Source organism: Argiope bruennichi, chromosome X2 (assembly GCF_947563725.1).
Source record: "Argiope bruennichi chromosome X2, qqArgBrue1.1, whole genome shotgun sequence".
Lineage (NCBI taxonomy): Eukaryota > Metazoa > Arthropoda > Arachnida > Araneae > Araneidae > Argiope > Argiope bruennichi.
The window spans coordinates 63,881,484-64,169,841 of NC_079163.1; the positions used below are offsets into that span (position 1 = coordinate 63,881,484).

At 29.2% G+C, this 288,358-nt stretch overlaps 2 protein-coding genes across 3 annotated transcripts; both read left to right on the forward strand.

Annotated features, from left to right (window-relative positions):
* Positions 1–2,209: 2,209 nt before the first annotated feature.
* LOC129960052 (FERM, ARHGEF and pleckstrin domain-containing protein 1-like) lies at positions 2,210–149,984 on the forward strand. 2 transcript variants are annotated; one of them, XM_056073099.1, is made up of 27 exons: positions 2,210–2,544; positions 26,642–26,838; positions 31,300–31,404; positions 35,838–35,962; positions 44,383–44,480; positions 45,604–45,727; positions 51,532–51,619; positions 58,800–58,955; positions 60,545–60,705; positions 65,415–65,489; positions 66,719–66,757; positions 67,038–67,387; positions 98,041–98,273; positions 107,510–107,599; positions 109,774–109,907; positions 114,188–114,269; positions 121,538–121,724; positions 125,097–125,147; positions 131,091–131,149; positions 134,118–134,189; positions 137,317–137,385; positions 138,353–138,525; positions 139,914–140,023; positions 143,194–143,363; positions 143,767–143,874; positions 147,188–147,339; positions 149,336–149,984. In XM_056073099.1, exons 2-27 carry the CDS (start codon positions 26,677–26,679, stop codon positions 149,373–149,375), a joined length of 3,213 nt encoding a protein of 1,070 aa, XP_055929074.1. In that variant the 5' UTR covers positions 2,210–2,544; positions 26,642–26,676; the 3' UTR covers positions 149,376–149,984. The 2 variants fall into 2 exon arrangements, with proteins under 2 accessions (XP_055929074.1, XP_055929075.1); XM_056073100.1 differs by lacking the exons at positions 66,719–66,757; positions 98,041–98,273; positions 107,510–107,599; ... (11 more) ...; positions 147,188–147,339; positions 149,336–149,984 and having other exon boundaries at positions 67,038–69,178.
* A 96,892-nt stretch (positions 149,985–246,876) lies between these two features.
* On the forward strand, positions 246,877–286,210 carry LOC129960020 (sodium- and chloride-dependent glycine transporter 1-like). The gene is made up of 13 exons (XM_056073024.1): positions 246,877–246,985; positions 267,385–267,655; positions 267,816–267,947; positions 268,029–268,332; positions 268,719–268,851; positions 269,276–269,410; positions 271,012–271,115; positions 271,202–271,326; positions 271,709–271,821; positions 279,615–279,746; positions 280,902–281,001; positions 283,101–283,369; positions 285,398–286,210. The coding sequence occupies exons 1-13, from the start codon at positions 246,962–246,964 to the stop codon at positions 285,614–285,616; spliced, it is 2,061 nt and encodes a 686-aa protein (XP_055928999.1). The 5' UTR covers positions 246,877–246,961; the 3' UTR covers positions 285,617–286,210.
* Positions 286,211–288,358: the final 2,148 nt, after the last annotated feature.

Below are 288,358 nucleotides of genomic sequence, written 5' to 3' on the forward strand. Positions count from 1 at the left end.
AAAATTATGATTCGAAAACTCTTATTATAATGAAAGATATTTGCAAAAAAAACCACAATCCTAAAGTGGGAATGCAGAATAGAATAAATACCATAACAAAAGAGTGACTATTTACTTATAAAATTAAATGAGAATAGTTAAAGGAAGAGTTAAAACCCATGATAAACTTATCGATAAGTTACAAAATTAGTATGTGTTTGTTATCCGTAAAAATGCTCTGGAAATCTAGGAAACAAGCAGTTTATTTCAATAATAGCTTTTTTTTCTTTGTTGCTGTTACAATCAAACTCCATAGACAAGGAAGAAACATTTAATGTAAATAGTATAATAATTAAAAAGCAATTTTCATAAAAATTCATAGGAGCCTTTTCAATTCAGTTATAAAAATAAATAAAGCCAAACTACTCAGCACTTAAAAATAAAAATTTGTCCATGAATAATTATGGTCACACAGAACAATAATGAAAATTTTTAACAACCTCTAATGAATTATTTTCCCCAAAGAAGCTTTAGTTTAGCAGGAAAAAATTAAAGAGCACATATTACATCATTACTATTTGAAGGATGATGTAAAGATGTATAATCCTTTCTTAAGTACTTATAAATATCGATTTATTCACTGGTGTTTATAAATTACATGGAAATTCATAAAGAACGGATTTAAATGTAGAAACGCCAGGTCATTGTCTACTACAATATAATACAAAAATAATGCATAAAACTAAAAAAAAAAAAAATGAAATCAGCTTAAAATTAATAAAAAAAGAAAGTTTGATCTGCAAATGCGACAAGTTTTAACATTCTAAGGTGATAGAAAAATTTCTTTGTGTTTTATTGAAATCTTTAAATGCATTTTTCGTTATTTTTTTTTACCAGTAAACATTCTTCCAGAAAAAGTTTTTCAAATATTGAAACGAAATTTTTAAAAAATATTTTATTTGATTCTAGTGATGTTTTGTACTAGAATCTAACCTTTCGGTTCATATTTATTTATTTCATCGTTTTTTTAGTAAAAAAATTCTATAATTTTTAATATCAACTGTGAATTTTCTTACAAAATTGTGAATATATCCAAAATTTTTAGAGTTATTGAAAATCTTTTAGTTCATAACACAGCTAAATATATTAATTATGTATGGTTTAAAAATAGTTGAAACATATTCCTTAGAATTTCATGGAGTATGTTTGACGCAACTACAAATATTCACTAAAATTTAGCTCAAAATTGCTTATAATTTCAAAATTAATACAGTTTCCACTGAAATTTTGATCCAATTTTTTGTTTTATTCTGTGTTACATTTAAAAATATTTTTGTTTTATTAAAATTTTATGAATTTCAAAAAAGATGCTTCGAAAGTAAAAACGTACCTTAAAATAATTGCTTACTCTGCTAAATTTAGGTAAAATTCCTGATATATAAGATCCCAAATACTTCCTCACGATCCTCTTTTTCTGCTTTCTGCTCTTCTTTCTTGAAATCGTCACAATCATAGATTTGCTATAGAGCATTTAAATGTATCTATTTAAACTTAATATTTTGCTGAAGCAAAATTTTGTTTTCTGATAAATGAATCTCCAGCATTCAAATATCCTTAGGTCTTCTTTTGTCGTTTGACGATATTTCTATGCTAATTAGGACTTGAACGTGCATTTTTCTTTAACACAGTAATTCATAATTCATAAATAATTAGCCGATAGCAATTAAATTCGTCGATGATAATATAATTGCATATAGAATATGAAAAACTCCATTTGTACTGGTTAATTATAATAAATATTAGTATTTTGAAACTAAGAATTTCTCTTCCATGTTTGGATCATATAATGTGAAACATAATTTGAACCATGTATATCTACATCGGTGATCAAAAAATTGTCTTGGAAAGAAATTCCTTCAAGATATCTCGTTTTATTTGGCATTCTAAAATCCAGAGTAGTGCACAAGAATGATTTTACTTTATACTGCACATACGGAATTTGAAGAGTAAAATATAAAATGTAACTCATCGAAACCGCCGCACTATTGGGTACCTTCTTGTGTACAGCCGACCACCCCGCAACCACAGAACGAAGCAGTATCGAAAGGATTTGTTGTGGCCGACTTCTATGCACTATTGGGTACCGGCCGGCAAACAGAAATGAAATGAAATGGGTAAAGTAGCTGTTTAATTTTTTGCACATATCCCCTTCCGAATACCAATAAAAATAAAAACATCGACGGAGTGTAGTTCGATGTTACATGTTAGTATTGTGGGATAAAATACCGTTCTAATTGTTTCTCACATTAGGATAAGTGTTTTATCTAATGCTTACCAAAGAGTCTTAAAGAATTTCATGAATCACCTGACTTTTGAATCCGATTTACTTCATTTTTGTGTCTGAAGCATTGAGGATGCTTCTATAGGCATCTTGCAATTTGCTAGTTTGTTCTGAATGGAGCGAAATACTGTGTATTCAGTTTCAACATTTTTATTTACTCTTATGAGCTAACATCTTCATAGTTTAGAATGTTACTAGTAAGGTTAGTGAATAGTTGAAATCTGGTAAGTAGTTTGTCTTGTTTTGATTATTGTTTCTCTTATTTTATTTCTTCAAAAAATTGACATGACACTATCCACTCATTTCGATTTTACTTTTAGCTATTGTGATTTGCATAGTGATTTTCTCACAGTGTAAAAATGTTTGTGTTATCTGATATTCTTTATAGCTACTTTCTCTGAAATTAATGTATTACTTTCAAGTATTTAATAGCTTCTTTTACAATCGTTGCTGATGACTTGGTATAATTATATATTATTTTCTGCCAAAATATATCAATCTTTTGCTTAATTTTATTGCTGAAAATTCAATTGTATATTAAAATATATTCCTTTGTTTTTGAATACAAATTATTGCATTCTAATTACCTTGACTTCAAAATAATGACTTTCTCTGCCTATGCTGTAAAAATAAAAACATTACATATTCACTTGCCTATTTCTATGATTCATTTTGATCATATGTTTATCAGGTGTGAATATTTATGATTGCATGCAAGCTCCTTTTAAAAAAAAGAAAATAAATATTTTGGTTTCTCTTTTTTTATGCAGTTATTTGATTTTTTTTTAAAGATCCGTATTAATTACTGGCTTATACATTCAGTAATTAATGTTTTGGCTCAAATTTCCAAATATTCATTTATAGAAATTTAATGGAATCTATTTAATTTTTATTATTAATTTAATAATTTAATTAAGTGTATTTACTAGTATCTGAAAACTTTTAGGAAACTTTTCTATTAGACATTATAAGAATTGTTTTGATAAATATATTGAAAAGGGATTATTTTAATTAAAAGAATAACCACAAATTATTTGTCTCGAGTTTATGTATTAAAATTATATGAAATTATTAGATAATTTAAAAAAAAATATTCTATGCTTAAAAAAGTTCATAGCATGCTGAAAAGGAATGTTATTACTTCAATTTGGCATGTTTCTAATTTTATATTGTTTAATATTAATGGGGTCAATAATTACATTTTATGTTCTTTATATTGGGAATGTATGTTCATTTGTAATTTTTTACTTTTCTTTTTCCAAAGGGAAATACCTTGTATTTAAAATAATGTCTCATCTTAAAAAATGAGGGGTTTTTTTTGTACTTCTTAGGAAAGAAAGCCATTTCTTCCCGGAAAAACTGAAATTTTATATTCTAATAAGTTCAATTTAAACATGTGCTTCTTTATTTACTTTATTTATAATATTTAATAATCAACAGAGTAAAATAGCTAAAAATGACTTAGACCATAGAATAATTCAAGCCAAACCCGCAATTACTTTCAAACTTTTATAGCTACAGAAATTTAGAAAAATAGCAAATTGTCAAAATAAGAATCTTTAGCTGTTGAGAATCTTTAGCTATTTAGAAAGTAATTTTGAAACTTTGTAACATTCATTTTGAAAGTAAATTTGCCTTAATAGATCATCATGAATTGGGATTTAAAAAATAATTTGTCTCTGTTCGAAGATATTCTAAATAAATTTATATCAATCTACAACCTTAATTCTACAACCTTTGCAATATTTGATAATGGATGCTGTAATTGTTTTTTTCTTTAAACTAAAGATTCTTTAAGTGGAAGAATATTCAGATCTCGCATTTATAGCATGGAAAGATTCTCTTAAAATTAGAATGGTATCTCGGTGCTTATGAAGTCATGGGATCTCGTAGATGCTTCTCGAATATCTTTTGAATTTATGAAGATATTACTGATAAACCTTTTTACATTAAGTGAGAACATGTATTTTAACATTTGTTCAAGTGCATGATTTAGCTTGTTATTTGTTCTCTAATACTTAAAATTTTATCTTCCACTTACCATGTTTGATAAAATTAGTTGGTATATATATCAACTGACGTAGAAATAAATGTTAATTTTTTAAAGAACCATTTCAATGATTTCTTTACTTTTTTCAGACTTTATTAGTCCTGTCTTTTTAGTTTCTATTTTAAATTATTTGTTTTAGGAATGTATCTCTTGTTAGGTAAGGTTATTTAGCCTCTAATGTATTATAGGCTAAATAACACTTCCTAACATATTAACATACATTAATATTTCCTTTTGATATATATAATATGGTTTGTAATTCAATTTTTATTTGTGATTCCCCAAGACTTTGCAGAATAAATAAAAGGAAAGTCCTAACAAACCTGCATTGTCAAATAAAATAAGTTCTTTTTTTCTTGATCGAAATTAACTTAAATGCATACTTTTAAATCTTTTGAGGTGTTTAAGGTCATATTAAGGTTATCTCAATTGTGAGAACATATAAAAACTTACAAATAATTGGATTAATGAATTGTGAAATAAATATTATTCTTTGTTGATTATGTATAAAATTTATGCTTTGACTGTTTTCTTCTGAAACAAATTAAATTATCTTCTTTCGTAAAATTTGTAAAGAAAATAGCTCTTTTTTTTCTATACATTATTTCAAAATCAAATCGAAAATTTACATATTGGACTGTATTAATATAATATTTATTATGAATGCATTTATTTTGTATGCCTGTAAGAGTTAAAATTTTCACATTCTAGTTGTCTGTTAAAATGAGCTCTGGATAGTTTGAAGCAAAACTTCTTAAATTTGTAGTTTATTAGTAATTTTATAGACTTTTCTGCATTTCCTAATCTAAATAAGCCTTTTCACTTCATAAATAATAAAAACTTATTGAGAAATTAACAATTTATGAATAAATATTGATTTGTGCACAAATTAATTTATTATGAGTTAAAGATACGATTGCTTTCTTCAATTTGAACTGTGACTTTGCATTCTATAGCCCATTTGCATATACATTACCATTAGAGAATTTTTCTTAAACATTTTTGTCTTCCATGCCAGCTGAAATTGACTTGTGCATAACAACCCTATTAACTATCATTTGGTCTGTAAGTCAATATGTTATTTAATTTTAATTGCTCATTGTAGGGCTTACTTGTTGATATAGCCATAGATTATGTCCTCTAACTATGGACATCCTTTGTACCTACTTGCACTTTTTGCAGTATCCCTTTTAGGGCTAAAATGCTTTAGAACTGTATTTATTGTTTCTGAGTGACATATTTTTTTCAGAATATCAGTATTATATTTGGTTATTTAGCATATAATGGCTTTCAATAGGGTCAATTCATCGTCGTGTGCCGGGTACCAAACAAACCACTTCTGTTCAATTTTCAACTGTTCTGCGCATGTCCTGATGTCTGCCATTAACGTTGACAAAACCATTGTTTTGTAAATATTACGCTAGCCGATCAATTATTAAAAACTTCTGATAAAAAAAAAAAAAAAAAAAGAAAGAAAGATATTATTTTAAATTATTTTCTCCAAATTTTCGTAGTTATATAATTTTATTTCTTATATTAAAATTTTTATAAGTATTTTCAATGGAATTATTGTTATTTTGCATAATTAATTAACATTGCTTTTTAATTCGTTTGGTGCCACTTTATTCTTTCCTCTCCCATATCCTTTCCCCCCCTTTTTTTATCCGAAGGATACATTTTGACAAATGACTTTGGCAGTGTTTTTGAAAAATTACGTATGTCCTTTTTTACATATTATTTAAATATTATTGAATATTGAATCTTATGAATATAGTTCTTCCCTGTTAGTTCTTTTTAAAAATAATTATTACTCTTAGATAAGTTAATATTTTAAAGCTTACTAATAAAATTATTATATTTTCTTTCTTATGTAATTACTTTTATAAATATTGAGACTTTGATGTTTTCAGTTTGTTCAGAGGAAAGAACATGAAAATCAAATTAGTATATATTGAATAAGTTATGTTTACAATTTCAAATTATGATATATAAAAGGTATGGATACCTTTTTTAAATCTATGCAACTTATGAATAAATAATTTCATTTTAATTTGTAGAAATCATTAAAGGAAAACAAACAAAATCGTGCTTTTATAATTTAAATGCAGTATGACAAGAATGTCAATATAAATGACGAAATCAATTTTATTCAACAGAAACATCCTAGATACTAAAGAACAGTTTTTTTTATCACTAATAAAAACATAATGTTGAACAATATATTTTTAAAGCATAACATTTATGAAATTTTTTTAAATGCTAAAGTTACATTGATAAAAATTACATTGGATGAATATCTTAAAATAAAACAAAAACATACAATACAGTAAATTTAATAAACAAAAATAAGGTCATGATATATAAATATGCAGAGAGAGAGAGAGAGGTTAAATAGGATATAAAGAGGAGTTGAAAGAAACACTTCTTTGCTTTCACAGAATTTGATAATTCAAAATTGGTATGTTAAAGAAATAGAAGAAAAAAAGTGAAACATGCATGTAGCAATGAAGTTGGGAATAAAAATTATATAATAAATGCTGATATGGAAATTGATTTTTAATGAAAAGACTTTTATTTATTAAAACAGAAATCACTGAGGTGTACAGTGTTATAACAGGATATTATGATAACAGTCAATTTCAGTTTAAATACAATAAACTATTGACATTTCATTTTTAACAATAGAAAAGTTGTTTGATATAAATTCACTTTGAATTCATCACAAATCTGGAAATGTAATTAGAAAACTAGCAATATTCACTTCCACCTAAGTTTAGCATTATAGCAGTTGTTATTTTTGCAACAGGAGTTTGTTTACTTACATTAATTAAAATTAGATAAGAATTTGTAGAAAAATGCAATGTAATATTCATGTAAACATTTAAAAACCTTCTAAGCATATTCAAAATTATCAGAAATTTCATCAAATGTGAATAAAGTAAATTAGAAATGTACTCACGATTTTGTTTTATTGTTTTTGGCGGCAAATCGCTTATCGATTTCCTTTTCTTCAAAGAGTTTTCCTAACAAATTACTGGAACAACTATATTTAATACATGGATACATACACTGAATGAATTGTTGAAAATGATCAGAGCATATCACCAACTTTGAAGGCTTGAAATAATCTATACCAAAGCTATCAACCCAAGTCTGGATTGTTGAAAGGAAAATAAGAAAACATTTTATCATGACAGTCACTCTTGTGTATTGCATTAAAGCATGCATCCATCGGCACACCAGTATTTCCTCTGTTAACACATAATAAGAGGAAAGAAAATAACTAAAAAATTATAACTTAAAATGTGAACAAAAAATCCGCTTCATACTTGGCAGAGAACGTTAATGGCAGACTGATCGAAGAAAGCGATGCTGAGGAAACTTAAATGCCATGTGAAAGAAGTACATGACATGTGACTTTTACGACACATGAATTGACCCCATTGCATGGTTATTAGCACATCCAATTGAAAAAAAAAAAAAAAAAAAGTGTTTTTATTATTTTCAAATATATCAGTTTATGAAAGTAAATCTATTTTATTATTGGTATTGTTGCAAATTGTGCATTCAAACTTTCATATTTCTGGAGATAACATAGATATGTTGTTAGAAAGCAACTTCACTGAAAAGGAGAATGAAAGTACTTTACTCTCTTATAAGTTTTTCTCAGAAAATTTTTCATTTTTTTTTGTGATACAATTTAATTTTTGTGAGCTTTAATAATTGAGAAAATATATTTTTACCTTATTTATTTCATTGATGCAGAGCGATTTTGTAGCTTGTGCTTTAGGATGTTAAAATATTACATGACTGGGAAATATCAACTGGAGATAGTTTTATTCTTAGATTGTGCTGTTAAACAGCATTATTCAAAAATATTGACTGCTACATGCTTTAGCTATTAGATCAAACATGACACATTCTCCCAGAAATGCAGATTTCATTTTTCAAACCAAATTTTTTCATTCTTGTGGTATACTAGTTTTGTTTTATGCAGCAATTCTTCAATATTTTTAATATCCCGAGAAATTTTTGTGTATATTTATTGTATTGTTCAATTAATCATACTCTTTATATTTCTCTGTGTTTATTTTTGGCTTGATTCATCGTTTTGTGAAGCTTGGCTATTATCATTTTTGGTTCCAAGCCTGAGTTGTGTCTTTTAATTGTTTCTTACGATTAAGCTGGTTGTTGGAAAATTTTCTCTCAGATAAGAAGAAATGTGGTCCATTTCTTCTTAGAAAGTTTAGTGGGAAGGCAACTTGTTCCCATTTATAGAAACTGAATCAGACTTTTTCCTACATTCTCAGGGTCATTTTGACTAACTGAAGATGGTACACATTTTATTTAACATGAATCAGTAACTCGTGGCTTTGGCTAGTTATGATAGACCAAGTAAAGTAATTGCAACAATAATTTATATTCTGTTATTTTATTGTAAAAATTGATTTTAATTTTACTCAAAAGAATGTTTAAGTGTAGTGCTTTTCAAAAAATATTTATTTCTCATGTGAAAATACCTGTTCAAAAACTTAAATGCTTTTATTAAACTTAATGAAATGTGTATTATAACTTCATTTACATTCTTCATTTATGAAATGAACTTGCATAACTTCATTTATGAAATGGAAAATGTCTCATTTGTATTCAGTGATTAATCATTTAATTGTGTTTCTTCCAGAAAGTGAAATCAGTAAACATCATTTATTTGTGCAATAACTAAATAAATGTGATAAAATTATCTCATGGCCTGTTGCAAAATTTTTTTTACATGATATTAGTTTTTGTCAGACATTATTTTTGACAATAAAAAATTAAAATTATCACAGATCCCACAAAACACAAGTCATGAAATGCCCTTATAGGAAATGACTGGATTGTAGAAGGAATCCTCTTTGATATTATATTGAAATTTTTTATTTCAGTACAAACAAGTTGCATATTATTTATGTACAAAATTTTTTATTTGAACTTTATTATGCATAATTACATTCTGTAAACAAAATGTTAATATAGTATTATTGATATGAAGCCAATATCTTATTATTAAATGTTTTATGTAGACTGAGATTTTTTATTAAATTTGCTGTGCTGTTGTGGGGGAAAAAAGCACCCCCAATCTTTATTTTAGTATCATTATACAGTTGTAAAAAAAAAGTGTATCATTTGAAAAGAATTAATATACTCTTAAAGTTTTTTTAATAAGGCTTTTCATAAGGGGCTGTTTATATATTAAAATTAAAGCAAACTTAAAAATTTCCAATCACAATCCCTATTTTATCATCAAATTTGAAATCTGCATCAAAATTTATTCCTGGAAACGAAATTTAATTAGTCTAGGTTTTTGTGTTTTGATATTATGAGTGTACAAAATTTTGGCCTTCTAATGTTAAAATAAAAAAACCTGAATTTGAAATGACCTGAAATTTGTTTTTGTTAAAGAAGTCTAAATTGTTTTACATATTTTGTTTATATCTTTATTATTAAATTTTTTTTTTAAATATGCATTATAAATTTTCAAAATAAAAATTTAAAATTTTTAAATGGCAACACACCTAAATTTCAGCAAAAATCAATGGACAAGGCCATTTTATATGCATAATGAAAATTTCAGCTCATTTCTTTGAGTAATTTTTGTATTGCATTAAATTTTCTTTAATGCCTCTTGAATGATGTATCCAAGAGTAGTTTTATAAATTTCGAATTGTTGACCGAAACGCAGAAAAAGACCATTTTTATCCTCATCATCTCAGATTTTCTTGAAATTTAGCACAGCTGTACTATTAATATAGACTTGGTAAAATATGAAATTGTACTTGGATTTGTCAAATTGTTTATAAAATACAGAGCTCTTAAGTTCTCAGAAATGAATTTTAAAATAGGAAACACCATTTATTTAAATAGCTGCAAAAATTGCATTCATAGCTTGGGTAGGTGCTATTTTACAACATTTTGCATGCTCTTTCTTATGAAACGAAACACTGTATATGTTTAGATAAGAAACAATTCCTCAAAATTAAATTTCAGTTTTTACAGTACATATTTTAAAATATATGTATATTAATTATACTTTTATATATAAAAGTACATATTTTAGAATTTCAATAATTCTATGAATTGTTTGAATTATTATAAATCGCAGTTCAAAATCTAAATTTGGTATGATAATGGCTTCACTGTTAAAAAAGATGAAAACTGGATCTCCTTTTCATGAAATAATGATTTGAATTAAATTTAATCATTAAATTTAAATATTAAAATTATTAAATTAATAAAAATAATTATTTTAATGATATATAATTTATAATATATAAATTGTTTTAATTAGATAGTGGGAAAAATAACTAAATATAAATTTAATATCAGTGTATAAAAACTTCCTTCCATGTTTGTATCAGCTTAGTTTAAACTGGTTGAAATAGGTTCCAACCTGTTTTAGCTCATTATAATCTGTTTGCAATTTGCTGGTTTTACTGTTATTTGTAACAGAATATCATACAGTAAGTGTAGCTATTCCTGAGTGGATATAATTTGAGTTGGGTTGTGTGCAATAAGTCAGTGTGTCAGGATTTCGAAATTACTTATTATTTAAAATTAATACTGATAATATTTTAGTAAGTGAAAATATTATTAGAAGTTTTAAAGTAATTTAAAATTGATTATGATAATGTAAAAATAATTTTTCATGCTGAATGTTACTGTTTAGTTTTTTAACAAGTTATTAATAATTTAGCTCTCAGCAGTCAAATGTGGAAACTAATACATTGAGAATTCAGTGCTGTAATCCATTAAAGAAAACAAATGACTTTGTTAGAAACAAGAAAAAGTTGAAGAATCATAGCATAGATGCCTGAATTATATTCCCAAGTAATCGTTTGCTCTGCGATTAAATGTAGGAAGAAAATTACTGTATTAAAAAATACACAATCCCTAAGTGATCAAAACATTGAAGTAGTCAATCCGACACTCGAGAAAAAAAACCTTGGACAGTGATGGGTTATTCCATGAAAATAATTACTTTTTACACCAAAATAAAATTTCACTGTAATTGTGAAGCATATTTTTTTCAGTGCAATCTCTAGTTTCAAAATTTGACAATAGAATTTTTCCAATAGTGGCCGAGTTGAATTTTATTTGAGAAAGAACGGAACTTTTATTTGAACGCTTTTAAGCCTATTTTTTTTTTTTTTATTCTTGGTTCACAACATTTTTTATAAAGTTATTTTCATTTTTTCTGTTCAATGAATAGATTTATTTGAAGATTGTACATCTAACTGCATTGCATGTCAAAAAGAAAGAAAGAAAGAAAAAAAAAAAAAAAAAAAAAAAAAAACGAATATTTTAAGATAATTGTATTTTTCTCAGCAACTTTTTGCTTTGTTGTTCTTTGTTAATGTTAGCCACAAAATTCTTAAATTTCTTACAGATTAACTTATAAATAGAACTTCTAGAATTTTGATTTTGTAAATTTTCTTAACTTATTATCTAAACTTATATGAATAATTTAAAACTGTTAATATGGTTAAATTTATTAATGATTTAGAGCTGTGACTAATGTAACAAATATTATTGTTATATTTGTCACATTATTTATTACTTTTTAAAATAATTTTCTCTATAAAATTTAAAAAAGTATTGCTAATATATTAAAAAAAAAGAAACTTCTTTTTAAGAAAAATGAAAATGGCTGAACCTTATGCAGCAGAGAGAGGAGGAAAAAAAGAGCAATGCTGAACAAAGTGAAAGCCAAATAGTTTGAAGGTAAAATAAAGGTGCAAAAAAGGAAACTGAAACAACAAAACTGAGAATCAGTCTTTTATAGACCAACAACCGACTTCTAGGGCATATTCATCACCTCAAGCATTAGGTAAAGCAGTAAGAGAAGTTAAGACGTCTTTGTCTTCTAATCCAGGGAAAAAGCAAGCAATTGTGAAGAAATTAGCCTCAAACATACGACTCTTTATTTCATCTGCTAAATTTGAGAAGAAGAATTGCCTTCCTAAAGATGCTACTGAGTGTGAGAAAAGACAAGAAGATGTATCAATGTATCAATTTCCTGCACAAAAAGACATCCATTTAAAATATGGAAGGCAATAAAAAAGCAATTTTATGGAAATCTGTTAATGTACAACTTAAAAGATGCATTTCTGTTTTTTAAAATTGATTGCCCTAATATTGAAATTGGACCCCTTCCATTGGATCAGCAAGTTTGTTACTGCTCATATTGGGAGAATTTTGCTTCCCTTTTAAAAATGTGCAAATGAAAAAATATTAAAACTTCAGTGATTTAGTTGTTTGCAAACAAATATAATTCTAATAGTATGAAATTAAACAAATTATAGCAACTGTCCATTGCAAATTACAAAATTCACTGAAAAGGATTTTTATGTAGGACAAGTTTGTATAAATCAGTGGAATAAAAGAAAATTAGAAGAAAATATTCTCAACTATTTCATTAAAGAGCTGATTTTGCAATTAATAACTGTCTTAAAGTATATTCATAATATGTCTTATCATGCAAAAGAGTTAAGAAAGCAAAAAGATAGTTTAATATGTGGACATTTATTAATGTAGATTTGCTTCTTCCAACTATGAAATAAACCAACAAAATGAAGTTATGGCTTCCCTGGAAAATGGATAAAAAATTACCAGTGATAATATACACTGCAATAATATATTTCAGATATGCTGCTGATTAAAACTTTGAAATGAAACTCTATGCAGACATATCTGATTGCCACACACTTTTTCTACTGTAAAAATGCTCAGTCAATAAACCATTAAAGAAATTTAAAAAATTGAATTTCAATTTCAAAAAGATAATAATTTAGTCAGATGGTGTTTTAGCACATTTTAAGAATCTATATAGTATATCACTGCCATTTTCTAATGCAATATTTTTTTAGTGGGACTTCACTGCATCATTCTCCGGGAAAAGGCCAAAGGAAAAGTATGCAGGATGAATAATAGAATAAGATTTAAATTCGGAAATCTGAAAAATAAGATTTGACAATTTCATACAATTTTGCAAAAAACTGACTTAAGCTTTAAATGACAAAGTGTTGACAATGTTCAAATGCTTGAGAAAAAATACATTTTGTCAGTACCTATTGAATCTAGTGGAAATTTGCAATTATATATCACATATAGAACTAAGAAAGGCATTGCTGCTTTTAATAAAAAATTTAAGGAAGGACTCCATTTGCATTAAAATTGCTTTATATTAATTCTTCATTCTCAAACATTGTATAGCAATCCAACTGTTACATTAGTCACACCATTAAAATAATAAAAATATCAATAAACAATTATTGCTGTTATTAATTATGGATTTTTTTTATTATAAAAATTCAGAAAATCCTAGTGTTAAAGTTAAACTGTTTTTAATATGTTAACTAAATTGCTACATTAGCCACAAAGTTAAAAATTTCTTTTCATTTGTTTAAGTTATTTTCTTTTAAAAGAATTTCTGCTTAAATATGTTATATTGATTAATGTTACATAAATTGCAAGGATAAAAAGTGTACTCAGAGATTATTTAAGAATATTTTGCCATATTATAGCTTTTTAAAATCTTTTCAACGTTACATTAGTCACAATGGAATGACCCTGATGTAGAATTTAGAACAGATTTAGCAGTTATATAGTCACTTTATATATGCTTATTATATGCTATTAAGCTTTCAGGTTCTACAAGTAGGATGAAACAGTTAATATTTCTCATATGTTTTCCTGAATTTAATTTAATATTTCTTATATGTAGTTCAGCACAATTTCATTGCCAAGTAACAGAGATCTTTCCTTAACTACTTAAAAAGAAAATCGGAGCTCATCGCCATATGCGATTTTTCTTAAAATTGCAGAACAATTCTACAAGATGAAACACAGAGTATCACTGGGCAAACCAGCAGGTCACAGCCCATCCTTCGTTTATATAGGAAGAGGAAAGTTCAGCATATCAGTTACATAATTATTTTTGATTCCATAGAGCACAATAAAGTTGTTGTGTACATCTTTGGAAGAAATTTTTGCCTTTTTTGGCAGCCAAATATGAAAATCTTTTTTAAAAAATATTTTATTTTTCTGACAATTTTGCTGCCTAATACAAAAACAAAACAAAATTTTTAAATCTCTGCTTTGACCAAAAAGATTTTAAAATGGAAAGAGAGTGGCACATTTTTTTGCCACAACTCATGGTAAAGCTCCTTGCAATGTAGGGGTCTTTCTAAGGGACTGGCAGATCATGCCAGTTTGCAAAAACCCTACGAAAATCAAATTCAAATGCCACTACAACATTTTGAATGGATGTTCAAAACATTACCAACATAGACTTTTCATATTCAATTCAAGAAGACTATGTTGGATCAGAGTGATTTTTGAAACATTGCTTTGATCAAGTGTTGTCCATCAAAGGAACACAGTGGTACCATCTTCCCCATATCTATATTTAAAATATTAGTGAAAAACTTTTCTTTGGATTCAAAAGCTTTCAAAATGGACGTGTCAAAATCTTCTGATAAACTTAAAATAACAGATATTTCAGGCTACATCACTGTTTCTCAATGTTTAATGAAGTAAAGGTAACTTTTCTTCATCCTTCTGGGCCATTTACATCCTTCTCATATCCAAGAAAGACTAATATTCTGTGGTCTCAAATATGAATGCTCTGGCAAAAGTGAATAACTCCTACTGGAAGAAATTAAATTATTCTTGACAGTGATGTAGACCAAACAAATGAATATTTTTCACCATTAAAATGATAAACAGATCCTATTATTTAATAGTAAGTTTTTTTTTTAGATTTATTAGTGGAATCTTTATATAAGTGTTCATTTTTATTTTCATAAAAATGTCATTATTAGCATTATTGTATTGATTAAAGTGAATAGAAAGTTGAATTAATAGAAAAGAAATCCCAGTTATTATTATTATTTTTAAATGAAGCCCTTATCATCCCAAATATATATTTTGTCATGTGATTTACAACAATCCAAACTATTCATGGAGTTAATTTGAAAATATATACTTTTTGAAAAAAAAAAAAAATTAGATCAAAATTTTAAATTAGATTTTAATTTTTTTTTTTCTTATCTGGACCTATATAATATGGCATATCATAGCAAAGATCATGAAAAATGCTGTAAAATGGCACCTATTCCAGGCCTCTAACTCAATTTGGAAAGTTTATAAATATTCAAAAAATTGTCATTCACTGTTTTTAATCCTATTTATGAGAACTTTAGAGATATGTTGTTCAAAAATGACTTAACATAGCTCAGTAAAATTTCATATTTTCTGAAGTCTATACCGATAGTATATATTTGCCAAATTTCAAGGAAATCTGAGATATTGAAGTTAATACCCTATATTAAGTTGACGTAGAATGACCCTGACAGCTTTTTATTTGGCTCTCATACTACTGATCATACATTTATCGGTTCAGATATTAATTTTTTCGTTGTTGTAATGTAAGTATATATGTAAATTTCAGTGATGAAAAAAAATATTTTTAGTGCCATTACATTTTATTAGTTGTTGATAACTTTTAATCCAGTAGAGAGTCTCTGTCCTTGTTACAATCTAGAATTTTTACTTGCTGGCTAATAGCATGTCACTTATACAATAAAAGAAATCAATTAAATTAGAGAATTTTATTTCTTAATTAATACTTTGTAAGATCGTAGCTATTTAATTTTGCAAACATATTCATGAAATGATTTCTTTTTATAATTAATTCATAGCAGACTCCATATTTTATAACAAAGTGCCATTTGTGTTGTCTTAAACTTATTGATGTTAATTTTATGTGTTCTGTATTTCTTAAAAAAGTTTCAAATTTCATAAAACTAATCTGCTGTAACAATTATTAAAGCATTGTTTTTAATCATCAACAGAAATTCAGGCATCCAAACATAATGAAATAGTGCATTTAATATTACTTTATGGATGTGAACTACTATTATACCATACACATATGAAAATGATAATTTCAAATAATATCAATGATTCATGAAGTATTTTTAACATTTCATATTACCATTTAGATTTGCCAACATAATATTGCGCATTTCTTACTTTAGATTTGAAGGAAGAACAAAAGTGGTTCAAATAAAATTTAAAAATAAAAAAATTTCAATCTATTTAATTGTCATGATGAATAAACCTTTTGGAAAATATGGTTTTGTGAGAATTTCTTATGAAATAAGCAAAAATAATTAAAAAATTTTTAAATGAAATTTATTTTTAAAAGATTTGTTACTTACTGAGATGGCACAAGATTATAAGTGATTTTAAAAATATTTTTGATTATTTGACCTCAATTAAGTAAACAATCAAGATTTGTCAAATACCTCTGTTATGAATTAAAGCACTGTTCTTACATCCTTTAAAAATAATTTTAAGTTTTTAAAATGAATTCAAAAATTAAACTTGTATATATTCTTAAATTTTTAAGCATGATGGTTACTACTGGTAAATTGCATTTATATGTATTCTTATGGATTTTAGTTCTTTTTTTATTATTTTATTTAATATATTTTGTTGATAAATGCTGTTTTTTTTTTCTATGCCAATGGGATTGGATTCATTTTCTTTTGTAAAAAAGGTTCTAGTGTAATTTTTTTTATTATTAAGCTGGTTGCTTCTTAAAGACATGCTATGAAATTATTATTCTTAAATACAAGGTGGTCAGATTTACCCCCCCCCCACACACACACGCTCCGAGTTCTCTATACCGCGAACTACTTAGTGTAAAGGTTTCAAAATTGTTCAACATATTATTTAAGACATGAGGAAATGGAGTACGCGAAAAAATTAGTCCCAGAAACATCGATAGATGATGCTATACAACAGAAAAAATGCTGAAAAGACGCAAATAACCACAAAAAAAGCAAACACGTGCGGTATGGAATTTTTCTTTTTTAATTTCTATCGCTGCTGTGAAACAGAAGATTAAAAAGTGACGAAACTTAAACTGTCATTGTAATTTCAATTTCCTATTCTAAGCACAAAAATTTGCATAAACCAATTGTTTGCAGCTACTGTTCTGTGTATAAAAGGGGATAAAACTGGGAAAATGTCTTTCTTATCACTGATGGCTGTCACGCTGCTAAAACGTGCTTTCCTCGTGAAGTTGTTTTATGTAAACAAAGGAAATGCTTCGGCTGCTCTTCGGGAGTTTCGTCGACATAAGAATTTATGCAAGGACCATTACTTCCACAATCTCTTGGAAGAGTCATCGCTCGATTCGAGAAAACTGGAAATCATGGATTCAACTGGATCGAGGACACAAATCGACTCGTTCAGATCCTGAAGATGTTGCCACTGTTATTGTTGAATCAATGGATATAGTTGCAAGTTGTTAATAGCTCACGTGCAGTGTCACGGCACGTGGGTGTTCCTTTCAGTACAGTGCGGAACTTGCTGAGAAGAAGTGGTGCATTTTTACGTGTACAAAATTCGTTGCAATCAGCAATTGCTGCTTATCGATGGGAAGAAGTGACTACGTTTGCATTGACTTTTGTGGCTAGAGGTGAGTGTATGTATCGTGGCCATGGCAGTTTCTGTGGTACGATGAATCACATTTCCGTTTAAGTGGAACAATGAATAGCCATAGCTGTCGCATTTCGGACACGGAAAACCCCCCATACCTTCCAAAAGATTCTACTTCACTTACCGAAAGTTAGTCCGTTGTGGATTCACAGCCACATTTATTCTTGGACCTTTCATTTTCGAAGAGGCTACGCGCACTACCCGCACTGTGACATGCGCCATGCATCCACCAAAACATGGACCTCAAATGCAACAACGCCAATGGGGTCAATTCACGGTCACGTGTCCAGTACCAAACAAACCGCTTCTGTTGAATTTTCAACCGTTCTGCGCATGTCGTGATGTCTGCCGATAACGTTGATGAAACCATTGTTTTGTAAATATTACGCTAGCCGATCAATTATTAAAAACTTCTGATTTAAAAAAAAAAATAGATATTATTTTATTTTTTCCAAATTTTCTTAGTTATATAATTTTATTTCTTATATTAAAATTTTAATTAGTATTTTCAATGGAATTATTGTTTTTGCATAATTAATTAACATCACTTTTTAATTCGTTTGGTGCCGCTTTATTCTTTCCTTTCCCATATCCTCCCCCCCTCTTTTTTATCCAAAGGATACATGACTATGGCAGTGTTTTTGAAAAATTACATATGTTCTTTTTTACATATTATTCAAATATTATTGAATATTAAATCTCATGAATATAGTTTTTTTTAAAAGTAATTATTACTCTTAGATAAGTTAATATTTTAAAGTTTACTAATAAAATTATTACATTTTTTTTCTTATGTAATTATTTTTATTAATATTGAGACTTAGTTTTTTCAGTTTGCTCAGAGGAAAGAATATAAAACTCAAATTAGTATATATTGAATAAATTAAGTTTACAATTTCAAATTATGAAATATAAAAGGTATAGATACCTTTTTTTAAATCTGTGCAACTTATGAATCAGTTATTTCATTTTAATTTGTAGAAATCATTCAAAGAAAACAAACAAAATCACGCTTTCATAATTTTTATTTACACATTACAAAAAGATATAGATAAAATATATATGATAATTATTTGAAAAAATATGATCAAATGGATGTCTCAATGTACTCACTAATTCAAAAAACTATTTACTGTTTATTAACATTTAGTTTTCTAGACACTTAGAAATAATATAAACACAGTATGACAAGAATGTCAATGTAAATGATGAAATCAATTTTATTCAACAGAAACATCCTAGATACTAAACTGTTTATTTTATCACCAATAAAAACATAATGTTGAACAATATACTTTTAAAACAGAACATTTATGATTTTTTTTTAAATGCTAAACTTACATTGATAAAAATTACATTGAATGAATATCATAAAATAAAACAAAAACATACAATACAGTAAATTTAATAAACAATAATAAGGTCATGATATATAATATGTAATGATATTTTAAACTTTTAATTTCAATTTAATTAATTTCCAAGATTTTATCTTAATTTAGCCCATAGTAACTTCATTCTAAAAATATTCTATTATTTCGTGATCCAATTCCACTTTCTCTACTTAATTAATTCAAGAGAAGCTTTATAAAATTGCTGAATCGACTAAACGCCGATACTTTCACACGCTCGGCGTGAAGGGGTAAAAAATGTCCTGTAAGCACATTCTTTCTTAAAAGGTCCCTGTGTTTCCCTTACATGTGATTGACATGCGTCAGAAATCCCTATCAGAATCTTATTAATATATTAGCACTGTGAACAAATGTTTTCCCTATCAAAATCATAGGTTATATAAGACCAGGGATAAAATGTCCAAGAGCTTTTTCCTCATTCCTTTTCTGTGTCGTTCTGTGTGCTCATCGCTTGTACATATGCCTGCTTCTTCAAAAAGTGATTAGTGTTTAAAAAATAATAAAAATCATCCATCAGCTGACTCAACGAGGGAAATTCAAAATTTATATTCTGTACTTTTGATTTGATTTTAAATTGCATTTTTCTACTATAATATAATTGCTAATAATCTTTTTATATTATTATTCAAAATATCACGTGTTTTAGTTTAAAATATTATGATGGTTTTAATTTTTTTTCATATCTATTATTTAAAATTTATTTATAATATTATAATTTGTTGAATTTGAAATTTATGTGCATGCTATCAATAAATAAGAAAAAATCATTTCCCCAATTTAATTAAATTTATTTAATTCATAGGTTTTTAAAAATTATGCATACGAACCTTGTGAACGAAAAAACTAACATACCAAGGTTCTTATATACTTAATAATTAACGGCACATGATAATTAAACTAAGGTAGTGAATACCTCAGGGGAAATTTTTACACCCCTGACAGTTATTGAGCTGCTCTCTATTATCACTGTGTCCAAATACTTGTTTTTTACAAAATACAAATATATATTTCTTTTCCAAATACTATAAGAGTATTTTGAGACTTGCGTTTGTTACATTCATTCACAAGTGTTTTATTTGAAATCTTTGAATTTTGCAATTATTATTTGAAATACATGAATCTTACATTTATTTACATTTCCAAGAATTTCATTACATATTTTTGAATCTTATATTTATGGTTTCAGTTCCAAGTGTTTAATATGAAATATTTCAATTCTGCAAGTATTATTTTCATATCCAAGTTTTTTACCTGAAGTTTTGAATCTTGTGTTTTTATTTACAGTTAAAATACTTTACTTAAAATAATTATTATACTGATATTTCAGTTGGGTAAAATCATAATAATATTGATATTATAATTTAATACTTTATTTCTAATTTAATAATTTTGCTGAGTCAGAATTCCTATTATTTAAGAATAATATATCATTGACAATCCTTTCAAAATTGAATTCAACAGCTGAGTTCCTGCAGAAAAATAGTCAGAATACATGTGTGTACCACATCATTTAATTAAAAAATTTTTTTTGTTACTGTTGATTATTAAGGTTTTTATATAATATTTTTCATAAATATAATTCTTTTTATATTTCTAATGTAAAATGATGAATGGGATTTCTGCATTAATGTTTACATAATGTGAAGGTAAGGGAAACTTTGGTATCACTTTTAATATGCTTTTAAATTTTAGTTTCTTACCTGACCACCACTGTAAGGTAAGGCTGTGTGTCGAGGGCCCCGACATACTTTCACGTCTTGCAGTGGGGGGAAAAATGTAATGATATTTTAAACTTTTAATTTCAATTTAATTAATTTCCAAGATTTTATATTAATTTAGCCTATAGTAACTTCATTCTAAAAATATTCTATTATTTCGTGATCCAATTCCACTTTCTCTACTTAATTAATTCAAGAGAAGCTTTATAAAATTGCTGAATCGACTAAACGCCGATACTTTCACACGCTCGGCGTGAAGGGGTAAAAAATGTCCAGTAAGCACATTCTTTCTTAAAAGATCCCTGTGATTCCCTTACATGTGATTGACATGCGTCAGAAATCCCAATCAGAATCTTATTAATATATTAGCACTATGAAGAAATATTTTCCCTATCAAAATCTAAGGTTATATAAGGCGAGGGATAATTTATTTCGGCCTTCTTCCCCACTTCGGCTTTTGTGCTGCGCTGTGGCGGACGTGAATTGTCCGCGTCTTTGCTTGTAAATAATTATGCTTTAAAAGTCTAAAAGTTAAAAGTAAAAGTGCTTTACAAAGGGAAAGCAATTTATATACAAGCAGATGTAGCGTGGCACAAAAGCAGAGAAGTCAGATGAGGTCACATGTTATACACGGTACCTTCGACGATGCAGTAACATGACGGAATGCAGAGAATATTGCATCGTCGGTTGGTATGGAACTTCTTCATGGAACGACGTAGCCGAAAGAGCTTCGCCATCGGAGACAAGCGTGGGTGGCCGCACCAATACGGAACCATCTTCGATGCACGGCGAATCAAGGAGCTCCTATACAAGCAGATGTAGCGTGGCACAAAAGCAGAAGTATGAAAAAAAGCGAAAAGGTTCGAAACAAATGATCACTCTTCTTATATAACATGGGATTTCTGGCCATGCCGACAGAATACATATATTGACCTTTGACAAGGGCAAAAGTATCACTTTCATTTGATACGTAGTACTGATGTCGCATTATTTTTACAAAGTGATTAATTAAACCGAAAGTGGAATTGGATCACGAAATAAGAGAATATTTTAGAGTGAAGTTACGATGGGCTAAATTAAGATAAAATCTTTGAAATTAATTAAATGGAAATTAGAATTGAAATGTCATTACACACACACATAGAGAGAGAGAGAGAGAGAAGTTAATTAGGATATAAAGAGTAGTTGAAAGAAACACTTTATGCTTTTGTAGAATTTTATAATTCAAAATTAATATGCTTAAAAAATAGGGGAAAAAAAAAAGAGTAAAACATGCATGTAGCAATGAAGTTGGGAATAAAAATTATATAATAAATGCTGATATGGAAATTGATCTTCAATGAAAAGACCTGTATTTATTAAAACAGAAATCATTTAGGTGCACAATGGTATAACATGATATTATGATAACAGTCAATTTCAGTTTAAATACAATAAACTATTGACATTTCATTTTTAACAATAGAAAAGTTGTTTGATATAAATTCACTTTGAATCCATCACAAATCTAAAATGTAATTAGAAAACTAGTAATAATGCTTTCTGGAGCCATCCATTTTGATCTTTTGTTATTAGGCATGATTACCCAGCAATAACTGAATAACATGAATTAGTAAAAGATAGAGAAAACTTTAAGGTTCATAATAAAAAAGTAAAACCTCATAATGCATTTTATTATAATGCCAAACACTAAAAATCAAATGCAAAAATTATTTGACGTTAATTAATGGTTTTTGAAAGTTACACCACATGCAAGTAATAAAATATTCAGAAGTGACATTGTATAAACATGTATAATGGGAGAGTCCCTGCAAAATATTTGTCCATTTTAATTCTTGGAATAGCTCTTTCTACTGTAACCCTTACATTATATATCTTGCAGTTATCGATTCTTTCAGTAATATTAAATTGAATGCAGTCCTTTAAAAATTTAGGACATTTCAATTTATATCCTATTTTTTTGTAGTTCTTGTTCAATTTGGAAGCCTTTATCTGTCATTACAACATCATTCGATTCTAATACATACATCAGATTGCTTTTAACAAAAAGTTCCTTGTCAGATATACTATCACAGTATAATAGTGAAATGAAGCTGATGGCTTCTGAAGGTATTACGACTATCATATCTTTTAAAGTATTCGTTTTCTTATAAAAATTTAAAGTCATTTGCTGTTCTACTGGATTACTAGGTTTCTATATAGGAAATTCAGTGCAATCAATAATGACTCTGGGGTCTTTATTTTCAGAACCAAACTGTTTTGTCATAGTTTAAATCACGAATGACTTTGGGGGAAATATAGGTAACAATTTCAACTTTTCATAAAAAAACTGTTGTTACAAAATTAAAATACCTTGAAACTGTAGAATCTGAAATTTTAAACAAAACAGACAAAAATTCATTTGAAATTCTAGTCCTTAATTTTACAAAGGACACAACATATAAATCAATTGGATGCTTCGACAAATTTAATTTTTGAAGATCTTCAGAATTCAAAAAAAGAATATATATAGAGAAAAACCTTTCTTTAGTGAAATCTGTCAATGCCCTCATTTTCATATCATTAACAATATTTTCTGGAATGAATCTCTTTCTTTCTTACAGAATCCCGAAGTTCTTGTAGCTCATTTTGCAAATTGCTGATCCTGTCGATTATTTTAGAAAAAGTAATAGTCTGGGAAGAAACAGACTACATTCCACTGAAATCAGAATTCATATAATTTTGCTTAGTAATCAATTCTCTTGCATTTATATACTTAACTAAATGACATGCGTTTTCAAAACTTAAATATATATATTATTTCTTATATATAGCATTCAATTTATCAAATTAAGAGCGCTTTTAATAAAATACATAAATTATATATGTATTATAACAGTCAATAAGAAAATTGGGTTTTCAGTAGTTTGTAAAGGATTCACTTATTAAATATAACTTTAAGAAATTTATTCACTTCCACCTAAGTTTAGCATTATAGCAGTTGTTATTTTTACAACAGGAGTTTGTTTACTTACATTAATTAAAATTAGATAAGAATTTGTAGAAAAATGCAATGTAATATTCATGTAAACATTTAAAAACCTTCTAAGCATATTCAAAATTATCAGATATTTCATCAAATGTGAATAAAGTAAATTAGAAATGCACTCACGATTTTGTTTGATTGTTTTTGCAAGTCGCTTACCGATTTTTTTTTCGAAGAGTTTTTTAAAAAAATTACTGGAACAGCTATATTTAATAAATGGACATACACTGAATGAATTCTTCAAAATGATCGGAGCATATCACCGACTTCGAAGGCTTGAAAAAATCTATACCAAAGTTAATAACCCAAGTCAGAATTGTTGAAAGAAAAATAAGAAAACATTTTATCATAACAGTCACTCTTGTGTTTCGCATTAAAGCATCCATCGGCACACCAGTATTTCCTCTTTGAACACATAATAAGAGGATAGAAAATGACACAGAAGTTATAACTTCAAACGTACACAAAAAATCCGCTTCATACTTGGCGGAGAATGTTAATGGCAGACTAATCGACGAAAGCGGTGTGGATGAAACTTAAATGCCAACGCGCAGAAGTTCATGACATGTGACTTTTACGTCACATGAATTGACCCTTTGAATTACCTTTATGCAAGGTGGATCTCCTCCACCCATTGGACTCTGTATACAACAGTTTTTTTTTTTTTGGAGCATTTTACTAATGCTAGAGTAATTAGTAGTCGTTTCCGTCAACTTGGCCATCTCGTTCTCCTGATCTTAATCCCTGTGATTTTTGGCTTTGGGGATACTTAAAAAAATCTTGTTTATCGAGAACATCTGGTAATCTTGGCTGATTTGAAAGGCAGTATCACTCTGCATGTCAGAAGCGTCCTTGTTGAGCAATTACGGTCTGCGGTTGAACAAGCTGCCTACAGAATGCAGATTTTACATCTTGAAGGAGGGAATCATATTGAGCAGTTTCCCTTGCATTGATAGGGTCTTTGTGATTGAATGTTTGATACCTTCGAATAAAATGTGTTACAAATCTGTATTTTATGTCTTTTCAGCATATACAGTGCCATCTATCGGTGTTTCTGGAACTAATACCCCCCACACCCCTCCGTTTCCTCATGTCTTGAATTGTATGTTCAACAATTTTGGAACCTTTACACTGAGTATTTCGCTTTATAGAGAGCTCAGAGTAATTGTTTTAATTCTGACTACCTTATATATAATAATTCCCATAATTATACCTGCTTTTAAGTCTATTTATATCTTATATCTGAAGAAGCAAAACACATCAAAAAATCTATAGCTTAGTTGCTTAAAAAAGTCTTTAATAACAGAAAGATATGTAGAATAAACGAATGACCATTTTGAGTGATTTTTCTGCATTTAGCTTTTTAATTTTGAAACATGTATTTTTCTTGAATACGTGTCTTCACCCAATAAAATCTTTCGCAATAAAATAAAAAAAAAAAAAAAAAAAAAAAAACATTTGTATGGAACTTAAGTTACCTGTAAAGCATGGAAGAAAATTGTTTTACATTTATCAATGAGTGAAATGGAGTAATTTTATTATTTGCCCTTAAAATAAAATGGTCTATTATTTCACGCCCATTTAGGATTAAGAAGCAATTACAACAAGAATATTATATATTGATAAAAAAACGCGGAAGTAAAGTACCAAAAGAATAAAAATCAGTAAATTTTTCTCTTTCTCAGTATGATATTAATTTTAATTCTAAAATTAATATTTCTTTCAAACAACAGATCTTTTAATTTTATTTCTTTTTCTAATGTAATAAAACTTTCCACTTTGGTTCTTTGAGTGTAATTGCTATTTAGATTCAATTGTATTTAACAAAATTTTTAATGCTTTCTATAAAACTTTTAGTGCTTTTGAATATTTTTTGCAAAAAAGGATCAAACTTCGACCAGAAATTTTCACAGTAATATTTTGTCATGCATCAATTAGCAATTGATTATAACATGTAAATTGTAACTTTATAGATGTTTTAAAGTGTCACAAAAATGAGAGTGCTGTTAACGATATCTAGGGAATATTGATATTTTATGTATGTAATTATAGAAATTAACAGAAAATGTCAAATATCTCCCAATGTTTAAAAAATAATTATAAACCAAAATTTGTTCTCTGGATAATTTTTTTTCCCACGTGGATTCGATTCGTGACATAAAAAAAAATGGTGGTGTTAATAGGAAATTTTAAAGTTTAGACTACTTTATAAATGTAGACAACTCCTCATGAGCATTTAAAGTACATAATATTTTAGTATTCATTATACGTTTAAAATAGTAATTTTAGTTTCTATATACGATGTTTAACAACAGAAAAAAGTGGTTGGCTCCTTTTTCCCCTCCTCTACTGTACTTTATTATTGTAAAAACTTTTTAGAGATAATGTTAATGGATAAAGTTCTGAGAAAGGATGGATTCTATAATCTTTAATATTCTTGAAGTTGCTTACTGAGAGAAAACGTAATAATAGAGAATTAGAAGTTGTATTTTTTCATAGTCTTCCTATGTAAGTTGAAGAATTTAAAATTTTATAGATTTTTACAAAAACATTTCTTAACTTTAGGTATAAGCATGACGGAGTATTAAATACATTCTGATATGTCATCTCATGGTGGAGGTGGGGCTTCTCTTCCCCATTCTCACAGCAGTCCTAGTGGAATGTATCCTACACCATCTTCTCCAGAGAGTCGGAGTTTAGGAAAGAGACTTACCGTGCAAGTTCATTTTCTTGATGATTCAGTTGCTTCTTTTAATATCCAGGTAAATTTATGATACATGCGTAGAACTAAATAATTTTGTTTGGTGTTTTCTCCCTGATTAATATTTATAATTAAAACATCATTTCCATATCATATGCTGCTCTCGAAAAGCTTTAGCTAATGTGTTATATGCTTGTAAATAAAAGATAAATTCTAAAAAAAATAGTTGTAGTAGGCAGTAAGTACATGAACAGTTATATTTGAAAATGTAGGATTTCCATTTAAGATTTTTTGTGTATGAATATATAATATATGGATGGCCATTCCTTTTTAAAGTCTGAAAATGGCCAAAATATTAGAATCGTCTAATTATATGTGGGTCCATTTTTAGCTTCGGTTCGAACTAAAATTCTTCTGGTCATATTGCTATTATTATTCCCCAGAAATATTTGTAATACTGGTATAAAAACAGCTCTTGAGAGATCATCTTCATTCATTTATCATTTTAAATGTTGATATTATTTTCTATTAATTCATAAATGTTCAAATAAATTCACATTAAGGGATTGAGTTCGCTATGGAAAGAATGTTGATTCAGAATAATTGTTGCTGCAAATCGCCAATAAAAAAATGATTGCGCTCAATGATAAGATTATAGCCTTGTTAGAGCGAGTGTCTCTAATGGGAAACATTATTGTCATAATCATTTATACATGTTTAGCATCTACGTTGGAGATGATTGTGGTGTTGAGAAATACTTTCAAATGCAACTGTGGATTTAAGATACCAAGGAATATCCCTGAAATCATGTCCTGCACTAAAAATGAAAAGTTATCCTTAGATTGGGTTCCATTAAATTGCCCATTTTATGCCACATTCATTTAACACTTCGTCTTCCATTTTCATCTTGCATAAATATTTCATCTCAATATACAGGATGAGACAAAATGAGTACCCTTATTTCAAGGCTTTACTGCACAGCAGGTAGTTACTATTTCATAAAAAAATGATTTAAGATGTAATATCTGTTAAAGTTTTGATTGTGTGCAACTCCTCTTGTTACAATCAAGACTCCTACAATCTTTAAACATCCCTTAAATTGTATCTTGCTATACTAGGACCCCAGAAAAGTACTTGATCTTTCATTGGGTCCTTAAAAATAGACAATGTACATCCATTACTTTTTGGGACAAAAACAAGTTAGTGACATAGCTTTTACATTGAGAATACCGTCAGTTGGAAAAACTGTTCATATGGGAACATTGCCATTCATTTTCTGTTCTTTTTGTGTAAGGGAGATGGGAGGCAAGCAGGATTACCAACACAACTATAAAAGAATCTTCAACAGAGCCAGCAACTGGAAATAATTCTTTTATGCTATTTACTGTGTTTTTATGGTGTTTGGGTGCAAACTGAAATGTTCTTTAAAGTCTGTGGAAAGTTATTTGCCATGTAACTTACAAAGAGATTTCAGACTTGTTCCAAGAAATGCAATGCATTCCGTCCTGGGAAAAAAACCCAAACAGATGTATAATAAATCAATTTGTTATTTATAATGCATGTTTTTTTAATAAGATTATCTATAGACTTTTTTTTTTTTGTTGCTATGCTCCAAAATTTGGCGAAAATGAAACAGCATTATCGTTAAATGAATTTGCAGCACATAAAGCTATTGCTTTATGAAGATATTTCTCAATGTACGATACAGTAATTTCAGCTTTTGGCATCCCTTTTCTTTGACTGGAAGAATATTGTTTTGTTGAATATATTGTTACGAATCTGTAATGTTGCTTCCCAGCACAGTTAGTTCCATCGTAGGAAAGATAGTTTTACGATCAGCTCTACTGGATGCTGATCGGATGATGAATAAAGGCCTTATCACACGGGCAAATACCGTCTACACTTTCGTGGGCAATTTTCCGTTTTTACCCGCAGGCAACCGGTCAAGCAAGTTTTCCGTCATCGTGAGCTTTTTCAAACCTGCTTGAAAATGCAGACGATAGTGACGGAAAGATTGTTTGCAAACGAAATTCAACCAATCGTGCATGGCTTTGGTACTGACGTAGTTGCCAAGAATGGCGCGATTGGCGCCAATATGAAACTAATTTGTAAACACATTTCCAAAATGTTCTATGGTCGTGTGATAAAAAATGGGTTTTGATCGACTTTATTCATCAACAACCGGCTATTTGGAATCCACTGAATATTTATTATTAAAGACAAATGCTACACGAAGAAATTCGTACAATAATTAAGACGAAGAGATATTGACACCCGTAGATAGTCATTAAAACTAAGAAAATTTATTTTCAGAATTAAAAAAATTATTAATGTTTATGCGAACTGTCTTCTTTTTGTGAACTGTATTTGATCAGATTAAATGTTTAATTTTTTTTAAATAATGGTATAATTTTTGAATTTCTAAAATATGTAATTAACATCTTCCATACAGTTGAAAAATTGTTTAATTCTTTGCTGTTGTGAAAGTTAATAAGGTTCAATTAATTTTCTTACCTCTGAAATATTGTTCAGCACATTATATAGTACATTTAAGGGAACTGAAGAATATGAATAATTCTGTTATTGTTTAATGCTTTGATTAATAAATAATAGTGAAATTTTTATTTTTAAAATTAATTGCACATCCAACTCACAAAATCGCTTTTTTAGCATATTTCTGTGTTCAATTTGATTTACACAATTTAATCTATGAAATACCAATACAGATACATTATGCAATTATTAGATTTTTTTTTGTACGTAAACCTGTCATTATTACTGAAAAAATAACAAAAGTGATGAAACAGCAATATATCCCAGGATATAATGTATGAACAGTATTCCCACTAACGAAATGTGTAAACTACAGATATTCACCAAACAGAAAAAGCGAATAAAGAGAGATAAATTAGCCATAAAGTACACCTGTGTTTTAGGTTTACCATACAGCAAATCCCCCACATGACGTCACTACACACATTTTTCCGTGCGCGTTTGCCCACGAAAGTGCAGACGGTATTTGGCCGTGTGATAAGGCCTTAAGTGACCTTCGGACTTGGCGACGAATGTGGCTACAAAATGGACGATACTAAAATGTTCAGAGATTTTGGCGGTAGGACCAATTATACCTGATTGTTCGAGAACATTCTCTGCCCTGCTACGGAAACTATAAAAAGCTGGCAGTCCAAGCAGATGACAGTCGTCTAGGGAGATTCTTCTAGTTATTCGACGAATTAGTTGGATCATTTCAGCGAAGCGCAGGCATTGAATCGGGATCAAACAATTAATGGACTAAGAATTGATACCGTGCGTCGAGTTTTGAAAAACTAGTATTGACGCAGCATCGAGTCGTGTGTGAAGTAGCCAGTCTTATAATAGTGAGTCGGCAGTTGGGTACAGCTAAAGCGAGGAGACAATGGAGATTATCTGAGAGGCCGCAGAGAATAGCTACGTAGATTCCCTCCTCCTGCTGAGCTCTGTCTGGCCACTTTGTGTGCTGTGGTTGTTGTTAGCTACCGATTACTACTTGTGGACTGCTGTTTGTTCAAGGTGTGCTGCTGTGTATTGTTTGTATACTTCTCGACTGTGTATTCGTGTCAATAAACGTTGTTAATTGTTACTGAGGCTGTTGATTGTGTTACACCATAACCCACTATAAGCAAACCCACTGATTTCACGGACTTCGTATAGGAAGTTCCGTAACAAAATAATTTAGCTTCTTGTTTTTTTTTTTTTTTAAATTAATTTTGCATTGTCATTAGATTAGTATTTAAAAACAAAAAAACTACCTAATATGCTTTTAGAATCATGTTCTAGATTAATATATAAACATTTTTTCATTTCATTCCTAACATTAATTTGACCTGACTGATGTAAGGAACCAATATTAATGTAAATGACAGAAAATCATTCTGATTTCACTACGAATGTGTTTATATATGGTCTTAGTTAGAGCATTAAGATTTTAAGTGTTGTTTGTCAGTTGTTAATCAGTATTTTCTTGAACAGGAGCTATCTGAAAGAAAGTATAAAAGCCGATAACTTACTTAAATTCGAGTTTTATCAGTTTACTTTAGCAGTAGTAGGCTGTTTAATTGACACTGTATAGTGAGTTAAAGCCAAAATGGTGCCTAAAGACATCTCTCTAAAACATAGAAGGCTGGCCTCTGTTTGTGCTGTGATTTTGTGACTCCCACATTCTCATTTTTTGATGTATGGGTACCACAGGGGAAAAATAACCAGCAGTTTATGATGTATGATGGAGATAATAGATATACAATGAATGTTAAGTTATAATGGTTTTGATTTAAAGTACAATGAAGGTTGATAATTTATTGTATTTTGGTGTAAAGGTGTTTTATTTGAAATTTTAATATTAGTTTTATTATGAAAAATAATTTTAATTTAAAATTTTTTTTATAAAAAAGTTATGAATCTGAACAAAAACATGTTTAATATTAACAGAAATTTTGGAGTGTTCATATTTGATATAAATTTGATTTATTTATACATTCTTTTTCAGTTTAAAGCTCTTGGGAAAGTGCTGTTTGACCAAGTATGCAAACTTTTAAATTTATTAGAAACAGATTATTTTGGCCTGGAATATATTGATTGTGCTGGAACTAAAGTGAGTTTATAATAACTGTTTTGACCATTTTTTCTCCTTAAAACATTGAGTGATTTATCTTATTTTCTTCTTTATTCCTTCTTTATGACAGGGTGGAATTTTTCTTTGTTTTACCTGTTTATTGAAAAAAAATTAGAATTTCTTTAAAAGTATAAAGTAGCTGATTAAGGAAAAAAGATCTTGCATTCTTTTTGATTTCATCTGTCATAAAAATAATTTATCTACAGTTACACTGAAAATTAAATGTGTTTATTCATCTAAATTTTTATGTAAATTTTAAAGTAATTTCAGAATAAAGGATAGTTTGTTAGAAGTCCTCCCTTTTATATTATTACAGTTTTCTTCCCTTTTGTAAAATTATTTTATATATTGGGAAAAAGCAGGAATTTTTTCAAAATACTTTTGTTTAAAATATAAAATATTTAAAACTAAAATATCTGAAGTGATATATGAATTTCAGTAATAATAGATAAAAAGAAGTTGTGCACTTTTAATTTTTCTATTATTAAACCCATTTGATGAATTATTATTTATCTGTTAAAATGGTTGCTCTGAAATTTATAAAAGTATTTTATTGGAATATGAAATAGATATTGCTTTATTGAAACACACTTTGTACTACTTCAGATATCTTTACTTAATGCAAGGGATAATAACCACAGAATATTATAATTTAATCTGCATTTTTCTTGGGGTGGCTCGTGAATAGAAACTGTAGAAGATCCCAACTTTTTAATGTGTAATTTTAATCACTTATTTAATTTTCGGCATTGTATTTAAATTCATGACATTGCAATGCGATTTGAATGGACGTGTTTTCAATCTTCATGAGAAATTCAAGGATTAACATTTTGCCTTCCTTCCTTTCATTGAAAGGGAAAAAAGCCCTTGAAGAACTGTAGTTTTTCTCAGGCTTTCTTCTTTTCTGCTATGCATACCCAGTAAAAATATGCTAGTGCTTGCTCCCTTCCCACTATTACATGGTTTAAAGAGGAAGACTGCAGAAAAGTTAATTCAAGAGACATTATTATTTTCATTGTGTAATTTTTCAGCGATCGTAAATTTGAAAATAAAGAATAATTGAAAAGAAGTTAATGAAAAAATACTGTGTGATAAAATTTATATGATAACTATATGTATATAATAAATATGATAACAATTTCCCTGCATCTCTATTTATTTTAACTTGGAGGGTTTTTTTTTTTTTTTGAACCACAGTAATGCTAATCTTTAAAAATGTGATTAAAATGATGCAGGAAAAATAATTGAAAACATTTTTATTTAGAGTTAAAAAATTTTTAATGAAAATGCATTACAAATTTGTAATTGCTTAATTAATTTTATAGAAACTTTTGTATAAAAACTTACTATCATCATGTCTATGTTAATTTTTATTATTAATTAATTATTAAATTATTCAAAGTTATTTTTTTGAAAAGACAAAATTTTATTTTACGCAAAAGTGCACCATTTCAATATTAGTATAAATTACAGCACTGCCAGTGTTTTTACTGTTTTCATAATTGAAGATAGATTTTAGTTGGTTATAACTACTTTAGCTCACTCATTAAAGTAGTTTGCTAATTTACAGTCTTTGCTATATGATTAATTTAAATACTCGAGGTTGTTAATTTTCTTTGGTATGCTTGAACTTGTGGTACAGTATTCGTGATTTTTAATTACATAGTTTTATTGTGTAATTTTAATTAAACCAATATTGACTTGTTTTTAAAAGATAACAGAGCACAATTTTAATATTTTAACACATTTTTATTAATATACTTTCTGCTCTGACTGTTCAGTGCAACTTTTGCAATCAATTTTAAGTTAACTTAACAGTTACAAATTTTCAGGACCCTCTGTGCAGAGAAAATTATTTTATGTTTTAAATATGTTGCACATTAATTTTTTTTTTCATTTCAGAAATTCTTTTTTTTATCTATCGAATATGTTTTATGTTTTAATATTAGGTATACACAGTGACCTATGATGACCAGCTGTTCTCTAATTTCTCCTGTTCCCTTACGAATTTCTCTGAAAATTTTTTGATTGTAAATTTTTCAAATTTGCTGTCACAAATTTTCAGGACCTTAATGCAGGGGAAATTATTTTATGCTTTAAAAATGTCGCCTATTATTATTATTATTTTTTCCATTTCAGAAAATATTCTTTTTTTATGTATCAAATATATGTTTTCATTTTAGGTATGCCTGTGATGACCAGCAGTTTTCCCACTACTTCTATATTTAAAATAATTGTCAAAACCAAAGAACCACCCCCCACAGCCACAAACACTGTACTAATTTCGCCAATTTTTCCTTCATATTAATGTTACAATGGTCAAATGAAGGTCATTTGATTTTCATATCTTGTCAATGGTGTCTCTTCTCTGCCATCGTCTGTTTCCGAGAGAAATTTTAAAAGAATTCTTTCGCTTCACATTCTCTGTTTGGAAAATTCTTGACAGCCAGTCACAATCACTATGTAATATATATAATTTCCCCCAAATTTTAGTTCTTATGAAAACATGTAATCTCTTGTCATCTAGGGTCATCTCTCCCCTCTACATCTATTTTCAATAGATATTGCACAAAAAACCCCAATCAAATTTAGGACCCCCCAAACTCACTAATTGGACCGATTTCGCCAATTAATTTTCCCATTTTGTAAGCATAGCAAATTAGTCAGAATATTCTACCATTATTATACAGTTATAATTTAAAATACAGTAGAATCGTGCTTAAAGAGCATATTCATTCCCGAATCTCACTCGTAATAAGAAATACTTGTTGAGCGAAACAATTTTTTCCATAGGAATCCATGTTAAAATAGTTCCATTCCGAAAAAAAAATAAAAAAAAAATACTCAAACAAATTTATAATGTAATTTAAAAGTATATTGCTTTAAAAGAAATTTGTCTTTTGCTATGCTTCAAAATCTGGCGAATATAAGATGAATTTTCAGCGCGTATAGCTACTGCCTTATTAGAGTGAGGCTTCTTAATATATGATGCAGTAATTTTCCAAACTTTTAGTATCTCCCTTATTTCATTAAAAGACCGTTTTTCTGTTGCTTTTATTACTTTTCTCCTGGTCAGTTCTCCTCTGCAGCTTTTTGCTACGACGTGGAATTCAGCTGCATGAATTCTTCGATAGATCTTCCGTCCACTAGCTCATCGATGTTGTTCTATCCAACTCTAGTACTCTAATCCTAGTTTGAGGCAAAAATTCTTCGTTAAAGGCTCCTCCACGCTCAACTCCGTCTTGCTCAAACTCGATGACGATGCTCTGCGACCAAAACTTCTTTCATGTAAATATAAGGATTTTCTTCAAACAAGCACTCAGTACAGCCTAATAAAGGTCGATCCAGCATGTGATGTTACGATATCTCCTCGACACTCGTTCTTAGAAACATTGCTCGTTAAGCGAATCACTTTTTTACATTTTATTTTGCTCGTTATGCAAGGTGCTCGTTAAGCGAGATTTAACTGTGGTTTTTTTTTTTATTTTGATAAGATATATTTAATCAAAATTCAAATAGCTGTATTAATATCGGCGCCGAAGGCGCCTGATTAATAAGAATAATTTATTTAGCCATTTGAGCCAACTTTTTTATGACAACAGAAGAATTATAAACGAACAGTTATAATAAATATAATTAAAAGTTGCACAAAAGTGATAGAGCATCCTGACTTTTAGTAATATTTTAAAGTGCGGAAATCTTCCAAGTTGGCGGTCAGAATTGACAAAATTATTCCAGTTATTAAGGTCATTATGTCAAAATTTGATTTCACAAATTCTCTCGAAATGGAGTAAAAGAAGGTAGATGACCATTAATGACATAAAGAGGTGTCAAGCATTCATATGGAAGATATTTTTTGGAAATCGACTTAGTGGTTGGGGCTGGAGAACTCTGCTGCAGGATTTCCTCATAGAGAATGTACATTAAATTTTTTTCGAATGAAATTGAAAAAAAGAATGAATGATAATGGAGGGCGGTAAAAGGCAAACGGCTCTTGATGATATCTAAAAGTCTTTAGCTTTCATATGGAATGAAAATTTTATAAGTCGATTCAGTGGTTGGGACTTGCAAGATTTCCCCCATGGCGACTGTATTATGACATTTTGTTTTTCGATTTCCCTCGAAATTGGAGGACAGTGGAAGGTGATCGACTCTCGATGATATATCTAGAGATCGTGAGCTTTCCAATGAAACAAAAATTGTGAAAATCAGACCCAAGGTTGAGGCTGAGTGATTGGTTCATTGGTGTTTCTTATTATTTTAAATATATAATAGTCAATAGTTTTTCTAGATTTCTTTATTTTTATATTGTATTTTTCATTTTATGCATTAAAATACGTTTTTTATGAAAACAGAGTCTACTTGCTTCACATCGTAAATTTTTTTTTCTCATCAATTTCCTTATATTTCAGTTTTGGTTGGATTATGAAAAGCCTATGTGCCGTCAAATGGGCTTATCTATGATAAACCCTATTATGAGTTTTTGTGTTAAATTTTATACTCCTGATCCTGCTCAACTGGAAGAAGAATATACTAGGTAGCTTTTTTTTAAAAATCTAATTTAAAGAATTATATTGCATTTTAATGCTACTGTTTAAAAATATCAATATGTAATGATATGGTAATCTTACCATTGGAAAAAGTAGCATCTGGCATTGTAAATCACCAATCTCGTTATATTTTCATGAACAAGAAATGTTATTTGGCAGTTTCTGCTTTTAGGTTATGAACATAGAATAATTTTTGGATGCAAGCTTTAAGTATCTATGTATGAGTTTCATTATCCACTAGATGACCTTTTTAGTGTCAGAATTGCGAAACATGCATGTACATTGCAGATATCCAAAAATAGAAAAAGTGAACATTAGCCGTAATTCGATTATATCGAATAGAGGCTGGAAAATGCGTATTCATGAAAATATTAAAGCGCAATAGTTTCCAGAAAATGGCCCTCAAATATTCAGCATACCTTATCTATACTTATAATAAAGATCAATGTGTGCGTGCTTGTGTGCGTGTGTGTTGGCGCTCTACAGGCCAGACCGTTCTACATACAGGTACCAAATTTGGCACGGGAATGTGCACCTGGGCCCCTTTTTTAGAATTTTAATTATTAATTAAAAACTAACTTTCCCGCCAAAAAATCTTTTTATTTCCCCATCGCCAAATGAGTAGGGCTTCTGTTTCCCCCCCCCCACGCTAAAGAGGTTAGGCTTAAGAAATTTTCGACTGATTATTTCAAACGATTCTTTTTTATTTTCTTAATGTTTGATGCATTTAAAATTAAACATTGTTAATTAATCGATCTTTTAGATTCATTCTGAAATACTTTTGAATTGAAATAAAACAGAATAAAGGAAATTAAAAATTTCTAATCTGCATATCGTTTACCCAACTGGCGTAGAAAATTCACCCATTTGCATTACAATGATTGGCGTTGAAAATTCACGCATGCGCATTTGTTCTGATTGTTGACAACTATTTTCAACGGATACGAACTTGATTTTGAAGGTTTAATATGTTTTCGACGGATTATTTCAAACGATTCTGCTTATTTTCTTAGTGCTCGATGCATTTAAAACTTAACATTGTTAATTAATCGATCTGTGTATGATGAATCTGAGAAATATTTTGTTGAAAACTTCTTGAGATATTATATAAATTAAGAAAGATATTCTTTCTTAATTAATAAGGTTTAATCAATAAGGTTTAAATACTCAGCGACTCTGTTTTCAGTACTCATATTTCAAAAAAAAAAAAAAAAAAAAAAAAAATGTTTCGTTTCAGTTAAAAAAAAAATGTTCTTATATTAACTGCACTTTAATCTTTCCACTTTAACTTAAAGCCTAAATTCTACGGGAGCTAACAGAAAATTAGAGAGATATATATTACGTTACGGCTGAAGACCTTTATAATATTATGAGTGAATTATATGACTATCAAAATTTGAAGCTTTAAAATATTTTGATGAAGAAGCTAAATATAGAATCCTTAAAATAGGAGTTACATAAAATATTTAATTATTAAAATTTTAACGAGAATTAAGACTGGCGAACCGGCTCTCGCCAAAGGCGGCTAGTATATTAAAAAAGTAACGCCGTTGCTGAGACCCGAATAGTATTGAGGGTAAAGCGCTGGCATAGTATTCCCGAGACGAGAACTCGGACCTGGGCTAGTATATATATATAATATATAATATAAATTCTAATTTCAGTTTAATTAATTTCCAAGATTTTATCTTAATTTAGCCATTGTAACTTCATACTAAAAATATTCTCTTATTTTCTGATCTCATTCCAAGTATGTGTAAATATTACTGCGCAATCAATCTACGTCTCAAATGAAAGTGATCCCTTCGGTGCCCTTGAAAAGGTGTCAAAGGTCACCACGTGTATTGAATTGGCGCGTGGGCAGAAATCCTATATTATATAAGGCTAGTGATAATTTGTTTCGGCCCTTCTTGCCTTTTTTCTTACTTCTGCTTTTGTATCGCGCTGCGGCTTCTTGTAAATAAATTGCTTTCGTGAAATGGATATTAAAGAGAATTAGAAATACTAAGTCTCTACATTGCTTGTTAAACCTGCTGCTTCAAACAAAAATGTTACATAGTATTATTTAGCCGGCAGGATTCGAAATAATATTATATATATATATAATATTGCTTTTTTCCAATTTGTTTTCTTTTTAAATTACTTCAGAATTTACAAGAAGTTTTAATTAGTATGTTTTTTTTTATTTTTATACGAAAATAAATATTGATTTCCCCGAATCTTCGATTATAATTTAATTTTTAGGAGAAAAATGATTATAAATATGAATGAGCTTTTTTAAATATTCAGAATTACTTAAGCTAAATTAATAATTTAAAGATGGTTTCAATTAATATGATATTACTTTTTGCATGGAAAAATAAATTTATTTTCTCTTAATGCCAGAATTATAATTTTTTTGAAAAAAATTAAAGATATGAATGCATTTTTCTTTTTAAAAAATATTTAAATAAAACTATAGACAGTTTTAATTAATCTGTAACTTTTATAAATCAAAAATAAATGTTCTCAAAATAAATCTTTCTGAACAATAAATCTAATGCTTGAAGCAGAAAAAATAATTACGAACATAACTAATAATTATTTTCCCTGCTAAAATTAATTTTATTAACATAATTGTTAATAAAATAAATGACATCATAAAAATTTCATTATTTTTTATTACAGACCAGAAACAGAATGGTAATTATCATAAAAATATTTGAAACAAGATAGGTGTATTTTGACATCTTGCACAGTTGATAAATAATGATTATCTACAAGAGAAGCCTTAAAAGAATCGATTAGAAAACAAATTTCTTTTATCTTCAATTTTTTTTCTCCAGAAAATTGGGCAGTGTACAAAGCGTAACATATAATGTTTCTAAAAATTTTGAACTATCTACCTTTGTTTAATTTAACACCTGTTTTCTAATTTTTCTTTTCGATTATTAATATTGAGAAGGTTTGCTGATATAATTTTATTAATTTCAGCTCTCTCTTTAATTATCGATATAAATATAGCTTCGTTGAGTTATAACAAATAATTTATAATTATTAAAATCGAAAAATTTAAGATAAAAATAGTTATTTAAATTATTTTTATAGTTAAAATTATATCTATAATTATTTTAACACTTAAAAACTAAATGATAATTATCTTAACACTTAAAAATTAAATTATAATTCAAGAATCGTACGAATGAACATAATTATTTTTTTATCATATTAATTGAAACCATCTTTAAATTGTAAATTTAATTTAAGTAATTCTGAATATTTAAAAAACGTATCCATATTTATAATTATTTTTCGTCTAAAAATTAAAAACACCTTTAAACCTTTTTGTAAATTGTTAAATTAATTTGAAATAATTTAAAAAGAAAAGAAATGGGGGAAAAAAAAAGAAGAAGAAAGGCAGGATCGATCTTAGGTCTCGTGAATGCTATGCCAGCGCTTTATCCGCTATACTATTGGGAACTCGGCAACAACGCTACTTTATTAACATATAAGTATGCTGAAAGTTTTAGGGCCATTTTCTCGAAATTGACTGGCTACGGCGTTTTAATATTTTGATACATGCACCTTCTTAATGTATACTACCATTATACTAAATCTCATCCCGAACTCAATTTTCAACCTCGTACTCTCCCTTTGACAGTCTTTTAAAACTGTGGTACAGTAAGTAAAATCTTAATATAATGAAAAATTGCTTCCTGCACTCATAAATTAGACTGAAAAAATTTCAGATAATTTCGATTTTATGCGAACTATTATCACCACTTATCCATTTTTATTCCGTCAGCAAAAATAAACTTTCCTGAAATTGAATCCGCACACTTGGAAGAGTGTATGCAAAATTATTTGTGATTCAGTCTGTAGTTTTTAAACGTCCTGCATATAAATAGATATTAAACATTAGCCTTAGATTTCCCTACGACCTCAAGAATTAGTAGATATAGTTGAAATTTTTAACATAGGTACTTGAAAGTATGTGTTAAAGTTCTGAAGAAAAAATAGAAACTGAATCCCTATGTTAACAATCACCGTATCAAAGTTAAGAAGAATTGAAATGACTGCACGTGCTTTTATGCATTATTAAGTTACTGGCTGTATGAGTAACTATGAATAGCTTTGAAAAATTCTTTTTGTGTGAAAATCAGACAAAAAAAAGCAAAATTATTTTCCTATTTTTCCTCACAGATTTTTTTTCTCCCTCCTTCAAGTTTGTGTCTGCTTTTCTCATCTTGAAATATTCGAGTAAATTGTAAAAATGCCTTTAAAAAAAATCGAATTTTTTAGTATGGCCTTCCAATGGAACAAATGAAGCCTGAATGTCAACAGATTCTAAAACAGTCTTTGTTTTTAATATATGTAATATAGAATGATAAATACAACTGTTGCAGTAATATATAACATATAAAAATGAAGCCGGAAATAGTGATACTTTCAGCGGGAAATGAATGATTTGTTAAATTTTTGTTGCAAAAATAATATTTGAAATGATTGTAATAATTCTATCTACCCACTTACAGTTTGCGCTTTTCGGGCAATTCCGTTAAAAGAAAATGGTAAAATGGTTCACTGTGATTGGTTCAAACAACACGTATCTCAATATCAATTAAACAAAATTTCATGAAATTTGTTTGCGCAAGTGTCAAACACCTGCAATAAAAGGCAGTTTTTATTATTATTATTATTATTATCATCATTATTATTATTTAATCATGTTTTACAGACACTTTCAGTTCCGAACATAAATTTTGACAAACAAGTCGTTAACGCCAATGTCATATGCTCATAAAGTATTTATTTATTAAAGTAATTTTATCTTGTGGTTTATTACACTTTAGGTAATTTGAGTAGTGTATAAGTGAAATAAAAATTAAATATTTCTGTTATTTTTTAATCTATGCTGTTTTTCCTAGCAGTAGAAATTTTGTTAAAATATTATTAAGTGATAAGTTTTTTTTCCAAAGACAAATGGTAATATATAATATGGCCTTTAAAGGTTATTTCAGTTATTTGGGTACTTTTAAATATATATATATATATATATATATATATATATTTTAAGCATCATGTTTTTTTTTTTTTTTTTTCCTTTTTTGTCTCCAAACCTACTTTCATACCAACTCATTCCTGAGAGTTAAGCAAATGGTATGCTTAATATCCTAATTTTCTGTTTTTATATTTTCTATGCTTCTGTCATATGTCACAAATCATTTCCATTGCCATTCATTTTCATTTAGCAATGCATAAATGTAGGTCATTTGAATTTTTCAAAAATTTTCATTGTGATCTAAGGCATAAGAACTTTTTTTTTTTATTTAATCTCATTCTCAGTCATGAGTCAGGGTTAGCACGGCACCGGGAGAACCCGGAAAATCGTAAAACCACAGGGAATTTAGAAATCAACTGAAAAAAAAAAAAAAACACGGGAAAATGCAGGGAAATTTGAAAATTTTCATAAAAGCCCTGGAAAATGCAGGTATTTTAAGTTCCTTAGTTATTTTTTTTTCTCATCTAAAAAACGCCGGTCTCTAAAAATTGCAAGATTCGTAATATCGCTTCCAAAAACAAAACAATACCATTCGCAATTGTGTAATGCGGAAATTCGCACCTTTTCTACTCTCTCCCATTTTTCGGTATAAATCAGTTCAGTTTTGATTTGTGAGACAGTTGGTCTTTCCCCATAAGATTCCCGAATTGCAACTAATGGACAACGTGCGAGATTTCTGTAATTGTGTGAAAGATTAGAATACATTTCTTGGGCGAGAATAACAGCATTCAATCTGTGGATGCTTTGCTGTAGTATTTAGTCACTCTCACGTAAGTTTATTGAATGATTTGTTTATCATTTGAGTGTGCTTATTCAGAGTAGATCAGGAAATCATTGAAAAACAACGAGTTGCTCAAAATACGTATTTAATACAAATTAAACGGATTAAAAAAAAATCTTGATTTTGCTGAAAGGGCTCGAGGATCTCGTAAAATCCATTTCGTGCGTAATACTCGTTTTGTAAGAAAATAATGAGCCTAAGTAATATGAGAAAACAGGCATTTATTAGTCATGCCTCTCCCCCCTTTAATATTTAAATTTTGTCTTGCTAAATTCTAGAAAATAAATAAAGAGAAATTGTTTTTTTTTTATGTAAATATCAAAATTCTTTTAATATGCTATTATTTCAAACAATGTTAAATTGTGCTTCCTTTCCTTGCTTTTCCCACTTCTTAAAATCCTATTGCATTATAACAAGCATATGAGTGTTATTTGTGCATTTTCTCATATCTTGAATATATGTACAGGGAAAACACAGGAAATTTGTTTTCCAGATTTGAGTGGCAACCCTGTGAGTATTTTGAAATACTTCATCATACAATTTTACTCTCATTTGTTGATAGTTGCAGCCAGTAGGAGCTCATTTTTTTATGATGATCAAAATTGTGAAAACCTTTCGGAAAAAGTGCAGATTTTATGACTCATAGCTGCAATTTTATTAAGAGAAATACTATAAAATCGTACGTCACTTTTAAGGTTATTTAATCATAAATTTTAATTAACCAATTTTTGTTGGGATACTTGTATTGGAACTGTAATTTAATTATAAGGGAGAAAAAGAAAACATAGAAATAATGACTTATATATGAACATTTGTACTTATGGCAGTTAATAATACCTTTGGCATCTATTACACCTTGCAATGCTGTTCCATGGAGTTCACCAATGATTTTAATTCCTTTGTTGTTATTATATGATATCGTAATTGATGTATTTTCTCTTATTTTATTTGGTTTTATTGTTGAGTGGGGTTTGTACAACTAGTTTCTACAGCCGATTCTGCAGATTTTAATGTTTGAGCTGTTTACAAGATATTCCAATTGTGAAATAAGACTGTCTTAAAACGAATTTTTACATGCAGTGTCAACCGGAATTGGAATTGTATTCTCTTGAGATATAAATTCTTAATTTTTGAGAAAAGGTCGTATGCGGAAGCCAGAAGTTTTGGAACGAGTATTTCTTTTACGTAATTTTCTGTATTTATATTCCCATTAATCTCACAGATTTTGCCGGCGCCTTTTATTGTTGTACCAGATCATAACACTAATTAGGTATTTAGTAGTATGTGTATGCCATAACTTCCATATAATATGATTTTGGTCTTATCGCTACAAATGGCACAATTCCGTTGTTTTGTTGTCCAGTTAGGATGGGTTTTGTCCTTTTAATCCTTTGAATATTCGTTTCGGATTTAAAATTTGTGGGAGGAAGGGAGGGAGGGAGGATTCTTGCAGTTAAACCAGATTGCTGCAATTTCCTGGACCGTCCTTGCACTCAATTTCATATTACATAATACCACTTCATTTTGTATGCTCCCATGTGATTTTCTTTTATCATGTAGATACAATCTAAATGATTGTATTATCACATGGGATTGTACAACTTTTGTTGTCATTACTAATTTAGTTTCATAGTGGCTCGAGTTTCCTTAAATTCCTTCAGACACTTAAGAGATATCACTGTTTGTTGGATTTCCACTAATTTTTTAAAAATTTTATGCGAATGGTTTGCTCATGATAGTAAAACTGAACATCTTTTTTGGGTGACCCATAAAATCTTTGCACCATTTTTTCACGTTTTGGCAATTTATAAAGTAAAAAGAGAGAGAGAGATCTTTTTGCATGATTTTTATGTAATGACAATATGACTATGTTTATTTAAAAATTTTACAGAAGTCCCCTGTGAGTAAGTATATTTTCAGAATAATCTGAATAACTGTTTATAAAAATATTTTTCTGAAGAGTTGATGTGTGTGACCATTCTAAGAAATTTATTTATTTTACTTGTATTTCTATTTTATTTGTTTATTTATTTGCATATAACTCAAATAATTTCTAAATTTGTATAAACTATGTTGGCATTTCTATGCTCTTAACATGATGGTATTCTTAAACTAGATTTAAGCACGATGTTGCTAATGAAATATAGTGGAGTTGAAATATTTTTCTTGAATTTGTTGTATAGTTAACCCGATAAATATCCATTAGATAACCAAGAGAAGATCGAAGACTAATAAAAATATTTTTGATGAATAAATAAAATGTGATGTATGCAAATGCTTGTTTTATATATTCTATTCCTTAGCATTAATATGCATCATATATCTTTTCCTACAATAGTTGCAGAAGTGATTATCTGCCTTTTTTTAACTGATTTTTTTTTCCGTCGCAACGCACATCGTCACTTTATTATATCTGGACGACACATTTTTGACTGCATCTTTCGTTGTTCTGAAGTTAATATGGATACTCTTGCATAGTTCATATAATTTGTATATTTAATTAAATTTACTTTTAGTGTGATATCTGTAATTTTAAATATAAATTTTTAACTTGTTTATGAGGTTTTTTTTCCTTTTTTTTTCAGATATTTATTTAGTCTACAAATCAAAAGAGATTTAGCTCAAGGAATTTTACTATGCAATGATAATACCGCTGCTTTAATGGCATCATACATAGTTCAAGGTTTGTATACATAAATTTGTCATAAGGGGAGTTGAGCACAAATATTATATTAGTTTTTAATTTCATTGGCGAATAATAATCAGAAAAGACATAATTTATTGTTCTGTATTTGCTTTTAATAATAATAATAATAAAACTTTTTTTGTGAGATGAGATAGAGTGCTTTTAATTATTTGATTGTTCTTATTTACAATGATAGTGTATGATTTGGAAGACAGAAAAAATTCACCCTTCAAATGTTTTTGTCCATTGCCAGACTATTAAGTTCAAGAGTTGGCAATGATTATGATTGACTCTATTTGGAATTAAGTTTGATATAATTAAGATAGTCATGACTATTACATTGCTGTGTGATTATTTTAGGGATTTTCAACAACCTAGAATAGGAACAATTGGTCATATTTTTCATTTTATATGGTGGAAGGATAGGAATCATTGAATAATTCTAAATATCTAAATAAATCTAAAAGAGAAGTGCTAATTTATTTTAATTTATTAGATGTTTATATTATTTGATGCTGCTATGCCTGTAAAATATATATATTAGTTGAAGATGTAGTGCTCATTTTAAATGAGTTTCAGTTATTTAAATCCTGAAATCCTTTATTCTAATCTTCATACACTGTCATTTAACTGTAAAAAGTATTAATTTAATATTTCTAGATGAAATATTTGCAGTTTCCTAATCATTTGCAATTAGAATTATTAGGCACAAAAAAACATGTTCATCAGTGTACGATAAACATTAAAACAAATTAAAATGCGCAACGAATTAAAATTATTTTGATATAAGAATTCCTCTATTTCTTATATTTCAGCAATTGTTACTGTGTTCTTGAACTGGTTGATGTAGCAGATCATTGCCAGGCATTTACTTACAATGATTAAATTTTGAAAGGCATCGGAAATAGTTTGCACAGTTCTTAAAGAAAGTAGAAGAGGTTTTATTTAAAAAAATTAAATAACATGGAAAAAGAATTTATTTCAAAGCTGCAAATAAATTTATCACGTGCATAATCACATATTGTTTCAAAACTTGATGATTTTTAATTATTGTAAAATAAACAGAAATTTTTAACGTTTGAACTTTATTTGACTATATATGTATCATATCTTTATTTAGCTGAATGTGGGGATTTTGTTTCTGAAGATTATCCCGATCATACTTATGTTTCATCTTTTAAATTTGTTCCTCACCAAGATGCAGAATTTGAACATAAAATCATGGAAAATCATAAAAAACATATGTAAGTATCATTCCTTATCATTCTGTTCCGTTCTTTACAACTATTTTTTATCTTATCCGAATTTGAAAGTATTATTTATCGAAAATAGCAAAAGTTAGTTTCCTAAACAATTATATGGCATGTTTATATTGGACCCAATTCTTGTAATAGAGGCTTGATTTTTTAATATAAAGTTTCATATTTTATTATTTCTTCACAAAAATAACAGGAATGTCATACATTTTTGTGATTTATTGTTCGTTTTTATATGCAATTTAAAATTATGAGAAAGAAATCCACATTGAAATTTTCTTGTGTTAATTTTTTCGGCTTAACAGAGAAAACACGCGACATGTTCTTTGCCGCACACATCACGTCGCCTACTCATTCCTGATCTGATAATAAATTTGCTATTTCTGGTCGGTACTTCAAGCAAATAATACCCAAGAAAGAAAACTTTCATAGCAAGCAGTTTTCGCTGCCAATTCGTTTCCTATTAATGTGTATGGTCAAAACGCAATTTCTTTAAATTGTAAATTAAGAAGGGTATATAATTGGGTATTTTTTGTTAATAACATTACTTCGCCAATTATTTAGGAACAGATTTTCTGCATTTTTATGAGCTAGTGCCTAATTTACACAACAGGTGTCTTAAAAACTGAAAAAGTTTCGACCAATGGGTCATGCTGAAAAAACATCCTTACGCTCTGTTAAAATAATCTGTTCATGTGGTTCTGTGTATCATACACTTTTATTTAAATTTCATTCAGTTATTAAATTGCCTGATACTAATCAACCAATCAAATATAATCTTTCATTTATAACAATAGTTGATTATCCAGTTGCGAAATTTCTCAGATTAGCTACCGATTGTTTAAAAATTGCTGAAGCATTCAAAATTATTCACTTGGAACATTTAACACCTTCTAGAAAGTAATTATGCATCCCTTTTCCTATGATGCCCCCCCCCCCAATGGAATTTATGCTGATCCTAAACCAATAATTTATACCTTCAAATAAAATCTAGATGAATGGTCACCTAGGTAATTACACTGTCTTATCTTCATATTACAGTATTTCACTGACAGTAGACATGTGCAAGGTTCTCATAATGTAGTTGCTGACGCACTTTCCAGAATCGAAGTTGATTCGACTACGTATTCTTCATTTTTAAATTTTGGAGAATTCACAGAAGTACAGAAAAATATTCAAGAACTTTAAAAGAGTTGCACATCTTGTGTTAAATTGGAACTGAAATCTGCCATTCTTCTTCAACTGCGTGCAATTTGCTATGTGCTATTTCAACTGGAATTCTAAGTCATTTTATTATTACTTCATTTAGCACCGTGGTATTGCAACTTCTATTAAACTCATTTGTGAAGGATATGTCTGACCTGGTATGAAACGTCAAATCAAAAAATGGGTTCGGTTTTGTAAATCATGTCAATGATTGAAAATATAGAGTCATACTAAAGTGCCGTTAGATAACCTTCCAGGTGCCCAGTTTACACATTTCTATATCGATATCTTGAGTCCCTTGCCACCATCCGAAGTTCATAATTATCTTCTAATGATAATTGATCGTTTTTCCTGATGTCTAGAGGCGATACCCATACCAGATATGAGAGCAAAAACAGTTTATCGTACGATATTCAACAGTTGGATTGCTCGTTTTGGATGTAAATCTGTACTAACTGCAGATCATGGATTCCAGCTATGCGTATCACTCTTCGTAGAATTTACTCACATGTTGGGTATTCAGAAGATAAGGACAACTCTTTACCATACCATTTCAAACGGAACTGTTGAACTCTTCCATTTCCGTTTAAAATCGGCAATCAATGATCGATGAAGTTGATTCCCTTAATTCTTCTTGGTGTCCGAACAGTCTTTTACAATCTTTGTCAACAACAAGTGATATTATAGATCTTTCTCTCAACTGAAAACTGTCTGCACGTTTACCCAAATTCGCAAATTCTGCAATAATTCCAGAAAAATTAATGGAGCAGAACCCCAACTGATTCCTACTCAGAGGTAAATGAAGCCGAAAATATGCCCAAGCTTTTGGTCCAGAAAGAAGTGTCCAGTGGTAGTCATTGTGGAATCCAGATTTTGATGGCCATTCTGGAATAAAAATATTTCTCGAGTGCTGTGGGATAATCAGCATCGTCGAAAATATTGGGACTAACTTTATTGGGGCCAATCAAAATCTCCATTGTATTGAAAAATGCAGTCATAAAAATTTGAACTGCTGTATCCGCTGTAAATGTTTCAATTCCTGCTTTGATTTTTTTAAAAAAATCTCCTTTACTTGAATAATAATATATGCAAGTATTTTTAAAGTATGTGTAGCTGGCTCACAGTTTCTAAAAGATTGATCCAAAACGTGGGTTGCGCATTTTGTATATGCTGTATACCGAATGATCCACTTTGAACCTCTCTCCCCACTCTTGGTGGAAATTTATTTGCTATTGAAATGTATTTTTACGTACCGTTGTCAATGTACTGTGATATTCTCAAATAATGGGACAGACATTTTTTGTGGCCAATCGACTACTCCATTGTATTGACTGCGAACAAACTGATGAAAACGGAAAAAAGAAAGAAATTATTTGGAAATCTATATCGTCATCCCCATTGTGGTCTCATACGCTTAGTGAATGATCTTCTGAAAGAAGTTTTAGAAGGAGCACTCCTTAGATTATTCAAAGAAAAGGATATGATAGTTTGTGATTAGGAAGATGCTTCAGAATACTATGATCTCGTATTCTACAGAAGACGTCTAGAACCATTAACACAATCTGTGTTCCTCAGAAAATTTAGAACGAATGAAATTCCTAATCCTTGATCACTTGAAACTACCTTTCACGAATCTTCTCAAACTGCAGCTATATAGGTGAAACTACCAGAAGATCTTGGAAGTCTTTTTAAATTGAAATATTCAGGATAACGGAGACAGAAAAATAATAATAAAATAATAAATTCAAAGTAAGGAAAATATTTGTTGAAATAATGGAACAAGAGCATTTGAATAGACTATTGGGAAAAGTAACTTATATGTTCTTGTGTAAAGATGGATCTTTCCACCTTGTGAAAGTAGAATCTAAGAATGGCGATTCTTGAGACCTGTACTATGTCTCTAGCTCTTTAAGTGCAGACACCCTTAGGAAAGAGTGTGATTGAAAATGTGTTTTAAAATTGAATGCATGAAAGGAAGAGACTGGGAAGGTCTTACTAATGACCACAAATTGTTATACAGAGCAAGCCCCAGCCTGAATGGAAACAGTGCTGCCTTCACTTAGTGGTAATTTGTGTTACCAATTATTTGTAGCATAAGGAGAACAAGGAAAAATCGTGATTCGCAAAAATTGCATTGCCTTCACTGCATTAGTTGCCTTTCAATGTATAGCAGTGTTTATCCTTGCGAAGATGGCAAAATAATATAGAGATTTAATTCATTAAAAAAAGATCTGTTCAACATCTTCAAAAACTTCTGGAATTTGGGCTCACTTTTAATCCTGAACTGAATGCAAAGAAAGTCTTCCCGGGGCTGATTCGAATTCGCAGACGATATGAATTAATGGGATAGTTTTCTTTGTATGCAGCTGGTGAAGTGGGAGTGTCGATTAAGCTTCTTTCTGAATGAAGTAGTAACAGTTGAACCTTTTAACTGATTTAAAAAACAACCAGGGAATAAAATGAAAATTATTCGTCGATTGAAAGATTTTTCGACTTTTTGATATACAGTATTATGTATATAATTTTTATTATAACTTGTCTTTTAGAAGCATCGAATGCATCAATCATAGAAAAAGATTGTAATCTCGGATGATTTACCTCGCAGTATTAATTAGTATTTTTCTAAAATAATATGTTCATTTGGTACAGAAGTGCAAAATATGAAAGTAAATTTCGATTATTCATTAAATAATATGTAAAATACATGAATAATCCTTGTAAACTCAATTATTTGTTTTAATTTTGTTTAACCCAGAGCAGATTTATTTGGATAAATATGTTAGTATTCAAAAAGTGAAATTTTATGTTAATTCCTTAAACATTTTTTCTTATCATAGTAAATAATTTTTTTTCCATCATATACTTAACATACAGTGACTCTCAAAAGTGTTCGTACACTAAAGAAATTTGCAGAAATTGTGTTCTATATTTCTTAATAAAGCATTTTATTAGTTGGTTTTTTTTAATTAGCATCTTTAAATAGTTCTTAATAAAACTGAACAAATATTTTTATAAAAAATCAAGTAGTATTGTTTTAAAAAATAAATAAATAAAAAATGTCACAAAATTAGAACACAAAAGTCTTCGTACATCCAAACATTATTTATTTAAATCCATCATAAAAATATCTTTCGCGGCTTTATTTTCTTCTAATTGAAAAATACACTAAAATCGTTTGATTTCAGTATTTAATATCACAATTATTTATTCTATTTACTTTATTCCCAGATATGACGTGCATTCTTAAAGAAACGAGTTTAGACGTACGAAAATTAATTATATTTCATTTTAAAGCTGGAAAATCAATTAGAGGCATTGCAACTATAACTAATCTACCTCATTCAACGGTGCAAAGCATAATAAAACGTTACAGAAAGGGAAAAAGGATTGCAAACAAGCCTCGTAATGGTCGCCCTCAAATTCTGTCAGCTAGAAGTCAAAAAAATATTGTGAGTAAATTTCTAAAAAAATCCATGTCTGAGTGCAATAAAGTTTACTTCACAATATAATGAATCAAATGGAACTTCTATTTCCTGTGAAACTATTCGTAGAATTCTTCGGAATGCTGGTATACATGGCCGCTCTGCACGAAGAAAATTCTTTGTAAGTCAGAAGAACAGAATTGCTAGGCTTAAATTTGCCAAATCTATGATAAACCAGCCAGAGAGCTATTGGAATCGTGTCTTATTTGCAGATGAAAGTAAGTTTAACATCTTTGGCTCGGATGGGAAAATCATTGTATGGAGAAAAAAAAAAAAACGAAGAACTTAATCCCAAGAATTTAGTTGGAACAGTAAAACATGGCGGTGGAGGTGTCATGGTTTGGGGGTGTATGTAAGCGGCTGGAGTAGGCAATTTAGTATTCATTGATGGTATAATGGATCATAGAGTTTATACAAATATTCTCAATAATAATTTAAAAGTGTCAGCACAAAAATTGGGCATTTTAAACAACTTTGTGTATTACCAAGACAACGATCCTAAGCACACGGCCATGAATGTTCGTCTTTTTTGCCTCTATCATTGCCCTCAAACCTTTAAAACACCAGCTCAATCACCGGATTTAAACCCTATAGAACATATTTGGAAAGAATTAGAGGTGCGAATAAGAAGTCACGACATTAAATCGAAAATTCAACTGAAAGCAGTAATGATCGAAGAATGGAACAAGATCGGTGCAGAAGTAACCGACCGTTTAGTTAAATCTATGCCCAAACGTTTAAAAGCTGTTATAAAGAATAAAGAATATCCTACTAAATACTAAACATTTATAAAAATTTAGAAAATTTCATATTTAGTGATGTTTTTTAAAGTGTATGATCACTTTTGTGTCCTATTTTTGTGCGATTTTATTTATTGTCATTTTTAAAAAAATAATTTGCATCGTAATTAAAATTTATTCTTCACTGCTTTATTAAGAACTGTAAAAATATGCTATGAAAAAATTTTCATGTAAAAATAAAAATATATAATGATAAATAATGAGGTTTTTAATTGATTCTTGTTGGTGTACGAACACTTTTGGGAGCCACTGTAGGTAATATATTTTTAGCTTTTGCTTCATAACTTATTTTTTATTGTTTCAGTGGCCAATCTCCTGCTGAAGCTGATCTGAATTTGTTGGAAACTGCTAGGCGATGTGAGCTTTATGGTATTAAAATGACTCCTGCTAAGGTATATATTATTTAAAGATTCATTTTTAAATTTTAGTCATTTTAATATCTAAATGGATTTTGAAAATTTATTGTTATTTATAAATGCATTAGATGTTTCTAATTATCAAATGTTTATTTCTCAAGCAGAATCCTGATTATTTTGAAAGAAAATAAATAAGCAATGAAAAAGCATAGGATTGCATTATAAAATATTATATTTTGTGTTTGATAATCGAAATTTGCTTGAATACAACTTTTTCTTTTCTTTCTTGTTTTGTGCATTGCATTTATTGTTATTTATATATCTTTTATTAAAATGCAAACTCATTGCTCTCTTTTGTGTGTACAAGGTAAAAATTAAAATAAATAAATAAATAAAAATTAAAATAAATAAATGGAATGAAATCAAATTTCATGCATAATCAGTGAAAAGTATAGGAAAATGTATTCTGCACGCACGCACGCACGCACGCACGCACACACACAATAATTATAGTAAACCGAGAACTTTTAATGCTCTCGGGACCATAAACGGAGTGTTTAAAATTTCAGAAAATAAGATTAATTAATAAAACATTAATTTTTTACCATTAACAGGCAATATTTTTAATTTCGGGAATTTCCTCTTCATAAGGTATTACATTAGCAACTTTTGTACTCTTTGCAGAATTCACCTTCACTTGCCTTCTGGGGTTTGTATATGAAATTTGGTTTCATTTAATTCATTAGTTTTGCCTGCAGATGCCTTGAAGGAAGGCAGATAATTTTATGGTCTCCCTGTACCATTTTTGAAAAGTAGCTGCCGAAAATGTATCTATTTCTATATACTAAACAAAATGGGTCAATCTATACAAAAACTTGTAAATGAATATTAATAAATTTTAAATTTATTGAGGTTATAGAAGGAAAATATATAAAGGTACATTAAAAAACAAGCATATATGCAAAAAACTTATTTCTTGGGATTTTATAAAAACTGAGCATTCATGAGTATGTTATTGCAATTTAAGCAACGTCTAGATTCAGTTAGATATATTTTGTTGATAAAAATGGCTTTCTCTCCCCCCCCCCTTTTAACTCCTCATTTACTAAAATATTTTTTGTCAGATTAATTTAGAAATTTTAAAATGAATTTTTAAATTATTTATTAATTTTTGTTTCTAATTCTAATATGTCTAATTATTTATTGATTTTTATTTCAAGTGAAGATATTGAAATTCGTCATGAAATTCGATGCTTTAATCTAAATAGATGGTGAAAGGCGTAATAAGTTAAGTCGATGTTAAGAAAAAAAAATGTGCTTGCACAGTTACATAAGCACTCGTATTTCAAGTATTTTTTATTGTAGTGAGTAAGGATGATATAAGTGGGAATATGAGAAAGATATGGTTTAAGAAAGAATGGAAATGATAATAATCACATAAAAGGTGAATTTTCTTTAAAAAATCTTAAATGAAATACACAAAGAAATTGCAATGATAAGAAAGCTTAAATGTTTATAGCACATGATTGCTATAAAAGATTAATTCATTGCTATAAAAGATTAATTCATTTTCAAAGCGTTGTATATTCAAAAGTATTATTGATGCAAATATGAGTTATGGAAGCATTGGAGGATGTGGATTTCGTTGTAAATTTGATTTTCAGTGATGAAGCTGCATTCGACTCATCCAGGAATTTGCTATTCTAAGACATTGGAACTCCATTTGCAAATGTTGCAATTGAAAGAGATTTACCCGAAGCGATTTTTTTTTATGCAGTTTCACAGGCAAAGTTTTATATGGGTCGTTTTTCTTCTGTGAAAAGTTTCTTCCCTGGAATCCATTGTTGTTTCCACACCTATGGATTCCAGGGATTTTATCTTCCAGTTACGTCATAATACCTCCCTCATTGGAATCGTCGATACCGGAATGATGAACTTCCGCATTTGATTGCAGTGGCCGTGTTGGTGAGGATGACCCTGCTTTGTTCCCCATCTGCCCCCCCCCCTCCCTACTAGATCACGCGATTTAAGGCTTGTGACTTCGATACTTGCCACCTCCCACCACCATAAACATTAGAGGAGTCCAGAAAACGAGTCAATGCTACAGTGATGACCATTGGCATGATAACGTTGCAAAATGGGTAGAACAAATTCAACTACTATTCAACCAAGACTTGTGTTGTGTGACGCTGATGACGCACATAGAACATTTGTATCGTGTGCAGAAGACTCGGCGAGTTTACAGTTATTTTCCATTTATCATACCATATTGTTATTGTCCATATACGCTTTGCGTAATACTTTTGAATATACAACATTTTGAAAATGAATAAATCTTTTATATAAGTCCTGTATTTATCTTATTTGCAGAGTACCATCATTTACTAGTTCTTTGTTGATGGTAAATAGTATAATGTTAAATGGGGGGAACTGTTTTCTCTCAAATATCTAAGAATATGATGAAAAAAAATCCAGATTTGTAAATGGAATAAAATTAAAAAATAAAATAAAGCAGCATTTATGTACTTAAGAAAAGAAGAGAAAAATATTTATTATACATTAAAGTAATACATGTTATATTGTGTATAGATTCTGATACATTTTATAAATGAGGAATTATATTTAATATATATTTATAAAGATAGTAACAAATGAATCTAATTAAAATTCACCATTGTTTTATTTAAGTGTCTTTATTTTAAATTGATGAAATATTTTAGTTTATCCGCAGAAAGAACTATAAAAAATTCAGTAAATAGAGCAAAAGTCAGGTACGGATACTCTTTTCATTTTCATTTCTTATTGGAATTGAAAAGGAATTATAAAGAAAAATTGCTTTTGAAGACATTCAATTTTAACTAATATTCATATTTTTTTAATTTTTAAAAAAAATTTCTTTAAACAGACGTCTTTTAAAGATAAGATGACAAAATGTGCACATTTATATGCAAAATGATCACCAGTTTTCACAATGTGATGAGTAGACAATGAAATTCATCAGCTATAACTTTCAGAAACGTGTTTGTATCATTTGAGGGGGAAAGTTATTTTTTATTTTTGAAAGATCTATAAAATGTATCTGCAAAATATTTATTATTTTTCATTTACAAAAGATCTCAAAAATGTAAAAATTATCGCTCACCGTATCACAGCATTATATATATATATATATATATATGTGTGTGTGTGTGTGTGTGTAATATGTAATGATATCTCTTAAATTTAATTCTTAATATCCTGATATTTTAACCTTAAATTAGTTCATACTACTTTATTCTAAAATTTTCTTTTATTCCTGATTCTACTTTTATTATTTAATTATTGCCAATAAGCGCTCCAAAAAATTCAATTTTCTTATTTTCCCAAGCTACGAGCGAAGGGGCAAAAATCTGGTGTTTGTGCAGGTGTTTCGAAGATACCTAAGATTCCCTTTCCTAAATCGACACGTTTCAACAAAATCCCTATCGGAATCTGATTGTAAAACAGGAAAAATTCTGTCACTTTGCTCTTGTATCGCGATGTGAACAGACGTCCTTTTATCATCGCTTTTTCTTTATACCGATTATGTCTCTCGGATGAAATATATCGAAATTAAAATTTGAAACGTTTCTTCTTTCCTTCCACGCATCTGCAAAATTGTTTACAATTATATGAATAGTAAATCATTATTAAAAGTGAAAGTAGAAATTTGGAGAACAATGCATTAATTGTTCGTTAAGGGATGGTATTAGCACGAATCGCAAAAGGAATTATAGTATTGGAAATCATAAGTTTCCATAGAATTATTTCTTTTGATGGAATTAAATAACTTAGTTGCAGTTTTTATTGTTATCCTTGTATAATTTTTTTTAACAAAGTTGAGGATGATTTTCAGGTATTTTGAGAAAATATTTCCAGTTTTGTTCACATAAGTATTGATTACGAAGTTATAAATCTAAATTTTAATGGTTATGTATGTAATTTTGGGTAGACAGTAATATTTGGTATGTTAACATTTTGACACTTAATCTTTTTCTGTTTAAAGTAGAATTCGTTTTCTTAATGATAGTAAAGTTTGATCTATTCACTTTGTATGTTTCTGGTGATTTTAACTCTTTATCTAAATTTAAATTGTCAAGATAGAATTTTTTGCAAATGATTGCATAATTGCCTGCTGCTTTATTAATAGGAATAATTATGAATTTTTTTTGGAGAGCTTGGATATTAATATTTCTATTTCTATATTCATATATTTTGTAGTTTGAATTGGTTAATCTGTAATTATTTCTTATGAAGTCTTTAAAGTTAAAATATGTGATCCATTTTCATTCGGTAAAAAATTGTACCGGTACATCAAATTTAGCGACGATTTTTAAGCTGAAATTATTGAAGTCATTAAGCAAACTTTTTAATATAATTTTTAAAGAAATTTTAAAAGTCTAGCAGAATTTTGTATCTTTTTTCTTTAATTCTCATAAATTTTTTATTTATTTTCGATTATTTCCAAATTACCTATAATAACATGTTTATGAATCGGATTTGCGTAATTTTTAAATTCCTTTATTGCTAAAGCATTAAGCGTTTTATTGATTTGTTCCTATGTTTATCCAAAGAGAATTATACCTGAAGATTCTTCTTCCAATTAGTGGCCTAACTGGGGTGGAACAGACAGGACACCTGTCCTGGACGCAGTTGCCAGGGAGACCAAAATTCAGGAAAAAATTCGTTGTATTGAAAAGAAATTTTTTTAATAAACTCATATTATGAAGAAGAAGGCTGGAAATTGAAATGGTTTCAGCAAAATGAGAGAAAATGCAATGCCTTTGAAAGCAATAGTGTTCCTTAATTTTGAATAAGAGCCAGTAAGGGAATTTATGTCTCTATGCAGTTCCCATATAATGGCAAAGGGTAAAGAAAGTAGTAACTGTAACTTTTTCGTTATAATTTGTTTTTATATTTTTTTCGATGAATTAAAAGATTAGTATAAATTTATAGTTTTTTTAAGTATGAAATATATAGAAATCATTTCTGGTTTGTATTCCTTTAATATATTAGATGCTCCATACTAACTACTATTTGATTTTTCTTTTTTGGGCCTTATTTAGATTATTGAAATTTGAATGGAAAAAATTCTCTGTGTAAAATTAACAAAACTTCCGAACTGATGCTATAAAATTGGTTTCCCAAACGGCTTTTTTTTTTGGACATACATTTTATATTTACATTTTATATTCAAGGACTATACATTTATATTATCGATTATTTTGATGTTATTTATAATTTACATATATCAGTTATAAAATATTTTAGGTATTATTATTTAAGTTTAGTTGTCAATCTTTGTACTACTCTGTATAAATGGTGAGGGGGGGGAAAAAAAATAAGGGCCGCGTTTCATATGTGTAATGATATTTCTAAATCTAAATTAAATCCTGCTTAATTTCGTAATTTTGATCTTAATTTAACCCATATTAACTTCATTCTAAAATGTTCTTTTATTTCCTGGTCCGATTCCATCTTTTTTTTAATTAATGTTTCGACACGAGCTTGGTAAAAATGCTTAAATCAAGGACTCTCATGCTCCGAGTGAGGGGTTGAGAATTTGTCATTGTAAGCAAATGTCTTTAAAAGATACTTATATTCCTCTTACCTAAATCGACACGTGGAAAGAAATCCATCTCAGAACTCATTTTATATAACCACTGCGGGAAATATTTCTGCCTCTTTTAACTTTTTTGCTCTTGTGTCGTGCTGTAGATTGACGTATCTCGTCGTTTCTTGCTTGTACATAAATTATGCCTTCCAGATTGGTCAAAATATTTTGACAACTTTCTGAAGATAGCTCTGAGGATTTCAAATTCCTATTATAACTGATAGCATTAGAAACATGATAAATAAGAACTTTTTTCAATATATATAATTAATGCTTTATTAATAATTAAAAAGAAATGTTAAGATTATTAAAATTTCAAATTTTGAAGAAATAGCAAAAGACTTGCTTATAATGTTAACATGCAAAAAAATATCACTTTTATGCCGATAATAAAAGTTCAAGTTGTCCATTACTAAAACTTCAGAAATTCTTGATTTTTGTGCCGCCTTTGCAAGAAACATTTATTTCAATATTCACAAAAATAAAAACTTTTGCATTTTTAATGTAATAATTTTCTTCAGCATGTATATTTCAGAAATTATACATTTAATGTCAGTTTTATTTAATAAAAACTGTTAAACAAATTAATAGATATTTAAGTAAAATTTGTTGATGTTATGTTAAAAATAAACAGTAATACACTGATATCATACAATGATATATCTGGGAATTTTTTTTTTTGAATCCAAATAATAATAATTTGTTTCTCTTTTAACCTTTATTATAAAATTACTATAGAGATATAATTTATTTATTTTAATTGAATGCTTTTTGCAATACATAAATGTGAAAATGATTTTTTTTTTTTCAGATTTAATGTCTTAAATGTTTGCTAAAATTTTCAGAAGTAGTAGTATTTGTCATGCATGTAAGAATTTCCAGAGTATAAATTCGATCATATTTTTCACAAGAGTTTTGAAGTTCCTTTTAAATGACAAATTTACTCTGTACCTCCGACAGGCAGGCATACAGCTGACCTAATTCGATATCTCCTTCGCCGATCCAATTTACCCATGTGTCGGAAGACCACATTTAATATGGAAATGATCATTCATTGTGCGAAAACGCAAAAAGCTGCTATAATTATTGAAATCTAACCAAATTTTATAGTTGGCCTTACTTTGTGTTTATATATGACATCAGAAATGGCTGCTACTACTGGAAATCTTGTAGAAGTAGATATATCAGCACTTAAGTTATCAATTAAGAAACTTTAATGCAGTTTTAGAAAATCATAATTTCTTCATTTCTGCTTTTGTTTAAATGTTCAATGAGTGGTAATTGAATAATATCTTATATATTTACAAATTTCTGACTGCACTTTACAAACGCACTGAAAGAAATGGAAGCTTAATAATGATAATAATAATAAAATACTTTCTTTCTGTCATTTGCACAAATAACAGTATTTTCACTTGAAATGGAGGAGTATGAAAATTGTCGATATATATATATATATTCGTTTGCCTCGTTCCTTCAATGGGACATGGAAAACGAAACGATTCTTATTTGTTGTCTGTAGTTTTAGAAATTAATAATAAGTATTTACTTAGCGTTTTTCTTAAACAAGGAATCTTATTTCAGGATAGTGAAGGAGTTCCTTTGAATCTAGCTGTTGCTCACATGGGTGTGTTGGTCTTCCAAAACTACACAAAAATTAACACATTCTCCTGGGCAAAAATTAGGAAAATAAGTTTTAAGAGGCGAAAGTTTTTGATAAAGCTTCATCCGGAGGGTTATGTAAGTATGGCTATCATAAAAAATAATTTTTAATGCACTTTTATTTTGTTCTTTTCTTTGATCTGTGTTTACATTTCAATCCTTTGTACATTTAGTGTTGAATCTTTGTGATGAGACAGATTTAATTTGAAAAAGAAATTTTAATAATTTGAAAGTAGTCTCGTTTGAGTGGTTTATTATTTTTACTTAGAAAATCTGTGTATATAGTTACATTGCTAAATATCGTTCTTAGATTCTTAAACTTAGTTGTTGAGTTATATACTATTCAAACTTTTTTGGTTAAATTCTGTTTATTCTATTTGCTTGTGTTTTCCCACCGATTTGAAGATTTCTGTCGGTTTTTTTTTATAATGCTGTATTTTCCATAAGATTTTTCCCAATAATACTGTATAATTTTGTGTATAGAATGATTAACATTACTGCTAAATTTTTTTAGAGATACTGAGCATTTTTAAATAGTTTGTTCAGATTTACCTTTCTCTATGTATATCTATTTCAGAATAGAGAGGTATTGATAGACTGTACATCTTGTTTTTTCTCTGCCTCTTTATAATAATTACTCATTAGAATCGTATCGTTTTTCAAATAGTTTCCATAATATAAGAAAGTTAAATCAGTTTTCTTTTTTTTTTCTTTTTGAGGAATTAATCGTTTTTTAAAAATATGTCAATTTACTATTTTTTGCGTAGAAGAAAATTCTGTAAATTATCTAATTTGACAACCTATTAAAACTTTGCCATATAACATGTGGTACAGAATTTGCTTATTGTAAAACTTCTTTCCTTTCATTTTGTAGGGAAGAATTCAGCAATCTGTGATCGGGTTTTATTTGCATTTGAGTGAACTGCAATGTTTCAGTTAGCTATCTTCAATTCTCCCCCCCCCCTCTTTTTTTTACCTGGTTATGAGTGTAATGTGAAGCGTAATTTTCACAATATTGCTTATACTGAATACTGTGACATTTGACTATTAAGTTTTCCATAAAATATCCAGAAAAAGAATGACCAATTTTAGATTCGAGTAGTAAATAAATTATTGCAAATGTTTTATTGTTTTTACAGCATTACAATGAGTAGGATTAAAAGTTTCTGTATGCTTTCTTGAGTTAATACCGATTGTCACTGACAAGCGATGCTCTCAGAAACTTTTGAGATCATAAAATTAGATCCAAAAATAGATAAATTGGTTATTATTTAAAAGAGACTTCTACCAGCATGATTTGAAAAGAGCCAGCTTTTGGAATAAAAAGCAGACCTTTCATATTCTATGCAAATAGTATTCATTTATATCTGTTAAGCAGTACATTAAAGCTTCTTTCATTTTCTATTGATACTTATTAGTTTCTTACTTTTTTTTATTGTAAAAAATGCTGCTATGATAATTTTTTTCATGACTGAAAATTATTTTGCATCCAATAATTATGTAGATTTCATATGCTCTTTTCCTTCTTTTTTTTATATTATAATCAAGTGCTTGAGAAACCTGTTATTTATGTCATGTAAGGGATATTTTATATCATTGAAATAATTGTGCTAGATTATATGGACACACTATAACTATTGATATGGTATTTATGTGTATTTTTGTAGGGTTATTATAAAGACACAGTAGATTTCGTATTTGAAAGTCGAAATGAATGTAAAAATTTCTGGAAGAAATGCATCGAAAATCATGCCTTTTTTCGTTGTTCTGAGGTAAAAAGATTACCTCGTCAAAAGACTCGTATATTTAGTCGAGGATCATCATTTAGGTAAGTGCAGTGTTGTTCCATTTTAGAATATAATAATTTAATTATTCAATTAAATATTATAAAATAACGTGCTTATTTATCTGTAAACTGTATTTCAGTTTTGTAGCTTTTTAAAGTACAGTTTTTTAAAAGTAATTTTGATTCACATAATTAAGTTGTACTGTGAAACATACTACTTAGTATTATTTTGTTTTGAGCATGTCTTTCAAATAATATTATAAAATTAACATAAAGGGAGCAAAAAGAAAATAGTGGTAAATCTGGGGTTAATTTTGTTGTTGTTGTTGTTGTCTAAATAATTTGAAATTTCAATTGCAAATTTATAAAAGAAATCTTAATAATTAATTTTATCTTGTTATTGTCTGCATTTACTTAAAACCCTAATTTATTTTTTAAATTATCAAGCTATCCTTAATTATCTTTGCTTCTCTGCTATGCGTTTTCCCTTCAAAATCAAGTTTTAGTGGATGTGAAAATCGTTATAGAATTTTTTCTATCTTTTATTATTTGATGATATTATATGTGATATTTGGATTATCATTTTGATGGAGGGGGGGGAATAGAAAATCATGTGAAAAGTCCAGATGCGAAGTATGGATTTATTTATTTTCATTTTTTCGTGAAATCATTTTAGACTAAGTGTGAAAACTTTGCGAATGATTATATAATGTTCATTCTACTGAACTCCAATCATTTTTTCCTTGGCCTTCTTCCTTTACTTATTCTAAATTTGATTCATTATTATTCATACCATATAAACTGTTATATTAAATCAACATAAAATAATTCATTCAAGATTTGTTATGTTGTTTGATGTAAATATGTTTTCAAAATTATGTCATGTAAAACATTATTATGTTCGCAATTAAGGTGTTCTCTGATATTAAATTTATAGTAATTATTAAACCTTTTAACAAATTGACATCTATGAGCATGGGTATGGATTCTTTATAATGGGAGAGAACACATCTCTGATGATTATTTACGAAATCATTGAAAGAAGTCGAAAGTGTTATGAAAACGGAAACGATGAGTAAGATGGAATTGATACCTTTGTTTAATATTTTAGATCATAAGCGGAGAATTTTCGTGATTAGTGGATGCTATGAAAATGAAAGTAAGTTTCATTTAAGCAATAAATGAAGGAAATAATGGGATCTCCATGAAATTAATGAAATAAAACGAACTTCTCGTCTTTCTGAGTTGCTATTGAAATGTTTTAACGGTGATGTAAAGAATTTAATCACATTCTGGGGACAATTTTAAAAAATCGCAATGATTGTAGTATCGATTCGTGTGGCAAATTCCAGTAACTTCTGCTAGCGAAAGAACTTGGTTCATCGGCAAGAGATTTTAATACAATGTTTTCTATCATCAAGAGCAAATTATAATATAAAACTATTGAAATCGCCGCTTGCTAAAGATGAATTGTTCATTCAAATCTGTGACCCTAAACTTTTGAATCTTTTTTAAAATGCAAGAAAAAATGGAGAACATTTCATTTTTCGTGTTTTTCATTGTAAGACCAGTTACGAGAATTGGAGGCATTAGACTTCGGTAATGTACGAAGTAACATTATATCCATTTGTAGAGTCAGTTCTTCCAGAAGATAAGGAGAGAAGAGAAGTTTCTGAATCCCCCCCCCCCACCGTCTTTATCCTTGGCGACTCCTGAATGTCCATTTGTTCCAGGAAGGGCTTCAATTACATTTCCTAGTGGCCATTTATATGATTTCCATCAGTGTCAAGGAGAGCATCATCTCCAACACTGAAAGTTTAATTCTGCTGTTATCTTTATTACTAACATTGACAAATATTCGTTGCAAAATCGTGCCGTAATTTTTGTACAAAATATAATCTTTTATTAAAGCTTTTGCTGTCCACTTCGTACAAATCAGTGGTATCACTACTAGGAATGCTTTGGAAGAAACTAGCAGATGCTAGTTTAAATCTTCTGAATTATCTTTAGTATATGTGAGTGGCTTGGAATTTATTATGGCTTTACAGTCGCAAATACGAGTTTCTAGTTTCTCCTAATCAACATTCTTTCTGTCCCAAATTCTTTTTTGTGTTTCCTTTAAGATGCAGATCATCTGCTCCCACCATTCGGCAGTGAAAAATTGATATCCCATTTAATTTTCTTGATAAAGGAAGAATGATATGATCTTCTCCCAGTCTAAATTCTTGAAAGCGTTATTTGAACCAACGAAGTTGGTGCTCTTATCATTGTAGTATATGCTTACTCGAACTCTTTTAGAAAAACATCTTAAAGCAATTATAAAAGCTTCTGAGGGCAAGGAAAAGACCAATTCAAGATGCACAGTCCTGAAATTGGCACAAGTAAAAAGGAAAACCCATGTCTTTCCTCCATAAAGCAAATACAACGGGCCTGCTAAATCTATCCTTATAACTTTAAAGTCTGCAGCAACTTTTATTCTATTTTTAGGAAGAGTTGCTAAAGTTGGCTTAGTAGCTTTAGCTTAAATTCTTTTACAAACGATACAATGACAGCTCACTTGTTTTGCTATTGTACTGACAGAAATGATACAATAATTTTCTCTCAATTGGAAAAGGGAGTTTGATGCCCGGTATGCTGCAATTCACAATACTTACGTTTAATCTATCATTCGATGAATAACTTCATGACTACCTTCAAGAATACTGTAATTAAAATTCTCATCTTCATATCCCAGTATAATCTTTGTTTTAACTTTAATAACGACAGCATCGTCTTTGAACGTTTACATATTTTTCATTTTCTCCTTTCACTCTTCAAGTCAGCATGAGATCTGGTTTGCCATTTTTTCTTTGCTATTTGTCTTCACAATTTTTTATTAGGTGGCTTATTCCAAATATTCCTAGCTTGAATTTCTACAAAATGAGACAACTTTTAAATTTAACAAATGAAATCTCATGTCGATTTTTAAGAAAGTATATACTTATGTGTGCAGTAGAGTATTATGTTTTCAGCAAGTGCCTTTTAATTTTAAGAAAATAGAAATTTTCTTTTTTTTTCTATGCTGTCTGCGTCTATTTGTTAGTCTATCTTAGTCTTAAGAAGATTAGAAGAGAAGTCTTAAGAAGAAAAGCTTATTTCTACTTAAGATCTAATTTTGTTCTTTTCTTGATATCTAAACATTATTATAGGTCTTACAAATTTTAATTAAAGGGAACTTTCTATACTTATTACTTTCTAAAACTTTTATGATTATGAAACTAAAGTATGTCTTAAACAATGATGGATCATCCATTAGGATTGCAGATATGCATACCTCCTAAAATTATTTTTAAAAGTTGCATTTTCTTTTTTATGTGGTTTGCTTACTTTTACTCTTTGAGAGCTCAAGCTCTTAGCTTTTTATTCCGAGAATTCGATGATCAATGAAAATGGGGGAAAAAAAAAACAAACAAACAAACAAAAAAAAAACACAGTAAAAACTTAAAAATAGTAAGACTCAAGTCAGAGCTATTTAGAGTGCAGCACACGAAGACATCCCCAATCAACCGCAGCTGAATGATTTATCTGAAACCCAAAAGCAACTGTTTCTCCTTTTGAATTTAAAGGCACTAGAGTTTGTTTCAGACTCAGCTTGTAGTGCTATTAGTTGATTCTGCCCCCACTCCTTTCCAAAGTTTTCTTTTGTTCTCTCAATATATTTTTTTTCTATCCCTTCCCTGATTTAATGACTATTCATTTTCTTTTGTTTGAGATTTCTCTTCGTAAAAGGAAAGATATATAAACTATTTCCTAAAATGTTATTCAGGTGATAATCTTTATAAGGAGGAATATATTATAACTTATTACATGTAAGAATATTTATTGCACATCTTATTTGGTATTCATTTTGGAATGAGCTTTATCATGCTGATTAGATAAAGATGGAAGTATGGGGGGAAAGGCTCTAATACTTTTATATGCTTAATCACCTCTTCAACATTAACATAATTTTCTATCGACAAAACTACAAGGAATTTATATCATGTATTGGTTATTTAATATATTTGAAGTGCTATAAACTTCATGTCTAGCTTTGAAAGTAAAAATTTTAGACCACTACTTGTGAGTAAACTAATGCCCCCTCCCTTCAAATTGCAATCTGTTGATAAATATTTTTTTGCAGCACTGATTATTTTGGAGCTGACGAGCCGCTACTGGTCGTAAGTTTTGCTTACCTCCTCGATTTATTTATTAAATTCACGAGTTAATAAACAACTATATTTAATTGTAGATTTGTTTTTTCTTAAATACGATTTTTGGTTGAGCAAATCAAGACCTTTTGTAAAAGTATTTTTTGCATTAATTATTAAAATTTCGAATATTATAACTGATGACTTGAAAATTTCATGTACTTTCTTTTTTTATAAACGCTTCTTTAGTGAGCTGAAGAGTTTCAAGTCCTTTGAATTACAGTTTTGTTAGTTAATATATATAAAGACAATTTAAAGTTATCTTTATATATATTAGAACTAAATTCAAAATTAGTGATCTTCGAAACTTAAACGAATGAGAAATAAAAAAAATTATTTCTCTCAATTTTTTAGATACCTTGCTGTAAGCCTTCTTAAAATTTTTACTATATAATTCTAAAATAATGCAATTTTTTTCATTCATTTGCAATAGAAAACCGTCTATACGACTTATAATTGTTACATGTAATTTATGTTGATTGCCTATTATTTTGTAATACTATGCCAACCTTTTCTTTATAGATACAGTGGTCGAACACAAAAACAAATGGTTGAATATGTTCGTGAAAATTATGTCAAACGCCAACCATTCCAAAGGTAAATGGTACTTTATTTTGCATATTTGTGTGAAACTTAAGTTCATTTATTTAAATATAATGCAATAAGATAACTGAAACTTTTAAAACAAATTGTAATCTTATTTATTTTGCTTATTATTATTTCATGTAGGCTTTTCATTGTCAAGTTAATGATATTGAGTATTATTTCATAAAATAAATAATGATGTTATGAATTATTTTATCATTCATTAAGTTACGTTTATTTAAATACACGTTATAGATTTTCTGAATGATTTGCAATATTTGTTTTGTTTCAAGAGATCTAATTTGAAAATAAATTTTTTTTATCTGCTTTTATTTTTAAGTATAGGATTTTTTATGGTATTCTCGTAATCAAAATTTTATTTAAGCTATAAGATGTTTTTCTGATTTTTTTTGTCCCCTTGCTCTTATTAGTGGATGTATTTATTTAGGTAAACCAAAAGTTCATGGTCTAATATATTTTAATTATATGTTTTCAAACAAGCTATTTTAATTTGCTCTTCTCTGTATGAGATTTCTTAATTTAAATAAGAATGTTTAGGAGTTTAATTTAGTTACTCAATTTTTATTCATATTATACTTTATATCTGCAAAAGGTAAATCCCTTGTTTGAAAGGATCATTGCTTAAAGTGTTCGATGTGTATAGACAATAGAAAGTGTAACTCTCCAAGTATTTTACTTTGTATATATATATATTTTTATGAATGGCAATTTAATGATTTAATGTCAAAATATGCTTATTTAAAAATTTATTTTTTTGGTTTAGTCTATAAATAATTATTAAGATAGATATGTTTTCAATTGGTTATAATCTGTTTAGTTGTATGACTTTGATAACAGAAAAATCAATAAATATATATGTTGTTTTATTCTTGAATTGATATAAATAATTTTTATTTTTCCATAGTGAAAATTTTATTCACATTGTGATAGCAGTAGAATTAAATATAATCTTTCTTTTACCTTTTTAAGTATGTTTATTTAACCGAATGACTTTTAACTTTGGCATTATGACTGTTAATTTTTTGATGAATATCTATATTAATTTTTTTGTGAAGTATTATATATTGTTTGGAAATCAAGATTTTTATTGATATATTTTGTTGGTCTTATTAAAAAATTACTTACTTTCGTGTTTTTTCATTCATATATTTAAAATGCCTCCTAATTGTAATTATCTGTTTTGATTTAAATATTACTTACAGACTTAACTGTTTCTCTAGATCTGAGATGAACTATCTTTTTCGGGGCAGGGGGGCAAGGTAAGGTGAAATCTTACCAGCTTGCATTCTAAAAGTTTTTTTTATTCATTTAATAAAAGACAAATTAAGTGTACTATGCATTAAGTGTGTTGAATTATTTAAAAATATTATATCTTTTTAAAAAGGGTAAGCTTTTACCTTAAATGTGATGGTTTAAAATTTTAAATTCTCGAAATGGAAAAAAAAGCTAATATATTACTTTTTTGTATGATTTCATAGTTTTTATAGTGATAATAATTTATCTTAAAATATATTTATTATTGTTGCACATTTTTATTAGGTCCACGAGTCTACGTGTCTCGAGCACTAATCGTAGAGGCTTAGGTTTGGTTGGTTCATCTCTCTCTGCCCAGCCTTTGCTGCCAGTTAGTAGCAGTCAATCATGTGGGTCAGTCATCTTATCTCATGATGTAGAAGTGCCCTCTGCTTATGTTAGTAGGCCAACTTCAGCATCGCAGCCTTCCTCACCTAGAGTTAACAAGGAATCATCTAGAGTGATAGCCAATAGAAGTATTTGCATTGACACGAGGAGTTCCTATATGGAGAGAAGAGATCTTCCACCAGGTTTGCTATCCTCCAAATTAAATAAGGATGTAATGGAAGGTGAACTTCATAGTCCAGATATAATAAGTAATTACAGTGAGGAAAATTACAGTGATAATTTTAGTGACCATTATTTGTCTGATAATACTTCTCATAATTCATATTCTTTAGATCATAAGCATTCTCTCTCTGACAGTGTTGTATATCAAAATTGCCGTGATACTTTAACTCTCTCAGATAACAAGTCTGATCATATTTGTAATATATCTTCAGACTCAAAAGCACCATTTGATACTAAGCAGACATCATTAGGTAGTGAGGGAGAAGTAGCAAAGGGAGAGTTATTAAGTAATTTAATAAAAGATTTATCTGAAATATGTCATCAAAGTAGTGTTGAGGGAGAAGGGGTGGAAGAGGAAATTGCTGCTACTAATGGTGACATAACGTATGTCTTGCACAAGTTAGATAAATCCCAAAAATCCCTATCACCACTTTTAAAACCACCTCCAAAACCTGTACTTAGAGTTGAGGTAGAACATGCTCTTAAAAGTCATGGTAGTCCTACTTTATATGCTAGAGCCGGCTGTTTTTCCACATCTAAAAAAAATAAATTTAACCACAATATTAAAAATTTGATGCGCAGTAAAACTGTTGACTTTGTTTCTGTTAATCAGTTGCCGGCTGCTGATAGTTTCTCTTCCCAAGATGATTCTTTAGAAGATTCTGTGGGGAAAGTTTTAAAAGAATGTCATAGAAAGTGTCACTCTGAACCAATAAACAGTAGGGGGTTACTTAAACATTCTCTCAGCATGCACAGTTCTACCGATTCTCAAGAAATGGATTATGTCACTTCAAACAAAGATGGTAGCTATTACCGCTTTGCCACTGACGATTTAACTGACAGCATTGAAATGATCATATCAAAGAAACAAGGGAGGAAAAAGCTTTCTAAGTTTAAACATAGTACTACGAATGCGTCTTTTGAAGTACCTGATACCCTAGACAACAAAACTTTGCAATATTCTGATAATGCCAGATTTATATTAAGTTCTAATAGTAATGACACAGTACCACAGTCTGAATCGGTTAAATATATGGAAGAAAGCCAAACTGGGAATGAAAAGCCATTGTTGAAGGAGCAATGGATAAAACACTGCCCTGAAGAATATCTTGGAGACTCTTCTTCCAGTAGTGAAATTCTGTACTCTGGGAATAGTACTAGCAGCTTAGATGACATGCTTCAATTAAGTGATCTTCGATTATATGACACTCATTTATCATCTTCTGAAGAAGATCCAACAGTTGCGGATGATGATGAATTTGATCAAAGCCACATATTGGATTATCAGGAAGAAAATATAGGCAAACAGGTGCTATATGAAGACGGAGTCCCTCCAAAAACTGTGAATGAAAGTGATTGTGAAACGTGCGATGAAAACAGTCTCATTGAAATGGCCGATGTTCTAGAAGACATCACTGAACATACAGAAACATTTTCAGAAGGTGAAACAGCTCAAATCATTGACGACAATTTATCGTGTGGAAGCACTCGCTCAATAGAATCGATTCCTAGTACTCCAAGCAAAATCAGCTCCTGCATTAAGGAAGAAATTGTTTCCCCTGTTACATCTCCGAATTTAGTACTTCAAACGCCTGGGAATGTCCTTGCAAGCTTGAAAAAAGGTGACTGAATTGCTAATGTAAACATTATTCAAAGTCTAACAGATGTAATGTGCTATTTATTTTTGTAAAGATTGTATTTCGACATAGAATAACACATTTTTGAATGTGCTTCATATGTATTCTATGTATTTTAGATTGCATTTTAAAAGTGCATGATTATGAAGTGATTAGTATTAGTGAGCTATTTAAATTGAAACAAATCTTCATGCAGCAAAAATTTTAAGAAATTTTTCAATAACATCGTATTCTAGTCCTGTATGTTTATTTCTATAGACTTGTTTTGGCAATATGCATTTATTTTGTTTTAGTGCATGTATATGTTGTGCTTTTATGTTCCCGTTAATTAATTATGTGATATTTTTTAAAAGTTTTCTTGCGTTTTTTCCCCGTGGATTAAAATTACGAAATTGAAGGATTCGTTTATTGGTAGATTCACTTATTTTACCTTCCGACTAATAATCTTCTATAGTTTCTATAATTTTCTTAAATTCGTTAAAATTAAAATGTATTTTACTTTAAAAATGTTGAGCTTTTATTATCTTTTAATTTGAAAACGACAATGACTAATTACTCTTTGACTAATTTATGTGGCCAATTTTTTTTCTTTGTGAATATAAGTAGAGAAATATATATAAATTTATATATATATAATTTCTCTATGGAATTTTTATTGAATTTGTCATATTGAATTATGTTTGAAGTGTATATTATTAAGTTAAACTTAGAAAAATGTCAATTATTTGATTGGCAAAATTACTGTGATATTACAGTAAAGATTTTTGAAAATATTGTATCAGCAACCACTTCTGTAATTATTGTTGCTTATTCTCAAATTTTTTTTCATGCTTTCTTTGATTAAACTGACTTTGATTGATATGCAACTGACTCTAAATTTTCTAAAAATTGCTTTGTCTTTACTGAATTTGATAAATTTTAATTTGTGTAATATAATTTCTAAATTGAGAAATTATTATTAGCCCCCCCCTTTTTTTTTAAGTTTATCATATAATTTCTATTATCAAGTAAATCTAGAAATATGTTGATATTCTGTTTACTGATTTTTTTAGCTATAAGAAAAGAAGTTACCTATATTTTTACTTGATCATCATATTTCTAATCTAATTGGAATATTTTTTCACATAAGTTGAGAAGTTTCAATCCATGTGAGTTTGATTTTAATTACCTATGTGTAAGTATTTCTTGTAGTTAATATGTTACGTTTCTTGAGCTGCATTAAACGCTTTGGAAAACACTGCAGTTATTTTGAACATGAAATCATTGTTAGCAATATACTCTTATTTGACTGTAATAAGCTGAAATTATTTTTTTATAATATTTGCTCTTTACCTCTATATTGTTGAATATAGTCTTTTATGCATGTGCATTAAAGATAGTGAGAATAAAAAACTTTGTAGATACTAACATGAATATTGTATTAATGACAAAAAAAATTATAAATAATAATAATACAGAAAAGGAATCCTTGAAAAATAACATGTGAATTACTTCCATAAAATTGGAGAAAAATAGAGGTCAACCTAATTTCTTTTATTGTTTATGTTTCAAGGAGAATTCTGAATTATTTTGAATATTCCCCTCATTTTCAATTTCCAGTGATAATGGTACACATATCTTTCTTTAGTTACTTGATGCTCTAATTTGAAATTGTGTCTACAAAATGTTAAGTTGAAAATGAATAATTATTTGGAAATTTTGTTGGATTTCAGTTATTAATTAACTTCTTCGTCACACTATCTTTTAAAAAATAATTCCTACAAAATAATCCTAATTTTTTTATAATGGAAAAAGAATTTTAATAAATATTAATTTGTTTTATGAATACTAATTCAAGTTTTGATAATTCAAGTTTTTTAGTTTCTTTGTACTTGATAAGGCACTAAAATTTTTGATATTTAAATTATAATAGAAATAATTGTTAGGGATTTCTTTATTCAGATCTGGGAACAATTAGTTATTATGAATTCATTAGGAATTATCTAGTACTTTTAAATGGAATCGCTTTTAGGGAGGGAATAAGCAATCGTTTTCTGGATACAAAGAAATGAAAGGAAAGAGCTATACATTCTTATTTTGTTGCAGACAAGATTTTTGCTCTTTATGATATTTATATTAATTGAAACGAATAAATGTGGAATAGGAATTATTTAGTTGATAAGATTTTAATCTTTCTGATATTTATTCCTTGAAATTGAAAAGGAGGGAGGTGTTAAAATGTAACTTTTATTCTTATGTTTTTTTTTAAATACATTATAAAATAATAGCAGTCATGGCATAGACATTAGTCTACATCCTCATTTATTATTTAAATCATGAAACTTGAATTATTTTGAATGAAAGATTAATATTTTAATAGAAAGAGAAAGAAGATGCTTTTTTCATTTAATTGTTCTTGAATCTTACTTTTAAAATGTGAGTGTATCTCTAGTAATTTTGTTTTAGTAATACTGATCAAATATTTTTTGTGTTTGCATAATTTTTTTCTTACAATATCAAATTTTAGTTTGAACATTAGGTCATTGGGGTAGGGGCTACTGATTTAACAAGTTAAATTTGTTTGCTTTCATTTTGACTTCGAATGTTTTTTATTTCTTAGGAGTTTTGATTATATGATTATGGATATATCATTTCAGTGTTTGTTGTAGAAAATATTAATAGTAAATTATCTATTAAAATTATTTTCACATATATAGATTTTTAGTTCCGAATTGGAACAAGTAACTTATAATGTAACTTGATGATGGAATGCTAATCTAACAAATCAAATAAAATCAAAATGATTTAGGAGTCTGATTCATATGCTTTCGTATATGTACATTGTGAATTGTCCGATATGTTTAGTGCTTAATTTGTAATTGTTTATATATCCAGAACAAAAAATTAATCATGTACACTGAAATATGCTTGTAGAACATTGAATTCAGAAGTATGGAGGCTTCAAAATGCGTATTAAAATGCGTATTTTTATGAAATTTGTTATACGAAAGGGTTGTTTATAAAAATAGTATAGCTCATTGCAATGATTAGTGAAATTAAACATCATTTTATCTTTCATGAATCATTTTGAATGGTTATTATTTCACATAGCCTTTTATTTCAACTGACGTTGTTTCAATATCAAGCATAATTTTGTGAAAATCGATTATATATATATATATATATATATACTGTATGGTTTTTACGTTTTAAAGACTTTATTCTTCATACTATACATTGTACATGCTGATACATTTCCATGCTTTTATTATGCTTAAGTTAAGTATTTTCAAATATTAGTAAAATCATTTTCATATTTAAATTATGCTTTTAATGAATTATTTTAGACGAGGTGTAAAAAAATTTAAATCTGCGGAATAGACTTGTGCATGCGGATGCCCAAATCAATTATGTTTCCCATTAATTGGATTGATATATTATCAATTAGGTTGATATATATCTGTGAGAAATATATATTATATAATATAATCTGTAGAGTGACATACAACAAGAGATGTAAAATTAAAATTATTCATGTCAAAATATAATCAAAGTTTTGTGTTTGATTTCAAGCTTTTACTTTTTAATAGCACCTTTAGACATTATTTATAGTATTTGCTAATTATTAATTATTTATTTTCATCATTAAATATTTTTGGTTAATACTGTTTCTTAATTTGATATTATTAAATCAAGATTCTTCTTGTAGCATTAATTTATTGGCATATTTTTATCTTTAATTTTAGTTTGTATATGAGAAAAAGTTGAGATTTATAATAAGTTTAAAATGCTTATATATAAATATTTTGGTAAACAAAATAACATATAAATGTAAGGGCAATATGTGCATTGCAAAATATTTTTATTTAAACCTTCAAGATTAGTAAACAAATAAGTTTTTAAAGCAAAATGTTAAATTTTTGTCCTATTTGAAGTCACTATCGGAATTATTTTTTTTAATTGATCTTGTTTTTCTGGTAAGAGAGTAATTAAGATATGGCTGTAATTTTTTTATTATCTTAAATAAAAGAAAAATACTGTTATTTTGGTAAAACTTTCTTTTCATCTCATAATTAATTTGAGTCAAGTAATTAAAATTTATGTAGTTCTGACTTTAATTACGTCAAATAAAGTCAGAACTGCATGAAATTGTGACTTTGCATACGTCAAATTCCTTTTCTTTCTGACATAGTTAAAAATATTTGATAAAAACATACAAACTTGGATTTAGTTTTCAGATATTTTAGTTTACTGTTGTATTACAGAACTTGAACATTACTTGTGCCATTTGTATTTGTTGTTTTGATTGTAATACATTGGCTGAAATTAATGGTTTTGCACGTTTTTTCCCCATTTGTTATGATTAATGTCTGTGTCATACTGCTTATAAGGATTACTTCAAAAATAATTATGTGCATTAATCGGCTTTTTCTGCATTTCCGTTGAATATGAAATATTTATGATCTTATTAAACAATTTTTTTGTTACTTTTCTAAGCTTAAAAAAAACCATAATCTGTAAAATTGGCACAGTTTTAAATGCCAATAAATAGGATGTTAACATCTCTTTTCTAATCACGTTATCACTTTTTTATTTACATTGCACAACTTAGCATGTTATTGGCATCAATTTCGTTCTACTCCTTTTGAAAAGGTCTTGCCGCTTTTATAGCAGAAAATGCTTACTGCTCCTATATATAATTTGTAAAGTTTTTGATATTTCATAAAATTACTTAGGAAATGTCTTTTATTTTGACAGATTATATCAAACAACGATATTTGAATGAATTTCACTGCCTTGCCTGTTAATATCTATGCAAATTTTCTTTTTAACAATCAATCTTTTTATAATGAAATAAAATTTATATTTTGCATTACCTGCATGTGCCTACTCCGTGCAACCTGAAACTTTTTGCTGTTAATTAGTTCTTTTATTGTTTTGAAAATTGAATAGTATTCAGTTGTTTGAATTTTATTTACTAAATCTATTAATTTTTTGATATGATGGGGTTCCATCTATCCTGTAAATAATTTCTTTAGTTAGTCACAATGCTATAAATTTATTTCTCACTTTCTTCATTATTTTCTATTTCTTAACTTTGCTTGGAAGTGTATAGTTAGAATATCTTTTTAAGATTTAACAGGACCGTTTTGTGCTTTTTTATTTTACTAGTGAACAAATTACTGACTTTAGTGTCTTCTAGCATGTGCAAGATAAACTCTTCACTGTAGTGTAACTTTTGTTTTAAATTAAATTTGAAACAAAAGTAACTTATAATAACTGATACATTTCTGATTTAATAATGATAATTTTTCTAGTTTTGAAATTAATGTTTAAGCAATAGAATGTTAATTTCTCTTTATGTTATTAAACTAATTACACTACTGTTATTCCTCCTTTAATATACTGTTTATTTTCTGTGTCTGAATTGCGGTTTTCCGTTTGCTACTGAATAACTCTCACTACCACCTGTGCTTCTGAATGCTTACTGTTTTAGACACCAAATGGTGCTTTTACTGAGAAAAGGCATTATTTTAATATTGGAATTTTTGTGCATTGTGTTCTCTTTTGAATTTTCTCTCACTTGTTAACTTTATTTTAGGAAAACTTATTTCTTTTCTTTTTGAATATTTCTCATGGGTTGATGTATTTTGAAATTATCCTCTATCTATTCCCCATTTCACTGTTATTGAATTTTTGAAGTATGATCATGTCTAATAATAATAATAATAATTAAAAGCTTGAAACAAAATGTTAAAGTTTTTAGTAAACATTTAAAACATAATTTTTATATGATTACAAAAAAATTACTCTGTGTGATGTACTGGATTTGCTTTATCTTTTTTCTTGCATGTGCAAATGTGTCCTTAATAATATAGATTATATATTGTGCTAGTTTATTATACAGTGCATTTATTTATTTTGCTTGTAGTTGCTTTTCAAATGTTGATGACCAAACAAATATTCAAATCTGAATTCACTAACATCATCTCTTATTTAAAATTGTGTTTGGTTTTATTTGGTCTTGTCATTCTACATGCCATTTCTTTAGATGGTTATTTTCAAATATTGAAAAACTTTGTCGCTTTTAAAACCATTCTTTAAACATGTGAACACTCTAAGGAAATCATAATAGTGCATATTTATCTATAGAATATGACTTTAAATGTTCATTATTTTTAAAAATTATTTTTCTCAAAGTATTTACATTTTTAAGGTCACACTAAGTTAAAAAATATTCAGTGACTTATTTATTGCAGGGTTAGGAAGTAATTTTGATTTCTTCTATCAAATGCATATAAAAAGCATTTGACTGGTTATGATTCCATTACATAACTACAAAAATTATAAACTATCAGTGTAGTGTATGGTTGATTTCACTAATAATATGATTAATATATATATTTTTTATATTATGGTTTAAAATATCTTTACTTTGATATTCAAAGATATATTTTTTATATTTATACATCAAAAATGAATAATTACTTTTCTTAATAAATCTAGTAGAACTTTGATGGTTTTTTATTTTATGAATGTTTAGAAAATATTGTTTTAAGTCATCTTGTATATCTCTTTAGTAGTTTATAATTTTTTGAAGGCTATGTGTTTTAATCTTTTTTATTTTTATCGTAATAGATTATTGGGAGATATTAAGAAAAGAGCGGAAGTGAGAAAATGGCTTGAAATTTCTAACTTTCTGTTATTTTGCCTTACTTGCTATTTATTTGGGGAGCTCTTGGCAAATGTTACTATAATATATATGGTGCAACCCTTTTTTGAGTGTGTACGAGCTAAAACGATTAAAAAATCTCATTGATTTAAGAATAAAATTAGTGTTTGGTGTATTTAATATAGTATAATTCTGCTAGAATTTTCATGTTTAAAATAAAGATTTTTTTTGTTCAGTTTCGAATGGAATAAATTCACTTTTTGCTTTGATTTGCATGAAGCATTTCATCAATTTCTAATATTTATGCAATTCTATTTTATACTTTAATCGAAAGTCATATAGTGTAGAACATTAACAAGGTTAGAATACCCATCCTGGTGTGCCCAAGACGGAATAGTACAATTTTCATATTTTAGCGTTTAATTACTTTTAAGTAGTCTGCAAAATAATGTATAAATTACATCCAAAGTTGAGCAATGGGCGCGCTTATGTTTTTTTAAGTTCGTTTGAATTTTTTTTCAGAGTCCAGTTGTCTTATTATCTGTTAAATTATTAAAGAAAGCTTTTATTAAAATTATCCTAAAAAATAGCTCAATGCATTGCGATAAAAAATAGAGTATTTATTTCCTTCTGTTATATTTATTTATGTAAATTATTTTGATATATTTAACGGAATTCTATTCTAAGTGAGTATGATCATAATTTTCTAATTGGTTTAATTCACTAACCTATAATTTATTACTTACAAAATAATTGGAATATTGACTGGACATCTCAATAAAACAGTTGTTGAGCTATGTTAAATACTTTCTTTTAGATGAATGCTATAGAATACAAAAAGTATTTTATTAATTTTTCATCTACTTCCCCCTCCTTTTCAAATCATGTTATATGTAAGCTTGTTAAACACGGTATTGGCTCATTTATTGGTTTTAGCCTTTATTTATATACTCATTTTTATTGTCAATTCATTGGCTTTTCTGAACTCTAGTTCTTGATTTTCAACATATATTTTGCATACTCATGCAATGGATAATTGGTAAAAATTCAAAGTAATTATATTATTTTGTGTGTAAGTATTGTAAGCTATGAAACTTATGAAGAAGAAATGCAAATTGGTAGAAGGAATTGTTACAAATTTGTAGTTTTTGGAAATGCAATTACCAGTTTTTCATTATACCATTCTTTCAAATTATTAGTTTTTGTATGATCTCTGCTCAAATTTTTTTATTGTTTTTCTCCACAACTAGTCCTGATATAACTGTAGTTGCAAGTCTTGGTATTATATAGCCATGCCAAATAGTATTCTCAAAAATTAAACTAATGATATGTATCCCTTTCTTCCACTTTAATCAATCTGAATATTTTGCAAAAATAATTTCTTTTATTATATAACTAATTTGTCGTTGGATTAATTCATTCAGAAAAGTGTTTGATATTAAAGTCCAATTTTATTTGGATTCAAATGATTATGACTTTTTTATAAATTCAAACAACTAATGTTTTTTATGAGTAGGGAAATGGCAGTTAAAGTGTTTTTTGTAAGTGTAATTATTTTCACCTCAGAAAAGCAACAGTAGCCTGGTGATAAGATCTCAGTTTGGAAGTGAGGGTTCCAAGTTCGAGACCGAATCAACTGAAGAACCGCCATGTAAGTGGGTCTGATGTATGTTAAATCCCTCTTGATCACATGTCCCCCTGCAGAAATTTGGTGGGGTGGGAAGTAGCTTAAGTGTCAACCTTGCTTTTGACTGCGATTCAAAATTACGAGGTCCTAGTAATTGCGAGATACTAATATTGATTTAAAATGGGACTTTTATATAATTAAACTAAATTTACACTTTAACATTAAAAAATTCCGTGGAATGTTTTTTTTTCTCTGAAAAATCTAATGTTCAATACAAAAAAAGTCATTTGATGGAAATCAGGAAACAAACTGAAGTTTTAAAATTTCTGATATAAATTTTGTATCGGGTTCCCAATGGCCTTTTTATTTCACGGCCCTAAAAGAGCCCTTTTTTATTTTGAGGCCTCTAAATTTCCCCCTAATTTTAAGCTCCCAACACGAAAATTTACGAAAGTGAAAATTGATTTATTTATTGTTCAGAATCGAAAATTTCGAATCGAATTGTAACTTTCGCGGCGATTGCATAAGATAATGAATTATTCTTGTAAGAAAGGTGGGGGAATGCAAATTATGTTCTGGGATGGATGCTCGTAGGTTACAATGAAGTAAGCTAACTTTGAAATGAATGTTTATTGGCAAGCTTTGGAAATCATGAATAGCATTTATACATAATTAATAATATAGTATTTATATTCCTCCTCCTTAAAGTAAACGTTGTTTTCACTGGAGATAAAATTTAAAGCACTTAATATTTTTGAAAAAGTTGCTCTAGATTTAAAATTAGAGTGCCAAACATTTGTTTTAAAGATATTAAAGTATTTTAGAAAAATCGTCAATTACATTGTTTCAGAATTGTTAGGTACTGATGTTGTATTGATCTAAGAAAATTGGCTTCAAATAGCTATGACTATTATAATTAATTGTAAATGTATATCTCATTTAGTAAAAAACACAGCTTGTAAAAGAAAATGAATGCTATTATATATTAATTAAGCTTAATTCTTTTCTTTGTAAAGCTGTAATACGAAATTTTTCAAAATTTCTGAGTTGTGAATCATCAGAAACGGTTTGAACTAAGATGAAATATGAGTGTTGCGAAGAGTTAAGAATTTTAATGAATTGTAGAAAATTATACTAACACTTTTGATACTTTAATAATGGGCAAGATTATATAAAAACAAGTTTTTTTCTTCTAATGAAATAACTAAAATTGAAAACATAAAAGAACCTGTCGTTTATAGCTCTGCGAAATATATTTTATTCGAAATATTCTGAAAATTCAAATTGTTTTGAAATCAGGAAAAAATAATGAAAATGTCTACAGGGGGGACGCGACAAAAATATGTGTCTTACCTTGAAGATAAAAAAAGCAAACGCACGCGCGCGTGCGCACACACACACACACACACACACACACACACACACACACACACACACACACACACACACACACACACACACATTATTAACTGCAGTTGAAAAAAGAAAAAAGCATTCTGATAAATTAGCAGAGAGAGCCGAATTCACAAATGATATAAATTAGGTCTATCGACCGAACAGTTTTCGTTGCTCAAGAGACGAGAAAAAGAAGAAAGAATCATAAACTATTGAGGAAAAGTTAAATACAATACTTAAAGAATTTAAAAAAAAAACATTATTGTCATTGTTTTATATTCCTTTTGCTAATGCTTTATGTACTTGATATATTTCTGTATATTCAAACATAAAAAAAAAAATTCTCACTCTTGAGGACACTGGTAATTTCTTTTGCTCTTCATTTCTTCCATGTTAATATAAAAATAGGTCTACTTTATATTTATTTATATGAGAACACTACATTTGTGATGAAAACATGAATACTATTCATTCTTTTGAAACATTATTCCCTATCAATAAATTATCAGAAATGTACATTTTTCTTTATAGTTTCATTTTTTAAAAATTTTAATCATTTATTTAAAAAGGTAATCTCAAAATGTTGTAATTTAGATAGAAATTTTGTGTATAACTAATTTTGTAACAAATTTGTTTTGTTAATATAACATCAAACCATTATATTCCAAATTGCCTTAAGAATAGTGAGAAAACCCTTAAAAATGCTTTAAATTTTTATAGAGGAAAAGAGTGAGATCTCTGTTTGAGAGGCCACTTACTACATTTATTGTAATAATGTTTTTGGCACGTAAAATTATTTTCTGCAGTACATTTAAATTGCATATTTATTGAACATTTATGCATTTATTTTGGATATTATAGGCATATTGCCTTTTTATGGTTTTATTGGTAATTTTTTAATAATCATCTTTTAATATAGATGGATTATTTTTGTGGTCAAAAGTGTTTTCTTCTTAAAATTGTAATTATTTCACAAAATTTTAATTATCATATTGCTAGAACTTTACTACAACCAGAAAAGATTTTAAAAAATTAAATTTTTTAATGCTTATATAATTGTAAAGAATATTGTTTAACCAGAATGTTTAGTCAAGTATTTACAAGTATGCACATTCTTGTAAATCTTATAATTATTAATATAAGATTTAGAATGGGTCTTAAGCTATGTTAAATTACAAAGTATTTATTTATTTGTTATGTGAATCAGTTATAGTAGGTGATTTGATCTTTTTTTGAATTCGAGAGAAAAGAAGAACTGATATTTTTTCAAAAATGGGAAGATGTATATTTATTTAAGATAGAAGCATTATTTACGTCTAATTTTTTTTTTAAATGCTAGTTCTCGCTATGTAACAAAATATTTCTTGAAATCGTGCTTAACATTCGGTTTATGCAATTTAATATTTTTTATTTTGGAACTTTTTTCTGTTATGGAGTAGTGTCATTTTGTTTTTGATGTTATTTTGGTGGGAAAAATTGTGTGGTGAATTGTATTAAAATTAATTCAATGAAATTTGTTCTTTTTATTGTTGTACCTTAAGTTTCAAAAACTGCTAAGAATTTCGACCTTCGACATTTCGTATTAGTCAAATAATTGTTTCTATAATTTAAAAATATATATTTATTACAAGAATAACAGCATTTCGTATGGAACCAATCTCTTACAATAAAATTTTTAATTATTTATAACAAGGATAGTCTATTGAAAATAATATAAAGATATTTTTGGTATCAGATCTATTTAAACACTTGAAGTTTATTGCAAGAAATGTGCTTGCTTTTAAAAATGGGTTGCAATTCTATAATTAAATTTACTTGATTAAATATGTAATTTAAAAGTAATAAAAATATTGCCTTAAATTCGCTTTTGTAGAATCTTTTTCCATAAAGTTCCTGCATGCTTATTGAACTCAACTTCATCTCTTTCTCAAAAATTAATATGTGATGCTTTGCATGATATCATTGCTCACTGCATTTATTCGCCTTATTTTCTTTGAAGCCTTGCACTAAGAAAAAGCAAACTTCTATGTGCATCATTTTGCTCATAATGTGTTTTTCTTTGTAAAAGAGGAGTGGGGAATGTTATTTGTGCAAATTACTTACTTCTGCAAAGCCCCTGATAATTATTTATTATCTTTCGATTATTTGGTTTTTAAATTAGTTAATTTTTCTTGCATCTGCTATTATTTAAATTTCAGCTCTAAAAATTTATGATTATTGGTTATTTTACTTCCCTGAATGAAATTATTCCTTTGAAATGTGCATTTAAAAATTATCTTTGATTGGCATTTAACTGTATTTTTTAAATGGTGTGGCTTTTAACTTTTACTATACACTGTTTTTTAATGCTCTCGTAATTAGTTAAACGTATGTTATGCTTTACTTTTAAATTTCCTTATATATTTATTCCTCACACCTTCATTAAAGGCTTTTCAGCACAGTTCTAAATTAAAAGTTGCGTTTCTTTGTAAAGATGAACTCTGAACAATAAAGAAAAAATGAGGCATTCTTTTTTCTTTGCAGGTTTTGGCCATCTCTTTGCTGTCTCTACTCCTAATCTCTTCTGAATTATAATAAATATTATTAAAAAATAAATATTCTTTACCTTAGTGTGACCTAATTATATATAGAGAAAACATCTCAAATAATTACGTTGACATATAGTTGCTTTTAATATTTATATATTTGAAGTATCTTATTAAAGTAATATCATGATAATATTATTCTTGAAAAGTCGAATAAAATAGTTTAAATTATGTAAATTTCATTCTGTAGTCCATTTCTGCATTAATCTTGAGAAGTTTACTTATATGCAAAGATATTTATTCAAGTTAGAAATCGTCAAAGACTGTATTTAATGAAAATACTCTATTACTCACATATCAGCAAGGCTGCGAGATTTCGTGAAAAACTGTGTAGCTGTTATGTTTGGTCTTATTAAAGTGGGTGGAAAATAACGATTTAAAATGTTTTGATAGTATTTGAGCCTTGCATTTTCATTAACTTTTTACAGTGACAAATATTAGTGTAGCTAGTATATTAATAATCTATTGATTTATTGCTGCATTCTTTCTACAGATGTATTTGCAAATATCACATAGTTTTACATTTATATATCTAAATACTGTTCATTATGTGAAATTGAAATGTGCTGTCTATATCAGAACTTCTATAATTTTTAATTTAGATTGTAAGTTTGATTGCCATATTGGGATTTTATTTTGATGCATTTAAAACTGCTTACAGTATAAACCTTTGTAACAATTTCTGATTGAAATATTTAGCAAGTATTAGGAAATTATTAAATTTGTTTGAAAATTCATATTGAATGCATCAGATTGTACTGCCAAAACTTTTTTCGAATATAATTTTTCATTATTTAAAGCAGGGCTTCTTAAACTTTTCTATTCACTACTTGTTTTGTTCCCAAAGGTTTGCTGCAACCCAAAATATACATATCTATAAGAAAAAAAAATTAAATAAATAAAATTTACTCAAATTGTTTTAATTATATAGTAATTTTAACTGTATAATATGAACAAAGTGGTTCAATTCAGTGGATTTTTGAATAGTTTTCTGAATTGTGGAAAATTTAACTAAAATACATAGTTTTGAAACCTTTACAATTATAAGGTTTTCTTTTCGACTTTATTTACATCATGACTTAAGATTTAAGAAGCTCTGATCTGAAGTTGAAAGGAGTTTAGCAAACTTTGAACTGCCATATAATATATAAAATAAATAATGTATGCAACAGTGCCTAATATATTAATGTAGGAGATTTTCTTTGATAATATATAAATATTTAAGTAAGTCCATAATTTTCCATTTTAAATCCCATTACTTGCATGTTAAAAATGGAAAATATGCTGCATTCTAATACTGATTTATGAGGTATTCTTTTGTTAATGGATGTTTTACTGAAACATTATCCTGAGTTTAGGTGTATGGTGCAGATTTCAAGAAACTTCCACATGTTATTCCATCAAAGCTTTACCCCTTTCTCACCTACACAAAATTCTCATGTACTGTTTTACCTTGACATGCAGTTTTTGTGCAATTGCTTAATACATTTATTTATAAGTAGGGATGCAAATTGCGAGGTGTGCAATATTTGCACTTAGATTTTTCTATGCCATTTTACTGATGTAATTTGCAGCTGAAAATTTAATTTCCTTAACCAAATATTGTATGTCTTTACAGTTTTTTTACATCCATATTTTGTTTTTAAAATGACATTGAACCTTCTAAGAATTAACGTTGAATTTAAAAAATGACCGACGTTTTCATATTCTTGTACATTTCCCATATTTTCATTTTTTTGCAGTTGACTGTAAAATTCAGGGAAATACTATGCTAGCTTTTTTATTCATAAAATTAATACTTGGTGAAATTATTATGCATTTCAATTTGTTTTAGACTTTACTATTCATGAAAATAGGTGGGTTTCATCCATTTGCTTCATCATCTCAAGAAATTTTTATCATTTCTTAAGCAATTATAGCTGAGTATTTAGATTTTCAGTAGGTAAATAGCATTGATATGATGCTACTGGTTTAAAAGAAGTATATTTCCATTTTAACATGTAAATAAACAAGGCCGAATGTTGAAAATTTTTTCATTAAATTTTTTTCTTATTTTAATAAGTTCATAAGTTTTATTTGTTTAAGAACTTGTTTAAGTGTTTGCTATTGAATCACCAGAATAAATTTAAGGAATTTACTTTGATGCTGTTCAGTACTGATATTGCCTTCAATTAAGTTTTTGATACTCAAATTTTTGTTTTTAAGAAAATAAATTATTTTGAGCTTTTTTCCCCTCTGAAATTAAAAATAAAATTAATTTTGAATGACATCTTTCTGAATAAACTTTTTTCTGTATTACTTTCGTCTTGTTTTATTTTTATAACTGCTTTTAAGTATTTATTGCTTTATTTATGTCATTACATTTTTTCTGATGTCTGAATATATAATCAGGAATTATCTGGATGTAAACTATCTGTTGAGTTTGTTCATTACTTGCTACAGTTATTCCTTATATAGAGCATTCAAAGATAATCCTTTATTTTTAAAGTAGAGAATGCGTTTGCTTTGCTCTCCATCCCATTAAGTATGAGAATTAGTACAGCAATTATTTTAAGTTATAAAGTGTAGGATTTTCGATGAAAAAAATTATTAGCAATGTACCTAGCCAATAAATATGCAATATATAGCGGCAAAGTAGACAATCAATAGAACTCTTTAGTGTTTAATTCTATTTTGTCTATTTGTGCTTTATTATATATATATATATATATAATATTTAATAGGACACGTTTTATTAGCATTATGTATATGCTTTTTTTTTACATAAGAAATCCTTGCATTTCTTCGTCAATGAAGATAAGTAATACTTTTGCATTTTTTTAATCTTCTGGCTGTGTGAGCATTCATACGAAATTGTTTTCCATTTAGCATATGTATTGATTCTCAGCAAGAAATGCTATTGCTATGTTGAATTGAAATATGTTGCATCAAATTTTTGAATTGTACTTAGTTTATTACTTTGAAATGTAACCTACTTTTTTGCACGTTGGCTATAATTATATGTATATTTGGATATTTATTTCCATTGCATTAAAAATGTCTAGTTAAGTTCATAGTGTCAGAATTATTACTCATCTTAGTTTCTATTTTTAAACTCCTCTACTTTTTTCTTTCCCCTCATTCTCTTCCCATTCAACTGTTTGAATGATATGATCACCTAGTGTATGTGCCAAAATACTTGTATTTTGTAGTGCAGGTATATTTCCTGTTTTTTTTAACAGGGTATTTAATCTGAACAATGTTTCATTTGTTGAATGTTGTGAAATTGATGTACATTTTTATTTTTTCTTTCAAGTATTATATCCTTGAATATTAAAATATGAATTTTAGATTTGTTGATAAAATGTTTTTATACACTTATTCCCACCGTATTCTAAACTTTTTTTATACTTTTCTATACTGATAATTCTGTTGCATTTTGTTTTTGTATTGGAATTTACTAGTGTATTAAATGTTGTCTGTTATGAAGTATTTTTATTTCTTGATATGTTATTACGTGTGATTTATGTATCAAGAAAATCTTGATTTGTATGATCTTTTACACTTTTGAAACGTATGTCATATTTTGTTTCGATATTTATTTATTGTGATATTTTTTATTTAGTTGTTGGTATAGTTAAGAATTTTTGTCAGAAAACTTTAGGCAGCTATATTGATTTAAGTCCCTTTCGGATATTATAAAAATAAGTTTCTTGATATTTGCATCAACAGTTTAAAATGAAATATAAAAGCACTTAAAATGTGCACTTCATTCCCGTGAAGGAAATATTTTGATTTTTGAATATTAATATTTTGAAACCATGAATTCTGTTGCATTTTCTATGTTAATTATGTAACAGAATTAAAATAATGTAGAAGTTTTTAAAAGTGAACAGTAGTTTCTTTTTTATGTAATCATAAGATTTATTTAATTAATTGATTTTTACATCTGAAATTTTTTGAACTGTTAAAAGCACAGAACTTTTTAAAAAGTTTGAAAAATTATAACTCAAAGAAATTCAGTTTCTCTAAAATTGGAGAATGTTTCTTTAGACTAATGATTTTTTAGGAAAAGATTTTCATCTAAAAAACTGATTTATAGGCATTTATTTGTGAATATACAGAAGTACTATTCATTTTCTACTTTTTTACTTACTTATGAAAATATCTTATACTGGTGTAAAATTATATTGCAGTCAACTGATTATTATTGCATGTATCAAGAAATTATATTTTGTTTTATAATACTTAATTTGTTAAATTTTGTGAATTACGGTATCATTTATTTGATGTTTTTTTGCTTTCGTTTGGTTTGTAATTGGTTGAGTATTAATGATATTTTTAACAGGAATAGGCCAAATCATGGTTAAATTTATAGCCAAAATCATCCTAAATTTAAAAATTATTTTACTTTGAGCTTATTTATATATATACAGTTTGAAGGCTCTCGTATCTTCATTTGTAATGTGTAATATATTGGTAATGGTAAATGAATAAATAAAGTATTTGATAAAAATAATTGTATGAAAATCAATTTGCAAAAGAAGTTTCCAAATTTTTAATAATTCTTGAGAGCTACCAATAAATTTTATGTGCTTAGAAAACCTTTCTATCTTTGTATACTAAAAGACACAACATGTTTTTAAGAATGTTCCATTCTGAAATGCAAATAAAAAATATTTATTATATCCATTAGCATTATGGCGTGACATTTTCATATTGCCATTATTTCTCATGTGTGATTATAAAACTATTTTTATCATAATACAAGGTGCCTATAAAATAACTTTCCTTATTTAGAGGAATCTGTTAGTAAAACTAATGAATAGAATGGCACTAAGTTTCTTATACAGACTGTGAAAAGCTGAAGAAAAAAAAAATTAATACCATAAAAAGATTATCATAGAAGAGATTCTGTGCTATGGGAAAGATAACACTGAAATAATTACAACGAATATAACACAGAAAAGTGATTATGCCAAATTTTATTATATTTTAGGAATAAAAAATTCTCATAGAAAAATGAATTACATGAAATGCAGTATAAATCTCTCTCTCTCTCTCAAAAAAAAAAAAAAAAAAAAAAAAGTGTAATTCAACGTTAGGGTTACCTTATCAATGTGCTGAACTCAACTTTGTTATAAAATATTGCATGAGCATTTTTTGCGGAATTCACCTCCTCTTGCCTTTCGTAGTCTGCATATGAAATTTAGTTTATTCAATCTGTTAATTTAATATGCAGGTGCCTCCAAATAAGGAAATAGCATTTGTGGGCATCTTGTGTATCATCTAAAATAAGAGGAAGTTTTGCGTTATATTTCTTTACCGTGAGTTCTGTGTAATATACTTGTTAAATAAAATAATTAATTAGCAAAAATAAATGGAAATACGCCTTTTTTCCCCCTAGTTTATGTGATTCAATGCAATTCATTTTTTCCCCCTTTATAATAAGAAAATTAAGAATGAGAGGTCTTATCTTCTTCCGCTCTAAATATCCGATTTAAATTCTAAATTAAGATATGTTACAGAATTCTGGATAATAAATTAAAAATAAAAATTATCCAGAATCTGGGTCTCTTCCCTCTCCCAAAATGAAAATCATGTAAATTGTTTATTATACTATATCTGAAAAGGTTCTAAGATATGCAAACAAGTGTGCTCTTTGATTTATTTATATTCCAACTAATTGCTTTTAGCTCTTTAATAAGGGGAGCAGTATTTTTTTTGACCAGTAAATAATATGTAATTTGTTTTAATTATCTTTAGCGGTGTAGTTAACTGGGGGGGGGGGGGGTGCGAGAGGACATACTTTCCCCAAAAGCCATGGAAACAAAATATCGTGATTATGCTAGTTATTAAAGTTAAATGCGATGAGGCTCGAAAAGATGTTACTTTGTCACTGGGGCCGTTTACTTTAGGTTTGCCAAGGGTTATCATTAACATTTTTCTAAATATGTTTATGATATCATAAAATAAAATTAAGACAAAATTTTGAGCTTTATTGCATTGTATTCTAATTTTAAAATATTTTAGTAAAAATATGTGATAAATTGAAGCAGACAACATACCTATGTAAGGAAGTAAGAATAATTGTTAACTTTACATAAAAGGTTAAGGTGGAGTATTGAGTGCATTCCCCCTTCCCCTCCATCATTTGGTACATTGACGTATATGATAATCGATTTGGAAAAAGTTAAAATCTTTTGTTGGTAGAATAATTAACCAAGTAAACTTTTCTGTTTTATCGTTTCTATTTCCAAATTAAAATAAAGTTTGGGAATTAAAATAATGTGGAGAACCTATCTTTTATATCAGATGTAGAATTGCATTTTTTTAATTGCATGGTTTGGTTTTGAAATTACGAAACCGAAACAGGCTACTTAAGTTTGTACGTTTTATTAATTTATCATGTTTCTTGAAAAAGAATTCAATGCAGTAATGTGAAATAAATACCTTGGAAAGGCAGCATACGGAGAATAAATCTGACGTATCGTCAGTAATACGAAAAATCGGTTTTAGTGATGATATATTATTGCTTAGGGAAAAACAAACAAATTTATTTTTCATTTAATCTGTTCTACTTATAATTACTTATTTGTACCTACAAAAAAAAAAAAAAAAAAAAAAAAAACACACACACACACACACACACACACACACACAAAAAAAACCCCTAAGTATTTTTTAAAAAAAATTCCTATAATTTTAATCCTATGAGCTAGTTTATGAATGCTAAAATTTTTGCATTTAATTGTTTTAAAACTAAACGTGCTGTTTGTATTTTAATTCATCAGATTGGAAGCTAAGTTATTTGCTAAAAGCTTTTTATGAAAGTTGTTTTATGTTTGTCATTCAAAAAAATTCATTCAAAAACTAAACGCATAATCTATATTTGATTGTGTTTATTAATTGAAATTGAATCTGTGAAAAAAAGAAAATATCCTATATTTGAAAGATGGAGAGAAAATATTTATTATTTTAAAAAAGTGACATTATTCTGAAGCTTCTGCTTTCTTTTTCATTCTTTCTTTTTTTGTTAATTTGTTCTTGACTAATATTTAGGAAATTGTTTGTACTGTTAATAATAGTTTCATATTTTCAACCTTTAAAATATGTTATTCTTTTCTTGTTACAATTGCATTTAAATTTTACTGAAAGCTTTCTTTAGTTATCTTCCTATTCATAATTGCCCCTTTTCTTTCTATTTTTTTGTTGTTGTGGCATTTTTGAACAGCAGTGGAACATTCAAATAATTTCACTGTGCATTTGTGAGTGTAAAATGCTGTAGTTTCTTCAGAATTTTTATTTTGCTCCCATTATTGTGTGCTTGTTAGTATTTCATAATTCGTTTCCTTATCAGATTTGTGTATTCCTTTAAGAATCTTTACTTTATTCAACTGATAATTTAATATGTATAAGCCATTATGATTGGACAATAAATAATTTTTTGATTGAATTATGGTGTTGTGTTATTTTTTGTCACATTCTACAGGATTATTTCTAACACACTATTGGAATTTTCTGAGGAGGTACAAACCATATCTACAAAAATTTTTGTTATTGAATTTCATGCTTTTATGATTATGTATTTCAGTACTATTATATGATAATATATTGTATTACATGTCATTTGATGTTATTGACATAATCATATTTAATCTTTTTATTCATTTAAGATTTTTAGTTTTAGGTTTCACAAATGAATTATATCCTTAAAATAGGGATGAAATGAATTAATTGAATGACATTACAAATTCATTTGTCTTTAATACGTTTCTGAGAAAAAATCTATTGTAAAGATCAATTTCAGTTTTTGAATTCAAATAATAGTATTCTGTATTCACTGCCGTAAAAAAATGTGTCAAATGGTGCTTCTTTGAATGAAATTATATATAATTTTTAATAACAGACAATAGGAATATAGAATTATTGAAATATTCTCTAATATGTGCATACATTCACTTTCTGTAGTGGTAGTCTTATTTCTTAAAAGCAATATTTGAAGAAAAAAAATCGTTTTATAGTATAACATGTCAACTTACAAATAGTTCATCTAAATATTGGCATGTACTGAGAGATATTAAAGTATCCTTTGAACCTATTGTAACCTTTCATCTCGTTTTTGATGAATAATTGATTTCCAAGTCCTGAGTCCGAGGGATATTAAACCAGGTTGGGAGAAAATGTAGTTTTATCTTTGAAATATTTGAAACTTTGAGATGTCCTGTGGTTTTCATTTTAACTGTTAATACTTTCGAGAATAATTGTCGTATATTCATGTAAAAGTTTTGGTTGTTGAATGGTACAGTTGATATAATATCAGCAAGCATTATTTGCAAGGAAAATTTTTTAGAAGAATTATGCTGTATTATTTTTTTTTAAAAAAAAGTATAAATATTTGATTGATTCTTTGTCGTTGAATTTTTGCTTATTTTTATTTTGTTTGCCTCTGAACTTTGTTGTTCTTAAATTAAAATTTGAATGTTAGCAGAATTATTTAAATTTTCTTTATTAATTATTTACTTAGGTTCTGATTTGCTTGTGTCAGATTTTATTCTGCATTTATTAAGAAGGCTGTAAAGATTTTTGCATAAGTTTGAAAATGTTAATTAAAAAGAAATGATGAATGCTTGAAAGACTTGAGTACAGTATTTTTTCTTAGAATTCTGATGTAATGTTTATTTTATTTTATTTTTTATAACCTAACAATACTTAGTTTCAAAATATTTGTCTTTTAAAATATTTTTTTTTAGTTCAGTATATTATTACGTTTTTTTATCCTTACTTTTCAATAACTGTCTGAAGTGTTAAAAAAATCTTTGTAAAAGCATATATATTTCTGTAGAATTTTAATTATTTTGTAATTTAATACAAGCTCTTTCTTTATATTTTACATATTTTATTACATTGTGATCTTTATTTAATTCTTATTCTCATAATTATAATGGGTATTTCAAATTAATAAAAGTGTTAAACGATCAGCGAGTAGCAAGCAGTAGTGAGAAGAGATAAAAACATTAAAGTTGCAGACGTTTAAATATATTTTATGTTTTCATGCTGAAAACTAATGATATCTCTCTCTATATATAAAGCTGAGTATTTGTATATATGTTTCTTATGCAAACCTACAACTTTCCATCCAATCTTTTTAAAATTTGGCACATATGCTCTTGAAGACAAGAGAAAAAATTACTGTCAACATTTCAAATTTGACAGTGATTTTAAAATACAGAAATTCAGTAAGATTTTAATTAATTAAAAATAAAATAAGATTTTGATGTTTTTCCCACAGTATCTTTCGAAATATATTATCTCTCTAAAAGGATTTTACACCATTTTTAAATTTTTTTATTTTTAATAATTTGTTACCATGAAATGAAAAATCAAAATAATTTCAAAGTTTTGTTATATATCTGGAAGGATTTATCCTTCATATAATTTTTATCGCAAGAGATTAAGATTTATTTTTGAAAATAATTATTGTCTCACAAAACGATATGCAATATTTCTGTGTCTTAACTCATTGCTTTGCTCATTTTTTAAAAAATCATTGATACTTTATTTTTGTAAAAAATTTTTATTCGTTCTGGAGATTGCAAATATGATAGCAAGACTAAAATTTTAAAATAATCTAATAAATGTTGCATTCATTTTGTATTCTCTACATCAAATTAGAATTTTGCTTACTTTCAGTTGAATGTTCACTCGTTTTGTTTATCTGCCCAGGATCATTGATTTTTTTTTTGTTTGTTTCATTTGTTTAGTTTTTGTATAGGTTAAATATATTTTCGCATGTGCTATTTCCATTTATTTTCTTATTATAGATCTTTTGTTTTATTATAAATTCGTAATTACTGTAATACAGGCTTGTTTCTTTTACACATTTTGTCCTAGAAAATTTTAATCTTCACAACATTATTTGAAAAATTCTGAAAATCAGGTCATCTTCAGTCATATTTTGGCTAGATTTAAAATCTCGGTACGCTGTGTATTTTTTCAAGTAATAGCGTTGAATTCAGCATTAAATTTAATGCAGTTAATATCTATTCATTTTTTTTGTGTGTGTATTATGATTTATTTCGAAAGAGACATAGAAAAAGTGGGTTCATTTGCACATAAATTTCATTTTTCCTGAAAATCATATTATCTATTCTTATCAATAAACGAAGGTGCAATTTTAAATAGCTATGAGTTCCATATTAATAATTCCAGCCAGGGTAGCAATATTTCAGGCGAACAAGCTAGTTGCCAAAGATGACTAGTTTTTCTTATGTTATTTATCACTTGATGTCATTACACTTTGAAATTGTTTAATTTTGATATACCTTGACATTAACATAAGTGTAAAATATTTTTTAACATTTTCATCAGATTCATATTTTGAACTAAGATATGAATATTAATATTGGAGCAAAAATAAGTTCAAATAATGTCTTCAGAACATGCATTGTATCATTTTTGAGATTTTAATATTTTAATGTCTTTATAAACTAATTTCATTTTTTAAAGGAAATGCACACACACGCGCATACACACACACAGTGATCCCCTGCTTACCCTTCCTATCATCCACTCCATTATTTCCTTCTTTCTTTCCATCGATACAATCCAGGTTTGAGCATTCCAACATAACTTAATTGCAACACTATTTGCTTCTAGGCTTCACAATTTATATAATTTAATTTATTTTAGTTTAAATTTTGGAAATTTTCGATTTTCACTTACAGTTTTATTTATTTACAAGCAGAAAGATCATTAAAAAAATGTGGGGAATTTGTTATAAGAGAAATTTTATATTTATTTTATATTTACTTTATATCTCTGAAAATATCATTAGTAGTATTTGTGATTAATTCATAAAGGTTACATGAATTAGTGACCAAGAATAAGATGAATAAATGTCATTAATTCCAAATAAATAGACATGAATATTATCAAATTTCCCCCTTTTTTAAAAAATCTAATTTTTTAATTTAATCTGTTATATCTGAATCTACCTAATCTATAATAATCTATCTAATTTTATCCATTATTTTTATAAGTGAGCTTGCTATTCATTTCATACGTTTTTCTGAAATGAAATATTTTTATTACTGTGAGTGCTTGGATTTAATCGGGCTGATTTCATATGTTGTTTGAATGAAATCCGTATGTAAATTTGAATCAAATAAGTATGTTCGTGGATTTTCTAAGTTTAAATTCGTTTGTTTTATTTCAATATGATCTGCACCAGTTACTTATAACATAATTTCACATTTCACTTAAATTGAACATGGAAATTTACCATACAACAAATTATTTTTAAGTATGTGCTATCGATACTTTTTGGTATTATTTTCTAATTTCATCTAATTATGTGCTATAAAAATTATCGACCATGTTAAAAGTTTTCGGCTAGTGTTATAAAAGGAACAAATGTTTGTCTTGTATTGTTGAAAGATTATGCTGTTTTAGGAAATGTGCATAATTTTAGTTTGCATTGTATTTTACCCAGAGGGATTATTTTATATTCATTTATACTGCGTGGATTGTAATTTGTATGGAAGAATTTTGGCTCCTGTTTAACTATCCCAAGGAGATATTTGTTCCTTTTAATGCAGTTTTATGATATATGGATTGTTGATATGATATGGATTGTTGCAAGTGGCAAATATTAATATACTAGAAGAATTTTTCTAAAATATGATGAAAGTTGGTTGAATTTCTTTCAGTTGAACGACAATCGATCAGTTTTAAATGAAAGGGAAAATAACAAGTTCAACATTATCAATTCTCTGTTGATTCTCTGATTAATTAGCAATTCTCTGTTAATTTGGCAGCAAAACATTTTCTTTTTAGGAATGAAATCTTTTTTAGATTATGAACTATTCTGTACACCAGGGGGTGGCTTAATTAGTAGCCTTAATTAAAATCCTTTTCTGTAAGTCTTAGAGGGCTTTGCCCCCTGCTTGCTTCCACTCGCCAACCGCGATGTTGTCCAATACTGTACGCGATGTTCGTCAGTTCCAGTTAGCAAATTTTTGAACTTCACTGGCCATTCGTTCAATGCTGGAAGCTTAATCTTTCTATGACGAGAACACACATTTTCCTATTCAAAATTCATAGCCCCACAATAAGGATGTTATTTGCGAATATCTAATATCTAATTATTGAATCAATTTTTCACATTTTGCTGCCAAATTAACAACTTCGCTTTCAACTTTTCTTTTCGAACCGACCGATTCTTGCTCGGCCTTTCTTCGCATTTTTTTTTTTTTTCATTTGATATCACTGTACGCCTCATTACAATTTTAAAAGTACAACGCAATATTAAAACATGTATTTCTTGGGTATTCAGACGATTGCTAGCCAAAGGACTAAAACTCAATGTTTGCATTAAAAAAAAGTTGTATAATAGATAGAAATAGAAGGATGAAGAAAGCAGTTAAATTTTTTTCTTATCGCCAGTTACATCGTTAATTTTTTTGTTCATTCCGAAGGAAACTAATGTTAGCATTTAAAAATTAATTGATGCATAGAGTGACATTATTAATTTTTTTTTTTTTTTTGATTTCGGACCAAGAATGAATTGTTTTATAATAAAATAAAGCTGTTTGTAACCAAGGTTTTTGTTTTTTAAAATAAAATTTACATTTAAAAATTTTTTTATAAAGATATTGTCAAAATTCTCATTATTGACAGATGCTTTGTTTCCGCATTTTGCTGAATTCTTGTTTCATCAGCAGCATTCAAAGATATATATTGAATTTCTTTAGTTAATTTCTGCAGCATTCTATCTACTTGTTTTGGTGTATTTATTAATTGTAGGGAGCCATACTACAGTACAACTGTTTTTTATTTTATTTGTAAATACTGGTACAAAATATCAAGAACTAAGCCCAAATTCATTTTGTCTTATATCGTCTAATACTCACTTGTATTTTTCCTGTGCACATTTTTTCCCCGTACCATTTACTGTTTCAAAACTTTTTTTTTTAATCATTTCTTATCTTTCAAATTATTCCCGTTTTATTTAAATTAAAAAAAAAATTAGAAGACAGATTCTTATTGTAGAAAAGAAAGGTATTGGAAAAGCTTTTAGCTTTTTTTTCTTTTCTTTTTTTTGTATCTGTTTCTTGATGTAATGGTTTGTATTTAAATAGGGAGAAAACAACTGGAAAGGAATGACGTATTAATTTTTTTTTTAATTAAAAAGATGAGAGATAAAAAAAGTGAACAAATTGTATTAAAATGAAAACATGATGAAAAATAGCTAGATGTTTTTAAAGAAAACCATTGATCTCTAAAGGTGTTTGAATGAGAAATTGATTAATACTATTTCAATTAAATTGAAAGAACTACGTTGAGTCATGGAGCTTTTAGTCTCGTAGAGCATTCGATTTCAATAATTAACAACTGTGTTATAGATGCTTTTGTAAATTTTTCCTAAAGCGGAATAAAATAATCAGTCTAAAAAAATAGTTGGGGCATTCCAATAATACTAAATGCAAATGAGTGAGTGTAGAAACCGAATACAATCAGAAAAGCGTTATTATTATTTTAATTATGTCAAGAAAGGGGGAAAAGAATAATTACTGATGAGAATTCGGACTTGGAAATTAAGATAATGATTTTTCTGTTCATTTTTAGGTGTCTATATTTTTTGCCGTTTATAATTAAATGTAAAGACGTCAAGATTCATTTTACAGTTAAGTTTTAGTGCGGTTAATTAATTTGTTTGAATAAATTTAAGAATATCATATGTAGCAGTTTGATATGGTATGCCATTCCTTGAAAGTTGAAACCAATAACAAATTATAGTTTTCTAAAAAGAAGAATTTAGAATTTTAAGTTGTTAGGTGCTCATCACTTGACAGTAATTAGATTGGATAATAGATTGAAAATTAGATAGATTGGTGAGTTTAAAAACACGGATAATGAAGGTAAAATAATTATTTATTCATAGAATAAAATTCATTTGTTTTTCAAAAAGAAATCGTTTGGTGTAGGTTTTCTGCTTCACTTATAATTTCAAGATGTTATTTGCTCTTACAATCAGTACTTAATTAAAAACTCATAAAGAAATAATGAAATTAATATTGTTACATAACTTTTCATTATAAAATATGTCTGCATTGTTTGCCATTTTGAATTAAATCTTAAAATAATTTTATTTTTTTCTGTTAAATTTGATTTTAACTTCTGTAAGAGAAGAATGCTTATGTCTTGATGTCTTTTATCATTTTATATTGAATTGTTTCTTTATTTTTTACATTTTTTGAAGCATGCTTAACTAGTTACATTTCTCTTGTTTGAATATTTTAGCTTAGCTTATTTATTTTGCTTGACCATAAAATTATTATCTTAAAATTTTCTGCTTTTTTTTTAATGAATGCACAATTATGATAACTTGTTGATCATCTGAAAAAGCTGAGCATAATTCTGAACTTGTTAGCAAATCATTTAATACATATTTTTATACTATTTTCCCAATTAAGCTCAGTTGCTATTTTTCCTTCAAAATTTAAGCACAAAATCTCAGATTATATGAACCAAGTAATGGGTTTTGATTTTATTTTCAGTTCTAACAATTTTGCAGAATTTCCTATCACAGTTGTCTGGGTATTATGTAAAATTAAATTATTTTATAAATTTAATTAATGTTTTAGTAACCGAGGTTAGAATAATTTTTGTGATCATGTCATAAAATTTAGCATTTTGCTTTTCACTTCGCATTTATGTGTCGTAAAATTGTATTACTAAATTTCTTTCTGAAGTATGGGTTCATATCAAGAATATTAACCAAGTCCAAACTTCTAACTTCAAACACAGTGTTTGAAGCTGACACGTTCTTTTTAACGATTTTTGTTTTGTTAGTTTTCTGTTAAAATTTCGACTTTGTGATTTTAATAACATGAAGAATATTTTAAAACCAGCTTTAATATACAGTAAGTACTTTTTCTTAGGATTCTTTCCTATAGTTAATATTTTGCTGAAGTCATTAGATGTTATTATCAGTTGTCTCTAGTCGGTATCTAGATAGTCGTCTAGACTAGAAATTATTCTTAAAGATTAAAGCAAAACAAATCGATTTTAAAAGAAACACACAAAAATGCATATAAATAATTTACTGAAGCCAATTATTTCTATATTCCCAGAGTTTACTTTGCTTATACATTTTGATAAAATAACCACTACCTTGAATTCGTTCTTAAATATAATGATTAAAAATAATGAATTCAGATTTCTGAGACACACACCTGTTTTTGAAAACTTCAACTATTGAAATATTTGAGAGTGGAAGATCGTGCATGAAGATTTTTATAAACATTCCATTGACTCATTATCATTTATCAAAATTATTACATTCATAGTTAAATGTTGGTATTATAAAAGAAGCGGCGGTTCATATTGTTTGGTAATTTAATGTACCACACTGAACAATGATAGATTTCTTTATAATTGGATAATTTCCTCTGTTTAATAAAATTTCAATAATTAAGTAATGAAAATTAATAATTCAATTTTTGAATCGAAGTAGGTAATTTTTCCTTAAGAACTTTTTTTTTTATCCGGTAACTTCTGACTTTTAATTGTATTAATTTAAAATATAACTTCAAAAGACGATTTCTCAGCTACTTTTTCTGCCTTTTCTGTTTATAAAGATCTACGTAACTGCTGGTGAATAATAAAAGAAAATCATGAAGTAAAGATTAAAATAAATACACATGTAAAGAAAATTCGTTCGTATTTATTTATTAGAAAATTTTATAATGAAATATTTTTTATTTGCTATTTCTTATCTTTCGTTTTCTTATTTATTTTCACGTTCCAAGCTTGCCACCTGAAGTGAAAAAAAAATGTTTAAAACACTATTTCTAATGCCTACAGAACTGTACTTCTCAAATCTCGTCTCTTTGTGTATACAAAAAAGAGAAAAGGCACTTGCTGCGCTTATGCAGTAGAGGGGCAAAAAAACAGCAAAAAAAAAAAAAAAAAACCGGGACTGTAAAAATTCCTTCCAGCATGAAATCCCCCTCCCCGTCAGCGTCGTTTTGAAAAAGTATTGATTAAATGTACATTTTAATAGAGAACTGCTAGTATATAGCTAACGTTTTGGAAAGATGCTCTGTGAAACCTTTTTTAAATTATTTGGATCAGCAGTAGATATCTCTTAGGTACTTTTGTGCTGGAAAATAATCTTACTAAGAAAATTCTTGTTTTGGAGTATTCATTGTCATGTGATGAATTCTACAACTTTCATATGATTGTTGGGGTTTCGTAACAAGTGCACTTTATAACAACAGAATATTGCGATGCTGGTAATATTTTGACTTATTAATGGCGTCACTGATGAACTGCTTGAATTTACGATTATAAATTTGTAATTATTTCTAAAAAGGAGTTATAGTTCTTATATGACATATTAATCATAATGTTTCAGATCGAATTAAGGAGAAATTATCTATTTGATGTATCTGTATGAATGAACTTTTTAATATTCTTTCAAATTCTTCATTTTCAATCATTATATACAAATTAAATTGGTATCACTCTTTGATGCTCTATGAATGTCAAGCACCTGTGAAAATTTCTTCTAAATCTCATATATGGTTTTATGTAATTGTTTTAATGTAAAATTATTGTGCTATTTATGAAGTACTATTCATGATGAATTTCTTGTCTTTTAATTCTTCTAATTTTGTGCTTACTTTTTGTTGGGAAAATGGATTATTTCATGTTTAATTATTAACATAGAACTAAATTCTAAGTAGTTATTGTAGTTAGATAGTAGTTAGAACCCCCCTTGGCTGTTCTTCCACAGCTTTTGAATCTCCACCCCCCTACCAATCTCCAGCTAAAGACTTGTCCAGTCCAGTGAGTCAACCAAGAAGTAGCAGCAATGTTCATAGTGAGACAACCTCCATATCCACCAGGTGCATTTCCAGCGATGAAGAAATGAGCCGTTCTCCTACCTCTCCATTACGAAGCCTTCGAGAGCAATGTAGCACTGCCCATTCTCCTAGATCTGAGACTGATACAGAAGTTAGAAGAAAAGTATGTATTTTTAAAAATATAATTTATCTATTATTTTACATTCTTAATTTACCATGAAATTCGTTTTAAAATTACCAACTCACTTATATTAATTATCATTTCGTTTGCATAGAAAAGAAAAGTTCAACAGTAACCAACAAATACCCTTTATCATTTTTTAATAGATTACAATGCAGGAAAGAAAATATTGCTTTCCTTATAAGTATTGATTTGAACAATTACGTATTAATTTGAGCATTTGGGAATGGTCCATACAATTTAGGTTTGGAGATTCAGTGGTAATTTCATGAAATAATTATTTCCGTTTTTTATGAAGTCATATTGCTGTCCATTTTAACATGTTCAGCTGTATTTCTTCTTGGAAAAGGAAGTGAACTTATATTGTCCGCAAGTAGCGGCATTTGATTACGAGCTCATCTAAATGGTGAATTGCATATCTAATGGACATTGAAATAAAATGTTTATCAGATGCAGGACTAGATTAGATGAAGCTAAAAGAGTATTTGTACTGACAAGGAGAGGGTACGGGTTGAAGTTTGAGTTTGGGATGAGAAATTGTATGATGGTAGTATAACTTTAGGTATGGTAGTATAACTTATTCATTAAGATTTTAAAACGCATTAGCCAACAAAATCCGAGGAAAAAACCTTCAAACTTTGAACATAGCTTATATACTAGTAATTTGCTACTGTACGTGATCATCCTTGCAGCATAGTCGGTAGAACTTTAGCCTTTCGTCAGCGAGACCAGGATTCGATCCTGGGCTTTTTTTTTTTTGTTTGTTTGTTTGTTTTCATTTCCTTTCAAAAATATTTTAAATTAACATTTTACAGATACTTCTAATTAATATGCTTTCCATTTTTTATGCATATGTACATATTAATTCTTATGATTCTTTAATTATAATTTATAGATTTATATGTGAATTGAAAAAAATATATAAATTTATATGTGAATTGAAAAAAATATATAAATTTATATGTGAATTGAAAAAAATATATAAAATCTATTTAAACAGAATTAACAATTTACAAACATTTCAATTAAATATATTACTAATTTTGATACTACTTATTTTAATATATTACTATTTTCAGTTTAATATGCTACACATTTTTTTACTCAAAATTATGTTCATTTACATGGTATTTACACTTTAATTATAATTAAATTTTTTAATGTTAAAATGTTTATAAATATAATTTTAAAGACGTTAAATAATTTAAATAATTATTATAATCTTATAGTGTCCAAAAGTTTTAAGTTTTCAGATATTTATAAAGTTTTTGTTCTAACTCAATGAAACCATATTTATATTGAAAATTAAAGAGAGCAAAGGATAATTTATTAAATATTTCAGCAAATGTTCCCTATATTAAAACGAAAAAAAAAAAAAAAGAAAGAAAGAAAGAAAGCAGATGTTAAATTATTGAACACATAGGTAGACTGTCCAAAAGTTTTAATATTGTGATACAGTATTCTGGATACACTACCCAACTTCCTGATGAAAGACAATTATTTTTAAATGTAAATGAAACTTGTTTTCCAGTATATCTATTTATCATTGCCTTTGTGAACAATCATTAATTATCAATTGTGCTAGGTATTTAAATGAGTTTTGTTTAAAATGATTCTATGATAAATACCATTTTGGTTCTTTTATATCATTGAAAGTAATAAATGTCTAGAAATATTGAATAATTTTATTTTACGATGTCAATAATTGTAATTAATATTTATCACCATGTAAGTTACATTTGTAATTATTTTTCTGCTTAAAAATTAAATTATAATTAAAGTATTAGGTTAATGAAAATTTATTTTTGATTAAAAAAGAATAACATATTAATTTAAACTATCTGTAAGTTGATAATTTAATTTATATATTTGTTTATAATTTTAAGGAAATGCGTCCACAATTATAATATTTTTCCTTTTATAAATTAATTTATAATTCGAATATTAAAAGAAAAACATTAGTTTTTGCATACAAAAGTGAATAATGTATTAATTTAAGCCATCGATAAATTGATAATTTAATTTTAATTTTGAACATTTTAAAAAAAGCTTCTAAATTTGAAATTATTTTTTGTTTAAAAATTAAATAATAATTCAAGAATTAGGGGATGAAACATGTATATATGCATAAAAAATGGAAAGAATATTAATTAAAAGTACCTGTAAAATGCTAATTTGTAATATCTTTGAAAGGAAATGGGGGAGGAAAAAAAAAAACCCAAGCCCAGGTTGGAACCCTTGGTTTCGCGGAGGAAAAACTAAAGCTAAAAACTGGGAAAGCAAATTTTTTATTTTAAGGACGCTTTCCTTTCTGACACAATTTTGGTATTTGTAAAAGATTTAATTTTCTCTTATTTGTAAAAAAGGAATTGAATTAGTCCAGTTATGAGATTTCTCATTTTGTAAAAACAACCTAAGTACATTGAAAATATCATAAATTTGGTTGAAAATATCATAATTATTAATATAATTATCATTATCATAGATGATATCAGAATTAGAGTTACCTTAAGCATCCAAAGGTAATCAAGAGCAAGAAATAATTTAGTTTCTTGTTCTGTTGATTGAATTGCTCCTTAATTAAATGTCATTTTATAGTGGTGGTTTTCTAAGGAACTGCCCGGTTTTAAATTCACTACTTTTAATCTTCACAAACACAGCTACACTAAAAAATTCACAAACACTTATTACTACAGACACACATAGAAAATTAGGTTAAAAAACAGTATGGTGAAGGGATTCCACGATTTCCGGCCGAAAGCTTTCGGCTTTAGCGCAAGGGTTGCACCTGGGGAAAAAGTCGACCTCAGGGTGCAGGTCTGCCGTTCAGCTGATTGTCTTCTGCAAAAACGCCACAAGGGGACGCTCTCTGCTCAAGGGGAAAAAGAGGTGCTACAATCCCTCCCTCTTGCTCCGACGACATCCCGGCAAGGAGACAGAATTTGAATTGTCTGGAGGTCTATTGGTTCCTGAGGAAAGGGATTTAAGTTGTGGTGGTCGGCCTCTATTGCGAATCAGATGCAGTGGTGTATTCGCTTCTATGTTTTGACTGTAAGAATGTAGAGCTGAGGTATGATATATTCCTAAGGAAGTGGATGGATCACTTGGGCTAGCAATTTCATAGGTAGTTGGAGAACGCTGCGTTAATATGATGTATGAACCATCTCGACGTGGTGCAAATTTCGACGTTTTACGTCTAAATTTGTTACTAATGAGATGGGATGTTACCCAAACCTTATCACCCGGAGAATAAAATACTTGCTTCCTGTTTTTGTCGTAATATATCTTCCTTCTATCTTGTTTCATTTCTATCGTTCCCTTAATTCGTTCATGATGTTTGCAAACCTTTTGAGATAAGGTGTTATCTCGGGTACAAAATTGTCATTCTCGACAACTGCTTTGAAATCTCGTACATCATCAACAGTCCTTAATTCTCTTCCGAATTGGAGGAATGCAGGTGTATGGCCAGTGGTATCACAAACTGCGATGTTCATGGCGAAACGAATCATTGGTAACTTCGAATGCCAGTTTCCGTGATCGTCTCCAACCAATATGGCCAGTCGAGGCTTTAAATCTCTATTCTTTCGCTCTACAGGATTTGATTGAGGAAAATAAACAGGAATGAGATTTTGGATAATGTTGAGGGTGCAACACACTTGTTGAAGAACGGCGCTGACGAATTGAGACCCATTGTCGCTAATGATTCGTCTGGGATTTCCATGTTTCAGGAATACATCCTCAATGAGTGTAATGACACACTCACTAGCAGTTGCTTGAGATAGTGGAAATAGTTCAACCCATCGGGTTGCACAATCCTCAATAATAAATATCCATTGCTTACCATTTTCAGTCTTTGGCAATGGACCAAAAAGATCCATCGAGATTATCTCAAATCTTTGAGAATAGACTGGGATTCGCAGTAAACCAGCTGGCTTCTGGTTGTTGGCTTTATATCGGTTGCATTCTGGACAGTTTTTTACATAATCATTTATGCATTTTCTTATACCAGTCCAATAGTAACGTCTAGCAATTCTTTAAAACGTACCTTCTTCTCCATAATGACCGGCCGTCGGATCATCATGGTGTTTTTCCATTATAGAATCACGTTCTGAAGAAGGGATTACCAGTTGTACCACTTCGGAATCAGCATCTGGCAAATATCTGTAAAGAACACCTTGATTCATTAAAAACCCACGTTCTGTCCAATTAGCATAATATTCTGTTTTCTGAGTAGATTCGAAACTGTCAAAATCTTTTTCAGATTTTCATCAAGTTGGGCTTCACGCATGTCTTTAGCACTTCTGACAGGCAGGTCAGCAATGGCTATGTTACACACTTCATAAGGAGATTCTTTCTCATCATATATAGGCCTACTGAGCATGTCTGCAACTACATTGTCTTTTCCAGCAACATACAAAACTTTCAGGTTGGAAGCTTGAATTTCTAGAGCCCATCGAGCAAGTCGTCCCTTTGGAGACTTTAAAGTTAAGAGCCATCGTAAAGGCTGGTGGTCGGATACCACAGTGATTTCAGAACCTTCTAAATAACCACGAAATCTCTTTAAGGCCCAAACAACAGCCAGAGCTTCCCTTTCTGAATAATTGCGTTCTGCTTGAGTGAGCAATCGACTTGCATATTCGATTGAATGTTCTTCTGATCCGGTACCTTGAAATAAAACAGCCCCAAGTGCATAGTGGCATGCGTCAGTCCGGATAATGTATGGCTTGATGCCATTAGCGTGCTTCAACACTACGGGTGTTGTAAGGCACTTTTTAAGGGTTTCGAATGCGGTCTGCTGGGGAAATCCCCAATTCCTAGGAAATTTCTTTTTTGTGAGGTCACTGAGGGGCCGTGAAATCTCGTCAAAATTTTGTATTATCTTCTGAACCAGGAACAAGTTTGTAGAAACGATTGGACCTGTTTAACATTCTGCGAAGGTGGGATGCTCTGGATTGAGGCAATTTTCTCAGGATCAATTTCTATTCCTTTCTGAGTTATCCAAAAACCTAAACATTTCACTTTGCAGGATGCAAAGCAGCACTTCTCGCGGTTGGCTTGAAGTTTGAAGAGGATCAGTCTTTATAAGACACTCTGCAAGTCTGAGAGGTGTTTTTCAAATGTCTCTGACAAAATGAAAATGTCATCTAGGTAAGGAAGAGTAAAGATATCTTCCAGACCATTGCGGAAACGGTCTATTAATATTTGAAAAATGGCCGGTGCGTTTCTGAGTCCAAATGGCAACCTTTTGAAGCGGTATGTTCCAAAATGGCAAACAAACGCTTTTTTGTCTAGGTCATCTGGATGGACCTTTACTTGATGATAACCGGCTTTCAAATCAATTGCTGACACAAAAGGGGTCGGCTTTGCCTCATGTAAAAGATCGCCCATTTATGGTAATGGATAAGAGCCTGGGACAGTGATGGAATTCAGTTTCTTGTAGTCTATACAAAGTCTCATGATACCGTTGGCTTTTGGAATTAGGACCAGTGGAGAGGCATATGGTGACCCGCACTCTTCAATAATTCATTCAGCAAGGAGTCGATCAATTTCTTGTTTCAACGTTTCTTTTTTAGTTGGAAACATTCTATACGGTGGTACGGCGACTGGGAGATGATCATCAGTGTTGATTCGATGCTCGATGAAAGGAGTTGGTTCTCCACCTGGTTGGAAACATTTCTCGTACCTTTTGAGCAGGGAATTGAATTTCGTCCGTTATTCGTCCGAGAGATGGGTACCCTCATTTTCTTGAAGTTGACAGGGATGGGATGCAACAGGTACAACCAGGAGATACTTAATATCAGCCAGAGATTCAATAAAGTATGACGATTGGTGAGGAGCCTCTGAGAAATACCAAAGTCCTTTCTGAAGATCCAGGACGATACCTGCGGCTCTCAGAAAATCTGTACAGAGAAGAGTTCGATTTCCTTTGGAATTCTTCAAGACTATAAGTTTCGTGTGGATAACTTTTCCCGCCACACCAATATTCTACCGTTGTTGTGAGTAGATCTGTTTTTTTTTACATGCCCGTCGGCTAGGGCCATGTCAACAGTGCTATTTTTGAATCTTCGTCCATTATTCCTGAGGAAATGGTAAAGTTTTTCTCCGGCAACCGAATGTGTAGCCCCAGTGTCGGCACACACTGCTGCTTGGGAACCACAAATCGTAATTTCAATAATGTTTGATGGCTGGCTTTCCATTGAGATACTATAAAAGTTCATGTGATTAAGGGTTGGAGGTTGAGTGCTGTCTCCTTGATCCATAGGATTACATGTCGCACATTTTGCCTGTACAATTCCTCCTACTCCACAACCATAGCACGATAGCTGGGATCCCGCCTACTTTGACTGGGGACCCCGGGATTCCGCCTACTTTGACTGGGAATCCACGGCAGACCCTGTCTATCATCTCTTTGTTCAAATCGAGTTGATTGATATTGATTCCTTTTTGGGTAAATAGCCTTTGTTTCATGTGGCTTTGGGGGAAGCTTTAGGTTTACAGAGCGTAAGTTGTCTTAACTGTCCATTTTCTCCACTAGATCATTTGGGGTAACCCATTCACTCCATACATCAATAAAATGGTTCTTGACTTCGGGAAGAATTCGTTTCTGTATTTGATCCAGGATCATTAGATCTTTTAATTCTTCAATCTTCGTTATGTTCAATTCTCCTAGCCATGCTTCAAAATAGCTACGCAGTTCAAAATAGAAGTCTTTCCATGTGCTTTCAGGTTTTTTCTTGTGAGTTAAAAAGAGTTGTCGCATCCTCTCCTCGCTTAATTTAAACCGTTGAAGTAACATGGATCTAATATCATCAAAGTTATGTGCTTCCTGTTCTGGTTCTCTTGCGATGAGCTGTGCCACACTATTGGGTAGTAGCCCAATAGTGTGGCAAAGATGAGCAACCCAGTTCTGTTTACCTATTTTTAGAATTTTCATTTGACGTTCGAATAGATTTAAGAATAGGGTCATGTCCCCATTCTGCGAGTCAAAGTCAGGGAGCAACTTTTTCAAGTTAAATGTAGCTTGTTGGTCTGCAGGCAAAAGTTCAAGATCAGAAATCTGCTCCAACTTATGAGATTCCACTTGCAGGCGGAGTTTCTCCAACTCGTAAGCTCTGTCCCGTTCTATTCTTTCTTTTTCATCAGCGACATGTTCTCGTTCCTCATGTTTTAATCTTTTAGTCATAATGTTTTCTAGGGTATCTGTCACAAAGTCTAAATCTTCTTTGTAAATCGACGTTTTCAATATTAATTCGCGTAATTCAATCACTTTAAGATCACTTTCCACTTCCTCACCAAGTTCTGTGGCAAGTTTTATTAAATCTTGTTTCTTACCTTTAGACATAAATGCCATATTGAACGTTTAACTTTAAACGACCCCAAATAAAAAGTTATTTTTCTCTGAGCACAGTCAGTTGAGAAATGTTCATATAAAAGTCCTAAAAGTTCCTAAAAAGTTCAATTTAAATTCAAAATACTAACAATAAAATTTGCAATTACGTTAATAAACAAATAATCAATATTAACATTTTACTGATACACAATTTCTAATTCACTTTTCAATATGCAAAAATATATATAAAAAAAATTCTCAATTAACATTTGTAAGACAAAATTTACTATCGAATTTCTCAAAATAACGATAGAAAATCATATACTCAAATTTCAAAAGAATAAAAAAAAATGAAAATATTATCATTGAAAAAAACAGAAAATACGATGTTCAGAATAATGCTAAGTAAAATTTAAATCAAGAAGTATTCTTATTGAATAAAAAAAAAAAAAAAAAAAAAAAAAAAAAAGGAACACACAGGGTATATTTCAAATACTATCAATAAAACAGTTTCTCTTCTTGGAACTTTTCCTATTCCGAGAAAGAGAGAAAAAAAATACTTTCATCTACTTTCCTTTTTCCCTTCTTTTTGTTTTAGAAAACTTCCGTTAATAAAAGGAATTAAACAAAATTGATTAATAGCCTATTCTTAAATACAATGCAGTATAGAGACACAAAAAGAAGAATAGAACACCGGATATGCTAAATAAATAAATAAATAAATAAAGCATTCGATAATAAAGCAATAATTTATCTGTTTCTTCTCAAAACGAAACGATTCAATAAAAACTAAATTACGTTTTGATGGAGTACAGAAATGAAGCACATAAACAAAGCTTTCATAGGTTTCAAAGATATATCTAATTACAAAAGGAATATTCGCAAGCTATTTTCAATAAACTTATCAAGAAAAGTGTTTAATCCTAACATAAATACCTGGTTCTGTTACGTACAGAACGATTTATTAAAACAAAAGTTATTGTGCAAATTTACATTCCGGTTTTCTAAATTAGAATAAAACAAGTTATTTTATAACTTTTCTATTTTCAGAAACAAAACAAAACTACTTATCTAATCCTTGGATCGGCTCCACGTTTTGGCACCACATTTTATAGTGGTGTGTTGTGGTTTTTTTCTAAGGAACTGCCCGGTTTTAAATACACTATTTTTAATCTTCACAAACACAGCTACACTACAAAATTCACAAACACTTATTACTACAGACACACATAGAAAATTAGGTTAAAGAACGCCGCAAGGGGGCGATCTCTGCTGAAGAGGAAAAAGAGGTGCTACAACTTTCTATTTTCTTTCAAGCCTTTTATTTATTTATTTATTTTGCTTCTGATAATTTATTTGTGTGAAAGTGCTACAGCGTCTGAAATGATCTAATAAAGTATATTTAACTTAACTCTTTCTCTCCTACTGTTTCTTAAACATCAAATCTGTATTGGAAGCAACTTTAACATCTTGTATCTAGGAAATTTCTGATTTTTGTCGATGAAACAATATCAGATTGTCTGAATAATAAATCCGTTAATTAGACGATTGTATTTTGCACCATATAATTATTCTCTTTTTCATATAATAGTTATTCAAAAATAATATATCATTTAATATTTTTCAATGATTATTATTAAACTTATTATTAGTAATTTAATATTTCGAAAAAAAGTCCCTTTCCTAATTTTTATTTGGTTTATTTTAATATATGTATTTTTATCTCTATTCTTATTTCGAGTCATTTGAAAATGACATAACAGCAATTGCTGTTCCTAATGATTGTATTAATAAGCAGCACTTTTAATTAATAAGCGCTGGTTGATTTATAGCCTTTTAAATTTTTATCAAAATTGATATTTACTTTTCTTTATGTTTGTTATTTTAGAGAATTCCGGCTGATAAAGCATATTTTATATCTAAAGAGCTACTAATGACAGAAAGAACTTACAAGAAAGATTTAGAGCTCATAAATGTTGTAAGTTTAGTTTGTTTTTAATGTTCCAAACATAAATTAGAATGCTATTGTCTAATTTATGTAAATACTGTCAAACATTTTATTATGTGAAGTATTTTTTTAAAAAAAATTTACTATAAGATCTATACTTCCTTCCTGTATTCATAAAAATCTTTTATTTTTATTGCATTGATTAACTAATGCCATCTGTTATATATAACTCATTGAAAAATTATAAAAAAATCACCTATTATAATGTTTACTTGATTTGTATCTTGTTTCTGTGTGAAATCTTTACAAGAAGCGTTTATGTTTTTAAATGGTTTTTCATAGTAATTGTCATTTAGAAATTATTTAATGTAAAATAATTAAAAATTAAATTTCACTTCATTCAAAAATCAAATGGACAATGCTTTGACCGCAATCAATGTATAAAGGTTTTCCCCTTTAAATAAGTAACTTTTCAGGAAAATTATATTGGTATGAGCATAAAAATTTTTATGATCAGAGATATGCGTATTTCAAAAGATTTATTATTTATGTAATGCTGCTAAATTTTTGTAATTTTGTTTATAAATTAATTTTAAAATTTATTTTTATGCATATTTTCTTTCTATATCCTAAGGAAGTTTTTCCCTGGAATTTATATGATTGGTAAATGTTATTTAGGTTAAGAATAGAGTGAATACAATCAAAGTTCGACTGTTCACTAGATAATTATGAAATATGGAAATGTGGGCTCTTAATTTAGGATGAATGAATAATCCAATGAAAGATATTTTATGAACTCAGTTGCCTCATCATTTCTAACGTATGAAAGATATTCTCGGTACTTAATAAGCGACTGTGGCGCGAATTTCGTATGATAGCAAATGCAAACGAAAAAAAAAAAAAAAAAAAAAAAAAAAACCTTCATGGCAAAAAAACAGTCGATTTTGTGCCAAAATTTCTAGAGGCAGTGTTATACCGGGGGTATGTAATGCGTGGAACATATTGTGATTTTTTTCGTCTCCAGGCGTCATTGGTGGCTTTCCAAGTTCAAATGGCGCAGGGGATTATTATTATTTTTTAACCTTTCCTTCATATTTTAAATTAAAAAATGACATTTACGTACAAATACTGTATCTTTGTCCCCCCCCCCCCCTAAGATCGGCGCCTGGAATATCTATATATATTTCGCCTTCCTGGTCGCTACACAATTATCCTGGAGATGAGTCATTAGCTTAGCTTGTTTAAGCCAAGACTGGAGACGCGTTACCAATTTGGCAAAGTATTCAACTGTCTAGAGGCCCAATAACTCTAGAGGGCGCCAAGGCCTAGATATATCAAAGTTTTTTTCAAAATGCGATTAAACTTACGGCAATTTTTCCTCCAGACTACAAAATATTGTCTAAGGTTTTTTGGCGGGGCGGGGGGGGGGGCATGAGTTCTATGACCTCCTCCTCCTCAATCAATCTGCTGAAAAAAGAAATTTGAAAGAAAAATTTTATTAAGTCTGCATTACAATATTTTGGATCTCTTTAAGGATAGAAAAGATTTCCTTCAAATTATTAATATTTCTAGAGGCACAATTTATAAGATAACTAATATATAGATTTTGATTATTTGAATACACAAGCTTTTTTTAAAAGAAATTTTTGTAATTGATGGATGAATATATTGGCATTCGATAAGAATCGTTATGTTTTTGTATTTATATATTTTTTTAAAACTTTTTTTTAAAAGTTGATCGCACATAATCTGGTTTTACTATTGTTTTCAAAAATGCGTATATTTTTTTTTATTTCATTAACATCTTGAAATTCGGGGTTTCTTCATTTCGTATACCATGAATATTCCAGATATGGTTATTAATCTTTCAAACTTTTGTTTGAAAAAACCATTTAATCACTAATTCTACGTTCTCAGATATAATTTTGCTTATTAAAAGTAATGATGTGAATAAAAGTAATAAATGTACAGTAGTTTTTGATATTAGCGCAGCACAGCTTTCAAATTATTTATGTTGTTCAAATCCATCTTTTGTATCATTTTTTTTATAAAAAATAAAAAATATATTTTTTATTATTATTTGTATCAGTATTTGTCAGTTTGCAAAAATCTTTAAAACATTATATAGTGTTTATGATTAAACTTGCATTAGGTGAATTTTATTTATTTGCTATTGCTAATAAATTATATGAAATTTCTTTCAGTGGTTTCGTGACGAAGTTAGCAAAGAAGAAAATATGCCTACCCATGCTCTAACCGTTTTATTTGGTGTTGTAGATCCATTGTATGAATTCCATTGCTCGTTTCTTAGAGAATTAGAACATAGACTAGCAACATGGTAATGTATATTTCTTTAATTTATTTTCAGAGATGAGAAAAAAAATGTTTTGTATATATTTAGCTCATCTAAAATTTATTATGGGCATAATTTCTATTTTAATGAATTGTTTTTTTAAACCTGAGATATATGGTATGTCTAATACTGACTAATTAATTTCCTTTTAAGGAGTGTGAATGTAAAAGTTTAGATTTTAGCATGGAAACTGTAAAAAAAAAAAAAAAAAAAAAAAAAAAATCAAATTTGTTTTTGTTGCATTCATTTTAATTCAAATCCGGTGTTAAAATTCTAATAATTTTGGGAAGCTGCAAATTTTGTATTTATAAATTTCAGTTTCAATCGACGATTTTAATTAAAAAGAGCGATTGAAAAACGGGTGAAAATCCAATGAAATTTATATGTCCATAGTTTGGTATCAATGATCTGTGCTGAAAAAGTTTCTGCTTAACTTTAAACAGGATTACAGTGAATGTTTGTTTCTTTTTTAAGTATCTTGTGTAATGTTTAAAAATATAGGTATTATTCCTTGAAACATTTTCTTTATATTGGTATCGGAAATATGTTTCTGCGTCATGGAATGCAGTGTTTGCATTTTAATAACAGAATGCCCAAAATATTTGATGCATGATTTTTCTATTAATTTAATATTTTAAAATGTGTGGGACTGTAAACCTTCAAAAGAACTTTTTTTTTTTTTTGTTGAAGATCCTGATTGTAAACGCGTTTCATTTTTCACATGTCCACAAGAAATATATCACTGAAGTTTATGATATAAAAGGGGGGGGGGACTCAAAAGAGGAAAATGAAATACCTGTAGACTTCAGAAAATCTTTTTTATTTGTTCAAATGTTTACATGCAGAAACGTAATGAACTGTTTCAGCATTATATCTGATAATTTCTTTAATGTTTTCATTAGATACATGTCTCAGTTTTTGCACATCTTCCTTGAAAACAAACATTAATTTCCTCGGTTCCTCCCACCACCTCTAAAAGGGGGGGGGGAGAAAATGGAATCCAGGTTTACTATGCATTGTTTACAATTTTTTATTTAGATATTTTGGAAAATAAGCGAGAAAGAAACTAATTTTAAGAATATAAATAAAAGATATTTTTTAGAATCTATGCTAGGAATTTCATCTAAAAAGAAACGATTATAAATGCATATTAGATACAAGAAATAAATCTGGAGTTTAGCTGGCATGTTATTCGTTTGTCGTTGTTTTAGAATGATTATGCAAAGTCTGACTGCTCAGACGTTATTACTGAAGTTTTCATTAGTGATGAGACTGTTAAAGTGGTATGGTGATGTAACATCATTTAGTATAATTAAAATTTATATTTATGAATTATTAAACCATCATATATTACTAAGTATGCACTTACTTTCATTTTGTCTATGCAAATGTTTTTCTACTTGCAACTCTTTTATAGTATATGATGAGCAAGTGCGTTGATTATTCAAATCGTTCACTCGACGTGCCCGATCAAATGGCCATTCAAAATTATTTTTTAATTTTCAGACACTAAAAATATCTTTTTCATTATATTTATTTTATAATGAAGTATAATTCATTTTATCGCAGCTTCTCATTTAAATATAAATTATATATCTGATAATATTAAAAACAATTATCATATATTAGCTTTATTAATCTTTAAAACTCATTTTGCTTTTTGCGTGCTCAGTCTCTATGCATATGTTTTGTAAAGATAGAATTACTTTTAATTTCTGGCATGCATGAAAGAAGTTAAGCATTTTTATGGGGATTCATATTTACAAAAAAAAAATCATATTTACAAAAAATAAATAAATAATGAAAAAAAATTAATTTTTTTTTAAATCCTGTTTTGAAATTATGTAACTCTAAGATCATTTATTACATTCTTCATTGCCAAAGGAGGTGAAAGACGTAAATGTAAAATTTTGATTTCTATATTTTTACTTCCCCATAAAGTCATTCTCGCAGTAAACAGTGAAATTGAGGGAAAGATTTACTGTATTTAAAGCTTCAGAATCACACAATGTGGTATTGACAGATTACCCCATTTTAGATGTCTCTGCATGCCTTAACCTACATTTTCTGGTTTCTGCTTTTTTTTATTTTTTATTTTTAATTCTTTGGAGTTACTTATAAGAAATTGTTCGAGAGCCATATTTGCCAGCTTCAATGATTAAGTTCCAAACCTTTACTATCAAAGACTTTATGAACTCGTAGGTAATTAGAAAAAAAAATGGACTATCGTAGATAATGGGAAGACTGAAAATTTTACAATTATTCGAAAAAATATTGAATTGACAAATTAAAAATTTCAAAAATTGATATTCTGTTATATGAAAACGTTATAGTCTAATGTAATGTCTTATAGTTTGAAATCAGCCACGACAGCAATATGAGTTTGCAAAAAGGCATCAGAAATGATAGCTGATAGCTTTGAGAAGTAATGATTTCATTTTTAAAAGAAATAAATAATAGGGTAGAACCAGTGGCGGAATTTGAGGATTTTACAGCCCTAGGCTAATGGACATAATGATATAAAAAACAATTGACCAATTTGGTTTTAGATTTTTTTCTTAATCATCATGTTAATGATTTATTTTTCCGTCCTTTTTTATTTCAGTGAAACTGTGAAAATATATGTGCTTTAATTCATTTATTTTTTAGCATGCATGTTATGGAAAGAATGATTCTTTTTATAAAAAATCATGAAATATTAGCCATAGTTGTTATTTAAAGATTTTCTTACTTATTAAGTAATGTAAAGTGGAGCAATACTTGTGGAGGATTAAAGAAATAATACATTTCAAACAAATACATTAAAATTATTTTACATTACCTGTAGAAAGAAATATAACTAGAAAATGAATAATTAAAATTTCAACTTCGAGGGCCGTTTTTTTTTTTTTTTTCAAGCTTCTATAGCTCATTAAAAAAGATAAAAATAGAGAACAAAATGAATTTATTAACAAAAATTATGCACACACATGATTAATTTTCGACATAATCTCCTTGAAGATTCAAACATTTGTCATATCAGTTGACCAAGATTCCAATCACGTCTTTGAAAAACATCGCTGCCAGTGATATGATATAGGCTTCAATATTCTTTTAATGTTGCTCTTTAATCTAGCAACTTTGACTTCTTTACCAGTTCTTCAATTCAGGGAAGAGATGGAAATTATTTTGCTCTTGCCGCGTTCTCATTGAAAGGGGACTAATTTGCAAGTCTTTTTCAACTGAAGATTGTGTTGAAGGAATTGATGAAATGATCCGAAAGTATGGAGGATTCTGGAATGTCAGACAATGAGCACCCCCCCCCCCCCCCCCATGCCAAGATAGCGACTTTGGAGGAAGAATCTGTCGATATTCCTGCACCGGTTTCTTTCCCTAAATGCAAACTCAAAGAATTTTCACACTAATGAGGACCTTAAATTCCATTTCTTTCCTTGGGGAGAAAGAAAAATACTTGCCTTTAAATTTTAAATATATAATTGCTTATACTTTAATTAACGATTTGCTAATTCAATGTGAGTGCGCATTATGCTTCTAATATTTTATAATTAAAAAAAATGTATTCCTTCCAAAATTATTTTTTTCACAACTAGATTAATATTATTTTTAATTCACCTGACTGCTGTCCTCATTCTGTCAGTCCTTTGGCAGCTGTCTGAGCATTCTAATCGAAATCTGCCATTGGGTAGAACTTATCTTGCTGGATAACAGCCGGAATCGCCGACTGTGGAAATGAGATTTTAGCGCTTAATTATTTTTATATTTTAAAAATTCTTTAGTTTAAAATGTTTTTTAGTTTAGTCAAAAAATTAGTCTTGTCATATGCTCTAAAATTTGCTGCATCAGTGCAATTGTTTTGATGTTGAAATTTTATGATGTTGAAGCTGTTATGAATAAAATTAACAAGAATAGTACCTTTTCCAACTGGTATTTTACGTCTTTTTACATTAATTTTAATTTTTGTTTTCTTCTCATTTATTGTTTATTACCTTTCCCCTGATGTAAATTTCTCTTCACTTAGCCCCTTGTATTATAACAGTATTAATTCTTGTTTAACACTGGTTGCATTTTCTCACATTCTGCCGTGTAAGCCTTTAGAACTCAATTTGCTATCTTTCTCCTTTGATTCCTGAATTTCATTTTCTCTTCTAAGTTATCACTCAAGGGTGCAATTTCCTCTATTTGACAATAAATGCATGGTTTTTGCTGTATATTGAAGCAATTTAAGATAATTTTAAAAAATTTCATTTTAGTGTTTTTCTTTGCAGGGAAGGCCGTACGGGTATGCCTTTGCAAACTCATGTACAAGGAATTGGCGACATCCTTCTGAAGAAAGTTCAAATGACTGAGGTGATTTATTTTCTGTGCTTTTGTCAAAAGATTATTAATTTTATTTTTAAAAAAATTGAAGCAAACCACGTGCCAATAAAATAATTATATAGTAAATTATAAAATCTAATTATAATTTATAATTGGATTTTGTTTGTTTTTACCATGAGTCGAATTTTTGCAAGTAGTTTTATGTTTAATTATTATATAGAGAGTCACCGTATCCACTAGGCTAATTGGGCTGTAGTTCAAAGCCGCTATTGATGCAAAAGCTCATAAAATTTTAGTAAACTGATTTTATTTTAATTTGAGCCAAAAAATTATTTAACTTATTTAATTATCTCTAATCAATTATTGCTTAAATTTCAGAATATAATTAGGACTTTTTTCCCGTATTTGCCTGCAGATCAACGTGTTTCATTATTTAAAATGTTTTTAAATTATATATGATATAGGGTAATCGGTTAAGACCATTTAAGATCGTTAAATTCAAAATGACTTCTCGTATAACAAGGAATTAATGTGTACTTACAGTAAAGTGATCCTGCTTAATTTATTGACATAGGTTACAGCGTCTGTAGCAGCGAAATGCTGAAGTTCAAAAAAATTACTCAAAAAGTAAAGGAAATCGGCCTGAAAATCGGTAGAAAAATTTACGCTATATTGTAATAAAAAAACAAGAAAAAGTTGGAGTTAGGTATCTGTCAAATTGACACAGATATTTGCGATTTAAATTCTGAACTCTCCATGACTTAGAAAAGGGTTCGTCCTAATATTATTGAAAAATATATTTTCTGGTATTATCATAAAATTTTTCCGTGTTCAGCAACGGCGAAGTGAAATTTAAGCATCGAAGCAAGTAAGCAAAAGTGGTAAAAAAAAAAAAAAAAAAAAAAAATCTGAAAAACACTCTTGGCAAGGAGGGGAGGATACCGGCAGATACGTTTTTCAGTTTCAGATCGAACCCTTTTTCAATCACAGAAAGTGTGACATTTTAATTGCAAATATTTCTGCTAATTTAACAGATAATGAAATTTTCTGTGGTGTCTTTATTATAGTATAGCGTACGTTTTTCTCATAGTATTTTGTGTTTGATCTCCTTTATTTTTTTGTAACTTCCTTGTTTCGGCGCTAAAGGCGGTGTAACCAGCTCAATAAATTCAGCATAAGGCACTTTGCTATAGGTTCGCGTTAGTTCCCCTGGCTATACGAGACATCATTTTTTATTTAAAGGGCTTAAAGTGACTTTAACGATCACCATATATAATTGGGTGACTGACCTTCAAGTATTGCAGCCCTTTTAAACTTTCCTTACTGTCATCATAGAATAAATAAAGAAAAAAAATTTCAAGAATAGCAGGGCAAGAAATATTAAGTTACTGAGGCTTATTCCTTCCATGTGGAGAAGGACGGAGTAATATTTCTCGCACACCCAAGCCTAGGCCAAGGAAATGAAATTGTTTTGCATAAAGGCTTGCATAAAATTTTGTAATTGGCTGATGATTTCGAATACATCTGTGAAAAATGGTTTAGTAAGATTACTGGGAAAGGGAAAGCTTACTGAGCCTGATGGTTTTATATCCGGGGAGGGGGGAAGCAGTAACTGTTATGTCAAAGATATTCCTGAATTTCAGTTGAACAAACATTTCGAGCGGTTACTAAAGCTCAGAAATTTGGGGGAAAAAAAAAAGAAAAAAAAAAAGACAGTATTCTTTTTTTCAGTTTTCAGTTCATACAGCAGCACGATTCTGAAAATTTACAATGTGTGTGTCATTTATAAAGTCCAATTAAACCTACCTCCAAAAATGGTTACATCGTCATTTTACATTGCTTCTATTACTTTAATCATTTACTTAGGAAAACATGATTTATTTTAATAGATTAATAAATTTCTGTTGATATAGTGAAATCTTACTATAGCAGCCAGCATCTATTCTAAATAACATCAACAGACTGGACAGATTGGCCGGCATCTCTCTCTCTTTTGCATATTCTAGACATGGCACATTTCTGCGGGAACATAGATTTCTGCATTTTCGAGTCAAATTTTTATCATTCTTGAGATCGATTAATTTTTTATGTGATAATTCTACAATGTTTTTTCTACAAGCATTTTTTCTATTCATTTTTATTGTTTATTTAACAGGAGCCGTGACAATAGGTTTGTAATTGTGCACCTTTGGGTAACCGCTTGCGACTCCCCCCCCCCCCATCAGCTAGAATTTAAAAGTTCCGTCGATGAAAATCATAACTCTTTCGGAATGAAGATGTGGAAAGCTGAATATCAAATATAATGAAATTTGAATCATATTTTAAAGTTATTACGTGACGAACAGTCGAAATAGGTGACTTTTCTTTCGGAATTTGGCGACCTGGCAGAATAATCGACATAGCGAATAAAATGAATCAGACATGTTTTTATTCATCATCATAATGTTTTTATTCCGCCGACTAAGAAATCAATACGATGAATAAAAAAAATTGTATGGATATTACATTTATCTTTTTTTTTTTTTTTTTTTTTTTGCCACTTGTCGGCGGAATTGTTAAAGAAAACGAGTGTATTTTATACAAGATCGGGACGTTCGGATAATGCAACAAGTGCGGGGCTGCCTTTCGATTGCTTTTCCCCGATTCAGATTTTACTAAACAATGTTGTCAAATGATATCAATTAAAACATAAATCATTATCATTGGTGTAAATAAAATGTAAAGTCGAAAATTAGATTTATTTTAAAATATCTGTTTTTGTGATTTAATTTATTATACTACAATTATTTCGCCAATAAAATGTTACAGATTGCAGTTTGATGACAAAAGTATGTAATAGTAAAGTAAAAATAAGTATGTATGATAGATTGTTATCCACTGTTAAAAAATTTATACAAGAACGCACTAAATTTATTGAATGAATTCATTCCAAGATTATTGAGGTATCATATTCACTATTATAAGTAAGAAATTGGAATGTGCTTTTTTCCTCCCCTTCTACCAATTACTTCACAACAAAAATTATATTATTCCAAGTGTATCTTTGAATGACATATGGTCAAAATGTGCTTTGTTGAAGTGATGATTAATAAAAAATAACCATTAATCTCAAAATAATCATATCTATCGTTATGAAAAATAAAATTATTAAAATTAAGGAAAAAAAAGTGTTATTGAGCATTCAAGCCTCACAATATTCCTAAGAAAAGCAAGTTCTTTAAAATAATTTCCCATATTTAGAAAATAAAGACAGGGGAGTTCAGATTTGCGAACAGATTTCTTGTTTTTGGAATAAATTCATTCCAGAGTATTTCATTTAACCAATTTTTATATGAAACGCCAATACAAAATCCATTACATAAAACGCTAATATTTTTTCAAAATAAAAATTGAGTTTTTTTTTCTATTTATGAAATTTTTTATTAAAGATCCGCTTGAAAAAGTAATTAATTTGTCAAGCAGACGAGTAGTCAGTTATTCCCGTTTCTGCTTGAAGACTTCGAACTTTTCAAAGTCTTAGATGCAATAAATTGTGGAAATAGTTATTCTTGAAGAAAATTTATCATCGTGAAACGGTTAAAGCAGGTTCGAATGCTCCAAACACAAATGGTCTATCCTTTTCGATGTACAGAAAAAGAACAGCAGAAAGCTGATGTCATTTGAAGATAAATTGCAAGTGATAAAATTCAATATATTCCTTGTTTCAAAGAGTATGACATTCAGAATAAAAGACTTATGTGGTGATCCAACGTTTCCATTCTATCCATATCTCATTTTGTATATAATGAAATATTTCAGAGTTGGATTTTGCTGTTTATTTGGTATTTACAAGGAAAAGAAGTGTTGCAGATTGGAGTTATAAATGAAGTAATTCCTCTTGCAAAATGATATTTCGATGGACATGTAACAAGAGTGCAACAGTTTTCGGGCAATGATGTATTTTCCCTTTTTTATGTGTGTTAAATGTTTGGGGGATTTTTCCAGCATCTATAAATTGATCGCAAATACATATTAAAGGATTGTCTCTTGCATGTATCCCTAAATGTTTAATCAATAAAATTGTATCTGAGATATTAGATTTGCGAAACACAACGAAAAACTCAAGGAGTCTTTTCAGAAGCTTACTTTCCAGCTAAAAAGGTATTTCGTATTTAGAGTATTAGCCTTGATATATAAAGATATATATATATATATATATATATATATATATATATATATATATATATATATATATATATATATATATATATATATATATATATATATATATATAATATATATTCTGCGTTGGTGTTTAGACACAATTTTCAGATATGCCATTTCTTTGTCTATTTTATATATTTATTATATGTTTATATTATTTATTATTTGTTTTTTTCCAAAAAAATATTTCAATAGTTTAACAGCCACAATTCATTATTTTATAAAGTCCAGCTTTTTTTCAAATCTGTGTAATGTTTGATCTTCAGAAGCAAAAAAAAAAAAAAGTGTTTTTTAAAAAATCGGGCGTAATTCATTATTTCTGCCACATCGAATTTTGGAACTTTTAAAAAAATATTTATTCGAAGATTTTTAAAAAGCGATAAGTTCGAGTTAGCTTCGATCTTTCAATTTTTTTTTCGGAATTAATTTTTTTCATTTTTGTTCTTTAATTAAAAAAGTATTGTAAAACCGTAATCATTTAATCGGCAGCTGTTGCGGAATATCCTTTTTTCCCCCAAATCATGTTGACATTTCCCATTTCACCGCATAGCGATTCTAACTTAGCATTGTTTAGAAGCCAAAATCTATCTCTATCCGTTATTAGCGGAAAAATTTCCGATTTTCAGTATCGGAGATTTTTTTTATAGAAAATCATAAATCGATTAACAGGGATTTTCTACTCTCGTATAAACCACCCTTAAACAGTTTCGTTTGTGTCACTAAACATTCAGTGACGCATTTGTAGATTTCCACAAAATTAAAAATGTTCGTATTCCTTTAAAATCGCACTTTTTTTTTTTCCTTCTTCAGCAATATTCGCCAATTATAGCTGATTTGCCTTTATCATATTGACGCACATTTTCTTTGATCTGGTCTAGATTGAAGTTTGCTTTTCTCTGTATTTTAGGAAAAGGACAAATTAATTTCTATTTTATTCACGATATTGTTTCTGAAGATATTACTTTTTGTGGCCCTTTGTTTCCTCTTTTTTTCCCTTAACAAAAGGAGCTGTCAGAGAGATGAAAGGATCGATTTCAGAGTAGCAGGATGCTCATACACCACTGTCGCTCAGAAGGATTTAAAAGGCTTTTATTATTGATTGTTTAAATACTTTGTCTTTGGATTTAAAATCCCGGAAAATTAGATGAAGGAGAACTATGCTTAGATGGACGCTTGGAGCACTTTATTCTATATGTAGATAAGTGTTACATACGAAGTTTTACATACATACTTCATTTTTATAAAATAATAAAATATATACGATTTGTGTACTTGATTAACACTGCACTTAATCTATAACTTAAAATGCATTTTTTGTGAATTAAATTATAATTAAAAAACGTTAATAAATGCAAGTGTTATATATATAATATAAAGTAAATTATTATAATTTTATGTTACATAAATATAAATAGAAAAAAAAGTGCTCTATGTACCATGTAACGATCAAAGTTAATCTTACCTACAATCAAGAATGGGGGAAGCTAGCTTGTGAAATTTTATTTTCTAACGATGCAGATTTGCAAAATTGTGAGACTTTAATCAGAAAACGTGAGTAAAAAAAATTAAATAGAAATTTTCGGTGGTCATCGGTGCTCAAACTCATAATTATACCTCTAATGGAGCATGAAGTTACTCTAGCCCGAGGTGTTAAAATTTGTTAAGACGGTCGTGATTATACATTTCCCTATCATTTGACTGATCTATGTAAAAATCTTTCATATCTCTATCTTAAGATAAAGATCTGATAATATGAAATAATTATTTGCATGAAACTAATTATTTCAAAGTTTGTTATTTTAAGCAAAAGTAAAATTCTCTAGATAGTTGTACCTTTAGTCATTTTTCATGTGATTTTTCTGCCTTTATTTTTTTAGCTTTCTTAATAAAAACTTCTTCGTTCTGAAGCTAGGCATAGCTAATTATGTCAGTATATATTATTGAAAGTGAGGATGTCTGTGTAGAATGAATACATATTATATGAAATTTTTACTGTGCTAGCTCGTTTCAAAAATAGTCTTACTGACTTAATAATTCTTGTTAATGGTAGATTAATTTATTCAACCATAGCTTTTATTTTCATTCCTATATTTGAAAAATATCAGTTTCTACTTTATAACGAAACAAATTGTTAATTCTGTTATCGTCCATTTACAGTTGCTGTGATAATAATACATAGCAGCTTAAGAGCATATTTTCTAGTTGATAATTATTATACTAATAATGGCCTTATTAATTTTAATTTTATTTATGGATCGATCTAATTTCTTATTGCAATATTTTCTCTATGTGAATACTAATTACCTTGAGTTAATGGTTTATGATAGATGGTAGTGTTATGCATCAGACTTTGACAATTTTGACTGCCAACAATTTTGTGCAATTAAAGTGTGAAAAGATGCTATTTCCTTTAGAATGAATGATTGAATTTTATTAAATGAAAATGATATTTCTAAATAATACAACTAATTTGCTTTATGTTGAAAACTATAATTACCATATTTAAACGGATAAATCAAATTGATTTTTTTTCTGTTTGCCAGTATTGATATTTTCATTAATGAAAGAAATCGATAATTATAACTCAAATTTTAAAATTGTCTGGCATTTTTTTTTTTTTTTTTTTTTTTATGGAATTAGATATGCCTGCATTTTGTTTATTAGTTCCGAGGGAAAAAAAGATTGATGTGGAAGGACCGAATGAATAACTATACATATATTAATTGTAATTCTTGTTAATTTTAATGAACAGTGCACTTCGTTCAGATTATGTTATAATTCTAAATTAATAGATGTCTATCTTACTAGACGTTCTTGCGTTAAATAGAAACTCTTAGAAACTATTGATTATGGATTGAATTTTATGTCTTTTCAAAATTTTATGCAATTGTATTTTTGAAAATTTTTCTTTGTCTTAATATTTGTGAAGCTTACTTTATGAAAAATAGTTGTTTAATGATGCTGTAAACTTTCGTTGTCTTAATATTTGTGAAGCTTACTTTATGAAAAATAATAGATTAAAGATGCTGTAAACTTTTTATTTTGGTATGAATTTTTTTTAAATCTTTGTAAGAATTCATAAATTTTCTTAATAGTTTTACTCGAATTATGTTGAGAAGCTCCCTTTCATTCTGGAAAGATTGAATTCAGCGTATTGTACAAATTCTCATTTTGAGCGCATGTATTGTGATTTCGAAATGCAAAGAGTTTGCTACCTTCCACTTACTTCATTCTTACTTCGTCCAGCTCATCGTCTCATGCATTATTCAAGTTTATTAGAAAGTAAGAATAATTATTTATAAATTATTGTGAGTTTATTAATTCCATTTAAATCTCTTCTGTTTTTAACTATGTAAATAACTCTAAATAAATTGGGCGAATATACCGAAGAGCCAAAATATTGTAACCAACTATTTAAACTTTTCTGTTTCATCTTTAGCTCTCATAACAGCTTAAATACTTGAGGGCGGAAACTCCTGTTTTTTTTTTCTCTCTCTCTCTCTCCATAGATTATGCGTATGTAATGCCCAAACGCGTGTGAGTTTGTGTAATTTTTTGTTTGTGCTCAGTTTTGTTTGCTGATGCTCAGATGGTATAAGATCGCGAGAGTAGATAGTTAAACTCATTGAATGAATTTTGAGTCATGCTACTGAAACCATAAAGATACAGTTTTGGACTTATAGCAGAAAACTTTGTCCTTCTAATACAATTCATTATTACCATTTGGGGAAAAAGATGTAATTGATTCACAATGTTATTTATGTAGTTCGTATTTTGATTGGTTTTGTCTGCAACATCCGCAGGGATATCTCATTTTATATAAAAAATAGTTTTGTCTGACGTGGCTACTACGCATTTCCACTATTCAAGGGTGCAGCGGTGATGATTATGTACCCACTAGAAATACAACGGATGCTGATGTCATAATAATTAAATCTTGGTTGGTTGGCAGCAGATAATTGCATATGTAATTATGTATACTAAACTGTGTGCTTTCAAAACATTTCTGCTTTTCCCAGTATTAAAATCTGCGGCCAATTGATCTGTGGAATGATGTCACATTTGATAAAGCACAATTGCTATCGCACGGTGCTTATTATCTTTGGCATGGTATGTTATAGCCATGCACCTTGTTATCTATTGTCAGTTTGAGCATCATGAATCCGTTAGCTCACGAATGGGTGACCAGCTTCGCTGTTCCCGAATTGCTTGTTCAAAGGCATCAGGTCATGATGATTTATGTTTCATCGAACTCACTTAGTTTTTATAATGAGAGAGGGAAAAAACGCGGTTCTTAATTTTGATTCTCTTGCACTGATTTTAGTCCTTCATGCTGTCATCTTTTTTTTTTTTTTTTTTTTTTTGCTTGAAAGTTGCTTTTGAGACCCAGTCGAGTCGTATTCATGTTGTTTTGGCTCTTCTGTACTTTTTAAATCAAAATACATTGGTGTCCATTAATTAAGTGACAACAACATTTTGTAAAAAAGAAATATTTTGAAATATTTTTATATTGCTAAAGACAAATATAAAATGACCCCCCCCAAAAAAAAAAATTGTAATTCCAGAAATAATAAATTTATTGAAATTACAGACGCTATAGAGAACAAAAAGTTCATGTATCGATATATGATTCTTGGAAGAAATAATCAAAATTATCATGGTTTTAAGAATTTGTAATGTTGCATCCCAGCGTAGTTAGTTTTGTGCAGGTTGAGGTTCGAACTCGCAACGTTAGGGTTCGTAGCCGAGTAACAAAGCCACTAGACAAAAGTGTGCACTCTTCTCCGGAAGTTGTTAACTGGCTTATAATGTTACCACCACAACAGTCCCCTACCAGTGAGTCGGTAGAGTTTATCGCACCAGTTATGGCGAGCGACGAACGTGATTATCGCGCCAGGCGTTATGGCGAGCGACGAACGTTGTTATCGCTCCAAGTGTTATGGCGGGCGACGGCGAGCGTGTGTGAGTGGTTGCTGCCGGTAGATGGAGCCACGACAGCTGAATGAAGGATGCGGTTGTTCAGAACCAGGGTCACCAATGTGCAGGTTGAAGGTTCGAACTCGCAACGTTAGGGTTCGTAGCCGAGTAACAAAGCCACTAGACAAAAGTGTACACTCTTCTCCGGAAGTTGCTAACTGGCTTATAATGTTACCACCACAGTTCCATAGTAAGAAAGGTAGTTTTACGGACAGCTATAATTTATGCTGAATGGATGATGGATCAGTGACTCCCGGGATTTGCGACAAAATAAAAGATTCTAAAATCTTCAGAAATTTTGGCAATAGATCCACCAGGAGATGACTGAAATTGATATTTCAGGAATTTTCTCTGCCCTGGTTCGGAAGCTGTGAAATGTCGGGTAACCGAGCTGGTGTTATGCATTTTGATTAGTTGAGCAAAGCGCAAGAGTTGGATGAAGCTGAAACAATTAGTGAATTGAGGAGTGAGACGTAGGCCAAGTCTTAAAGTCAAGTCCCATTTATGTTTTGAGGACTAATGGTCGGGTAAATAGATAGGCCATTTCATTTGATATAACCCTTTACTTTAAAAAAATTCGTCAACATACATAGTACTATGACATCGAGCTTTATCATCCAAGACGACGAAACAATTTCTAGTTACACATGAAGCAACATAATACTCTGATAATTTGTATCCATACTGCCGTTTTGTAAGATGTAAAGTAGCTTTTTCCCTTTAAATATTATGCTCGCTTAGATTATAACAACAACACCTCTATAAGGATCAACATTTCCTGCATTATTGGTGGTAGAATAGGCAGTTCTTGTCTCGTACCGAATACATTATCGCCTTGAAACAGATTTCTATCCTCTTCGGAATCTGCTATTCAGTTTAATTGGCATTTTCACCACTCATATCTCTTCTTTTAGTTGGAAGTATTCAAAGGAACACATGCAGTTGATTTATGAGCAATACAAACCGAAACATTTTAACTTTTTGGTCTCTTTGGCATGGTATTCAGATGCTCGTGTACGTCAGTATTTCTTGTGCCAATTTGACAGCAGTTTTATTTTATGATTTTATTTGGCTGTAATCTCTATATAACGATCCCATTTGTAGAAATTTGAGCTACTAGAGTTGTTACATCAACTAATTGTTCCCGCTTTGTAAAATAGCCTCCACAACCTTACAGTTACGCTTTTGGCGATTCCAAATTCATAAGTAACACTTATAATTGAACAATCTTCTATTGATTACTAACGTTATTTCCATGAATAAAATCGTCTACTTGTATTCTTTGATTCGTATCATTTTCTGTACCAAGAGAAGAAAAAAAGAATCATAATGCATGTAAAAAGTTTTTTTCGCATTGCTTTACTTCACCTATTTTTCTCTTGTGTGACTTGGATACTTTATTTATATATTCAACTATTCAGTAAAACCTATTTCCAATACATGACAATTATGTCAGCTTTCTTTAATCGTCCTCAATTTAATTTTATGTTCGAAAATTGGCATTTTATATTTTCCCCTTAATTTATGGACAACAATGTATTCTATTATGTAATGCACATTATTCTGATATTAGAGAAAGTGTGAAAAACGAATTATCTAATTTTCTTTATTTGACTTGTAAAATTTTGAGATGAAATTGCTAATATAAAATTTTTATGTACAATTTATAACTTTTAGGGCTTGTAAATCATTACGGAGAAAATCATCCTGATGCAAAAAATTGTAAGAGTAAGTATTTGATATCTATACTTATTCCCATTATTTTTGTGCAGATTTTCAAGGGTATAGTCATGAAAATGTAAAGCTAATGTGAAAATATTTATTTGATTTTTGTTCTCTAATTTAAAATTTTTTTCTTATTTTTATAGAAAAATATGTTAGTATTATGTTTATTTTTCTGAAGTTTTCTTATCGCTAGATATACGAGGTTCGTCAATATGATGGATTTTGGGCTTCACGAGGAAAATTATTAAAACCTTACTATTATTTTCTTCTAATTTATGTTAGCTTTTTTTGATGAAATGATACCAAAATATGTTTTTTTTAAACGCTGTAATTTCAAATATTCAATTTTTTAACGCAGTTTTTAATTTATTACCTACTAGCTGACCCGGCGAATTTCGTACCGCCTAACAATCAATGAACAGTTTAGTTACACCATTTATAACAAAGCTGCTCCGCTTTTAATCTTATTTGACTTATTATAATAATATAAGGGCGGCGGAATTCAATAAAACTACAAAAATAAGTATTACAATGGCTTGTCCGAAAGATATTTTCTTTACTCTATTTATATATACATTCAGGTTTATTCTCTTGAGTCAAGCACCTTCTGATATACAACATTTTTTGTTTTATTATCAGGCGCAAGAGCAAATAAAGTGGATGGTTTACCAACATGTGAACATGCCACATATAATTGACCATGAGAAAAACACGGGTTTTCTAGATTCAGACTATAAACACTCAATGATTGGCCTTGTGATTTGTTAATCGTCATCGCTAATGCAACACGAATTGGAAATTGAATTCGTTTAAACTCAAAGAGCATATTTATTGGGATCATGGGAGTCCTCGGAATGAGAACTTCCTCATCTTTGAATTCTCCTTTGAGTATAGTCGCGTGAATTACATTGATCATCTGTTTTATTAATCGCCAATCGCGTTCCATTGCATAGTTTTGGTTGGTTTAGGTTTCGAAGCCTCATGACCACCGATCCAACCTTCAGCTGTAAATTGTGTGGTGGTAAGCCAGGTACTTCCAAGGGGTTTAAAAATTCAAATGGTTAGTTGGTGACTTCGTCTTCGTTTGTTACACAGTTCAATAGATTTGAATGAATGCAGAGTACCAACGATTTGATTCTGAATTAAGTTTAAGTCATCCACATCTTTCTTCTTAGCCGCCAAAATTTCTCGCTCGCACAACCATTTGTGATTTTTATGGTTATCAATGATGTTCGGGAACACTTTGTTAATGAGCTCATCTTTCGATGGAGCGAAATTGCAAAAATTCCGTGGATAATGAAATCAATCCGCTCGATTCGTCGACAGGAACACAGCCATTACCGATAGTCAACAATTGCTTGGGGAAATCTTCAACAGATGGATCGTTCAGCAATGCAACTCTCATATTTGTTGTCAGCTGAAGTTTCTTCACATAGCGCCACAGATTTGATGATTTGAAGCAAGCATTTATTTCATCGGCACTAGTCGATCTTGGAATGACTGGCAGTGTTTGGCGGAAATCGCCAGACAGTACAATCATTGCGCCTCTAAAGCATCTCGAGTCATTGCGCAGATCTTTCAGTGCCCGTTCAAGTGCTTCCAATGCGCGTTTATGCGCCATCGTGCATTTGTCCCATATGATGATTTTAGATGCTGCTAAAATTTTGGTCATTGCGGACTGTTTCGAAATGTTACATGTCACTTGTTCAGAATTTTGTAGGTTTAACGTCAACTTGAACGCTGAATGAGCCGTACGTCATCCTTCCAACAATGTGGCCGCTATGCCAGAAGAAGCAACTGCTACCGCAATGTCCTATCTCGCACGAACAGAGGCCAAAAGCAATGATATGAGGAATTGTGCAATCGTAGAGAAACACTCCTCGATTCAAATCAACACTTGAAGCATCGCGTCGAAGATTATCTCGCTGTTGCAATTTTTTCAGCTTTTTAAAGAAATAATAATGAATTATAAAAAAATCATTTTTAAATGCACAACGGAAAATTGCAAATAATATTCCATTCGAAAGACCGCCATCGAAGTTCAAGAAATGAATTTAAACTGTCACAATCACAGTTCATTTTGAAGCAAAACCGAGCTGAAAATAGTATGCGAATCAAAAAACTGGAAAAGTATCCTGAGACGCTAGAATCCAACCTCTATAGATTCAAACTATTTCATTTTTTAGTAGCGACAATTATTTTTAAATTGTAATGTTTGGAAGCCAAATGTTCGAATTATTTATGATCATAACCGGAAACGTTTCTCAGAAATAAGATATCACTTTCCAGATTTTTTTAATGCGTATAATAAATTTGATACGTTGCAACGGATCAAGTATTATTATTTTATGTTTGAATTTTTTATTACTGTGCACGGAGACGTTTCTCGGAAATAAGATATTTTATTTGAATATAATGAATTCCACAAGTTTTAATGGATGACTGATTTATAGAGCATACTGAAATTGTGCGTTTTTTACATTTTACTAAAAAAATGCTGTACAGTAATAGCATGGTTGAATTCTCAATATATTAAAATATTTTTAATATTGTTACAAAGCTTAGTCATTAAATTGGTGAAAACAAAACAAATAATTTAGTTAGTAGTTTTGACCTAATTGACAGTTGTTGCAGTGTTACCAACTTCTAAAAAAAATACCCCTAAGATCAAGATTAATTTTGGTGCAATCGGAGTTTAACCCCCTGATTGGCGCACTTTTCAAAAATCGCCAACCAAGAGCTTACGCCGTGGTTTTCGGAGGAGTCCTAGGCTAGAGAAAACAGGGGTTGCCAGCTTTGGCGCGTTATCGCCAACGGCAAAGAAGGGGGTTAAACTACGATTCACTCTTAATTTTTTTTTCGTGAATTTTTACGATATTTTAATGGTTATTCTGCTATTCGGGGCTGAGACAAATCCCAAAAAACAAATATCATTAAAATCGGTGCAGCCGTTCTTGATTTATAAATGGTGTAACTAACACGATTTTTGACTTTTATATATATATAGATTTTTCTGCCACCCATCAATATAATGGATAAACTAATTTCATAGTTAAATATAATAAGCAGGCTTTATTCTTGAAGTTATTTAGCCGATAACAAATGTAAAAGTAACCAGGAAATATGACAAAACAGAGGTATATATCAAAAAATTCATCAGAGATATGTATCATTATCTTCGAATCTAAAAGCATGCTCGCTATGATTCGCTGGGATAAAGGAAACAAATTCATGCTTCTGTAAGTGTAAGATGTATGTATATGAAAAATGTATAGACACAATAGAACGTGTCTACAAAATATGTGCTGAATAAATGTATGTTTAGTAAAAGAATAGTATAAATTAAATGTATCTATTGCTATTGTTATAATATGTAATTGCTTTCAATTAATTTAAATGATTTCTTTGGAGAAAATATGTAGTTTCCATAATTCAACGATTTGATGTTTCCGTTGAAAGTAGATGTACAAGAAATGCTCATAAATTTAGTTTTAAAACTAAAAATGGTTGTTATGAGGGAATTGCCAAAATACATTTTTACACACACAGTTTTAGATAATGCCAAGCTAAGACTAAAAAAATATATGCTTAGTGAAATTTAATAAAGTAATCAAACTGTGCGTAAAAAATAATATAAATGTTTCATAAATAAGCAAGTATATAAAACACAAAAAAGAGTAGAACAGAGTTCTAAAATTTTTATTTGGCTTCTAACAGCAGTTTCAAATAATATTTATGTTTCTGTTATTTGCATTTGTACCATTTGCTGTCCATAAACAAAAAAAAAAAAAAAAAAAAAATCATTACTTAAAAACAAATGAATTATAATTCGGAAAATTGATAGAAGGAATGGAATCATAGTTCCTATGTGAAAATATGAAGTTAAGCATATTCATGATTCGAATGCAAAACATGGCATTGCCTGTCATGCAAAACATGCATGCGCGAAGGCGACAGAGCCAGTGGTAACAATTTTTCTCTCTCGTTATTGGTAACTTGTTTGAAAGTAATACGAGGAAGTCACAAACGTGAATTTTAGCAGATCATCACATAAATAATAATATTTTGTAGCTTTCAGAGTATAATATTTGCCAATATTTATCGTATTTCTGTGGTCTTTGTTAAAATAATTAAGTCTATAATTGGCACGCATATTATAGTTGTAATTTTATTACTGAATTAATTAAATGTACTGCCAATTTATTGAAGACGCAGATCAAGTTTTCTTCTATCTATAAATGTTTGCATCAACTTAGCCATAATCATTCTTGTGCCCCAAAACCCAAATCAAGCTTCTAACTACGAAAAATTGTCTTAAATTATTTGACGTTATGTAGAAATTTAAGAATGATTTAAAATATGCTGGTTTAAAAAATGATTGAAGACATTATAAGGTGTGGGAACAATTGAAATTGCATCCGCAATCGCTGGCGACGAGATAAAATCAACATCTCCGTTGAGCGCGAAATAAAATTACTTTTTATTTTTGTGAATGGCAACATCTTTGTGAATAGAATTTAAAATAAATGGAGTCAGATGAGCTTGTTATTTTGTGTTTTCAAACACATCATAAAATATTTTGAGCGGAGAAACGACTGGATGAAATGGAATTCATATTGTATAATTTTGTGGTGAAACCAGATGTGATCATCAGATCAACAAATATGAAGCACGTGTATATACAGGATGTCTCTAAAATATTGACCGCGACATTTATTCCTTAAATATTGATCTGATCGTAGACATATACTGTAAATTACAAAGTTGTGTAAAAAAAGGTGCAAAATGTTATGAAATCGATTAAAATTTTCAGGGGATTAAACTTGAAAAAATACAAAATTTAAATTTTTATACGGACCCCGTACAAAAAAATTTCCAGTGAGTAAAATGTGCCCCATCCTCTAATAAGGTCCTGTACAAAATTTCAGAATTTCATCATGGAAATTCTCAAAGATATGTTAAAACAAAGTTGGAGAAGGATCAATCACAAATTAAAATGCAAATGTTTACAGCTTCAGTGCAGATGACGCGACGCAGGGAATCAACATAAGAAAATTTAATATGCTTCATATCTTTAGCTTTAAATACAAATTTTAAAATTTATGCTTCCCGAGAAATACTTTAAAATTTTATATCATGAATTACAGAATATAACTTAAAAATAGCACAGTCAGTGAACTTGTAAAAAATCTTATGTAATCTTTCATTAAAGTAATCTTTTCTGATGTAATCTTTCCTTTAAGTTATTATTTCTACACATTTTTAATACTTTTGAACCAATAAATAATAAAAATATTATTTATTTATTCAATCATTACTTTCTTTGTTAATTTGTGTACGACTTCTAAAACACAAACATCCGACATGATTTTTTTTTTTTCTCTTTGCGAACTCATATCCAGGCATCGAAAAGTGATTTAAGTCTTCATATCTTTGAGACTTTTTGTGATAAATTGCTGAAATTTTGTACATGACCTTATTAGAGGACGGGGAACATTTTACTCAGTGGGAATAAATATCACCTCTTGACATAAAAATCAAATGGTGGGTATATGTCACAAACGCCACTAGCACAGGACCAAAATAACTTTTCCGTTGCGTGCGAAATGAAATTATTATTATTATTACTATTATTATTTAAGAATTCCAATTTTCTTATTGTTTTCTGTTCTGAAGCCACATTATAAAGTATGTTAAGTGGGAAAACGACTAAAAGTAATGGAATTCAGATGCTTTTAATAGCTCTACCTCTAGAAATAGAGATAATTCATCTAATCTTATAAAACTTTCATCATTATATTTATCATACGGGATATTTGTACGATTTATTTGTATAATATATAATAATGAAAATAGTATAACAGTATGCAGTGCATTCTAATTCTGATGTCATTTGTAAAATATTTATGAGTGGCAGATCATTTAATGGATGTTATTATTTTATAGCTGTATTGTACAAGCTGAAACAAGTCACAAGTATGCTTTTGAAAAACGTGCATTATTCTGTAAGTTATTTAAAAAATTCTTTTCCAATTTTTATGTTTAACTGTATATTCCTTATTTTTGTGTTCCTTTTTAATTTTAAAAGTGATCTTATTTTTTCCCACGTTGCTTTGTCATGTCTGATGCTTATATAATAGTTTTAAATCTGATTTCATATAGAATGGCGTTAATAAAAACAAACAATGTCTGTATAATGTGCTGTAAGTACAGAAGAAAATACTTATGATGAAAGATACAAAGAAAACTTATCGCAGTTCCTATGAATTATAACCGAGATCTGTTAAAAAGTAAAATTTTTTTTGTATTTCTGCTCGAAATATTTGATAAGCAAAATTACTATGAATAGATATTTATATATATCCAAGTTCAATGTTACCTTTTTGTTACATAAAACGGAAAGTAAATTGCAAAACTACATTATTATTCTTTTTTTCTGTTTTGTATAGTATGTTGTTGATGAAATTTTAAAATGTCATTAATTTGTGTTGTTTCTTTTCCACCCCCATCTCCGTTGTAGGTTTTTAAAAATTTTTATTTTATATTATTGAGGAGATACAAATACAAAGTACTTTCTCCGGATATACTTCTGTCAGATACTGTTTTTTTTTTTTTTTTTTTTAGTATTCTAATGTTTAAGGTGTTTAATTCCTAAAATACTAATTTTGGATTTAAACTAAAATGGCTTTTTTATCTTTTCAAATTAGATGTCAGTAACTTTAGTTATTTTTTTAAATAATTTTTGTAAAATTCAACAAAAATATTAAAGGATATGGGAAAATGTTTCAAGTTATAAATACGTTTTAGTATCCGAATTTTAAATGAAGTCAAGGACTATAAGTAAAGCAACTTAAACTAAAACTTGACTTTTTAAAGATATACGTGTGAAAAATTTAAAGAAAGCTTTTGTTTTCTTAAGATTTCTTGATTGAAGTAATCGGTTTTCATATTGTAATAACATCTTAGTTAATCATTGTAATTATTAAGTTGTAAGTCACGCAATTGCATACAACATTAGAATACTTCACGTCAACCAAATCATGATAAAAAAAAAATTAAGTTCAGTGAATGCACAATACCAGGAACAATGAATTTTTTTTTAAAGAAAATTCTGGCCAGTTTAACATTGTGTTCTAATCTGAAATTTCTATAGAAACAAAATGGATTTATACGTTAGTTTTTATTTGAATATATTATGTTAGTTTAAGTCACTTTTACACCGAATGTTGAGAACATTCTGCTGAGTCTTCAATTTTTGTGTTGTAAACATATGCTGACGACTTAATGTGGCAGACAAGAATACTGATTGGTTCTTCCAACTTTTGTTGACATCAAAAAGGGATAAGCCCTCTCCTCACACTATTCATCAAATTTCCGACTCTGGAAAATATTTACTTGCTGTAGCAGTCTGCGTAATTTGCTGACTCGCACATCAGAGGTACTAAATGAAATCGATACGTCCAAGACAAATGATCTGTCCTTGAATCATTGTTAAAAGAGAAGGCTCAGTACAAAAGAATTGAACTGTCGAAGGATTTAAATAATTGTTAAATGAAGCATATGAATAAAGGCAAGAATTTTTTGAAAATGTGTGACTGAAAAAAGGGGGGTGACGAAAAAGATGTATTTATTGAAAACTCATTTAAAACTTTATTTCCATTCTTATAATCTTTATAAATGATTTGAAAGTTTAAAGAAATTAATCTTTTTTAGTATTAACTTTCACTGAATAAAGTTTTCCAAAATATTAATTATTGTTTCATTCGCCGGCGTCCTGGCATAGGGGTGACGCGTCTTCCCCGGGTTCGAGTCCCGGTTTGGGCATGGTTGTTCTCCTTCTTTGTTTTATCTATGAGGTGTGTGAATGTGCCCCCCCCCTTAAAAAGGGGTTGTGCAAGCCAATGTGACGCAGGAAGGTAGCTAAGTCTTACTCTTTGCCCTAGTTGGCTCTACTGAAAAAACAAGAAACGCTCACTCGGGTTAAATCGCTGACAGATAACTGTCAGCGGGCTTGTAAAGTGCCATAAGTCACAACAACACAACATTGTTTCATTCAGAATCATTACCCTATTGTTCTCTGTTTGGAGTACGATGAAACAGTATAATAAGAAATTTCTATTAAAATAATGTACTTTTCCCTCAAATTAGTGTATACAATTATCCTTTCTTTTAAGAGTAATTAAGGAAATTAAAATGCTTCCTTTAGAATCTTAAGAAACACATAGAGACGCAATTCAAAACTTTTTTTGACAATATAAATTACATTGAAGAACACTAGTTGAAAATTATGTATTCCATCAATTTTTGCAATTAATTAAAAAGTTAAGTAAATTATTAATATATGCAATGCATAAAAACAATTGAAAAGCGTCTTTAAAAAAAAAAAACTGAGTAACTTTTATCTGATGAAGAAGTCAATTATCCTTTCTTTATTAAAAAAAATTATTAAAAACAATTGAAAAGCATTCTTTATTTGAAAAATAAACTGAGTAATTTTTATCTGATGCAGAAGTTCAATTTTTAAAAAAATGAAAAGTATATTTTTTAATTTTCATTTCGTCAATAGAAGGAGTTCAGACAATAGTTCAGTCAACAAAAATTTGCAAGTTCAAACCCTGGGCTTTTCCTTTTGTAAGTGTGCAAATTTCAGTATAGAAATAGCTTTGAAATGTTTTTAATAAATGTTAAGAATAGTAATCAATATAATAATGTAAAATTAATAATTACTTGACTAATAAAAAGTTATTCTACTAAGTTAGTTCTAAAAGTCAATCTTGATTAATAAAGCAAATCTGTTGAAGCAAGAGATGTCGAGGGCAGAATTAGTGCTATTTTTGGAAAGAACTTTGACATGTTTCGGCGACATGTGTCTGCAACTCTGGTGTAATCGTGGCTTTTAGTATTTTTAATGAGTATATCGAGCATAATTAAGTATAAATGCAAATTTGTTTGTAATATTATGACTCTTTTTAGGCAAATTTCGTTAAACTTATGGAACTACAAAGAGATCTGTATGGAATCGATAATCTGACAAGCAATCGAAGGGTATGACTATTATTTTTGAAAAATTATGACGCAATTTAGTTTTGAGTTCATTTTCTATAATACTTTTGTTTCAGATTTTGACTAATAAGGACTTTATTTTTCTTGATGTTTATGATTCTATAAATCCGGCTTTCAAATCTAATGACTAACTGGTAAAGAGGAAAAAAATTATGCAAAGTTTATGCAGAAAGGCAGATTTTAAAGAAAGGCAGATTTACTTTAAAAGAAGTTCATAAAATACTTACTTTTATAGAGTGCAATTTTTCTTTCTTTCTGACACCTGGTATCTCTTCTGTGTGACAAAATTTCATATTTTAACAAAAAATTTGTTGAATTTGATTGAACATAATATAATTGAATTTTGCTTTTAAATCGATATCATATTGATTCTCAGTCACCTCAATTGTCATAATTAATTACGAATTCTTACTTTATAAAAAAATATAAGAAAACTTTCGAAGATTACATATAATCAAATTTTACTTAACTTTTCTAAGGCAAAGCATTTATTTCAGTGTACTTTGGATCTAATATAATTTTTTATAATCTTGCCTTTTTTTTTCTATGTTTAAGATTATGTTGAATATTTGCTTTTCTCAATGATCTAGCTTATATTTAAATGTTTCTTGAACACGTATGTTTGTTATAATTTAATTTGAAATATTGTTTTGTTTTGTCAAGCAAGAATTATGAATCTTTCTACCATTCCGAATCAGGAAACAAGAAGATGGTTTAATATCGTCATAACTGTTGTACTTCATTTTAGTGTACTTATATTGACGTTTTATGCATTGTAATTTTGATGCGTTGATAAAACATTTTGATAGAAAATACTGTTATTAATTTCATAGCATAAATAATCTTATTCCCACTTTTCGTTTAATTTTTTTTCTTCTTGAAACCAAAATTAACTTGGTTTTATTAATGTGAGATTAATGTGAGTGTAATAATATGAATGCTGTATCCAAGCTTTAATCAGTTATATTTTAGTTATTTTGATTGCAAGAAATTGAAAAAGATGAGGGTAATGTAATTAATGCATCAGATTTGAGCTAGTCATCATCTTAATTTGAATCAGAATGGAAAACTATTTTTTAATCAAGTTTTTCTCCCTTGAAAGAAAAATATTCATTAGAGGTGTATGTAATAATACCATTTGTAGGTTTTGAGAATTGTTTTATTGAGATATGGAAATAAAAACCTTTTAGTAGACATATCCTGATTTTTTCACATAATGTGCTTTCCAGTTTTTAGTAAGATGAGATGTTTGATTAATTGCTAAGGAAACTATTGTATATAATCATTGATATTTCTGTTCCTATTAATCTGAGAAAACTGAACATCCATTTTCATTTAAAATAGATTAACCTGTTCTAGCTTCATATAAACGATGCTAAACTTGAGCCTAAAGTCATGTATGAAAATAAATAAACCAATAATTAGTTTTCTAAATGTGAGCAATATATGAAATTAATGTGAGTGTAATAATATGAATGCTGTATCCAAGCTTTAATCAGTTATATTTTAGCTGTAACAGCAGGAAAATAATCTTTCTTATAAATTTGAAAATCAAAAAGATTCTGGATGATTGATTCATACATATAATGTTCTTATATACTGCTCCTTTTTGGATCTCAGTTTAAAAGAATTAGTAATTGAGGATTGTTTCAAATATTCATTTGGTTATAAATTATTGTGTGCTTAGGTTGGTATGCCTGATATAATGAAAACAATGGTATTTATCTCAATAACCGTTATTTTCAAATTCTCAATATCCGTCAATGGATTATACGGTGAGGAGTCTAGCAAACTGAACATAACAGCACTTTTTTCTAAACGACAACTCGAATACGCAGGTAATGAAGCACAACCGAAACGTACACATGCAGAGCACTTATAACAAACAAGGCAACAAATTGAGCAGTATACAAGCAGCAAATTGATTTTTTTTTTAAAACCATTGTTGGCATGTTTGCAGTATCATTCGGTTTTGGGTTCGTGTCCTTTCAGCTCTATCTGCTTTTTATAGTTTTTGTGATAGACCTAAAAAGCTTTTAGAGAAATTTGCGGAAGTTTTCTATTCTAAATGTCGCCAAAATTCTTGATTATTATAGGTTTTTCAGTTTTGTCGCTTAGTCTAGTGGCCAGTGAACCAGCATCCATTCAGCATCTGTTACAGCTATCCTCCTTACCAGGAGACTTTCTGAGCAAGAATGCAATATTGCAAATCCGTGATAATACTTATTATTTTAACAGAATATTGAATTTATGGATTATATACAAATTAGAATATTTATTTTTAGAAATCAAGAAGATTAAGAGATTTTTTTTTCTAAAGGAAATTTTATATATTTGCTTAAATACGGATGTAAACTTCAAGAAAGCCACCCGATGGAATAAGGTAATTTGAGCACGACTCTTCATTGCAACGTTAGGGTGACCAGGTTTGATTTCTGCTTAAAGCTTGTATGTTTTATAAAAGTCAGATTTCTGTTGTCAGGTAACTCAAAAAAGGAATCTTTTGGTGAATATAGTTGACTAATAACTAGATAGTAATGAATATAAAAATAAAGGACCTTTGAAAAATACTTTTATCCGTGTATTGGACAGGAAAAAACTTTAAAAAAATCTTGATATCAAAAACAAAAATCTATAAACATGACATGTGTTAATGAAAACAATACAATAGGATATGAAACCCCAATGAATATTATAAGAAAAAAATCACTAACATCCGTTATATAAAAATTAAAATGCATTATAAATGTGGTTATAATGCCAATTTACTTAGAGCATTTTTACAGCTCCTGATACTTTTGTGATATTTGTTTTGACCTCCAGATTTTTGACTAAAAAAATTGTTTTTCTCTTAACACACTAATACAGGTGCTGTTTTTAAAAAAGTTTTAAAATATGTGCTGCTATTGCACCTCTTTTATTTTATAAAATTTATAATGTTTTTTTTTTTAATTTAATGAAATAAGATCTCTTATTTTTAGATGAAAATCTGTACTGTTATTTTTTTCCGTCTTAAATAATGAAATTAATTTTAAGGAATAATCCTTCATGGAATTTGGATAAATATTTTTGAAATACTTGTTAATTATATTCATATTTCATTTCAAAGGAATTTTTGAGAGAAGGCTGCCTGCAAAAGCTTTCAAAGAAAGGATATCAAAACCGTATGTTTTTCTTGGTGAGTGTGCAAATTATCTGGTGCTCTATATTTGTCTTCATATTTAATTTAATTTAATTTAATTTCTTTTTTTACTCTCAACCATTTCTGCACTTTAATCCAATTCAAGAACGTTGGAACATTTGATGAAGAATAGAAATGATATGTTGTCAAAAATATCATTTCTATTCTTCATCAAACGTGCTATTTTGTTACAAAGGGAGTTTTTTTTTTAAATCTATTTAAAAAGCTATTTTTCATTTTCAGCTTTACCAACTAAATATATAAATTACCATATATATATATAATATTACCAAATATATGTATCTAACTTTGAATACAATGACAAACAATTAAATTTAAAACGTCCTTATTTTAAAGGTAATTTCTGTAAAATATGTTAATTTTGCTTAACAGTGTAAGATTGAACTTGTGTCTGCTTTTTTACATTATTATTTCTATTTCGTATTAAGGCATCATTGTGATTTATTTGTATTCAGTTTCTGTCTTAAATTACGTGAACTTTTTGCCATACAACATTTGTAATTGAACAAGGCCTATTGATTTTTGCCTATGAATTTGGCCTATTGTTTTTTTGTTTGTTTGTTTTTTTCCTTTAAGAAATAAGTTCCTTATTCCGTTTTTTCATACTCAATGACTTAGTTGATATTTGTGAAATTGTAATATGATAACTTCAGATATTCGGAAACTTTTTAATTACATTATGTGTATCACTTTGATAATGCCAGTGGAGAAGGTCTTCATCATCTTAACTTTTGTAAAACGAGTTTCATGAAATCCTTTTCTTCTACCACATTATCAAATGAATGTTTTATGTTAAAAAGTTGTGTAAAAAATTGTGCATGTAAGGGTTCATGGTAAAATATATTTATTGTAAATTCAACATGTTTATTAAGATGGCAAGTTTAACTTGAATGCTTTTATAATTTTTATTTAAATTTTTGTCTTCTTCTCTTTTCTTTTTTAGTTTTCTGATGTCCTATTATATGCTAACAGAGGACCTATAAATCAACATCAGTTCAAAGTACATGGTCAACTTCCTTTACGTGGTTTGATGGTTGAAGAAACTGAACCTAAAATGGGAGTTTCAAATTGTTTTACAATTTACGGTGGTAATAGAGCTTTGATGGTTGCTGCTAAGTAAGTAGTAATTTCTGTTTCTTAATCTTCTATTACTATAGTGCATGTTTTTTACCGAATCTTTGTTCTGTAACTCAAACACATCATTAATTTTATCATCTCGTCTTAAGAAAGCTAAATATCGCATTTATTACATTTTTTAAAACTTGTAATAAGTGATTTGAGAACCTTTATTTCATCCATTATTCGTTTTAATTTATCTCATCATTTACAATCTAACCAATCTTGTATTGATATAACCTATCTTCAAAAAAATCTTATCTTCTAAACAAATGTCATCGTTCCTGGTGGATTAAATTGTAGTAGCTTTAAAGGCTTTTGGCATTTGATTTTACTGTTTCCGATTTCGAATGTTTCATGGATATAGTTGACATCGATTTTCTTTTTGCATTCAGAGATTAATATGAACATATGCTTGAACATTTTAGTTCTCTCATAAATTTTTAATGCAAATGATATATGCTTTTTTTTATAATTTTAAGAGCAAGTATCTTGTTATTGCCCTGTATAAACAGTTTGGCTTCTCATGTTTCACATACATATATGAAAGAAAATGTTGGTGTTATGAATGCGACTTTTCCCCCTGGATATTTTTCTTGTTGAGATTTAAGAAATGGTGTAAATCATGTTGCGGATAGTAACCAAACTTATATATGTAGTTTATCATTCAAATGAGTAATAATGATATTCAGAAATTTGGCAAAATTTCTCTGGAGATTTTGGGAACTCTGCTCCATCTTTGGTAGGAAGTACCAATATATCTAGTATAATTTTTCAATATGTAAGGATATATAGAAAGATAAATTCTTGAATCTGGCTACTCTTTTGCTAACATTCCTTTTGTAACTAAATTGCCTTTGTTAATGATATGAATAACTGGTACTTATCAAATTGGTATGTAGGTATATAAGTATCATTGATTTATATACCTTATATATGTAGTTTATCATTCAAATTAGTAATAATGATATTCAGAAATTTGGCGAAATTTCTCTGGAGATTTTGGGAACTCTGCTCCATCTTTGGTAGGAAGTACCAATATATCTAGTATAATTTTTCAATATGTAAGGATATGTAGAAAGATAAATTTTTGAATCTGGTTACTATTTTGCTAACATTCCTTTTGTAACTAAATTGCGCTTGTTAATGATATGAATAATTGGTACTTCTCAAATTGGTATGCAGGTATATAAGTATCATTGATTATTACTGAAAACTGCCGTTTTAATCTTAGAAATTTTTATAAGGTAATGCAACTATTGCTTTTGTATTTCTGCATCCCTCCTACCTTCTGTTAAGTTTTTTCGAATTTGTATTTAAAAGAACCAAAATTAAAAATTCTGGCATTTTTTTTTCTGGTATGTGAAACGTATACGTTTATTTTACAGTTCACCTGAAGAAAAAGAAAAGTGGCTTGACGATTTAAACAGTTCTATACAAAGTGCTAGAGAACCAAAGGATGACGACACTGTGTTTTATTCTAGTCTTCGATCGTGTAGTAAGTATTATTTTAACTCAGTGTGTAATGAGCGAGGATTCACTTCTGTATTTTTAAAGGGCGTAAAAAATGGGGGGTGCATTTGTTGTTTATATACTCATTCTTCTGTTTGTGTAGTTTAATATTTTTGCATTTATCAAAATTTTTTTCTTTGTGTGTATTGAAGCTCATATTGACTGCATACTCCGTGTTAAATTTGTAAAATGTTGACGGCTTATAGTAGGGATTGCCTCTAATTCTTATTCGTTTGTCCCAGAACATGAATGATGATTGGTTGCTATATGCTAAAAATATTAATATGATTCTTTCTTGTACTTTGCTTTTCCAAAATAATGTTTTGGATTTGTAATATTGCTTTTTTTTTCAATACGAGTATTGGCGCTGAAAGCAAGTACTTACTAATATTCTTAATATCAAGCCAGTGACCCCCAAATCTGGAGATCATTTGGTGACTTGGGGACAAAAATGAAGGAGCTAGAAAAACCAGGAATTTTTGTGAAATATGCATTAGGATTCGAGATACGTAGATTTCTTAGAAAATTCCTTGTTCTTTTAGAAAACCTATATAAACGCGAGAGAGCCAAAGCGAATAAGTCTCCTGAATTTTTTGGAATATTGATCGCGGTGGGAGCTATCTAATTTCACTCTGAGCGCTATTGCTGTATCCTATCTACTTTTGTTATGAGTTTCTACTAGTGCTGTTCTTTGTATTCGCCATTTTCTTGTGGAATAAGGCGTCGTTTCTCGTCTACCGTTACCCAACATCTTTTAACTTCTTCCTCCTAGCATCTCCCCAAAGACGATTTTCAATAAAAATATATAATATGTGCTCGAAATAATCATTTACTCTTGTAGTTAATTTAGTTAAACAAAGATTTTAAAGTAATAAAAAGTTAATACGTTTAAGAATATTTTAAAAAGGAACGTGTATATTTAACATAAAAATTTAATCTGGAGAATTATTTTAAAAGCATTGTAAGAAGCAGTAATTCTTTCACCAAAAATATTTTTATTTCCTAAGCATAATTTTAAAGCTATGAATTTACAGTAATTCTTAGGAGAAATTGCCAGGTTGGTATTGATTATCTGATTTTTTTTTAAGAATCTGACTATAATTTTTTGTCAGTTTAAATACTTTTTATCAATTTTCACAATATGCATTTATTCATATGATTACGGTTAACTGGCGAGTTCTAACTTCCTCATTTTATTTTTATTTATTTGAGCACCGCTAATTTTATTTTCGGGATAAATGTCAAAAATAAATTACAAAAAACAGAGATGAATATTAGGCTATTTGGTCTTCAATATTTATTGAATATGTTGTCGTATTAAGATCAAGAATCTAGTGTATTATAATTTTCTTCGGTGTTATTTGTATGTTTTGTTTAGAAAAGAAATGTCTTTCTGTATTGTAAAATAGATTTTAGAAGTTGACAGAAAATGTATGTATTATCTACATGGGTATGCCAGTATTCCCTTATCAGTGAATGACGTGTTTATACGTGTATATATATAATTTCAATTTATCCTTGTTCTAAAATAAATATTTTCTAATCACTCGAATCACGCCTTTTACTATTTTAAGTTACGTGATTTCTTATTTTTTCAACCTGATTCTCCCCGCACTGATACCAATATACTTTGTCAGGAAAAATCCTTTGTAAAGTTATGTAACATCCGAAAGCTTTCGCGTATTCCCCCCCCCCCCGGATCGCAAAGTTGTCATTCATGGTTCTAAAAAGAAATCTTAAAAAAGATTTTTAAATTGTACCACTTCCTGTAATATCAATAAAGGAATAAAATATATTTATTTAAGAATTCTACAATTGCTTTCCTTTCCCAAAATAAATATTATCTCAAATATAACCGGTGCAGATATGAGAAGTTCCTGAAATTTCTGAAAAGGGGGGGGGTACACAACACATGCTAGATGAATACACAAAAGCAACAATTCAAGGAACTCTCTAAAAATTAACTGTAAATCAATAGTAAAAGTGGAAATGACATGCAAAACAGAATGTGAATCTCGGCAATTGACGCATTAACCGCTCATCAAAGGATAAAATTAATGTGGTCCGAAAAAAGAATTAAGCATTTTCTGCAAACAATATCAAACAAGTGAAAAGATACTAGATAGAAAGATGATCCCAAATGCAATATAATGTGAGAAAATTGATGCACAGCCGAGATATAATTTGATTAAGAGAAAAATGCATATTAGACCAAAATAAAACGAACAATGATACGTACCAGAGAAAGTCAAAGAAATTGTTTACCACAAAAGAGAAAAAAAAAGCATTTTAATTTCTGAGTTGTTCACGAGCTTCAAGTTTCCTCCCATTTCTCGAGATTTAGTTGTTTGAACTTTTAATATCCATCATTAAGCTGCAGTATCATGTGATAATTACATTTCTGGTATAAATACGTTCGCGGTTATCAAGATAAAATTTTCTTCTTGGGCATTTATAAATTGAATACTTCCCTTTTGGGCCTTTTCTTCTGTCTTCTGCATCGCTATAGTGAGTGAATTTCTCTTTAATCTTCATCGTGATTTAAAAAAGAACTTTTAAAATCACCAATCATTTATCTTTATTTTGCAAATGGAAATGATAAAGGTCCACGGAGATTCCGCTTTAAAAAGAGAATGCAGTGAAGGTTGGTGCTTTGACATTTTAAAAGATATTTGTCAATCAAATTTCAAAACAAATAGAAATTTTCGTGCAAAAATTATTTGCATGCTTGCAATTAGTTATTAAGGTCATCATTTGTTTACATTCATAAAACAAAATAACTTCTCTGTAAAATTTAAATCGGCCTACATTTATCTTGCTTAATTTTGAAAGTAATTACTGCAAACATTATTTCCCAGAAATTAGAAATCATAATTGTTAAAAATGTTGCTAAACGTTTGAAAGCTAGTATCAGATTTACTATGGATCTGTAACACTTTTGAATATTTCATTTTTCATTTTTGTTTCCTATTATTTTACAATTTTACAGCATAGTATAATTTTTCAAAAAAAAATTAAAGTTAGTATTAATTGCTCTATTTTAAATTAAGATTTTTAATGGTGGAAAAATATACATTTTCTTCAATAATATAAAATATATATAAACCTTTATTTTTTACATTTTTAGTTGATTAGAATTTTTTTTTTTTCTCATAGGTTCATCAGAAGATCTTCTGGGCCATTCTAGTAATTTACAGACTTCAGATATTGTTGCAATTGCGAGTGGTTCAGCTAAGCCTTACCAACATTTTTCAAACACAACAGTTCATGTTTGTTGGCACCGTAACACAACTGTTGGTAAAGAAGATTATAGGAAAGCGCTGCTGGTAATATGTTTGATATTTTTCTTTTGACTTATTTGAAAGTGAATATTAATAATGGAAATGCCTTTATTTTGATAAATCTTTGACGTGCTTGCCTCCGAAGAAATTTTCTTTTTAAGATCATAACAAACTCAGTTTGCATTAACATGTTATACTAGAGGCTTTATGTTGATAAACATCCTTGAATACAAGAGCGCGTGTGTCTACACACTGAGCTATTGCACACACCTCTCATTTTAATACCTTTTTCTATGTAAATTTAATTGTTTGCATATTTAAATTATTATACAATAATTCACTCCATCAACAATTATTTAATACAGTAAAATATAGCCTATATTTTTTAATAAATATGTTTTCATAATTTTGCTGAAAATAACCGTTAAATATTCTTTGATGTTTTTAGAATTATCTCAGTGGATATCTCTTAAGGAAGTTCAAAAATAGTAGTGGATGGCAGAAGCTTTGGGTTGTTTTTACAAACTTTTGCCTTTTCTTTTATAAATCTTACCAGGTAAGATGTTCCTTCATTTTGAACTACAGTACTGGCCAAAAGTATTGAAATCCTTTGGAAAAAATGCATTTTGGAGATTTAATGGTTCATAACGATAATAGTATTTGCAGTACTACCTTAAAACTGCATATTATTTTAAAGATAATTTAACCAAGAATGCAGTTCATTAAATCATCATAATTTTTTATGTTATATAGTGAAATAACTAGAAGAAAGCGTGCTTTACATAGTTGATAATACAAACCTTTTCTTCATTTCAGTGTAGTCAATGACCATGAGTGTTGAAATAGCCATTAAGGTGATATTTTGTTATTAGTAGAATTCAACAGTTGATGCCATGAAGTAGAAACAAGGTCCTTTTTCAGCATGTTGACTGGTTTTGAGTTGACTTATCACTGAAAATTGGATGCAAAATTTCGCTGTTGCATGAACAAGGCGTTAATTATAAAGGAATTAAAAAAGAAAAAACAAAATGGTGGAAATCTGATTGAAGATATTATTTCCAAATTTTTAAAGAGTCAGAATATTCAGCTACTAAAAAACGAAACTGGTGAAGGTGAGAAAATATCCACAATACCAAGTAATGATTGAATAATTAAGACTGTCTCTACATGGTAAAAGAACGGGGTTGCCACGCCACCGGAAAAACACTGGGAATTTAAAAATCATTAAAAAAAAGGGGGTGGGGAAGAAAATGCAGGAAAATTTGAAAACCGAGAAAATGCAGAGAATTTATAATTTATATGTTATTTTTTTCCCCATCTAAAAATGTTGATCTCTAAAGATTGCAACAAGCATAGATCGTAGTCATGGCTTCCGAAAACGAAACAATACCATTCGCGATGGCGTAATGCGCAAACGCCCGTTTTCTAATCTCTCCCTCCCCCTTTTTTTTTCTGTATATATTAGTCCAGTTTGGATTTACGAGACAGTGTTTCTTTTTCCGTGAGATTTCCTCAAATGAACATGCGCGATAGTTCTGTAACTGCTTGAAAGAATAGAATACATTTCTCTGGCGGGAACATTCAATCAGCGGACCTTGCTTAGTGGTGTTAAGTCTACCATACTTGAGTTTATTGAATGGTTTGTTTATTGTTTGAGCAACTGTCAGCTTATTCAAAGTAGATTAAAGATTTTTTTTTTAAAGAATGATGTACTCAAAATCCGTATTAATACGAATTGGGCGGATAAAAAAAATCAATCTTGATTTTGCTGAATGGGTTAGAGGAGTTCCGCAAAATTCATTTGTTGCCTGCTGCTCACTTTGTAAGACGATAATAAGTCTAAATAATATGGGAAAACATGCACTTACTAGTCATGTCAAAAGAGGTAAACATACAAGACTGCTTGCCAGTTCAAAAGAGTCAGAACTGATGTTAAACTTAGTATCTGAAAGGAATACAGGAAAAGATGACATCTCAAATCCGAAAACGTCAAATTTAATGTCCGAAAATAAACCAGTTTCGAAATTTTTAGTTTAAGAATAATCATTTAAAACTGAATTCTTATGAGCAAAACTTGTTGCGTCACATTTGCTTTTAATGCATTCAATGATATATCGGAAATATTTTTACATATGTCCACTAAAAGTAAAAAAAGTGTACGTTAAAAATGTAAAAAATTAACGTTAGGCCGTACAAATATGTCGTTCCTTATTTATTAATGCATTCAATGATATATCGGAATTATTTTTACATATGTTTACTGAAAGTGAAAAAAAATGTATGTTAAAAATGTAAAAAATTAACTAAAAAATGTACGTTGTGCCGTACAAAAATGTCGTTACCTTATTTGTTAAGGATTAATTCCATGAAATTGATGGCTGAAAAATCTGCAGAAGTTGAAAAAATTAATGCCCAATTACATGAATTAGCAAGAAAGAATAAAAAAGAAAGTAATCTTCCTTTGTAATGATTATTTTTTGTTAAGTAATCATGAAATGATTTGTATCATGGTTACAAAAATGTTTTATGTTTTATTTCACTTGAGTCCATAATTTTGTGTGACTTACAATTAAAGAGCATGAGGGGTAATATACCCCCCCCCCTTAATTTATAAATTTTTTCTTGCGAAATTCGAAATAATAAATAAAGAGAAATTGTCTTTTTTTGTATGTAAATATAAATTTTCTTTTAATATGCTGTTATTTCGAATAATGTAAAATTGGGGCTTCCTTTCCTTGCCTTTTTCACTCCTTAAAATCATATTGCATTATTACTTACACATGCGTGCTATTCGCGCATTTCCTCATGTCTTGAATGTACGAACAAGGAGAAAACACAGTGGACACAGTTTTTTTTTTCTATTTTGAGTTGTAACTCTGAAGAAGGTCATATGGGAACAAAAAAAGGGAAATAGCTTAATGCAGTATGAATTTGAGTGCAAGGATCTTTTGATGTATATTGCAAGAAGCTGATCTGTGTAATGTTAGAATTCCACGAGAAATGCCATCTTTAAATTCAATACAAATCTTGAAAAAGATTTAACTGACCAAAGTTCATGTTAATTGAACATCAGAACAGTCAGACTATGTGATTTAGAAATAAAGAGACAAAAACCTCGCTATTTTGGTTGTGATAATAAACTAAAAATGTAAGAATAAGAGAACAGTTCATACTGATTACATTACAACCCCATATTAAACACACTAAATTTATGGATAAATTGTCTTTAAAATGACACGTAAATTTATGGATAAATTGTCTTTAAAATGACAAGTAATTTTATGACATTTCTCCTAATAAAATTACAGTTATGACACTTAAATTACATTACTGTTAATCTCAAAAATGAACTTTTTTCTAAAGATATCCACAAATTTGGCCACTACTGTGTTTCTGAATTTTATTTAAGTTCTTAAATATAAGTTTTTATTTTAGAACATGAACTCTCCGATATTGTAATCTTCTGGTTTATTAGCATAATGGATGTGTTTAATTAAAAAAATTCCTGCTAGAATCTTGTTTTGAAAACCGTATCGTTAGGTAGATAGAGGTTGATTTAATTTTAAATCAATAATATTAGTGTGTGCAAAGTATGATGATATAAATTGATGTACAGTTATTTATTTAGTAAGGTTTTGTTCGTTTCCAGATGTGTTTCTTTGTGATCAGAATTTTTTGTACTTAAATATCTCTTCATCTATTTCTGAATTTCTTTTTAAACTTATGCTATGACTTTCATTTTAAAGATCATGAACTTTGCACTGCATTTATTTTACTAAACAATAATTTATATTTTGAATGAAATTGTATTTTATACTTCCTAATATTAATGTTAACAAATTTGTAAGAATGTTAAAAAATTATTACAGGATGATTTTCCCTTGGCTAGCCTTCCTTTAGTTGGATATGCTGTTACTCTACCAAGTCCTCATGACAACATTAATAAAGATTACGTTTTCAAATTGCAATTTAAGAACCATATTTACTTTTTTAGAGCTGAAAGTGAATACACTTTCCAAAGGTAATGTTTCTGCCTTTATATACCTTCAGCTTTTAAGCAGGCCTTTATTTTCTACCTTTTGGCTTTCATTTATATTGGATTGCATAATTAATATTGGATTCATTTCAGAAGTTTGAATGAGATATGAAAAGTAATATATTTCTATATTTCTTGTTGGTATTCATTAATTTGTGCCAATAATTGAATTTGGTTCTAAGACAAAGAAATGTTTTATTCATAGATGTTTATTTTTAAAATAAGAAGTTTTTGAAAATATATATTTGGTATTATTTTTTATATTCCTTTACAAAAAAGAAGTTTATATGCAAACGTTTTTTAAAAACAAAAATGAGCATTTTTTGTAGTTCTCAGCTTTTAGCTTTCATTGAAAGTGGTATCTGACCTCAGAGTAGGGGCAGTTCTTTTGAAAGAACAAAAATAAATAAATGTGATTAATTCATGTTTAAACAGTTCATCCTAAAGATTTCTACAGAGTTGAAAAATATTTAAATATAAGGCACTATAGAATCACTATCAAATCTTTTAGGAATTGTTTAAAACATTTGATGTTTTGGAAAAAGAATGAATTTGTATGAAATTTTTGACAAAATATAAAGCTATTCCCATGATCTGTCTGGTGTTTTCTGTCTCCTTTTTTATTCTTGTAAGGACTATAAATAATTTTTGGAAATATTGCAATTTTATGTATATCAAACACTTCACTACTTTTTATGATTCCTGCTAGTTCATTCATCAGTATGAAGAATAAAGCAGCTGTTCATTAAAGCGGGTAATAGTAAATATTTTATATTATTACTCTTTCTTTCTTAATGATTAGAATGTCCTGTTCTTTGCATTATTGCAAGAAAAAGGATGAGAAACAATAAATAAAGACCAAGCTGTAATTTTATAAAAATTAATTTAATATTAGATATAATACAAATTTTCATCCATTATTTATGAATAAAAATGAATAAGTACCAATATTAGTTACTTATTAATTCCTAACTATGTTAATTCATATGGTAAATCAGTTAAGTCATAAAGTCCATTCTTTTGTATATTTGATATACTTTTACTCATAAGATTTTTATTGTGTTTGAGTTTGCTAAGAATAACCGTTATATTCAGAACTATATGTCTGTAATTTGTAAGTAGATAATAATTCAAAATGAGTAAGAAACTAAAGAATGAAATAGATATAATGAAAATTCTTTTTTCATTGTGTTACTATATTTTATTCTTTCTATCATTTCTAAATATCTTGATTTTTAAAAATTTAATAAGAACTGTTTCCAGTTTTCATATTTAAATAAAATTTGCTGGCTAAGTATATGATTAATTATGTGAATTAGATGCTGTCATTAGATAATACAAACTAATATTCAGAATTATTTATTTGCTAAGAGTCTATCTACTATGTTTATATACGTTTCAAAAGAGTTGAGATTAAATAAAAAATTTTAAAGGAAATTCTTATTATTATTGCTTGATTTAAAAAAAAGTTACCATATTGTCGTGTTCAGTAGCGGCTCGTGTTAAATCGCTGAGGACGTGCTGTAACCTCAGATTCTATATTGTGTATTGATGATTGCAGCATAACTGATTATGCCATTTATTATGCCGTTATGCCGTTTTCAATTAATTTTATGTAAATGTAAAACAATTATTTTTGCTACGGCCCCTAATCTCCTTTATAAGAATGTAAACGAGTGCGTCTGAACATTAAAGGAATTCGAAGAAGGATAAAGGTACTCTGGTTGTGAAAAGACCGTGTGGGTAACGAAAATTCTTTCAAGTAATGTTGGATTTTTTCTTGATTTTCGCTGATGATGAAAGCTTTGAAAGATTTAGATAGTGTCCAAATAAATAAATTGTTTAAGTTATACTCTGAAAAAGCATCAGGGGCTACAATTCCGCAGTCCCCGTACATCAGTCACCTATTTTTGGATGTAGTCTTTCTTTAAATAAAGTATTCAGTTTTTGCTATATTATTCTATCAATGATATTTTTCTAGGTGGATTGATGTTATAAAGGGTGCAACCCTCAGGAGTTGAAACATATTGGGCCAAAGAAGATTACAAAGAAGAAAAAGAAGAAGGGAAAAAAAAGAAAAAAAGATTCCGACTCATATTCAAATATTCATGAGAATCTCATGTTCGACTATATCTTTAAAGAATACGCAGTTGAATTAATAATTTTTATATTTCTACTTTAATGTTGCTTGAAAGTATATGTAGCTTCAATGACAATTTTTACATTTTATATTTGATGTCCTGTTTAAAAATCGTTTTTGTTATTACTGTGTGTCTTGGTAAGACGGGTAGTCGCTTTATAGTATGCTTGTACGTTTAAATGATGAAACTAAGATGCACTACTTCCTTCCTTTAGGATTTATATGGGTATGCATTTGTGGTTTTAAAGTTGACAAAGTATCTTTTTAAAATGTTGGTTGACAGACGTGCTCGAAGTAACATGAAATATCAGATCTGAAATATAATATGAGGCAGCATTGTGTAAATATTTATTTTATGAATCAACTCCTGGTTTTGTACATTCTTTTTTTCTCAAAACAAAATGTGTATTCATTTACTTATGATCTCAAGATTTTAATTTTAATTTGTTTGTAATTATTTAACGCTGCATTATCTAAGCAGATTAAAACAATTTTCAATGACTATAACCAATTAAAAAGATTTGATTTAATCGGAATTTTTTATTGAGTTTAAAGGGGTAAAAAGATTCATATATGAAAAAGAATTTTATATTTTTATAGTAAAACAGGTGTTTTAATAAATTGAAATTTATGCCTGTATCATTTAATATATAATCATTAGAACGTTTCAACATTAGAGACCTTTTCGTAGGTATTTTAAAAATATATATTATATTATTCCTACCTGTTTATCTTACCACAGGCTCACTTACTGCCTCCCTGCTCTAACCATGTAGATTAGATTTTTATAATCCTGTTGCGCAGTATTTCAAAGTAAAAGTATTAAGTAAAATTTACATAGAAGATACAAATTTACATAGAAGAAACATCATATCATTAAAAAATTAGTCTAATCGTTAACACTGAAATGTTCTTAATTTTTTGGTGTAGCTAAAATAATTTTATGTGCCAATTTTTTTGAAATTTTCTTTACTAGAATTATATATATTTTTATTGATTACTTTTGCTTTTCATCTTGTAATTTATTTTTGGGGCAATTCTTTCATTCTATTCAATGTTTTTCTTCTTAAGAATAACTTTATGATGTAATTTTCATTAATACTGTAGTCGCATATATGTATAATATATCACTGCATATGAACAAATTAATTTAAAATTTCACATATATATTTCCCATAACATTTTCCCCCCAGTCTGTTACGCTAGTGAAATTTAAGCTGTGGAACTGTTACTCAATACAGGTCCGGCCTTAAGCCAATTGCACCACAATATTCGAAAGTATGTAATTGAACTTATTAAAACTAAAATCAAGTATCGTTTTAATTTTTTGTGTGATTTTTTTTTCGTGCCGCTAATTTCGCTTGCAGAAAAGACGCAATTCATTTTTTTAATTGCTTCCGAAGTAAATAGTCTTCCAATTTTCCTCTATTGCTGTAAAATAAAGTGGAGGTGACCTCCTTCTCGTAAGTGTAAGGCGTGGCACTGATATTCGCTCGCCAGTTCTATTTTAACGGGATAACTATTTTGTTAGGAGCTCTGAGTGTACAAGATGCCTATCTGTTAGCAAGATCATATAGAAAATAAGTGTATGAAAGTACTGCAACTTTCGACACTCGCGAGATGCGAATAATTTTTGATTTAAGAACAGAAGACAACCAACTTCTGAGACTCTTAGGAAGCATTAAAATAAACTTAGTTTTATTTTTAATTAAAAATGCGAGTTTCTCATCTGGTGTAAACCTTTATCATTTTTTTTTTATTTCAGATTATTTAAAGATATATCATCATTAATTCTACGTTTTTTTTTTTTTTTTTTTTGTGCTTATCCAGATTTAAAAGAATACAATTAATTTACAGAAGCTTTAAGTATTAATTAAAAAAATGAAATATCAGTTTCAATTTTGTTGTTAGCTGTCGACTTAGTTTGCTTATTGTTTTTATATTTAAATCTTAAACAACTTTTATGAATCCTAAAGTTGTTTACATATTTTAAATGGACTATAGCTATTTAAAATTCCTTAAAACAAAAATCGTCGAAATACAGATTTAATAAACCTTGTTAGAATTGAACAATTTTTTAATAAGAAATTCATTTCGTTTATTAACTTACGTTTATAAAATATATTTAGAAAGCAATTTTTAAATTTTTTAATTAATTTGACATATAATTTGAAAGTCCTATTCTTTTTACAACAGAGGAAAAAATATTAACCGTGTGGAAAGGAATTTCTTTAAATTTATTAAAATTGGAACATTTAACTAATTGTGATATTACTGTCATTTAGTGAAATCAATCGAATAACATTTAAAAGTTATATACTTAAAAACTTCGTCTATTTTACTGATTTGAATGATTTAATTTCTTTTCTCTCAAATTTGATTATAAAAATTTCCTGTTAACATTTCTTTTTTATTTAGAAAGAAACTGCGCAGGCAGTAAAGTTCGATAAACATTGAGCATCTGCATTCTTGATATTCCGAAGAATTACTTTTAAAAAAAATTATGTAAAGATTTTACTAGTAATAATTGCATTATTCAAATCATAAATTATTTCAGGAATTTTAAGAAATACCACAATTTTATGTGGCTGAGGTAAACAATGTGTTCTTTAAAAATAATAAATTAGGATAATTTCTATTCTTTCTCCTCTATTAAGGAAATACGTTGCTTGGTTTTCATAGGTAATAAATATTTAGAAAAGATGTTATTAACGTTAAAAAACGTGATTTTATACAAGAAAGCTTTTAAAACTCTGAATTACATATATTTCCTAATTCTTCTATAACATTTTTTTATTTTTTCCCTAGTGAGGGTGTCTCATGCTAGAAAAATATATCAAATTTGATGTCACCTTCGGATTGTTATATATGTGAAAAAGGTGTTGGAAGTAGATTGACGTTAATGGATTTAAGACCTGGAAAATGTAATTACTTTTACATTACGGAACACAAACGCATCGAAATTCCAATGGAAAAAATATTTCGATTTGTTACAGAAATTAACGACAATCTCTCTCTCTCTCTTTCCATTCAGAAAGTGGCATGATGCTTTAAAAATATACTGTTATTTATTATGTAACATAATCTCAAAACCTATTTTTAAAGATGCGAGTTAAATCATTATTATTACACCGGAAATTGGCAAATTCAAACGTATTTTAATTTTAATTCCTCGGTAATTCAAAATTTTTTGTCTTATTCCTTGAATTTCCTGTTATGATGTTAAAATTTCATCTATATTTCCATCTTATTTTACTTCAAAGTCAAGATTAAAATAGCATTTTCCCTTCATTATTCCAAACTTTTTTCACTGTATATGCCAATATTTTGTGTCCTCATTGATCATGTTTGGGTTTATTTCTGCCCCCTTAATACACTCTGGAATTTAACTTCTGTTCAATATAATCTATAAAAAAACAATGAGAATTTTTTACTTTCTAAATTTTTAAAAAATAACTTTTAGATGTTAAGTGAATTTATTAAATTTATAACATTATTAACACAAAATATTATTTCTTTATTTATTAAAATTTGATACTGCGTATTTGTTTTTTTTATATCTTTGCTGTTTTTATAGCTATCACTCTTTTCTTGCCATCCCCCCCTTTTTTTTTTAGAAATTGTCATTTTTTTCTTGCTGTAATTAAAAAAAAAAAGTTTGCTTTACTTAAATTTTTAGATAAAACGATTTTTATTGTGATCCTGTTAGCTTAAAATTATCGAAGTTGCCCTGCGTTTCTTTGTTTTACATTACTTATCTTGTATTATTTATTGCCATATAAAAGCGTGATTTTTTAAAATAGATCTAAGGAGGTTCTGAAAATGCATTCAGATATAAATTAATTCAGTGGGTTTTCAAGATTAAAGAGATGATACATATAAAATGATTTTTCAAGCGTTTTTATCAGAAATAAGTGTTTTCCATTTGGATATTAAGGAGTTGATAATGAATTAAAATTCGGTTTTAATTTCAAAGCCTTAAGCTGCTTCAAGCTTATTCTGAACATTATTTTTTGTCTTTACAATTATTTTGATAGCCTGAAAAAATACAATTTAACTCGTATCCTTAGAATCAGGGAATAATTAGATTAGAAATAGTTAAGATAAAGAGATTTATAAGACTTTTTGCACACTAATTAATTGCATTTATTTAATTTATTTTATATTTTCCCGATTTTACAGACTTTTGGTACAAGCGTTCATTAAGCGTGCTCACTAACCTACTGACTTTATTGAATCACTAACTTACGTAAATTAAAGGAGTATTGCTTTTTGTTAAAGCTTTGTATCAATTTTTGAATGTTTAAACTTTAAGAATTCATGCATTTATTGAAAATTCCATTTAAAATTTCTGCATAGCATTTTTTAAAGCTATTTTTCACTTGATTGAACAAAGATAATATTAAAACTTTGTATATATTTGCTTTATTTGAATTTTAAATAATTGCCATGTCAAAGTAAAGCTTTTATTAAAACACTATTATTTATAATATTTTTATATACTTTCCCCATACGCTTATTGATATTCATTGTTTCCGAACTTCTGTGTGCGTTGGAATTTGGTTTATTTTGATTTTTAATTTGGTTTTTCTTAATGTATCTTTTTAGAGAGAAAGAGGAATCGAGTTTAATGCACATAATTACTGCTGTAAATCTGAAATGAATTTATTGTGATACATACTGAGTTGCTTTTTTTTTTCTTTGATCATTGAAGATTTAGCTCTTATGGCGTTTATCATGTTTAAAATTTTTACATTATGGAATTTATATTTTAAAGAGTATATTAGATCATAGATATAGTTTTTTTTCTCCCTGAAAACCTCTGTTGCTTTTTCACTATTAAAATTAGGATGATAATTTGGAAAATTCAGTCAAAACATCCGCCAAAAAAGTATCAAAGCAATTTTGCAGAGATAATGTAACTTCTAGTTACTATCACATATGTTTTATCAGTTCTAAGAGAAATCGTATTTGTTTGTTTGTTCGTATCTCGGATGGGGGGGGGGGGGGAATGATGTTCCCAACTGAGTCTATTTATCCGATTCAGATTTCTTGGCTGGTGTCTATTTTTTGTGGACGGAAATCGATTTAACCACCTTTAAAAATCATTTCCTTTTGTGTTATGCTTTGTTACATATGCATGCAGGTTTTAAATTTTAAAACAAAATGGACATTTTGTCTATGAAGAGCCAAAAAAACCTGCAAATTAAAATCATAAATATGTGTCGTGCAGAATTGTTATCATTATAAATTGTGCATTGTCAAATGATGAAGCTGTATAAAGTTTTAGGAACATATTAAATAAAATATTGTCTTTAATTTAAATAAATTCATTTAAAATCATGCCCACATACATTAAACAATGGTCTTTACGTCATTCATCCAGTTAAAATTAAATACGCATTATCCTTTAATTTAGTTATAATCCATCCCGTTAATTTTATCAATGTACTTTGATGTTTTTCCTCTTGTTATTTCTGCAAGAAATTATTGTTATTATTATTATTTTGAAGCGTGTTATAATGTGTCAAGATAACGAAATATGAACTGCATCAATTAACATGAATTTTAAATTATATACAACTTGGAAGTTTTTCCAGATGTAAAATCCCTGAAAACTTTTAACTATTTAAAAATGCATGTCATTTTTCACCACTTAGTTAATATGCAGAAATCGCTGTTTCTTCTTTTCTGGATTACTTGATATATTTCTCTCTTTATGAATATATTTCATTTTTCCCCATGTCTAATACAATTTTTACTTATATTCAAAATAAACTTGCCATCTTTCTTAATATGTAAATTTATTAATTCTTAATATTTATTATGCATTTCTCTATTAGGGTTATTTATTTTTCTATAAAAAAATAATACAAAAATAAAAAGATTTAAATGGGGATTATTTTATCTGTTCGAAGCATGCAATCTGAATGAATTTGACTGGTCCATTCTCAACAATTCTCTTATCTTCCTTTATTTAAAACATAAAATTTCGCAGTATGATGTTTTGATTAATTGTACTATGGTTTTTTTAGCACATATCTTTCCTGTTTATCAATAGGGCGAAGTTCGCAATCTCTTCAGTTTACTACAAACAGTACTAGGCAACTGAATAAAAAGCCAAGCACTAGAGTAATTACCACTCTTCCCTGGTTATATTGATCATTGCGTTCTTTTTTGAATTCCAGTCTTCCCTCGAAACTTGCCAAGCTTCAAAACCAACTATCTCCGTAGTCAAATAAAAAATTATCGGAGCACCAAATATCATCATTGTAGGGTTATATCGAATGAAATGTACTCATTTTATATTTTTAAAGAGAAATGAAAATGAGATCACAAGATGATAAAAGAGGGATCCTAGTAAATGTAAGGAGAAATTCTTTTTTTTTCCAACAATTATTTTTCTTATTGATTGCTTTTTAGTTACATTAAAATAGATGAATTACAAACAAAAAAAATCGATGAAAAATGTTGCGCTGTTTAAGGACAGGTACAAATTTATATGTTCATAAGTTCATGATGTTGTTCATGATATTTTTTTCGTTCAAATTTGTTTTAACATTTTAATCATTTACTTTAAATCGTAGAAGATATTTTGAAATTCATTTTAATTTTTAAGAAAAGTTAAAAATAATGCATTCGCAAAGAAAGCGATTACTTATAAGGCAGTCAAATTAATCCTGCTAATTATGATGTATGAAGCATATCAGTATTAAAAAAAAAAAAAAAATGTGATTTTCTCAAAAAAGGGGGGGGGGGCAAACCTTTGTTGATATATAAAAGAATATAACGTATATTGAAAAACTATATGTACTTCGATAATAGATCGAATGGTACTTCTGGGGATGCTTAAAAAGTAGGATATTAGTGGTTCAATGCATGTTATTCGTTAGAAATATCTGTTCATTAGTAAAAAAATAAGTATCCGCTTTAATCTGAATTCGTTCTTTTGCCTGTGATAAAATATAGTTTCAAATTTTTAAAATTCAAATCTTTTTAGTTTTCCTATGTCACTATTCGAAGTTTTTTTTTTTTTCAGTTTATATTACTTATTTTTTTGTAAATCTGTAGTAAATCATTCCTGGTTTTTTTTATTAATCTAATATTTTAGAAGCATTTAATCATTATTTGTTTGGATGCATATTTTGTTGAGGCCACGCCTTCTGTAAAAATTTTAATGAATTTACTTGATCTTATTTAATAACTGTTAATTTATTTTAGTAACGAAAATCTGATATTCTATTACGCTGTCATTAAAAAGTTTTATGCAGGTTTTATTTGCAAAATTCTTTGTGTAAAGTTTTCAATTCAAATTTATGCTTGTTCAATGAGTAAGAAATAAAAGTAGTTTTTTCCCCCTAAATTACCGTAATAAAATTTTGATGGCCAATAAATTGATCCTAAAAGTTTATGAATTTATCTTAAATTTAAAGGAAAGATAAGTAATGAGATGCTTGATAATTAAAGTTTGATTTGCAAATTCATAATCATTAGAACTGCAATGAGAGATTGACAAATTCTTTGTAGGTCTACTTAATTTCATGATTGAAATAAGATGCTAGAATAATTACTTGTATTTACTTTTATATTCTATATTTTTAACACTATGCCCTTATGCAGAACTAATTTTTTAACATGAAAGAAAGCAAATCTTGTTGCTAATAGTGTAGTTATATGTCTGTTATGAAAATTTAAATTCCGTATAAAATTGTTATCGTAATTATAATCTGATAGCTTTTTAGTGCAGTTTATATACTAATTTTCTTGAGCTAAAATTAAGATTGCAGTTCGATATAAAAATAATTAATATATTAGTAAAAGTTTATTATAATTTTCGCATTATTTGAACTGCTACAAACAAAATTCCTGATTGCTGAATCAATGGTTTTATTTACCCAGTATGGTATTGGCATACATGTATTCTTTCCAGGGAACCAGAGGGTAGTATAAAAATGGGTGAAATGTGGTTTGAAACTATTTACACAGCTAAAAATGCTTCGAAAATGTAAGGGGACCAACAAAGTGTTATAAATGATGATAAAAAAGTGGGAAATGGGAACCTAAAGTGGAATAGTACTGTATTTGTAATAAATACTTAAGCGATAAAGATAAATTATAAGAAATTTCCTTTTTCCTGAAGTGTGAAAAAAAAATTTATTCATTTTGTTTTATTTGGATTGAGATAAATTTTTATTCCAATAAAAAAAGTTAACTTGCTATATTATACTTTTAGAGAAATCTTTAGCATTCGTGTATACTTGGCAAGAAAGTCTTTTTATAATAAAAATTTTATGTAAATGAACTAATATATCGTTTTTCTTATTAATAATGAATTAAGATGAAGCTATATTTATGTTTGATCTATATCATAATAGATTCTTAAGCATAAGTGAGTGCATGACTAATGTACAGAAGACTCAAAAATATATCTAAACATTTAAAATGAGCTATTTCTAAAGGACAAACAAACACACAAAATTTATTTTCAAAATTTCTAATCTAGCTTGAATATTTTTTTTTGAAAGCTCAGGCAAGTAAATTTCAAAGAGATGTAAAAATACAACAAATTACCTATGTATTCCCAAATTTGACTCTTATGTTTCGAAAACAGCCTGCTATATTATTTTTAATCAGATTATTTTTTTAAATTCTAAAAGAGTCTGATTAAAACACATACTGCAAGATTATTCAAATGGTCATTGAATCATCACTAATAAGTGGTTTCATGATTCATGGTAAGGGATTTCATGTGAGTGATTCATAGGTGATTTCATGGTATTTAACATGGTAAACATTTAGAAACCTGGTGAAATATGCATTTATATTAATGTTATTCAAATCCATATTTGTGCTTCCAAAATCAAGTATTTAATTTGTCTTAGGCAAATAAGTTTGAAATTCAAGGTATGAAATTTAGCAGCATTTTCTTAGATTTGTCTGATCTAATGTTTCTTGTAGCGTAGGTTGTTTTGATTCATTTACATATTTATTACAAATTATGAACGTTGTTTTAATGTCCAAATGTCTGGAAACGGGTATTTTTTTACTAAAATAGCATTACCCTTTATTTCAGTGATATAAACATATTTTTTCTCCAAAAAAGCATGATAGGCTTCATTTGAAAGTAACAGCTTTAGGCTGTTGAAATTCGGCTATCAATATGATGGCTCTAGAATCTGATTTGTTGAGCTAAGCTGTCCTTTTCTGATTATTCAACTACTGTCTTAGTAATTTTCAGCTGATTTAATATGTTATTAAATAATACATTGAACATGGTGATTTGGAATGGTCATTGGTTATTCAAGTCTAATTGTTGAAACATACTGTAACTCATTGTGCTTCACATTATTTTGTACCAACTTGTAATGTGTTGCACTTTGATTATGCTGCTACTTTAAAGAAATCAAAGCACTGCCTCAAGGTGGTAGATAAAAAGATGAATATTTGTTCATCTCTATACTAATTTTGATTTCTAATCATTATAATAGCATGAAAAAAAATCCAGAATGTACCCTGTTCCTGATATGAAAATTTCAAGCTATTATGTTTGAACTTGTTTTTCATAAAGCTGATTTGAAAGGACAATTGTTCTTTGGAGACTAAAAGAAGTTTCTGTTTCTCCGCTTATGAAATGTGCTTTCTCTGTTGGTGTTCTTTAAAATGAACATACACCATTTATAAGCAGATGTTAAAATTTCCTATTTCGAATTTCCAAAAGAAATGCATGAAAACTGTATGTGCTATACCAAAATTTATGGAAATAGTGCATTAGAGCCATATTCAAGTTTTGCCATATTTGCTTTGAGACAAAATTAAGATGATATGTTATCAGATTTTCGAATGTTTGATCTACTTATTGGTCTTTTTTATTTTTTGGTAATTTATATTATTTAAAGGATAGAACTAGGTTTCATCCTTTAATCTGGCCGCGGTTCAAAATTACGAGGTCTGTCCCCAAATAGCCCTAGTGTTGCTTTAAAACGGGACATTAATATAACTAAACTAAAGGATAGCACACCTGAAAAATCTTGCAGAATTCATCGTGATAAATGCTTGTATCTGTGAGTGCACTAGTTTTAAATAATTATTCAAAATATAATAACTTTTTTCTCCCTTTTCTTATAGATGTTTATTTTATAGCTATTTTTATGCTTTTAAAGCTAGACTAGAAGTTATTTTCGATTATTGTTGAATATTTAAGTGTAAAACTTTCTTAGCAAATAAATATATGTAATCTTATTGTAAGGTTCATTCAACATCAACGTAATGTTATCATAAGCATCGTTTTTAAATGAAAGTGTTTTCATATATTTGAAGGAGGGAGTAGTTAGCAATTTCAATATTTCATATGCACTTTTTATTTACACAAGTTTTTGTTATTTATCTCTATAACCTCTACCGCCAGAAGTGTTCATTGAATATTCATTTATTATGAATTTCAATCATTTAGCTGTAGCTGCCATTCTTATCTGAGAAGTAAAAAATATTTTTGCGCCATATATATATATATATATGTATATGTTGTAAACATGCGTCTTAGTCAGTGTATGCATTTCTCTTATAAATATTCTTTGATTAATTCCGTTTACGTATTGTGTTTTTCCAGTATATTGGCCTGTCTATCTCTAAATCATTTATTGAAATACCCAATCGGAAATGTCATTATGAATGTTACTTACATTTGCATTTTTTTTTTATTTCTCTTAAAGATGATTTATATAAAATTAAAGAATTTAATATAAAAAAGAGGATACAAAGACAGTGAAAGTCCTGAACAGTCCTGAACAGTTGATGTCAATTTATTCAAAGAAAAGCTTGAAGATTTTATATAATATTTTACTGAAAAGTGAAGGATATCATTACAAATTATATGACCTAAAATGATATTCTAGTAATGGTAGCTTTAAAAAAAATATGCATTTAGCGAACATTATTTAATATTAACAGAGTAGCAATTCTTTGGGAGTTTATTTTTAATTTAAATATAGGATAATATCACTCCTACATAAAAGAATTTCAACTAGAAATGATTTTTTTTTCCTGAGATATTACAATAAATGCCCTTTTATAGCAAGAGAAAAAAATTAATTTTAAAAATTTCATTTTTAATTAACATGAATTATTAAAATTGAGACAAAAATAAATACTGTAAGTATTTTACAATCATATATATTCAGCTGTGATTCCAAGTTTCCTTCAATTCCAATGAAAATTTCTTTGGAATTATTTGAATATTGAAAGAAGTAAATTAATTCAGAATAATATCGATAATTTCAATGATGTTTGAATTAATCCTGTTGTAACAAAAAAAAAAAATAATAATAATAACATTTTTACTATCGACGTTTAAGAGTCTATAAAATATTAAATATTTCAGAAAGCATAGAGTATGAATTATGATTCACATTTATTTTTGATAGAAATATCTAGATTTTTTAAAAAAATAATTATGCGAATATAATTCATTAAATTTAAATACTTTGTCCATCAAATGCTAATATGTTAAAGTAAACAAACAAACAAAAAAAAAAGATTATTTGTTTTATTTTTAGGTTATACTTATTTTTAATTTTGAATTACTTGAAATAAAATTTCGTATCCGTATTTAAATTTATTCTTGCTTTGTTTTTGGAGCATTAGTATTTCAGTACGATATTTTCAGGACCAGTAAATACTAATACTCCGATTATTTAAAAAAATAAATTTGATATCTCTTTAATGAGGTGAGTGAAAGTTATATGGTCAAACAATTTTTTTTTTTTTTTAATCCTTCTAAAAATTTTAATTCAGATTATGGTCCAAATATTGAGCATCAAGCTCTCAACTACATTACGTAATCATACTTATTATATTTTAGTGCTACAATAGTCGTGGATATTTAATGCATTAGTGCTGTAAAACAATATCATGAAATTCTGGCTCAGATTTGAAGCCATCCTTCATCTTAAACTGAAAAGTTTCATTACTGATTTTAAAAGATATATCTAAACTTAATAAAAAAATTTATTTATCTGCAACTTTTCAGCATACATTTGTTGTTAAAATATGCCCTTGTATTTAACTAATAAAGGTAGGCATATAAAATCTGATGAGCCGATTCCATTCATTCCTTCAGAACAGTTCAAAGCAGAGTTAAATTAGCGTTGTATTTAGTTGATTGTGTAGTATTGGGTCGTATTTAAAGCATGGTATAATTTCTGTGAAACTTATAAATAATATATTCGTTATGCATGAATTGAGTATATATTTCAAATTTTATTTTACATTCCGTAAGTGCACTAGTGGTCAAAGTTATGTAAAACTTTTTGGAAAAAGACATTACTCAAGTTTGATGGCTAGAGTAATGCCATAAAATTTCTGCCAATGGAAAGATAACTGATTCATAAATATAATGAAATATTTTTAAAGAGAATTGAAGATACAGTGTGAAAGAATATTGTTCCAAAATGCATACTCAGTTATCTGCATTAAACAGAAAATGCATCATATCGTGGAGATATTCAAAAAAAATCTAAAGGAAAACCCATCTGCTGTTCACTCAGAATAACACTGTCCTATTGTTCTCTGATTCTGATAGTACAGGTTTTTCATTTTTTTTTTTTTTTTTTTTTTCATTTGTTGTATTAAAGACAAACAACATTTTTCCAGAAATTCTGCCTTTGGTAGCAAATTTTCACAAGTTATAAAAACATTTCCATCACACATCTTGACATTAAACTGTTATGTTTCATCTTTTATAATTCAAAACAATTATTTTATGTCACCTATGCAAAATCTTTCGATTCTTCTATCGTTTTATATCTTTATCTGTCTGACTATGTGAATGAGTAACTTCATCAAAAGTCTAGAAATGCTATCTTTGATTAAGTTTCCAATATTCTTCTAATTTCAACATGGACTTGTTGGCTAAATGAGCCATTTTACATCTATTTGTCAATGATTGGTCGAATCTTTAATTTTTTTTCATAATCCGATCACATCTGATTAAAGAACATCCAGAAAACTCAATAATCTTGGTTAGCAGTTACACAAAATATTGGCAGTTGCTTTAATTTCTACAACAATACATCGCATTTCCAGTTAAATTCTGCAGAACCATCTGACCAAAGGTTGTTTTTCTACGCATTCGAAGGAAGCAATATTGCTTCATATCAATTTAAGCAGTTTGTACTTCTTTTTTTCTCTTTCTTTTGTCTATAACTTATTTAAAAATATAAATAATTGAACGAATTTAAATTCATCTTATGTTGATCAGAAAATATTTTGAATTATTTAATATTATTCTAAAACTGTTGATGTTAGGAACCATGAAACACGTGAACATTTTTCTCAAAAAAAAGTTTCTACATTTCATGACCACTAGTGCAGATTTATGATTTAACATCCACAGATAATTAGTTTTTGTAGTTTAATGGCGATCATAGTTGAAGTATTGGTATATTTCTAATATTGCTAATATTATAACCCAAGACTAAGATGCAGCAGACCATATGTAAATGATATAAAAATTAATGTGTGCGCTTTTTAATTGCTTTTATCATTTATAGAATCTCTATCATATTTTTATATGGGGTTCTTAGCTATATAGACACATTTAATGAGGCAAAGCATAGATCATTATTAGCCTCAAGCGTAATCCTAAAGATCAAGGTTATAATTTAGAACTATGAAAAAAAAATGTTGATGTGTATTTATAATGATTATTAATGTCAAGTCGTGAAATTCCAGAATACTTGTTTTAAGCTCTTTTATCTTTTTTTTTTTTTAATTGAAACCAAAACTCAAATCAAGGAGCTTGACTTGCTAGTTAAAGAAGGGGGGAGGGATTAATTTATATCTTATGGTAATATTTATTTATTTTTACTGTTTGTGTATGATTTTATTTTTTTCAACATAAATAAATAAATTTTATAATAAACTAAATTGCAATATGTATTGTTTTCAATTTTTGGGAGATAAGGAAAACCACCAGCCATAATTATGTTTGAATCTTGATAGTTAACTTATATTTTTTGAAACTGTATACTCTGTTGAGTAATTCAGTTATGAATTATTCAACAAGATATCTGTATGCAACAGTTTTTAAGAATTCTGAATCTTGGCATCACAGAAGTAATATGCTGCATACATATCTGCTTTTAATTTGGGCTGGAGAAGGTTGATGGGGCCTAGATGGTAACTTAATCAGGATATAAATGAAGAATTTTAATCGACGAATTAAGAAAATAATCTGTCATACATGAAAAATTTTAACTATGAAGTATTTATAAAAAAAATTTACTAACAAATAATCATTTGAGCTGAAAAGATTCAATGAATATATTTTAACTGCATTAAAAAAATTTCTCCCATTAATAAACAACTGATTATGTAAAAGAAATCCTTATCGGAATGCAGTATCCCACTGGGTGGCACCAAAAATAGGTAGGTGAACATTTGACGGATTCAGTAAGTAAATTCTCATTTCCTTGATAAGTAGAGTAATGTTGTAGGGTTGAATTATCTCCCTTGCGATGGCGGATCGTACCTTCCCCCGAAGGAGTTGGGTCATGGCCGTTAAGATTCCTTCTCAAGTTCTCGAATGATGCCACGACAGTTATCACTCAAGGTCTCCGAATGTTAATACATGGCGAGAATAACTCCTTTATGATGATTAAAGAAACTAACTTTATAGCTAAAATTCATCTGATTTACCATTTTCGTTATTTGTATGTGTACAAAATTTGTGATTTTTAGGTAGCTAGCTTTATTTTCGATATTTCTTTTGAAATTTAATCAGCTCTTCTCCTTTTGTCTAATAATCTCTTATTTAAAATAAATGATAGACATTTTTCATTATAAAGTTTATGTTTTCATTTGGGAGATCAGTGCATCTTTGCTTATTCCTTTTTTTTTAAAATGTGTATTTTGACATAAAGGAATCAGAAATTGTTATAAAGGTTTCTAATATAAGGAACATATATGTGTTCAGGGAATTTTTTTTTAAATGTATTTTGATAGTTTTAAGTTTTTTCTGAATAATCACTTTTCAAAGTAATGTTTGTATGTCATTGCCAAATTGTAATGTTTGTGCATTTGTTTTCAGTGCATTCTCATAAGACATATCAGTTCTTTTGAAATGATAAAATCAAATAATGTTATGAAATTTCTCTAACTTGTCATGAATCGTGCAAAAACTGTTTTAGACATTTCATGGTATGCTTTGTTTCACTGAACTTGAAAATGAGTAAAACACGAGCTACTGATAGAATCATGGTTATTTGAAAATTATTAGATAAAACTACCTATTTTAGTGCATTGATATTTGCAATTTTGTTTTCATTTAATCCTTTAATTGATTAAGAACTTTAAAAACTTTAGTATCTTCTTATGTACAATTTCAGGACAATTTGAACCATTCAATTATTATATTACGTGTCATCAGTTATTACTCCCTAAGAGATTTGTGTGTTGTTAGTTTTTTCTGTTAAGTGTTATGAAATTTGTATTTCTATTAATTCTATAATTTATTTATAGAATTTTTCCCCAAAAAGGGATGGACTTGTAAGTGCAAAGTGACCGTAAAAAGTAACGTGAGGTGTTTGGAGCTCTGTTATGAAAAAAATATTTTATTTCAAATGCAACCAAATTTTATCTACAGACTATTTCGACCATTAAATTTTGATTTATGCAAAAAAAAAAAAAAAAAAAGTCACCAACTACTATATGGCATGATGCTGGCAGTTTGCCAGTTAGTCAAAGGAATTATAGAAATGCGTACATAATTATCCGTTCATCTATAGTGTGTTAGAAAATGTGCATAATGATATCAACTTGTGCGTGTTAAATAATAGGGTCGGTAGTTCCAATTAAACATGAAAAATTTCCTATTTTGAGTATAAGCACTGTAAACTCACTGAATCACACATATATCAGTGGTGCAAAAAAGAAAGAAAAAGTACTGGAAAGTAGATTTCTGTAATTCTTTAGACGTTGTTGTTGGGTTTTATGGGGCAAGACATATCGTTATGAAACCCCACTGCTAAGCTACACCAAAATATTTGAGACAAACTTATTTGACCTTCTGTATAAACAACACAGTGCTATATTGCAATCAGGGACACAAATTGAAACTATTTTTTACATAAATTATAGTCATATGGTCAGAATAATATGTGGACCAAATTTGGCTACATTTAGTGGAAGAAATTTTTCAATTAGACTCCCAACATCTTACATTATTTTATTTGCAACTTGAAAAACTTCCGTGCGTCTATTTTTTATTTTTCATATTTGAGAAAGAACATACGAGACGCTCATACGGTCTTTTCAAAAATTTGTAAAATAACGATTATTGGTTTTTCTTCCTTTCCTTAAAAAAACTTTAAAGAAAAAAGCATCAATTTTTCATTTCCTTTGAATTTACTTAAAGAACGATTTTACTAACATCGAACAGTAAATTTTGTTCAATTTTTTTTAAAACGTGTGAATTTTTATTTGTGTTTTAATGATTAATTCATCATCTGTAACTTCTGTACTACAGCGCTTTGTTTCAGTTCAATTTCTTTGAAACAAACCTAAACTAAAATGAATTGTGGCCTTTTTAAAATGTGAAAAGCATAATCAAACAGAAAGATAAGATATTCTTTCTGTCCTGATATCAAAATAAAATTGCCTTATATTTTTCTTAGTTGGATTCTAATTGACTAATTTATTTAAATGATTTGATAAGTCAATTGTAATTTATCTTTTAACATAAGTTTGGAATTTAACTGTAACGATTTAAAGCGTATTGGAACGCGTGTAATTTTAACCAAATTCATCAGTAGAAAGTCTTTTACTCTGAATTGTTTATAAGGTTCTGTGCCAGCTCCTTGCTTAAATTTATGATAATTTCGATGAATTTTTGTTTCTTCAAATATGAAAAAAGATAATAACTATGTTTGTTCATTTATTTATTTCGTGGGATTTTTTCTTCTTCTCAAATTTAGCTATATTAAAGCCAATGGAACAAATAAACAAACAAAAAAATAAAATAAACCCCAGGTTTTATTTTTCTATCGTAAAAAAAGAAAGAAAAAAAACTATTTTGGAATAAAAACATCAAAACCTTTCTTTAAGGAAATATGCCGTAATAATGATGCTATGAAAATGAATTATGCAATGATATAAGTGAAAAAAAATCTTGAAATTTTTGTGCTAGAATGAAAAAGAAAATCTGAATTCTTGCATTTAAAGATTCCTTTCGCTAAAGGGTCTCTCAATCTATAAAATTTCATTTTTTTTTCTTCTTTCGAAATGTTATTTTCACTCTTTTATCAGTCATCAAGTGTAATAAATCTTTTGTGAAAAGAATATGGTATGCAGAGTTAAGACGAAATGTCACATCGTCAGTGTAAAATTAGCACCGATTCGTCTTCATTTTGCATTAAATTCTTTTTCTGAACATTCCAAAAAAATCATTTTATAATGAATGCTTTTTCTTTTATGGAAAATTATAGATTTTTAATTAACAATGGTGTTTGCTTAAAACAATTTTGTTCGCCTTAAGAATCAAGCACACTGCCTTCTGAAGAATATAATTTTTTAATTTGATACATTTCGGGTGATTCATCTATGCAATATTTTAACTTCCATATTTTTGCAGTATATGTGTAATTCACTTCATCGGAGAAACTTGTTATTAACCATGTATTTAATATGTGAAAGCAACGTCAGCACATTTTTCTATGGTATGCTTATTTAATATTTATGTGAAGGTCATGTAGAGTTCTTGTTTGTCCTATAAAGTTGTTTGCATTTATACAAAGATAAATGGTGCTTATACATTAATTGTTGAAAATTGAATTTAAAATTGTATTTTCATTACTATGCTGCTTTCTTTATATGCCTTCAACTTTTTGGATGAAGCAGCTATTGTTAATTAGATTTTATGTGTAATAAATTATACCATGCTACAACAGTTCTTTTTTTTTTATGTGTATACATATTTAATACTGGGAACATATCATTTCTGAAATTTTTTTTCGTTTATTTTTATGTTCTAAACAAAATCAACAGATGAATAAAACAATTTCGTTTCAAATTGAATTTGTGATGAGATTTAGTGTAATGTTGATGTATTTTTAAAATGTTCATTCATTAAAATATTAAAACGCAGTAGGCTGCGAATTCCGAGAAAAGGGTTTTCGAACTTTTGACATACTTTATATACTAATAACTTGTCACTGCATTCGCCCTTCGTAGGCAGAAGGTTCGAGTTGAGTTTGTATACTTTTCCTTTAATTGTTTTTCACAATGATTCAAATAAACAATTGACAAACAGTTTTAAATAATATTTTTCATTTTTTATACAAAAAATAAATGTTTATTTTTGTAATATTTGAGCTGCAAGTTAAAAATTAATGATAAATACAGATGCGTTTTTTAAAGAAAGAATTTCACAATTATTTAAATTAACAACTTAAGGATAGTTTTAATTAATATATTATTCTATTTTTTATACAAAAATAGTTGTTCATTCATCTAATACTTGAATTATAATCTAATATTTGTAATAAAAAATATTTATAAACGCACCTATTTACTATAATTACCCTTCTCGTAAAAAAAATTATTCCGTGTTTCTGCAGGGTGGTTATAATTAAACTTCTCCTATAAACAGCATCACACAACGAAAACGGATGAATGGATTGCAGCGAAATTTAGTGTATAGACTATACACAAGATGCGCTCACGGAATTTCGGAGAAAAAAAATAATTCCAAAATGTCCACCAGAGGGCGCCTTTTCTGGAAAAACATTAAATTTAACATAATAAACGACCAAAATAGAATATAGAAACAATAATAACAATCCAGAACAACATTTATGAGTAATAAAATGTAAAACCGGGAAAAGCTGTCAGTCCTAGGAAAAAATGTCGAGATTTGCATGCTTGCGGAGAAAAGGAAACTTTATGCAAAACAGGTTAGGGTAAGAAATGTTTGCAGTCGTTGTCATGTTTTATGTCGATGTTTCCGGCTGTAATGATGGCTGTGTCTTGTTGCGACGTAGAATGTCTTAAAGAACTCCATAACACTTCATATGCGGAGCAACAAAACTGATCATTTACGATCTGCTGTAAAACACACTCTCCATCTACTTGGAATTTTGCAGCTGAATGAGAGTGGTCACATGGAGAACCTTTCCTTACATCATCCTGGACACTGTTAACAACTGCTCCTCTTGTGCAATTTCGTCCTAATCTTTTCTTGTTGCTGCAAATTGAACTTTTTTTTTCTCCCCCATCAAACAGCGTACTGTTATTTTTTCCTTAGCTTTATTTAATGTGGTTCGATGACAAGGTGATCAGCAATTAGTCAATAAATGTTAATATTGTTTCTGTACTCCGTTTTGGTCGTTTATTGCGTTGAAATTAATATTTTTAATTGATGAAAAGGCATCCTCTGGTGGACATTTTGGAACTAATTTTTGTTTTCCGAAATTCCGTGAGCGCATCTCGGATACAGTCTATGTACCAAATTTCGTAGCAATCCGTTCACCCGTTTGCATTGTATGATGCTGTTTATAGGGGAAGTTTAATTATAACCACCCTGTAGATATTCATTCTACATTTATTAATTTTGTGTTGTATACAAATGCTGGAATGGCAATTATCGTAAAAACATTGGAGGGGGGGGGGAGAATACATTTTGCAATTGATTGCAAAATTGATAAATGGCGATAGTTCTCAAAAGCAACATTTCTTTGAGATCTGCTAGAAAACGAGGTTTTTTTTATATTAAAAATTTTTTGTCTTTCAACAGAAAATTGAGCAGTATACCAAGCAAAGCGTATCATCTTGTTAAAAATTGACGATGGCAACTAGTGGTGTCCTGTTGATTGTATTATAACACATCTTTACAAGAATTTATTTTACGATCACCTTCGATTAAATGAGCAGGCTTCTGCTCACCTTTTAAGATTTGTTTACCATTCTATAAAAATAAGCTTCACAAAGTTGAACGATATTGGTGTATTTTGAAGGAATAACTTTAACGTTTCAAGTTGGTAATTTCTGATCATCTTGAAAGATTTTGAAATTATTGTGTTATTATCAAAATCATTTGTTGAAATAAATGCTTATGTTTGTGGAAAAAGCTTTACTTCTCTAATCTTTTTTCGAATTTGAATGATCATTTATATTTTGGACAATCTGTATATATTCAATAACTTAATACCTGCTTACTACTATTTATTTTCGATAACTAATATTGGGAATGTTTGTTTACATATTTAATAAATTATCAGCTGTTCTCTTTCATTTCCGATATTTACTACGGTTTCGTTGAATTAGAATAAATAATTTGTCATTATTAAAATCTAGATCATTAAAACTTTTGTTTTAAATGATAATAGTAATTTAATTTATAACAATTAAAGTTGCATTTATAATTATTTTGTAAAAAGATTTAAATTATAAATCAAGTATTAAGAGAGCGGGCATCTATTTTTGCATAAAAATGAAAATATAGTAATTAAAAGTATTTGTATATTCTTAGTATAATTTAAATAATTTTGAAAAAAAAAAGATTTCCAGGACTCGACCCTGACCTCCCGCTTGCGGAGTGATTACTTTGATGATCACGCCATTGGGCAACCAACCACAGTGATAATTGCCTTGTAAATAAACTACACCAAAAGTATGAAGGCCATTTTTTAGGAATTTAGTGTTTACTGCGCACTAATATTTTAATGAATGAACTCTCTAAGGTTTACTATCATCATACTAAATCTCATTCCGAACTCATCTTTCCTACCTGTATCCTTCCCGTGCTAGATAAACATAATGTGCTTCATATTTCTTTATTTTTACTTTTGAAGTGCTTGAAGGTTTTCAGCACATACCATTGTAAGCACTGACGTTAATTAAAACCTCGTTAGTTTATCAATGTATATGCAACTATGAGAATACATTGCCAATTTGCCTGGGAGAATGAGAGATATTCAACTTTTCAAATGTATGAAGGTCACACTATCAACTTATCGATTGTTTTATTTAAATTGTTTTCTAATTTAATATAACAAGTATATTTCCCTTAGCTTTTCTTAAATTTACATAGTTGTACAATCAGATTGTGAAAATAAATATAATGATAACAGTTTGTAAAAACACTTTTAGTATTCTACTAAAAATTTGAATTTTTCCACTTTTTGCCTTTGCTTTATAATTCATTATTATAAATACCTTGAAATCTTCTTAAAATCTTTTTTTTTTTTAATTTACTACCAGTAATGCTACTTATATTAAATTAAAATTAAATTACATTGATCGATTAAGTGATAAATAAGTTCTAAAAATACCGTATTGTTATCGAGAATGCATAAATGTGCAACATTTTAAAGCTATAACACAACAGGAAATGTGTGAAAAGATTACAAATATAATTAATACATCATTACTAATAGAAAACTAGTGAAGTTAAATTAAAGGGTGTAATGCACAAATATATATAACACTCATTGAAGAAACAGGCGTGGAGCTCTTTCACGAATTTCTATTCTTCACAATTTTAAAGAAGTAGTAAAGTTTTTTAAAAAAATCTCTTATCAAGAATCTTTGTGAAAAGCATGATCAGAGCAACTATCCGTTACTCACTGAATTTGAAATTGTATCCATTCCAATCTGCGAAGATGCTTCATCTTCACAGGATTTGTCCAATTTTTATATGGCCACAAAGATTATATATATATAAATATATAAACCAAAACCGATAATTGGTAATGAAAGGAATCGAATTCAGGAAAAAAAAAATCAAAGTTTTGGGTAGCCTCGCCTTTACAGATAGATAAACTTTCTAAATTAACAGATAACGCACATCACTCGTAAAATGGGACGTTAATATAACTAAACTAACTAAAATCGCAAATCACCTTACAATTAATCAAGGAACCAATTCTTCTCCAATCTTTCTTAAATTTCTGAATATATGCCAATTACGGTAATTCCAATAGCAAAAATGACAGCGACATCTGATCATCTATATTTGGTAAGGCCTCGGCCTCGGAACCGGAGGGCCTCAGGTTCGACATCCGACTTCACTGAAGAGCCGTCGTGTAAGCGGGTCTGGTGCACGTCAAATCCGTCGGAGCCAAAAGTCCCCCCGCTGGCGTGGCGTGGCGTGGCGCGGAAGCTTGGAAAGGGAGGTGACAACTCAGGTGTCGTCCTTGTCATTTGACCGCGGTTCAAAATTACGTGGTCCGTTCCAAAATAGCCCTAGTGTTGCTTTAAAAAACGGGACGTTAATATAACTAATCTAAAATGGAACTAAACCAATAGACTGGGACCCGAATGAAGCCATTGAAGAAACCACATCCAAAAACTCTCTAAAAATCTTACTTGTACCAACAAAATAATTCTTATAAAAGTTTTTTTTTAAAGCCCGTTTTCGATGTTTTAATTTTAAAATCTTTTATTCACGATATTAAATATCCTTGTCCATGACAGGTACTTAAAAAACACCATATAAAAAGACTGCATTATTATTATTATTTTTATTTATTTATTTATTTTACTTTTTTACATTATCACTTCTTAAACTAATAAGCGAAATGAAATCATTCAAAGATTCATTTCAATACAAAAATTATACATAATCTATAAACCCCTTAAGTATCCTATGAATTCCTAATTGGTTTAATAGGACAGAATTTTTCCGACGCAGAAGGTGTCATCTAATTAGATCTTAAACACAGAATATTTAAGAGATTAAATCTTAAGCAGGTGCGTTAGATAAGACATTAAGATTATTAAGCAGATACTTGAGTATGGCAAGGACAGATGTACTGAATTTTCGATGATGGATCTGACCTGGCGAAAGCTTTCATACGCTCATCCTCATCAGCGAATCAGAAGTCGTTGTTATCAGTTTATTACAGTAGAATTCAGGAGCTAAGAACCATTATGAAATAATCCATAGAGTTCATCAGGCTCTGACAAGCCAAAAAATAACGTCATCTTAAGACAACTGATTGGAGAAAATCTCCATCCAATCTGCTTTAAGTTTCTTAGAGATGTAAATGTTTACAAACTCATTTGAACTTTGAAAATCCCTTTTTACTGAACTGGTAAATGGCACATGAAATATGAAGAATGTATAATATCATGTGTTTGGCGCAGTCAAGTATAGCTCTTGCGCCATAAAGCACAACTCAACCAACCAAGTGACGAGCCAAAAAACATCGGAAGGTATTTGCTGTCTAATATCATTGAAATCTGATGTTCTCACCGCTAAATGACTTAAAAACTTCCTTGCTTAGAGATATTTATAGTATTTCTAAAGAGCATCCTAAATTTTTAGCCCAGAGAGTGCAATGTCGCCAAATATAGCTTTTCGACAGATGTATTAACTTTTTTTCTTATTTTTTCTCAGAATCATGACAGAATTTAAAGGAGATTTGAGCTTTCAGTTTTAAACATGCTCCTATTTTATCAGATATTGCAATTTCTGAAAAAAGTTAAATCTTTCTGTGCATCTTTTACATCAACGCTACATGCAATCTATCTGTTGCGAATTTCTCGAAATATATCATTTATATGGATTCCCAAAAGTAGCATTGCAGTCCTTGAAAATGTTTTTTTTTTCGCAGTTATTCCTCAGTTTTGGGATGTTTACATTTCTAAATATCCTCGAAAACTATTTCGTAATGAGATTGTATTGGATCTCTGGACACGCTGGAAATCGAAGAAATGTGAAAGGTCTAGAGTAATCAAAGATATTTATTATTATTATTATTATTGTTGTTGTTGTTGTTGGTAAAGGTATTACAAATCCTTAAATTACATCAGAATCGAAATCAATGTTGCAAAGTCAGCCTAAGAATAAGTTGTTTCAAATTCAGCCATATGTTAACCCCTTAACCTATGCTTTACGTTCCAAAAGTTTGGCCAGAAAACGTAAAAAAGGTCGCGCTGACTTCAAGCCATTCCATGGTTCGGCAAATCGATTCTAAGTTGTACGTGCACGACTTATGGAATGTAAATACTGTGTATAAGACACAACTGGTTTAATTTTGTGGGATATTTGATAGGCAATTACAACCTGGTGTAATTATTGTAGTTGATATTCAAAAGAATTATTATCAATCTCTAAAATATAACATAAATCAATAACATTTATTTGTAGTTTCAACCCGATCATCGTATTACGGGCTACGCCCGTAGTTGTAGGTTAAGGGCTTAAAAGCTTTAGAAACCAACCATTAATAAGAAAACACAGTTTGACAAAATTTCATATAAGTTACGCATTTCTAATTCAAAAGTACTTTTTCTTTTCTTATTCTGCACCTGTGTGCAATAAGTATAATGGCATTTTAACTATAAAGTATGTTTGATGCAATCACTGCTAATTTTAGGAGATAAGGGATGCTAAATTTGGGACATTTTAGGATATAAACCTCATAGAAATAAAGTTGATTGACAGGATTTGATTTTATGACACATAACAAATTTTTATTAATTTTTCTTGTCATATTTGGTCTATGTGCTATTAATCTTTACAAACCCAATTTAAAAAAATAATTGCAGTATAATGTTTTAGGCTTGATTGTTTGTCTTTACTTTTAAAACTTACTCTTGATTGCATGGCAGACATTTTTAAATATATCTCCAGTAATTAAAATAATGAAGTTTAATATTGTAAAATTTATTTAATAGTACTTTTAAGAATTTATAAAAGTCAGAGAAAAATGGCACAGAAATAAAACTGATATAGTGAAAAGCATCTTTCAAGCTGGATTAAGAATGGTTTTTATACAAATTATTTCATTGTTGTTGAGAAAAAAAGTTACAATTTTGATTAATTTTTAGTAAAAAAAATCTAATAATACCATATTTAAAAGAGAAATAATACTTATTTGCTTAATTAATTAAATATACGCCAATCGAAATTTTAATAGCTCGAGGAAAACTAAATAATAATAAAGGAACAGAAAGATTTATTGGGAATATGCAAAAATAAGCGGCTTTAGAAAATTCCAGAATCTGCGCGAACTTTAATTCTTGTGAAAATATTTTTATTATAATCTTTATCTTTAAAAGCAAAAGTAGAGCGTTTTTGTTTTTATTTCACTTTTTAAAATAAACCAAATTATATTCTAAAATTGTATTTTCTGTGTGATGATATTTTGAAAAACCATCCCCATGTACTGTTCTCTTCAATATCCTGAGACGACCACTTTTCGTCAATTCTCTCACTAAGGGGTGAGAAGCGAAAGAATGAACAATTTTCCAGAATTAATTTTATTGCTAAACTAGCCGCCTTTGGCGACCAGCCGGCTCGCCAATCTTAATGTTCAGTAAAATTTTAATAATTAAATATTTTATACAATTCCTACTTTAATAACTTCTTCATCAAAATATTTTTAAATTTTGATAGTCATATAATTCACTTTTTTATTCAGGTTTCTCCTAAAGGATTGTAATTTGATTTACCTTCTGCCGATATACTTGAGTTGCAATATTCCGCATGATGTTTCTTCTCAGCGCTTAAGCAAACTTAAGCTTTTGAAAAGTTGTTGGTATCAACATTTGAACAAATCTACTTTCATCACAAATATCCTTTAAGAAATTGGGGAATGCTTGTCATCCCTAAGATCATTCGAGTTCAGATACCTCAGACCACAGGAGTTTCACTTTCAAAGACAAAAAAAACTTCCCTACCCCCCTCAGAAAATTGAAATACCAACTCGCGTTTTTAACGAGTTCATTGCCCCCTTAACTCCTGGATATTAAGTAAATGTATCTTTGGGCATCATTTTAGATTTCTCAGAAAAACCCCGAACTGTTTTGTGTGAGTATGTCTAACGAATAAAACACGCATCAAAAGTATTCAATCAATCAGACGTAATAAAATAGAGGAGAAAATTTGATATCCAAGTGTCACGGGAGAGCGCCATACTTTCATTGAATGGGCGTTTGGGGCCTTTCAGTATTGATAAATAATCATCACTGAATTACGGGATAGGAACAATCAGTATTCCCAATTTATGAGAATTTAAGAAAAAAAAACTACTGACCATAGATTAAATATGAAAAACAGGACTAAAATTGTCAATTGTTACAAACAGATTTACGATTGTTTATAAATTGTTTAAGAAAAACTCGCTCTGTGCTGAATTTTGTGTGTGAAAATATTGAACAAATTATAATAACAAATAACTATAAATAAACGAATTATTTTTCGAATAATAGAGAAAAAACACATAGCGATAATATTCAATGTGCTTCTTTAATAAAAAACCCCGGACTGAAAAAAATTTCTATAAATTCTGCAAAAATTAAGCACGTACTGAAAAAACTTCTTTCCCTACAGCACGGAAATAAAATGCACAAATAAAGAGAGGTTTCATATACATTTTTTTACTTGTATCTCTAACACAAATAAGTTCATTTGGCAAAGTATATTGAAAATAATCGCTTTATATTTTCAAAGAGTAGGATTGTTTTTTTTTATCCTATTATAATAGAACAGACCGATTCTGTTGTAAAATGTAATATTTTTTAAATGCCAGTTGATCAACTTGATTCTAAAATATTTGAATGATATATGAGAAAGAAGAGTAATTCCATGACAAAAATAACAACAGAGGTGAAGTTTATCTGATTGTTCCACAAGAGAGCTGACTTTTACTAATAAAAAATGTTCTCAACTTTGAATCTATCACGAGTTTTCTTGTAATTAAAATATTTGAAAACAAAAAGATTATCACCACTTACTAAATGGCATTTGGTGATTAATATTTCGATAAGAGGTTTAACAAAGAAGAACAAATCTCGACAATCATGCATTAAGAAGAGTGTGTTGCTTTAATTGTTTCCATAAATATTAATAGTTTTAAATATATCAAGAAGTGCATAAAATCTGTTACAAATTTCACTTTTAAAATCTGGCTAGAGTTTATTCATGCTATACAATGTAACAAAATCATAGTTTCATATAAAGAAATCATTAGGTTAAACCAACATCTTAGATTATCCCATTTCAATTATTCTTAGAACTTACGGTTCAATAAGTTGATGAATCAAGAAAATCATAACAAGATTAATTGTTGTAAAAAAAAAACATCCAATCAATTTAGAAACGTATTTGGGAAAAAATATTACGGTCAGCAAACACTCATAGAGCCTACTGCTCAATTTTTTTCACACTTGAAATCAACTTACCAAATTTATGAAAGTCAGTTCTATTGACTCTTTAGTTGTCCAAGGTATTATTTGAAATAAAGAGCAATATTGTAGAAAGTGATTCTCGAGTTACATAAAAAAAATGAGTAAATAGAGAGAATTCTTTAAAAAAACTTCAACTGCTTTTTTATATTGTGAATAGCATCAAAATTCTGTTAAAAATAATTTTCGATAACTAAATATAAGAGTTTTTCTTTTAAAGTGCGGAAAAACTCAGTTTCTCATTTCACTCGAAAATATTCTTTATGAAGTCAGATTTTATATACGTAAACATATATTTCCCGAAAATATAATTTTACTTAGCACAGAATTTGATTGCACTATAATAATAAATATATTCAATTCATGGGTATACTGAATAAATTCTGACAAATGCTATATTTTCTGATAGTCAAAATTTTCTATTGGCGTTTGAGTCGTTATTATTTCATGGTGTGCAAGATTGTAAAATAAAAGCACTGAACTGTATTTAACCACATAAGCAATTCCACCGGCGGGATATAAATTCTTCTGGGGGCTCCACAAATGAGCAATGGCATCTATTTTGCCATTCCGAAGATAATGCCAATATATCTTCGGAATGTTGTAGCTATGAGATGAAAACAATAAACTAGCTTTCTATATGCATCTTCCTCTTTCCAATAATCCTCGCATCCGTAAACGGAGGCTAAATAAAAGCTCTCATTTCAAAAATCACTTTTTTAGTATCTTTAGTAGGAATGGCTTGTTTGCTTTCCTCTTCACAGAGTTTTGCGTCGCTGTGAATTAAATTTATTATCTTAAACAATCGAATTTCAACTGCAAAATTACCATCTGTTTAATATTCCAGATCCATAAGCTTGTTCATTTTCCCAAAAAGGTTGCTTATGCAAAATGATAATGACATTTCTCATGTAAAATTTTTATGTTATTGAATTCATTAAAAACTATACATTCAATTAAAATTTTATAATCTCATTCAAAATTTCCTTGTGAACAATGAAAAAGAAAGCTTTTTTTACTGATTCGCATTTTGTCATTAAAATCTATGTTGAGCTTTTAACAGCTACTTTTCTATTCTTCACTTTACTCATTGAATCACAAAGTAATTCCAAAAAGGGATGCGAATAGCTTGGAGCTAAGGTTTAGTTATATTAGTTTAGTTATATTAACATCCCGTTTTTAAATCAGCACTAGGGCTATTTTGGAACAGAGTTCGTAATTTTGAACCGCGGTGAGATGACGAAGACGACACCCAAGCTGGCATCCCTTCTCCAGACTTCCACACCACACCAGCGGGAGGATGTTTGGCCCCGACGGATTTAACGTGCACCAGACCTTCTTACATGGCGGTTCTTCGGTGGAATAGAGTCTCGAACCTAAAACTCTCCGGTTCCGCAGCCGAGACCTTAAAACCATGCCACCTCGACCCTCATTTGCAGCTAAAGAAATGATTGAAAGCGAGTTATAATCGGACATAACATCTATTGTTTTTCGATTACGGGAGTTTAAAAGTCCAAGATATTCTTTTCAAACAAGGATTCTGAGGGGGTGGGGATTTCTTTTCCAAATCAAAATCTTTTTTTAAACCACTCATGGGGTTTCACACCAAACCTCGTCATCCAACACGGGATGAAGGGAAGTAAAAGCTATCTCAACTGACTGAAGGGGGACTGAAGCTGCCATTATTTACGCCTATGATCATTCGATCTATCCATTTAGATTGTAGTAGGTGGATATCATAGGCAAGTGGTGTACACGACAACCAAGTTATAAAAAGTCCTAACATCTGATCAAACAAGTATATATATAGAAAATATTCCATATCATATGTTCCTCCAGTAAGGGAAAAGATTTGAGTTCACTTTATTTGTAAAGTTTAAATTTCTATTAAATACTAATGGATATATCCGGCATTGCTCGGAATTTAAGTACTTTCATATATGATTCTTTTCAATGTAAAAGCTAATTTTTTATAAATTATTGTAACTATTATAATCCTTTTTAATATGCTGCTCCACTTGATTGCTTGACTATCCTTGAGCCTTGGTTAAGCCTGAAAATCAGTTCTTTTAGGCACCATTGAATTACTTCTTTAAAGTAATAGAAGAAAAAAAATTCCAAAAGTTATGAAAGAGAGTTTACAAAAGTTAGTGCTAGAATCTATCAGAATCTTACTATATTTCAAAATAGCCAGCATTGAATTTTAAAAGAATGAATAAAAACTGAAGAAAAAATTGCACAGAAAGGAATTTAGTAAAAATTTAAATTTTGAATTGTATGATGATATTAAAATATTTCCTGTAAAATAATTTCTCCGAAGGAACTGCAGGGAAACGGAAAATTTTAAATTAATTTCTAATTAATTGAATATTTAATTAGCTTTTGCACTTTGAAAAATTGGCGATATTTTTCTCTTTTACTAAAGAATAGGTGTGCAAAGTTTTGTTGAAAGCGACCCACTCGTTTAGGAGGAGTTGTGGAACATACATGTATAGTACATATTTGAAATGATTTTTAATTAGTCGACATCCTAAAGATAATTTTCTAGTCATTCTATCTCTGTATTCATTGTAACTTTAACTTCTGAATTGTGTGGGCTATTGTATTTCTCAAAGAAACAAAACGCTGTGTCGCCAAATTTCTTTCAAAAACTACATGAATTCAAAATATATTCTCACGCTCTCTTTTTACTGCTTTCTGCCTTTTTACCGTGCAAGTCATGGTTTGGACAAATAAATCTTGACAAAAGATTTATTTGTCCAAACCATTTTTTTATTCTTCATAATTTCTTCATAATAAGTGTTAAAGAACTTCACAAATTTGGTTCAAATCAAATTTACAAAATGCTTCCAGGATTATCATCTACGTGATTAAAAAACTCTTCCAAATGTTGACTCCATTGATAACCACAATCACCAGTTTGTTTTCATTGTGCTTTGATCCTTCATTGATGTCTTCCTAAATATTAAAATTCTTTTCAAAATTTTCTGCAGCAGTTAAACTCTTCTAGCTTAAAAATGGCCACTCCTTATCTCACTTCTCCTGTTCTACAGATAGTTCATAAAAGTGCATCGATATCAAGGGAAAATGTGTGTGTTCCAACAAATTTATTCGACTAAAAAGTCATATATATTTTCTTCAACCTTCTTTAAAGTGTTGTGTGTCAATGACAAATATTTTCTTCGAAATTCAAATCCCACAGGTATTTTTAAAGAAAGAAACATTCTATAAAAATTTTTGCTAAATTATCAAGATAAAGTGAAAATAAATGAAAAATTTGTCTTAGCATCTTCTGTTATCTTATGTTTCGCCTTAACAATACCATTAGCAAAGTGCAACTGCTTAGAGATATCAAGATTAATTTGGTCATGCTTTAGAAATATTTGAACTCATATTATTTGATACACTGAATATTGAAATTTATATTTATGAAATCTATTGATTTAAACATTTTGATATATATAAAAAACTGAAATAGTATTTTTTATTTTCAAAATTTTTTTGAATATTAAGGCATTTTATGTAGAAAAATTGAAAGTTATTTCATTGCATTTTATTTGATTTGCATAGTTGCAATTGCATGGTATTTTAACATCTTGAAATCTAGTACAAGATATATTTTAAATTTTATTGTTATTAAGATGTTTTGCTAAAAAATAATTTCAAGTTTATAAGTTCTGAAAAATTGCTGGTTTGGAGATACAATTTCCATTAACAAATATTTGGTATTATTATCGCGAAGTGTTGCTTGTTTAAAAAACATCCTTAAAATGTTGCGTTAATTTTGTATTCAAATTTACAAAATTAGTTCAAAAAAAGAATTACTGTTTTTAAAAATTTCCTTAAATATCATCTGGTTTAAAAAAATTAGTTTAGTGCAAAATGTTAAGTTATAGATGTAGTTAAAGCATGGAAATTTGTTTTGTTTATTTTTTAAAAATACAATTGTTTAAAGATCAATTACAACCTAAATTGCTAGAAAAAAGGGTTCTATTGTTTGTTTGCTAAGAAAAAAGGAAATTCCATAATTTCCTACTTTTCCCATACCTCTAAGGATCAAATTTGCCTTCTACTAAAAAAGGTATGAGGGATTGGTGTTGACTTACAAAAAAGAAAAAGTTTATTATAAGGCGAGAGGTACAATGTGGGTTAACTCATTAAAAAATCTAGAATACCCATGTCTGTAAGCGATAATATCCCACTGTATTATTCTTTCGATAGAGGAAAGGTTTCACAAATATCAATTTAGCATTTTGTTCAACATTGCTATGCTACAACTATTACAAAAATAATCAAAAAATGTTTAATTAAACTTGAAAAAATTTACAAATATTTTCGATTTAATGTAACGATACTCACTTTTCAACCGAATTCTCAAAATAGCCTCCTGTAAAATAATACTTCATTTTATTATACAATTATTATTATTTTTGAAAATAAAATTTTTTGTAAAAGTATGTTTTTATTGCTATATTATTCTTTGTGTTACTTATTCTATTACATTGGAACTTTTGTAAATTTTCAATTATTTTGTTGTATTATTGCTTATTTAATAATTGTTTCAAACCATAAACAATTAATATTTAAATTTGTTTAAACTTATTTACTAAACTGCTCTATTTTCACAGAATTTTAAGATAGCAAAGCTTGTGGAGAGGGATAGGAACTGTAATAATTTCTAATTATTCCAAGTTCAAATTTTTCTAATCGCTCGTACTCCGCCTTCACTGCAACTTTAACTTCTGAGTAGTTTTAATTACATTAGCGTCCCGTTTTAAAGCAACCTTAGGGCTATTTTGGGACTGATCTCGTAATTTTGAACCTTGGTCAGATGGCGAGTACTACAACTCAGCTGGCACCCCCTGTCCAAATTTCCACACCACACCAGCAGGAGGACACAACAACGTACTCGCTATAGCTTGGACAACGAATTCTTAACAAAAGATGAACATTGGACTATTTGTTTGAAATTATGAAGAATAAAAAGTATTAAAGAACAACAAACCATGCTTTACATACATACATACATAGCAACTATGATTTTGATTTATATTAAAATGCAAGACGATAATATAGGAGCTTGTTAAGGAAAGTAGGTTTCATAATTATTATGAATAACAATATATTCCAAGAGATGATTTCGGAGAAGCAGAACTTTTATTTATGAGTATTCGAATCTGATAAATGGAAAAAAGGTCACAAAACTGAAAATTTGCCCATAATAATCAATTTTAATATGTTATAACTTTTAGGAATATTCTGATGTGAACAGCGGCTCTCAGAATTGAGTATACATGATTATTATTTTTATCCATTAAATTATTTTTTAAGCTTAAGAGCTGAAAGAATAATAAAAATCTTATTAACTAAGCCTTTTGCATTAGTTCATTGTGTTTCTATTATTTTGCCTACTACCTAAGGGTACCACTTTTAAGTTATGCACAAAAAAATATTTCATTAAACTCAGATCGTTTAAAATTTTTCTTGCTCTTAGCAGTTGCTGGTTCCTAGGAGAAATTGCTTAGTTACTTAAATTATAAGAAAATTATTTTTTACAGCTGAGTACTAACTTCGTAATGTTTATAAATTGTAAAAAAATAATAGAGAGAATAACAGAATAATTTCGCACTTAAAGACATTATTTCAAATCCTCTTTCTGTCAGCCCCATATAACCACAGGGGAAAAAAGCAGCCATCAAGCTTTATTCTGCTGTCAATCATCATATATACAGAGTGTTTCTGAACTTCATATACAAACTTTGAGGGGAAGTAGAAAATATCAATAGAAATCAGAATTACAGAGGATCCCAAATGAATGGGTGGAGGAGTAAGAGCTCTCGAGGTCAGCAGCGAGTATTTTTCATTTTAGCCAACGACTGAGTGAGAATCATTAATCGTTTCACTAACGTCGCTTTAGCCTATATTCACTTTGTTTATGGAGTAGTTTATAGAAATGGATATTAGCTAGATTGGAATTCGCCTAATAGATATTTGCCACATTGAAAATCTTGACGTCCGGCCAGTACTTCCCATATTCCATTTTGTTTACTAATGAAGCGTCCTTTACATGTGAGAGGGTCATTAATACTTACAACACATAAATATGTAACGTAGATAACCCACACAGAACTAGACCAGAAGCCGAATAACATAGGATGGAAATCGTGTCTGATTATTTGATCGGCCCATACATCTTGAGACCTGGAATGAACTCTCACGCATATCTAATTTTTCTTGAGGAGGTCCTTCGGAATTATTGACTGCAGAAGTTCCACGCTGAATGTGGTTTCAACTCGATGGGGCTCCAGATCATTAAGGAGTTTCCGCACATGACCATCTGGATAGGACATTTGAAAGTAAAAGGATGGGGCCTGATGATCCTGTCGCTTTTCCGCCAAGATCACCTGATTTACCTGTCTCTTGTAGAGCGTCTTGAATGCCATTGACTACGAAGCGCCAGTGTATTCTGAAATGGACCTTGCTGTAAGAATAGCCATCACTGCTGCTACGATCCGCGAAACGTTCGGTATTTTTGAAAATGTGCGTCTATCCATGCAGTGTAGGTGCCAATAATACATGAAACGGCGGAATTTCGGGCACTAACTATTTTTTGTGTAATAAATCACTCAATATTGCTTTCCATAATGTGTCATTTCTTTATCTATGTGATGTCTACTTTTCTTTATATCTATGTGATTCTGATTTCTATTGATGATTTCTAGCTCCTCTCCAAGTTTGTTCATTGGAATTCAGAAACACCCTGCATTAGAGCTTTTAGGTTTAAATAGAAGAAAATGAATAAAAAATAAATCGGTATTTATGAACATAAAATATGAATGAAATAATAAAATCCATAAAAAATAGTTACAAATCATAATAATACATTTAAATATAATTGATCAAAAACATACTATAACAGATATATGCTTAATCTTTGCATTCGTTCTTAAAAGTTAAAATTTTTTTAAAGGAAATGAGAACAGCATTGCAATGCAGTTAAATAGAATTATTTGATAAATCCCGATTTTTCATTGAGATCACATAAAAAAAATGACCAAATATATTTTTCCAAAACGTCATTTATTACCTCTTTTCTTCCTTTTAAATATCGAATCTTAAAAAAAGTAATGACATACAAATGTATTTCATTCGAAATTTTGTAATATAATAAAATAAAAAAATTTTATGAAGAGTATTTCTTGCAAAACTTTATTTTCCAAGAAGTTTATTCATTTCGACTCACAAGAAAATTGAAATTTGTTGTTTTAAAACTTTTTTGATCCATTTCTGCTTTTCATTTAAATATGAAGTAAAAAAAAGGAATTTTATACTGAAAAAAATGGTGGTAAATTAAAATATTAAACAATAATTCGTGAATTAATACAATTATTTGAAATTTTTCGGGGGTTTTTTTTTTGCATGTATAGGAAATAAAGTAAAATAATTTTCATACAAAAAAGTAGTAACAAATGCATTATCTACTAATGTTTTGAAGCCGGAATGTTTTTTTAATGGCAATTTTTTATAATGGCTAAAAACTAGCAAGAATATCAAGCTGAGAAACATGCATATTAAAGTTGGAAACAATTGTTGACACCATTTGACTCATGACTGGGATTCACAGCTAATATCTAATTCGGAGACCCTGTACTCTCTATAGTAATTGGAAAATAGTAAAGAAGGCGTAACCTAACTAGATAGCAGGTGCGCATCGCAGATGTGAGTCGTGGCTGAAAACGTGTTAAAGTACATTCATGAAACATACCAGGAGAAAGCACTGTAACCATCCAAAATCGAGATTTTCATGAATCCCCATGTTTCAGACCTCAAGGTATGAGGAAAACACATTTTTGGAATTATGTCTGTCTGTGAACAAGATAATTGAAAAACACTTTGAGCTAGACAGATGAAATTTAGTACATGGACTTAACTCTAAATTTATAAATTTCTGTCAAATTTTCAATGAAATCCATTCAAAGAAAGCTCGTTCGCTGTTCCAGTGCAAGTGAACATGATAACTAAGAAACGTACACAGCTAGGTACAGAAATTATGGTTTATTGATTTAACATCTAAAATGTAGATTCATACCAAATTTGGAACTAAATCCATCTAGAGATGGACCATCTGTCGGTCTGTGCTTTCGCATGCATGTAAAAGCAATAACTTAAAAGCGCCATGACTTAAATAAATGAAATTTAGTACATGATCTAGGGATTACAATTGTAGTTCTATGTCTAATCTTGGTTTCAATCGACTGGACAAAAAAAGCATCTAAAATATATATATTCCATTTTCTGGTAACCAGAAGCCAGTGATTCATCGCTCTCAAAATAATTGCTAAAGTTCACACGTTAGATTACACAAAATATCAATCTTTCGTAACTATTTTTCACCAACGATATGGAATTATACACAAGTACCTGTTTTCCTTAATGTATTACGAATCATACTACTCTCATACGAGGTACTGTAGAAATAAAATTCTGAATTCTCACAGCCTCTCCCAAGGTCAGTCATTTTATGCTGAGGGAACGCATGAATAACACCTTTATTACAGGGTATGCGGGAAATTTTTTGGAGACCATTCCCTCTGTTTATATTTTAGAAAACTTATCTTTGTACAGTCTCGCATCTTGATTATGCAGATATTTCTGCACTTTCAGATCAATCTATCTATTCAAAAGAATTTGAAAGCGCGGAGAAAAAAAATTTATTTCCGTAATTTTTGACATAACAGCCTCTGGGTAACAAACTGAAATAAAATCTATGTGAAATAGCAACTGGAGCAAACAACATGGTAAACTTGCTTTACGTTTTGAAGTTATTCAAAAACAGACTCTCGCTTCCTTTGAGAATAAGTAATGGAGGTGTGGTTACATTAGCCACATCCTCATTCGACATCTTTCCGAAGGGTTCATTGGACCCGTCTGGTCATATAACTGTGCACAACACCTGAGTCCATTTCCGATCCTATCATTAGTATACCATGCACTAAAGCAAAATGTTTGGGAATATCTCTCCTTATAGCTCAAGGAGAGATCATCCCACTAAAATTGCTTATTTAATTCATCTTATGGGTTAAATATTAGAATTCTATTTTTTAAGACGCAGATCGGAAGCGTCATTGGTTGATGACATATGGTTGAATCTTCTACATTACATCAACCTATAGACGTCAACACATTAAGATTTTAAGTGTTTTCCATCTGACTTAAACTAAAAATGTGGTGAGAAAAATATATCAGTATATAACCACTGATGTTTTTTTTAAAATTATTTTTTATCGTTATTATTATTTATACGTAAGTTTAAAAAATGAAAAACAATTACTCGGTTGTTATTGCTACTATTTTTCTTTTATGAAAATCTTAGATTCAAACATGTTCATTTCAATAAATATCTGAAAATAGTTTGTAAGAATTGTATTTTTTTTTTTCCATTTTAGGTGGTTTATTTTAAAAGAATTGAAAAACAGGGAAGTGCTGATCAGTTCTATTAAGCAATTAAACTATACATATAAAATAATTTTTAAGATTCTGAATACCGCAAATTTTATTTAGATGTTTTTTTAATCCATTGCTTGTGCGCATTTTAAACATCTGAAGATAGATTCAAAGGATAATGTTAGTTCTTGTGATTTGCGATTCTCAAAGCAACGGATTTCCTTTATGGTGAACAGAAATTGATTAATGTTCATCTTACCAAATAAGTTTAAAGATATTTTTTTTTACCAATGTTGTATTTTCATTAAATAATTTGCATTCACAATACACAGTAGCATTTCTAATGTAATATTCGATTTAAATTTTTTTTTCATAACATAATTCGTGGCTTAATAGACTTCTTATTTTGTGACCGTTTCTTTCCTAATAGATAGCGAGTTCCTCCTACAAAAATTAAGATTATAATTGAGATAAGAAAAATTTTCTTATCTTCCGCAATCATTAAAAAAATATATATAATTTTCTTCAATATTCTCATTGAATTCACATTTTATGCTACTATTTTACTAACAAGAAATTATCCTAAAGGCGATTTTTCCTCAATTAATTTTAACAAAAACTCTGCTATTTTCAAACTCTTTGGCAGTTATCATAGTAATCTTTATCATCATGAATATTTTTATATATCATCCGTATGAATCATATTATTCCATTTTTCGCCATCAGACTTTCCAGTGCTGCAACCAAGATATTTTATTTCAAATTTTATGGTATGATAACTTAACATACTTTTACATAAAATATTATAAAACATAAAATCTTTTCAGAGTCTATCACATTTTTTTAAATTAAAATCATACCAGACGATTTCTTAAAAATCGCTAGGCCTAAAATAAAAGAGAAATTTAAAAAAGTAGTGATAGAGTAGTCTAAAGTCTTAACACAGCCTTAAAAAAATTCCTTATTTTAAAATCGTTTGGGTTGGGTTAAATTTTTTTAAAAAAATTAATACCAATTGAATTGAAAAATGGCATTGTTGAAAAAGTAAATTTTGTGCTTTAAGAGGGGGTAAAAATATTTTTTCTGGAATTATTTACAAGTTACTGAGGAAAATAGGTAAAATTTTGGTTAATTTCTAATTAAGTGAATTCTTTATTAATTTTTGTTCTTTGAAAAATTGACAGCATTATTTATCTTGTCACAAACAATAAGTGTTCAAAATTTGGTTAAATTCGGTCTAGTTGTTTAGGAGTCCATGCGGAATATATTTACATTGCTACAATGACTTTTACTTATATTAAGATAAATAATACAATGCGTGCCAACTTAATGCTTACAAACTTTTAGGAGAGCCCCCAGATGAGTCAGAAACTCATAGCAACGGTGAATCAAAAATGACGTATGCTAGTAGTATATACAGAAAACGAAAGAACATCACTGAAGTGAATATGTAGCTTATTAATGCCACAAAAACAAAGTTTAATTACATAAATATATCAGAGGAGTTGCTGAATTATTTTTCACAAGCTTGAATGTAGCTTTAACATTTCGACGGCGCATAGAAGTCCAAATAACTTGCGAGATCTTGAACACGTCAAGAACGTTCCTTTGTAACTAGAGTAATGCGTGAGCTGTTCTCTCTGTCAACTAGTGAGTCATACACAAAGAACTTTATATACCCCTACAAGAAGAAATTTATTGAATTTGGTACTTTCATTTGAATTACAAGGGCCATATACATGAACTTATCCTAGTTAAACTCAAGTATGACTTAAATTTTCGAACATTATTCTATCAATATACTTAATTACTTTTTTCTAAATTCTATATTATATTCTTTTATTATACTTAAAAAATATCCAATCTCCTAATTTAATATAATTTAAATTGTATTAAAATTGTTGTCATTTATTTACAATTTTTTATAAACTCCTTTCAAATTTATATTTTGAATTGTTTTCTATGCAAGACATTGGAACCAACTCTCCAGAAGGTGACACACAATTCAAAATTTCGGTATATCAAACTTTGCTTCTTAAAACTGCTTGTACAGAGATAAATAATACAGCTTTGGAAGTTGGAGGGCTTTGTAATGCTCCAGTACCCTTCAAAAATTGGTTGTATGATTGCTACACTGTATTTCATTCAGAAGGCAATTCAATTTAATCAAAGAATCCCTTTCTGAATATTTCATAAAGAATTCAGTTATCTGTATTTTTCTATTTTTTTCCATTAAACTCTTCCATGTTCCTTTGTAAAGATATGTAAAGCTAATAGAACCCTTGATATGACGTATTTTTTGTTAATAACATATTGCTTACAAATGAAAAAAATTTTAAATGCGCATCTGAAAGTGCTTTTAAAGAATTTCTGCAACTAAAATTTTCATTTAAAAATCTTTCTCAGTTTGTTACATAGATTCTTTCAAATCTCAAACTAAAAACATATATATAAAGATAACAGAAACTTAGCAAATTATTGGCTATATGAATTAATACAAATGAACACTGAAAACTTTATTACATAAAAACACATTTCAGATAAAATTTAAGCGACTTTGATTATGTGCAGTTTAATTTCTCTCATTTTTTTTAAGCAATTTAAATCAAAAAGGTCTGTTTATATACATATATCATACGCATCGTTAGGTATTTGTTACGTATTTAAAATCAGGAAAAGTGGAATATCCACTTTTCGGCGTCAGCGGTGTTATCCAAATCAAAAAGCATTGGTTCGCTTTTGAGGAGTTACAATTTCTGCGAGCACTTGCGGACTTGAGCGAAAACTCCCTTCATCCATTTCCGAAGGTCAAAACCCGGTTGTAAAGAGCAAAAGCTGTAGCTACCTCTTGATAACCAGAAGAAATTTCGCTAGTGTGTTAGGACCTTATAAGATCAGAGAATAAAAAGTTACTAGACAGCAAATTTCAACGGAAATATGCTTAGAGTAATGGAAATAATTTCCCCCTCAGTCAAATGAGAGTAAATATTGAAGCAAAGAAAATATAAAAAATTAACAGATTGCATTAAAAAATTGTAATTTTTTTTTCATTGGTTCAGATGCTGAACTTTTTTTAAAGTTTGCGTACAACAAGTAATAAAAATATCAATGAATGGTCCTTTGAAAACGAGTTTGTGACTGATAAGCAACAAATTTTGAAAGAGATTACAAAACTTAAAACGTTATCTACAAACGTGAGATTTGGCAAAATTTGATATATTTTTGAATTAAATTAAGATTATTCCACATTGTGTTCTATTAAAGATAAATTGCTGTGCAATGAAAGATAAGAATATACAAATACGAAAAAAGCAAGGGAGAATGGCGTTTCCTCTTATTTAAATAATATTCCAATATCGAAACAAATAAGAATTCTCTATATTTTGAATAACTAGTATTTGAATTTTATTTCATAGAAACATAATACTTGTTTTAATTAAAGAAGCATTTAAATTCATTAATTTCTTTCGTTCATAATATTTTCTTTCTCGCTCATTTGTTGAATACAAATATAACAAAGTACCCAATATAGAAGATAATGGTATTTTATTATGGTCAGTTAATGAAGGAGAAAGTCGTTTCTTAAGGGTGAAGAATAACTGAGATTAGTTACGTTAAAATGATTTATAAAGATGAATGAACTGCAAATCGAATTCTTAAAATACAATAAACTGTAAGAGGAAGTCCCATGCACGGATGTTAGGTGATATATCGGCTATTAAAAATTAATCTACAAATTTGTAACTTACTATCACAAACTTGAATTGCTGCTCTTTATGGAATTATTGTTCATAAATACCAAGATAAGCCTACATTGTTATTTTGTATATAATATAGTATAGTATAGTATATAATGAAAGATATATTTAATTAACGATGCAGAGTAAGTAACGAGAGCCTGCAAGGATAGAAATATATAAATATATGCCGCTTATTATTAATTTACTGGAATGAAAGTCTGTGCTAAATCCATTTCAATTTATTCTAAATCTATATCCAAAAAATACAATGAAAAATTCGAACTATACAATAACACATTTAATATCTATTTTGCATGAATTAAAAAAATCGTTAATAGACATATTTGTATAAAAAATAATTCATAAAAAAATCAACATGAATGCTAATAATGCACTTCAATAACATATCTCTCGCCAGGTATACATAACAAGAGATCTCGCATTCCATACTTTGAATGCACTCGGAAGAATTTTCTCATTTGGAGGGGAGATAATCCTCGATGCTTAAATTAATATCTGCCGATTCCTATTCTAGAATTCCTTCAATCAGAAGTCAAATTCCTCTTTCAGAAATTCTGTGTGCCATTTCAGAAATGGCATATATTCAGTCTTTAATTAACAAATTAAGGCTTTCTATTAAGAAGGTAAATGATTATGTGTACACGCGTACTTTTCAGGATAGATCTGTACGAAGAGTTATCAAATTTAATACAAATTGATTTTAGTGGAAGGAATATACAACTCGTTTTTTCATAATTTTAGAGTTTTAAGTCATTAAAAATTAAGTAAACTTTGCCTTTTATGATGATGACTTGAGATTTTTATTTCTATATTAATTATTTAGATAGTTCTATTAATTCTAAAGCTATAGAAGAAAATTGGTAAAAGTATAGCAATTAAATTCATTTGCGTAATTAATTAGTTAAAATCCACTAAATGATGCAATAATTATTAGAATCGTCTGTGATTTTCTCGGATGTATTTCACCATTTCAGATTTCTTAACATCCCCCGTGCCTGTTACTGTGAGCATTATGGTAGCTTATATTTTAGGATTACAGTAATGTACTTTGAATGTGGACGAATGATTCAGATTACTTGTATATTTGTTGATATTTTAGCTATGTATTTTAAAAGAAAATCGAAATTATGCTAGTTTTAAGGTACAGAAATTAATTTTATTTATATGTGTTATAATCATCAAAGCTGACATTTATTATTAAAACAACTTTTCTTTTTAACGTCAGTACAAACAAAACTTTCAGTGCACTTTCATTTTGTTTAAGTATCAAAATTGAATTCAAATACAAATAAATTCATTTCACAGCGCATTTAGCAACTATTATTCGCACTGGAAAAAGGTATTCTTTCAGTACATTTTCATACAAGTTGATTAATATAATTGAAAATTAAAAATTACCCACAACTTGCATTACCCACATATGCAACATTAGCAATAATTTCAACCAGATTTTCCTTATGTTTAAGCATCCAAATTAAGTTCAAATGCCAATACATTTTAACCCTGCATCCGCTTTCTACTAAGCAAACCTAAACTTATCACTCCTTAATCCCTCTTGTGGGTGATTGATTGGACATTAATGACCCGTAGCAACAACCAACAGTCACTCCCTTTTCGTAGTCTCCCTTGTTGCGTTCTTGCGTGTCAGTCAAAACGATCTCATTTTTGGAAAAAGCACTTTTAAAAGATGTTTGTATGAGAAAGAAAGCTGAAGAAAGAAACATTGCCAGTGTATGAATGGCCGGAGATCATTTAATGCGTAGTTTTGAAACAAGCGGAAACAATAAAGAAAAACGATAAAATTATAGAAGAATTGGTTTTTTTTTGTTTTGTTTTTTATCTCTTAAGATTAAATACATGTTTTTTTTTTTTTTTTTTCAGATCACTTATTAAGAAAGATTTTTCTCCAGATTTTGTTTGAGATGTTGAAAGGCCCTTTCATTTGTCGTTCATAGCAATCCAGAAGTTATGCATTATTTTTTTCTGAAATTTATCTTCATATGATTTTCGAATTTTTATTACTTAGCTCAATTTCTTGAGAATTAAAAGACAGATGAATAATGAATTCTAATGATTTGTTCACAATGCATCCAAAATAATGACTCGATTGGACTATAAAAATACTGAAAACGCCTTCATTTTAAATGAGATTTCATTTATTTAGAGACTCAAAGCAGTCAATGTTTCGTGATAAAAATTGGACTCAAGAATTTTAAAGTCCATTTTGTCGACTAATGATCATCAATACACAAGGTCAATAAAAAATGCAAAATTCAGGATGACTTATGTGATTATATCATGAATATTATATACAGTTCTATCTAAATATTCCTGAATCCAAAACTATTTAATCACATGAAAAGCTCGGTCTAGGAAAACAACATGAATAAAAAAGAATAAATTTTTCAACCAAAATTGTACTCGTTCAAATGGCATCCTTATGGCTTTAAAAATTTCTTCTCACCTTCTAACAAGAATGCATCCATCATTCGTCTTTTTTTTTTTTTTTTAACAGTCTTCTTTCAAGCTTGTTTGTTCACAAATATAGATAAAGATTAATGAAATATTTAAGGCATAATGAATTAAAACAATGTATCCATACATATAAATGATTATTCCAAATTTATTTCTATTGAACTTTAGGCCGAGTTTATATTTCACTTTAGGCAAAATAGTAACTCGAAAGCAAATTCATTTGCCTTCGAGTTTCCATTCGCCATGTTTAATTGAATTTTGCATCATTCTCTAAAAATCATTAATAAACTTGTAAAAAAAATTAGCTTCCGTAGATTTCTAGTTGCCTTTTAGTCTGCAACTTCTTTAAAAACTTCGAGATTAAAAGTCTCGTGCAACTAACATTCTCACTTTCATAAAAAAAATCGAAAATGGTAAGAAGATTTTAAGTATTATAATATTTTAAATAGATGTGTTTTCACATTGAAATTGTTTTATATTTTCATTCACGTCCGCGTGAACGTGTTAGTGTACCAGACAGTCTAAAATTACGCAAAAAAATATTTTCATCTTGAACAACAGAGTGCATAATAAAACAGAGGAGTCCTCTTTGATACTGGAAATTTCCCTAAATAAATAAAATAACAATTTTATTTATTTATTTATTCCCTTTTTATTTGTTTTGTTCATAAATGAAGAACTCGGTGGTAAAAATAAGCGACATTTAAAAAAGAAATTTCTCAGTAAAAGAACATTTTATGATCTATATAATACAGAGCGTTTATTTATTCTACCATATTTTCAAAAAAGGTGACTGAAAATGAATGAAGATTTTGTATGCACCGTTATGCACATTATTCATTAATGGAAGAATGTATCATACTGATTTCAAATGACATACTTTCTTCCGCGGACACTATTTGGATTTTGGCAAAATGGTAGACCTATAATCTAAGCTTGAGAGCTACTTTAACACTCTTTTCTTCCATAATTGTTGTTTTACCGTTAAGAGGAATTTATAGTGTAATCCTTTCTATGCTATTTCGAAATGGATTCAAGAGACAGAAGAACGATATAAGAAACTCTTCAAAGACATCCCAAAATTTATGAGAATATCGATGTTAAAAAAGCAATGCAAGCGTGTGAAATTATAATATTCAACCTCAGCAGGGGAGAAACTTGCTAATATTCTTTCCTCATGAATTTTCCTCACAAAATCGTTTTCATAAGAAATTTTTCTTGAAAAATATACTGTCCCTCATGATTTGAAACACGCATAATTTCAAGATCTATTTACTGTCTTATTTTTTCAAAGCCATGTGTGACGTTACATACGAAGCATTTGTGAGCAGAAAAACATAACTGAAATTCAAGCGTTTTGAATTCCAGAAATTTGAGAGGGAGTTACCAAAAAAGAAAAGTGAACTCTCTTAATTGTAATCCATGCGAATTAATTTTATAAAGGCAGGTATCATAAACCCTTTAATACCTTCAATTTGTAATTATTTATAATCATTCGAGCCACAACTTATTAGGGAAAAATAAATCTTTATAAAAACAGAAACGGAACAGCAGAAAACTGAATTTTATGAAAGACGAAAAGGAAATATTTAAGACATACAAATGCATTTCAGAATCAGTAAGACTAATGGCTCAATTTAACAAGTCACATTTCCACAACCTTCTTTCTTATTAAAAAGAGTCAAAGTCGTGGACAAAAGTAATAAAGAATGAAAATTTAGAACACCAAATTCTTGTATACAACAATTTTTTATGATTCATTCATTACAAAGAGGATACTTATAAATAGAGTGAAGTTTATTTTTATTATTTCAAGCTTGCTATATTTCATACTTATATAAATTCTTGTTCTGTTGCTATGCTCAATTTGTATAATATTTCTTCTCTAACCTGTGCTTAAAATTTATAGTTGAATATTTATATATATTTTACATATGAATATATTTTACAATAAAACCAATCAGTGATACTACGTATATTTTGATACCAGGAAAATCCCTATTTATTCAACTTATTTTAATCTTGACTACAGCGATAACACGCTTTAGATGTTCCTGTATCTATAATGATAATTTTATCACTGTAGTAAATCAGTGCAGTACTATTTCGATTTTTTTTTCCTTGTAAAACGACACACTGTGGTCCAAAATGTGGGATAACGGGGACTAGAAAGTAAAGCCTAGTGTAGATAGACATCTATCGGTAGTTGTGGGAGAGATTAGAAATAGGAATGTGAATAGATGATGCCCGTGTCCCTAGTTGAGCAGTATCAAAGCTATTCTTTCGCAGTTAGAATCATTTGTGTGATTTAAATGTGTGATTGGCCATTTGTTTCTTGAAGTTCGTTTTCAAAATTTTAAAGCTTGATATATATATAATGACACGAAGTAAAACGTTGGCATTTGAAGGAATGCTACAAATAATTTCAGAATTTGATCAAGGATGCTAAAAAGTAAAATAATTCTCAGTCAATGATAGCCCATTTTTAGGGGAGGGGGATCAAGATTTTGTGCAAAAAAGTAAAGTGAAAAACAAATAAAAATGATTTCCGTGAATGACAAATCTACCGTAAGAGAGTTTTACGAGATAAGAGCACAACATTTCCCATTAAGAAAACAATGACTACTGTAAAAGCAAAGAGATTCCAGATCTTCACTACATTTCGAATTTCTTCATTGATTTCGAAATTAGCAATGATAGCGTTCCTGTTTTTATAGAATTGTACTTAAAACTATCTCAGATGTAGAAAGGTCCTGGAAATAGCGAGAAAAAGAGATCAGGGAAATTGTCTTCTGACGCAGATGAAATTGATTCTAATATCAACAGATGAGATTGCATATCCCTTGATTAACAGAAGAGAGTTTGATCAACAAAGTTGATCTATTTTTGATCAATTGTTGAGATTGATCAACGAAGGAGAAGATCAAGGATATTGTCTTTTGATGCAGATGAAATTGATTATAATATCAACAGATCAATGATCAATCAATGTTCTTATGTCAATCAATGGTCAATCAAGTTAAAAATCAATGTTCTTTAACCCCTTGACCTACTAATTTACTTAACTTCCTAATTAAATGGCGTGCCTTATTTGGGATATTTATAATTATTTTAATTCCTAAAGTAATAAAGAGGACATCTGAGATTTTGAAGTGTTTCTAAGATATTTTTGCATTTTAAATTACTTAATATTTTCACTTACAGATTTAAAACTAAAAATTCAATGATTCGATGCACCTTTCAAACACGTTATTGCATGCGAAGAGGAGAAAGGAGAAAACTGTAAAGGCAGCAGAAACTAATAGTCCTGTTGTGCTCAAATTATATTTGAACCGATAAATTAAAGTCATAAATTATTAAAAAGTATGCGAAATGAAAAAGCTTTAAAAGTTTACTAGTCAAGTAAAAGGTAAATTAAGTGGCTTGAATGACGGAGGATATATTCAACAGCCAAATGCTTGATGTCAATAAAAAGATCAAGAAAAAAATTCTTATCTGCAAACAGTAGGTTTAAATATCATCAAGTTGTACTACAGAAACAGGTTGGTTCAAAAAGTTCAAATGGATAAGGAGCTCTAAAATACATCTGCAGTCGATATGAAAAATATTCGAATTGAGAGAGAGAGAAAAAAAAAAAACTGTTGGAAGAAGGCTTCTTTCTGTAAAGGGAAAACGTAAGGGTTGAAACGCATTTATTTCAGCCGTGACTCTTTTCCATTTAACGCTGAAGAATTCATAAATTAGGACAATGACGTACAAATAAATGGAAGGAAATTATTGTAGAAAGATGCAGTTGACTCGTCACAAATTTCTGGCTAACAAATTAATTAGTTCTCAACAAAATTTTATTTCAACATCACATGAGATAAGTTCAAACATATGTGTGTGTGTGTGTGTGTGTGTGTGTGTGTGTGTGTGTGTGTGTGTGTGTGCGCGCGCATCAAATACGAAAAACAAATTTGAAATTTCTCTGCGCTTTGTGGAAAAGATTTAAAACATAGCTTCTTAAATATTAAAGAACAAATTTTTTTTCAAATCACATGGTTAGGTGGAAGAAATTTAGAATTTTGAGCTTGCTTGATTTTTACTAAGACATACATTAGATTGGAAGTATAGGTTTTAAATTAAAAAAAAATAAATATAAATGGATGATTCATGAATAGCAAACAGATGATGCTACTTTATTACAATTATATATCACAGTAGAAGGATAAAACAAAACTTTTCCTTTTAACCCTTAAATGGAATTATTTGTTTTGAATTAAAAAAATCGTTTATTATAGGAAAATAGTCATAGGTTACGTAAAAAATAAATTTAAAAAATCCAGGTAATAGCATGGTATATTTATTTTGAAAAAATAATATGTAGACTTCTGGCAACATACAGTATTTCCCAAAAATCTAGCTTATTTCTAATATAATTTTCAAATACAACATCAAACATTGATAGCTTACCTGCCAACAGATGAGAAGTAACTTTTTAATAATTAGATAGATCACTTCTTTATAAGGAACTCGACAATAGAAATTATCTCTTCAGATAACACACTGAACTTCATCACCCACCACATTCAAATGTAAAATATATAATTTACCCGTCAAAAGTAATGTCAACTTGTTTCTTTCACACATAATTTACTGTCTATGATTATTAATGTTCTTTCTGAAACGGACACACTCAGGTTTTTGAATAAAATTAAGTGGAACTGGATGTCGACAATTGGCAATAATAGACATTTAAAGGTTAAACAAGCACGCCAAAAATTGAAAAACCCCTTAATCGTATTTAACGAATTTTCAACTAGTTTATTTTTTACTGCATTGTAAAAATCAAAATTTCATTAAAACAATATAAAATACAGAAACAATCAAATAGAAAATTAATACAGATAAGACATTTCTATTTTTAAAATATACTAGTTGATCCGCATCATCTACAATTACTATAAACCATATCAAAGTTCCGAGACCTTTATGCCTAAAAATATCAGTCCCCTAAAACCATTTTAAGTAAATAAAACTTTTGCAGACAATCTAAAAAAAATTGTTTGATTCACTTTCTAATAAAATACCCATGGAAAAGTTCAAAATTCATCACTTTCAGAATAAAATGACCAATTAGAGAACCATGTCACCCTTTTCTGTTATTTAATAGGGCCGCGGTGGCAAGGTCTCAGCTTCGGAGCCGGAGGGTTTCAGGTTCGAGACCCAATTCCCCTGAAGAACCGTCGTGCAAACGGGCCTTGTGGGCGCCAAATCCGTCAAGGCCAAACGTCCACCCTCTGGTGCGGTGTGGAAGCTTGGAGAGGGGGCACCAGTGGCCACGGTTCAAAATTACGAAGTCCGTCCCAAAATAGTCCTAGTGTTGTTTTAAAACGGGACGTTAATATAACTAAATTACACTCTTGTTATTTAATGTACAAGAGTTTTATGCTGATTTAGAAATAGTAACAATGCATGATAACATATTCAAATGGCATCTTATAAGTATTTGAAAGTTAAGGGAGAATGAGAGGCAGTTAAATCGAGAATAGACAGTCGGGGAAGTAATTTATTATACGAAAATGTTTCCCCATCAGATTTTATTATTTTATTGTTTGTGTTGTACTATACGTGAGGTAATATGATTGAAATATCTAGACTTAACATGGAACAATCAGAGAAATTTATCAAGAAACTGTATTTCTGGATTAAATAAATGATTTTACAATTATAGTATCTGAAAACAACTGAATTTCCGTGGTTTAAAGCTGAATAACTTATTCAAAATGCCTTCATTTTTAGAATTCATCTCTGAAAAATAATATATTTTGATTTTGCTTTAGAATAAAAACACACGCATATGAACTTGAACCATACCTTATGCAACATACAGTTATTATCTTTTTTGAGATCAATACGCCACATTCGAATAACTGGCTTCTCATTACGAAAGAGGGTGTTCTAGAAAACTTGTGCTGACCACTAATGAGAATTTGATACTACGCTTGAATCAATGACAACCGTAGTTTCAGAATTTCATCCTGAAACAAATCACAAGGTCAACGTGACGAGCATATGCGTGTATTTTCAAAGCTACATTTAGATTCTTATTTCTATCCGCAATCATTAACAAGAATTATAGCGAATTTGCAGAACAAGAACTAGTTATTTCTCAATAAAGTAGTAATTACATACTTATTGCAATATAAACTGAAAGAAATGCGAAATCTAATCATGATGAAAGTAAAATACAGAGGCTTTTCAAACAGAATTTTATTTACATGTGTTGAGTTAAGGAGACTTCAATAATTTTATTAGAAAAAAAAGCATTTTTCATTCTACGTATGATAAAAGCTTGAATGCAATTCTTCTGATAGAATGTTGCGATAAAGTAGTGCAATAACCAGTGGCTTAAGAAATCAGTATGGGGTTCTCGATAATTATTTAGTGTGAGGGCCTTCAAAAAATTCATAAGTATCACTAATTAAAAAAGTGCATCATGTTTTGAGACATCCAATATTTTTTATAAAAATTATTTGATTTTAAGGATCTTATAAATATAGGAATAAATAAATAAATAAGTATTTATTTATATTTTAATACAGTACACTTTTTGTAAAATTTTAATATTTTACTCTTAATTTAAAATAGTGTCACTATTTTATAACTAATGTTTAATTGTTTATTTCGAGATTTCATTCCATAAAAATATTGATTTCTTCTTCAAAATCCATCGTTCGGTCAAAGGATGTTCTCTTGACAGTGCCTCTGCGTGTATGCGATTCCCCCTTAAAACCAGGGGTCACTGTCGGTTTGCTAGTCTTGTCATCTTACAATTATATCATCGATAGAAACCAGGAAATTATCACTGAAGTTAAAATGTTTAAAATTCCGATTCTCATTTTAGTTAAAGTGTATATATTTAATGGAGTTCGTCTGTTACTGAAAATCAAACAAATTCAAAGGTTACTGTGTATGATATGCATATGCAAAATGGTGAACACTTCCTTGGTCTGGTTCCTTTCGCTAGTCAGATTTCATGTTTGTTTTACGTTGTTGTACAATTTCAGATTACCACTGCTTTAATCAATATTGTTAATTTAAAGTATTCGATTTTTTTCAAGCTTTAGAATTTTTCTTAGAATTTCAAACTCAGTAATGAAGTAGCCCAATTATTTCATATATCCCCAGATAAATTTCCCAAAATCGAATCTAACTGATCGCACAAACTATTTTATATATACATTTTTGAAATTCTTCTATCATTCAAATTACTTATAACATTAAATCCTGTCTGTTCAGTCTTTTATCCTTTCTACATTAAATTTAATGTAGAAAGAAAATTTAAGCTAAATATAATTTTAAAAGATGTAAATTCTGAAAATAATTTAATTAGATATTTAATTATGTATTTAAAGAGCATTAAAAATAAAGAATAATTTAAACGATTTCATTTAATTACTCATTCAAGCCGAGACTAATTTCAATAAAACTTAAATTTATAATAAAGCTTCTTCACATAAAAAAGTGATTATATTCCAACCTCATTCCTTTTTGTTTTTGTGTGTGTGTGTGTGTGTGTGTGTGTGTGTGTGTGTGTGTGTGTGTGTGTGTGTGTGTGTGTGTGTGTGTGTGTGTGTGTGTGTGTGTGTGTGTGTGTGTGTGTGTGCTTTTGGGTATTAATCTGGAAAAAAAAAATTGTATTATGGTAGCATTACTATATGATTTCTGAAGTATCCGAATTCGTATATTTGACTAAGAAGCAATATGTTGCTTAACTTATCTTAAAAGGCAGAACTTTTTTTTCCTTAAAATCGTTAACACGCTCCTGCGACAGGAGCAGCTGCAACAGCGTCATTAGGAAAATTCTAAATTTAGTCTAGATTCAAATGCGAGGAGAAGCAAGAATATTCCTTCTACTGCGACCCTGTTGCTATAGAAACGATCGCTATGGCAACGACTTTTGGCCTATCACCTGATCATTAGCCACCGTACCTCATTTTTAAAAGCGTTGGCGTATTAACTTAAAAAATATCCAATATATTTGAAGAAGATAGAGGACTTTTATTTGTAAATGATATCAAAATAAGTTTCTGAAACGTTTCTAAAAGTTATTAATTTATACAAATTACGTTTTATAAAAGATAAAAATAGAAAATTGTGCTTTACTGAAGAAGTGTCAAATTCTAATTTTCTAAAAATGCAGACATTTTGAACATAGCAAAATAAATTGCGGGGGAATTAAAAAAAAATTGATAATCTTCCATGGTATTGTTGATTGAAAATTTCATCAACTTAAAATAAAGAGAATGCGTATGAATTTTTTTTACATGCTTAAACTAAATTTGAGATACTCAAAAACTTAAATATATCAATATATTTAAGCTCGCTCTTTATCATTAAGTAGAAACATCCAAGCTACTTCCATAAAAGCTTATCGCTGCACGTGGACTGAAATATTGACCTGTCCGTCTTCCTCCAACCTTAAATGAATGACAACACGTGGGAAGAAGCAGATTGGTCAGTGTCATTTAGTAGCTAAATATGAAATGCTACAAAATATTTTTGGAGATTTGTTTTTTAACTTAATGTTGTTGCTGTTATAATTAATGAATTTTTAATAACCTAACCTGTACGTTGCTTCCTTTCATTGTAAAGGGTTTGTTCTGAATTTAGGGTATGCGTCTAGGTTTGGAGTCTTAATTTTTAAAAATAATGATACATAAATATTTTTTATTGTATCAAATAGCTAAAACAGACTTCAAAGGTCACTATTAGAAGAAAAAATAAACTGACTGTCTTTAGTTTTTGAAAAAATCGGTTTATTTCATGAAAATTTAGCAAAATTTTCAATTTTAGGAAAAATAGAGTAAGTTAAAATAAATATTGTAAATATTTAATTTTTATCTCCCTTATATATAGCTCAAACTTGTACATAAATGCAACAGACCACAAAATAAATATTATTTTAATAAATAAAAATTTTATGAGCATTTGAAATGACCGTTAATGATTTTTTGTCAAAATTTTTCTATGTTTTGAACTTAAAGTGTCTATAAAATATGTCTAAATGAAACTACCTTAGAATCCAAGGTCCATCACACCCTCAAAGGTACTGGACACATGCATATCAAATTTCATGAAATTGTATTGAATTGATTTTGAGGTATCGTATTTTCCGTGAATCAATTCACAGTGAAATATTCATTCCTCAGAAAATGTTTTTAGATATTGTGCTTGTAAATTAGTTCATCCAAATACGCTGAAACAAATGCAGTTTTTAAGCTTTTTTTTAAACTGAAATGCCAAAAATAAATTAAGGTTGAGTAGGTCAAGATATAATATAAACATATCAAATATTATTTTGGGGAATTTTACGGTAAAAATAAAATAATTCGCTTATTTTCGGTTAAAAATACCACAGTTTCTAATTTCATCTTTATTTGTTGCGTATTATTGAAACTACTGTAACTACAGTTTTATCTCATGTATATTAAAAAGAAAGTCTGTTTTAGAATCTACGAAGTTTGGACTTTATATTCAGATCATTAAAAGAAATCTTCAAAATTTTCTGGAAAAATCATCTTTTTAACCTAGTAAAGATACTTTAACTTGAGACGAGCTTTCGCAGAAACTTTGTGAATTGTTTGATTGCCAATTTGGTGCAATTAAGAACAAAATCAGAATACGTGCAATATATGAACATTTCTGCAATTTATAATTATGGGGGATATTTATGTATTTTTGGCAATAATTCTTTATGGATTACTTTCTCTTTATCCATGAAGACTTCCAGCTGCAGCTAAATTAGGGTAAGTCTCAATAGTACTACTATCCATCCAACGCAATATCTTGTTCACACTAGTCTAGAGGAAATCATGTTTCAAGAAATTAAAAGCAAGAGTCTTTTTTAAAAAAAATAGTTGAAAAGTAAAAATTTTCATCACATTTTCATTTTTTCTTTCAGAGTATTATTCTTCTCTAAATTTTTTAAAATCTAAAAAAGAAGTTTTTAAAAAAGGATTTTTTCAGGATTTTTGTAATAACGGAAATATTCAACATTTTGACACTAAAAAAATTGCGTGATCTTAAAATTTTTGAAGCGTTTGTTAGAAGTTAAATTTCTTTTCGCATTTGCGAATGGGTATTCGTTAGTTTCGATAGAATGCAGGAACTTCACCGATTTTGAAATTACGCAAAAGGGTTTTAAATAATACTTCCTAGTTTACCGAATCTATTTATTACCAACGTCGATAGGAGAAGTGTTTCGAAATCGTGAATATTTTAATGTTCCAGATTATTTGGTGGTGTTACTTTCGGAAAGTGTGCGTGTTTTCGAAATGCATTTTGTAATTTATGATCCGTAAACTATTAACCTGCAAATTTATGTTCAGCCAATTTTAAAAGCTGTTTATGATACATAGCAACGTGTTTTTAAGGCAAAAAGAAATTTATTTGCATTCAATCGCTCGCGTCAGTTTTCAATATGAAAATCAATTACGAAGCAGAGGAAAACCGTGTTTTGTTATTTTAATATCGAAAACAATTATCTAGTATTCATAATAAAAGATTATTTGTCTCTTTCAAGCATGGTGGTTTATTTTCTGAATCTTTATATTAATCATTTGCTCTAGAAAAAGTTATTCGATGAATAATTATTCGCCTAATACAAAGACTGCTTTATTGCTTCGAAAAATAAATATATAATCATTTTAATGATATAATAAATATATAATCTAAATAAATATATAATTATTTAGATGTATTTTAATTTTTCCCTCGAAAAATTAAAATACATCTTCTTACCACTCTGTAGGTATTTTTAATTAGAAAATAATTAAATTAAATTTCAAAAATAAATAAATAAAACATCAAAATGATACACCGTCAGAGGAGACATCCTAGAAGAAAGAATTAAAGAATTTATTGTATGGTGGTTTACTTTTTAAATTTTAAATCATCGATTATCGTCATATCATTCTTTTATCCATCACTTAAATTCTGATTATTACATTTGCTTTTAAGTGTTCAAAATTTGACATTAAAGAGTTAAATTTTGATTAAATCGATATGATTAAAACATTTCATATTATTTACTAGAAAACAAGAAAGATGGTGCAACAAAATATGCACCACACCTTAAAAATTCAACAAAAAAATTTTTAATGCATATTTTAAATATTATGTTTAGGATTGATTTATTAGGGTAAAAATAATATTTCCATCGAATATAACAAATTCTTAATTTGTGTGTAACAAAGTAGGTATTTTTGCACAAATTCTTAGTTTGAAACAGTTATAGAAGTACTAACAGAATATAAACCCTTGATTGACGCTATTACTTTCTTAGAGAAATGTAATTCCTTGCTGAATTATAGGAAGAAAATTTCGATCACAATTCTGGAAAAAGCTTAAAGATTTGTTCACTCACTTAGTAACTGCTATGTGTGATTATCCGTGGGCACACAAACAATGCGCAATCAGCACTCCATTTCATTACCATGTGAAATATGCAGCTCGATCACTGTTGCAAGAAAATGAGACATTAGTACAGAGGCATATTCCAGAGAAATGAAAACTCGAGAAATAATATCAAAAGACAGAAATGGCTTCTCTTAGAACTGCACATTTGCATGCTATTGATCAGTAATGATAAAAGATGTTAAGATAGACATACAGATAAATCTTTGGCTATTGCATGAAATGGGCTGTCTCTTGAATGTTGTTTTTGCAACAATGCAAGGATCCGAGAGCAAAACATACTCTATGGTATTTGGAATCCGGTGACTTGGCTAAGCAAACCAATAGACAAATATCCTCTTTCTCCAAAAAATTGTTAACAAAATTTCTGTGTATCCTGCAGTGTCTCCAGCGGAATTTTGTCTTTCCTAACAAAGACACAATTGCAGATAGGGTAATTGAGAGCGAGTTTTGAAGATTCATCATTTTCTACAATTTAAAGTGAACATATGAATTGAAAAATAGGTCTATAATTTATGTGAGTGTAAAATGATGTTCTAAAGAGCTCATTAAACAAAGCCTTTTTCCCGAATTTGTTAATTAATCTGCCTATTTACAGCAACGTCCATAATTACCCCGGTTATGTTTCTAATTATCCCAAAGACTAAGTTAATTGAAAACATGTACTTTGATTTCTGATTCCTGTAAAGAACCGATTTGTATAACATATATTTCAAATGAATGGAAACTATTGCTTATTGCCTTACAATTTATTCCACCGCCAGCTCCCAATTACCCTAAAGTACAGGGGTGTCCATAACTAAACGACATTGCATTGAAGTTGTTTGCAAACGAAACTAATACTCGGAAGGTTATATTTTGTGTAGGACATAATAAAGAGATGGAAATTTGAGTGAATAAAAAAAATTAGTTCATACTTTCGCTACCAAGCGGAATTTTTTTAATGAATTAATCATTTATAACAGGTTCTTTGTTTACATTTCACCACATTTTCATTTATAGGTAACGCTAATAAGATAATTTATAATTATTAAATTACATAATTCTTAAAGTTAACTGTAAACTTTAATTAAACTACTTAAAAACCCTTTCAGTTACATCTTCGTCAGCAACTGCCTTCGCACATCCTCGAGCTCACCGCTCTCATCAGAAATTTACAAATGGGGGGAAAAAAAGTCACTGATATTTAAAACGAGAGACGAAACATTCAAGAAGCGAAATGTTTTTCGATACAGATACTAGAGTTACCTTACAAAATTTATCTTCAAAAACATGAGAAACTGCGAAGCATAAAGTCTCTTAACCCTTTCGCGGCGGAGCGCTCAGAAATGAATTGCGCTCTAGGCAATCGGCGTGACGGTTCTGCTCAACAAAATCAAAAATTTTTGGAGCCAAATTTTGTGCGCTCCAATGAAATTACGTTGGATCGTTGTCTGGTAATTCTTCAATGTTTTCAGAATCAGATACCGAGCTACTTGGCAGTAGGTGTTTTCCAATTTCTCCAAACACTTCAGACAGATCAGAATTCGATGCCAATTCCATACCATCGCAGCTCATGTTCGTCGTCCATTTGTCCATGATCGGGACAAAATTTGTAGGTAATTATATTTCATTAGGCAAAAAAAGTCTCTGCACAAGAAGCGTGTGCTGCTAGGGCTTCGGAAACAAACGACTTAATGGACATTATTGGGCATCTACTGATAACAAATTGTGGTATCCCACAAATTTATGATCGTAATTTATTGGGTTTCTTTATTTAATTATTTGTTTATTTTCATTTATTAAAAAAATCTAAATAGATAATTACCCCATGAAAAGAAATCCAGAACAGGTGAATCGACACCGCAACACACTAGAACAAAACAAAACCTATAAAAACATTTTAGAAACCTACTTCAGGGTAGGATATACCACAAACGAACGGCGCGAAAAAGCGCTTTTCGTTCGGAGAGAGTGATTCCGCCTGATCGCCTATAGGTGCTGTTCGCTCAGAGTGAGCGTCTATAACCGAGCGCCTAAAGGTGCTGTTTGCCGAAAAAGAGTTAATGAGGTGTCCTTCAATTATTGACTCGATCGAAAATTTGTTCGATAGCCAATTTTCGAACAAAGGATTTAAATGAATGAAGAAGCAGAAACTCAAAATTTGGTCCACGCCACGCAGCAGCTGTTAAAATACCTGGAAACATTCATAGAAATTTCGCTTTCAATTTCTCCCTATTGCTTATTAGAAAGTCGTTTTGTTTGCCTGATCGAGATTTGTTAGTTAAATTGTTTTATCAAAATAATTCCGCAGTAATTGCTCTACGGAAATATCCGACTTTGAAGGGTATGCTAAAAGATCCATTAAATGTTAAAAATATTTTAATGGTAGCCAAATTTGAAGAAACAAGTTTAATGCTCCTTCTAGAAGAGGAAAAACCTATCTCCGCAGAAACAATATAGAAGGTTGGGCTACAGGTGGAAGAGGACAAACTTTTCAAAATACAGGCTGTTATCAATGTCCGAATGGCAGAATTGGATACGCGCCACTCAACTGTTCAAAATATTATGCAGAGTACACTTCGGTATTATACATACAAGGTTCAACTGGTGTACAGGTTGCTTTCACATGACTTCGAAACTCGACACCGGTTCTCATTTCAGTGCTTTGCTCGCTTTGAAGTTGATTCAGAATGACCATGGAATATTCTTTAAACAGACAAAGTGCACTTTCATTTGGACGGCTCGGTGAATACTCACAACTGCCAATTTAGGAGTCAGGAAATCCGAAATCCGCATTCAGTCTTATATGTTTCGTTGCAGTCACTAAAAGTAACTATGTGGTGTGTGTTTAATGCATCATTTATCCTCGCCCGAGGAATTAAGTACAAGAGGTGCAGTAACATGCTCAATAACCGGGACGCAATATGCATCATTATTACTGAATAAAATTCTCCCGTACTTGTAAGCACGTCAGCGCCTTTCGAGTACTATTTTCGTGCAAGATGGAGCTTCTCCACAAATTAACCTTTGTTTTATGGATGTCCTCAAAAATCACTTAACAGAAGAACGTATTACAAGACATTACACCTACCATATGCTATCTATTTTGTCAGGAAAAGTAAGAAATTATCATTTACAGAAATGTTTGAATAGTAAATATTATGAGAGATGTGAAGAAAATATGTGAAACTTTGAACGCACTTCAAAATAAGTATATATTAATTTAGTTGCAAAAAGTAGAGAGGGTCCTTTCTTGCACTTAAAGGAAAACGTTCAATTACCTACTCAATTTCTTTTCCCTGACATTTACACTCTGAAAAAAAATCTACCTCAGCAGAAAAATCTACCTCAAATCGCAGACTGCCAAGACAAATTTTCACTTAGTCATCAAGTAGGTTCTTTTAAAATCTATTGCATTCTATTTTCTTTCACCAATCCCTCAGACGTACGAATGATAGATATTCATTCTTGTACTTTCAACATAATGAATCAAAAGATACATATTTGATGAAAAAATCACCTATGGACGGTTTAAGATTATTTCCTCCATCTCCCAACCCACCTTTTCTAATTGAAAAGAAAGAGAATCGCCATCTTCAGATTATCCGCCAGAATCACTTTGTTTTCTTTCCCGGAATAATTTTTCTTCCTTTTTTTTTCTATACTTTGATGAGAAACAGCATCTAATCATCATTAACTACAAATTTCAAATGAGAAATGTATTAAATAGACTACGTGGTAGATTCTGTAAAAAAAATATCAGTTGTTAATGTGACATTAAATAATGCGCATTATTGGTGGGAAGTTACCGCTTTCCTAGACATAATATTATTTCTTATCGCATATTAAATTATACCAAATGCAAGAAAGATACATATTTTTATTACATTACAGCCTGTTCTTATTTACCCCACTCAATTTACCCCGCTTGTTCCTATTAGTATCAAGGGAAAGAAAATACTGAGTGGCGATTGAGAACATTCTCCTTAGAGGAAAGTTTGAAAATCTTGCGTAACCGTTGTATACTAGTTTTGGTTTCACTTTTTTTGACCATGGTTGCAACTATAGTAAACACATGTTAGAAAATAATATTGAAAAAAGGGGAAAGGTGTTGTATATCTTCCTCTAAAATGCCTTAAAGAAGGCGCATGTTTCCCAGTTCTATAAAGTTTCAGCGGTGCGTACTTGAATCACTTATTCCTTTTCCCAATTACTGATTGTAAATACTTTTATTACATATATTTATATTAATATATTTTTTAAATCAAAAAACTGGGTTGGAGAACTTTTTCACTTATGATCAAATTTTGTTTTGTTTAGAAATTAGCCATTGGAACCTGATTAGAGTGGATATCCTGCTTGCATTAAACTATGTCTTAAACAAAACTGAATAGTTAAATTAATAATACAAATATGTTAAAAGGTCATAGATGTCAAATCATTTTTGCTTTTATTCTTTTAGAAAATATCACATTTTATATTTATTTCTTTCCTGCAGACACATGCTGAAAATTACACATTTTAAGGTTTAGTTTTTAGTAAGAGTTAAATCTTTTAATTTGAGCTTTTGCCAAAGTGAGGTGAACTTTGATAAAAGCTACTTTTTGCCATGCATGCATAACGTACTCGCGTACGTTGAATTTTATTTTTAAATTTTGTAAAATTAGTTGCTGGGAAATAAGGTCAAAATATTTTTTTTTAAATTCATTAAAAATAATTTTAATATATAGGCAAAAGAATAGATATAATTGAAAATTATTTAAATTTTCAGATGACATAAAAATTATTTTTGTATTGTAATATTTTTTAACGCTATCAAGGGAAAACGCCAAAATTTCGTTTAATTAATATTTTTTTAAAAATCGCTCCGAGACTAACATTTCCACCTTCCAAAGTATGTATGTGCATATGTGCTAAGTTTGGTAGCTTTAGGTCAAACAGTTTGGCCTGTAGAGCTCCAACACACACACACAAATACATACTCATTTTTATTATAAACTAGCCGCCTTTGGCGGCCAGCCGGTTCGCCAATCTTAATGCTCGTTAAAATTTTAATAATTAAATATTTTATGTAATTCCTACTTTAATAAGTTCTTCATCAAATATTTTAAAGCTTCAAATTTTGATAGTCATGTAATTCACTCATAATATTATAAAGGCCTTCAGTCATAACGTAATATTATCTCTCTAATTTTCTGTTAGCTCCCGTAGAATTTATGCTTTAAATTAAAGTGGAAAGAATTAATCTGCAATTAATATCATAATATATTTTATTGAAACAAAGCATTTTTTTATAATATGATTACTGATAACAGAGTCACTGAGCGTTTAAACTTTATGGGCACTAAAGAATATCTTTCTTAATTTATGTAATATCTCAAGAATTTGTCAACAAAATTTTCTGAAATTCATCATGAACAGATCGATTCATTAACAATCTTTAATTTTAAATGCATCAAACACTAAGAAAATGAAACGAATCGTTTAAAATAATCGGTCGAACACAGGTTTAAAAAAAGTACTTAAAAAACGATGTACTTAAAATTATAAGCATATACAAAAAATATATAACTAACGTAAATACAATTTAATTACAAAAGCATGCAACTAACCTAAAAATAATTTAAATCAAGAATCATCCGTTGATAATATTGTCAATAATCAGAACACAATGCACATGCGTGAATTTCCAATGCCCGTTACGGTAACGCAAATGCTTGAATTTTTCGCTGTGCAGATTAGAAATTTTTAATTTCCTTTATTCTGTGTTATTTTAATTCAAAAATACTTCAGAATGAATCTGATAGATCGATTAATTAACAATGTTTAATTTTAAATACATAAAACATTAAGAAAATAAACAGAATCGTTTGAAATAATCGGCCGAAAAATGTTAACCCTAGCTTTAAATTAAAGTGTAAATGATTAATCTGCAATTAATATAATAATATTTTTTACTGAAACAAAGCATTTTTTTAATACTATGATTACTGATAATAGAGTCACTGAGCGTTTAAACTTTATGGTCCCTAAAGAATATCTTTCTTAATTTATGTAATATCTCAAGAATTTGTCAACAAAAATTTCTCAGATTCATCATTGAACAGATCGATTCATTACCAATGTTTAATTTTAAATGCATCAAACACTAAGAAAATAAAAGGAATCGTTTAAAATAATCGGTCGAAAACAGGTTTAAAAAAACTACTTAAAAAACGATGTACTTAAAACTATAAGCATATACAAAAAAATATATAACTAACATAAATACAATTTACTTACAAAAGCATGCAACTAACCTAAAAATAATTTAAATCATCCGTTGATAACGGTTGTCATGGCAACAGTCTGAATGCGCATGCGTGAATTTTCTTCGCCAGCTCCGGTAACGCAAATGCGTGAATTTTTCTACGCCAGTTGGGGTAACGCTATGCAGATTATACATTTTTAATTTCCTTTATTCTGTGTTATTTTAATTCAAAAGTACTTCAGAATGAATCTGAAACATGGATTAATTAACAATGTTTAATTTTAAATGCATAAAACATTAAGAAAATAAACAGAAACGTTTGAAATAATCCGCCGAAAAATGTTAACCCTAGCCTTATTACTGTTGGGAGAAAAAAACGCTGAAGTCTTACTCATTTGGCGGTGGAGAAAATGGAAGACTTTTTTGGCGGGAAAGTTGGCGGTGGGGAAAATGGAAGATTCTTTGGCGGAAAAGTTAGTTTTTAATTAATAATTAAAATTCTAATTAAAAATTCAAAAAAATTGACCCCAGGTGCACATTCCCGACCTCTAAGGTATACATGTACCAAATTTGGTAGCTGTATGTCAAATGACCTGGCCTGTAGAGCGCCAACACACACACACACACACACATTGAGCTTTATTATAAGTATAGATAAAGGAGATAAAGAAAGGATACATGAGAAAAATACGTTGATTTTCAACATTTTTTTTTTCTGTCTTGCTTCCATTGACGTTTGATGTAGTTTATATTATACTTGAACTTTTCCCTATATTTATCTTTTTCCCCGTTTGATTTATTTGACACATGAGTGAATGGGAATTTGAGGATGTATACTTGTGAGATTGTTTAACTTCTTATATCGTACATTTCTGCAATTTAGAACATTAGCGATTTTTTATTTAGTTCGAGACGTTTCAAATTCTTGAAATAATTACACAAATCTAACGCAATGAAACGCCTTCATCTTTATTTTTTACAAAATTTAATGTTATAAATTTAAATCTTCAAACTAAATTGAAAAATAATCATTGCCAAACTAATAAGAAACTCCTCTTATTAGTTTGGAGTGAACCATTCCATTTGTAATTTTCCCTTTTGCAATATATTAAGGAATACGCAGCTCTGCAAATTATATTTCAGCTACTTTAATCTTCTAATATATCTTTAATACATACTACATGGCAGATTGCGAAGAAAAGCTTTATCTGTATCAAAAATAATTAAAAATATTAAAACATACGCACGTGTAAATAAAAAAAAAAAATGGAAATCCAATTTTGCATAATATCACAATCATCAGAACAAAAAGAAAAAGAAAACTATTAATTGCATTTCAAACACTATTCTTTCGAATTAGCAAAATAATGTAAGTAAACAATCCGGTTTCACAAAATGTTTTTCCTCTCACTTTTCAACGGTAAATGACATTTTAATTATAAGAATTATGACATTATGAAGAATTTAATTGTAAGTATGATAATATGCTGTTAGAGAAAGAAACCTTCAATCCGCATTTTTCAAGGACAAATATCAATTTGGTGGAATAATGAAATGCAAATAAAAAGCCAGTTTCCTTATACAGAGAAGTTGTCAAATATTTTTTTTATTTTTAATTTCACTCAAACATGTTTTAAAAATGTAAAATAAATAAATAAAAGTTATTACGACAATGCCATGAGGAATTGAAATTTTAAATACGCGATGGATTTTAAATACATTCGGAGGTAGATTTCTAAAGATTTTATTATGCATGCAATTAATACACAAGAGCTATTATCTATTTCTGAGAAGATAAGAACACAATTCAAATAAACAGGGGGGTCATAAAAATTCTTTGCCAATATATGGACTTCTAGCGGCCGGTCTGTTCAACCGATCGAGATGAGATTTCAGCTATAGTTATGCAGAGGTTTGAGATCGGGATTCTATGAACGGCAAGTTTGCAATTACTGTTGTAAGTACAAAAACCCGAAATTTTCGAGCGGTAAAGCTCACTTTTCCCTGTCGCAAAATACTCAGCGCGTGCAAAAACCCTAAAGAGCGTTGGAACGACATTTGTATCTAAAAAAAAAAAAAAAAAAAATGGACGCATTAGGAAGTCAGCAAACGAAAAAAAACAAGATGAGATGCATGGAGGAAATTTACATATGACAGAGGCAATCAGAGCCAGTCTTCTCTATAAAGGAACCTGGAGGCAAGAAACCATTTGGGATCCTAAATTTTTTGTAAAGTAAAACAAATTATAAACACGAACATATTTAATACGTGATTTTGTTTTTGCTATTAATTACTTCAGAAAAATTACAATTTTTTGCAATTTGTTTTTTGGTGCTTTGGTTTCGATGCAAGTGCATTTAAGTGTTATGTACCCATTTTTGATCAAAAACAATTCTTTATTAATGTTAATTTTCTGAAAGAGCACTCAGTAAAAAAAAAAAGTTAATAAGTTTAGAAATAACACATTATAATTATTATTATTTAGCATATATTGTAATATGTCTTGCGCGTTATTTACAAATCTTTCATTCCAAATTAAATCTCACAGGAAACTCAATTTCCTGGATTTGGTTTTTATCTACATTCTTTACAATAAAACTTCACTAAGTTTTTGAACATTTTTCTAATTCATGTTTTCTAAAAAATTTTATCAGTAATTAATTTGAAGTATTTTTAAATCTATTTTCTATCTGTACAATAACAGTATCAATTACATTGTTAAAAAATAATATCTAAATTCCCCTGCCGGGTTTTCTATAACTTGAAATTCTTCTATTTCGGAATATAGGGAGTTTTTTTTTTTTTTTTTTTTTTTCGAATTCGGTTTTTAGGAAAATGTTCTGAAATATTCAAATTACATGCTATTCACTTTTGTTTTGGCTAAAAATGTGTTCAATTTTGTTCATAAATGTTGGATTTCAATTTTACTTTTAGTGATTAAAATAAAAGCCGAGTCGAGAACAATTTTTTTTTTGCTTGAAATAATTTATTGATAGTGTTAATTTTGGACAATATTGCAAATCATACTTTCCAGCATAAAATGAATGGCATTTTCTTGTATTGAATCCTACATACTTTTAGCTTCGGATACTGCTGTATTATCGTTATTTACATCAATAAATTCTCTAGGGCGTTACAAATTTGTTCAAATTGTGTATACACTACTTTAACCAAATCTGTTTTGACTTCTCAAAGTGTATCGCATAATGGTTTAAGAGTAATATTTAAATGCTTTTCTTGAATTTCGCATCGTTTTGCAGATGCAGAAAACAAGCAACATGAAAATTACAGTACAAAAAAAAAAAAAAAAAAAACACTTTTTACTGCATATACTGCTGAAAGCGGCATCACATACTTGCATTAATAAATTAAAATAGTGTGATATGCAAAGCAAATAAATAAGAATCTTGAGCAATTATTCCAGATTTTGCCCCTTTGTATTTTCTTTTCATGTTGCTACTGTAGTCGTATGCCTGTCCTCTATAATTCATAATATTTAAATCAAGTTCACTTATTATTATCAAAAGAGTTTCTGCTAGTCCTTCTCCAGCCATATCAGTTACTTCAGTAAACTATATAAATGACCCCTTTATAGTTCATCTTTTCTATTCAAAATCTACACACATAACAATGAAGTTTGATCTTTATGGGAAATATCAGGAGTACATCCATTTGAATATTGTAATAATGAATGTTTTCATATCGTTTTTAATGTTGTTAAGGTCTTCATTTCCTAAAGTAGGAATAATTTGTTCTTGTGGCCTATGTATTAAATGATGCCCGATTCTTTTTTTTTTTTATTCTGCTTATATGATCTATTAGCACAGACCCTTATTTACTTAATAATTTGATTAAACTTTAGAAGTTTTCATTATTAGACACTATTATTTCATGGGTTCTTCGAAGTGGAAGATTAATACACGCTAAAAATAGAATCACATCTACAATTCTTTGAAATAGTAATTTAAGTCATTCTTTGAAATAGTAATTTAAGTCATTCTTTGAAATAGTAATTTAAGTCATTCTTTGAAATAGTAATTTAAGTCATTCTGTTTTCTTATTTATATTAAATTGTTTCATCAATAGTCTAACATAAATTTAGTTGTTTCAGTAATTATTTCCAAAAAAAAAAAGAAAAATGAAATAAAGTGACAAATAAAACGCTCATGATCTTGAATTACAATTGACAGCTTTCTCCAGTTATAATAGCCATCTATTAATCCTATAGTTTGTTCGTTTTCTCTCCTTGTGGAAAATAGTATACAACAAAAACAAAATACCGAGTCTTGCGTTTTTAAATAAATTAACCAGCTGCGAAGCTGTGTTTCACCATTTGACATTTTTAAAAAGTAGTCCGCAGTGGAAAATGATCTACCTTCAACATTCTTAGCAAAAACTCCTTTGTGTTGTACAGGTCCGATTTTAACTCAAAGTATTCTAAACGTATCAGTTATAATACTTGGCAATAAACCTGGATCACATTTATTCACTTCATCATATTTGTTAGTCATTTTCTTCATTTTTTTTTCTCATATTCGATCATAATTGTATAATCTACGAATTTCAATAAATTTAACAATTTCTAAATTTTCATTGTAAGATAGTGTAGTTCGTACATAACTTTCTTCTCCAATTGAAGCTTGAATTGTATCTTCTGAAGGTGAAACAATATCGCTGCCAGAATTACTTCCTTGATAAGAAAACAGATCTACTTGTGATTTCTAGAAATTTAGCTTTTCTTTTATGCCAATTTTCTTTTGACACCCTTAGGGATATTTCCTTGGCATGGACAGGATTAAATCTAATATTAAACATTTCATAATATGAATTGTCAAAATATTATATGCAATGTAACCTTGTAGGTGATGTAAATGATCATAAATCTACTTGTGTTTATATGTTGCACACTTTCACTAGACTATAATATAAACTATAAACGTATATTTCCAAACCCGTCGATTGTTCCATTTAAATTCCTTCCTATTATTGTTCCGAGCATTATTTAAGATCTTAAACATTTTGGGGAGGCCCTCAATCGCGGGGTCCCGGTGCTTAGCATCCGCCGCACCCCGCGGGGACCCCAGATGTCGAGCACTAGAGGCAACCCATCAATCACAGAATGTCGTTCATCAGATATTCAGCATAGAAAGCTGATAAAAAGCGGGTGATGTTGGTCTCTCAATCGGAAGCTCACACATGCCGACGGAATCCTCCTGCCAGTGAAAATTCGTGGTAAACTACATTATCAAAATGGGATGGATACCGCAGAAGTTTTTCCGTCGGAACAATCGCCAAATATGTGACCCATGTACCCGCAAAACTCTGAGTCATTTAGTAAAGAAATTCAAAGAAACTGATTGCACTTGTGATAGACCGAGATCCGGATGACAAACTGTTCCGGAGAACTATCACATATGCGATTGAAAACAACCCTTATGTTATGTTACGTTACGTTCTGCTTTATGGTCCACATTCTCCCTCATGCAATACTCAATTGCCTGTGATGGCACCAATGTGGAAATGTTATTCAAATAAAAAAATTTTTTCTCCTATCTGGGCTGGATTTTTTTCTTTAGTTCGCAGAGCTGTTTATTGTACGTGCTTAACTCGTCCGTTTTTTATGACAACTTACCGACCGAAAGCTCTTGGGTTTTCGCATGTATGAGCAAATCTACATCTTATATTCCAGAACGATACTTCAGAATGATTCTGAATACAATATATGCAGGAATTTTGAAAATTCATGGTCCTAACGAGTGGCAAGACATTTCTAATCCAGCAATATTCTACAGAGAATGTGTCGTTTCAAAATAAAAATAAGCCAGTCTTGTAATAAGATGCAATAACAGCGATTCAGTCTGCATAATTTCTTCTTATAAGAACGTTCTGCGCGTTTTCCGAATTTTAGCTTCGATAGAGACCAAATATTCTACCCAGGAAATGTTTTGAAATGGTATCATTTACTGCTTCCTAACATATGGAATATGAATCCTGCACGTCTGTAACAGCATTTAATATTAAATCTGTGTCTGAATTCCGATTTTTGGTCATGATCTGTGCAAAAAATTGTATTTAGTATATTCTATAACCCACTGAAGTTTGGGTTAAGATTTGTGGGACACAGGGTAATTACAAAATAATCATCATGAATCCAACAATTATCTGTCGTATTTTTAGAAGATTTTACTTTAAACATACAAATTGCATTCTTCTGTATTAATCGGGTACGAAGAAGTTAGATTTTTATTTCCATGCATTCACTGTTTCACGTGTGCCCCTAGATGCAGCGCAAATTCATTCTCAGATAAGGATTAAATTAAAAAATAAGTTTAATTTATCAAGTAGTGCTGGTTTGATCGATGTGAGTTGATGCCATCACCTTTTTGGAGTGTCCCCTAAGTCTCAAGATCTTCCTTCAAGGTTGCATTAAAAATACTTTTGCGATTTATTTTGAATGAACTGCATTACTAATGATTCTACGAAAATAAGCAATGATATGTTCGAACCTCTGTAATTTAGTTATATTAACGTCCCGTTTTTTTAAAGAGGCACTAGGCCTATTTTGGGAACGACATCATAATTTTGAACCGTGGTCAGATGACGAGGACGACACTTGAGCTGGCACCCCTCTCCAAACATCCACACCTGTTGGAGGACGCTTGGCCCTGGCGGATTTAACGTGCACCATACGCGCTTACACGACGGTTCTTCGGTGGAATCAGGTCTCGAACCTGAAACCTTCCGGTTCCGAGGTCGAGACCTCACCACCAGCCCACCACGGCCGTTTCTCTATAAGGAGAACAAGCATGACTATACAGATACACGAAGTGTTGTGTAAGAAGACATAGAAAATTAATAATTATTTGCAATGCAAGTTTCTTAGGGGGTATTGCTCAACTTCATAACTAATTATTTTTGAAATAAAATGTGCTTACATCTGATGATTATTTTATTCTTAGTATTTACCTTATTATTATGGGGCTTCTTCAACTCGAAACTATCCACACTTGCGAGCACAAACAAATTTCTAATGTCATGATTATTTCAGATTACATTTTTGTATACAGTACACAGATTAGAATGCATACGATACATTTTTCACCCAATGTAAGTGGATGATGAGTTTGAAAAAGTTGTTTCATTTTTAATCTTATTTTATAAGCTATAGAATATCTTTTGGAAATTTCAATGGTCTAGAAATGGGTAAAATTCAAGGTGTTGTTCTATTCTACAGAAGTCAATTATTCAAGCTCAGAGAAAATAAAAGCAATATTTTTATATCCTATGACTCCTAGAAATAGCATATTTCAAAGACTGATTTTCGAGTTTGAAATAATTGGATCAGTAGGCAATCTTTGGGCAGAAATATTAATATTGTAAAAGATTATTTTTGTTTTACATCATTCAATTGCTACTCAGTACAATACTTACACGTACATACATTGGATGTTTGTGTCTTATCTATATTTTATATAACTTGTTTCAACGAAAAGTGTTGAAAAGTATAAATCCAACTTGCAATTAATTCGAATTATCCCCTGTCAGTCGGTACAAAATTCAGTCGCAAGTCGAGGACTATTCGAGGGAAGTCGGTGCAAAATATTTTCAGAAATAAGTCGAGGAAGTCACGTAAACTATTTTAAATAAATATTTATTTAAAAATTCGAATTTTGCCTAGCATTTCCTTTACCAGAAGAATTTGAAAAGCAATGATACTAAAATACATTTATAAGCAATGAAAAATAATATTCGGTTAAAAAGCAGATTGATCTTAAAATTTTCCATATAAAGCTTACTTTCCAAAATACCTTGGTGAAGATGAATCAGAGACAAAAATTTCTAAAATAAGAGAAAATTGGAATGATTTTGAAATGAAATTTAATATTTTCCCTTTTCTTTGTCGAAAGAAGCAAGAAAAATGGCAATTTTAATGGACTATCTGAATAACAAAATTATGCTACAGAACAAAAATAATCCACACAGAATACAATCGTTCTGTTTCATCATTGCTGGTACAACAGTTAAAGCCTTACAAAGAAATCGATATCGAAAATCGATTATATATCTCCGCTCTAGAAATAGAAGTTATTTCAAGTAAAACTACTAATACATAATCATTGCCTAGAGACAGGTTACATGCTCGCAAGGCAACCAGCAATAAAATAATTATTTTCTTTTAGATACGACCACAGGTGCTATCATTTCGCCGAGAGTAATTGTTCGACAAGAGCTCTTGCGTGACAAACTGGAAAACAAATCAAGGTCGAATATGTATCGCAGACGTCGGTAAAAGCTATGTAGTATTCACTCAGTCAGTGATTTGTGTTCTTCGATGGGTTCTGTAGAATGATTTGCGTCTCATTTTTTCAAAATCTGCTCGATAAAAAACTATTTCAATAACTCCTAGTCTAGGAGACCCTCGCGCAATTGTTTGTTCATCTCTTTTACTCTTTCCGATGGCAAGCACTATAAATAATTTTATACGATCTTCAATATTTTCGCATGATTTTATAGAAAGTTTTTCATAATTATGCCAGTTAGTCCTAAAATTGTCATGCTTTTTTCATTTGCTCGAAAACACCTTTTTTGTTTCTTCAACATTTGAAAACCGTCGGATCAGAACTAAAGGAAATAAAAATTGAATTATAAATAACGTCTAATATTTCAAATTCGTTAGTGAAATACGAAGACCATCCTTGTGATTAATGTTTTAACTTTAATAAAATGGAACTTGTTCGATTTCGTGAACGTTTTATGCTAATATTGTTAAGCTTCCTTTCAATAAGCAATTTATTTTTTCACAGGAAAAAATTGATATTAATAAAATGATTGCATCATTTTTGTCCTGCATTCGATATTTTTATAAATATAAATTATATTATTCTTAAATATTAGGAGTGGGGACAAGACATTGATTAGTATAACGGGTTCAGAATAATAAAATTCATTCAATAGGGTGACAATCCTTTGCAATCTTTGATAGAGTTTCAACAATTTTATACAGTCATTATGTCTTTCTTTGAAAACTTTTCTTGGCTGTATTTGATGGCAATAGGGTTAATGTCGCAAGAGCCATTTTTTGTCATACTGAGCCAAACATATGGTCTGATCTCATAAGGTTATAAAACATACGTTAGCTAACATATAAAAGCACGAGACCCAAGTAAAAAAATACAAAGTTCAAAAAAGCAACAATGAATGCATAAAATTCAGTAATTCTAGAATTTAAAATGCGCAAAAATGATGAAAAAACGGAATTAAAGATTAGAGAAAAAGAAAGAAAAAAGCTTTTTCAAATGGTGACACACAAAGTAAAACCAAATGCAAAGAGTATTGGATGCAAAATGTAAATGTAATGTCATTACATTTGGCAAATATAGTTCTTCCCCTTTAAATCTAAATCTTAAGATATGCGCTGTGCATCGACATATTAAGAATAAAAGTAGTAAACAGTAAAAGTAAAAAAAAAAAAAAAAAAAAAAAAAAAAAAAGCGCGCACACATTGTTTATGTTAAAAAGTAATGCATATATTTTATTACATTTATATTTTATATGTGACAATCATGAAAAATGTCTGGTTGTCCTCTAAATAATTCAAAAGCGGGTATAAAGAGGTCGTTAGGGATACGATCAATTAGGCTGACCGAATGTATTGCGATATCGCAACCTTTCCGCTTTAAGCACCTACAACGTTTGTCACTTTTAGCCGTCGATTAATTAAACTCAATGATAAAATAATCATTGAACATAATTTTCAATTTCTTTAAGAAACGAAAACAAGATCTGCAGAAAAAATAACCCATCTTGCGGTAAAAAAAAAAAAAAAAAAAAAAAAAATCGAGAAATAATGATGCAAAAACTGGTTAGAAATTTCCATTCTAGTTAAATTTTCATTCTGAAATTTCCATTCTTGTTTCCCATTGACATGGGAAAAGGGGATGAAGACCCAACGGGACCAAAAAACGGAATTTAACAGCGAAAAAAAAAAAAAAATCAAGCTTATTATACTAAACATAAAATTATATATATATGTAACATATTTTGTTTGAAGCAGAATGCAGGCTCGAAGACATAGAAGACGCTTTGGATTTTTTTTAATTCTCTTTAATATCCATTCCAGGAAAGCAATTTATTTACAAGCAGGCACGGACAAGGCACGAACACAATAGTGCGGAACAAAAGCAGAAGTAAGAAAAAGCACGAGACAAATGATCACTAGTCTTGCATAACATGGAATTTCCGGCCACGTGGTGATTGAATACACGTGTTGACCTTTGACAAGGGTAACGGAGAGATCATTTTCACTTGATACGTAGAACCGATTGCGCAGTAATTTTTACACAGATTCAGTTGAATTAAAAGTGGAATGAGATCAGGAAATAAGAGAATGAAATTACTATGGGCTAAATTAGGCATTTAAAATATCATTACATATTATACCGGGTGCTTTCATATTATAAATTCTTGCAAACTTCAAATAATCATAAAAAAATTAATGCTCGAAAAAAATTGCGGTTTGTGGGAATATGTTCAGAGAGACTTTGGATTTCGTTATTTCCATTTTAAAATGACCGATAGATGGCATTCACACGTCATACCAAGACGGTTTTCAGGAAAACAGAGCACAGTAAATCAGGAAAACAGAGCACAGTAGCATTATAGTACATTTTATATTAAAACAAAAGATGCTCACCATGACCGCCACCACAAGGTATTAAGCAAGTGAGGCGCATAACTACGCCTATTACAGCTGCGTGTAACATGTCGGCATCAATGCCACTAACGGCCAATTGAATGGCATCTTTCAGTTCCATCAAAGTGGCAGGAGAGCCTCGGTAGACATGAGACTTCAGGTATCCCCACAACCAAAAGTCCGCTGGTGAAAGATCTGGCGATCGTGAGGGCCACTCATTCTTACATCCTCTGCTTATCACTCTGTCCTCAGTGAACGTGTCTAGGAGGAACGTCTTAATGGAACTAGCAACGTGGGGCGGGGCACCATCCTGCATGAAGGTGACAGAAGATAACGCACGTCTTTGCTGCAAAGCAGGCATAACGTGGTCTCGCAAGAGCCTAAGATAGCTTTCTGCAGTGACGGAACAGGCTTTCCAACCGGATACAGGACAATGCTCTTCAAAAAAGAAAGGGCCTAGAATGAAGGACGCAGTGAAACCGCACCAGTCACATGTGGAGAATGTAGTGGTTTGGTCGTGTACGCACGAGGGTTTGATGCTGCCCAGATACGACTGTTTTGCGTATTGACGCCACCATGCAATGAAAAGTGGGCTTCATATGTCCACATGATGTTCAGTAACCATTATGGGTCACTTTCCATTTGTGCGAGCACCCATGTTGCAAAGGCTTGTCTTTTCTTGCAATCTGCTGGCAACAACTGATGAAATGCCTCTATCTTGTACGGATGCAGCTTTAAGATTTCGTGCAGAATGCGTCGGATCGACCTTTCCGGAATTCCTGTTATTTTACCTGCTTCACGTGCAGTGGAACTCCCCGTTGAAGTCTCGGCTGCCACATTTCTCATGAGCCTTTGGACAACAGGGAAGCGGTCAGCGCTGACGGATGGTCTGCCACTTCGTGGACGATCCTCTAATCTTTCCGTTTCCTCAAAATGGCAAATTAAATTCAATATACCATTCAATGAAATTGGGTTTTTCTTCGTCTTAATTCCTTTCACCGTTCGTAATTGTCGCAATGCTTTAGTAGTGGATTCGCCGTTCTTATAAAATAGTTTCACCACTAATGCTCGATCCGGTAGCGATAGCATGCTACTGGCGTCGAATGACAGATCCATTTCCAGCCTTGGGTTTTATAGCTATACTGATTTGCACAAACAGTCTCGGTATGACGTGTGAGCACCATCTATCGGTCATTTTTTAATTGAAATAAAATCCAAGAGCTCTCTGAACATATTCCCACAAACCGCAATTTTTTTCGAGCATTACTTTTTTTTATTATGTTTTTTTTTTTTTTTTTTTAAGTTTGCACGAATTTTTGCCGCATCCAGTATATATATACATATACAGACACACACAAATGTAGACGGGGCATATTTTACCACACATCCCATATCAAACATTAAAATCAAAATGGACAGCATATATAACATATTTAAACAATGCATAACCGAACCATGACTAATAAGAAAAAACAGCGTATCAATTTATGTATAAGTTGCATAATATTTGATAAGCAATTTTTAAAAAAATGTAATCAATCAACGATATCAAAACAGTGAACAAAACCGTTCTAATTCAATAAAATGCACAAAAGGAAAATATATATGTACAAAAGGAAGAAAAATAAAAACAAACATAGGTTACGAGTTAAACTTAGTCAAACATCTGAAAATAAATACATAGGCAACAAATATTTTGATTTCACTCGATGACCAATCAGAGGCAAAGCAAAAATTAACAAAGGGAATATCAATGTAATGACTAAACATCAATCAAAATATTGCATCAAGATTGCTGTAAGATCAAGCCTATAAACTGCAATAAAACAATATAGGTAACATTGATGCACACACCCAACACACGGCAAAATAAAAATTAAAAAATAATAATTGGAAGCGTGACATTAAGCATAAAAAATGCAAAAATTCAATCTAAAAAATTGAAAAGAAAAAGAAACAAATGACTTTGATATTATTTTCTACAGAGTGGCACATATAGTTTTAGAAAAAAAAAATATATATATATTTTGTTGTTTAAATAAAGAAGATTTATTGCGTTGTATACTGATGAACCATAGAAATTTATTTTCAGCAGATAAGGAGTCAGAGGAAACTACCTGGTGTGAGTATAGTCGGAAACGAAGTGGTAGGCATCCCTCAGGCTTCCACAATTACAATTAAGGCTATTGATTTTACGAAAATGGCGCAAAACACATGAAAGGGGGAAATGACCATGTCCTGACAGAAAGTTCAAGAGCTCCCTATTATACATTAATAAATTAACTCTGGGAACAAACTCTCTGACCTTGACCACTTTCTTAGAGTCATCCCAATATTTCTGCCAATTATTCAAAACAAGCTCCCCGAGTTTTCCTCTAAGAAAAGAATACGGAGCAGAAATATCGAAAGTTTCACATTGTGTAGTTGCAATTTCAGCATCCTGGTCCACCAGCCAGTTCCCTGGGATTCCAACATGCGCCTTTACCCAGGACAACCCAACTAGATCTTTAATTTTGTACATGGTCCTTTTAATACCGTTAATGGATTTGAACCCGGAATTATCCTTTTTGAAGGTTTTCAATAGCCGAGAAACTGCTCGTCAAAATAAAATCTCTCTCCAAGGCCCAGCTCACCGAACAGATTTATAATTAGCAAGTTAAAGGAGTTAACAACTTGATCATTTATAAATATGCCCACCACAGCCCCGACATTACCATCAATCCCGGAACCATCGGTGTACACTTCAAAGTCGGGTTCAACAACAGAAGTAAAAAAAAAAAAAAATTAATTCTATTATACCAAACCTGAAATTTAATGTACAGATTCCTGGGAACAACATGTAGAATATTCCCAGAAAGACATTAAAAGACTTAGTTGGACAAGTCCTATAAAATTTGGAAATTTTTTGAAGCAGAAACGCATTAAACTTTATGAAGTTGAGAAAATTTTCGATTAGTTAAAGAGCCTTCCCATGTAGCAGCACCATGTGTAAGAGCTATTTTTCAATTACTGTATTATACCAGTATTTCAGTAAGGAGATTATCTCCCCATTTAGCGGCAGTCATATTTTTAAAACTATTAGTTAAAGCATGAATATTTTCATGAAGTCTTTCATGAAGATTAAGTATATTAGTTGGTTGTCAATCATTATGCCAAATTATTTTTAAGATTCAGCAATTTGGATAGTTTTATATCTTTTTAGCAGTTAAAAAGATAGACAAGCAACAAAGGCAGTGAAACTATAAAAAAAACCGATGTACTCTAAAGCTGATAGTTCTTTTTTCTGTCAATTTTTATTTTGAATGCTCCGGAAAACAATAGCAATTACTTTTCCTATTGAAATATTTCAGTTCTCATAATTCATTTTTCAAAGCATTTAAGGTGTATGTACACACTTGAAACTTCGAAAATCGTTCAAAATACCGAATATTTTTTTTATTGCTTAATAATGTTTTCTGATCCTTTAGCTTTCAAACGATACCAAGATGTTGTCAATAATCGAAATATTTCTCGAGTTACAATTCTTTTTCTTGAGGTGCTTTCATTAAAAAAAAAAAAAAAAACGTAACTAGAGTTTTAACTCATTTTATGAAGAATGATATTTTCCCACAATGTTGCTTCATTCAAACAATCATAACTAAACAAGAAATTAACCAAATACAATTATTTGTATATCAAAATAATCTGTATGAAATAGCGGATGTTTTGTGCCTCAATCAAAGTTATATTTATAGAAATAAATTTTTATAGCCCTTTAAAAGTTAAAATTATAGAAAAAATCTCGCTTTTTCTATTCATTGTTGATGAAAAAATTGTTAAAAAACCTATATATTTGTATACCTTGATTGAGGCAGACAACATGAAGACTAATATTAGGCATAATTTTAAACCAGAATTGTGTGTCTGTACAAATTAGAATTTAAGATACGTTTCAAAAAATATGCTAATTAGCTCATTAAATATTATTTAATTAATAATTAGTGTAATATGGATTTTTCTCACTGAAATAAGTTTTAACATATATTAATGACCTACTGTGAAAAAACTGGATTTTTAAAGTTAAAATTTAAAAAAAAAATCTTTTAGTGTGTACGTGCACCTTAATGTTGAGGAACACAGAAATTTCTAAGATTTTGTGAGACATAATTAAAGCGGGACCATCCGTATAATCCTGAAGGAAATGTTCATTATTAAGGGAAAGTATTTCATTAAAATAAAAATTCCACAATAAAGGAACCAGAACTGAACTTGGCCTTAAACTTAAGCTACTAGGCAGCGACTTTTCATTGAACTACATTTAATAAATAATTTAATTAATAAAAATGGTTGGTAACTTATTTCAGCTCTCTTTGGCCTAAAAGAGAATCCACAAATCCATTGCCACTTTAAAGCAAATTTACCTATCTACTTTAAAAGAAATATATACTGAACTACGTATACGCGAACTTCAGATTAAGTCAGAAAGAAGAAATTTGAAAGAATGATTAGAAAAATTTAAAAATAAAATAAAATTTAGGGGTATATAAGGTGGAAGTCTTCAAATCGGGGAGATTTGGAAATATTAGTCTGCCCTCTCAAAGCATTTAGATTTGTCTTCTTTCGTCACTTAAAATTTGAAAAGCGGCTTTTATAATGAAATTTTTTCAAAATATTTTTGAACAGCTGTTTTATATATTTGGAAAAGTGATTTTGTTATTTTATAATAATATACAGAAAAAGCATTCTTCAAAATCAGATGACAAAGATTTTTATGAATTTGTTACATGATATGTAGGAATTTTTAGATTCGAAAATACATCAAAAATTCGTTTTTCTTTTAAATCGATTCTCCCTTATCTGAATTATCTGCAAAATTATTTATAGAAAACCTTATATTGCTGACAGAAAATTTAAAAAGAACTTAAAATTTTCTTTGGAAATAATAAGGCAAGATTTAAAAAATCTTATTTTTAATTTACTATATATTTATCACTATAATATTTCCATGTGGAAATATTTTTACTTACGAATTTATCTATACTTATAACAAGAATGTGTTTTATTTGCTTTTTCCGAATAGTTTAAAAATTTAAAAGCAGTTTTTTTTATGTCTTTTGTTTAGAAATTCTTCTGATAGCAGACAAAAACAGACTTATGAACACATAAAATTCATTAATTTTTTTAAATTTTTTTCTTAAAACATTTCAAAAGTTTAAACATATCGACCTATTAGAACTCTTTATGTACTTGTTACCATACTTTCTAACGAAATCTGTTTTATTTATCCTGTGTTGGAAATTTTCAAAAAGAAAATCTCAGACATTCATCTGAGTTCCTCCATACGAATCTTTCAAATTCCCAAAATGTTTTGAAACGCAGCCTTCAATTTCGTTTGAATTTTCATTATCCAGTTTTGTTTATGCAAGTTCAAGTAGAATATTGCGAATGACTATAATTTGTCTTCGTCCTTCTTTCTCTGCATTAAAACTTGTTTTGAATTCCATGACGAATGAGTTTTTTTCCGAAGAGAATTCTGAGGGTTTTTTTTTTTTTTTTTTCCTCTCTTATTTTAAATCAATTCGTAAACTATTCTACGAGGTAAATTATTATTTACGATAAAATGAACTTTTCCACGAGAAAAATTAAGAACCCGGGAAAGCAAGAGAAGTTAGACAACATTTTTCAGAATTTCGATTACAGGTATAACATTTTTTCCCCGCATTTCCATGTAATAAGGGCGGATAATAAATAAAAAAGGTGGTATCACAGGATTTCCTAACTATAAAAACTAAAAGAAACTACTACTTAGCTTTTAACTTAAAGAAAAGGAACTCAAATTTTCTTATTATATTCAAAGAATTCTTCACGAGCAGGTATTCAGCTCCAACATCGCCAACTGTTGGTATCCAAGAAATTATTTCAAACTTTTGATGCAATTTTCTCATTAAAAATACGCTATTACTAGGAATTATTTTCTACTGTAAAAATAATTTTTATTTAGTATTGTTAATAAAATCTTAGGCATTGTTCTTGAAACAGCAAATTTCTTATATTTAGAGAAAGATGAAAAAATAAAGGTCACTCAGCGTTTTAGAGTTAATCGACAACACACAGTAACATGGTCGAGGTCTAGTGGAAGAGATAAGTTATCTATACATATTTACCCACCCCCAAAAAAAGCTTGATCACCTTATCCCTTCTCGGCTGCAAGTTATACATTTATCAAATAATTTTAATAATATATCAAATATAAAAAACATAAAAGTGCGAAATCAATAGATTCCTATATCAAAAATCAAAATATTTTTCATGGAGTATTTTGTCTTCTCTTCATTGTCAGCTTTTGTTGAAATTCAAAATTAAAATGTTTGAATTACATAGATTGAGGGCGTTTTCGATAAAAACCTTGTTTTATTATTTAATAGTTAAAACTTATTTAGTAGAAAAAAAAGCCACATTTTGAAGATTACGAGTAACATTTATTTAGAGTTAATTACTCACCGTACATTGATCATCAACATTTTATTTATTCTTTTGTATTTCTAGTTAATTATATAAAAAATTGTGTAATTAGAAAGACGAGAAATGAATTTCAAGAATTCCTTACATCTTTCTTTATCTCTTTGACAAGAGTGTCTACTTTCGACTTTCTCATTTACTTCCACAATGTCTGGCAAGTCTTGTGGTTACCTTTGTAGAGCAAGTTTGAGTTTTTTTTTTTATGGCACAAAAGCCATCTTTGGCTAAGTTGCGCCACATTCATGGAATTAAAATATTTGTATCAATTTATAATAAAATCAAAATATGGAATGTCTACAAAATCGGAATGTCTAAAACCGTAAAAATGCGAGTCATGAAAAAGCGCAACAATGATGTAAGGTATGGTACAGTACTAAAAAGCGCAGTTAATGTTTATATATAATTAGAAAAACCAATATTTTTTTTTAAACTATAAAGGTTAACATGCGGAATTTTTGAAAGCAACTCGCCCAAATCAGGATGAGATTTCTGAAAAAATGTAAGATGCTGTAAAGAAAACAGTGAGCATTTTACAAGAATGTGCAAAACAGACATAGGACTGTTACAAATTGAGCAAAATGGTATTGGTTCCTCCATCAGCAAATGTTGGTGGGTGAATCGAGTGTCCCCAATCCTGAACCTAGATAAAATTATGTCTAGTTTTCTGCTATGTAAAGTGGACCAGAGATCTATTGTAGGCTTAATTGTATGAAGCTTATTATGAATCTGTGCACCCCATTTAGTTTGCCATTTGGAATGCAAAATGTGACATGCATATTTCTTGCAATCAGAAAGAGGAATCTGTGTTGGCAAGGAAGTAGTAGTCCATTTAGATATCATATCAGCATTTTCATTTCCCGGAATTCCCATATGTGCGGGAATCTAACATAAAATAATTTGAAAGCCCTTCCAGATACGTTTGTCATACAAGTTTCAAATTTTGAAAAACAAAGGAGTGCTGCCGGCATGTAAAGATCATAGGGTTTCCAGAGCGCTCAGTGGATCGGTGTATATTATATAGCATCTGCAGAACAATCTGAAATAAAAGTAAGCTTTTAAAAAAGCAGTTACTTCTGCTGTAAAAATGGAACAAAATGAATGAATTCTATAAGCTATTGTAGAATTTGAAAAGATACACCTTTGTAGAGCGAAGAAAATTGAATAGACATATAGGATCTCTTTCCACTCCCAGGTTCGTTTCAATATTTGATTATTCTCATTTTGGTCGTCATAAAAAGGTCAAATACAGTGAAGTTTAATTAGTCTTAAAATAAAAGAAAAAAATTAATATAGCGTACGAAACATCGCGAATAAAATGTAGTTACGGTGGTTAGCGTTTTTACCACGTTATCAACTAAAATCCATGCATTAAATGTCTAAATAAGGATAGACGGATAATTTTTCCAGACTGCAGTCAAATAAAACAAACGGATTATGAAAACGAAATGATACCTGAAAATCTCAAATTATTAATCTAGCAGGTTTATTACGAAAAAAATCTGTATTGCATAGGTTGAAAAGGAGATCAACCGAAATCTTTTAACATTCATGCTTCATTTATAATTTCAGTATGGTCGTGAGCTCTTAATATTCTAATAACGATTAAAATGCTGCTAAAGTATTGCTGCTTGGCAAATAATACGAAGCAAATTAGAAATTTGCAAAAGAGTACTAGTTTGGAACTTACCAAAATCTCCTTTCAACCCGCGACATTACTCACATACGAAAAAATTAGATTAAGAAAGGTGTTGAAATTCAAGATACGAAACGTTAAGTACTCAACAAACTTCAAATGAATAAAAACATAGTTCCTAATTGTTTAAGCAACAGCCTACAGAATCTTATCTGCAGATAAGACTTTCAATGATCAAGTATTTCCATTTTTTTTATTTGCAAGGCCTGTTTTCTGTTACTGCACATTAACATGCCGATCAGACATACATTTCGAGTACCAAAGGGCAGTTTAATTCTAATTACTATTCAAAATGACTGAGTTTTTTTTATTAGTTTAGTTATATTAACGTCCCATTTTAAAGCAGCACTAGAGTTATTTTAGGACGGACCTCGTAATTTTGAAAAGCGGCCAGATGATGAAGATGACACCTGAGCTGGCATCCCCTATCCAGGCTTCCACACCACATCAGTGGGAGGTCGTTTGGCCCCGACGGATTTAGCATGCACCAGACCCGCTTATACGACGGTTCTTCGGTGGAATAGAGTCTCGAACCTAAAATCCTTCGATTCCGAACCCGAGACCTTACCACCAGGCCACCATGGCCCCTTCACACTGACTAAAAACAAACTCCAGTTCATCACATACATCTCTCTAGAAAATAAAAAAAATTATTCTTGTTCTGAAGTCCAGAGACTATTTCTCTAGCTACTTATATAAACCAACGCATATATAGCGGTAGCGAAACAATTTTTGGTGTCCAGTCGGCATCTTTATAGGTCAAACAATGAAAACCAAAAAAGCTCTTGCATCAGTCACAGGAAGAGCTGATCAATGTAGTAGATGCAGCGCGGAGCGGAATAGGCAGTACTAAAAAATGTTAACTGTTGCCCAAGCTTATTATTGGAATGCGGTAGTTCGACGAAGATAGACAAGGTATTTGTAAGCGAGTACTGTCAACATGTTGGCGTGTTGTTTTGAAACTGAAATCGACAGTAAAGCTCCATTTCCCACGCCACTTTCTTTTCCACTCCAGCCTTGAAGCCGATACCTTGCCTCCAGGCCACGACTGCCTTCCATATTTTCCAGAAATTGTAGATTCATTTTTTTGGAAAAACAATCTTTTATATGCATATTTTTTTTACTTCACCAAGCAATAAAATGAGCCCTTGTATGCGGTGAAAATCGTGCATTTAATTACTTTTCCCAAGTACAAAGGATTAACAATCTATTAATAGGAACATTCGAAGGATACGAGAGCAAAATTCGAATTATATTACAACAACAGTATTAAAAATACATAATTATTGAATAAAGTATTATTAATAATACTTAAAATACTTTTATTCTTTTAAATTTCAGTTGTTTTTTTGTGTGTTGGCATTTAAATTGGTGATTTTAATAAAGAAAGAGTAAAGTGCTTTTTGAATACAAAAATTTCGTAACAAAATTTCGATATAAACAGTACAATTGACATCTAATAAATATAAAAAATTTTTAAAGGGAAGAAAAATTTTATCGATTTTTTTTTTGACTGAATGAATTGTACAAGCCCTTGAAAAAATTAAAGATTAAAATACTTATTTATTAGCTCTGACGATACAAGATATGGCATATTTAATTAAACAAAACAATTTAAGAATAAATATTTTACACTTTTTGGTTTTGATTTCAAAGCAAAATAATCTCGAATTAGATACAGTATTTTAACAAGAATAATTTTTTGTCATGAAATTCCAGGAACCTGAGAAAAAAATTAATCGAAGCAGTTATCGAGGAATTCAAAATCAAAAACTTTTGAATTGAGTAAAGAAACCGAAACTTTTGAATCAGTTAAATAAAAAGTATCGATCGACACTGCATTTCCAAATTCTCGTTTCAGTTTAGCTTTTTAATTAATTTAACTTCTTGTTACAGTTTATAAAATGGCTAGAGTGGAAAAATCACTGAATAGTTGTTCCGACTGGATTCAATAAGTATTGTTTCGGGTGTTTTTTTTTTCCCTCTAAATTTTCGCATGCTTAATTTAGCAGGCAAAGCAACAATACTCCAGGGCGCATCTTGTAATTTTGAACCACGATCAGATGACGACGACGAACGTGAGTTACCTCCCCCCTCCGCTCTCCAAACTTCCGCACTTCACCAGCGGGAGGACATTTGACCTTGACGGATTTGATGAACAACCAGACCTGCTTACACCGATGTTCGTCGGCTGAATCGGATCTCGAACCTGGAGCTTTCCAGTTCCGAAGCCGAGGAATTACCATCAGATGTACACGGCCATTTTTAATTCTCCCACACTAGCAGCGTAAGTGAGATTATGTCCCTCGGTTTGTGCCGGAATCATAAGTACCAGACATTGGAGCACAAGCAACATAATGAAGTTAGCGTTGTTTCAATAACTCATTTTTTTCAATATGACTCCTTAAAATTACTGAAAATACCGCTAATAATTAGCAGATAGTCATGCGACGTCTAAATACATCCCGACTCTGCTATGCTGATATTTTGTAAAATTCTAGTTATTTGCAATTAGAAGCGTGGAGAAAACCGATAGTCACCGAAACGGTGCTGCTTTCATTGTGCCTTGCATTAGACATGAAAAAACTTATTGTTAAAGCGATCTTCGATCTTCAAAAACAGCGAATGCTATTGAAACGAGTCATTTTTAAACTGGAAAATGATTTAGAACGAATGAATTGTGTAATGGCAGTTTAATGCAACAAAAAACCTTCTAGCGGAAAATATGCGGGAAATGGCATCAGTTTCACTATAATGATGCCTTCTGAAGTCACCTGAAAACGCTTTTTTCTAAGCTTTTTTTTTTTTAGATTATTATTTCTAAATCAAATTGTTTACTTGATTGTCCGCTGCTTCTCCACAAATGGCTGTTAAAGATATATTTCGTATGAAGTTTCTTTTCCAAAGATATCCAGAATTTTTTTGCACCTCTTATCACCGAATATGGCATAATATTTCTAAAACTCATCTACCTTCACATTATAACATTTCAACCTCTTACTATTATTAGTCAAATGAATTTTAAATCTTCCAATGTCTACTTTTCTGAAGATTTTAGTTGGATCGTATTTTAGTGTGCCCCCGAGTTTGTCGCCAATATGGTAACCCAAAAAAAGCAAGCTGATTAATTTTATTAGTAACCCTAATACTGATTTGTTTACATTTTTTTCGCTAGTTGAATTGTACATCTACTACAGCAGTTTTGAAAGAAATTAAAAATAATCGATTAATAAACATTCATTAGAGAATTTAAATTTCATTTTATAATTGAAAGTATTATTACTGCTAATAAAACATTCAATGTTATTTTTTAAGTTAATTATGAACAATAAACATTTATCTTTTTCAATTCTTGCCGAATCCGTAAAATCATCCATTTATTTTATCAGGGCAGAAACTAAAAACATCTGCTCCAGCTTTTTGAATTGTTTGTCTATTTCACACTTTTTTATTTTAATATTATCTTAACCATTTTAACCGAATTTGTAGTTCTTTTTCGAGGATTTCCTGTAAATATTTGTTTAATCAATGAGAATTCAATAATCCGAAGTTTGATAACTGGGATAATCGGAAATATGATCAAGAATATCGTAAGGGATATTATATTTGTGAATTCGAGGTCTACAATTCAAAATATATAGGTCGTCGATAAAACATTTATATCATTGAAAAGTTCTGGTTTTTTTATGGAAATGGTTCTCCGCTCAAATGAAGAATTAGTTGAACCGAGTAAGTGTATTTATTCCTTCAAATTTCTTCTCAAGAAAAGCAACAATGTCTTGTGACGAAACTATTAGGAATGGGGGGGGGGGGGGGCTTTCATTTTTAATTGTACTGTTCTTGTTATTCTCAAAATCCTTAAGTGTAATGAGCTAGCGAAGCTGTAGGATGTTTTTTTTAAAGTTAAAAAATTCTGCCCGGTGCCTTCCTCAGATGCCGAAGGCATCGCATGCTCTAAAGATTTTGTTTAAGCAACAGACCGACGCATCCAGTTTTCAACGTTCTTTATTTCAGAATTGTAAAGATAAGCAGCGATAGTGACCCTAAAAGTTAAAATCTTCTCAGATAAAACAATACTTCTCAGTAAATATCCCCATTTTAATGTAGAAAGTGATAACCGTAACTGTTTTGCAGAATTGTTTATTTTGTCCGCCATCCTTATTGGCAACATCCTTGGCGTAGAAAGGGTCACACTAAAGTACAATTTTACAAAAATTTGGATAATTTTGATTTTTCATCCTGTATGTTAAGATTGGAGGCTGAAAGAACAAATTATACAAATAAATCTAAGGTCCCATCTAATTCCAATTTTAGTTTTGAAATTCCTTGAAAAAAAAAAAACTGTAAAAGTTTCCTTACGCAATGAAAAAAGTGCCCAATAACCACGATATCTTCACGAACTGTCCGGTATTCAAAATATCGAAAAACACCTTGAACAGCATATCAGTCTTGTACTAATAATAAGACAAACGACACACAAATTCAAAAATGAGCAGTTTCGCACATCAGATAGTGATATATTAAATGAAATTTCAGGAACTTATCCCCCCGGACCAGAATATCGGTTATGATTCCTAAATACGTGTTAAGTAAACAAGTATTGAAAAACTATTCTGGTTAGAAAGTTAATATTGTGGTAATCTCATATCAAATTCCAAAAACCAACAAGCTATTTGATTTTTTTTTTATGCTTACAGAGATTTCAGTCAGCAGTCCGTTTCTTTTCTAGAACATTTACATGTGGCCATTCTAAAATGATCATGTGCTAATCATCGTTTCTGATAAGAAATTGATCAGAAAGTTAGGCTCGAACAACAAAAATATATTGAACATGGGCATAAACTTTTTTGAGTAATTTTTTCTGGCAGAATGAAATTATTTTGGATGATGATATGGATATTATTCCGGAGCAAGATCCTTTTATAGGATAAATTGTGCTGCAGCTTATGATTCAGAACATGATTGTAATTTTTTTTTCAGAATATAAAATTTAAAAACAATATGAACACAGTATAAAACTAAAAATGGTTAGAAGTTTAAAAAGTGCAAGATATTGAAATCAAATATCACGTAAAACACCCGCTTCTTTCAAAAATACAAAAATGTTGATATGCAGTTTTTGTCCAATTAAAAATGGTAAGACACAAATGTCAGAACTAAAATGTTTGAATCTAAATCGACTAAAAAGTTTTATAGTTAAAGCATTCACACAGTGATAGCAAGATGGTGGAGATACTGAGAAAAGTAAATATTTATTAGTAAGTATTAAAAGAAACTAATAACCAATAAAAGCAATCATTATGAAATTCAATTAAAAGTAAATATTTCTTGAATCAAAACTAATAAAAGATGCATTATATTTAGAGAGCGCTAATGCTGCTACATCGAAAACACAAATGAACTTAATCAAATTAAAAATAAGTATTAAGTTTAAATGCAAAAAGGAAACCAAAAAGAAAGAAATGACGAATCTAGCCTGAAAACTTTTGCAAGGGTCAAACCATGAATTTTTCTGAGAGAGGTCTGACTTTCGTCCAAAATATTGACCCCTCGTGACATGAAAATCCCAAGAAAATGAGGTTTTGGAGATAAGATTAATATCATAAAATCGAAGACAGTAAATTACACAATAATAAACAAAATATTATTTCAAAAATTTTAAATCTGAGAAAGACCACAATAAAATTGAATCAAACCAAACCACAAAAAAGACATTTAATCATAAAGCCGAAAAATATCAATAAAATATAAAAGCAAAGAACATACCAGCTGAAAGTAAGAACTCCAAAAACTTTGTCAAGAAAATAACTCCATCAGTGCACATGCACAATCTTAAACTAAATTCAATTTTCCCGTGTCTAAAGTGGCATACGCATATAACGCTTGGTCAACGTCATCATAAGAAATAAAATTGAGCGATCTTAGTGCCATCTATTGAGTTAGAAAACTAAAGTAAATAAACTAGGAAGCATATCTTTAGTTGTGAAAAAATAAAAAATGTTAGAGAATAAAATTGTGACCAAATTTGTAAATATTCTTCAAAATTGTGAACAAAATCAATCAGAGGAAGTTTGTCTGTCTGGTTCGTCGAATATAAGAGAATTTAATAAATACAAAGTGCAACTAGCTAAATAGATAAAATTTAGTACATAGGTTTAGCATCTAAAATAGAGATTCTCATCAAATATTGAGCTAAATCTGTCAAAGGATTGGCTATTGGTCTGTACTTTCGCATGCCTGTAAACACAATGACTTATATCAATGAAATTCGGTATGTGATCTGGTGATTATAGCTGTGATTCCGAGTCAAATTTTGATTCCAATAGGTTGAGAATGATACCGTCCATTTTGATGACAAAACTGCAATTAAAACACTCCCTTGTTGAAAATGTTCATTGTAAATATATTCATTCGAATATATTAAATTGGAAAGTTCTTGTCTGTATAAAGTTTTTTGTAAGAATTGGGATTTGCTCTGAAAGCCTATGTTGTGTTAAAACACTATAACGACATGATCTATTCAAGGCCTATCAAACAGCACCGAAACTAAGTGCTTCTTTCTTTTTCTTTCTCATTGTAATTTCTAATTGCAATATATTATCCTCATATCAGGTACGTATCGAAATCCACTTTAAATTTTGATAGGAAACCGTTCCTTCTTCATTTTTTTTTCAAAAATTGTATACTAAACGCGTATTTCCTATTTTCCCCATTCATTTGTTGAAGCAGCTGGTTAATTCTATTAGTCTGTAACTTGCTGGGTCTTGAGGAACTGTGGAAACAGGTGCTATTATTACTTTTCCCTAGGTGCTTGGATAAATCTTTTTGTTTTAAATTTAATTAGAAATAGATAAAAGATAAATCACTAGGCATACTTTTAATTTCTTATCTGGGCCTAGAAATGACAATTGTGACTAATTTAAAGCGCATTTTAAATTTTAAATAATAAAGTCTCCATTTTAAACTTCTACTGGCGATTATGTAAAATTTAACGTTTTAATTTTCTCTCGTCTTTTAAAGTTATAGAAATTTCGAGAATAAAATTTATCACAATTGCATCAAATGCTTTCCGAAGGATATCAAAGATTGCGGCGTTTGATGGCAAGGTCTTGGCGCTGGATCTTGGAGAGTTGCTGGTTCAAAACCCGATTACACCGAAGAACCAACTTGTAAGCGGATTTGATACACGTTAAATCCGTCGAAGCCAAATGTTTACCAGCTAGTATGGCACGAAACTAAGGAGAGAAAGGTACTAGTTCAGGTTTTGACCGCGGTTCGAAGTTACGAGGTCAGACCCAAGATAGCTTTAATGTTGCTTTAAAATGGGACGTTGATCTAATAACAAAACCAAGAGTATTATCTATGTTTTTTGTTTTGTTTTTTTGCATCGGAGATAACTTGTATATTAATGTTTAAAATCGAAATTACCTGGGAGTTTTTAGTCCCCATCAATTTTTAAAATTTTCTTTCATAAAATCTTTGACGATAAATTCACGTATTTTTCAAAGTCTAATTTTCTGAACGATTAGTTTTTGCATCTTAAAGACTATAAAGTTCTTTGTCGTTGAGTACCTTAGAAATTTGTCCCAAGCATTATTATGAGACTTTTAGACCTCTACATATTTCTCATTCTACTATGGCTTTCTTATTTTTTAAAATTTAACTGTAATTTATAGGTAGAAGCTTCGAGATCTTTAATAATGCAACCCGTAATCCCTTTTACGATATCATTCATCTTTGACATTTGAACCATTTCGATAGCGAATTTTGAAAAAATCCTTTTAAAGGTTGCCAATTGGCTTCGTCAAAGATAAACCCACAAAGACTTTTAGTTAGAATAACTTATTGGATGAAAGAAATAAAATGATGTGAAAATGTCACTGTTATACAAATGATCACCAACAATAAATACTGAATAACCAAAGAAAGGGAACAAAGTGAAAGATCCAAAATATGAAATGATCTGATAATTTAGTGAGAGAAAGTGCGGTTTGAATTATTTGGAAGACACAAATCATAATTTGACATCAACTTCTCAATCTACAGTCCTCAACCCTTAGAATCAGAATTGCCTCAAATGGAACCGTGGTCATTCCAATTACCTAAGATGATGAAAGGCGATAGAAGTTGTCTTATAAGTGCATTAAATTCTTTCTGTTGTATTGTGTCGTTATCGAACAAACTGATATTATTGATTTGATTTTAACCTAAACAGCAATCGTTTGAAGAGCAGTATTTATAGTAACAGCTCTTGATGAAAAATTATGACCACTCTTAGTCTACCAAAAGCGCGCTTATTTTGTATATTATCTTTTTGAATACATAAGAATTTTTAATTTTCGTTTAATAAAGATTAAGGAATGTTTCTTGTAAGGCTATGTAGAAGGGCTTATATTTATTTGTCGTATCTTTAATGCCTTCACAATGACTACGATACCCATGGCAGTTCAATGAAATTAAATTAATGCTAAATGGTAAACATTCCTTAATCTTTTTTTATGGTTGGTACCACAACCCTGCAGATATTTATTTCTACCCCAAAACTGGATACTAAAGATTCCAATTTGAGAAAAACAAAGATTTGCGGCAAAGAATGTGTTATGAATTTCTTGATTGAAATTGCTATCCCAGAAGATTTAAGGTATCCGAAACCGTTCGGAGCACTTTGTTAGAAAAACATGATGTAGACATATTTTAACCATATTTCTGGGTGTAAGACTGTTAAAGATTAGCAATTAAATATCAATATTTAAAATAAACATTAAAAATATCAATATTTAAATAAAACATTAAATTTTTGAAAATAGGTATTTAATATCATAAATTTAAGCAAATTCTTAAAAGTCTTCAAATTGGCTACAAAAAACTATTTTTCTCATCCGAACAAATACCAAAATAAACTGCATAGTTTTCTCTTGGGAATGAACTACAAGCGTATGGTTATAATAATAAATAAAAATTTTAGAACCAGTCGAAGATTTATCATTAAATATTTAGTCAATTTATGACGCTTATACTCTCGGTGAGATGGAATTGTTTTTAGTCTAATAATCCCTAAATGATTCTAAGTCACATCTTCAAAAGCCTTCACAATAATGTGCAGATTGCTATGTCATACTAATGTGCTGTTTTAAATCTATTTTGGAAAGAATCTTGCAAGTGGATGCAGTTAGGAACCATCCAATGTTTCTTATTGATTTTGAATTAACAACTGCTAATTGTACCTATATGTGTGTGGCTTGCTATTCAAAACTGAATCAATTATAATGTATAGTGCTTCACTTTTTGAAAAGATGACTCAATTACTATTTGGAATATACGCGTGCTGCAATTTTTAACTATTAACTAATTTATTTGAAACATGAGTCTGTGTTACAGGGAATATGTTTATTGTATTCCTTGAATTCCATATAAGGTTCAAGTGAAGAATAAATTCGATATTCTTTATACTACGATTTTACAATTTATTTTTCACGATTTAGATATGTGGTTTCGTGTAGAATACAAAGCATCATTTCTGCCAGAAACAATGAAAGTAGTAATTTTGGAATTAGTACATTGTCATGATAAAATAAATCTAATAGTGTCAGAAACTGCATTTCATTTTTAATACCGATTCAGAATATTTTCTGTGTCATGAATATTTATTAATATCGATATATTTTAAATAATTTAACATGCAGTCCTATTACAAATAGAGTTAACTTAGAATTCAGGGAAAAAGAGAGTTTAGAATCAACAATTCACAAACGGAAAAAGATAAAAAGATACCATTTTTATTTTTTAAAAAAGGAGGGGGGGGGAAGATGTTCATTTTGTCTCTTTAAAATAGAACATTCATAGTGAATAGTTTGCAGTTTTAATCATAAAATAGCTTTGTTGAAGTTATAACAATGGAGTAAGATGCGGAGTGGAGTAATGAATGGAGAGAAGTATCATTCTAGATTGAGGAAAAGAGTCATCTAATGTGGAATCATTCTTTGTGTGGTTTTGTCACATAAACAGAAATATTGTATTTAGTTAGAGTGACCTTGGTAAAATGTGCATTCAAAATGCCAGAAGACTTATATGCATCGAATTACAGGGGATGCCGCTTGTAATGATCACTTTGCATTCAATTTAAAGTAATCACTGCATCCAAAATGCCTTAAAAAGAATGCAAATCTATAGGTATAAAGAGATAGCAGAAAACCAGACCACTCAGCATCATTCATCTTATTCAATTGTTTTAATTAGTAAAAGAGAATCGCTTCAATAAATAGAATTGAAAAAATCATACTTATTCAATTGTTTAAGATTTCTTATAAAACTTTTCGAAGCATACCTTTCTTTTGAATTATCAGGCATTCATTGGATAAATAGCTCATATAAATTATACTCTATAAAATATTTAGCATTATATTGGACTAATATTCTTAAAGTACGAAGGGTTTACAGAATTTTCTAGGCTGATGATGATTTCTTCTCTGGCTTCTTGTCATTGCCATTATCATTGGGCTCATGCCCTATGCCACCATCTATTTAATTCGTCCATACTTGACAAATTAGTTTTTTTTAACTGTCTCCAAATATGCGTCTGCGTTGATCTTGGCTTACTCATTTTCTCCAGAAATGTCGACTGGCTTTCCAACGGCATTAGGATCCTCCTCATGTTTGTTCCTGTTGAAACTTCCATTGCAAAAGCAGGATCTTATGTACACTTCAGGTGTTTTGTCTCATGCTTTTTTAACCACATGCAAGGCTTCTAATAAACTTATTTTCTTCGCAATTTCACTATAAATGATCTCTGACCTCTCTCATTCCCGTGCCAATCGTCTTATGGAAATTTCTTCTCATTTCATTTCAATAAAACTACATCAGAGTACAAATGACTCCTTGATCACATGACTGGATAAGGAATGTAGGATTTACTGATTAAAAATTAAATAAAAAATAATCTTACTGTGGTTTGAATCCAGATCTGTCTCATGAGCAGTGTAATTGTCTACTATCAATAAACTGCCCCTTTTTAACTGTCGATTCCACTAGGTAAGCCAATTTTTTGAGTCAGCCATTCACTGAAATTTGCTTAGTAATTGACTATTAAGGACTTACACATTTTCGTGGACCCCTTTGCGATTTTTTACTTTTACCGATGATCAGCAATTTTATTTTCTCTCGAGTCATACTTATACAGCACAAAACAATTACACGCATTTTACATGTTTTCGCTTTTTTTTTTTTTTTATGAAAACGTATGTGTATTCAGGTGGAACTATGTAATAAAATCCTGTCTCGTCCGATGTAACAGAACTAGTGGTGAATATTCAGCGATCAAACTCAGCTATCCTTCTTTAATCCATGTCTTGGTTTATCCTTGATTAACATTTAGTTATTTACAAACTGGTTTCACAAAAGCAATTTTCTCTTTTTACATCCATCAGCGAAATCAGAAGCTGGAAAATTGTGCTTGTTCATTGTTTATTAATTTATTTGCTGATTTAGGGGCCTTTCTATCGACTACTCACGCATGCAACCGTTTTAGACACTTTGAGAAATAACTCCTGCGTCTTTTACGTATTCATTCTTCTTGCATTGCTTTTGTTTACGTCTCAAACTGTCGTTTTTCCGGACTACAGACTCACTATCACTTTTATGTCAATGGTTGGGAACATACTCGCAGCTTTTCGCTCTTAATTGGGAAGTTGATTATATTCTTTCAGAATATTGCATTTTCATTCAAATTCAACACGCGACGATTGCTCATCTTGAAGCTGACAATATTCTCTAGCAACAGCTGACTGAATAGAATGCAAAATACTGCAGATGATGAAGGGAAAGAGTTGGTTTAATGGCGATAACGATCAAGAGAAAATAGGTTCTTGCGGCCTTTGACCCTTCCTCTGACTTTGAACATTACTCCCCTTCCGACTATTGAAACTGATCACTACAAATGAATTGTTGGTCTCTAGAACCAGTGGAAGTTTCACGTGATGAGATACAAGATATTCGTTCCCTGTTATTTTGATCAAAATACAAACAATTAATAGTTACATCCATAATTACAATAATTTCCCAGTCAGGTAAGGTTGTATTAAATAGAAAGCTTGACCCAGAAAATATCAAATTACTGTCATAGAAAATGGACTGACAAATCGTGTCATACAAAAATTCTTTATTTATGACACGATTTAAATGATTTTTTCTTCGGGAAGATATTCATAAATATATTGTAAAGCCTATAAGGTCATCGTTATATCTAGAATGATCCTTGATACTTCTGCGGCCTAACATAATTCAATGTCTTGCTTAGCTGCACTATATAAAATTAATAATGAATTCTTTCAGGTGATGCTAAATATTAAATGAAAACTTGACTTCTATGACAGCATTGACGGTCAACATGATTTCATTTTAGACAGAAATTTTGTCATTTTGAGAGGGCGCACCTTATTATCTTATTTACCTTCCCATACGTGTATTTGTTTGGTTCTGTCTTATATAATAAGTGATTATTCAATAAGATATAATTGTCAATTAATTTGTATTTAGTATCTAAGCTGTTAGCAAATACTTTTTAATCATTCTATTTTAACAATTCTATTTTTTTTTCTTCAAAACTTCTATTTTTTGTATTTTAAAAATAACCCTTTCCTGAAAAACCTGTTGATAAAATCTCACTTACAAATTTCAGAATTAGTGATTAGCAGTACGAAACCAACTTCGTTTCTAGCTCACTGCGTCGCATCATAAAGTAAATTACAGGACGCAGATACCTAAAATAAAAGGCGGCGTCAAAATGCTTATAATACAACAAATACTTTTCTAACAAGCAGCATTACATTTTTTTCTGTAATATTTAGCGAAAGCAACTCTGTCTCAAAACACTTTTTGAAATTGGCTTATTAAATGTCAATCAAGATGATTAAATGTCAAACATTCTGGAGTGAAATGATTGTTGTACAAATTTTTAATTACTGGTTTCTTAAATTCTTCCAAAAGTTACCACTTCTTCAGATGCCCGGTACATGTGACTTAGTGCACGTCGCAACCAAACAGGAATATCACCTGAGATTCGTGCTTATTTCTGCTATAGGAAAGACAATATAAGCATGAAAGTATGCAGAAGCTTGCATGGAAGTCTATAGGTTAAACGATAGGTATTGTGCATTTCGCTTACGTCCCGCTTCAAGAAGAATTGAAGTTTGCTTGTTTGAGTTGAACACATAGTTGTATTTGTACTGGAACAAATCTCCACTGAAAATCAGTGGAGATTTGTTTAGTCCACTGAATCCCGCTTTGCTCTACAGAGTGAGTTTCAACGTATTTACACATGGAGAAAGCAAACATTTGTTATCTTCTGTCTATATGGGAGGGATTGTTCTTTTATGGGGAGAAGTATCTTTAGGTGAGAGCACAGACCAATATCTGTTGAAACAATGGAACTGTCATTGATCAAAGTTACAGCGACGACTTACTGAATCTTATTGTTCATCTGCATGCTGGCACAATTGACGATATCTTCATTTTGAAAGTAGGAAACGGTCTTCCTCACAATGCTCGCTTTGTGCACCGATTTCTTTAAAAAGAAACAATTGCTCAAATGTAATTGCCAGAAGCTCTTTCATCCTTCATCTCACTGTGGGTAGGAGGCATTCTAAGGAGATATTTTGATAGTCCCCAACCAGCTCCCTAAACCCTTCATGAACTTTCAGATATTTTACGTGATTAATGGACATTGTTACCTATGAAATTAACTGATCGACAACATTATAAATAGCATGAAACATCTTTGCCAAGCTTGTACTGTTGTTCGGGATGATCCTGCTCTCTATTGAGAAATTTCTTTGGATTAAATTTGTATATCCGAATTTAGAACATTTTATACATATGTTGATATCACATATTGTAAATACTATACATATTTTTTTTCTTTTGCATTTCTTAATTGCACGTAGTGCAATAAATATTATCAACAAGTTTCGTCCAATTTGCTCTCATACTTTTAAGTTACTATCAATTTTGAGTTTGTTATTTTTAGTAACCAATGCATTTTACATTAAAAGCGATACAAGAATGTCTGCAATTTTATACAGATAAAGTAAGACCCGAAACTGGTGGGATAAATCTCCCATCAACTCTAGTCTTAGTAAGCTGAAACGGCTACAGAGTTAGCTTTCTCTTTAAAGAGATAACAATAATTCCTTTTGCAACCATCTTGTTCTTTCGAAACAGACGTTGTTGTTGTTGTTACACATCCCCCTGAAGAAGGAAAGCCTAGACCAGGTCCAGGAGGCCCCGTCGTGTCAGTTCCTCATAAATCTGCAGAAAGTCCCGTTCAACCAGCAGCTGCTTATAAGAAGCGCCAAGACAAAAAAGAAGGTGAACAGGACTAGCAGGTGAAACAGACGTTCCTATCACTTTAATATATCTAGTATAATTCTAATAAAAAGCGCAATTTCACATTAAAAGAAGTGTTGAGAGGCGTGAAAACAATACTATTAAATTTATTTTACAATTATGAGAGCCAAGTACTGCATTTTATGCCAAATTCTCTGGTACATTAAGGTCTCAATTAATCTCTGACAATATGTAATGTAGGCTGAGAAATCTTTTTAGAATACAAATTTTGAAAGGGCAAGAATAATACAGGAAATTGGATACTTCCCTTTTTCCGCAAGGTCTTTCTTTTCCGCAATCTTTTTTTTTTTTCCCCCATTCGTTTTAGTTTAATTTGATTTGTTTCATGTTCGTAAAGTTGGAATTTTGTAATCAACTTTTCACGCTCCTTCTGATATGCTGGATAATTGAAATTTTGTATACTTGCTCATTCTTAATGAAAATAAATTGCTTTAATAATTTTTAATTATCAACTAATCGATCTATTTCATTAAAATTTTGATTTCCTGCTAGTACGCTACCTGATAGTGATTATGAGAAAACTCATTTCAAGATTCCTAATAATATAAAAAATATTGCTGCTTTTTTAATAAACTCTAAGGCTCTTACTATTATATTATTATTCATTTATTGTTGTATTAACATTGAAAACTATCAAAAACTCACCTTCATAATAAAATTTAACCAGCACTAAGCAATACATTGACAACATGAATTAAGTTTAAATAAATCTATTAATATAATTTTTATGTAAAGATTTCTTGTATCGATATTTCGAATCATTTCATCATATAATTTGTATTTCACTTGTACAGTTTACGAACTCATTTTATTATCTATAGTTTTATAATGCTATTTAATCAGACACAATTGTACATATATGGAGATGAAGAAGTCTATTGCAAAATGAAAAAGATTTCTTTTAAACTGAAAACCCCGAATAACAATTTCCTAATTCCTGCAAATACTTTTTATGTAGCAAAAATAATGAAAAAATATAAAGCAGAAATATTAGAATTGTTTTGCTTATATTCAGTTTAGGCTGATATGAATACTAATTTCAGTTATTGATATTTCCAAGGAAAGTAAAATCATTGTGAATAAATTTATTAATTTTTACGAAAATATAAATTTTTAATGCAATTTCTAATATTTCACTTTATTTACAAAATTATAGCATACTAGAATCAAATACTTTACTAAATTTTTCTGGAGACCTCTAAGATATTTTACATGGTTGTTTTGTAAATAAACATATTAAGCTGCTGGTGGTGAAGAGAAAAACTAGTTTTGAATGTGCTTGAAAATGCAATAAGGATTATTACATTTTTTTTAATAGGAAGCATATGGCCATGAAATAATTAAAGTGTAATTGAAAATATTTAGCAATAAGACGTCTTAATTTTTATCACCCCAGAGGATGGTGTGAAACATGCATTTTGAGACTTCTCTCGAATCAGTATTTTACCATGAGTTGAATGATATAGCTACGTCTGGCTCATGCTCTAATAAACTTTGAATCAGTTATTTCTTTTGGTGTATAATCTTTATATTAAGAGAAAGCATAGGGTGACTCTACTATTTGTAAGCTGAAACGCTTGACAAGAGTTAGCAACGAAATAAATAAACAACGTTATTAAAAATAATATGGAATTCCCATGTCATACATATTTTTCAATTTCTATAAATATATATTCTGAAATACTCTGTTTATTTAAGTTAAGTCAACACATTTTTGTTTAACTTAGCTTGTTTCATATTCGTATAGATGGAATATAGTAATCAATTTTTCATTTACTGAATGATGTACCTCAGTTAAGAATTTGTTTCTTTTGTGCCTAATCAGTGGCAAAACACTATTTTAATATTTTTAGAACTTAATAATCAGTAAATCGAGTACATCAATTAAATTTTGGTCCCGTACCAGTGCCAGTGAATTAACAAAAAATGATTTCAAGATTACATAATATTTATAATGACGAATAATAAATTAAAGACTAAAATGTAGAAAAAAGTTAAAAGTTTGTGGTGTGGAAGTTTGGAGAGGGGGACACCAGCTCAGGTGGGGTCCTCGTCATCTGACAGCGGTTCCAAATTACTAGGCCCGCCCCAAAATAGCCTCAGTATTGCTTTAAAACGGGACGTTAATATAACTAAACTGAACTTCTTGTAATTTTTGGAATCGCCTGAAAAAATATTTCTGATTTATTCTATTTTGATATTTGAAGTTCCAAATAATTTTGTAAATAATTTTCAGGAACATTTTCCTCTTGTAAATGAATTCGCGCATCCAAAAGATTTAAATAAATTAAAAATTGCTTCTAACCGATTTTTCAAGAGAAAAAAAGGGAAGAAAACAAAAGAAAAGAAGCATTGATTATATTGCTTTGACGATTTAGTAATATTTTCTTTCTTGTTTTTATCATTTTTTTATCATATTTCAATAATTAATATTAAAAATAATCCCTTTCTAATCTTGAGAACTGATTGAATATTATGGAAAAATTAATTGTTAATTATTTATAATATTCAAAGTAATTTTTATAAAAAGACACTTTCATTTTTGGTACGCCGAATAGAATTTTTATTTGAATATTTATATGAGCAAATTCCGAATATAAATTTAAAATTACTGCGATCAAAACATTTTATCTGCCAATAAGGATTGATTAAATAAAAAAAATTATGACAAAGCAAATATAAAACGCAATTATTATGAATAAAAATAATTATAAGGATTAAAAGTATGTAAAATCATTAAAAAAGTAAAATCATTTTAAAAGGTATTTATTAACAAGTCGAAATTTATAAGCACATATATATGATAATTTCAGACAGCCATCAAGATTTTAATTCTCAAGGATCCACATTAAAATCCACTCTTGTCATTACATAGTCTTCTATAATCGACAACTGTTTTATTATGAAGTTGCAATGTCATTTGATATATGAAGGATATTGCAGACAACCCAGAGAAAACTTCCTGTCACAGAAACCTAACGATTTGAAGAGCGAAACAACCACTGAATAAAGATGAAAAAATTTTAATGACAGCGTCTCATCTTTGAGAATCAAATGATTTTTAAATGCTTTATCAGAGTATATAACAAAGAAAAATTCTAAACGGAATTCGAGTTCTTTGTGGATGCTTAAAGATTCCAAGACCGTGTTTCAAAAATTCTTGAATTACTTTATAAATCTTGGAAGAGACTTGCCATCTTTAAAAAAAAGTATCATTAACTTTGATTAATAATTCAATATAAATTACAAGAATGCGATAATATTTATGAATTCGGTTAGTAAATTGAGTATAGAAAGTATATTCCCTTCAATTATTAAAAATATTTATTTATCAAAAATAAAAAAAAAAAATTCTTATTAAAAACTAAATAATGAATCATTTCAATCAACTGAGCACGCGCATGGATTTAATCAAAAAATATGTTTGGCGAAAGTAGTTGGCGCATTTAAGTTGTGACTCATCAAACAAAGGGTGAATCGTAGCTTGGCGAAATAATTTGGCGGTCTTCCCAGCAGTAATACTCCGTGCCACCCGCTCCCTTGCCGCACTTCGTTGCTTTCCCCCATTCAGCAAGTTGCATCTTTCCACAATATTCCAGAGGAACCAATTCATCGATCTGTTATGTCGGCGAAAAGATCTCCAAAGGTAATTCATTTGATTCATTATTTGTCATTTAAAGATTTTAAATTAGTTGTATTGAATTATTGAATTCTTTTTTAATAATTAAAAATGACAATTTATGGTTTACAGCAGTATAAAAATCATTTATGTGTAGAAATCGAATCTGATTATTTTGTCCAGAAGAGTTCTAAAAATATCCGTTGTGTAACGCTTTCAGAATTATAGATTTTTAAAGAAATTGTATTTCAATAAAAAGTGACATTATTAAAACCATAAGCTATCGTATTCTGAATTCAAAAAATTATAAAGAATGTTTAAATTAGAAATGAAAGCCCACAATTTCATTTTTAAAGATATTTCATGCCTAAATGTGCAGTATATCATGCATGACTTGCCACTCATTCGGGGAAATCGCATTTGGTATTTTTTTAAAATTACTTTTGTTTTTTATTATTTTTGTAGAGAATAGAAAGTTTGCGAATGGTTTTCATTTGCATAGAATACTTTTATATTTGTTGAATTTGTATATAAAAGTCATTTGTCAAGATCTAAATAAGAAATCTTGGTTTTGATGATTCGTAGGGTTACATGAAATCACTTATTCAATATTTATTCATTAAATTTACGCATATAAGGTATTCGTGAACGTATGTGTGTGTGTGTGTGTGTGTGTGTGTGTGTGTGTACACGCTTGTTTTTGTTATATGCATGGTATATGCATGATTTTAATTTCAAAAATTTTTTTTTTACACGTCTGATTTGTGTCATCCAGTTTTTTTCTCCTAATTTTTCTGACTTTCAAATAGAATTTTATGCTATGTTATTTATTTAAATAAGCTTTCAGACAATTTAGTCAACTTTGTTTAACCCTTTAAAGGGCCATTTTTTTCTAATCATATTATGTTAAAATATTTTTAGGCTTGAAATTAGAATAAGAAAAGGGATTCATTTAGCTTATTAGATAAATTTAATTTGATTAATTAATTTGGTTAATTAATAATTAACAAATCAAGACACATCATTTTGTCTGAGATAAAGAACTGAAGCATCTAAGTTTCTGACTTACTAAAAAAATTTGTCAGAACTTATGCCAACCTACATAATTTCATACAAAGAGTGATAAATTTGGTTGGAAGCCTACTTCCCACAGCCCTAGAAAGGGTTAAATTGTACTGAATACTTATCTTAATTTACCCTTACAGCAAAGGTTCATACTAATTGGAGGCAAACTTTTTTTTGAATATTTTAAAAGTAAGATCTTTATTATATAAGGGCATTAATAACTGTCACTTTCATAAAAAATAATTAACATCTACTGGTCCTATAATCTACTGGAAGTTGTAATAAAATTATTGACGAAATCTATTCAGTTCAGTTGAGCACAATAATTCACACCGCGTAGTACAGATGCAAAATGTCAGAATTTTTCGATTTCAACTAAATCTATCGAAGGGTTGTCTATTCATGTGTATCTGAACTCAAAAATATAAATAAATGGCCTAGAATTTGGCTAAAGAAACACTTCCAAAATATATGCCGTGAAGCATAAAACACACGATATTAAGTAAGTATACAAGAAAATACTTCCCCTTTTCTCTATTTAAAATCTGCGTTAATTAAAAAAGCAATCCGTAAAAAAAAGCAAATTTCCGACACTTAGTGTAGTAGAAATTTCATTTGTGCTATTTCCAACGTTTCAGATGATTCTTTTACTAATGATCACATGAGATTCATTTTCGAAGTGGCATCATAGAGATCTGTTTACATTTAATAAATCTCTAAGCAAAATATAAACTCCTGAAAAAGAACCGCACAGAATTTAAATTTGATATTAAACTACACTTTAGCTGAATGAAAGATTTCCTTACTTCTCGGTGATCCATCCATTGTATTACAGTATGTCTAAAATCCAAAAATTGTCTGGTACTTCATGGATAGAGAGCGTTCTGTATTGATCCTTATATCTTAAAAATGGCTTATCATTGTTTTCATATAATTAATATAAGGTTGCATATAATTAGCAGTTAAAAATTTCACGTTTTTTTACCGATCAAAAGTAAATATCACACTCAATTACAGGAATTTTTGATGAATTCAATTTCCACTTGTCAGTGGTTGACATTCCTGTTGCATATTTATATTCACAAAACTTATTATTTACAAAAGATATTGGCTTTTTCTCAAAAAAAACACTAATATTGTATTAAGTAAAGCCACGTTTATAAATATTTAAAAACTTTTAATAAGATCGGAAATAATTTATTTAAGTAGTATAAAATAATGCCATTTTACTGCATTATCACCAGCTCATCCAAAAACGCTTTTTCAGGAATTGGAAAATATTTTTAAGTTTCACCTCCAGTTATTACAATTTAAGGTGACGGTAAATTCAGCCAGATAGTTACAAAACAAAAATGAAAAAATTCTTGTCCTGTGCAATGGACTATTTACCTTCCAAAAGTCAGTTTTGATGAACTTCAAACTTATCATCCATTTAAAAATTCGTTATCTACAGCACACTGCAAATCGTTTCTTATCATGCCGGAATTTTACTTTCAAGCAAACTAACATAAATGCAAATCTCTAAAATCAATTAAATCTTTCCTGTCATCACTCTTTAAAATTAGTCCTCGAAAACTACCATTCGAAAACTACCTCGACCATTAGGAATTTGAAAAATATTTGAAAGCATGTTAAACCGAGTATTGTTGGACTTATTTATATAATCTCTAATTTTTCTGCTGTATTCTGAATATTAAACGTGTATTGTCTTCAGTAACGACACATGAGAAACCGAATACTCGTAGTATTATGCAATCGCCCGCAATGAACAATGATCGACAGAATTAGAGGGGGGGGGGGAGCCAAGTCTGTGTAGTCAAAACAAGGAAAAGGACGGGTAAACTGGCTTCGTTATTTTTGAACTATTCAATCAAGAGTAGATTCATATTAATTACGAATAAATAATATAGTAACAATGTCGATTGAATTGACGAGTTTACTGTTAAAAACATTCATTTCTATTAGGTGAATTATTAACTTTTGACATCGTCATATTTTTTACAAGTATACTACTGAGATTCCCACTGAAATTGTCTCTGGAGAGCTCACACAGGAGTATTTAATTCTAAGTATGAAATACTTGAGTTTTAATAAAATTCTTATTAAAGCGATATATTTTTTTAACAAAATATTAATTTCTAGTAAGCAGTATTACTTTAATTTGAATTTTCTGTAAGCTATGTTGCGTTACAAAAATGTAGATTTACTATATATGATATTGTTCAGTAAAAGTGTAAATATCCTGAAGCGCATGGCGTTACCTCATCCTGCCCATACAAAGCTGCAAAATAGCGGCGAGACATTGCCCCCCGAAATTAACAGAACTAAGTAGAACAAGTTTTTATCGCCGTGTTGTCCGGGGTCAATGGGTTGATCAAATAATATGCTTCTGTCAGGTTTAGCAGTTCTGTAAATGACATGTTTTAAGATGCTTTATCTTTATTCTTAGTAGAAAAGATACCAATGCAAGGAATATCTTTGCTTTTATCAGCCGATTTGAATGTCAGAGAGGTTGCTCATTGCAAATATTTTAGTTCAGGTCACATTTTTTACCATTCAGAATCATTTTGGCTCTCTTTATTCTAGTCTATCTTCATTTGCCATTTTGAAAAAAAAAAAAAAAAAAAAAATTCGGTTTCAGCATCGCTTTCAGATACTACTTGCAGAAGTCTTCCGAGTTTTTTTCATGTAATTATAATTATGACTTGAAGAATATCGTTTTCAACCCGTTAGAACATTCCAAGCAGTTATCCAAGAACTTCATTAAGTAACATCATCTTACTTGCCTTTAATGCCTTTGAACTTCTGAAAGAATATTATCCTAACTGAATCCTTTGAGTTGAGTAAACTTTAATCACTAAAAGTTCATTACGCCACACAGATGGCAGTAAGAAGATTTTGAAAAATAAATCAAAGCTCCCTTTGATTTTTCGCATATATCTGCGCTTTTTATAGCCTGTTTAATTTACTAAATTTATGTTTAAAATTTACTTTTGTGCTAAAATAGATAAAATGACTTTCTACTTTTCTAAATAGCTCTGGGAAAATTAAACATATCACAATCACTAATTATAAAAGTACTTCATCTTGAGATCCTTATTTACTGTTCAATTTAATATTATTTTATCTTAAAGGACTTTATGCTTTAAGTGGAATAATATTTAGCATTTACATTTTTATTTAACTCATTTATTTTTTTTTAAATTCACGATATTTTACAATATCGACCTTTTATTTTATTTAGCATCAGCATCTATATTATTATACATTCCGTCTAAGATTGTGAACCATAGAATTTTTCTAATCTTGCCACCATTACACACATCCTATAGTGTCAAATACAGTTTAAGACGACGGACGGACGGTAAAAAGCAAACATTGTATTTCATCAGTATGTCGTGTAACAATATATCAATAAAACAAAAAACAAAAAATTCGAAACAAACTGAAAATACAGATTCTCTGTAAACTAAGTAAAGAATTATAACGGTAAAAAAATTGGTACAGAAAAATGTATTTCAAATATTAAAAGTTCATGATGGCTTGGTTTGAAGCGTTTTTTAGAAATAACTTTTTAAAAATTTTCGCATCTCATACAAGCGTTGTTCCATGCGCTTGTATTTCAAGCCAGCTGCAAATCCCGATCGATACGCACTGTCTGCGAGATGAACTCAACCTTGCCTACATTTTTCCATAGTTTTCAGGCTCATTCCTTATGGTTAATTTTTTAAAATATAAACAACAATACGCGATAGGATGCTTTTAACATTTTTTAAATGGACACAGTTGAATAATCAAGACATTTCTTTCAATGTGATAGTAATTGGGCCAATTTTCGCATACTGCTATAAAGAATAGATCTAAATTTAACGTCAAAGTTTTAATTGTTTACTTAAATATTATAAAAACTCAGTAGCTGTTAGAAATTTTGGAAGAAACCTTGGATCATCGCAACTTGATTTATTGACACTGACGAAAAATCTGGGGAAATCATGTTAATCATTATGGAACAATTTCCGTTTTTGTCATTTTTTCTGAAAGAATTTTTTTTGTAGTTAAAAAATGGCTTTTTAACAACATATAAAAATTCAGAATCTTTTTTTTTAAAACGTATCATGTAACTGTTTTTTTTTTTTTTTTTTTTTTCAAATGCATATTTTAGTTTGTACCATGTTTCACATATTTGAAATAGCTTGCATAGCATTTTGTTTCGAGTTTAGGACTTCTACCTTTATTAACTGTTCTAGTTTTCAAAATATTCGATACTTAAGTACTATATTGAAAGCTTCAATATGCATGGAAAACAGTTTTTAAAGCCTGGCAATTCGAAATGAAAATCATTTTCTCCTATTTACCACCATTCTGCTAAATTTGGAATTTAAACATTTATCATGTCTATTGTACTTTGAATCGTTTATTAAAATTTATTATAATAAATGTAAATCGTTTTCTCTTAAAAATACTTTCAAAACGAAACTAATTTTGCACTTTAAAATTTCAGATTTATTGAATTTTTTAATAAAATTGAAATAAGTTTATATTCTACACTTTCTGGGAGAAAAATGCATTCAGGTGTTCTTGAGAACGAAAGCGTTGAAATGAAAATTTTTAGGCAATAAATGCGTGCACTTGATAGCCTTATTTGTCATTTTTTAATATTGTAACAAATGAAATTTCAATATTAATACTATAAATTAACCATGTCAAACATTAAAATTGTAATAGCAATGAAATTTTAATTATTTTTTTTAATAAATAAGGAAATTCTTATTTGCCTCCAATGTTTGTTTTGTAGTAAGAGAATGTGTGAATCTGGGTCATAAGACAATTTTTTTCCCTACAGTGATTGTATTGCGCAAATATCAATTTCTGAATAAATTATAATGAATTTTAAATTAAAATAAATCCTTACAATTAACGAATCCTTTGACTCTTTGCCTTAAAATTCATATTTATGCTTTCTTATAAAGAGAGACAAGCATACGAATTTTAAATTTAGACCTGAAGATTGTCTTAAATTGATTGTTTTTATTTTTCTATTCTTACTCTTTTGTAATTTAAAATATTTTGAAAATCTTTACAATACATTGCCTGTATTTAAGGAAATATGAACTGTGAAGGCTATTGCCTTTTTTTTCTGCATGAAAAAGAGAATATTGCCTAAATAAAGGGTATGTTTTCTTTAAGTCTGTAGAATTTTATAATTAAACGTTGGACTGCGTGCATTTAAATATACATTGAACAAGTTACAAATTATTTCTGAATGAAACTTTCAACTAATAGGTTCAATATTGAAAAAAAAAATCCAAATATACGTTTTAGCTTTACATGTATATATAATCAACATCTGCAGCTTTCAAGTATTATATACAATTCACTATTTCAGATACTTGCTAACTTAATCTTTCTTAGAATATTATAGCGTAAAAATAATCCAGGGAATGATTACAAGGTTACTGTCTGTATTAAATGCGCCTATGAATTTTTAAGTTACGTCGCATTTCACCCAAGGAAGCTTGGCTAAAGCTGTCCTTCGGAATTGCGATTTTGCGCTTGCGCAGGAAACCTAATCGATTCCAGTCCATTTTTGGTTCAACATTTAAATTAACCTGTTCAATTTCGGTTCAGTCTGGCAGACCAAATCAATAATTTCACGTGTACACTTTTTTCAAATATTACGTACCAAAAATCAAGTTCCCATTCTTTTTGTTTTATTTTTATCTGCAAAACTTTCAGGAGATCCTTTCTATGAGAATTCGATTGCAAACTTGTAGCTTCAACAGCTAGGAGGATGTTTTTTTAAAACTGCAAAAACCAATGATTTCTTTGAGATGTACTTCAAACCACCATGAATTGCGAAGATAGTTTTTGTACATAAGTTTGAAATAACCAAATTGCAAGGTGGCCACAATATAACTCTCCTTGTTTGGAGACATCTGCAGTTAAAATTAATCAATGTAATGAAACTAAATTTCATATACGGACTATAGAGGGTGCATAAAGATAAATTTCAAAATAAGTTTCCCGAAGTGAATGGTGAGAGATGTTGTTGTTGCTGTCACGTAAGAAGTTTCCACTATATAGATAGATAATGCAATTTCCTTATGTGTATACGACAGCATCTCATTTTTTAAACAAAAAGGGAGGGGGTTACGATAATATTCAGCTGAAGATTCTTTTTGACTGTTGATTTATGTTTAATATGCGTCCTGCCTTACCTTAGTATGTTTACACACTAAGTTGTTTAACACTAGTGTAATTCTGCTACCGTTTTTAAGGAAATTTAGAATTCCTCCTTTGTGTCTGTTGCAGCATTGAGCATTATAATTAAAAACTGAAGGGAACTTGATCGCAAGAATAAGACATATATAGTGCAAGAGCAGTATCGGACGATGCAATAACTGAAATTGTTGCGAACATCCAAAGTGAGCTTTGGGGAGTATCTTGCACTGGATGTAATATCTTGTGCATAATATAGAAGCCCCTTAATTTGATTAACAAAAGAAAACTGTCGTATTCACTTCTGTATGGGCATTGTTTATTTTTTGAATATTAATGACATTTTGCAAAATTCATTTTTCGGGTGTTCATTGTAGTTATTAACTAGTTTAGGTTTCGACAGTGTCAACATATCTCCTGTCGGTGATTTTTGGATTTTTTTTTTCGGAATTCGCCTTTCTTTTGCTTTTCCCATTTCAGTATATGAAATTAATTTTCATTCTATGCATCATGTCAGCAATAGATAATTCTAAATAGAAAGTTTTTATGGCTACCCTGTATTTTTTGAGCATTTGACTTAAAAATCATAAGTTCTGAACAATTGATGTACTGCAAAGTTTCATTAGCCCCCTATACTGCAATGAAGTGTCAGACTCGTGCATCAAATGACAGATTTTTGTTTATTTTTAAATCTGTATTTATGTTAAAATAGATTTAAAAAATTTTACTCTTAAACATAACTTTCTCACTCCTATATGGATCAAAATAACAATAATGGAATTTAACATCTGATTAGAAATATAAAGTCGCAATGTGATGGTGCATCCAACTAGAATTGTATAAAGACTTTATCCTTCAAAATAAGTTTAGAATAGTTTTTGATACTGGCTGGTCTATATCGATAGCTGAAAGATTAAAATTCCCCTTTTCAGCAAATAAATGTTCTTTTCGTATAGTGTAGTACGGTTGTATAGAAAAGAGAATTAGCTTGTTGAAGTTGCCACTTGTCATGTAATATAGAAGTTTGGAGAAAGTATTGTCCGATCAGATGTTGTCCTCCTCAGCTGATCACATCTGAAAACTGCGATGTCCTTACCAAAACATTCCCCATGTCAAAAGGAAACGCAAATATTTCTAATTTAAATCAATATCACTACTTCCAAAGATATGCCGCAACGCTAAAATCCCTAATCCCATTTTTAGTCAGTTTCCATTTTCAAAAAAATCAGTGTTATGTGACGTGTGGGATGGCAAAAATTGAAATCAAAACTTGTAAGAACATTTAACATGTGACTTTTTAACAGATAATCGATTATTTAATGTGAATTGATACATATTGCATTCATTTTTGAATAGTAAACATAATTGAAATAATAAATGTCGAAACTATTATCCTACTACGAAGTAATACATTAATCCCTAATATTCAAAATTTTCTTGTATTTTTAGTGTTAGAATTCAAACTTTATATTAAATATTATTTTCATGGTAGAAAATTGCGGGATGTCATAAAAATTAATTTTTCACTGATTTTAAAACTGACTAGATCTATATTTAATTTTCTTTCAATAAAATATTCTATGCGTTATTTCGAGATACAAATTAAAACAAAATTATCGTATTGAAATGTATTTAAAGAATTTTGCATTGGTATGTTTTTTATATTTAAATAACTTAACGTTTTATAACTCAAAGTTATCGCTTAAAACTTGATAAATAGTACGGTTCGGATGCAAATAAGCAACTCAGAGGAATTATATATATTTTCTGTCGAAAAAATTAAAAGAAGTCGCGTATCTCTTGAATCTTAATCGAAATAATTCTAAAAAACGTTCGGTGTGATTGTTGCTATGAAATATGAGATTCCCGTCTCCGTTGTCCTCTTTCCTATTACGATCGATTGACCTTCATTCTATGATGATCTGTGTAACTGTGCAAACAGGACCCGATCGAAAAAAAGCGAAGCACGTGCAAAGCTGAATTGTGAGCCTTAAAATCAATTTCATTCAATAAAATTCGTTATATTTTGCTATTCATTACAATGCGCAGATTGGTTTAGTAAGGACTTAAGAAATACATAAACATAGTAAATTTTTATAAACCTAATAATTTGCGCTAATAATCGTAATTATATCAACTATTATAATGCTTCATGAACTCTTAAAATGCGATTCGCTATGCGTTTAATAAGATAAGATTACAATATTTGATTTTTTTTTAATTATTATTTTGAAATGCAAATTCATTGATAATGTATCATGATTTAAGTTTCGGGATAGTTCGAATCGAATAGATAGAAAATATTTCAGAAGATAAATCGTTCTTGAATAAAGCTAGATCTCAAACAACTTGATTTTCAATTTTGAGAAAAATCTTACCGATTCCCATCACATCTATGGTAAGGCCAATATAATTGTCAGAAAAGTACCAAAATTTCATTACAATTCATATAAGTTATTTTAAAATATTGTAATGCACGATGACAATTTTTTTTCATTAAATCAATGTAATCAATGTCGTTTTACAAAGGCGCATTTAAACCTTTACAACATTTGAGATGATCGACTTCACTCAACTAAGTGAATATTGTCATAACTATATAAAACCGTATGAAGTCTCATATTCAGGATAAATTTCGAATCTTTTCTTAAAACGAATGGCATTTTCGATTATGATTAGAAATGTGTAGTCGGATGCATACTGTTTTGGAGGCTTAGCAAGAATAAAAGCACTGAATCTTACCATCGGCTTTGCGAATGTGAAAATGCTCAAATCATGCGAGAACGTTCAAATGTTTAAATATTAGGATTTAATAAACAACACTGAAAAGCTTTTTTTGTAAAGTTGTTCAACCAGGCGGGACCTTCGGAAGCGCAGGGCCTTTTGTTCACCCATGTGAAACTCCCTCAGGCCAGCCCAGACTGTGAGAATACAGTGTTGAAAGTTGAGTAATTAGTAAGCTTCGAATGAATCCTTATTGTGTCCATTGTGTATCTAAATACTTTCTGATTTGATCGAAATTCGAATCGAATACTTTTTTGTGGAAATAACTTTTCTATCAAATCGAAATATAAAAATTTCATATATTTCTCGTTGGAGTGAAGTGCAAACGTTGAAATTCACACTTTAATACAGCATTTATTTGCATAATATAATAGATTTTTGTAGTAACAATTTGAATCTACTTTAAGGTAACAACTGAACAATTTTTTTAGACACGGCAGTTCTACTTAAAGAATTCAACGTTAATAAATATAGCATTCTAATTTAATTATAATACTAGATAGTAATGCATTTATCCTAGTATGATGCAGATTTTTGGTGTGAATAGAACATCTGTCGTACGAAGACGCTTTTTTGGGCGCGGTTTTTCCGACCGATTGATCCCAAAATTTGACACTGAACTGCAGTAGTCATCATATTGATTTCATTGATTTATATTGCGTTTTTGAATTACGTTTACATGCATGCGAAAGTTCAGCACTTTGACAGATTTGGTTGAAAATTTGATAAGAATCTACATTTTCAATGCTAAACTAGTGCACTAAGTTTTTTCTTGTACTATGTAGCTCTTTACGTTTTCAGTTAAGGAATTTACTTGTATTCGAACAGCCAAATAAGTTCATCTTGGTGGATTTTCTTTAAAACTTGATAAACATTTACAAATTTGGTCTTATGATCACATACTAAATATCATTCATATAACTCAACGTGATTTTGAGTTATCGCGATCTCAGGTGGACAGACATAATGCCAACAATATGTATTTGGGAACTCTGAAACGTGGAGATTCGTTAAAGTCTCGTTATTTTTCATATTCTTGCTATTTTTTAACGATTACAATACTTTATCTGTGCTTAGTATACGACAAAATAAAAATAACTGTCAATCATCCAAAACAAAGCTACTAAGTTATAGTGTGTGTGTGCAATATAATATACCTTTCTAAAAAGATCGAGATGTTGGTGTTTTACCTGACTTTATTTGAAAATCTATAATAGAAAACTAAAATTTTTCTGCCATTTATCTTAATTTTATAATATTAATAACAATTTTATTAATGTTAAGAAATTGGCATTAATTATACTTACAGTAACTTCAATTTTCTAATGTTAAGAATTATTATTAATGTCATGAAATTATTCAATTTTCTACTTTTGAATAGTTGTTAAAATCTACCCGAGCTCTGCTTATAATATCGATTAAAATTTTTAACGCTTGCACTGGAGCATAAAGATGTCTTAAGTTTAGAAGCCTGCAGACAGTTTTATTCTTTCAAAATAAACGCTCTCGCAGCATCGGGAGTTATTTTATGTAGGGAAAAATTGGTTTGACTCGAAACAACAAGGCATGGGTAGACCTGTCGAGCAAGTCAAGGTTTCGGTTCTTACAGACGCCGAGTTGAAAAACAAAAAGCAAGAGGCAATGAACTTCCGTATATTAACAAAGAAAAGTCCAGAATAACAAACAGTAGCTCTGTGTTTCAGACATACGAGCGTGCCCAATTTTGTTTTGCACTAGTTTTTCTGATTTGTGGTCAATTTAGAAAAGATTTATAGTGGATACTGGCATTTCGGGCTTATAAGGCAATTTTTATTCTCCTGTTAAATTATTTCCACTGAAAATATCAGTTTTTTTTAAAATTTTATTTTAATTTTACTATGTTTAAATATTTTTATTCTTTTTATCTTCTGGAATAATTGGGAAAATACCGCTAAGTAATTTAGTGGTATTTTCCCATCTTTGACTGTGTCTTATGTCTAAAATAAGCAAATGATATTTCTATTTGTACCATATTTAATAACTTTCTCACTACTTCAAAGTTTTATCAATTTGCACAACCTTAAATTATTTTACAAATACCAATATTAAAGGAAGCGTTCGAAAACTTTTATCAAATATTTTTTACGTCTTAAACACCTGGTAATACTGAATATTTAATTTCATACTTTTAAAAATAAATTTGTATTTAATGAAATAAAATTTTGAATCTGCCATTTTCTAAAAGGGCGAATGTAATTGAACAAAGAACATGTATTGAATTTTTTTTTCCGTTGTGCAATTTCTCCCACAAAAATGTTTGAAATATTTAAAAAAAATCCTCAAAAGTCGATTATTTATCGAGAGCAAGAACGTTTAAGTAACATAATATGCTTAAAGAATGCAAAGAATCTATCGAAGATGAATCACGCCCTAATAGACCTTCCGAATTATCAACAGGATGGTAAGATCAGAGAGTTAATGCTCAATCATCATCGTTTCACAATTAAAAATAATATTGAAAATATTCTAACATCATTTGATTCTTGTCAAACAGATTTGAGATATCAGTTAGATTTGCGATGCATCTCATCTCGAGTTGTTTCAAAAATGTTGAATTTGTTTCAAAAACAATAGCGTATTTAAGGGTCCCAAAAGATGATTTCTGAAGGTGATTTATTCTTAAAACGCATTGTTATGGGTGATAAAAGCTGAATATATTCTTTTGATACTGAAATTGTTCAATAATCAAAGGAATGGAGCTGGAAAGATGTATTAAGACCGAAATGACCAGGTTATAGTCGCTCAAAAATGTTGACTATTTTCTTCAGTTTTTGTGGTGTTGAGCATCATGAAATCTACCAATTGTCTAAATTGTTAATAAGGAATATTTTTTAGTTCTTGACCAATGAAGTTGATTTAAATTGTGGCGAGATCAAGTCATCGATATTATTGTATTGCGATAATTCATCTTCTCATTGTACTATTATTGTTCGTGAATATTTGACAAAATAATTCAACAAATGCAGTTCTATATGTTCCATGCCCATCTGATATTGCGCCATATGACTTTTTTATTTATACGGTTCAAACTAGTTGTGGTTACTTAGGGATTAAAAAAAATCCCTATGAACCTTGCAGAAATCACAAAAATAGCTTTAAGGTATATTTTGAGGAATGCAAAATACGTTGGTAGAAAAGAATTTGAGTTGGAGATGCAATGAAGATTGACCAATAAAGTGACACCTTTAGATTATGATAACAATCCTGGTACTTTTTGATCACGGTATTATATACTGTACTCATGTGGAGCTTCTTGAATTTTACTGTAGATTATTGCATTGACAGATGATAGCCCTCTTTCATAAAAGGAAAGAAAATAAAACATCACTCATGTAAGAGTTACTAAACACTAATTCCAATGTAATAATGCACAAGCAAAAGATGTATAATAGAGCAATTATACATAAGATGTTACTTTATTATGATTATTGGTTTTGAAGACTCGCATCTAATACTCAAACAAAGTAAAGTTTACTGATAATAGTTTTAAAGCGTTTAATAATTTTTCTGGTAATCAAACAAATATTTACAACACATAACTTGTAGTCCTTCTTATTTGAAGAAAGTGGAAAAAAACAACTTTTGATTGAAATACATATATTTAAAATAGTGGTAGAAATTGGGTTAGAAAATAATTGACTAGAAGAAATTGAGCTAAAAGTTCCACTATTTTATTACGATGTTTTATTTTCTGACAGCTTATAGTTCAATTTGGGCTATTTTTGTTTAAGTTACTTATCTCCATCTGCTGTTAATTGCTTTAAATAAATTTAGAAAAATCTTAAGTATTCTGAGCTTGACATTGATCCCGAAAATACTTCATATTAGTTGAAGTAATCGAAGTTTACTACATAATGAACAAAATGACAGCTAGCAGTGCATATTATTTGCAAAACGTTGACTGCTTCATCTTGTGTCTTGTGTGTTTAGACAGAGTAGAAGTAGCGCAATTTTAACACTAATTAGTTTACTGATATATTGAAATTGCCTTTGAAAAATGAACATCTGACAAGTGTAGGTTTTTTATATATGGAAGTCGATTTTTTTTTTTTTTTGTGGAAATTTTCATTATAATTTTTTAAAAAAATCGTTGTCAATTAAAGATGGATAGTGTTATTGTAAGGAACGCTGGCCATTCCCGTTTAATTTATCGAGTCGAACTTATTTGCATACTCGTGATCTTCTAACAATTGGGACGAATAGGAAAATGCATTGATATGATTGAACGACTTAAAAAGAGCAAGTTGTTTTTTCTTCACCAAAGTTGCCACTGAAAATGAATATAAATATTATTATATATTGTACTTTGAATATAAATATTATACATTTGAACTTTAAAATGAATGATTTTAAATAATAATTTAAAATGTAACAAGACTTCGTATGGTCTCCGAAATCATTGAATTTTAACTTTCATAATAGCACTTTTTTTACTATCATTAATTCCTTAAATAGCTATGAAACTCTGCTGAATTCTTGAGAAAAAGGGTTTTAAACTAGTCGTGAATTTATTTATGATTTTATAATGATATAAGCCTTTTTTTAAATAATAAAAAACAAATGAACAAGTTTTTTGCTGATGAAAGTCATAAAATTACAGGAGAACACTTGTTTTACAAATACTTTTATCTTTTTCGTATGTGTTTCTCTATTGCACAGATACTGTATTACTATGGAAGAGAGAGGGGGGAGCATTAGTTACTGGTGGATTTCGTATTTTGCTCTTAAGAATGTATTCAACTATTGCATGCACAGTAAATGAGCCCAAAACAAAAGTCGTAGTTCTTCTGTTTTGGATATACGTGGAAAAACAATGACGTTTAAGCTTTTTTTTTTTTTACAAAAAGAAAGCCATACATTTTTAATATAAACTGAAACAATTTTTATGCAGGTTCATCGTAATTTAAAAAAATATGTTTAGAGTTTAGTTACAAAAAAAAGCACCGGGCCAAAGAAAAGCCATCTTATATAAGTACTATTTAAACCATGAAAAGTCGATTTATGATGTAAAAAAACACACACTATCGTGGCTAAGGGCGAAAGTTTAGCTGCAGGCTGAATTTGAGCAGTAAAATAGGTATAGAAACAAAAAGGTAACTGTATGGGGGTTTAAAATTTAATGGGCCTTTTAACACAGAGACGTTTAACAGTTTCATATGGGTTTTTTTTTTTTTTTTTGCATTTACAATTTTCCTTTTGGAAAAAAAATGTGAATTGCAGCTAACGCCAGTTGTAAGTTATTTAAAACAGTTTATAGACTCCTGGAAATGTAAATTTTTTTAGCAATTTAAAGGATGTTATAGCACTGGAAGTCAGACAGATTGATACAAACAGGCTACATTCTGCAGTCAACAATGTTATATTGAAATAGGCATGGCAAGAATGAACATGTGCGAGAAAATTGTATTGAACATAGTTTGCAACAAAATTATGAAATAAAAAAGTGAAGTTAGAAATTTACCTTTGAATTTTAAAATCAACTAATGAATTACAAAGGTGCAAAGCTTCAGTTGAATGTGGATGGAAACAAATGGAGCTGATTAAAATTTATGTGCTAAATTCTATAAGGTTGATTAAAAGGATCTTGTATATAATTTTTTTTTTTTGCCTATTTTACTGCACAAATTCAGCTTTCAGCTTCATTTTTGCACTTGGCTAGAAAAATGCGGAATATTTCAGAAATCGGTTCTTCGTAATCAAAATAACATGTATGCAAAATAGCATTGTATTTAGCCTAGTACTTGGTGACTTTTGTAACCGAGCTCTAAACAATTATATTAATGATGATCATCTTGCACACCTTTATTTAATTCGATTTGCTTCATATTTTTAATGATGGAATTTTACAATTGTATTTTCTTTCATCTTCTGTTGTGCTATTGTTTTGAGATTTTGCATTTTTGTGTATTCTTGATAATAATGCCCTACTTTAATATTTTCAAAACTTATTGTAATTTAATCTATCAATTCAATTAAACTTTGGTTTCGTACATGTGGGGTCATATGGTAAGGAATTGGGGGAAAAAATTGACATGAAAATTCTGTAATACTTAAAATGATGATAAAAATTAAATACTTAGAAGTAGAAAACACTTAAAATAAAAAAAGAATATACTTAAAATTTAAAAATCTATTTTTAAGTATACTAATGGGAGTATGCTTGTGTACATTCTTGTATTTGGGTTGTTTATTTATGCTTAAAATGAACATTTCAAAATTTCCTAAGAGGAAGAATATGCATTTTTTTTTTTTTTTTTTGGTAATAAAAATCTCAAATGTTGTCCGCTTCTTCAGTACAATACAATATAAATAAACACTTTTCTTTCGATCTATCCCACTTTCGTAAATTGCTCACTTATTTGTGATCATAAATACTTCTCTGGGAAAGGAAATGATCCTCGTTGCGGTTTCACTAAGTGGGATATAAATTACTGTAACATTATTACAAAGACAATGAAATGGTTTGCTTTGTTTGTTGCGTGCTTCTAAAGCACTTTTTCTTGGAAAAACACAGTAGTATATCAATTCTTAGAAATAATATGCATGTGAAAAACGAGATGCTTAGTAGGAAATGAAATCAATCCAATATTTCATCACTCTGAAAATACTTTTATGAATAAGTAAAACAAAACGACAGTGATTGAACTTGTTTTACCAAATGATCGTATTTGAATTAGTTATTCAAAGCTTGGCTACAATTTCGACCAGTTTAAAACTTCAGACCATTTAATAGGTAAAATAGAGTATTTAAGGCGGGCGACTACGTTCGTAATGTATTTTTTGAAAAATGGCATAAAATACGTAATTTTTTGAATTTTTGCATAAAATGGATAAAAAAAAAAAAAAAACACCTATGAAACAAACATGCTAGTTAAAGCCAAAAGTTTATTTTTTAAAATGGAAGAAAAATAAGGTGTGGGGCGGGGGGTAGATTAAAAGATATAAAGCAAAAACCTCATTTAAAAGTTTTTCAAATGATTTGTTCAAAATCTGCAATTACCTAGTCCCTTAATTAAGCAATAGAATGTATTTCTACCCACTATGTATATTGGCATTCAACCAGTAAATAACATAAAATTTTCAATATTTTTTCGAATTTTGAAGCATTAAAATTATTGCAAAATCTTTCTACAAGAACAGATCGTTTATTCTGTAATACAGGAACTGCAGAACATATTGGGAAATTATTGAACCAAATATGAATATTATATGTATTAATTTTAATTTATGAGGTTTTGCTCAAGATTTTTTTTTTTTTTTTTTTTTTTTTGCGCAAGAAATGTTGAATTATTAGACGTCGAATTTGAGAAATTAGCATTTAAAGATTTAAAATAGCATTGAAATGTGCATTATGCAAATATAAAAATCAATGTAACTTCCCAAAGAATCAACTTCGAAACAAATTTCACATGATTTTATAGAGAAAACCATTCAGAAATTAAGAATATTGAATTAAAAAAAAAATACCTTCTCCAAAATTCGATTTTTCTGTGCTGTAACTTTATTAATTTTAGACTACCAAGATTTTTTTATTTATACCGTTTAAAAAGGAGGAAAAGGTAATATTAATAATCAAATGTTTGCTGCAATTAGTTAGATTAAGACTAAACTAACAACAGCTTTCAATGTTGGTTCAATTTGGTAGTTTGACTTCTTGAATTTATTGAAAGCTATTGAATAGTTAATAGGAACTGAAAAGGATAAGAGCCGAATTAATACTTTTTCCACACCACATCATTGCTAGGACCCACAATCTCAGTTTCAATGTACACCTGATTCGCATATAAGGCACTTTTCTTTTTAAAGAGTAGCTTTTTGATGTTCTTGCTTATTTTCCAAATTTTTCCTGCTGTTTTGCAAAGTTATTTATATTATTCCATGTCTTTCTTTCTATTGCATGAGGTTACCAGCTTATTTTATTATCTATTATAATGCCTAAATATTTTAAATGAAATTTGTAGACGATAAATTCGTTATCTCATTTGATAGTAAGTTCATTTTTATCTATCGTACAGTTTCTATTCTGCACTCAAACTGTGGAACTTTAAAATCGGGAGACAGATGGTATAGGCTCTTGAGCACATGATCTTATCTCAAATTCGAGACCCTGAATTTGCGACTATTGTTCTCATAGAGTTTGTCTTTTAAGTAATACATTCTTTGATTTATTTTATAGTAGAATGAAGACTGTTTATTATTTTGACCTACAGTTGTCATCAGCATCTTGGTCCTCCACGTTTTTGAATGATTTCTGAGATTTGACCCTCGATTAAAGCTTTATCCATCTTGTGGTTACTAACTACTTTTTCCTTCAGGGTTAATTATTGATTTTTTTTTAAAGAAATATTTATTGCATATGTTTTTAAGTCAAAGATTAGTTAGAAACCAGATTCTGCTTCTGTGAAATGCCTCGTGGCACCTTTTCGTAAATCTGTGGAAAATAAATTTACTATCGTTATTTGAAGGAGCAAAATCTAGACAGCTTCTAAAAATTCTCCTTACATGGAAGGCTGCTTTGATTCCTAAACAGTGAATAATATTTGTTAATCCTATTGCATAAATAGAATTTATCGAATTTTATTTACTTTAATTAAAATTATTGACCTTTGTAACGTTGCCATTCAAGATATAGTGATTCTCCCTTCGCCGAATCAGTTATTTGCCCCTTTTTTTAAAAAATTGTTTATTGTCAATGAATAACTAGCATCTTCAACATATTTTTTGCAATTTTCTTATCTAGTAATTTCAACGTCTTTATCTTCGGCTAAATAGTTGTGAAAATATTTTTAAAATCAAGAAAGACATTAAATTTTTTTCAATACGTGTATTTAATAATTTTTGTTAGTAACCAATACAACATTTTTTTGTTTGTTTGTTTGCATACATGGGAATTGCAAAATATTCTTCGGACTAAATGAGGTTGCGATTCAAGAGTGATTAAAATTTCAAATATTCTGATTTGGAAATTTTTCTGATTTTTCGAATATAAAATTCTTTGTCCTCCATACAGAATTGAAGTCAGTATTAAGAAAAGGGCATTTTTTGAAAACTTTGCTCTTTTTTTTTAACAGCAAAAGGAAAGAAATATTTTTCGTTCTTGCGAAATCTTAAAAATATAACTGTTTCCTTAGGATTATATTTTCCTCAAAATAACTTTTGGTTTCTTATTAATTTTTGCTTGCACTCAAAAACCTCAGATGCCTTGCATTATCATTACGAAAGAAATTGTATTCATTTCTGCACTGTACCGGTGTTTCTTTAGGCCGTGTGCAAATATATAATAATATTTTGCATAGTTAAATATTCCATGGTTTCATGACTATAAATGTTATTTATGTATTTTGATTTAAAATTTAATAGTATTTCATGTGTCACAACCAGCATGCTGAATGTGTCCTGGCTGATGATCATAAAGATACTTTTTAGAGCTGGATTTGCATTAGAAGCATCTTTAAAAAAAGCATGTTTAAATGTATTTTCTTCCTGAAGCTTAATCTCGGCTTCGGTGTAAGATATTCGTTATACTGAAAATCCTTTCTTAACGTGCATTTTAAATCTATTGTGCTTTCCGCTGGTGTGGAGTTGCCAGCTGTTTGGAAAGTTTCGGCGTCTTAGTTGTCTGATCACGGCTCAGTATTATGAGGTTCCAGGGTGACATGAAGAAAAAACACTCAAGCGCGATAACAGGCGAAAGATAATAGAATTTACTTTTGCTAAGTCACCGATGTTAATTGGGAACGAAAAAAATCTATTTACGACGCTTTTCCCACTACGCCAATGCCATACCAAAAGAGTTCTTGCGACTCGCCAAAATGAAATTTTAGTTTGAAAAATAAAATAAAATTCGAATACGGTGATTAATTTTCTAATGAATTTCAAATCTATTCTTTGATTATAATGCTGTTCTTAAACAATAAATTTATTATTAACAGATGCTCACTTTATTAATATAATTCCCTTACCTTAATATAATCGGTAAGTTTTGAATTTTAAAATTTTGTCAATGCGATCATTGTCAGTATCATATATGCCAACATTCAACAATGTCATTCAATTAACTTTCTTAGTTAGCATATCTCGAAAAATTACAATTATAACATTAAAGAATAAATCATTAAATATTCAGTTACCATTTTAAATAGTCGAAACAATTTTTTTAAATATAATTCAGTAGCCTAATGATTAGTAAAATTATCGGAATAATTTTGGACTGAAATTCTTGTAAGTTGTAAACAATCATCAAGCAAGATGCTTGCGGTGAAATCTACGAAATAAATCTTAAAAATGAATAATTTTTTTCATGGTGCAATTTATTTCAGGCTGTCACCAGCCCTGAAGAGAAAGAAACAACTACCAGACTTCTTCCTAATGGTTTTAAAGCATGTGTCGTCTCCAAATCATCCGTTGCCGTGCCTTTGCCACCACCTGAAGACACCTCATCCACTGTGAGCAGTAGTAGTTTAGCTGACGGAGAAAATGAAAGAGGGAACTGGGGACGTCAATTAGACTTCTTCCTTTCATGTGTAGGCTATGCCGTGGGGCTTGGAAATATTTGGAGGTTCCCTTATTTATGTTATCAGAGTGGAGGAGGTGAGCTTTTTATTTTATACTGATATACCTAAAAAATATTCCAAGGCGAAAATTCTGGCTGAATTTATCATTTTTAAACCGACTTTAATTAGGTTTCAGTTTCTAAAAATTCGAAATTTTTCCGAGAGATATTTTATAAAATTATTCCTTTCATTCTCAGGTGCCTTTTTAGTTCCTTACCTGCTCTTCTTGGTTGTTTGCGGAATGCCATTATTTTTCATGGAAATGAGTTTTGGTCAATTTGCTAGTCTTGGCCCCATTACAATTTGGAAAATATGTCCTCTCTTTAAAGGTAAGAAATATTTAAAAAAAATCATCTCGCAAATATTTATACCGATATTTTCTTATGCTTCTGTTTTATTTTATTTTTTAGGCCTAGGCTACGGAATGGTAATAATATCTGGAATTGTTTGCATCTACTATAATGTAATAATAGCTTGGACCCTCTATTACATCTATCATTCCTATGATGTTGTTTGGGCTACCTGTGATAACTGGTGGAATACAGCCGATTGTGTCAAACAAAGTTCTGCTGAATTTTACCCACAAAACACTTCCCTGCTGACTAATTCAAGCTCTTCAAATTTTGAATCAGTAGGCAACAATAGCGTAGTAGATGTTGATATTAAAACAATATCAAATGCTACTAGGAAAACATCTAGTGAAGAATTTTGGCTGTAAGTTGTCGTTTAATATTAATATAACTGCCAATAGATTCATATAAATAATATGTAATCTAGTAAATTTATATAAATAATATGTAATCAATAAAATATAATCTAAAATCTTGCATAACAAATGAAGGAAAGGCAGAAGGAAAATACATTACGAATCAAATTAAACACTAATTTTTCATGTGCGTGATATTTTATTACAAATATAAATATAATGCAGTTACAAATATAAATAGATCTGTAATATAAATTGTCTCATTAAGTAATTTATATATTTTTAACAATAATTTCCAGAAGATATAATTCACTTAATTGTTATCTCGCATTGTAAATTGATTTCAGAATAATATTGCATGCTAAATAATAAAAATTATACTATCAAATTACAGATATAATGTACTCCACCAAAGTGCTGGAATTGATGAACTTGGCGAAATTCAATGGCCTTTAGCTTTAACCTTATTTATTGCATGGTTTGTTGTGTTTCTTTGTCTTCAAAAGGGAATAAAGTCTTCTGGAAAGGTAATGTATAAGAAGTAAACATTTTTTTATTTTTCTTGAACTTCGTTTTACATACCTTTGATTTCATTTTTTCCATCTTTGCAATTCTGCAATCGTTTTTGCTTATTTTCTAAAGTTCTGGAGTTTTGTACATAAATATGCTCTCTCAAAGAAAACTCTATTTTAATATTTTCAGTATTTAATTGCAAATTAATTCATTAATTTAATTAAATATTGGTTCCATACATATGGTGCTACCTAGAAGTGATTTTTTTTAAATGTTGAGAAAATAAATAATATGAATAATAATAATTTAAAACAATAGAAATAATAACAGTTTAAAAATGAGAGGAAGAAAATATAATTTCTACTTTATCATGCACTCATAGAGGGGTATCATTTTGTTTTAAAGTTCCTCACCCATTCTAAAAATAAACTTTTTTAGGTTGTCTACGTCTCGGCTACTTTTCCATATGTAGTGCTTGTATGCTTATTAATACGTGGCGTTACATTACCGGGAGCTTGGAATGGCATTGTGTTTTATCTCTCGCCAAGATGGGAACTGCTTCTGTCTTTTAAGGTACAGTACTAAACATGTTTATTTATTTTTAGTTATTTCATTTGCTTATCAAAATTCTGAATACGGCAATGAAAAATTCTCGGGGATGGGCAAATTTCAAAATTAAATGCAGCTTTTTTTTTTTTTTTTTTTTTTTTTCCAAAATTGCAATTGCTGCTGAAAGTTGATACCCACTCTTACTTTAGTTTCTTTTTGTCGTTTACAGATAATTTCGCTTTTAATGAATACAATATAACAACGAATATACATTTGGTTCTGGCTTCATTATCTAATTTCAACTATATAGGAATTTTCGCAAAATATTTCTGCAGGTGTCACGCTATGAAAACCCCGCCAGTAGTTTAATGAGTTAAAGCAGTGTATAGCTGAGGTATTTTTAATGGGAAGGTCATGGCATTTTATCTTGGATGTACTCTTAGCCAACATTATTGTAAGCAATAACGTATTGCTAATTGCTATCGGGCTGTTATTGGAGGTTTTCTTGAAAACAAAAGGCAAATATAAGCCAGATTCTACTGTAAATTCTAAGAATCCACTCCCTCTCCCATCCTATATACAGAAACTAGGGTGATTTTTCACTTCGGGCATTTACTAGATACTATCTCCTTGATTTACAGAAATTATCACATTTTACCCTTTATTATGAGTCCTTGGCTCCCGGACGAGGCTAATTATGCTCAAATAGGATAAGTTGGGATGTAAAAGTATCTGGAACTTTTAAAAAACCTTCCAAAATTTTTTTAATTACAGAAAAAAACAATTTTATTTATGTAATTTGTTTCAAGTTGGAAAAAAAAAACAACCTTGAACTTGAATGAAGTTTTGATATATATATTCTGCGTTTCAGTTAGCGTACACAAACTGTTCACATTTTGCTAAGCAATTAAGAATTTTATTGAATGAATTTCATTCACGAGTAAAATGACCTCTTAAGCTATCCTAAATCTTCGAAAAGGAAGATCGTTTGGGCTTGAAAGGAAAGTCATTTATTTTCATTGCACCTCGTGAGCGATATTTGGGCATCCGCAATTAAAATCTAATGAATTTGTTAGTTACTATTTTTAATCAACTGTTATTTGGATAGATTGGTGCTACTGCGATAATCTGGGAATCTCACTCCACTGTATTTGCTGCTAATTTTTTATTCTTGCGTCTTCGGTCATTTTTATGAATCCAAAAATGGTAGTAGTAGAATATAAGTAAATTCAACTATTTTTTATCAAATTTTTGAACCTTTTTTTTCTACCACTAAGCTTAAAATTTTAGCTTAACAATGCTTTTCGCAACCAATAAGCTTAAGCTTCTTGTAAATTTAGTGGATGTGTTAACTTTTAGGATTTGGAGATAAGTACTGAATGTGTTGAAAACAATGGCAAAGAAATTTCAAAGCTCACATGACCTGCATCAGTTGAAAGATTTCATGATAGAGAGAGAGAGAGAGGTCTTACGACAAAATTATCTATTGATTGCAAATAAATGTCCTGTTCGGGCTCAAAATTCATTGTCCTTATCAGAGATATATTTTGCATTTGTTTTACTATATTCATAAAACAAATTCGTATTTTAAAAATTCTAATTGTTGACCTTTTTTTCAATTAAAGGTATGGGGTGATGCTGCAACTCAGATATTTTATTCAGTTGGTGCTGCATGGGGTGCTGTTCTTACGATGGCTAGTTACAATAAATTTAGTAACAATGTTTACAGGTGAGCTGATGCCATTTACTTTTAACAATTACTTTTCATTTCAAAATGTGTAGTATTTTATTCGAAGCTTTTTTTTTCCTCTACAGGGATGCTATGCTCATACCCATAATTAACTGCGCTACGAGTATATTTGCTGGATTTGTCGTATTTTCCATTATAGGATTTATGGCTTATGAAACTGGAAATAGTATTGAAGAAGTGGTCTCTGAAGGTGACTCTTTTCTTTTGAAACTAACATATTTGTAAATTAAGTAACGTATACTTTCTGTACTGGGTATCGGAAGTGTGTAGTTATTAATATGTACATTACTTATTAATAAACCCTCATACATTGATATTTATCACTGATTTATAAAGATTTTAATATTTACTCTTTCAATATTTTCTAATTTCTTAGATTAAAACCCAGAAATTCTTTGGGTAATCTAGAATTTAAAGCGATATTAGTTGGGTTGAAACTCCATTAGGAAATTTTCTAAGAATAAAATTTTATTTAAATTTTAAAAGATAACTTCATGTTTTTGTTTTTGTAATCTATTTTGAAAATGACTTTCTCCCCTCGCTGATCATTGCATTTTGAATGAAATTTTCAGGTCCTGGTTTGGCCTTTGTGGTTTATCCAGAGGCAGTTTCCAGATTGCCTCTGTCGCCCTTATGGGCTTTTCTTTTTTTCATAATGCTTTTTGCCATCGGTCTCGATAGTCAGGTAATTACATTTTTTTTATTTAATTTGTATGTGATCAATTCTGGGCCTTGACCTTTCACATGAAATATGTCTCACTAATGAAAAAGATATACATTCTGTTTTGAGGTTTATTAAAAGCTAATAAGTATTTAAATTATGAGAAGCTGTGTTTATCATGACGGAAGTAATTTTTAGTCCCGATACGCATCACTTTACTGACTAGTATAAATATAGATTATTTGAAACATATTTATATTTAAAAAAGAATTTTCTGGAATAATTTTATATTTGACAAATTTAATTGCAATATTGGAATTATTATAAATTCGAAGAAAACTGTTAAATTAGCGTATCATCGAAAGTTTCTTCTCAATATTTTGCTTGAATATATAAAACATAAACAGAAATTAGAAACGTTTTAATCATTGACATAACTGCACTTATATTGATGAAATCGTGGGTGCATCCTTTCATAGCTGCATTCTCATTTTGAGTGGATTTTATTGGTGAATTGATATTAAGAAAACTTAATTTTGTGATGATTAAAAAAAAGCCAATTATTTTTGTTAAGTCATAATTGTATTCAATCAAATTTCTTCAATTCTCATTAGTTTTCTTAAAATTTCTTCTAAAATGAAATATTTTTAAAGAATTGTCATTCATTATTTTACAAAAACATCGGATAGAAATTTTCACTGTTGTCATTCATTTTAACTGTAAGAGAAAATATTATTAGGTGTATAACTAAAATAGAAACTTATATTAGAGCAGATATATTTATTCTACGGGATAATTCAGTAATATGCGCAGGGGCAACTATTAAAAATGTTGCGTTTACTGAGGCTTCAAAAAGGCTTGATGTTGAAATATCGCAGTTTTCTCTCCACAGAAACATCTCTAACTGGAAAGAGATGATGAGCTTTGCGAAAATCAATGAAATTCGCATTAATTAAATACATATTTGAAATTACTTCGAATATCCTAACGTGAATTTTGTTTACTTCCTAACAAGATTAACTTTTATAAGAATTTTTCTATGAATTAATTTTTATAAGAGTTTATTTTTACTTTTTGTAAACGGTTTTTGCTGTTACAGTGTAATATTTCCTAGCATTTGTCCTTCACTTATGTCTGGTTTATCTATTCATTACCCAATTCCTTTTTTTTTTTTTTTTTTAAATCTTCGGCATTTGATTAAGTGTTTCTACATTTATAACAATTTTGATCATTGAAGGGAAAAAATTCTGTAAATGTTAGGACTTTTTTTTAAGAAGAAAGTGAGACATGTTCTTGTGAGAGAAAAAAAATGCCTTCTGAATTGAAGTCATACTTTTTGAAACAGTTCTGTTAATTGAAATGTGTCAATTTATGTGTTGGTCAAGCTCATAAACAGGTGACAAATTCTTTCTTATCTATATATACTTACGAGACCGTAGTTTTGAAAAAATAAAACTACAACTACACACAACTTATGAATTATTTTTTTAATATTAATAGTAGGAAAATATAAATGTGGGTTATAACACGGTACATAAAACATTAACTAGATTAAAGATTGCAATTTAATTCATATGACATTTTTATCTTAAATTAACATTATTAATTAATCACTTAAAAATTGACTGAAATAGAAAAAAGAATTAGAAATTGAGCTACCAAATCTGGAAAATTAAAGAAAATTCTTTTTTCTCATGTGGAACAGATTGCCCAAATGGCATTAATATTTAAATTAATCTAATTTTCAAATTATTTAATTTAAAACTTATTTTTTGTAAATTACAAAATAAAAAACGCATAACGTGAGAAATAGCATCAAAATTATACCTGTTAGTAATTATTTTCAGTATTTGTTTCATCCCTTTTTCTACTTTAATAATTGCTTTAACTATAATTTATAGTCTGACTTTTTATTTTATTTTTTTTCTTTTGAGATTTCTTATTTTTTATTATTTTGTATCATTTGATTTTTCTGTATATTATAAAAAAATTGAGAATCTCTTGCCATATGTTTATTTTAAATATGGCTATGGTTAATCAATTATCTGTTGAAATCAATTATTTGGTTTTTGCCTTTCAGCAGATTTTTATCTTCCTTTGGAGATAAAAACTGACTGTGTTTTCCAGACTTTTAAATTGTTGATTTTAGTTCTTTTCTTTTTTTCTTTTCTCATTGCATTTACTTTAAAAATGCAGATTTGTGTTTCAGTTTCTTACTTAATCGGAGAACACAGTCAGTTTTTGATGACGGGGCCAAAATGGTTCCAGCGAACACACTGCCGATTCTGCTGCAGCAGCTAAGGAGGTACTTATTAGCTCTGTACCATGGTAAATATAAATAAGGGTATAGCAAAGATCTAACCCTAGCTTCAAAATTTGATTAATTCTTGTGGGTTGGGAGAAATAGGTTGAATTCACGCATAAGATGGAGCGATTCCTTCATGTTTTGAAATCCAACTTTATTTTCTATGACTGCAATCTTTACAGTCGGTATTAGATTGGTATCTGAAAGTACCTCGCAAAATTCAGGAAGTTAAATAAATTTACTTTTATGGATAATTAGATCTGATGGCGTTTTTTCATCATGAATTCATTTAAGTATTCAATATAAAATTCGTGCAGTTGAGTAGTATAAAAAAAATCATTGAAGGAATTTATAAGGTTTCAAAATGCTTTGTTTTTATTCACTTTAAATTGTTATTTTTTTACTTATGAAAAATGACGTTTCTTTATTGAAGAAAGCTTTATAAGCTTTCTACTTCAGGTGAATTTTCATTATTAAGCTGCAATTTAAAAATAATTTAGTTTTTTTTTTTTCAACCTGAAATTTTCATTTTTATGCACTAATTTCTTTTTTCTGCATATGACTGAATCTGCACTAGAAAAGATTCTTTAAAGGTCAACTATTTCCGAAATATTTTTTATTGGATCAGAATATTTGCAATAGTGGCTACTTAATTCCCTGTATTTCTGAAATTATTTAAAAATGTCCACGGATATTAACATTATTAGCATTTAATTATTATAAAAAATCTACTTTAAATTATTTTTTATAATAATTGTTCATTTTTTTTTGTCAATGGAATTCGGATAGTTCCTCGCACTTTGCTCTTATTCATTATGAAAATTGGACTTGCTTTGTGCAGATGTTTCTTTTGAATGGATAATAGTCCATATGTTGTTCATTAATTGAAAAAATATTCCGAATTTTGAAAACATGTGTTTTTCAGTGCTTATTAGTATTTAAGTTATTGTGAATTTGATTATTTTATGAGTAGTTTTATGGAATGATTTTCACTTCCATGCAATGAATATCTAATAGTTATATTTTATCTAGTAATTGAGTTCTTATGAAAGAAAAAAAGTCATAACATAAACAAGTTGTCTTCTCGCACATTTCACCCAACTAGTTATTATCTTATTTATTCTTAATGAAATTGTCCTACAAGATTCTGTTTATTGGCTATTGTTTCCTCTTTATATAAATGTAATTCACAATAACATTGAGATGGGAAGTAGCAAGTTTTGTATGTCATTCGCAACTGATATTCAAGATTTTTACAGTATTTTTAAACATACTCTTTAATGCGCCAAATCGTATGCTTTTCAAAATCTTCACATCTCATTTTATTATTTAATGCCCATATGGGAAAAAATAAATAAAGTACAAGCTAAATATTAAGTTTCTAAGCACTGTTTCTGTCAAAATATTTCACAATAGAAGTTAAAAGTATATTCTTGTCTTAGAGAAAGCATTAGTTGAATAAATACATTTAATCTTCAAATAATGGACAAATAGTTCTGTGGGTACATACATAATACGAATTTCTCGTTACCTAAAGATTATTAGTGCTCCAAATAATCTTTGAAACATTTTAAAGAGGAAAAAATTGTTTGAGATTCATTGTCTACATAATTAGTATATTTTGCTTTTTTTGTATTTGAAATATATTGTGAATGCATAGAAAAATGTATGATTATTTGATTTTTATAGTTATTTTTTCTTTATTTAAATGAATAGCTGCCTTGCTTCAACAGTATGATTTTTCCTTATTTACAAAAAAATTATTTTAACATAGCAAAAAAAGAAAAAAAAAAGAATGCTTTTTATTTTTACTTTTCACAGAAAGAAGCTTTAAAAAATATCGTTCCTTTCAGTGTACACTTACCCTATTTGTCCTGGATCATATAAGGTGCGAAGTCATGAGATCTTATCATTTCCTTCAAGTTCTATAGAAAATTATAAAAAGAAATGATTTCTTGCAATTGCATTTTAAAACTTGCTTCTCTACTTTGTTTGCTTCCTTTTTAAATTTCCGAAGTCGATTTAATCTCTATTTCAATGAAACTTTTCCCAAAAACATTCAAATATAGAGAAACAAAACAAATGAATTCTTTTAATTCATTTCACTCATTCTTTAACAACAAAACTATTTGATATAAATGCCATATTTCTTGAAGCGAGACGTTTAACAAAGCGGGTGTTCACAAATTCCGAAATGCATTTCAGAAAAATTATTGCATTTTCTTATAAAAATTTATGTGTCTAAAGGGAAATCATTAAAACATTTCTGGCACAATAGTGCTTTGAATCTAAATGTACTACCAAATCAGTTTATTTTGTTAGTCAGTGTTCGGTGTATACCTCGAACTACTCTTCTTAAAATGATCGTTAGCTTCTTAATCTAAAAAACAATATGCTGAATGCAAGGCAGCTATATTTTTAAAAGTATATATATTCATATAACTTTTACTTTCATATGCTATATTCTTAATTTTTGCAATTGTTATTGTTTCTTTGAGCTAAAATATCATATGACTGCAGCATGTAAAATCTTTTAATTTACATTTCAATTACCAAATAGATTTTTGAAGAGAATATTTCGTTGACAAGAAATTTCCATTTTTCTTGTAATGCGAATTCGTAATTATAGGTCTAGTATTCAAATGTGTACACATGGGAGATATTTTATTCATGATAATCTTTTAAAATCTTTAAAAAATCTCAAAATTTTAGTCTTTATTTTGTTTATATTTTTAGCAAACAAAATCATAACAGATATTCATTTTCAAACATTTGACATTATTTTATTAAATACTTAATTGTAGAGTTTGTTGCTTCAATTTAAGCAAACGTTGACGACGATTTTTTTTTCATTTTATTTTCAAAACATTAGATAAAATTCCTTTGTAATCTTAAAATATTTATATAAAGAAAAAAAACTATTAATATTAGAAAATACAATCAAATTTTAAAATTCTGCAATTGACTTTTTGCATTACAGAATGGAAATTTCTCTTCCATTGCAATACAATTCCTTAATAGGAATTGTATTACACAGACTAACACAATAACGGAAATGGAAGCACTTAATTTTAAACCCAAGATCAATTGCAACTCATACATTTGAATCTGGAACCATTTTTGTTTAAATTAAATTTGACCTTTTGTTTTATTTATTTCGTAAATTTTATGATTAACGTAAATTATTCAAAATTATTAGACTTTTTACTCGATGTAGCGACATTTTTAAGAAAAAAATTAATTTCTAACTTAAATTTAATTATAATTAAAATGTCAACTTCAATATACACTTTTCAATTTCTTATTTTCCTACATTCGCTACTCTCGTTTATAAAGATTACACAACTGCGGAGGTATGATAAAAAAAGTATCTTAAATTTTCAAGTTAGAGATGTGTGGTAAATTTTTTACCGCCTTTGCCAACAAGAAAAATTTTATCGTACAGTATTTTTCATTAATTTTTAATATCAACAATTTTTTGTTTATTTTCAAATTTTGCGCTAACAATTTTTCGCGATAGACAATGTTTAAAATTCCATTTCAGCATCTATGTTTATGCAATAAGATCGCAAGGGTCAATTGCACCAGGGCATGGAATTGTTTTTCTCACTTTCATGATATTTCTTTAAAAAGGCTAAACATGCTAATATTTTTACTCTGTTGCCACGTAAGAGATGTGCCGAGTGTATCTATACCCCCCCCCCTCCCTCCTTATCCTCCATTCGCACTCCATGGATTAATGTACTTTTCTACAGTTTTTCTTTTCAAGCCATGTAATATGAAAAACTTACTCACGCATGATAAAAGAAAATTAAAACTGAATAAAATTATCTCCAAGATTTTTTCCTCTAAGAAATTTAAATATCTTTTCCCCCTGCGATTTCCTGGAAGATTCAAAGTTTTAAATGCCAGAGTGTGCTTAATTATTCATAAATTTAAATATCGGGTACAAAATTTTAAAATTAGTGATGCTCTAAAAGAACTGGCGTTTGTGCAGTGCCTCTATATAATCCGCCCTTATATAGTTTAAGTGACCATTTCCGTTATATTATATCCATAAAACTGAATTTCTTAAATTTTATGTGCTGTATCATATAATGTCTAAGCTAATACTCAGTAAATATATGTAACCTTTCAATGCAAATTATAGAAAAAATAAGCTAGTGTACAGTAGGAGATTCTTAAATACCTTTACATGTGTATTTTTATGATAATAGTATTAGGTTTCTGTGCGCCCTTTGGAGAGGACGTCACCACAAGCCGCAAGTCAACACACCGTGTGACAGTGTAACTTTTTGTGCACTATTTATCACTTTTCTATTTTTGAATTAGCTATTATATGTGCATTTTAATTTTCATGCAAGTGGTCAGTTAATTTTTAATAATATATTCTTTAAAAATATCGAAAAAATATGTTTCAAATTAGACAAATGTAAAAACATTTTCTGATTTAATTTATTAATTTTTATCATCCTGTTTGTTAAAAATAAATCTTAGAAATATTTCTATAATGCATATTTTATTTAAATATATTTGATTGAAACTTTAACTATTCCTTCAAGATTGCACTGAAATTGTGCAATTTTATAAGAAAACCTGTTGCTATTTCTTTTCAAAAATATATAAATTTTGGATTTAAATTTAAATTTGTGATTGCTTTGCAGTCAATATTATCAAGTAAACATATGTTTCATATGAATTGACAAGATTCTAGAGAATTCTTAAATAGCTATTTCATTTATATTGGGATTACATACAAATAACATTTTAATTTTTGCTATTAAAATTTGTAAAAATTTTAACTGAATATATAAGTATAAATTTGGAAGTCCTTCTTTTATTATGCTAATGATGTCATTAAGCAAAATAAATTATTATCGGTTTCCTTAAAATCTAGTTCTCTTCATGTTTCGTTTAACATGCATGAAATTTATTCCCTCTTTCTTAAAATTTTATTTGTTGCGATGTATAATAACTTTTAAAAATAAAATATTTTTTGGTATTTTAACTGACCACTTGGCAGAATTTTATTTAGCATTTCTATTACTAAATATATTTTGGGAAATTGAACACTGGATTTATTCATAATACCAAGTTTTTATATAGAAATGATACATTTTAGAATAATCTTAAACAATCTGTTTTCTTGAATATTATATTAAAATATAATTTTTCTCTAAAACTTTCAGTGTTCACTATTCTTTAAAAATTTACATATGATTGCTTGCATGTTTGCCAAAGCTGTGGTCAGCATTAATATATAGCTGCACTTTGGTTATCTTGCTATTAAAAATCTACAAATCTTCAGCTTATAGAAGCTTCTTCATAAATACATCTCACAAAGTGCTTTAACTGCTTATATTAGGCAAATCAAACCAAAATTTGCTAAAATTGCATATTTCTTTGCTCTTTTGCAGACCACAGCATATGGCATAAAATCGCAATTTTAAATCCAATCTCATTATCTTCATTTGATTCAAATGATAATATATTTTTTTCCATGTCTTTACAGTTTGGAATGTTCGAGACCGCCATAAGCGCATTTGTTGACGAATTTCCGACCGTCTTACAGAAGAGAAAACCCTTATTTACTGCAGTTTTATGTTTCGTTATGTTTCTCTTGGGATTACCCTGTGTTACTGAGGTAAACTTCAACTTACAATTATTCTAAAGATCTTATGCTTTAGAATCCACAATTTTAGATGTGGTTTGCTTTCGTAGTTGATCAGTGACTTGAAAAGGGAAAACTCATTCGATCTAAAAGGGCTCCCCTTTTAGAGATATAGAGTTATTCTTTATAATAAATAATGTTAATTGCTTTTATAGAATTTTATATAAGGATATATTTTACTACTTATTTACAGAATTTTAATATGTATATAAGTAATAAGGATAGAATTCGGCATTTATTTATCTTTGACATATTTCTTTGTAATTTATAGTTAACCCTTTAAAGGGCTTTTTTTTTCTAGTCATTATGTTTAAATAATTTTAGGCTTGAAATTAGAATAAGAAAAGGGATTCATTTAGTTTATTAGATAAATTTAATTTGATTAATTAATTTGGTTATTTATAATTAAGTAACAAATCAAGACACATTTTGTGTGAGATTAAAAACTGAAGCATCTAAGTTTCTGATTTTCTAAAAAAATTTATCAGAACTTATGCCAACCTACATAATTTCATACAAGGATTGATAAATTTGGTGGGAAGCATACTTCCCACGGCCTTAAAAAGGGTTAACAGAATATTAAAATATTGTCTCTATCCCATTCTCCAGGGAAACATCTGTGTTTATGAGTGTCAGTGGCAAACATTATCTTATTTAATTTCATATTTTAGAAGCAGATTTGATTATATTCCCTCAAATAATTTTTTTATCATGGAAGTTTGAAAATATCTCACTGGGAAAGAATTCCCAGTTCCTTTCCTTAACTTGAAATTCCTTTTCCTTAACTTTAAATGGATATGTTAGGAAAAACTTCAAAATGTCACCGATAAAACAAAACTAAAAAAAATCCACGTTTAGGGATATTTATGGACAAATGCGTGCTGCGAGTCGGATTAATCTTTGTCTCCTTTCTTGTGAGATGTATTTATTATTAATGGACTTTCTTTCTTTTTTTTTTTTTTTTTTTGTTATACTAGTCGCTCGACAGGAATAATCATCATAGGTCCAGCCTCATTATGTTTGATAAAGCGAACCTAAAAAACTGTGTAATGGCATTAAGTAGTGAAAAGCGAATGGATCATCGTTGTGATACGAAACATTTTTACATGATATTGTTCTCTATTCTAGGGTGGAATGTATGTACTTCAGTTGATGGATTGGTATAGTGCCGCATTTTCACTTATGATTATTTCTCTTTTGGAACTGATTTGCATATCTTGGATCTATGGTAAATATTAACATTTCTTTTTACTCTTAATTTAAACATAAAAACAAGAATTTTTTTCTTAAAATTTAAATAATGAAAGCTTTTGCTTTAAACTTCTCTGCTTCTGTATTGAAATGTACTCTGCTAAACAAAATATTAAATTAATAACCATTCACAAAACGTTTGTATTATTAATTGGTAATGCAAATGATAGAATAAAATATTTTTGGTAGTTAAATTTTTAATACGCAAAAATTTCATACATAAATGGAAATAATCAATATCGGGTGAGTAAAAATGTTGGATAAGGAAAATTTTATATAACCTGTAATTAAATTTTAAATTCTTCATGATGTACTGTATTTAAAGAAACTATAAAATCAACACACTTTTATAATGTAGATCCATCTTAATTTTCAATAAATAAATAAAAGGCATCAAAATGTATCTAGATGGCCAAAAGAGTTTTTAAGTTAATGATAGTTGCTTCTTTGCAGATTTATGCACTTACTATATTTCCTCCTAAAAGGCATAAGGACCTTATTTGAGGTTTCATTTTGCTGTTCATTGACTCCAATATAATGAATCACTTCAGCAACACTGAGTCTTTGTGGCTAATGAGGCTAAAATGCGTCGTGAGAAAAATACTAATTTACTGTACTAATTTAGCTTCACGGCATCTTCATCTGGACACCCCACTTTCCTTCTGCATTTATTACTGATGAATGGATTGAATATAAGAAAGTATAAAATGATGTATTATTTTTTAAGTTGCCATTTTATTTTTATATAATTTTGTCTTATAAAACCCTATGATATCCATGAAAATATATGATGAGATAACTAATCGAAATATCATATTACAGCTATATATTGGCTTAGCAAAAGTAAATGGCACCAGAATATCTTGTCGTATTTAGTTTGAAAAGGAAAATAAGCACACTAACATGTCTTTGCATCGCATCATGAGTGATAATTGGGGGTCATCTAAATCGTCGCTGCATCACTTATTCTTTAAATACGTTCCATACCAATGGTTATTGTTTTTAGAACGTTACATGAACAAGCAGTTAAAAACGCCGTTCACTATCATTGTGGCTGGAGTTTTTAGTAACACTTAACTGTACAGTAGTCCAGATGTCACGTGTTCATCTCACTGATACGTTACCTATAACAATTCAAACGGCTTTAAACAATTGATCCACCAAATGATAGTGAGAACTACAGTTTTTATTTTAATTTTTTATGAATTCATAATTAATGTACATTAAAATAGAAAATTCATAATCAGATAAAGAATCTTATTTTGATTTTATTTTTTTAAATCCATAAATCATTTTATTTATCTATAAAATATATTAAAAATTATTAAATCGTGTTAAGGAAAAAAATAAGTACCAGTCTTAAAGTAAGAGATGAAAAAGATGGAAGTTTCAGAATTTAATTTACAAATAGACCAATTTACTTTGCTAACACTGTTACTGATATTAGTTCTAATCTGTATCTAAACACCACGTTCATCATTAGCTTTTAAGTTCTGAAATGCAAACTTTTATGATCTCAAAATTTAAAAGATATCAGTACTTAATTTTTGTAAATAAATGTTTGTCTTGTGCTCGTAGTTGGCATACTATTAAGCAGCACTGTCAAAGTACAGTTTATTCAAAACCTTTGCATTGATTACATCTTTGTACTGTAACTTCTTTGTGACCAATAAGAATAAATTTGAAGCCAGTGCAAAAGTAAAATTAAGGATTTGCTGGTATGTGTAATAAATGCTCTATATGGCTTTTCTTGATCACATAGGCAACATTCATGTGACAGTCTATTTCACTGTCATGTGGCTATCAAACGTACATCGCCGACTAGGAACATGCTTCATAATATATGTTATGAAATGGTCTTTTGCATGGATGTTATCTCTGTTATTACGTAACCATGTAAGACTTTAAGCTTTCTTCAGTATTGTGCTCAAATTTATTTCTATTGTTATACGACCTTTTCTAATTGCTATTATTGTTTCGAATATCTCCTTATTATTCATTCTGCAAGAAACTAAAATTGAATAAATTGCTAAAAAGACAAGTGCTATTGTTAATCATGCTTTTTTGCTTAACTAGGTATTGATCGATTTTTCATGGATATCTCACTGATGATCAAACGACCCCCCTCTCTTTGGTGGAAGTTATGTTGGTGTTACATAACTCCGGGTACTATTGTATGCCTCCTTACTTTTATTATAATAAATCATGAAGCAGTATCCTATGATGATTACAAGTATCCCAAATGGTCTATTGTCTGTGGGTGGATGATTGCTATGTGTTCCATCGTGCCTATTCCAATTCTTGCTGTTGTTCAATTATTAAAAGCAGAAGGGAGTTTTAAAGAAGTAAGTACTCAGCAGAAAAATTGCTGCCAAGTTATCAGAGCTTATAAAATTCTATTAAGATAAAATATACTAATACCTTTTTTTTTTTTTTTTTTTATTCTGAGAATGTTTCAATAACTAAAATGAAATGGGGCCACCATTCTCCTCTGCAATAATGACTACTACTCTATAAGGAAGACTCTTCAATGATTTTTTTTAATGTTTCTGTAGGAATTTAACTGTATTCTTGTGGGGTAAAGCACTTGGTCACTGATAAGGGATGTAGTGGTTTAGCTGGAATTTGAAGTTTCAATTCCATAGTTAATCAGGAAGTGAATCGCTTGCTCAGAGTCCGATCTGAGCTCCTTTCCACATCTATGTAATGGACAGGAACATTAATTCGGACCAGACCACGATGCCTCTCATCAGTGATAATTTCAGTTTTATTTTACAAGAATGGGTTGAATTTTCCTACAAAAGCATTTCGGAACTAGTAAATAGCTTTTTCAGAATTGCTACAAAAGGCGGCCGAGCGTCATATCAGTAATTGACATATCTGCAGGATAAGCAAATGATGACAGATGCTTTTAGTGATATGCTGTATATCAGCTCAGTGTGTCAGAATAATATTTGTAGTAACAAAGCGAATAATGTAATGAATTTACTGCTACCTAATTTACTGCAATTTAAATTATGCTGAATTTATAATTTTGTAAAAGTATTAGCATATTTTAGGCTTTTATTCAAATCATTAGGATTATTAGAAAATTTAAATTAAAAAAAACCTATCAGTTGTAGAAAATCCTTCATCATTTAGCTTTTCTTGGAAAGTAAGAATCGTTTACTTGAAAAGCCGATATCTTTTTGAATTTTTACGTTCTTCAAATGCATTTTTTTTATAGAAGTTTCCTTATATATTTGTCTTCAACATTGGGCAGAAAAAAAAAGTCACACATGCGCAGCTTATTTTACAGATAATCATTACTACAGATACTCATTTTCTAGAATAATCAAAGAATCTATTTACTTCGAGTTTTAATATGCTACAGTAGCATACTGTCATGTATTCTATAAAATTCGTATAACTTTAGTGAACATTCTTTGTTGTAGAAAAAACGCATATGGGAAGATTTGGGATTTTAAAAAAAATCAAATTTGTTCCCAAATGTACATACAGTTTTTATGCATGCAATTGTACAAAAATAAGTGCAATTATTCTTAAAAGGGAAAAAAAGCCTACTGATGAAAGTAAATTGTCAGCATTCTGCATTACTGGATGAGCCCAAATCCTTTTTTTCATCATCAGTTTCAATTCGGTTCCCTAAATGTTCTCTTGATCAAACCTTCGTTGAAAAATACGAATTCAAGCTTATTTTTTTATATGATCAAAATTTAAGAAAATTCGTTGAGCCAGTTTTAAGCAATTTGGAAAGATGTGCATATCCGAAAGTATCGAGATACTTTTAATTATATAACGTCTGTATGTGAATACAAGAACGGCTTGTACTAAACGGATAAAATTTAGAACTTGCCCATAACACTAAAATTTTAGATTTCTGTCAAGTTTTGGACAAAATCCGTTCAGGGGAAATCTGTCCTCCCATGTGTATGTTATACGAAAACTCAAAATTTAAAAAAAAAAAAATTAGAATGTTTTTGTCATCTGTATTGGGGATTTGTATCAAAAATTTGACCAAATCTATCAATGAATTGTCTGTTCATGAACGTGTGAATACTTAACTCAAAGACTTAACCCAACCTTGGACTTCAAGGGGGGGGGGGTAAATAAAGTTTTGACAGCCCGAGCATCTGTTACCCTCGCTACGTTACTGATTATATTTGTGTATTAATCAATTGGGCCTTATTGGGACCCACAAGTTCTAATGTCCCTGTGCGTCTATCTTTAAATTATCTATTCATTGAAATAATTCAAGATGTAATCCGAACTATTATCAACAGTTATATGCGTGAGGATTTTTATTTATGTTTAATGCTTTTAAAAACCGTCCAATTCGCTAAACTCCTGATTTTTTTTTTGAAAATTTCCAGAGACTTATTTCATGCCTGCAGCCAACTGAAAAATGGGGACCAGCTTTGGAAGAACACAGGATCTTGTATAAGAAGAGTCTGAGTTTAGTTTCCAGTCGTTTCCCTCAAAAAAGAGAACTCATTGCCAACCAAAATGCAAGCACAGATCAAAGAAATATCGATGGTGTATGCATGGTTCAAACGGAAGATGCACTGTTAACAGCAGAAAGCTGTATCTAAATACAGAAAGTTGTCGTTTTTGAAGAAATGAATAAATTAGCTTTCCTGAGAAGAAAGCTAAAATAGGATTTTAAGAAGAGAATCTTAAGCAAAAAGTTCTCTTCATAATCACGATGCAAATGAAGATTCAACTCGTGTCTGCTGCACCAAAAATTTATGCAGTGCATAGAAAGGTATTGCCTGATAATCAAACTTCACGAAGAAATGATTGCTCAAACAATGGAGCATATTTTTCGGAAACGTGTTCTTTTTTTTCTTTGACAGGCACATTTTGTGTGGCCTTCCATTTTTATAATGGAGGACCGTAAAGAAGTATTTTGGTTTGGGTTTAGTGATTTTAGTAAATTTATAACAGTGAAAAAAAAAACGGTATTTAATATCACATAGTAAACTGTTATTATATGGTGGATAAACTTAGGATTTTAGTTAATTTTTTTCTATTTTTATTTGTAATGAATTAAACAATCAATTTTATGAACAATTTTATAATCTGTTTAATTTTCATGCATTGTGTGTTTGCTCTTTGGTAAGGTAAAAAATTAAGAAGCTCTTAAATAGTTTGGTTGTGAAATAAATTTTGATTTGAATTTTGGATTACAGAATGTTTATTTTTGTATTACTGCTTTTTATTACAGTCAGGTTTTCTTTATGAAGTCATTTCTACTAAACAAAAGAATTTGATATTTTTGTATATTATTCCCGATTTGGTTACAAACATAGCTCATGACTGTACTTGAGTTAATACCAAGATTTCAAAAATCAAATAACTGAACAAAATCGATAAAATTTTCCAAAAATATTTCATTTTTCGAGTAGGATCACAAACTTGCAATTAGAGAAGCATTCCAATTGTATTTCATTTAGTGCTTAGTTTAAGATTATCTAGAAAAAAAAAAATGCCAAGTCATTCTATGAAAGGATACATTTGTAAATGCTTATCAAATTTTATTTTGAATCTATCATTTCTACGAACTGAATTTTTGAAATATCAAAAGCATAAAGAGACTTATACTTCTTTAAGAGAAGTCATACAAAATTTTGATCCTCTTACTTCCTTATAAGACTAAATTCTGACTAGAAAAATTATAACTAAATATTAAGAAAATTAATTCTGAAATTATGAACGTTTTAATGCTATGATGCAGCAGGTTGTAAAACAAGTATATCACCACATTTTCAATGTCCTGTCTGTATTTTTCTCTGCACTATAGGTACCTATTAACTTCTGTTAGTAATATTATTAATAAGAGTAAATGTCTCTTCTCAAAGATGGACCTTAAAATGGGTTTGCAGTTAATGCATTTCTATTGTAAGGGTCATATAGAAATATAAAAGAATATTTCACTTAAAAAAACAATGAACTTCTGGAGAATGCTTAAAATACAGATCTACCAAAAATTTTAGGCTATTTAAATTAAATGTGCAAGTTAGTGATCCTTCCTATTTTCAATGTTCGCGTTATTAAAAATGGTGCCAATTTAATTGGCCTTTTCTTTGTTTAATTTTATTAGTATTATGCTTAATGTCAAGTTTCTAAATCGGAAAATGATATTTTAGTGAATCAGCAACAATATCAAATTATAAATGTGTTGTGATTTTGTAAATGTATGTAGTTTTATAAATGCAGGTCATCTTTATTTCACAAAAGATTCCAGTTTCTTTGAACTGTTATTCTGCTATTTCTTTCTAAGTTATGTTATTCTGTTCCTTTCTTATTCATGAATACAATTATTCTCAGTTAATGTAATTCAGTATTTTGAATTATTTTGCTAGACATGAGAAAATACCTTTTTGAATCCTTTCTAAATTAAAGTTTCTTGTTACTAATTTTCTTTTTAAAAATTTGGTTGTAATAGAGTTTCTGACATTTTAATCCAAGTAATTTATAAAATTTCATTGTCTTGCTTATTTATTTGAAAATGTGTAATGATTGTGTTAGGACTACAAAATACTTGAATCTCATTTTTTTTGTTTTTTCTTCTGGAGGCCATGTAAAGAAGTTAATTGTTTATAAGTTTATACGGTGGAATTATTCAATTTCCTTTTTGTAATGAAATTTTTTAATGACATAAATTTTTAAATGAAGGATTCCTAAATTTGCATAAGATTTTTAACAATAGGAAATGTATATGGATCTTTTATTTTTGAAAAAGGTTGAGGATTTCATTTTCTTTTATGTATAGTTTCATATCATACAATGTGTATGTATGAAATAAAATTGTCAATAAACTTTTGTCATGTGCATTAAATACTCCTTTAATAATTCCCAACGATTTATTTACAGTCGGATTCATTTTCCTTGTAATTTTTCCAACAAATTAGTGTTTTCTCCAAATTTTATTGTACCGGAATTGGGCCCTTAAATTTAATTTCATCATATTGATTCATTATTTCGTCCTCATCATATGTCATTTTTAGGCTTTTGTTAGAGGAACTAGTTTACTAGTTTCAAAGCTTGAATATAATCACCATTGCACCATTTTAAACTGCAATATTATTAAATATTTTTTTCTGATTTTTAGCCTTTTTTCGATGAAAATTTCGGAAGTATAATTGATGTATAAAGTTTAATATATATATATTATGTCTTGCATTTGAGTTACATTTTTTTAATAATGATTAATGATTATTCTATACATGATATTGCTCACAAATATCGATCGACTAACTGAAATTAGAAACAAAAACAAATAGTTGAAATAGCTATGCCTAAGTAATTTTCAGTTATTTTTAAATAAAATC

Coding starts and splice junctions, on each gene's coding strand:
- LOC129960020 (XM_056073024.1), top strand. CDS start 246,962: ATGTCGGCGAAAAGATCTCCAAAG. Junction 246,986..267,384: donor CGGCGAAAAGATCTCCAAAG/GTAATTCATTTG, acceptor AATTTATTTCAG/GCTGTCACCAGCCCTGAAGA. Junction 267,948..268,028: donor AATATGTCCTCTCTTTAAAG/GTAAGAAATATT, acceptor TTTATTTTTTAG/GCCTAGGCTACGGAATGGTA.
- LOC129960052 (XM_056073099.1), top strand. CDS start 26,677: ATGTCATCTCATGGTGGAGGTGGGGCTTCTCTTCCCCATTCTCACAGC. Junction 51,620..58,799: donor TTAAAATGACTCCTGCTAAG/GTATATATTATT, acceptor ATCTTATTTCAG/GATAGTGAAGGAGTTCCTTT. Junction 125,148..131,090: donor TGATGCAAAAAATTGTAAGA/GTAAGTATTTGA, acceptor ATTATTTTATAG/CTGTATTGTACAAGCTGAAA.